At 40.9% G+C, this 288,358-nt stretch overlaps 1 protein-coding gene across 2 annotated transcripts; it reads left to right on the top strand.

Moving 5' to 3' along the window:
• Positions 1 to 48,320: 48,320 nt before the first annotated feature.
• On the top strand, positions 48,321 to 221,194 carry RCOR1 (REST corepressor 1). Of its 2 annotated transcripts, none has more exons than XM_060755128.2 (12): positions 48,321 to 48,844; positions 52,114 to 52,173; positions 119,455 to 119,538; positions 159,986 to 160,038; positions 166,824 to 166,985; positions 173,700 to 173,818; positions 186,286 to 186,364; positions 202,652 to 202,864; positions 208,380 to 208,457; positions 215,506 to 215,563; positions 217,112 to 217,341; positions 219,905 to 221,194. In XM_060755128.2, exons 1-12 carry the CDS (start codon positions 48,544 to 48,546, stop codon positions 219,944 to 219,946), a joined length of 1,479 nt encoding a protein of 492 aa, XP_060611111.2. In that variant the 5' UTR covers positions 48,321 to 48,543; the 3' UTR covers positions 219,947 to 221,194. The 2 variants fall into 2 exon arrangements, with proteins under 2 accessions (XP_060611111.2, XP_060611119.2); XM_060755136.2 differs by having other exon boundaries at positions 202,667 to 202,864.
• The last annotated feature ends 67,164 nt before the right edge of the window (positions 221,195 to 288,358 follow it).

Consider the following 288,358-nt stretch of genomic DNA (forward strand, 5'->3'; position numbering starts at 1 on the left):
GAAGGAGGTCAACCCTCCTGTTTAAGGAACTCCACTGGCTGCCGTTTATATTCCGAGCCCAATTCAAGGTGCAGGTGCTTACCTACAAAGCCCTGAACGGTTTGGGACCAGCCTACCTGCGTGACCGCATTTCCATCTACGAACCCACGCATTCTCTTCGGTCATCTGGGGAGGCCCTGCTCGTGATCCCACCAGCGTCGCAGGCGCGCTTGGTGGGGACGCGGGACAGGGCCTTCTCCGTAGTGGCCCCCCAACTCTGGAACACCCTCCCCAAAGAGCTTAGACAGGCCCCTTCATTGACTATCTTCAGAAAGAACTTAAAAACCTGGCTTTTCCGATGCGCCTTCCCAGATTAGGAAATCTCCACTACCGAGTCCCACAAGCACTTTACCAGAACCAATGATTGCTGCACATTGCACATCGCACTTGCCCTAGAAACCCTTTATACACCTCCTGTCAAATCAGCACTTTTAATCCTTGTACCCACCTTTTGGCCCGGCCCAGTTTTACTGTATTTTAATGTACTGTGCTTGTTGTTTATTTTTGCTTTAATTTGTTTTAATTGTTTGATTTGCTTGATTGTATTGTTATGTTGTATTGTTGTGGCCTCGGCCTGTTGTAAGCCACATTGAATCCTCTGGGAGATGCTAGCGGGGTACAAATAAAGTTTAATAATAATAATAATAATAATAATAATAATAATAATAATAATAGTTTGGACTTTCCTAAGATGGATATTTAAAGACTTTGGACTATGGACTATTGATTAAGAATGATGCCCTGTGTTCTCAACACAGAGAAACTACATCCTATCAATAAATGAGCCTGTATGCTGAATTAATACAAGATGTTTGTGAGTAAACAAGATATATAACTTTTTAAAGAAGATTTAGTTTTTGGTCTCTGAGTGCATATTTTTAAACTAAGAGGTTTCAAGGGAGAGTATATGTTTTGGGCAACTGCAATTTCAACTTCAAAGAAACATTTCAAAACTCTGGTAGCTAAGTATATGCTTTTTTGTGCAGTGGCATGTCTTTGTCCCTGACAGTTCAAATACATGGTTAATCAGTTTAACAGCTGAGTTACCTGTGTGCCATTACATGCATGCTTGTGAACATCACTTTTTCAAAGGGTTGACTTCTAACAAAGTCATGCCTTTTCCTGACTAGGGGTTTTCAAAAAGTGGTCTCCAAATGTTCATGGAGATTCACATTTGCCAAAAAGATATAACATCATTTTTCCTTTTTCAAAAAGGTTATGGATGCCATTTTTCCAAAACATACACTCTCTTTCCAAGGCAAGGAGGCAAGCTCTGTTTCTTACACTAGAGGAGGCACTTGGCTGCAGGCACAAGTGGGTGCACGTGTTTTCCACATACACACACTCTTTCCAAGGCAAGGAAGCAAGTTCTGGGAGGCACTTGGCTGCAGGCGCATGTGTTTTCTCTCCTGGGCTACACCATGCCAGCCAGCCATGCACTCTCCAAAGCATTTTAAAGAGGCTTCCCACTTCCAGGTAAGAAGAGCGATGACCTCCTGGAAGAGGAGAGTAGTTTACAGGGAATGAAGGTTTACTTTTGTTTGTTGGGGGATTAATAAAAAAGATTAAACTGTGATGCCGAAAAGCAAGCTTGGAGCTAGTGCCCGCTTCCGCTTGTTTTTGTGTCGAGCTGGTTTTCGTACCAGGAGGGGTCTTCCTGTTCCTGTTCCCAAAGTACCAAAAGACACAAAATAAACAAAGGAAACAGGAGAAGCTAATTCCGCGCACAACTCTACTAGCTAGGCAGAACAATCACAGAGAATAAGTTCCATACATTATTTTTTGATGTTTTAAAAAAGAAAAACATCATGGTGTAGTAATCTGAGTGCTGCACTGCAATTTTGGAGGTCAGGATTAGACTCCCTGGTTTACCCTTGGGTATCCATTGGCTGACCTTGAGCAAGTCACGTTCCCTCAGCTTCAGAGGAGGGCAGAAACAAAGAGCCCCGAACAAATCTTACCAAGAAAACCCCACAACAGATTTGCCTGAGGCCTTCATGAAATGCCTTCAAGACACACACAACGATAGATTTCAACAAAAATGCGGAATAATCAATTTTTTAAAAATAATACAAAGGGGAAACTAGACTCTGCTGGCGAGGTATTTTCTTACTCCTGTGTCTGCAGTATCCCGGTTTATGAAATAGAAAGAGCTGTGAAGAATTCACTGGTTTGTTCTTGACATCTCATCTTTAGTTTCACCCAGCTTGAATATTACATTAACCATTTGTAAACTGAGAGCTGGCAGAATTCAGCCCAACTGGTTTCTTCTTTGTCTATCTGTGGTCACCATAGCTACCATTTCAATCTGCTAACATGTGCAGCATTATTTTCTTCTGAAACTCCTTTATGCGCAGATGCTGTCAAAAAATTTCTTTGTACAGATCCGATATATTTGCACCAGGTTTTGACTCTATTCAAGTGAGTAACGCAGCAATGACTGCTGTATGATTACATTCTCAAAGGCTGAAAGTTGTAAACGCATAGAAACTGAGATAGTGAGACTGATGTCTGATTCCAATGCCTTCTATTACATTCAAGTGGCTTTCAGAAACACCTCTTTCCTTCAAATGATTTGTATCAGAAATGTACTTGCATTGCTGTTTTTAGAGCATCTCCTACTTATTAATAATCACAAAATAATGACAACAAGAAATAGTTACAACAACTCAGGTATTGGCAAACTCATAAGCCCTGCTAGGCAATGTGCAATGATAAATTCAGACGCAGTTCCTGCCTGCAGGCGTAGGTTCTAAATATAAAGAATGCAAGAGAACTGTAAGGGAGGAGGAAGCAGATCAGTACCCGAGGGGGAAAAGTCTTCCAATGTGATTGAAACAAAACAGTTGTAGTTATAGGAAGAGGCCATAGGTCAGTTGCAGATGACATGCTTCATACATACAAGGATCCATATGCTATTCACAGCAGCTCTAGTTTAAAAGACAAGCATAGCTTATGCTTTGTTTGCAGCGGCTCCTACTCTTCCACCATCCGAGTGCAGCCACCCCCCCCCCCCCCTTCGCGGCCATGTGCCGTCTCCTTTTGAGAGCGAGGCAGAGCTTGAGTGCTGCACACAAAGCAGACAGAACTGTTGCCTATAGAGCCAGACAAGTTCGGAATAGGAGGATTGGTGGAGTTCTTTCTCAGAGCTGAGCATTATGATTTAAAACCGTGCCAATTCCACTATTTATTTATTTATTTATTTACTGTATTTGTATACCACCTTTCTCAGCCAATTGGCGACTCAAGGCGGTTTCCAACAAATCAGTATAGATAAAAGATAATAGACAAAAAAAACATTGAGCAGTATAACACATCATTAAAAACAATAAAAGCAACACCATCAACGTCTCATTATTCTCAAGCATTGCCCAATTCCATTGTCAGGTCATTCGATTTCCCATATTAGCTACTCTGTATTTGTAAACGCTTGCTCGAATAGCCACGTTTTAACTTGCCTCCGAAACGTCAAGAGGGAGGAAACAGATCTGATTTCCCTAGAAAGGGCATTCCATAGCCAAGGGGCCACTACTGAGAAGGCCCTGTCTCTCGTCCCCGCCAAATGTGCTTGTGACGAAGGCAGGACTGAAAGCAGGGCCTCCTCAGATGATCTTAAAGTCCTTAGTGGTTCATAAGGGGAGATACGTTCGGACAGATAAGTTGGGCCAGAACCATTTCTGGCTGCTTTTCAAATGGCCCGATTTCTCTTTCCTTCTCTGACTTTTCACCATTGTCCTCAGTTTGCTTCAATTGTTGCAAATCAAAGTGAAAAAGCAAAACTAGTTTGTATTCAGTTAATTCAGGAAGGAGGGCAGAACTTGCACTTCCCAGTAGGCTCAGGCAAAAACAAGCTGTTGAACCCTCTGAGCTTGCATGGTTTTTTCCCCAATTGAAAACTTCTGCCATCTTGAACATGCTCTGACTTTTCTTGGTCATGAGTGTCTCACTTTTCATCAGCAACATGTTGGAGAGTATGTGAACAAAGTGCATCTGGAAATCCCGAGTGCTGCAGAGGCTCAAGGTTGTGTTGTTGTTGTATTGTCGAAGGCTTCACTTCTAGCCCCAGCAGACAAAAGTCCTTTGTCTCACCCTGGTCATTCCACAGATATATAAACCCATTTTTCTTACTTCCAACAGACCTCACTACCTCTGAGGATGCTTGCCATATATGCAGGCGAAACGTCAGGAGAAAAATTGCCTCCAGAACATGGCCATATAGCCCGGAAAAACCTACAACAACCCTGTATTGTTGTTGTTTTCCATAGGGACTGCTGACCTCTAGAGCAGTGTTTCTCAACCTTATTTCAAGCATTTGTACCCCACCATTCTCTACCCCCCGGGGTGGGGTGTGGGGGTAGGGAATGCCATGACCCCTTACACAGTTCCTCATGTTGTGGTGACCCCCAACCATACAATTATTTTTGTTGCTACTTCACAACTGTAATTTTGCTACTGTTGTGAATCGTAATGTAAATATCTGATATGCAGGATGTATTTTCATCCACTGGATCAAATTTGGCACAAATACCCAATACACCCAATTTGAATATTGATAGGGTTGGGAGGGGCATTGATTTTGTCATTTGGGAGTTGTAGTTGATGGGATTTATAGTTCACCTACAATCAAAGAGTATTCTGAACTCCACCAATGATGGAATTGAACCAAACTTGGCACATAGAACTCCCATGACTAACCGAAAGTACTGGAAAGGTTTTGGTGCGCATGAACCTTGAGTTTTGGAGTTGTAGTTCACCTATATCCAGAGAGCATTGTGGACTCAAACAATGATGGATCTGGACCAAACTTGGCACAAATACTCAACATGCCCAAATGTGAACACTGGTGGAGTTTATGGGAAATAGACCTTGACATTTGGGAGTTGTAGCCAGGATTTATAGTTCATCTACAATCAAAGAGCATTCTGAACCCCACCTATGATAAAATTGGACCAAACGTCCCCACAGAACCCCCATAAACAACAAAAATACTGTGTTTTCTGATGGTCTTTGGCGACCCCTCTGACACCTCCTCACGACCCCCACAGGGGTCTCAATCCCCAGGATGAGAAACACTGCTCTAGAGTGAGACAGAAGGCAGTTGGTGGTCATTTTGGGAGAGCAGATCTCTGTAGAATGACAGTGTGGACCTTTCCCATTAGGTTTACTTTGCATGCAAGTCTCACAGATCCTTGACTCAGTCCGAGATGTGATATTTTTCTGCCTGAGCACCATGTATAATCAGGTTACAGATTTCTGGATATGATAGGTAAATAATTTCCCCATGGCATAAAATACTTCCGTAAGTATCTGCAAGTGTCTCAGGTGTGCTTCAGATAGGTTGAAAAGCATGCAGATGAGAGCAAAAAACTCTGGGGCAGTAAGAAAACATTTAAATGCAAAATAAAGTTTTAATTCAATGTGGTCTGGGAAAGAGATAATAGAGAATAAAAAAAATCAAGACAGGTGATGGCAACAATGACTGTAAAATATTACGCTGAGGTAACAGAACTCAGGACACTTCTGTAATTCAGCCTATAACTGCATTAGCTCTTTTTGCCATTGCATTATATTGTTAACACATGCTTAACTGTTTCTTAATAACCACGGAATTGATTTCTAAAGTACTCACAGACAATCTCCGAGAAAAGTGTTTATATAGTATTCTGGTATGATAGGTGGAGAGTCCTTTTGCTGCAAGCATGGCTGTGATGGGGAGAAGACACTGATTTGATTGAAATCACTGTCAATAAATTAGTTTTTATAATGCCTTCTTGCCTGGTTTATGAGATTTTTCCATGCCAATCCGTTATACACTTTTGTGCAGTATACATTTGTTTAACTACTTTTTCTATGTGAAAAAGCCATCTCATACCTTTGTCTTTTGAATACTCTTTTTGACCATACAATTATATGTATCATATCATCTTCAATGAGCCCTTGGTGGCACTGTGGGTTAAACTGTTGAGCTGCTGAGCTTGTTGACCGAAAGTCACAGGTTCGAATCTAAGGAGCAGTATGAGCTTCCGCTGTCAGCCCCAGCTTCTGCCAACCTAGCAATTCAAAAACATGCAAATGTGAATAGATCAATAGATGCCGCTCTGGCGAGAAGGTAACAGCGCTCCATGCAATCATGGACCTTTGAGGTGTCTACGACGCTGGCTCTTTGGCTTAGAAATGGAGATGACCACCACATCCCAGAGTCGGACACAACTGGACTTAATGTCAGGGGAAAACCTTTGTCTTTACCTTTCACATCCTCAAAGCAACATGATTTGCATTTAAATTATATTTCTCACTCCACTTTATCACCACCCCCATTTGTATATACAGCACATCTCTGTACAAAGTGATCTGAGACCTAGTGGAATATGAGCCTATCTGTTTTGAATTGGATTATATGGCAGTTTATAATCCAATTCAAATTATAATGCAGTTCAAAGTAGATAATCTGGGTTCAGAAACTTGATTGTATGGCAATGTAGATCCAGTCTCCTATTCAGCACTCCCTCAGAATCATAGCTGAAAAAGGGCTCAAGGGTTAATCCCATTCTAACATGCAATAATACAGAAATAAAGCACTCCCAATAGATGGCCATCTATTGTTTATTTGTTCAGTCTCTTCCGACTCTTCGTGACCTCATGGATCAGGCCATGCCAGAGCTCCTTGTTCGCTGTGGCCACCCCCAGCTGCTTCAGAGTCAAGCCAATCACTTCAAGGATACCATCTATCCATCTTGCCCTTGGTCAGCCCATCTTCCTTTTTCCATCCATTTTCCCCAGCATCACGGGCTTCGCCAGGCTTTCCTGTCTTCTCATGATGTGGCCAAAGTACCTAATCTTTGTCTCTAATATCCTTCCCTCCAGTGAGCAGTCGGGCATTATTTCCTGGAGTATGGACTGGTTGGATCATCTTGCAGTCCAAGGCACTCTAATAATTTTCCTCCAACACCACAGTTCAAAAGTGTCTATCTTCCTTCACTCAGCCTTCCTTATGGTCCACTTCTCGCATCCATAGGTGTTTGGTTTTTTTGTCGTGTCAGGAGTGACTTGAGAAACTGCAAGTCACTTCTGGTGTGAGAGAATTGGCCGTCTGCAAGGATGTTGCCCAGGGGACGCCCAAATGTTTTGATGTTTTACCATCCTTGTGGGAGGCTTCTCTCATGTCCCCGCATGAGGAGCTGGAGCTGATAGAGGGAGTTCATCCACGCTCTCCCCGGATTCAAACCTATGACCTGTTGGTCTTCAGTCCTGCCGGAACAGGGGTATAACCCCTGTGCTACCAGGGTTACTACAGAGAATAACATTGTTTTACCTATGTGGATCTTTGTTGCCAGTCTGATGTCTCTGCTCTTCACTATTTTATCGAGATTGGTCATTGCTCTCCTCCCAAGAAGTAAACGTCTTCTGATTTCCTGGCTACCATCTTGTTGTTGTTCATTCGTTCAGTCGTCTCCGACTCTTTGTGACCTCATGGACCAGCCTACGCCAGAGCTCCCTGTCGGCCGTTACCACCCCCAGCTCCCTCAAGGTCAGTCCAGTCACTTCAAGGATGCCATCCATCCATCTTGCCCTTGGTCGGCCCCTCTTCCTTTTGCCTTCCACTTTCCCCAGCATAATTGTCTTCTCTAGGCTTTCCTGTCTCCTCATGATGTGGCCAAAGTACTTCAGCTTTGTCTCTAGTATCTTTCCCTCCAGTGAGCAGTTGGGCTTTATTTCCTGGAGGATGGACTGGTTGGATCTTCTCGCAGTCCAAGGCACTCTCAGAACTTTCCTCCAACACCACAGCTCAAAAGCATCGATCTTCCTTCGCTCAGCCTTCCCTAAGGTCCAGCTCTCACATCCGTAGGTTACTACAGGGAATACCATGGCTTTGACTAGGCGGATCTTTGTTGCCAGTTTGATGTCTCTACTCTTCACTATTTTATTGAGACTGGACATTGCTCTCCTCCCAAGAAGTAAGTGTCTTCTGATTTCCTGGCTACAGTCTGCATCTGCAGTAATCTTTGCACCTAGAAATACAAAGTCTGTCACGGCCTCCACGGTTTCTCCCTCTATTTTCCAGTTGTCAATCATTCTTGTTGCCATAATCTTGGTTTTTTTGACGTTTAGCTGCAACCCGGCTTTTGCGCTTTCTTCTTTCACCTTGATTAGAAGGCTCCTCAGCTCTTCCTCGCTTTCGGCCATCAGAGTGGTGTCATCTGCATATCTGAGGTTGTTAATGTTTCTTCCAGCAATTTTCACCCCAGCTTTGCATTCATCCAGGCCCGCACATCGCATGATGTGTTCTGCATACAAGTTAAAAAGGTTGGGTGAGAGGATGCAGCCTTGCCGTACGCCTTTCCCAATCTTGAACCAGTCTGTTGTTCCGTGGTCAGTTCTGACTGTTGCTACTTGGTCCTTGTACAGATTCCTCAGGAGAGAGACAAGGTGGCTTGGGATGCCCATCCCACCAAGAACTTACCACAATTTATTATGATCCACACAGTCAAAGGCTTTAGAATAGTCAATGAAGCAGAAGTAGATGTTTTTCTGAAACTCCCTGCCTTTCTCCATTATCCAGCGGATATTGGCAATCTGGTCTCTCGTTCCTCTGCCTTTTCTAAACCCAGCTTGAACATCTGGCAACTCTCGCTCCATGTATTGCTGGAGTCTTCCTTGCAGGATCTTGAGCATTACCTTACTGGCATGAGAAATAAGGGCCACTGTACGGAAGTTTGAGCAGTCTTTCGCATTTCCCTTTTTTGGTATGGGGATATAAGTTGATTTTTTCCAGTCTGATGGCCATTCTTGTGTTTTCCATATTTGCTGGCAAATGGCATGCATCACCTTGACAGCATCATCTTTTAAGATTTTAAACAGTTCAGCTGGGATCCCATCATCTCCTGCTGCCTTGTTGTTAGCAATGCTTCTTAAGGCCCATTCAACCTCACTCCTCAGGATGTCTGGTTCTAATTCATTCACCACACCGTCAAAGCTATCCTCGATATTGTTATCCTTCCTATACAGATCTTCTGTATAGTCTCGCCACCTTCTCTTGATCTCTTCAGCTTCTGTTAGGTCCCTGCCATCTTTGTTTCTTATCATACCAATTTTTGCCTGAAATTTACCTCCAATGTTTCTAATTTTCTGGAAGAGGTCTCTTGTCCTTCCTATTCTGTTGTCTTCTTCCACTTCCATGCATTGCTTATTTAAAAATAGTTCCTTATCTCTTCTGGCTAACCTCTGGAATTGCGCATTTAACTGGGCATATCTCCCCTTTTCACTGTTTCCTTTTGCTTTCCTCCTTTCTTGGGCTACTTCCAGTGTCTCAGCAGACAACCATTTTGCCTTCTTGGTTTTCTTTTTCTTTGGAACGTACTTTGTTGCCGCCTCCTGAACAATGTCGCGGACTTCTGTCCATAGTTCTTCTGGGACTCTGTTTACTAAATCTAGTCCTTCAAATCTGTTCTTCACTTCCACTGTATATTCGCTAGGAATGTTAGTGAGATCATATCTAACTGGTCTGTGTATTTTCCCTGATCTCTTTAGTTTTATTCTAAATTGGGCAATAAGAAGTTCGTGATCTGAGCTACAGTCAGCCCCAGGTCTTGTTTTCACCGACTGGATGGATGTCCGCCACCTTTGGCTGCAAAGGATGTAGTCAAACCATCTAGCCTCTGTTAAAAGGAGACGCCATCAAATTTTGAAGCAGTATATTTCAATGTCGAACAGCTCTTACCCTCTGAAAGTTATTTCTAATGTTTTGGTGGAATCTCTTTTCCTGTAATTTGAATCTGTTGCTATGTAGCACAAAATAAGCCTGCTCCCTCCTCAATGTGACTTCATTTCAAATATTTAAACAAGGTTATGATGCCCCTCTTAACCTTCTCTTCTCCAAGCTGAGCAGATCCGGCTCCCTAAGCTGCTCTTCATAGGACTTGGCTTCCAGGCCTTTTACCACTGCTGTCACTCTTTTCTGGATGTGTTCCAGTTTTCAATATTCTACTTCCTCTCAGAAACAGCCCTCTGCCTTAGACCACATACATATGGCCCGAAGGACACAAAAACACCATGCCCTCAAACAACCATAGATCAGTCAGGATCTAATCCTTAATATGCCATGATTCTCAAATGGTCTTAAAAATCCAGATTGCCCCTTCTTCCAGCCAGTTACTGCCTGAAACTGCTGTGCAGCCTGAACCTGACTGTAGAGCTAAACGAATGCAAAAATTTAACATTCAATTCATTCAGCAGGAGGAGGTCATGCTAATGTGGAGAAGAGAAGAAGAGGTGGAGTGTTATCCTTCCCAGTAGGGTCAAGGTAAGAGTAAAAGGATAAAGTGCTGCAATCACTTGGAGGTTTGCCTTGCTTCAACTGTGGGGGTGGATGTGCACACACAGCTCATGCAGTAGCCATGGTGTGGAGATAAATGTTGAAATTCTAAGCAGGGCCTAATAAAGACCTGTTAGTATTCTAATAATGCAATATACATTGTTAGTCATGCATGTGCACATACATAGAGCATATTGTATTTATTGATTTGGAGAGGGGTTGTCCTTTTTCCTAAATTCACTACATGGGTCCCAATGTTCCTTGACCTGAAGCCTTTGATGTTCTCTTCTACAGTGTAGAATTAATGCAGTTTAACTGTCAGGTCTTAATGCTATGGAATCATGGGATTTATCATTTGGCGAGGCACCAGCACTCTTTGACAGAGAAAGCTTAAGAACTTGTAAAACTACCAAAGATTTATAGTTCACCAAGGGTTCAAAAATATATGATTTTGCCTTTTCAAAAAAAACCCCTTTATGGACTTCAAAGAAACAGAAGATCAAGGCGGAACCACCAGCAGCTGTAACTCCCTAAACTCTATTGTATCTAACCCTTTAATAAATTGCATCGACTTTATGATTTTGTGTCATTGTATCTTTCAACTGTGTACTGTATCTATTTCTTATATGTTACATGTATTTAAACTGCTTCTTAGAAACATATAAAAATGTAACTTGGAAACAGCCACTACTCTGTGACCCTGTTCAGATAATCTCCTGGGAATGGAAAAGGTTGGGCAAATCCCTCTGGCTATTTCCCAAACCAGATAATCATCAGATTCATTGTGTATATGCAAAGACAGGCAACTTTCTTTGCCTGTCAGATAAGCCCCAAATGTTGGCACAAGTCACATAAAGCTGAGAGTCGACTGCTCCTTCATTAACTCTTTTATTGAAAGTCAAGCCCTTGATTACCCAAGATTAGCACCTTTGTCTCTTGAGTCTTGCACCTTTGTTTCCAAAGATTAATATTTTTGGAATTGGACATTTGAGCTAATCAAAAGCTCATCAATGTATCTTTATAATGCCTCCCCAGGGGGCATCTCTGCAGCTGATTGGTCCTTCATGCTGACCAATCCCTGGTTCCCATTTTCCCTCCCAGCCAATCTCAGCATGGATCATAGCCTGTCCTTTTTCCAGCCAATCAGGAGAGGGAGTGGGAAGTCTGAATATCTGTCAGAATTGGATAAGAGGTCCTGTTTATACTTCCATCACTTTTGGCCTAATTGATTTAAACCTCTTCAACCTGGTGAGTGGTTTTTCTTTCCTGGCTCATTCAGTTTGGCATGCACTCACCGGGCACGGACTCTCTAGCCGTGGTCCTATCGAAAGCACTACAAAACAACCACCCCCATGAGCCGTGGCAGTTAAAGTTGGGTCAAACTACATTAATTCTACAGTGTAGATTCACCCTTAATAATAATTTCGCATTCTTTTTTTCTTACTATCCTTTTTTTACCATACTTTTAATGATGCACACATGTGGCCACATGTGTGCTTATTTTTATCTGTTAAATTTGGGAACATATAAAACACAGAAGCAAACTTCAAAGAAGCAAAACAACATAATCCAAAAGGATGCCAGCATCCATTATTTTGTTTGTTACACCTATTTTGGGCAAAATGCCTCTTCTTGTTTTCATAAGCTGTTGTGAACTTTCAGACACTGTGAAGTAATTAAGGGTGCTACATTAATGTAGTTTGACATCATTTAAATTGCCATGGCTCTCTTCTAAAGAATAATAATAATAAACTTTATTTGTACCCCGCTACCATCTCCCCAAGGGACTTGAACCAAGGGATTTGTAGTTTGGTGAGGCACCAACAATCTTGGGAAGAGAAGGCTACAGGCCTTGTAAAAGCACAACTTGGGGTCCTAATTGCAGGTTACCTTCGCCTAACAAACAATTGATATCCAGGCTACCACTGGATCCTGCATAGCAAATTTCCTCCTTTAGTAAAGGTAAAGGTTACCTCTGAAATTAAGTCTAGTTGTGTCTGACTCTGGGGGCTGATGCTCATCTCCATTTCTAAGCCGAAGAGCCAGCATTGTTCATAGACACTTTCAAGGTCATGTAGCCAGCATGGCTGCATGGAGAGCTGTTACCTTCCCACCAGAGTGGAACCTATTGATCTACTCACATTTGCATGTTTTCAATCTGCTAGGTTGGCAGAAGCTGGGGCTAACAGCAGGAGTTCAGCAGCTCGGTCAGCAAGTTCAGCAGCTCAGCGGTGTAACCTCCTGCACCACCAGAGATCCTTCCTCCTTGAAGCCACTCCTAAAACATGGGAAGCAACAACAGGGACCCATGTTTTGAGTGTGATGGAGGCTCAGAGCACCATTTATATTTACATAAAAATAATAATGTGAACATATGGAAAAATAAAGAACTATTTACGAAAATTGGATTATAAAAATTCTAGAATCGACAGAAATAGACAAGTTACCTTGTTTGATAAAAGAGAATTCAAATGGCAATTTTTCACAAGAATGGGAACCATTTCTATCATTCATAAAGAAAAATTGAAGCATGCTTGTAGGTTTTGAAGATTAAGTAAAATATTGAGATAGTGAGGTAGAATAAAGAAGTTGCTTAAGATAAAAAGTTAGCGGGATGACAATGATATTTTTTTCGTATCTCTTTAAAGTGGGAAGTTAATTTTAACTTTTTATTTTATTATTGTTTTTGATGGGAGGGGGGAAGTCAGTTGGTGGTAGAAATATTGCATTGGAGAATTACCGATGTTACAAATTATATAAGGGCTTTAGCACAGCAGGTTACCCTGCAGCTGCAGTAAATCTTGCCAACTGAAAGCCAGGTCAGGGTGAGCTTTTGACCTTCAGCCCAGCTCCCCTGCCCACCTAGCGGATCGAATACAGCAATGTGAGTAGATGAATAGGAACTGCATTAAGCAAGGATGTATTTTAGGCATGATGTTTTGAAGGAAAGTTTGCGAACAAAGAAAGCTCTTTGGCAAGCTGATGGAGCGACAGCACCCCCTTGTGGCCAGAACCAAGCACAGCCTCCAAAAGATGCCAAATGATGAGAAAAAGCTTAAATATAGCTCTATCTGTTGTCATTATATAATTGACATTTAATGTTTTCCATATATGTGTTCTGTGATCCACCCTGAGTCATCTTCGGGGGGAGAAGGGGCAGAATATAAATACTGTAAATAAATAAATAAATAAATAAATAAATAAATAAATATAATGATACTTACATTGCTATACACACACATTTTCACACAGATCCAGGCTGCTAGTTGGGGTGTTGATATTCGATTTAATTCTTTATTTTATTTTTCTAATTGATGCATTGTTTTGGAGCTGATTATCTGAGAGATACGAAGTGGGCTGCCTGCCAAATAAACTTGTTCGTCTCTAAGGTGACGTGACATGTTTCTGTTTTTGCTGCGACAGACTAACATGACTGTGTACCTCCAAAATTCTTAATATATTCTGCAAAAGTGCATTCCTGCAATCCAACACTAAAACAGAAAATAGATTAAGGTCTTCTGGTAGACCTCTGAGTTATTTGCAGAAGATTAACAAGCCTTTCTGCCTCCGCCTCATTTAAAAGAATCAATGCCAAAATCATTCTTCTCCCAAATAAAAGTATGGCCAAAAGGGAGGAAGTTTGAGGCAGGAATAGCAGCAGGGTGAGGATGGGAAATGGCAACTTGAGAGACTGCAAGTCACTTCTGGTGTAAGAGAATTGGCCGTCTCCTTGTGGGAGGCTTCTCTCATGTCCCCACATGGGAAACTGGAGCTGACAGATGGGAGCTCATCCCGCTTCCTGGATTCTAACCGGCAACCAGTCAACAATCCTGCTGGCCACAAGGGTTTAATCCAGTGGTTCTCAACCTTGCCAATGCTGTGACCCCTTAATGTAGTTCCATATGTTGTGGTGACCCCCAACCATGATATTGTTTTCGTTGCTACTTGATCAACCTGTCATTTTACTACGGTTATAAATCATAATGTAAATATCAGATATGCAGGATGTATTTTCATTCACTGTACTAAATTGAGCACAAATACCCAATATGCCCAAATGTGAATGCTAGTGGGGTTGGGGGGGGGGGGAGGATTAATTTTGTAATTTGGGAGTTGTAATTGCTGGGATTTATAGTTCACTTACAATCAAAGAGCATTCTGAACTCTACCAGCGATGGATTTAAACCAAACTTGGCACACAGAGCTTCCATGACCAATAGAAAACATGACCAATAGAAACCCTGGAAGGGTTTTGTGGGCATTGACCTTGAGTTTGGGAGTTGTAGTTCACCTATATCCAGAGGAGTGCTGTGGATTCATGCAATGATGGATCTGGACCAAACTTGGCACGAATACTCAATATGCCCAAATGTGAACACTAGTGGAGTCTGGGGAAAATAGACCTTGACATTTGGGAGTTGTAGTTGTTGGGATTTATAGTTCACCTACAATCAAAGAGCATTCTGAACTCAAGGATATGTGCCTGTTTAGAAAGGATAACTTTTTGTGCGTCTTTATGTCTCTTAAAACCTGCTATTGTAAACCGTAGTCCTCCCTCTGCAATTCTCATTATCCATCATCATTGGCAGTGCTGGCTAGAGCCAATAGGAATTGTAAGCCAAAAACACCTGCAAGCCACACAATAGCCCACACTTTCATAAAATTATAAACTAGTCAGGGTTTCAATTCAAACTCTTTGAGTAATTTCAACATGGATTGCCCCTACTGCTAATAACTACAGTATTTTGCCACTACTGTAAGTTGCAAGATGAATTGCAATTAATGTAGTTTTCTAAATTTTGGGGAATGTGGCATATTTTCCTTCCTATGGGATACTTAAGAAATTTCGTATGTGAAGCATTTTCTGACTTGGCAATAAAGTTAAATGCTTAGCTTTCTAAAATTTTCTGCATTACATTCCTGATAACAAGCAGAGGAACAGCCTGTGTATATACTACACATACACACAAATATGCATACATATACACAGTCAGCCCTCCATATCCACAGATTCTGCATCCAAGGACACCACTATCCACAGCTTGTAAGTATTTTTTTAATCTGAAAGTTAACCTTGATTTTGCCATCAATGTCACTTTACTACATCATTGTATATAATGAGACTTGAGCATCCACGGATTTTGGCATCCATGGTGGGACCTGGAACCAAACTGCAGTGAACAAAAAAGGCCCACTGTACATACGCCTTGGGCAGTTGACTATATTAGACTATGGCAACAACAACAAAAGCCTAATTCTTTTTACTGCGGCATAATCTTTCATGCTCATTGGGTCACTGCCACACCCCCCTGCTCTCATATTGATAGGGACAATCTTAATCAATCTTCTGTTGTCCCACTTTTCAGCAAGTATTGAAATGTCCCAGCTTCTTTTCTCTCCTCCCACATCCCCTCTTTATTTGTTTGTTTAAAACATTTATATTCCACTCTTCTCACCCTGAAAGGGACTCAGGGTGGAGCACAACATATATACGGTAAACATTCAATGCCAGAACATAAAATAAACTATAAATATACATAAACACTAAAATCAATTATTTCCACTTTCAAAACAATTGTTTTAAACCATCTCAGATCAGCTATATCATTAGGATGTTGCGTTATTGCACTGTCCCAAAGGCTTGATCCCACAGCCAAGTTGTTACTATCTTTCCGAAGGAAAGGAGAGAGGGGGCTGATCTAATCTCACCAGGGAGGGAGTTCCATAGTCGAGGGGCAATCACTGAGAAGGCCCTCTCCCTCGTCCCCATCAATCGAGCCTGTGATGGTGGCAGGAGCGAGATCTTAGTCTCTGTGATGGTTCATAGAGGGAGACTTGTTTGGAACGGTAAATTTGGACCAGGGCCATTTAGGGCTTTATAGGCCAAAGCCAACACTTCAAATTGTGTTTGATAGCAAATCAGTGTAGCTGACACAACACGGGAGTTGTGTGCTCCTTGTATGCTGTCCCAGTTATTAAATGTAAGATATTTATACTTAGAGTATAACAGAAATGCAAAAATCAAACATATTAATTTTAACCTTATGATGGCCATTTAACAAACAATAAATAGGTTAAAATATTGCTGATAAAAAAAATCTAGTCTCATCTAAATGCAAGACAGTCTAAAAATTATTTCTGCAGAGAAAGTGCTAAATTCATCATTTAGAGCATATACACACATCAAATGTACAGCTATAGGTTTGGGATTGTACAATAAATACACAATATATATTTAAAAAATTATCAGGAGAATAGCTTGACACATGCTGAACATGAGTCACTAGTGTGATGTGGCTGCAAAAATGCCAATATGCCAATATGATTTCACACCGCCAATCACACCTGTGACGGTGGCGGGAGCAAGAGCAGGGCCTCCCTGGAAGATCTTCATCTCTGTGGTCAGGCATGTAGCCAGGGGGGGGGGGGCTCGGGGGGCTTCAGCCCCCCCCCCCCCGGAATTCTCATGGTGGTTCGCGAAAAGGCCTTACTGGTGCATTATTTAAACTGTTATGTTTATTAATATCATGATTTGGTCACCATGCTCAATATATCCCATATGCATGGGGGTATTGGGGTAATGATACAAAAGGTTTGCTAGGCTAGACCCTCTTTCACTCAGACTCAGCCCCCCCCCCCGAAACTCAGCCCCTCCCGAAACCCCCCCTGAAAATTTTTTACCCCCCCCCCCCGAAACGAAATCCTGGCTACGGGCCTGTCTGTGGTGGTTCATAGAGGGAGACGTGTTCAGACAGGTAAACTGAACCAGGGTCATTTAGGGCTTTATAGGCCAAAGCCAGGTCTTTGAATTGTGCTCGGTAGCAGACTCGCAACCAGTGGAGCTGACACAACATGGGAGTTTTTTGCCCCCTGTATGCCGCCACATTATTAACCTGGCTGCCTCTCGTTGGAATATTTGAAGCTTCTGAACAGTCTTCAAAGGTAACCCCATGTAGAGCACAATGCAGTAGACTATCCTAGATGTAACGAGAGCTTTGACCACCGTGGTTAGGTCTGACATCCCAAGGTATGGGCGCAACTGGTGCAAAAGTTTTTCTTGTACGAAAGCCCCCCTAGCCACCGCCGAAACCTGAGGTTCCAGGCTCAATGATGATTGCAGGAGGACGTTCAAGCTGCAAACCTGCACCTTCAAGGGGATTGTAATCCCATTCAGCACAGGCTATACCCTGTTTGACCTTGCAACTGACCAGGAGAACCTCTGTCTTGTCTGGATTCAACTTCAATTTGTTTGCCCTCATCCAGACCATCACTGCGGCCAGGCATTGGTTCTTTGTCCTTTGCATATCTTGATACACACTGAGTTCAACATGCAAAAATTGTTTGCATGGCGCTACTGGAGGAGGAAGGAGAAGGAGAAAATGTTGCCCTTCCCAGTAGCCTCAGGCAAAAACAAACTGTTGCATCCTCTCCTAGCTTGTCCATTCTTCCTCGTTAATACCTTTTGTCATCTTGACCGCAGACTGAGGCTGCTTGGTCATGTTTGCAATTTTCCCCTTTGCAATGCATGTACTTGATCAGATGCATTATGAAAGGGCATTCCTGCATGACAACTGGATGGCCCTTGTTGTCTCTTCCAACTCTCTGATTCTAACTGTGACATTTCTATGTGCAAAGTCACATTTCAGAGGACTATGTCTCATTTAGGATCTCTGGATACTCTCAAATCTTTCTTGTGCCTTCTACATTTTAGTTGGTTAGGAACAGTTTCCAGTGTATTTGTAATGCTTACCAAAGAGGACAGATTGCCACCTTCTGTGGAAAAACTTGTGGGAGAAGGGAAATGCCAGCGGCCTCCCCCTCTCTTCGAGAGGCGCCAGTTCCTAGCCTGAAAAAGATTGGAACACTGAAAGCCTTTGCTGTGCCTAGAAGCGGAAGGAGCGTTGTGCTGAGCGAAATACTAGGCTCCCCCTCCCCGCCTCCACCAGCCTTCCTCAGAGGGCATTTGTGGTCACATTTGAAAATCCACAAGAGAGAAACTCAGGGAAATGCCTGGCTCAGTTGGGACATTCTCACTTCAGGCTCCCCTCCTTGATCTGGGATCAAAGCAGGATGCAGAAAATACGATTCCTGGTTCTGATGTTTGCATTCTTTTTCTTCATCTTTCTGAAAGTATGTGAAAGCCTGGCATGCACGCTGCTTCATAGAATCCTAGAGTTGGAAGAGAATACAAGGGCCATCCAGTTCAACCCCCTGCCAGGCAGGGAAGGCAGAATCAAAGCAATTTTGAAGGATGGCCATCCAGTCTCTGATTAAAAACCTCCCGACAAGGACACTCCACCACACATCGAGGAGACAGCATATTCCACTGCTGAACAACAGCTCTTAGTGTCAGGAAGTTCTTCCTAATTTGTTGTTTATTCGTTCAGTCACTTCCGACTCTTCGTGTCCTCATGGACCAGCCCATGCCAGAGCTCCCTGTTGGCTGTCATCACCCCCAGCTCCTTCAGAGTCAAGCCAGTCACTTCAAGGATACCATCCACCCATCTTGCCCTTGGTAGGCCCTTCTTCCTTTTTCCTTCCATTTTCCCAGGCATCATTGTATTCTCCAAGATTTCCTGTCTTCTCATGATGTGGCCAAAGTACTTCATCTTTGCCTCTAATATCCTTCCCTCAAGTGAGCAGTTGGGGTTTATTTCCTGAAGTATGGACTGGCTGAATCTTCTTGCAGTCCAAGGCACTCTCAGAATTTTCCTCCAACACCACAGTTCAAAAGCATCTATCTTCTTTCGCTCAGTCTTCCTTATGGTCCAGCTCTCACATCTGTAGGTTACTTCGGGGAATACCATTGCTTTAACTATGCAGATCTCAGTTGCCAGTGTGATGTCTCTACTCTTCACTATTTTATCAAGATTGGTCATTGCTCACCTCCCAAAAAGTAAACACATTCTGATTTTCTTCCTAATATTTAGAGGGAATCTCTCTTGCTGCAATTTGAATCCATTGCTCTGTGTCCTAATCTTCAGAGCAGCAGAGAACAAGCTCGCTCCTCCATGTAACATCCTTTCAAATAGTTAAACACGGCTATCATGGTGAAATATACCCAGCTTCTTAAGCCACTCCTCATAAGGAGTCATTTCTCATAGGGTTTGGCTTCCAAACATTTGACCATTTTAGTTCTAGCTTGTCAATATCCTTCTTGAATTGTGTGCCAAGAACTGATGAGGGTTTTTTTTTTCATGTCTGGAGCGACTTGAAAAACTGCAAGTCACTTCTGCTGTGAGAGAATTGGCTGTCTGCAGGGATGTTGCCTATGGGACACCCGGATGTTTTACCATCCTGTGGGAGGCTTCTCTCATGTCCCCGCATGGGAAGCTGGAGCTAACAGATGGGAGCTCCCCTGCTCCCCTAAATTCCTATTGATGCATCCTAAAATCACACTGGCTTTTTTGTTCAGCTTGTAATCTACAAAGACTCCTAAATCCCTTTCCCATTTCAAGCCAGTTGTTACCCATCCTATATCTTATGGAAACATAGAGTTGGAAGAGGCTACTAGGGCATCCAGTCCAACTCCATTCTGCCATGCAGGAAAAACACAATCAAAGTACCCCTGACAGATGGCTTTTCAGCCTCAGTATTTCATTTTTATTGCCTAAGTGTAGTGCTGTACACAGGCATTAGAAATAAAATGCACAGAAACATACAACATTTTAAAGCAGCTTTCTCCAAACTAATGCCACCTTTTTAATGTGTTGGGTTACAAGTCCCCTCAATACCCAGCAAATATAGCCAGTGAAAGATGAGGATGATGGGAGTTGTTGTTGAATGTATCTGGAGGAGATTGGAGCATTTTTAATTAAAAAGATCTGCCATATATACTAATGGATAAGTTAACCTCATGCATAAGTTGAGGGCAGGTTTTGTGGATGGTTCCTCTTTTTTAAAAGAGTTAAGATACTGGGGGCCCCGGTGGCACAGTGGGATAAACCACTGAGCTGCTAAATTTGCTGACCGAAAGGTCGCAAGTTCAAATCCGTGGAGTGGTGTGAGCTTCCGCTGTCAGCCCCAGCTGCTGCCAACCTAGCAATTCAAAAACATGCAAATGTGAGTAGATCAATAGGGAAGGTAACGGCACTCCATGCAGTCATGCTGGCCACATGACCTTGGAGCTGTCTACAGACAATGCTGGCTCTTCGGCTTAGAAATGGAGATGAGCACCAACCCCCAGAGTTGGACACGACTGGACCTAATGTCAGGGGATGACCTTTACCTTTACCTAAGGTACTATACTTACGCTGACCCATGGAAAATGTGGCTTGGTTTTTTGAGGTTGATTTTTTGACTAAAATTTTTAGATGTATACATAAGTATGGAAGGTAAAGGTAAAGGTTTCCCCTGATGTTAAGTCTACTTGTGTCCGACTCTGAGGGTTGGTGCTCATCTCAATTTCTAAGTCAAAGAACAGGCATTGTCCATAGACACCTCCAAGGTCATGTGGCCAGCATGGTTTCATGGAACGCTGTTACCTTCCCACAGAAGCAGTACCTATTGATCTACTCACATTTGCATGTTTTCAAACTGCTAGGTTGGCAGAAGCTGGGCCTAACAGCAGGAACTCACCCCACTCTCTGGATTCGAACCACCAACCTTTCAGTCTGCAAGTTCAGCAGCTCAACGGTTTAACCGATGTGCCACCAGGGGGCCTCAAGTATATAAGGTGTGTCCTTATATACTTGTGACCTTCTCAACCTCTGAGGATGCTTGCCATAGATGCAGGCAAAACGTCAGGAGAAATGCCTCTAGAACATGGCTCTATAGCCCGAAAAAACCCACAAGAACCTTGTGTCCTTATTATTTCAATTAGTAAGCATTTGATGCTGATAACCAAACAAATGTAAACCTGAGGTCTTTAGCAGATCTACATGTAAGTATTTTTGGTATTATATACTCATTCAAATAGCAGTACAGGTCATGTGTTAAGAGCTCTGGTTTGGTTCTTTTGTCTTTGATCTTCCTGCTTCCAGCGTGTTTTGCATGCTTTGCGGGATTTGGCACTTTTTGTAAGCTGTTACTGGAGTGTGATTGAAGGGCAGGATAATTTATTTGAAGACGATGATAAATACTAAATACCAAAAATATTAACTTGCTTAGACTTGCTGCTTAAAACATTTTGCATCCAAGGTTTTTTACATTTTTATTTTGCAAGCTAAACTAGTTTGCCCTTTGTATGTTGTACGAAGGCTCAGCTTCACTGTAAGTTAGCTCTTTATGCTGCCCTTGGAAGGGTTTATCTCTACAGTTAAAAACAGCAGGTGCAATCTCGCAAACTGTGGGTGTATCTATGCTACACAGTCGCAGGAGGCTGATAATGGGCTTATATTATATTACGACTTCTATTATGTGGAATCCTGGGATTTGTAGTTTTATGAGGGATCTGGGATGCATCTCTGCTGTAGTTTGACCCCACTTTAAGGGCCATGGCTCAATGCTATGGGAGCTGTAGTTTCACAATATCTTTTCCACCAACTCCCATGATCCTAGAGGACTGTTTCTCAATCTTCTTAATGCCGCAACCCCTTAATACAGTTCCTCATGTAGTGGTGACCCCCAACCATAAAATTATTTTCGTTACTACTTCATAACTGCAATTATGTTACTGTTATGAATCATCATGTAATATCTGATATGCAGGATGTATTTTCATTCACTGGACCAAATTTGGCACAAATACCTGATATGCCAACATTTGAATACTAGTGGGGTTGTGTGTGTGTGGGGGGGGTGGTGGTGGTGGTGTTTATTTTGTCATTTGGGCATTGTAGTTGCTGGGATTTATAGTTCACCAGCAATCAAAGAGTATTCTGAACTCCACCAATGATGGAATTGAACCAATCTTGGCACACAGAACTCCCATGGCCCACAGAAATTACTGGAAGTGTTTGGTGGGCATTGACCTTGAGTTTGGGAGTTGTAGTTCACCTACATCCAGAGAGCACTGTGGACTCTAACAATATTGGATCTGGACCAAACTTGGCACGAAAGCTCAATATGCCTAAATGTGAACACTGTTGGAGTTTGGGGAAAATAGAACATGACATTTGGTAGCTGTGGTTGCTGGGATTTATAGTTCACCTATAATTCGCTGTCTGTTTCCAAAAAGAAAGAGGTGGACAGTTGGAGAGATCTTCAGCCTTCTCTGCCAAAGGAGTTCCTAAGATATGTATTTTCTGATGGTCTTTGGTGACCCCTCTGAAACCCCCTCATGACTCCCCCCAGGGCCCCAACCCACAGGTTCAGAAACACTGTCCTATAGCATTGAGCCATGATTGCTAAAGTGGTATCAAACTGCCTTTATCCTGCTTAAGCGGCTGAGGGGGGAAAGGAAAGGGCCTCAGGCTGTTAGGAATTGTGGGAGTTGGAAGTCCAAAACACCTGGAGGGCTGAAGTTTGCCCATGCCTGATCTAGATTTCCCTTATGAGGAACCTGTGGATGTCTCTTCAGTATTCCTTCAGAGAATTGTGCCCCTGAATGCCAAAAGCAGGGACATAAGGCTAAATGCAAAAGCTCATAATGCAAATGTGAGATTAGTCATCAGGCCGAAGTACAGAGATGGGCGGCAGCTTGTTAAGGAAACGCTGCTCCTACAATATAAATAAAATATGTCAGCCTGCAATATCTTAGTCATTTGCTTAGATTGGTAGAAATCTTTACATTTGAAAATTGGCTGAAGATAGCAAATGTTTTGTATGGTAAAGGTTTTACTTGAACTGAATAATCACATTCAGCTCAATGTTGATGTCGTATTTGGTATGTAGATGGCTTTGTCAAATGGTTTTCCTCTTCCAGAAATATATCCCTTGTGTGTGTGTGTGTGTTTATATCTATCTATCTATCTATCTATCTATCTATCTATCTATCTATCTCCTGTTTTAAGAATCTATATCCTGCTGAGCTGCGAGCAGGCCCATGATAACTTGTACCCCTGGGTTGTTGTGTTTTCCGGGCTGTATGGCCATGTTCCAGAAGCATTCTCTCTTGACATTTCACCTGCATCTATGGCAAACCTCACAACCTCTGAGGATGCCTGCCATAGATGCAGGTGAAACGTCAGGAGAGAATGCTTCTGGAACATAGCCATACAGCCTGGAAAACTCACAACAACCCAGTGATTCTGGCCATGATAGCCTCCTATAATACAATATGTACTCCTATTTTCTTAAAATTGTGTCATTTGTTTGGATTTAATCCCAATTCTTCTCCAAGGACTTTGCTCAACTCATCAGATGCTTGACTGCTTTTGATGGAATAAGCTGCAGTGTGTAAACGTTTATGCCAATTTTTTTTCTAAGAGGACACAAGTTTCTCCAATCTTTGGTGGCAAATTAATTACAGCAAGATTTAAAAAAACCAGCACAGTGCAATGGTTGTAGCATTGGATTTGAACTCCAGGATACCAGGGTACAAATCCCTGCTCAGACGTGACAAGTTGCTCTCTCTCACTCTCAGAGGAAGGCAATGGCAAATCTCCTCTGAACAATTTTTGCCAAGGAAATCCTAATGTGGAATCAAAGTTAACAAGGAGCCACATAATAACAAGATTAAGATGTATTTTTAAAAACTCTATCTGTTGCTAAGAAGAAAGAAGAAAAGTCATTTCCTGGCCTGGTGCATCTATGCCAGTGGTTCCCAACCTTTGGTATTCCAGGTGTTTTGGACTTCAACTCCCAGAAATCCCAGCCACCTTACAAGCTGTTATGAATTGTGGGAGTAGAAATTCAAAATGCCTGGAGGCAGGGACGGCTCAACCCATTACGCAAAGTAAGCATTTGCAGTATAGTTCATTTTGCCCAGGGGCACTCTTGAGGTGCTCTTGGGGGGAAATAGACCTTGACATATGCGAGTTGTAGTTACTGGGATGTATAGTTCACCTAAAATCAAAGAGCATTCTGAACTCCACCAATGATGGAATTGAACCAAATATGACACACAGAACTCACATAACAAACAGAAAATATATATCAGTGATTGGTGGGGGGGGGGGGGGAAATACTGTTTGCTTACCTTTGAAAATTACCTAGGACCGCCTCTGCCTGGAGGATCAAAGATTGGGAACCACTGCTGTGGGTTTAATGCAGTTTGACATCACTTTAGTTCAATAGTTCTCAACCTATGGGTCCCCAGTTGTTTTGGTCTACAACTCACAGAAATCCCTATCAGTTTACCAGCTATTACAGTGTTTCTCAACCTGAGGTCCCCAGATGTTTTTGGCCTTCAACTCCCAGAAATCCCAACAGCTGGTAAACTGGCTGGGATTTCTGGGAACTGTAGGCCAAAAACATCTGGGGACCCCAGGTTGAGAACCACTGAGCTATTAGGATTTCTGGGAGTTGAAGGCCAAAACATCTGGGGACCCACAGGTTGAGAACCACTGCTTAAGTTGCCATTGCTCAAGGTAATGGGATCATGGAAGTTTTCGTTTACAAAATCTTTAGCTTTCGTTGCCAAAGAATGTAGGTGCCTCACCAAACTACAACTCCCAGGATTCTACAACATTGAGCCATGATGGTTAAACTGGTGCATTATTTCTCTAGCATAGATCCACCCATGTCTTGTTTTTTTTAAGGTCTAACGTAAGATCCTATGTTCTGTTATAAGGATGACAATAACATGGTCTTTCAGATGCAGAAGGATTGCAGCTCCCAGCATTCTTTATCATGGACTATGATGGCTGGGACTGCTGGGATCTTGAGTCCAATAATAACAACAACAACACTTTATTTATATTCTTCTCTATCTCCTTGAGGAGACTCAGAACAGATTGCAACATACACAGATAGGCAAACATTCAATGCCTTTAATACAGAGGAAATAATGACACACAAATACACAGAACAAAGGTAAAGGCTTCCCTTTTAATCTCCAGCTTCTGGAGGTGGTGTTCAACTCTGGCCATGTGGAGGCGCTCTTGTTCCATTTCTAAGCTGAGGAGCTTGTTGTCCGTAGATACCTCCTGATTGTGCTGCTAGCATGGCTGTATTACCTTCCCACCAAAGTGGTACCTATTGATCTACTCACATTTGCATGTTTTTGAACTGCTAGATTGGCAGGAACTGGGGCTAACAAGGGGAGCTCACCCCGACCTGCAGCTTTCAACTGCTAACCTTTAGGTCAGCAGCAGGCCTGAAGCCAGGATTTTGATTCCGGGGGGGGGGGGGGGGGGGCTGAGTTTGGTTGGGGGAGGGGGCTGAGGATCTACCCTAGCAAACCTTTTGTATCATTATCCCAATACCCCCATGCATATGGGATATATTGAGCATGGTGATCTGAACATGATATGAATAAACATAACAGTTTAAGTAATGTACCAGTAAGGCCTTCTTGCGAACCACTCTGACCCCCCCCCCCCCCCCCCGGCTTACTTAGTCGATCCCTTGTTGGCTGAGTAGGATAGTCTTCCAGGATCAGTATTCTTGTGGGTCCGTAGGTGACTGTGGAGCCCTATTCTTGACCTGCATCTTTTCCTGCAGTGAGGGCATTGGTTTCCAGGTGGAAGGCGGTCCCGGTCAGGGTTGGCTTGACGCGCCTTCCTCTTGGCATGTTTCTCTCTTTCACCCTCCATTAGTGCCTCTTCAAATTCTGCAGCACTGCTGGTCACAGCTGACCTCCAGCTGGAGCGCTCAAGGGCCAGGGCTTCCCAGTTCTCAGTGTCTATGCCACTGGTTACATCCTGGTAGGCAGATAATTGGAGGGAACATCTGGAGGGATGTATAATCCTCATTTGTGTTATACTTGTCATTCCAATAGCACTTACCTGGCACACTAACAATAAACCATTGGCTCCTTTCTTCTATCCCTATGCCAGAAAGGCAAACACTTTTATATGCATCGCTATTACTCGGTACCAGGTTGATGTTCGAATCTCAAGACCATAAAGTTCTGACATTTTTCTTATAATCAGTGTGCAGCAGAGCATGTCCACATCAGCAGAGCTGTATCCCCAAGGAAAATCACAAAATCAAGAGAACTGTATTAATCCTTACCAGTTCCACTAGTTTTCAACTCCACCAGGAGGAAGTGGCTTTGTAACGTTAGTGGCTGTGAATTGCCCATTTAAGACCAAGCCACCACGTACTTTGCATTAATTACTATAGGGAAAACTCCCAGCAATTAATAATGCCTGGGAAGATCAGCTATTTTGTGAGCATTGAAACTAGACACAAAGGAGACCTGGAGCCCGAGGGGAATGGCAGATGGTATTATCTTTGCAGGTGAAAAAGTCCTAAATGTCCCAAACTCATCAATGGTTTTCACAAAATAACAATCAGACATTCAAAAGGCGCTCCAGAACATCTCACAGTCATTATTATTATTATTATTATTGTTGTTGTTGTTGTTGTTGTTGTTGTTTTTTACAGTATTTATATTTGCCCTTCTCACCCCGCAGGGGACTCAGGGGGGAATACAATGCACATATACATGGCAAACATTCAATGCCATTTAGACTTACAATATATATAGTCAGACACAGAGGCATTAAACATTCCAGCTTTTCCAACTTCATGAGAGTATGCTCAATTCCGGTCACAGGGGGGGCTTCCACTTCACCGTCCACTTGTGACACCGAGTCCTTTGATGGAGCACTTCCTCATTCTTCTGCATGCTGCTGGAAGGTTTTATGGCATCGTAATTTAGTTAAATAGGCCTCCCTGCATAAAGTGGTACCTACATTTCCTACTTGACAGATGCAACTGTCCTTTGGGCTGCATAGGTCAACAGCAAGCTAGACTATTAATGGTTGAGAGCTTACTCCAAACCGGCCTGGCTTTGAACTCATGACCTCATGGTCAGTAGTGATTTAATGCAGCTGGCTACTAACTAGCTGCACCAAAGTTAGCAAATGGTCATCTTGTTGACCACCCATGCAGGATCTACATGGCCATATAATCCAGTTTTTGAATCCAGATTATCTGCTTTGAACTATATGAATCTACACTGCCATATAATCCAGTTCAAGGCAGATAATGTGGGTTCAGAAACTGGATTATGTGGCAGTGTAGATGGGGTGCAGTTTTGACATAGATGTTAAAGGCACAGAGCTCTAAATCAGGAAGGAAAAGCAAACACATATATACAAGAGGAAAAATGAATTAGCAAATATTACACAATCTTGATTATCCTTTTTTTTTTTTACTGGAATGAATTAGGCAAACAAAGTGTATAGTGAGATAGCCTTTCAGAAAATGTGGTACATGTGGCCTCAAATCACCTACTGACTTGTGACAAACTCATGAATTCCATCTGGTTTTACAGGCAAGGAATACTCAGAGGTGGTTTTGCCAGTTCTTTCCTTTGAAAGATAGCCTACAGCACCTGGCATTCACTGGCACTCTTCCATCCAAGTACTAACCAGAGATGAACCTGCCCTGCTTCCAAGATCTGGTGCCTTCAGCATATCTAGGCTCTTTGAGAATGATTCCTAGAATATTCAAGCCATTGAAATTTCTAGCAGCCCGCTCCTCTGCCAAAAAACAAGCATGCACACTGATATTCCCAAGCTTTATTCCAGTGCACCGTCCATCAAAAGACATCAGACACCTATTACATTTCTGCCCTGCCATAACCAACAAACATTAAGAAAAAAGATGGGGCCTAAAGACACTAAAGACACCAAATATTGGAAGCTAAGCATGGTCAGACCTGGTTAGTATGTGAATGGGAAACCACGAACGAACACCAGGTGCTGCATGCTGCATTTCAGAGAAAGGAACTGGTAAAACCATCTTTAAGGCCCCATCGACATTGCCATTATAATGCAGATTGAACTGGATTATTTGACAGTGTAGTTGGGGCCCAAGAAAGCCCTGTGATATTAAGAGGATTGTCATAAGTCAACACGTGAATTGAAGGGCATACACACAGAATTAAGGGGCCGTGGTGGCACAGCGGGTTAAACCACTAAGGTGCAGAATTTGCTGATTGGAAGGTCAGTGGTTGGAATGTGCAGGACAGGGTGAGCTCCTGTTGTTAGCCGTAGCTTCTGCCAATCTAGCAGTTTGAAAATATGCAAATGTGAGTAGATCAATACTTCATTAACTTCAGTGGGAAGTTAATGGCATTCCATGCAGTCATGCTAGCCACATGACCTTGGAGGAGTCTGTGGACAACGCTGGCTCTTCGGCTTAAAAATGGGGATGAGCGCCACTCCCAAGAGTCTTAATGTCCGGGGAAACCTTTACCTTTAGACACAGATTTAAAACAAGACAGCAGACTTAGTAGTAAACTGCAAAAGGTTTAAAAAACAGACTGGGATGTAAAATTCTGGAAATGTTTAAACCATGTTTGAAAAAAAATCCCTGCTATGTTTTCTTTTCTGGAATTTTTAATAAGAAAAACTGGAAATAAATGTGGTGCTGGTTGGCACACTTAGTACATTTAAAGTCACCTTCTTAGCGTAGGGGAATAAAATTATGACAGACATAATGTAACACAATTTTATAAATTTGGTTTACATAAATTATCATATAAGAAATATAGCATATTCAGAAGATAATTGTAAATTTATTTTTTTTAACATTTTGGTTACAAGTGAAGCTACAGGGTTCTCAACTGAGAGGAGTCACTTTGATTTTGTATCTGTTAGGAGTAAGCAAAATACAAAAATAAATGAAGCCATCAACTTTGGTAAATCATCCCCCCCCCCCCCCCACTCTGGTTCTCCATAGTGTCAGATTGAGCACAAAACCTTAATTCTTATAACATGAACTAAAAAAAGGAAACAAAGACCAATGATCAGATATTGTATCTTGTCATAATGTAAGCCTTTTTGTTACATGGTTTCCAGAAATAATTTTGTGGGAATAAATATATAAACATCTTGCTTTTAAAAATATTAATCATTCAAAAAGAAAATTTAAAAAAAATATTCTACAATGAATTTCTTTAACAACAACAACAACAACAACAACAACAACAATAAAGCTTTATTTATACCCCTCTCCATCTCTCCCAGGGGGACTCGGTGCGGCTTACATGAGGCCATGCCTATCAATACAATACAAACTATAACACAAACACAATAAAACAAGCAAAATACATAAAATGCAAAATCAAAATAGTATACAACACAACAATATAAAATCAAGCATTAAAAACACAAGAAATGTTCAAAAATGCATTCAAAAAATCCAAAATTTAAAGACTTTAAAAACGTTTATTATTATTTTATTCTTTCTGAATATTTCTGGTCTGTCTCTTGTCCTATCTGTACAAAGGAAAGACAACATTCCCTGGACCCCCTTAAAACCCTGCAATGGGGCAGGGCAATTGCATAATAAAAGGCTTATCTGTAAGCTCCTGAAGTTGATGTGTCAGTTAGCCCACTCTTCCTTTGCAGGAATGTACTTAAAAACAACATTGTTTAAATACATTAGCTCAAGTGGGATTCACGACCTTGACATCACATAATTGCATTTCTACCCACCTTTCTACCAAAGAAAAAAATATAAACTATGCATGCAAAATCATGTGCTTTGGACTGCAAGGCTGTAAATCCCTAACTTGGTAATGCTTAATATCCAGATTTTGGCAAAGTATCTTAAGTCATAATGCTGAAGACACAGAAAGCTGCATAAAGACTAGTTTTGGTCCATATACAAATATGCAGCATCCCATTTCATTGGGTCTAAGGCAGGTATGGGAAAACTTTGTATGTGGGGGGGAGGGAGTAGATATAAAGAAACAGAAGTTTTACTACTGTTTCTGAACCAAGATATAATAATAAAAGACAGCATAATAATGTGTCAGATTTGTGTAACGAGTAACAGTAACTTTACTTCAGTTCAAACGGTAAAACAGGGCAACAATATATACAGCAGTCTCTCTAAATTCACATAGAGAACAGAGGGAATAAACAGTCCCTTTAAAGAGGCTTTAAATATATGCTTCATGCCTTACAAATGAACAAGCTTCAGAGAGTTGGCAGCCATTTGCTTCCTGACTGTTTCCAGTCAGTGCTCTCTTCTCTCCTTGAGAGTAAAGTGGCAGTTAAAACCGTTTGTCTCAGCAGCAAGCCAGAGACAGTAGCTAATCAAAATTCTGGATGCCGGCACGCTCAGCCAATCAGCTGCTGACACATGCCTCTCCAGTCAACCCACCACATCATGGCGTATTTTTACAAATATTCACAAACTTTTGCTCTCTGGGCGTTCTGGACTTCAACTCCCACAATTCCTAACAGCCAGATGACAGATGCTGGAAGTGCAAAGAGAAAACTGGTTCTGTTTACCACATGTGGTGGTCATGCAAATTTGCCAAATTATATTGGAAAACATACACAAAAAATTAGATATTGGATATAAAAACAGAATTAAAACCAGAATACTTCCTTTTAGGAATAATTGATTTCGAAATGGGATATAATAAGGACAAACTTTTCAACTATCTAGTGCAGTGTTTCTCAACCTGAGGGTCAGGACCCCTGGGGTGGGTCGTGAGGGGGTGTCAGAGGGGTTGCCAAAGATTATCAGAAAACACAGTATTGTTTGTTGGTCATGGGGGTTCTGTGTGGGAAATTTGGCCCAATTCTATCATTGGTGGGACACAGACTGTTCTTTGATTGTAGGTGAACTATAAATCCCAGCAACTACAACTCCCAAATGTCAAGGTCTATTTTCCCCAAACTCCACCAGTGTTCACATTTGGGCATATTGAGTATTCATGCCAAGTTTGGTCCAGATCCATCGTTGTTTGAGTTCACAGTGCTCTCTGGATGTAGGTGAACTACAACTCCCAAACTGAAGGTCAATGCCCACCAAACACTTCCAGTATTTTCTGTTGATCATGGGAAAATACATCCTGCATATCAGATATTTACATTACAATTCATAACAGTATCAAAATTAGTTATGAAGTAGTAATGAAAATAATTTTATGGTTGGGGGTCACCACAACATGAGGATCTGTATTAAGGGGTCATGGCATTAGGAAGCTTGAGAAACACTGATCTAGTGACTGCGGCCAGAATAAATTATGCAAGATTCTGGAGAATTCCATCTCAAGAACAATGGCTAATGAAAATTACAGATATTATAAATATGGACAAACTAACCCAATTTATAAGCATAAAGCAGAATGTAAAGATATCAAAAACAGATTGGACACCAGTAAAGAATTTTATAATGCAAAACCCCCTGAAATGGTTAATAGAGATAAGGTAGAAATAAAAATAAAATGCCCTCAAGAATGTTTATACAAAGGAGCTTGCCAATTAACCATGAGTACGAAGAAAGATAGATATACCTGAAGTGAAGAAGATTGGAAGTCAAATATATACCTTACCTGACCAATTCCCCACACCCCACCTATCTCCCCCTTTTCCCCCCTTTCCCTTTTATCTTTCAATCACAACCCCAACCCTTTTCTCCTGACCCTTCTATTCACCCCTCACTCTCTAAATTTCCTACTTTCCTATATTATAGATATGTTCTCCTTCTTTTTATTGTATTCTGAAAACTCTAAATTTTTTTAAAAAGGAATTGTGGGAGTTGAAGTCCAAAACACCTAGAGGGCCAAGTTTGCCCATGCTGGGTCTAAGGGAAGAAATTGAAGCAGGTACAGCAGCTTTATGGGAAACCTTATATATTATTACTCTCACAGCTATTTTCTATACCTTCTTCATGACTTATAGTGAGTAGTGAAAGGCAAAATGAATTGGCAATCTTCATAATGTAGAGACAGACATTCCATAGCCCTCCAGATGTTCTTGGACTGCATCTCCTAGTGACCCCTGTCCTTATCTATCTATCTATCTATCATGTCAGGAGCAACCAGACATTCGTATTACATTTTTCACAAAACAAACAAACAAACAGACAAAACACAACAGACAAGCATCCCGAGCTCTGAGGTGCTCTTACTGCCTGTTACAGGGAAAACCATCTGATCCCTAATCCATCTAAAACACATACATGTGCTTTTCACTCTGTCTGAATGATTCCCACTGATTTTACTTTCATGTAATAAAGTATGTGGGTTTCACTGTGCCCAAAAATGAGGAAATTCATTTCTCTCTGCTCACCAATAGCTGTGGACAAAACAGTAAAATCAAGAATTTGAAGATGCTATAAGAACCATCTGGTCCAAATCTTTGTTAAGCAGAAATACACAAATGACACATTTATGAGAAAGCAATCAAACTTCTGTTTAAAGATCTCTAATGAATAAGGGGGAGAGCCAACATAGTGTAGTGGTTTCTGTGTTTCGAAATACAATTCTGGAGATCAGGATTCGATTCCTAGCCTGGCTATGGAAATCCACTGGGTGACCTTGGGCAAGCCACATATTCTTAACTTCAGAAAACCCCATTATAGGGTTGCCTTAGGGCAGTAGTTCTCAACCTGTGGGTCCCCAGGTGTTTGGCCTACAACTCCCAGAAATCCCAGCAAGTTTACCAGCTGTTAGGATTTCTGGGAGTTGAAGGACAAAACATCTGGGGACCCACAGATTGAGAACCACTGCCTTAGGGTCACCATAGGTTGGAAACACTTGAAGGCACATACAATGGATGACCACACAACATCAAAGAAGGCAATAACACCCCTCTCTGAGGATAGATTTTCCACAATCAAGCAGTTCTTGAATTATTGCCATAGTTTTTAAGCTGCCCTGAGTCCCGCTCCAGAGGTAAGAAGGGTGGAGTATAAGTATCGTAAATAAAATAATAAATACATTCTTACAGTCAAGAAGCTTTTCCCAATGTTTCAGTGGAATCTCTTTTCTGGCAGTGTGAATTCACTAGTTTTGTATCCTTGTTCTCTGGAGCTAAAGAAAACAAGCTTGTTTCAATTTCTGCATGACATCCCTTTAAATGTTTATAGATAGAAGCTATCATAACACCTCTGGATCAAATGGCTTGGAATCAGCAAATGCAAGTAGTAGCTCTGATCTGCTATTTTTTGGAAGGGGGGGGGGAACACTTATCTCTCCAACAGCTTTTGACTTTGACTCAGATACCCTGGACAGCATGGACAATAGCATCATACTGTAGACCAGGCATGGGCAAACTTCAGCCCTCTGGGTATCTTGGAATTCAACTCCCATAATTCTTAACAATCTCAGGCCCCTTCCTTTCCCCCCTAAGCCACTTAAGTGGCTGGGGGGGGGGGGGCAGGAAAAGGCCTGAGGCTGTTAGAAATTGTGGGAGTTGAAGTCTCCAAAACACCCGGAGGACCAACGTTTGTCCATGCCTGCTGCAGACCTATAGACCTGGTCGGGATTGGCTTGATGCGTCTTCCTCTTGGCACATTTTTCTTTTGCCCTCCATTTGTGCCTCTTCAAATTCTGCAGCACTGCTGATCACAGCTGGCCTTCAGCTGGAGCGCTCAAGGGCCAGGGCTTCCCAGTTCTCAGTGTCTATGCCAGAGTTTTTAAGGTTGGCTTTGAGCCCATCTTTAAATCTCTTTTCCTGCCCACCAACATTCCATTTTCCATTCTTGTGTTCGGAGTAGAGCAACTGCTTTGGGAGACAGTGGTTGGGCATTCGGACAATGTGGCTGGTCCAGTGGAGTTGGTCGCAGAGGACCATCGCTTCATTGCTGGTGGTCTTAGCTTCTTCCAGCATGCTGACATTTGTCTGCTTGTCTTGCAGGATTTTTCAGAGGCAACGCTGATGGAATTGTTCTAGGAATTGCATGTGACGTCTGTAGATAGTTCATGTCTCACAGGCGTATAGCAGGGTTAGGAGGACAATAGCTTTATAAATAAGCACCTTGGTATCCCTATGGATGTCCCGGTCATCAAACACTCTCTGCTTCATTCGGAAAAATGCTGCACTCGCAGAGCTCATGCCTGCTGTAGACCAAAACTACAGGAAGGCCAAAGGTCCCCTACCTTGTGTATATATGCCTTCAAATTGCCTGTTGACTTATGGTGACTTTATGGATTTCATATGGTTTTCTTAGCAATTATTTGTGGTTTTGCTAGTTCCTTCCTCTGAAGTACACCCTACAGCACTTGGCAGTTGTTTGAAGTCTCCCATCCAAGTGGTAGCCAGGCCTGACCTTGCTTACTATTTTAGATCAGATAGCCTCTTTGGTGCCTTTAGGACATTTACCTTGTTATTTATAGCGCACTGCTTCCAGACATGGAGGCTACATCATGACAGATTTCTCCTGATAGACCTTTCCTCCTTGACCTGCCCTCACTTCCATATCCTGATAGCCCACACTATTTGTTGCTTGAATTGGAGTAATTTCTAAAACACAATGGACACAGAATGAGTGAAATCTTACTGAGTGGAAATTTCAACTTGTCAGCCCTTGACCTGGACTGCAAGTTTCTATGCTTGCATATACCGTACTTGCATTTACAATAGCAACAGAGATAGAAACTGAGTCATGCATTCTTTTGGCTCCAAGGTTAGTTGGTGCATCAGCCTGCCTGCCTGCCTGCTCTCATTTCCCTTCTTGCTACATATAAATTAATCACTATCATTAAGTTTCAAGAACTGCTGCACTTGTTAACACATTAATGTGTAGCAAAACTTTGCCTGGATTTGTAACTCTCCCAGTCTATTTACAAATAAGAGTTTAACAGATGAAAACCAGAACACGTGCCCAAACAACATCAAAATGTGGTCACAAAGTTAGAATTTACCTTGAGGGAGGACAGGCAAATTAGTTGAAGTTGCAACAGTTTGCTTTTGCCATAGTTTACAGGGAAAGCAAGATTCTGCCTCCTCTCAACACTTTTGTGTTAAAAGGCAAAGATTTCCGTGACATTAAGTCTAGTCGTGTCTGACTCTGGGGGGTGGTGGTCATCTTCATTTCTAAGCCAAAGAGCCGGCATTGTCTGCAGACACCTCCAAGGTCATGTGGCCATGACCTTCTCGCAGAAGCAGTACCTATTGATCTACTTAGATGTGTATGTTTTCGAACTGCTATGCTGGCAGAAGCTGGGGCTAACAGCAGGAGCTCACCCTGAGAGTGAGCCTGCCCGAGGCCCCTGCTTTCCAGCTGATCTGACCAGCTGCAGGGAATTCCACAGTTCCTGGATGCCCCGTTTGGGTCAACTTCAATGGGATGTGCCCCAGCAGCAGCCTCATCCAGGGATTCTTCCGCTCACAAGCTCTCTCCCTTTTGCTTTCTTCCCCGGCCCAACATTGTAACAAACTCCTAATGAAGACTAATTGAATTGTAACCTTCACCTCTCCATAGTGATACATTGTGTCTATTCACTGACTCCAAGCTTATAATGCATGAACCTATCCTTTTCTGAGCCGTGGGCAGTCATGTCCAACTCCTGGACGAGACCCTTCTAAATCTGTGCTCGACTTCATTCCTGCTCCCCAGATTCGAACCGCCAACCTTTTGGTCAGCAAGTTCTGCAGCTCAGTGGTTTAACCCACTGTGTCACCAGGGGGCCATTGTGTTACCTGTGTGCAATATATCTTTGGACTTTGAATTTAATTTACAAAAATGGAAGAAAGCTGAGACAAAGAGGAAAAGTTGGACACAGCTTTTTAAAAAAGTGGGATTAAATGGCACCGTCCCTGCCAATTAGAACACTTGGAGGGTTTGGGAACTGTTTCTGGAATGCTGTTGTTCAGAATTCCAGTCATTTCACTCTATTTCCTCCTATCCCACTGAATTCCTGTCCCCCGCCCCCTTTTATTGGAAAGGCATGCTCTATCCCCATTAAAATGGGTTTCCTGAGGCTGTATATCACTTCATGTCAAAAGAAATGTGCCTCTGTATATCAGCACCTGGGGAAGGCAAAGTACAGAGTGCAGTTGCCTGTATGCCCTCGTGGTGGGCCTACCATAGGCAACTGATTGGTCCCTGTGTGAACATAATGTTGAATGTAGGCCCTTTATTTGATCCCAAATGGCTTTTCCTATATTTTTATGCCAAAAACATATGATTGGGTCTTTCTCACAAGACAAGAATATACCCAACAGTGTGTTTCATAGCCAAGGAGGCATGCTAAGAGGCAATAAAATCAGCAATTTTGAGAAAGAAGGTCATCATTGAACCAGCATGGTATAAAGGTCTGAGTATTGGATTGGTGATTTTATTACGATCCGGTAATAGAGATCCACTATGTCTGATTGGGTGAATCATATTCTCTCACCGTTAGATAGTACAGTAATGGCAAACTTCCCCCGAATAAGCTTCACAAAGAAAACCAGGATACGATTACCAAAGCTGGAGCAGACTTTGAGGCATATAACAACAAAGGTTGTGTTACTACCATAGAAAAGGTGAGGACTTCCTGAAAGATTACAAGAAAATATAGACTGACAAATTCACAAAATAACTGTAAGTCCTGAGCATATGAACACAGGTGTTTGTATGTCTGAATAAACATGCACACAAATCAATTACTGAAATGGCTTCAGGAATTATTTAACTATTAATTATATTTCTGTCTTCTCTTAAAAGAAACATCCCATTTTGGGATTTGATTAAATAAAGATCCTATGGCTTTAAAGGTAGCCATGATTATTTTTGAACTTTTGTGGTTCAACATTTCTATCATCTGATTAAGAGTTCGTAAAGATCTTTCTGTCCACCCATCCATATGTGTACACATACATATATCGGTACATGCAGTATTTCCTCGATTCTAAGACACACTTTCCCCATATAAACATCCCTAAAAACAGAATGCATCTTAGAATTATATAATGTAATATAATATATTGTATATATATAATATTTATAATATTATAATGTAATACAATATAATACTACTACTAATATGATATTATAATTATATATTTTATATTACATGCAATATTACTAATAATATTACAATATAATGTTATACTACAATATAGTAATATATAATACTGATATTGTACTATGCTAATTATACAGTATAATATATTGTATGTATATATATCTTGTAAGCAGCTCTGTCCCCTTCAGGATGAGAAGAGTGGCATATAAATGTCATAAATAAATTGTGGGTCCCATCCATCTCTTTTTTTTTCCCTATTGATGGTACTGAAATTTGAGTGAGTCTTACAATTGATGGAGAAGAAATACAGCATACAGAGGCACACATTCATTTTGAAGGTTTCACAAAGGTGTATTATTATATTTGATTTATACCTCATCTTTCTCTATATAAGCAACTGAAAAGGAGGTTGTAATGTCATGTTAAAACAAAACAGATAAAACAATACAGTTTATAAAGCACAAAACCATCAATCCAATCAAAATATTTATATAAATCAACATTAAAATGTGTTACATGTTAGGCTTTTCCAAAGTCTGAGTGTCACAAAAAATCATTGCAGATTTGATAAATGTGAATTTAATATGATATATGGTATGAATGGAAGAATGGAAGGATGTATGGATGGAGTTAATAATTTTGGAAGCATCAGTAAAATATTAAGGCCTGCAATGACTAGCTACTTGCTTGCAGGACTGTAATTAAAAGTTGCTAATAAGAACCGAAAAGTAAACTGTGATAAGAACTGGGACAGTGATAACAGAAATGTTTACAACATTCCTTATGTTAAGAAGGAAGTCAACACAAGGCTAACACCAATCAAGCAGAATCAACATCTGGCCAGAAAGCTGAGATGGAATAAGGATGGAAGACTTCTATCATTAATTTACAACTTTGGGACTATATCAGCAGAATATTCCTATAAAAGACTCAATCTAATAATGCTCAAATTGTGACAGACCTGAGGAGTCTGGTTCACCCGCTTCTCTGTTCCATGGGAAGGACAGAGAGTGTCAGATATGCTACGAGAAAGCATGATTCTGGTCACTTTGGGGCTTCTTTCTCAAGAGAAGAGGAAGAAATGTCCTTTAGGAGTCTTGGATTTTGTGCTGGGAGTCAGGTTCTGCTGTATGGAAAACAGAGATCTGGTCATTGGTATTGTGCTTAAGGAAAGGATGCATATAGGTGTTTTGAAATTATGCTGTTATGGAAATTTTGAAACTATACATTGGCAGGCTGCAGGAAAGCAGGGTCTGGCCTAACAGGTGCTGTTCCAAGGAGGGGGAAAAGGTTATGGTAATATTTGGATGCATAAGGATAAATGCATGTACATGTGTGCGAATGGCGATTTAAAATGTAATTCCCCTTTGTCTGTTTGTTAACCAATGTAATTATAAATCCAATGTAGTTGCATAGAATATGTATGTCTATATGTCTAATGTCATTCTTTGTATAAAAGTTCTGTAATCTCTCACACTGGAAATTGCAATAAAAAGAACCTATGCTTTAAAGTTATTGAAAAGTTATTCATGACAAATTGGTGTCAGAAGTGGGATGTTCTTTTCCAGTGTGGGAAAGTTATTCATAACACGAGTGTCACCACCAGAAAGTTTTTTTTCAACAGCCACTGCCTAAACTCAGTAAAATCAAAGATGAGTAGACTGAGAGTGTTGTGCTTTGGACATATCATTAGAGAATATGACTAACTGAAAAAAACAATAATGTTGAAGGCTTTCATGGCCGAAATCACTGGGTTGTTGTAGGTTTTTTTGGGCTATATGGCCATGTTCTAGAGGCATTTCTCCTGACATTTTGCCTGCATCTATGGCAAGCACCCTCACTACCTCTGAGGATGCTTGTCATAGATGCAGGCGAAACGTCAGGAGAAATGCCTCTAGATCATGGCCATATATTCCATGCAGTTGTGGACAAGTCTACATAGGGGCCACCAAATGCAGCGCCCAAACACGAATCAAGAAACATGAAAGGCACTGCAGACTACTTTAACCAGAGAAGTCAGCCATAGCAGAGCACCTGATGAACCAACCTGGGCATAGCATATTATTTGAGAACACAAAAATGCTGGACCACTCTCACAACCACCATGTCAGACTACACAGAGAAGCCATTGAAAACCCACAAGCATGTGGACAATTTCAACAGAAAGGAAGAAATCATGAAAATGAACAAAATCTGGCTACCAGTATTAAAAAACTCAAAAATTACAACAGCGAAACAACAGAGAGTAAACAATCAGGCACATCAAATCACTCTCAACAAAAGATTCCCCCCAGGCACTTCCAAGCCATTAAATGCTAATCAAGGTAGTCAGTTGAAACATTCACACCTAGCTCCAGCAGACAAAAGTCCTTTGTCCCACCCTGTTCATTCCACAGATATATAAACCCATTTTCCTACTTCCAACAGACCTCACTACCTCTGAGGATGCTTGCCATAGATGCAGGTGAAACGTCAGGAGAAAATGCCTCTAGAACATGGCCATTTAGCCCGGAAAAACCTACAACAACCTATGGCCATATAGCCCGAAGAAACCTACAATAACCCAAAAACAATAATGCTGGGTAAAGTGGAAAGCAATAGAAAAAGGGGAAGGCCTCATTATAGGTGGATTGATTCAATCAAGGAAGCCAAGGTACTGAGTTTGCAAGACCTGAACAGGGCATAGATGTCGCTCATTATTAGAGTAATCGCAATTTGAATTTATTTTTTGTTATTAACTGTCATGAAGTTGATTTATGGTGACCTCATGAACAAGAGACCACTTGCTTCCTTGCTTGAGTCTATCTACCCATAATGAGGCCTTCCTCTTTTCTTCTCTCTTTCTTCTTTGCCCAGCATTGTCTTTCCCAATATGGCACATTGTGTCATAATATGTTCAAAGTATGACAGTCTCAATTTATTCATGTTAACTTCTAGGGAGAGTTCAGGCTTGATTTGCTCTATAACAGCAACTCCCAAAAAAGGAGACATAGTGGGTTTTCTGTCAGTGGGTGGGGTCACACGTCTGCTGGAATCAGGTCCTAGGTAAAGGTTGTCTCCTGACATTAAGTCCAGTCATGTCCAACATGTCCCCGGTGGCTCAATGGGTTAAACCTCTGTGCCGGCAGGACTGAAGACTGACAGGTCGCAGGTTCAAATCCAGGGAGAGGTGGATGAGCTCCCTCTATCAGCTCCAGCTCCTCATGCGGGGACATGAGAGAAGCCTCCCACAAGGATGATAAAATTATCAAATCATCCGGGCCTCCCCTGGGCAATGTCCTTGCAGACGGCCAATTCTCTCACACCAGAAGCGACTTGCAGTCACTCCTGACATGACAAAAAAAAAAAAAAGTCCAACTCTGGGGGTTGGTGCTCATCTCCATTGCTAAGCCGAAGAGCTGGCGTTGTCTGTAGACACCTCCTAGGTTATGTGGCTGGCATGACTGTATGGAGTGCTGTTACCTTCCCATCAAGGCGGTACCTTTTGATCTACTCACATTTGCATGTTTTCGAACTGCTAGGGTTGGTAGAAGCTGGGGCTGACAGTGGAAGCTCATGCCGCTCCCTGGATTCGAACCTGTGATCTTTCGGTCAACAAGCTCAGCAGTTTAACCCACTACGTCACCAGTCCTAAAATCCTCTTATTTCATATTATGATTTTAAAATTACTGTTTTAGTTTTGCATTTCACATTTCAAATATTTTACATTTCACAATCTATTTCTGCAAAGAGAGTGAAACTAGGAGAGAAATGTGTGCGTGATATTCTATCTCTTTGTTTCCCTAAAGCGGGGGGAAAGACTTTGAGGAGTAACAGGAAGCCACAGACTCTGCAGCCATCGCATTCAGCAGCTCCAGTCCCGCACACCCTTCAAGGCTGTTGCTGTTTGTCTTCTCTTTTTCCCTATGTGGAAAATAGAATGCTTCTAGGCTGACAAGTTAACTCCCTGAGCCTCCACCTACAATGTTCTTTTCCCTCCTCCTCCTTTTTGTGGGGATGGAGGGGGAGACGGAAGAGAAAAGGAGAAGTCTCCCTCACTCTTTCGCGTCAGCGTGAATAAAGCTTGAAACATGTCACCGGTCTTGTGTGGTGGAGGTGGCTTCTCACAGCAATGCCGTGGGTTGGCAGGAAAATACATCTTGCAGCGCATGGGTGTGAGATTCAAGGAGACCTTCACCGCCTCCCCTGGGGGTTTCTCTCCTTCTCTTTATCCTTCCACTCTTCCTCCAGTTAATATTGTTCCTTATGGAGCATCTACACTGTAGCTTTAATGCACTTTGGCACCACTTCAACTCTCATGTCTGAATACTATGGAATCCTGGGAATTGTGGCTTGGTGAGGCACCAGAACTCTTGGGACAGAGAACACAAAACATCTTATAAAGGGACATCTTCCATAATACCATAGTGTGCTACTAAACTGCATTAACGCTACAGTGTAGATGTACCCTTGTGCCAGCAAGACTGAAGACCGACATGTTGGAGGTTCTAATCCAGAGAGAGATTGTGGGTGAGCTCCCTCTGTCATCTCCAGCTCCCCATGCAAGGACATGAGAGAAGCCTCCCACAAGGATGGTAAAACATCAAAATATCTGGGCATCCCTTGGATAACATCCTTGCGGACGGCCAATTCTTTCACACCAGAAGCGACTTGCAGTTTCTCAAGTCGCTCCTGACACGAAAACAAACTCAGAGTCTGGCACAGGCCCAATTCAGAATGTTAAGATTCCTGTATGCTGCATTCAAAGGTCTGTGCCCCTTGAAATTCAATTTTAGCATCTTCAAAGCAAAGAAAGCATCGCAATTGTCCTGTTGTAACATTCTGATCTGATCATAAGGGATCTAACCAATCGGAATATGGTGGAAAATATAGATTACTTTGAGATCTGGAAACCTGGGTGTTGTAGTTGTCCTGCCCCCCCCCCCCCCAAGAGTGCTGGTGCCCTCTAAACTATGGTGCATCTACACTAGGCATGGGCAAAATGCGGCCCTACAGGTGTTTTGGACTTCAACTCCCACAATTCCTAGTTTTTAGGAGTTGTGGGAGTTGAAGTCCAAAACACCTAGATGGCCAAAGCTTGCCCATGCCTGATCTATACTGTAGAATAGTTTGCGGTCACTTTAACTGTCGTGGCTCAATGTTATGGAAGCCTGAGTTGTAGTTTGGTGAGGCACTGACAATCTTTGCCAGAGGTGAATAACCTTGTGAAACTACAACTCCCAGGATTCCATAGCATTGAGTCATAGTAGTTAAAGAGCCCCTGGTGGCGCAATGGGTGAAACCCTTGTGCTGGCAGGACTGAAGACCGACAGGCTGGAGGTTCTAATCCAGGGAGAGTGCAGATGAGCTCCCTCTGTCAGCTCCAGCTTCTCATGCAGTGACATGAGAGAAGCTTCCCACAAGGATGGTAAAACATCAAAACAACTGGGCCTCCCTGGGCAACATCCATGAAGACGGCCAATTCTCTCATACCTTAAGTGATTTGCAGTTTCTCAAGTCACTCCTGACACGAAAAAAATAGCCATTAATGTGGGGTAGGAATTGTGGGAGTTGAAGCCCAAAACACCAGGAGGGCCGAAGTTTGCCCATGCTTGATCTATACTGTAAAACGAGCAATACTTTGAGGTCACTTTAACTGTCATGGCTCAATGTTATGGAATCCTGAGAGTTGTAGTTTGACGAGGCACCAGCAATCTTTGGTAGAGGTGAAAGACCTTGTGAAATTACAACTTCCAGGACTCCATAGCATTGAGTCATAGCAGTTAAAGTGGGGTTGAACTGCATTTCATTCCTCAGTGTATATCAGGCATGGGCAAACTCTGGCCCTCCATGTGTTTTGGACTCCAACCTCCACAATTCCTAACAGCCTCGGGCCCTTTCTTTTCTCCTCTCAGCCACTTAAACTGTTAGGAATTATGGGAGTTGGAGTCCAAAACACCTGGAGGGCTAAAGTTTGCCCATGCCTAGTGTAGATGCACTTTTAGAAGCCTCCCCTCCTCAGAACTCCTTGCTTGTAAAAAGAAGCAACAAAAGTTACTTTCATGGGGTAGATCTGTAGAAGGCTTGGGTAGCTTTCTCTGGGAGCATCTGCTCTGTAGAATTAATGCCATTTGACACCACTAGTAACTGCCATGGAGCAGGCTATGGAACCCTGGCAGTTGTAGTTTCACAAGGTCTTTAGCCTCCTCTAAGAAGAGTGCAAGCTACAACTCCCAGGATCACCTAGCATTGATCCATCCTGAGAGTTGTAGTTTCACAAGGTCTTTGGTCTCCTCTAGGAAGAGTGCAAACTACAACTTCCAGATTCCCCTAGCATTGATCTATTATCGGAGTTGTAGTTTCACAAGGTCTTTAGCCTCCTCTAGGCATAGTGCAAACTACAACTCCCCGGCTCCCCTAGCATTGATGTATTCTTGGAGTTGTAGTTTCACAAGATCTTTAGCCTCCTCTAGGAAGAGTGCAAACTACAACTCCCAGACTCCCCTAGCATTGATGTAATCTTGTAGTTTCACAAGGTCTTTGGCCTCCTCTAGGAAGAGTGCAAACTACAACTCCCAGACTCCCCTAGCATTGATCTATTATCGGAGTTGTAGTTTCACAAGGTGTTTAGCTTCCTCTAGGAATAGTGTAAACTACAACTCCCCGGCTCCCCTAGCATTGATCCAAGGCAGTTAAAGGTGGGATTTGTCCCCTAGCATTGAGCCATCCTTGGGAGTTGTAGTTTCACAAGGTATTTAGCCACCTCTAGGAAGAATGCAAGCTTCAACTCCCAGGACCCCCTAGCATTGATCTATCCTGGGAGTTGTAGTTTCACAAGGTCTTTAGCCTCCTCCTGGAAGAGTGCAAACTACAACTCCCAGATTCCCCTAGAACTGATCCATCCTGGGAGTTGTAGTTTCACAAGGTCTTTAGCCTCTTTTAGGAAGAGTGGAAGCTACAACTCCCAGGATCCCCTAGCATTGATCCATCTTGGGAGTTGTAGTTTCACAGGGTCTTTAGCCTCCTCTAGGAAGCGTGCAAACTACAACTCCCAGGATCCCCAAGCATTGATCCATTATCGGAGTTGTAGTTTCACAAGGTCATTCTTTAGCCTCTTTTAGGAAGAGTGCAAGCTACAACTCCCAGAATCCCCTAGCACTGATCCATCCTGGGGATTGTAGTTTCACAGGGTCATTAGCCTGCTCTAGGAAGATTGCAAACTACAACTCCCTGGCTCCCCTAGCATTGATCCATGGCAGTCAAAAGTGGGGTTTGCTGCATAACGTCTACATTGTCGATGAACCCATATTCCAAGACTCATGAGGACTCAACAAACTATAACTCCTATAATTCCATGGAGGCATGGCAATTTTAAAATGGTGTCACAAACCATATTCTTTCCATAGTATAGCAGCTGCACTTTCTAAAATGTCTTCAGAGTTCCTCGCCTGTGGAAAACACGCGAGGAAAGTTACTCCCATTGATGTGAAGCAGTGGGAAGCTTGGCTGGCTTTCTCCTTCCTTCCCTTTTCCAACTCTGCGCCACGAGGCAGAACCGGTTGCCTTCGGAAACTCCACGCGTTCCAGTCTCTCTCTCTCCCCCCCCCCCTCCTTCCTTCTATCCTTCCTTTCTCTCTTCCCCCTTCCTCCTCTCTTTCCTCAGCAGCAGCAAGCAGAGGGTTGCTGTAAGTTTTTCGGGTTGTATGGCCATGTTCCAGAAGACCTCACCACCTCTGAGGATGCCTGCCATAGATGCAGGCGAAACGTCAGGAGAGAATGCTTCCGGAACGTGACCATATACAGCCCGGAAAACGTGCCACCATTTTAAAATTGCCATGGAATTGTGGGAGTTATAGTTTGTTGAGACACCATGAGTCTTGGAATATGGGTGTATCTACAATAGAGAGGTTATCCAACAAACCCCACTCTTAATTGCCATGGATCAGTTCTAGGGGAGCTAAAGACCTTGTGACACTACAACTCCCAGGTTGGATCAATGCTAAGGGAGCCTGGGAGTTGTAGTTTGCACTCCTGCTAGAGGAGGCTAAAGAACGACCTTGTGAAACTACAACTCCCAGAGTGGAACAATGTTAGGGGATCATGGGAGTTGTAGTTTGCACTCTTCCTAGAGGAGGCTAAAGACCTTGTGAAACTCCAAGAATACATCAATGCTAGGGGATCGTGGGAGTTGTAGTTTGCACTCTTCCTAGAGGAGGCTAAAGAACGAACTTGTGAAACTACAACTCCCATAAGGGAACAATGCTAGGGGGTCCCGGGAGTTGTAATTTGCACTCTTCCTAGAGAGGCTAAAGACCTGGTGAAACTACAACTCCAATAATACATTAATGCTAGTGGATCCTGGAACTACAACTCCAAGAATACATAAATGCTAGGGGATCCTGGCAGTTGTAATTTGCACTTTTCCAAGAGGAGGCTAAAGACCTTGTGACACCACAACTCCAAGAATAAATCAATGCTAGTGGATCCTGGGAGTTTTAGTTTGTACTCTTCCTCGAGGAGGCTAAAGACCTTGTGAAACTATAACTCCAAGAATACATCAATGCTAAGGGAGCCTGGGAGTTGTAGTTTGCACTCTACCTAGACCTTGTGAAACTACAACTCCAAAGGTGGATCAGTGCTAGGGGATCCTGGGAGTTGTAGTTTGCACTTTTCCTAGAGGAGGCTAAAGACCTTGTGAAACTATAACTCCAAGAATAAATCAATGCTAGTGGATCCTGGGAGTTTTAGTTTGTACTCTTCCTCGAGGAGGCTAAAGACCTTGTGAAACTATAACTCCAAGAATACATCAATGCTAAGGGAGTCTGGGAGTTGTAGTTTGCACTCTTCCTAGACCTTGTGAAACTACAACTCCAAAAGTGGATCAGTGCTAGGGGATCCCGGGAGTTGTAGTTTGCACTTTTTCCTAGAGGAGGCTAAAGACCTTGTGATACTACAATTCCGAGAGTGGATCAATGCTAGGAGATTCTGGGAGTTGTAGTTTGCACTCTTCCTAGAGGACGCTAAAGACCTTGTGACCCTACAACTCCCAGAATGGATCAATGCTAAGGGAGCCTGGGAGTTGTAGTTTGCACTTTTCCTAGAGGAGGCTAAAGAACGACCTTGTGAAACTACAACTCTCAGAATGGAGCAAAGCTAAGGGAGCCTGGGAGTTGTAGTTTGCACTCTTCCTAGACCTTATGAAACTACAACTCCACAAGTGGGTCAGTGCTAGGGGATCCTGGGAGTTGTAGTTTGCCCTTTTCCTAGAGGAGGCTAAAGATCTTGTGACACCACAACTCCGAGAATGGATCAATGCTAGGGGATCCTGGGAGTTGTAGTTTGCACAGCAACCCAGTAATTCCTTGCCATGAAAGCCTTCGACAATACAAAGCAAGCAGAGCTTCCTTTTTTTTTTGCCTCAGAAGGTGGCTTCTTTTCTTCTTTCCATCCCCTAAAACAAAACAGACCCCTTTCCCAGTGTGGAAACCCCTGAGTTTCACATCCTGGAAGCCAAGGAAAGTCCTTGATATTAGTCTCTAAATGAGAGTTTCTTTTGTATGGAGGCTGCCATTCAATAAAAAAACAAACACAAAAAAGTGTGGTAACCTTCCGCCAAGGAGAAAAATAGTCCTTTCCCTCCTCCACACAGGCGCGCGTAGGCATCTCTCCTCTTTCTCTCTCTCTGGAGTGAGTTTCAGACCTCAATGTGAGAGAAAGGGAAGACTCATAGGATTATTATGATATTTGTGTGGCTATTTAATTAATGGCACTTCTAGTTGTGTTATTGCAATGAGACAGGACTCTGGGTCCTTCTTGGGATGGAGCTGAGCTTGCCAAAGTGTTGGATTCTCTATTGATTGTGTCTCTTTCTTTCTTTCTTCTGTCACAAGGCGAGCTCGGCTTCCCAGCGCGCTGTCTCATTGGGCGTCATGCTCGCCAAGCCCCAACCCACGTAGAAGGAAGGCGAGACGCCTCTCCACCAAACCCTCTCCACGAACGGAAGCGCCGGGCCGGCTTTGACGGACAGCTGGCCCCGGCCAATGAGAGCCAGGGACGGCTTCCCAAAATGTGGGGGCGGCCAATGGGAGGGGGAGAGGGGCAGGGCTGGTGGGGAGGCCAGCAGTCCGGGTTGACAGTGAGTGGACCGAGTCCCCCTCAGTTTTGCGGGGAAGAGAAGAAGAAGAAGAAGGAAAAAGAGGGGAAAAAGAAGATGAGCGTCAAAGTTGGAAGAGGCTGCAACTGAAAGGACAGGAGAAGAAAGGATAGGAAAGGAAAACCGAGGAGGAGAAGAGGAAACGGAAGAGAAGAATCCTTTGAAACCTGCAACAAAGCGAGACAAGGATACAGTTTCCAGCTAACTTTCCAGTGGCGGCTTTTCCCCTCATCCTCCTCAGAGGAAATCAAGACCAGGAGATTCTGCTATTATTTCCCCACTTTTTTCCTCCTTGCTTCCTTCCTCTTCCCTGAAAGAAAAAGGAGGGGGAAATAGAAAGGAGATTCTGCTATTCTTTCCCCACTTTTTTCCTCCCTGCTTCCTTCCCCTTCCCTTAAAGAAGAAGGAAGGGGAAATAAAAAGGAAATTCTGCTATTCTTTCCCCACTTTTTTCCTCCCTGCTTCCTTCCTCTTCCCTTAAAGAAGGAGGAGGAGGAAGTCAAAAGGAGATTCTGCTATTCTTTCCCCACTTTTTCCCTTTCTGTTTCCTTCCCTTAAAGAAGAAGGAGGGGTAAATAGAAAGGAGATTCTGCTATTCTTTCCCCACTTTTTCCCTCCTTGCTTCCTTCCTCTTCCCTTAAAGAAGAAAGGGGAAATACAGGAGTTTCTGCTATTCCTCCCCCACTTTTTCCTCCTTGCTTCCTTCCTCTTCCCTTAAAGGGGAAATAAAGTTTATTCTATTCTTTCCCCACTTTTTTCCTCCTTGCTTCCTTCCTCTTCCCTTAAAGGAAAAAGGGGAAATAAAGGAGTTTCTTCTATTCTTTCCCCACTTTTTCCCTCCTTCCTTCCTTCCTCTTCCCTTAAACAAGAAGGAAGGGGAAATAAAGGAGTTTCTTCTATTTCCCCCCATTTTTTCCTCCCTGCTTCCTTCCTCTTCCCTTAAACAAGAAGGAAGGGGAAATAAAGGAGTTTATTCTATTCTTTCCCCACTTTTTTCCTCTTTGCTTCCTTCCTCTTCCCTTAAAGAAGAAAGGGGAAATAAGGCAGTTTATTCTATTCTTTCCCCATTTTTTCCTCCTCTTCCCTGAAAGAAGAAGAAAGGGGAAATAGAAAGGAAATTCTTCTATTCTTTCCTCACTTTTTTCCTCCCTGCTTCCTTCCTCTTCCCTTAAAGAAGAAGGAGGAGGAAGTCAAAAGGAGATCCTGCTATTCTTTCCCCACTTTTTCCTCCCTGCTTCCTTCCTCTTCCCTTAAAGAAGAGGAAGAGGGAAATAGGAGTTTCTTCTATTCTTTCCCCACTTTGTTCCCCTCTTATTTTGTATTTTTGCCGGACTTTGGCTCCTGGACCCTCTCCCTTTTCTCATGCCAGCCATGATCGAGAAAGGCCCCGAGGTTTCGGGCAAAAGAAGGGGTCGGAATAACCAGGCGGGCAGCAATGCCAATGCCTCCTCGGCTGCTTCTTCTGCTGCTTCCTCCACCGCTTCCTCCACCCCCAACCCCACCGCCACCACCTCCAGCAGCAACAACAACAATAGTGGGAATAATAAAAGTTTGGTCCCGATTGGAGGAGCGGCGGCGACGGCAGTGGCTCCCAATGGGAACAGCAGCAGCAACAACTCCTGGGAAGAAGGCAGCTCGGGCTCCTCCAGCGACGAGGAACAAGGTGAGTCCCTGCTCTTGGCAAAGGCCCACTCCCCTAAAGGTGGGGGGGGGGGGGGAGAAAAGGAACCAGGCCCATCTCCCTTTCTCAGCACACCCCAACTCTTGGATGCATGGATGGAATCAAAGAATGTGTCCAGAGTATAGTGAGAAGGATCCTCAGGGGTGCATACAACCAACAGACAATGAGCTTGAGCTTTCTAGAGTAGTTTCTGTTGTTTTGTGTCTCCTAGGTGTTTCATCATGTAGGCATGTCCTAGGTTAGTGTTGGTTTTAGAATTATAGACCCCAAGAGTTCAACCCCCTGTTATGTAGGAACCCACAATCTATATTATTTGTTATTATGATGATCATAGAATTGGAAGAGACCACCAAGGGCCCTCTAGTCCAGCCCCATCCATCCAGGCAGGAACAAACTGTTGTTATTATTATTATTATTCCCATCATCATAGAGTTGGAAGAGGCACCAAGGGCCATCTAGTCTCACCCCATTCTGCCAGGAAGGAACACACAATCTATTATTATCATCAGAATTGGAAAAGACCACCAAGGGCCACCTAGTCCAGCCCCATCCATCCAGGCAGGAACAAACTGTTGTTGTTATTATTATTCCCATCATCATAGAGTTGGAAGAGGCACCAAGGGCCATCTAGTCTCACCCCATTCTGCCAGGAAGGAATACACAATCTATTATTATTATCATCAGAATTGGAAGAGACCACCAAGGGCCATGTAGTATAACCCCCATCTAGCCATGCAGGAACAAACTATTATTATTATTATCCCCATCATTATCATCATCATCATCATCATCATCATCGAGTTGGAAGAGACACCAAGGGCGATATAGTCTCACCCCATTCTGCCAGGAAGGAATACACAATTTATTATTATTATTATTATCAGAATTGGAAGAGACCACCAAGGACCATCTAGTCTAACCCCACCTAGCCATGCAGGAACAAACTATTATTATTATTCCCATCATTATCATCATCATCATCGAGTTGGAAGAGACACCAAGGGTCATCTAGTCTCACCCCATTCTGCCAGGAAGGAATACACAATCTATTATTATCATCAGAATTGGAAGAGACCACCAAGGATCATCTAGTATAACCTCATCTAGCCATGCAGGAACAAACTATTATTATTATTATTTCCATCATCATCATCATAGAGTTGGAAGAGACACCAAGGGTCATCTAGACACACCCCACTCTGCCAGGAAGAAATACACAATCTATTATCATCATCATCAGAATGGAACAGACTTCCAAGGGCCATCTAGTCCAACCCATCTAGTCATGCAGGAACAAACTATTATTATTATTCCCATCATTATCATTATCATCATCATCATCATAATCATCATCATCATCATAGAGTTGGAAGAGACACCAAGGGTCATCTAGTCTCACTCCATTCTGCCAGGAAAGAATACATTATTATTATTATTATTATTATTATTATTATTATCAGAATTGGAAGAGACCACCAGGAGCCATCTAGTCTAACCCCATCCAGGCAGGAACAAATTATTATTCCCATCATTATCATCATCATTGAGTTGGAAGAGACACCAAGGGCCATTTAGTCCAACCCCATTTAGCCAGGCAGGAACAAAGTAGTTATTACTATTATTCCCATCATCATCAATTATGTAGTAACCCACAATCTATATTATTTATTATTATCATGATCATTAAGTTGGAAGAGACCCCCAAGGGCCATCAAGTCCAACTCCACCCAGAAAGGCAGGAACAAATTATTATTATTATTACTCCCATCACCATCATCATCATAAGAGTTGGAAGAGACACCAAGGGCTGTCTTGTCTAGTCCCATCCTGTCAGGAAGGAAACATTATTATTATTATTATTATTATTATTCCCACCACCACCTTTATCCTAGAGAGACCCAAAGGTCATCTAATCCAACTCCATCCAACCAGGCAGGAAAAAACTATTTATTATTATTCACATCATCATCATCATCAAGTTGGAAGAGACAAAGGTCATCTGGTCTAACCACATTTTGCTAGACAGAAATACACAATCTATTATTATTATTATTATTATTATTATTATATTAGGATCAGAGTTGGAAGAGACCCTCAAGGGCCATCTAGTCCAACCTCATCCTGCCAGGCAGGAATACACATTTTTTTTATTATTCTCATCTTCATCCTCCTCATTATCAGAGAGTTGGAAGAAACCCCAAGAGCCATCTAGTCCAACCCCACCCTGTCAGGCAGGAACACACAATCCACTGTTGTTGTTGTTGTTGTTGTTGTTGTTGTTATTGTTGTTGTTGTTAGGATCAGAGTTGGAAGAGACCCCCAAGGGCCATCTAGTCCAACCCCATCCTGCCAGGCAGGAATACACATTTTTTTTATTATTCTCATCTTCATCCTCCTCATTATCAGAGAGTTGGAAGAAACCCCAAGAGCCATCTAGTCCAACCCCATCCTGTCAGGCAGGAACACACAATCCACTGTTGTTGTTGTTGTTGTTGTTGTTGTTGTTGTTGTTGTTGTTAGGATCAGAGTTGGAAGAGACCCCCAAGAGCCATCTAGTCCAACCCCATCCTGCAAGGCAGGAATACACAATCTTCTATTATTATTATTATTAGTATTATTATTATTCTCATCATCATTATTGAGTTGGAAGAGATACCAAGGGCTATCTATGGCTTCTCAACCCTATCCTACCAAGCAGGAATACACAACCTTCTATTATTATTATTACTATTATTATTATTGGAATCATAGAGACCCCAAATGCTCTCTTGTCCACCCCCATCTTGCAAGGCAGAAAATACTTATTCAAAACACACCCAACAGATGGCCATCGCACCTCAATTAAAAAACTTCCAGAAAAGGAGACTCCATCATCCTCCAAAGCAGATAAAGTGTCATTAGATTTAGTTTGGTTAGATGTAGTTGTTTTAATGTTATGTGTTATGGAAACCTGCCTCTTTTGGTATTATGTTAAAGAACTCAGTGGGAGTTTTCTTTCCTCCCACCCAGGTCCATTCCAAGATTAGACTTGGAAGCCCAATCTCCATAGAGTTTGATGTGGCTTCCCCCCTTTCCTTCCTTCTTTCCTTCCCTCCCAGGTCCATTTCAAGAGTTGGCTGGGAGGTCCACTCCCAATAGAGTTCAATGGGTCTTTCTCTCCTACTTATTCAGTCCTTTCAATATCTACCTTCCTCAAGTTCTTGGGATGACCTAACAAGGTTAACTTGACATTTATTATTCTTTGAAACCAGGAGGAGGAGGCATGCGAGTGGGACCCCAGTATCAAGCCGTTGTCCCTGACTTCGATCCTGGTGAGTCCTTGATTTTGTAGTTTTGTGTATACGAAATATGTGTATATACAATATTTTTAAAATAGACCTTGTTTTTTTTGTATGTTGAATGATCCAAAGGACTCAACTGTGTGTTCTTTAAAATTATTGTAACCCCCTTTGAACTGCCATGGCTCAATGCTATAGAATCTTGGGAGTTGCAATTTGATGAAGCTTCAGCACTCTTTTAACAGTGAAGGCAAAAACCTTGTAAAACTACAACTCCTTCCCTTTCTCGTTCTCTCCTTCCCATCCAGTTCCATTACAAGGTTTGACTGGGAAGCCCCCTCCCTTCCTCCCCCTCGCATTGAGTCCTTGATCAGTTTCTTCCTTTTTTGTGAGCTTTCAGTTCTCTCAGAAGACCTTCCTTCCTTCCTTTTGTTAGACTTGGAGGCCTGTTATCAAGAAACCTCTCCCTCGACCCTGACTCTGCTGTGTGTGTTATGTGTGAATATTCACCCTAGTGTCCATATAAAGAACGGCAACACATGTGTTTTGGGTGAGGGGGGAGAAATGAGAAGAGGTTTTGTGTTGGGGAGGGAAATGTGCCACAGGTCTTGAGGAAATGTTGGGGAGGGGCAGCCATGCAAGGTTTTTAAAATGTTTACTTCTTTGAAATTCATTCAGAATGCCATCCTTTCCTTTTCCTTCCTCACGTTTTTGGAAAGCCGAGATGAAAGGAGTTCGTATAAAACCCTAGGCTTTACCTATTTTTTATCTCCCTTCTTTACCTCCTGGTTTTCAGGTGTGGCTACTTTTTTCCTATTCACACTGGCAGAGGTGGAGGGAAAGAGGGAGGAGTCGCGGGTCCTCTTTTATGAAAATCGGTGCCAGTCTGCTCCTCTCGGCTCCTCCCCTTCCAACATAATGATTTTACATGCAATTGACCTAAATCCAATTACTTTCAAAAACACAGGAGTGGTTTATAGCATTGGGGTTTTTTTTGCAAAAATAAAAAGAGTTATTGGAGAGCATGAGGAATCTCCCACTTCTCCAGTTTTTAATGATTTAGAACAAAAAAAGGAAAAGAAAGGAGAGCAAATCAGTTGAAGCGAACTGAAGTCTTTCCAAGGGGGAGGGACTGCTTTGTAGGTTGGGAGAGAAGCAAAGAAAGAATAGATTTTGTTGAGCCAGAAAGAGATGGAGAGAGAGCGAGAGAGAGAGAGAGAGAGAGAGAGAGAGAGAGAGAGAGAGAGAAAAAAAGAGAGAGAGAGAGAGAGAAAGAGAGGCAGAGGCCTTTCAAGGGAAGTGTTCTTCTTGATTCTCTCCTCCTTCCTGGGAATGTGATGTTACGGATAAGGAAAGAGAAGAAATAATTAAAATTACTCCAGATTTATGTCTTTTTTTATTAAGGGTGGCAAGATGTGTTGAAATGTTTCATTTCCATGGCTGGGAAGAGAAGCCACCCTGTTCTTAGTAGCCATACGAGTTTCTGTTCCCGTTCCAATTTTCTTTAAGCTTAATTTAAAATAGTACAGGGAGAAACGGAGCAGACAAAGGAATTCAAGTGTTCCTGTAAGGCAGAGAATTTTTTTTAAGTGCCTTTATATACACGGTGAAAACAGGGCTGGTATTTTTATTTTTAGAAAGAGGCCTGTACTTCCTTAGTTTTCCAATGTAAACAATTTTAATTGTTTCTTTGTAACTGTGGGTTAACACAGTCTTATAAAACAAAATGCCCTCAACAGTTTTCATCTCTGCGTTAAAGCTGACTCTAGCCTGTTAGCGACCAGTAATTGCATCCCTTGTTTCTCAACTCTTAAAAAAAAAAGAAAAATCTCTCTCACACAAAAATCCCATCTTCTTTATAAAATGCGTGCTTTTCTTTTTATAGTACGACCCGGCGGGACTCCTGATAATTGATTTTTCTAAATTGCTGACTATTATAACGGGCAGTGTATACAGCCAGTGCACTAGTACAGTGTTTCAGTCTGAATAAGGAAGTCATGGCTTGGAACAGGACTGGGGCTCATGTGGCTCTCCAGATGTTGAAGGACTATAAGTTCCAGCAGCCCTATCTGGCATAACAAGTTGTGAGGAATGCTGGGAGCTGCAGTTCCATAATATGTGGTGAACTATTGTTATTCCCACTTTTCATTTACAGAACAGCTGTTCATGTTATCTAGTATGGAAGCTGACATTGCTCTACCTAGCATGTCACAAACTGACAACATACTTGTCCACATTATTATTGTTGGGTAGACAATAATAATGTGGCAAACTTGGAGTAGATAAGCTGTTGATGGCTTGCTGACTTTGAGCAATAGAGTCCTGTAGCTGGAGCTGACCCTCTGGGTCTCATAGTCCATGGATGGACAATTGTGTCCCTCCAGATGACCCATAGCTCCCATCAGTGCCAACAAGGATAGCCATTCGTGAGGGATTATGGCAATTGTAGTAAAACTCTGCGTATTTGTGTATCTGCATATTTGTGTATCCTTAATTTCACCTGAGGGCGCCTGGTGGCGCAGCAGGTTAAACTGCTGAGCTGCTGAAATTGCTAACCAAAGGTTGGCATTATGAATCCAAAGAGTGGGGTGAGCTCCCATTGTTAGGTCCAGCTACTGCCAGCCTAGCAGTTCGAAAACATGCAAATGTGAGTAGATCAATAGGTACCGCTTCTGCGGGAAGGTAATGGCACTCCATGCTGGCCACATGACCTTGGAGGCATCTATGGACAACACTGGCTCTTCGGCTTAGATATGGAGATGAGCACCAACCCCCAGAGTAGGACACGACTAGACTTAATGCCAGGGGAAACCTTTACCTGATTGATGCAGGAAATCAAGAGGTGGAAAGTTCAGTTTTTGCATGAAGACCTCTGGTGCTGGTTTTGTCTCACCTGGTACATGCTGACCATTGTAAATTCCCAAATTGTCCATATGGGTGGCTGAGATGGTGACACATTTGCCTTTTGATGGTCTAGTGTATATAAAGTATTTAAAATAATGTTTGCCAAATTACCTTCAGCCTCTGTGCATCTGGTGTGTATAAAACATGAATGAATTTCATGTTGAGACTGCATATCTCATTATGCATATACAAGTATTCCAAAATCTGAAAAAATCCACTTTTGAATATTGAACCTGTAACGAGCTTCTTTGTCAAACTGCTCTCACTATTCAGACATTGTGAAGTTTAACCAAAACTCATGATAATGTAGTGTTAGCTTCTGGGTGAGAGATTTTTGGCCCTCTCCTTACAAGTTCAAATTCTTTTATATGGCTTGTTTTCCAGATTGCCGACCACTTTGCTTCTTTAAGTCCATTTCAGTTTGTTGTCTTTAAGCCCATTTCAAGCCTGGTCTGAAGAACTAGAGTCATGCTACAGAATAGTTTAGAATGCAGTAGAACCTTTGGCTTAGAAAGTGTATTTTATTGAAACTGTCTGAAATCATATTGGCATTTTTGCAGCCACATTACACTAGTGACTCATGTTCAGCATGTGTCAAACTATTTTCCTGATGTTGTTTTAATCTATATTGTGTACTTACTGTACAACCCCAAACTTATAGCTGTACATTTGATCTGTGTATGTGCTCTAAATAATGCATTTTGCACTTTCTCTGCAGAAATAATTTTTAGTCTTTTGCATTTAGATGAGACTAGATTTTTTTATCAGCAATATTTTAACCTCCCATTTGTTATGTGTTAAGGTTAATATTAATATGTATGGTTTTTGCATTTATGTTATACTTTAACTATAAATATCCTACATTTAATAACTGGAGCAGCATAAAGGAAACATACTACTCCCATGTTGCGTCAGCTCCACTGGTTGCCAGCTTGCTACCAGGCACAATTCAAAGTGCTGGCTTTGGCCTATAAAGCCCTAAATGGCCCTGGTCCAATTTACCTGTCCAAACACATCTCCCTCTATGAACTATTGCAGAAACTAAGACCTTTCATGGAGGCCATGCTCTTGGTCCTGCCATTGTTGCAGGCACGATTGGCAGGGACGAGAAGAGCGGGTCTTCTCAGTGATTGCCCCTTGACTATGAAACTCCCTGTGTGGCGTGATTAGATCAGTCAGCCCACTCCCTCCTGTCCTTCAGAAAGATGGTAAAAACTTGGTAGTGGAATCAAGCCTTTGGGACAGTGCAATAGGGTAACCGTAGGTATTTTATTCTGTGGATTTGAGATGGCTTAAACAATTGATTTTAAAAGTATATAGTGTTTATCTATATACAAATTCTTTATATCAGGCATTGGCAAACTTCAGCTCTCCACATGTTTTGGACTCCAACTCCCACAATTCCTAACAGCCAGTAGGTTGTCAGGAATTGTGGGAGTTGGAGTCCAAAACATGTGGAGAGCTGAAGTTTGCCCATGCCTGCTTTATAGTGTTTTCTGCAACAGACTAGCATGTCTACCCATGCCCTTTACCCCAGAAAACTTTTTATGTTGTTACCTTGAGTCTGGAAGCTCTTTCTGTCAAGGTTTTGAATTTTCTTCTATTATTATTATTATTATTATTATTATTATTATTAACACAGAAAGATTAGCACACAGCAAACAAGATCGCTATGCTGGCTGTTGTATTGGATCACACGCCGGACACTTCCCAAATATCTAGGACTGTGTGATGTATCGGCAAATAATGCGTATAGCTCCCAGTAAGGTGGCCTTCTGCAGCTGGCAGATGGTAATTTTGTCAGCGCCGATTGTGTTTAAGTGTAGGCCAATGTCTTTATGCAATGCACCCAGTGTGCCGATCACCATTGGGACCACCTTGGGACCACCTTGACTGGCTTGTGTCTTTGCAGTTCGATCTTTAAATCCTCATATCGTGTCAGCTTTTCCAGTTGTTTCTCTTCAACCCTGCCATCACCCGGGATTGCAACATCGATGATCCATACTTTGTTTTTTAATACAATTGTGAGGTCAGGAGTATTGTGCTCCAAAACTCTGTCTGTCTGAATTCGGAAGTCCCAGAGGAGTTTGACATGTTCATTCTCTATAAGTTTTTCCGGCTTCTTCTTCTTCCTCTTCCTCTTCCTCCTCTTCCTCTTCTTCTTATTATACAATATATAAAATATAAGAGTACAACAATAAATCAACGTCATCTAAAATCCAGCTGTTATCTTGTCCACCTTCCCTTCTCTTTCGTCTTCTTTTCTTTGTTATGCATTGTCTGTGAATTGATGAGTATCATTCCATTTTTCCGTTGTTATAATTGCTTTTGATACAAAATAATTGACAAATGTAAACATTTCTTCAGCTATAAATTTTTCAAATTTTCTGACCTACCAGTATGTTTTTAACAGTAACTTTCATTCATTAAATGGAACTGACGCTTTAGTCAAGAGTGTAGTTTCAGGCTATATATATGCAAAAATAAATGTGACTCAGTCATGAATTGCTTAACCTCATCTCCCAGTCTGCAATGTAGAGAATAAATAATGCTGACCTACCTTAATAGGTTGTTGTAAGGATCACTGAGAACACATGTGGCATGCATTAGTCTTTCAAAGAGCTGCATAAAGGCTAATTGTATTATGAAATATGGGATTACTGGCTTCTTCCTGAAGTCTGAATGCTTCCTTTTGAATATAACAGAATATTTACACATTCATTTTCTCTGTCCTCTTCCAAATCTGCACCATCACATCTACATCCTTCCTTGTCTTCCAGGAGCTCAAGTCAACACTTATTTTGTGAGGTTGATGACTTGACCTGTGTTTTCCCAATCCCAATATAGTGATTTACCACACTAGTCGCACAGTGATATACGTTCCTTAATATTTGGTTTAGGAAATTGCATGAACCTGGCATAATGGTTCTGTCTTGTGCCAAATATCACATGATTATTTATAGGGCTGCATGTATAATAGGGAGGGCAAGGTGTATTTATCATGTCAGAAGCGAGTTGAGGGTAAAGTTGAAATGCATTTTAAAAAACAAAGTTAAAATATGTGGCATTCTGCTAAATGTCCTTTGACCACAAGCTTGCCACTTGGAGTGCCTCTGGTGTTGCTGTGAGAAGGGCCTCCATTCTACATGTGGCAGGGTTCAGGTTGCATTGTAGTAGGTGGTCTGTGGTTTGCAATTCTCCACACTCGCATGTCGTGGACTCCACTTTGTAGCCCCATTTCGTAAGAGTTACTGTATCTCGTGGTGTCAGAGTGCAGTGTGTTCAGAGCCTTCCAAGTCGCCCAGTCTTCTGTGTGCCCAGAAGGGAATTTATCATCTGGTCTCAGCCACTGATTAAGACGCTGGGTGTTAACCTGCCACTTTTGGACTCTTGCTTGCTGAAGTGTTACTGCAATTGTTTCTCTTAATCTTAGAAAGCTATTTCTTGATTTAAGCCATTGGTATGCTAGCTGATATTCAAACAGAGGATAGATCAGAGATGTCACTGCTTTGATCTTTTCATTATTGGCTGCTACTTCCTGACGGATGTTTGGTGGTGCAATACCATCTAAACAGTATAGTTTCTCCAGTAGGGATAGCAAAACTAGACAGGTGTCTTAATTTATTGTTCTTGTGTGCCTTCAAGACATTTCTAAATTATGGTGAACCTAAGACAAACTGGGTTGTTGTAGGTTTTTTCGGGCTATATGTCCATGTTTTAGAGGCATGTTCTAAGGTAACCTTCACAGGATTTTCTGAAGCCAAGAGAGTGTGACTCACCCAATGAGTCACACTCTCTTGGCCTGAGAAAATCCTGAAGGGTTCCTATCTTCCCATCTAGAACTGTAGAGTTGTATAGGAAAACTGGTTGATATGGTTACTTGAAAAATTATTTTTTGGAACTACAGAAGCCAGAGCAACGCCTGGAGTTTGTAATAAAAGAAAAGCAATGTTTCTACTTCTTGGGTTTTGTGTCAATGGTAACTAGCTCCATAGAGGTTTCATATTTTATTTATTCATTTATTGAATGTATGCCTCTTATTTCTCTTGGGATGGGATCAAAGGTGGCATGAAAAGCAAGAAGGATCTAAGACCAAGTTGTGTTGTATGCTACCCAAGTGCCCCTGGTTGCACACAAACATATACATAAGCAAGCTGATGTCTGATTGAACCTCATGGTTTAGTACTTGTTGCTCTGCTTCACTGAATTTCTGGCAAGGAAGTGGAGAGCTGCGTGGGTGAAGAAGGCAGGCCTTGATCCTTATGGTAGCTGTATGCTTCATGTGGTCTGACTGAATGCAAACAAATAAACAGACATGATATGAGGCATTGCTGGTATCACTGGTGGCCTCCATGGAGTGTTGTGATGAATTCCCTCTGGATATTGTTATAAAGAATTGTTCAAGATACTGATACATTCTTCCAAAATAGGTTGGTGTGCTTCATTAGCTATAGCGGTATACAAACTTTGCAGGTACATGTATGTAGTACCTAAATATATAGAGAGTTTAGAAAAATTACTTTTTCTGATAATAACCTCCAGAATTTCAAGGTGATAGGGAGTTCTGTGGTATGTAGTTAAAACAATACTTTTCCATACTCTGAAATACTCTTAATTTATAGACAGCAACTAAATTGTGAATAATTGTAACTAGATATCCACTGAAGTTTTGTTTTGTTTTGTGTGGAGGTGCTATTTCTTTTCTACACACAACCAAAAGGTTAAATGTGATACTTTTAAGAATCAGTGGCTACTGGTAGACTTTATTGTGAATACTGAGTCTATGAAAACAAAACTAAGGTGAGGCACAAAAAATATAGACCATGCCCCCAAATATATGTTCAAAATGTGAGTAAGATCAGGAGCAGAGTGCACAAAGATGGTCAGTGTATGATCAATATCTTTTTTTAAAAATGCGTGACAAAGTCATAGTCTGTGGTGCACATCTTGTTCACTGCTCAGAGTAAAATTGGAAGAAGGAAACAAAAAGCTTTGCTGTTGTGTTTTAAAGCCACTGTAATAAAGTGATTTGAGTGGGCACCCAATCAACCACAATGCTTTTGTGGTTGATTGGATAGTTTGGGGATCATCTGGGGTTTGGCGAATTGGATGGTCTGGGGTTTTGGGTGTTGAAAAGGGGTACATGCAACTCCTTGGACACTTTTATCACTCCTTGTTAATGTGAATAGATAGTATCCTCATGAGAAAAGGAATGTTGAAAAGTTCTCAATTTTGACAATGGAATAGTGTTCCCTTGGGGAGGCTTGGTGTAACAGCATATGCGTTGAGACGAGACTGTAAAATTTCTGGCTTATTGTGAATAATCCTACATAATGCTCGGTGATTTTCACCTGCCTCATTCTTCAGGTGAGAACTGTGAAAGAATCCATATATTTTAATATACTGTAATGTGGAAACCAGAATTATAGATTAATGTTAGAAATTGCACAGTTCCCAGAAGCACTAATTGCCTTGGATTTGATTCAAGGAGAAAGGAGGGATATTGAATAGTTACATTAGCTATGTAGATAGTTACCATATCAAATGGTGGGGAATCTTGAGAGAGTTCCAGTTCGGGGCCATGTGGACTAGAAGGCAACATGAGTTCCAAACCTGCTCTAGAGCAGGGCTTCTTAAACCCTTTCCACTGGCGACCCTTTTCTGTTTGAGAAAAAATATGTAGATATATAAAATGGGTATAAAAACAGTCATTTCCTGATAATAAATCTGCATTTGCAAGGCTTGCTAAAAAGGCTGATTTTCCTTTTTGTGGAGCACAGGTGAAGAATTTTCTGTAGATCCCACTGCATGTTGTTGCTAACGGATTTGTGTAAATGTGTGGCATCCAGAAACCTTTATACTGTTGCCATATTTTTCATGACGGCAACATTGAGCTAAAGGGATCAGGACCCACAGTTTAAGAAATCTCATTATGTCTGAACCAGGATGAGATTTTGAGAATTCCCTATTTTAGGCTGAGTTCAATCTCTTTCTAGTGGCCTTGTGGCTCTCAATTCCAGCTGTATGTTTTCTGTTGGGTATAACTAGCTGTTCTGCCAGCCTTCATCAAACGGTAGTGTACCTCAGTTCCCATTTAGGAGGATTTATTACCTTGTTTCTTTCTGTGGCTGTGAACAGTTGCATAAAGGTGGTTATTCCTTGTGTGCACTGCTTTCCCCAGTAAATTACCCTTCGCGTTGTAGGAGAAAAGTTGCTTTGAAGCCTTCAATTGAAGGTTGGATTCCTTCTTTCCTCTGTTACCCTCCTGTCTCCAATTTGAGTTTTACTTTTTGTTTTCTACTCACTTCTCTGTACTTTCAATACCATTGGGTACTTCGAAGCATAATAGACTCAGTCTGGAAAAAAATATACATTTGCTTGAGATATCCTACTAGTGGGGTTCTGGACTAACCCCATTCTAGTTTAGGCAGTTGTTTGGAGAAGCCCCCGGTGACGTAACGGGTTAAACCCCTGTGCTGGCTTCTGACTGAAAGGTCAGCAGTTTGAATCTGGGAAGTGGGGTGAGCTCCAGTCTGTCAGCTCCAGTTTTTCATGCAGGGACCTGAGAGAAGCCTCCCACAGGATGGTCAAACATCTGGGCATCCCCTGGGCAACATCCTCGCAGATGGCCAATTCTCTCTCAAGTCGCTCCTGACATGAAAAAAAAGTTTTGAGAATTTCAGAATATTTGTAGAAAAACCTTATATGTGCCTTGAACTCTTCAAAATAATGGCAGGCTATAAGTAGCATTAAAAAAAGAAAACTATGTTTGGATGTGCTTAAAAGTTTAATGCTGCCCTACATTTGTTTGTTAATTCTTAGCAGAATAGACTGGTGTGTCAGTGGGAACTTGGTAAGTCAGCACTTATGTAAATTCTATTGAATCAATAAGTCTACTCTAGTTAGGACTAACAATTAGATTTGGGCAATTGCTTGGAACTAGTTTTTTTTTTAAATCCTGCCTGTTCATTTCTTTCGTAAAAGCAGTGGTGTTTATTTGGAGCCTCCCAGAGGTATGGCTGTTGGAAAATTTTGCCTGGCCTGCATTTTTTACCATGAATCCACACATTCCAGACTAAAATGCAGCTTGGAATGCAGTTGCCCTTTATATTGTGCACTTCTTGATATTTTGTGACGAACTCAGCTCAGAAAAACTACAAAGAAATGCATAATTTAGGAGATGTGGCATAGGGAATGTGTAAACGGGGGTCAATGCATAAAGGACTGTATATTTTATTGTTGATGTTAAAAAGTTATAGAGAATTAAATGGCACTGACTTATGGCAAATCACATGCTAAACAAAATGGAAATACAGTTTAGAAAATGAGTACAGTTTTGGACTTCAGTTACAAGAGTCTCTCATTTTTAATTTATGTAGCTACATAGTTCAAAAAGTATTTTTCCAGGTTGTTTGATCCATCATAGTGGAAGCACATCAATCGTTGTATATTTGGGTTGAAACCTTTTTAAACCTTTGGGTTGGATAATCTTTTATAACTTCCTAATGCAATTGCAGAATTGCAGCAGTACTTGATATGATTGACATTTGCTGTATATATATATATATTTAAAAAAGAACAAAATTCTGAGAATGGAATATTCTCTAGTGTATTGGTTACACTGGCTAAAATTCAGGATGTGGCTTCCTGTGTAGTATTATATTACTGTCTCTTTAAGAAAAAGGAGCATTGTGAATGCAGAGAGTGAAAGAAAGGAAAGCTGCTAAGAGAAGAATATGGGTGCAGTTCCACTTTATCACATGATAACCCGGAGTGGGGGCTGGTATTTGCAGTGTCGTTAACGAAATCATTTCCACTTGAAGAATGCAACCAGCACTTACATATTCAATTAAACTCTGAGACAAGATAGAAGTGGAACCAAATCTTTATGTTTGTAGTTCAACTGAAAAATAAAATACACCTTGCACTTCTACACACAGCTATTTTAACATTTTGCTTGGTGCTGCTTGGATAAGGTGGACCTTGAAATCACAACCCAACCCCAGAGGCTTGCATCTGGTTAGTTCAGGGAGTTACAATCTGGTCTAAAATGTTATCAGTTCATTCAGAATTAGATGACACTTTTGGGATGATGGTAGTTGACCTGTCTTGCATGACAGAATCCCATTCATATTTTGATGGCTCTGAGAACACTGCTTCATTGTGTAAACATCCATTTAGAGTTATTATATCTGTGTTCCAGAAGTCAGTAACACATCCTGATTGCTCTGCATTGAGAAGAAATACTTGGCAACATTAGACATTATCATGAACTTCCTGATTAATAGAACTTATAGTTGAAACGTGTTTGGTAATGCTGAGGCTTAGCCTATTATGTCAATATATGTATATGGGTTTCTGGCAGTATATTCTGGGAAATACACAAACAGCTGTATGGTGTAGTGGTTTATTGCTGTGCTTCCCATGCTATCTGATGTGGGGCACTGCCAGTTTTGTTTCCTGGAACAGGTTGAACTCCTTATCTGGAATTCTCAAATCCAAAATCGTCCACATGAGTGGCTGAAACAGTAATACCTTTGCTTCCTGATGGTTCAGTGTTCACAAACTTTGTTTCATGTGCAAAAGATGTTAAAATACTGTGTAAATTACCTTCAGGTGTATTTGCAGCAAAACTGAATTTCATGTTCAGACTTGGTTCTCATCTCCAAGATATCTCATTATGTACATATATGAAAATACAGGTACTTGGCCATATCCAAAACTCTTGTGGTGCTAAGCATATTGGAGAAGGGATACTCAACTTGTGTTGTATTTCTTCTAATGGACTTCTGTGGAAACTGTAGATTGATTGGCAGCTAATGGTTTACATCAGGAGTCCTCAAACTTTTTAAACAGAGGGCCAGGTCACAGTCCCTCAAACTGTTGGAGGGCCGGATTATAATTTGAAAAAACATGAATTCCTACGCACACTGCACATATCTCATTTGTAGTGCAAAAAAACCCAAAACACTTAAAAGCAATACAATAATAAAAAATGAACAATTTTAACAAATATAAACTGAATAGTATTTCAATGGGAAGTATGGGCCTCCTTTTGGCTGATGACATAGGGTTGTTGTTGTTGTTGTTGTTGTTGTGGTGTGCTTTCAAGTCATTTCAGACTTAGGTTGACCCTGAGCGAGGGCCGGGTAAATAACCTTGGAGGGCCGCATCTGGCCCCCGGGCCTTAGTTTGAGGACCCCTGTATTATAGGAATGATGTACCAGGAAAATATACAGAGAACAATTACCAGGGTGTTGTTAAGGGAAAGTGAAGGTTGGGCAAGTATTCATGCTATTCTAAAAACTTGAATCTTGCATGTAGCTACCTCTTAAAACTGTGTTATGATTCTCTCTGAACCAATAAGGCATTTCTATATACAGTATATATCTGTGTTTCACAGGCTCCTCAGATGGTTTCCAGCAAAATCAAATGTGTATAATATTAAACAAGGTGAAACCAGGTTGAGCCAAAAAGCTCCTCAATAGAACATCAGCAGAATTTTTGTATATGCAGAAAAAGATCAGAGCTTGCAATCCCAGAGCATTTATCTTAACTTCTTTTAGTTATGGATGGAGAAAATATGGCTCAGGAAGAACATCTTTGAAACCTTCAGGGATGGTCCAACACCTTCTATTGATTTTTTAAAACTAAAAATACTTCCCATTTCCCCTTAAATGCCCTTGTAGGACATGGAGGGATGTTTCGGTAATTTTTCTCACAAGGATGTTGAATACTAGGCAGTTCTTCAATCAAGGAAGTTTACTGGAAGTTGTCTTCCTAGTGGGAGTTAATGAAGTTGTCTTCTGGTTTTAACTTCTTGTGGTGCTGGTGGTGGGGGCTCTATTGGGGCTAAAATTGTACAGGTTAAAAGGATGGCAGTGTCCCCATTATGAAGGATTGGGTCATTCTGAGTTGAAAACATTGGGACTGAGGCAAAACCCTCCAAACTCCATGAGAATGGTGGCTCATTTCTGCTCTTCATGAGGTCACCATCTCCATCCTACCTAAATGTAACTTCCTAAGATCTATCCAAAAGGGAAGAATGTTGTTGCTATGTTCATCTACTGTTTAATGATGTAAGATTGATTATTTTTTAAGAAGACAAATGAGAAGGCTTTATAAGTTGGATAACATATACATAATTGGTACAGATCTGAGTTAGCTTTGGAGTATCAAGTTGACTGAAGGAAGTTGGAGCATTCTTAGAAATATCGTTGTCCCTCCACATTTGTGTTTTTGATTTTTCCATATTTGATTATTAGTTAATCATAGATTAGCAATTTCTTTATTCATTTATTCTCAATTTCAGTGTAGGAAGATCTAGAAATACACAATTTTTCTTCGTAGCCTAGTGAGATGTGTGATGTGCTTTATTCGATGGCTAGGAAGTCACCTTAAACCCACTTTGAGTCTCTTTTGGGGAGAGAAAATGCAGTATATAAATAAACATAATAATAATAGCTTAGAAATTTTAACTCTGACTAAAGTGTGCAAAAAGTTTTGTCTGGCACACGTTGCTTGATACCATTGCATTATTTATTTATTTACAGTGTTTTTATTCCATCCTTCTCACCCTGCAGAGGTCTCAGGGCGGATTACAATGTACATATACATGGCAAACATTCGATGCCATAGACACACAACATATATAGACAGACACTCAGAGGCTATTTAACATTCCAGCTTTTTCCCTGAGGGTATTCGGGACACCAGGGGAGCCGTCGCTTCACCGTCCATTTGTATCAGTGATGAAGTACTTCCTCATTCCTTGCATGCTTGCTGGAGATTTTTATGGCATCGTAAAGGGATTGGTCTGCCCCCTCAAGGATTCGACTGTCCCCTATTAGGAAGTGCAGTACCTGCATCCACAGTCAATAGAGGAAAGAGCTCAGTATAGAGTCTTAAACTATGGAAATATTAGTCACAATCCTCTATATTTTAATAACAGCACTAAGTGTACACCATCATAGCTACATTGGACACTTTGGCCTTGAGCTCATCAGTTGCAAAACAGTAATTTACTCCCAGTCAAAGGTGTTTGAAAGGGCTTTCTTTGCATTTGCGCTCGGGGAATTATTTGCTGCTTTGGTAATTAAATGGTTCAATATGCATAGTCTTTAAATTATTCTTATTGTTTTAAGCCATTCCAGCTGATTTTAATTATAACCTGAGATCCTTGGATGTAGGATAGGGTACAAACATTTTAATTAAATTCAATTGATAGTACCTCCCTATGCCCCAGAGCTTAGTGATTTATGAGTATGATTTCCATAAGAGTTTTCTTTTATGCATTTTCTTATTTTTTACAGGGTTCACAGTTTTAACATCATTCTAGATTTAGGTAGTCTCTTCTACATAGGCCTACAGGTTTAAATCTAACTTACTTTTATAACTTTAGCTGAAAACAGGTTTTAAGCATGACTGACGCTATGTACCACCTTGGAATCTTTCCTCCAGAGAGAGAAAGAGATGGTGATAGAGATATAGGGAGACTTTTCTTTGGCCCGCAATGCAGAGTAATAAAGGATATAATATGTAGTTTGGCTTCTATAAGCCAAATTTCCACATAGTGTTACATTAGTGACAGGCTGATTTTCTACCTTGCTAGCTGAAAATAATTAGTCATGGCAAATGGCCATTGCATGGGAGCTAAACTTTAATTTTGAAGAGGTGCCAAATAGTCTAAGATGGGAACTCTGCAGGAGAGAAGATGGATCTTATTTTTACCCAGAAATGGGAAGCAAGGCTTATAAGTAACACAGCCACCTGTAATTAGTTATTCTTTTACTGGTAATGAGAGTGTTATGGAATCACATTTGAAAGTTAATGTAATGACTGTGAATGATTTGCTGGTTTTATTTTTACATCTTGACATGAATTGTTCCAGGTTTCTTGCCTTTCTTTTAACAGTCCTAAAGCAGCCTCCCAAAACAGTGAAGAGAATTGGCAATGCAACAAGAAGTATAATGAGAAAACTCTCTATTTTTGTGAGGGTTTGGTGCTCAGGATCCATGCAGAAGTCGAAAAAGTGAATTAAAAAGTTTTTTTTTCATCTGAGAGACTACATCTCTAGGAATCTTTAGATCCCCTATAGTGAAATCTATTATCAATTTCTGCTGGAGGATGTTTACCCTGGAATATCTAGAAGTTCCTAAATACACTATATTCATGAAGTCCATGAATAACCAAATCTGCAAACGTCAAATATGGAGGTTTATCTATACTTTTAAAACATTGTAATCAGGAATTAATGGCTTTTAAAACCCCATTCTAATGAGTAATAGAAGACATCTCTTTTACAAGGCAACATCCAGATTGGTAAGAGGCTGTGTCATGCAAGCCAGTCTTAAACAAGTGAAGAAAGTTTTGGAATTTCTCTTTCTCAGCCTTTGTTCCTCCTCCAGTAGTTTCTGCTTTGTACAATGCGGGAATGGTGGCACCAGTTGCCATCTTGCAAAGATTTAACTTCAAACAGAAGATGAAGAAATAAGATAGAGAACTTGGGAAGTCTTCAAAGCACAGCATGGGCTGCCTTAGAGGTGGTGGTGGTGAAGGTGGAAATATAGAGAACAAGGAATCTTTATCTCCTGTGGATTAGAAATGTAGTAATGATGAGCCTCAGTGGTAGCTGAAAAGTTTTGAGGCTAGATGTGAGAGAAAGTAGAGGTGCTTTCAAAGTCTGAGATTGGGTTTGTGGCATAGATTTCTGCACCAATGGGCGTGTTATTGTGGAATATTGGTCCTTTGTAAGCCTTTCCAGGGCTGGTTTTCAAAACATCAACTTAGGTCAGTTTTCTTCAAGCTGGTGTTCTCCAGATTAACCCTTCAATACTAGACTAAAGGTCTGTACAGTCCAGCGTTTTGTTCATACCATGGTCACCTGGGGGCCTGTGAGATGCCCACAAATTGGACATGAGTCCAAGAGTACTCTTCTGCCAAGGATTCCCCAGCAACTGGTATTTAGAGTTACACTGCTTGTGTTACATGAAGGGATGTATATCTCTTGTGACAAGTAATCATTGATAGCCCATTCTCCATGCATTTGTCTAGTTCCTTTATAATGCTGCCCAAATTGGGGACCGTCATGCCTTTTTGTGGCAGTGAACTTCACAGGTTAACTTTTCATTGGATGAAGAAATTCTTCATCTGATCAGTTCCAGATGTCTCACCATTTAGTCTCAGTAGATGACCCTTCTAGTATTTCATTGAAAACCACTTTCTCCCCCCCCCCTTTTTACACATTTTGTGTATCTATTTTATGTCTCTCCTGCACTTTATGAGACTAATACTAACATTGTTGCATTTTACTGATCTTAAAAAGGGAGGTTTTGTGATGTTTATGTTGGTTGTTATTGCTTTTGTACTTTTGTACTTTTGTCTTTGCACTTACTTTATTTTTCATATTTGCAGCTTTGAGTGTTTTGCAAGTTGCCCTGACTGGGTATAAATAAAGGTGACTGGGTATACATAAAGATTATTATTATTATTATTATTATTATTATTATTATTATTATTATTATTATTCCTCTCATTTTTTCTAAGCTAAAGCATTATGCATTCCTTTAGTTGAGTTGAGTTTAGTTTCTGCAACACTCCAATAGGCTAAAGTTCTCCTATCAAAATGAAATTGAATGTTTACAAACGGGCAAGAAGGCAAATAAAGTGTGCCTAGACCAGGGAGACCAATTCAGATACATAAAATGATGGCTGCAATCCCCCTTGATCTGCCAGAAGTTATAACTTTCTAATGGAAGTGAAGGCAGCCATGACGGTGGCAGGAATAATAATGGAATAGGAACAGAAAAGAATTGAAATTGAACATTTTCACAGAAAAATTACACACCAAAAATTTGGTAATTTCCGAAATGGAAAACATTGTTACATAGTGTAATTCTGCGTGAATTTTCATACTACAGAGTGGAATGGCATTTGATGATTCTGTGTGCATGGACCATGTTAGGCATAACTATTTTCACTGTATTTGAGGACAGTGTGAGTGGTTTAACATTTCTGTGTTGTGATAGGACAAGTGGGATCCTCAATGAGCAGTTAGATTCACTAGGTGATTAGCAAAATAGCCTGCCATCCTACCTCATGGGATTTGTTGTGAAGCGAGTAGATGTGTTGTTTTGGACAGCAACAAAGATTACTTGTGAAACAGTGATAGACAAAGTTGCATGGAGCATCTTATTCTTCCCTTCTCTTTTCTCCCATAGAAATGCTTTTTGAATACTTATTCCCATATAGAGCCTCCAGGTCTTTTATTTTTGGTTTAAGAAGAAAAAAAAAGTTTAATAATGCTAACCATGAAGAGGGACTAACTGGTTTCACATTTGGCTTTCAGCCAACCATAGCTATTGCCTGTTGATGTAGGTAGAGTTGGGGCTTAAAGTAGTCCTCCAGATGTTTTTGGGCTGCTAGGAGTTTCCGCCCCTGCCTTGAGGGCTCCTCTGTTCTATATTGTTTCTCTATGCCCATTACAGAAGAGTGTCACAATGCTCCAGTGAACCTTCATTGTATTTCAGAGTGACGTCAGTGGATAGAACAATTTTGCTTCATCTACTTTTGAAACAACTTGTTATGTCTGGACAATATAGCAGTCATAGATCAGTGGTTCTCAACCTGTGGGTTCCCAGATGTTTTGGCCTTCAACTCCTAGAAATTCTGACAGCTGGTAAACTGGCTGGGGTTTCTGGGAGTTGTAGGCCAAAATACCTGGGGACCCACAGGTTGAGAACCACTGTCATAGATGAACCCATGTCAAAGAAACATTTTTGAGATCTGGGAAGTTTTCTGTCTTGCTCAGTAGAAATAAGTGGGTCAGCAACAACTCTACTTGCAAAGGAGTCAATAGGATGGAAGTATAGTTCTTTTCCTCCTCCATCGGATGATATATTTGGAGGAAATGAGTTTGATCATTAAAGTTATGTGCTTAACCCTGGATTGAGTCATGGGGATATAGTATGACTTGATCTAAGTCCCGCCAAAGCACTAGAACTCATCTGATCATGAAAGCTAAGTCAGATGAGCCAAAGCTACTTGGATGTGAAGCCACTAAAGAAGTGGGATATTAGTAATAATACAAATAATATTTGGTGCTGTAAGCCATATTTTATAAGAAGGAACTGGCCAAAACCATTTCTGAGTTTTCATTGCTTAAGAAAATCCTATAAAATTCATGGGTTCACCATAATGTCAACAGGAGCCTTGAAGGTGTGTGGATGTATGCATGAACACACACAGAGAACAGGGAGGAAATAGATTGGAATATGGAGTCAAGTCAAGTCAACTTTATCTATGCCCCATCCCATCTCTCCTTGGGGACTCAGTATGGCTTACAACATAAATGGCAGCCATTTGATGCCATACAATATAATAATAATACTCTTTATTTATATTCCGCCCTTCTTCCCTAGGTCTCAGAGCATTACAGCATTTACATACATAGGCAAACATTCAGTGCTTTTACAATCATATACAATGAGACAGATGAGACAGACAAACAGAAACAAAGGCAGAGGCATCGCCTTTCATTTCCAGATTCTGGAGGCAGTGCTCATCTCTTGGTTTGAGGAGGTGCTTTTCTCCATTTTCAAGCCGAGGAGCCCACGTTGTCATTTCCTGATTTTGTGGCCAGCAAGTTTGCTTGGAGTGTGTGTCCCTGTTGCCTTTTCCCACCATAGCGGGACCTATTTATCTACTCACATTTGCATGTTTTGAACTACTAGGTTGGCAGGAGCTGGAGGTGACAGGCGGGAGGTCACCCTGTCTTGCAGATTCGAACTGCCAACCTTTAGGTCAGCAGTTCAGCATCACAAGGGTTTAACCCATTTCGCCACTGTGGCCCCTGAAACTACAAATACATAATAAATTAAATGTAGATAATTAAAATGACAATTATCAAAGCAAACATGAGAACAAATAAATAAAACACACATGACAACAGAGATTAAAAGGAGGTAAAAACCCAATTGGCAGAGAAGAATGAGATGTTAATGTCATCCAGTATATCATGCTCTCTCAAAGCAGATTCATTCTGCTTTAATCATATTGATATTGTGTCCTAGCTTCCTTACACAGAGGCCAAAATCACCCTACACAGAACTCAGAAGTAAAGTATTACAAACTATTGCAAAAAGTTATCCTCATGAGGACACCAGGAATGTAGATTCCAGTAGTGATATAAGTGGAGTGATGGGCAATGGTTTCTAATCAGCTTAAAAGGTTACCATTACAAGTTATTTAAAATGTTTAGTGATGTTGTGATAGGAAGTTTCCAAGTTTCTTTATGGCATTCTATTATTGGTCTTTTGAAGTTTTTTTCCTTCTAATTTTTAATATGTAACAAGTAGTGACAATGAAGTACTTTTAAAACACTAAAACATGGCAGTAGTTTCTTTTTAAAGTTGCTTCCTATGCTCAGATGCTAAATGATACTGTATCTAAAGCAAAATTAGTGGACCCTTGCCAGCAGCACATGTTTTCCTGCTCAGAATTCAAGACACAGTATTCATGGTGCAAGGAAATGTGTCAGGCAAATGAAGATATATATTGGAACTCATCCCTTCCATCACAGAGTTTTCTTAGGCTAGGAATATTCAAAGGTGATTTTGGGAGTTCATTTCTTTGAAATATAGCTTACAGCTCCTGATATTTATTGGTAGTCTTCCATCCAAGTGCTAACCATGGCTAACCCTGCTCCACATCTAAGATTAGTCAGAGTCTGGTGCCTTTCAGTTCCGAGCACAATTCAAAGTGCTGGTTTTGACCTACAAAACCCTATACGGCTCCGGCCCAGCGCACCTGTCCGAACGCATCTCCTTCTACGTCCCGCCTTGAAGTTTAAGGTCCTCTGGGGAGGCCCTGCTTTCGGCCCACCTTTATCACAAGTGAGATTGGTGGGGACGAGGAGCAGGGCATTCTTGGCAGTGGCCCCTCGCCTGTGGAATTAACTTCCTGGGGAAATCAGATCATCTACATCCTGCCTCTATTTCAGAAGGAAACTAAAAACATGGATATGGGACCAGGCCTTTGGGTAATCTGGCAGATAGACAAAGGACAATGACGACTAGAATTGATAGAATTTGACAATGTGGAATGAATTTATGGATTTTGAGCTGGCGAACGTTGAACATTAGATTGGTTTTATTGATTGTGATATATAATTTGATTGTTTTAATTGTTTTATAATTGGTTTTGATACATGTTTTATTTTATTGTTGTTGTTGGCATCGAATTGTGCCTTTTGTAAGCCGCCTTGAGTCCCCCTTGGGGTTTAGAAAAGCGGGGTAGAAATGCATGTAATAAATAAATAAATAAAATAATGTTGGATAAGTGAAGGTTAGATTAGTGGGACTCTATTGTATTGATACAAAGTGAGCAGAGTTCGAAAAGCCACCCTTCCTTAAGGATTTAAATCATGTCCTGTCAGGAATCATGCATGCCTTTTCGTTTTGTGTTGGTTTCAACCATGGCTCTCTCAACAAATTCTGAATTGTACTCTGTATACAGTAATTTGTTCTGGCACAGAGCTTTAGAGGTTACTGAAGGAAGCTGCTTTTTGATTACAGTACAACCTCAGGACTAAGAAACTGATGTAGATGCTTCTACTTATCCACAGTTTCATTTTTCACCTGGGGCCTCCTGTATAGGCTATCCCAGGCATGGGCAAACTTCGGCCTTCTGGGTATTTTGGACTTCAACTCCTCCAATTCCTAACAGCCTCAGGCTCTTTCTTTTCCCCCCTCAGCCACTAGAAAGGAAGGAGCCTGAGGCTGTTAGGAATTGGGGGAGTTGAAGTCCAAAATACCTGGAGGGCTGAAGTTTGCCTATGCCTGGGATATACCCTCTTCTAGGTACCTCTGTTGTTTGTTCCATTGTAAATAGGTTCAGTATTATCCATATCTATGTGAATTCCAGATGTACTGTATAAAGGAAGCTGCCTGTAAGAAGCTGTCTTTTATACCAGCTCAGAATATTGTTTGTTCTGACTGGTAGCAGTTTTCCAGTGTTTCTCTCATATCTTATGCAAAGTTGTTATATATATCAACTCTTCGTGACCCTTTTAACTATAAATACCAGGGCTGAATTGGGATCTTATTGTGAATGAGTTATAGTTTCCTGCCAGTGGAGGTGGGACTAACAAAGTAGGCAAGGAAAATGGTATTTGAGAGCAAGCTGCATTTTGGTTTCCTGTTCTTGAACCCTGCTAATCTCTTTGTACTTTATCCATATACCTTAATGATAATATGGGGGCTTTTTGTCTAGCGTGCATTCTGTGAAGGCCTTGAGTAAAGATTTGATTCTTCTGCTTATATGATATCCTTTGGATGACTTTTGTACATGAAACCATTTGTATGCATGCAAAGCATAAGTTTTCCAAGTGAACTATAATCACTTCCCTAGCTGTTTCTTTTTTTACTTAGGCTTTTCCATCCAGGTAGGGATGCCATACCTTTGATATTCAGAGGCAGATGTCTCTAGAAAACTGTCAAGGGGCTAGAGTGCATGCAACACTGCTTCATCTGATCATCTCTTGCTCAGCTGTGTGAATGCAAGCTGCTCCTTCCCCGGGAGCATCGTCCTTGAAATAGCACTGGGATGCAGCTGTGCAGCATTGCGGAGGAGACCTAGGATGTAACCCAAAGCAGCAGCATTTTTGGTGGCAGCTTGTTTCTTGGGTAGCTGCTTGGGAGTTCGCCAAAGTTCCCAGCCAACACAGTAGCTGCTTGCTTTGATGCTTGAAAACCAGAAAAAGGATTGAAGGGATGCTCTGCCTCTTGACCTTCCAGAAAGTGATTTCACACTGAGTCCTGCCTCTTTTAAATGTGTGCTAATATTATTGCCATGAAAACCAGCATAGTTCAGTGGTTTTAATGTTGAACTATGGAAGACCAGGGCTTGAATCCCCAGTTAGCCATGGAAACCCACTGATTGACCTTATAATTGTAGAATCATAGTGTTGGAAGAAACCACAAAGGCTATCCAGTCCAATTCCCTGCCATGCAGGAATTAAAGCACTCCTGACAGATAGCAATCTAGCCTCTACTTTAAAACCTCCAGAGTAGGAGACTCCACCATACTTCAACCCATCATATTTTATTTACTTCATTTATATACCGCTTTTCTCAGCCCTCAGGCGACTCAAAGTGGTTAACAACAGCAAAATTCAATGCAAAACATCATAAAATGATTATGGGACAGTTAAAACAATAGCATAATCAACAATTCAACATCAATATAACAATCATTAGCGTCTCATCAGTAAAATCAGAATCCAATCTCATCATCCGTTAATCCGTGTTCCTATATTCATTACACTAATTAATTGAATGCTTGTTCGAACAGCCAGGTCTTCACTTTCCTCCAAAACGCCAATAGGGATGGGGCCGATCTGATATCTATAGGAAGGGCGTTCCACAGCCAAGGGGCCACCACTGAGAAGGCCCTGTCTCTCGTTTCCGCCAGGCGCGCCTGTGATGCAGGTGGGACTGAGAGGAGGGCCTCCCCAGATGATCTTAATGTCCTAGTTCTTACTATCGGGATGTTTTTCCTGATGTTTAGGTGGAATATCTGTTCTCAGTCATCCACTCAGTGTCTGAGGTTTGGACTAAGCTAGTCACACTTTCTCAGCCTGAAGAAAAAGCAAATTCCCTCTGAACAACTCTTTCCAAGACAACCCATTGATATGTTTGTCTCGGGGATGCCATAATTGAGAAATTACGTGAAGGCACATGACGTTATTGCCATTATTAGGTTACATTTATATGTGAACACAGGTGTGGTGTTAATAACACAATGCAACACAAGTTTTGTTTCTGGATTATAAATGTCATTTCTTAATTGGTCCTATCATAAAAATATGGAAAAATATTAAACTGCAAAAACTTTGATTTTGTGACACATCCTTAAGCACATTTTGCTATAGTTTTTCAAAGAATATCTGAGAGTCTCAACCAAGTCAGCATAGGGTTGTTGTAGGTTTTTTCAGGCTATATGGCCATGGTCTAGAGGCATTCTCTCCTGACGTTTCACCTGCATCAGCATAATTTGCAAGTCAGCATAATTTGTGGCAGCGACAAACATCAAGTTTATGGAGTATAACAACTAATTTCAGACTAAGTAAACAATAAATAAAACCTTCAAACCAGGAACATTAAAATTTTCAAATTTGGTTACATGTTGTTGCCTCTACTTGTAAGGTAGCAGTAAATCTGTGCCTCTGACCAGCTTTCATTTATGCTTGGTGTAAATAGCCTCTTATTCAGTTGTAGACAGCTTGGTCAAAACTGCCTCGAAAAACCATATCTCAGTGTACAACTCTATCTTTCATGATCTTCAAGGGAAGGCTTTTTCTTGGTCCCAGCACTATTACAGCCATGTTTGGTAGGATGCGTGAGAGAACTTTTAAGTGGCAGCTCTCAAATCGTTGAATTCCCCCCTTGTGGTGAAGGCTTTTTTTTATTCAGGCAGAACTTGGAGTTAGGATTTATACAACAAAAAGAGCTGTAGATGGGGGTACTTGTGGTGCAGTGAGTCAAAAGGGGTCATGAATGAAAAAGTTTAAGACGCTGTAGTGTACATCATGCATCCCTCCAGATTACATTGGACTGTAGCAGAAACCAATAGTGAGTCTAACTACATCTACAGGTGCATGTGATTCCAGCCCTGTTCTACATACATGTACATGGTTTAGGTTTGTAGCTAACATAACTGTGGGGATTTTGAGATGGTTTAATGTTGACATTTGGTCAAAGTAGAGTTGTAGGGTGGTTAACCGGTTCATCCTTAAATAGAAGGATGGGCATCATGTGGCCATCCAAATATTGGACTGCAACTTTCTGCATACTTCACCAATGGCTATATATTGTTTAGGGCTGATGGGAGATGCAATCCTACATCTGGAGGTTCACTTGATTCCTCCCCCTGTTTTAACATCTGATAGTCACTTTTATTGTGACTTTGTGATACTTTTTTCAGCTTATGTACCTACCTGTTGGGAATGCTGTAGCTCTGGGTTTTCTGTTGAGCAGAAAGTTGGCCTCTTTCAAAGCAGTCTCCAACACTATAGTTGGCATTCTGTTGGGACATTTTCTCATTGTAAACTAATTCATGATCAGATAAAGTTGAATTTGTACCATTATATTATTCATATTCAGGAGTGGAGCAAAGATGTAGTTATAATATTGGGACTGTTGCACAATTGAAAACAACAATGTAGCCATTATGCAATGATCCTGATATGTAGTGTGTTCTGATGGGCAATGTATCCCATTTCACATGAGCACCTGCATTGTATAACGGAACATCTTCTAAGATGTCCTGTAGTATAACATTGCATTTCCCAAGAATGGTTGTGTATCATATTGGACACATAGCTCATCATTGTTCAGACATTGTTGTTCAGATGTCATTGCATTTAATGTATGTATGTATTTATTTATTTCCAGCATTTCTACCCTGTCCTTCTCAAACCCCAAAGGGGGACTCAGAACGGCTTACATTTGGCACAATTTGATGCCATTAAATATAACAAGGCAATATAACAACAATTAAAACAATAAATAGATCATTAATTAAAACAACAAAAACAGTATTAACCACTGTATCACCATTCCAGTCAAATTCCATATCCAAAGTGCTATTTATGCCTGCTGTCCAAAAGCCTGGTCCCAGAACCACAACTTCAATTTCTTCCTAAAAGACAGAAGGGATGAAGCTGAACTTACCTCGTTGGGAAGCGAGTTCCACAGGCAGGGGGCTACAGCTGAAAAGGCCCTGTCTCTCGTCCCCGTCAGACGTATTTGCGATTTTGGCGAGAGTGAGAGCAGGGCCTCCCCAGATGATCTTAAACTGCAAGGCGGGATGTAGTGGGAGATGCGTTCGGACAAGTAACCTGGGCCAGAACCGTATAGGGCAGTGGTTCTCAACCTGTGGGTCCCCAGGTGTTTTGGCCTACAACTCCCAGAAATCCCAGCCAGTTTACCAGCTATTAGGATATCTGGGAGTTGAAGGCCAAAACATCTGGGGACCCATAGGTTGAGAACCACTGGTATAGAGCTTTATAGGTCAAAACCAGCACTTTGAATTGAGTTTGGAAGTGGATCAGCAGCCAGTTAAGCTGACACAACAAGGGGATGGTGTGCTCCCTGTATGTTGCTCCAGTTAGTAATCTGGCTGCAGCCCGTTGGACTAGTTGAAGTTTACGAACAGTCTTCAAATGCAACCCCATGTAGAGTGTGTTGCAGTAATCTACTCGGGATGTAACAAGAGCGTGGATGACTGTTGCCAGATCAGACTATATGTTGGATCGTATTCTGTGATTCCAGTTGTATTGTTGGCTGTAACTTGAAGGTGAATATTCTACTGCACCTCCAACCAGATTTAAGATCTGGAGATTGGTCCATGAAAGTCTTCCTTTTTAAAAAGCTAGACATTTTCAAACATCAGTCACACCCTTTCCTTTGTTTTAGAGTGTTCAGTTAACTATGCTTATAAAACAGCCTGGTTTAAATCTCAGTTTAATCTAAACAAGTATATTATTTCAATTTATATTATATTAACATCTGAATGTATCACTTGCTTAGATTAGATTGAGTGAAATATTTTAAGTAAAATAGTGAACTAGGGTTAGAAAAAGAAATGGCTGTGGGGAAGCATAAGTATGGCAGTATTTCCCAAACTATCATGTTTGTCTTGTATTGGACAACAATTCTCAGTATCCATGGCCACAGGCAATGCTGCTTCGGGATGATCAAGGTTGTAGCTTGCTGCTGAGTTTGTGAAGGCTACTTTACAATGTATCCTGTAATTACGTTTCAGGAATCCTTCCTTTGCGATCAGAAGAGTTGGAAACCTTCATAGATATAATATGTTGGAATTGTGCCTCGAAATCCCCAGGCAAAGTCAAATTATATTATAGGCCAGATGTGTCCTGTGGCTTATCTCAGAGTGAAGAATACAAATTGTAACTCAGCAAGACCTGTGTACTAAATCTCTTTTGACACTTGGGGGGCAGGGAGGGAGGAAATTCAAAGCCCATCTCCCTCCCTTCCCCTCGATGTATTGGCTTTCTTGAACATTGCACAGGGTCAAACTGGATTCTCGCTTCCCTTTTCTTTATGTGCTACGGTGAGCAAAGAGTAGACATAGCAGTGTTGTTTTCTTAAATGGAAAAACTCTTGTAAAATGTACAACTACATAAAAACTAATTATTTTTAATAGTCAGATCACCAACCAGAACATGGACCTTTGGAAGCTGCAGTCTAAATATACTGTAGTTACAGAATCCCCATTTTAATGGATAGGTCAGCATAAGGTGGGCCATACCTAACTGCAGCTTGAGAAGAAGAAAGAGGAAAAGATCTACAAGTTATACATAATGAAGTTGTATATTGAAATTATAAAATTCTGAACAGTTCCATTTCAGACAAAAGAGTTCACTTGTTTTTATATTCTGACACATGCACATAAAACATATATTCCTCACATACACTAAATTAGTACATTTCAAAAGTGGGGATTAGTATTAATCTGCTCCCAGATGTCCTAGTTTGTTGTTACTAGTTATGTCTTATTTGGGAAAACTACCACAAATTGGGGAGCTTCCTCTTCCGACTATCTAGCACAGTGGTTCTCAACCTGGGGTCCCCAGATGTTTTTGGCCTACAACTCCCAGAAATCCCAGCCAGTTTACCAGCTGTTAGGATTTCTGGGAGTTGAAGGCCAAAAACATCTGGGGACCCCAGGTTGAGAACCACTGTTCTAGCACTTACTGTCTTTGGTTTTGCCATATTCTTTACCTTTTATGCCAAACTGTGCATATATACTGCTATGTATTTGTGTGTAGAATGTGTTGTATAAATATATACATTGTATCATTGAACTCTTTTCTGTTTTGGTCACTTTAATAAATATATCCAGAATCATGTTAGGTCTGTATGCTTGTGTAAAAAGTCAGGTCAGCACAGAAGCAGTCACGCTTGTAGCCTCATCTCTGCCACAGCCAGTCATTTCACAAATGCACTCACAGCTGTCTCTCTCACTTTTCACTTGGTAGGTGGGTAGCTATTAAATCATTGCACAGCGGATAAGCTCAAACACTTGGCACCTGTTGTATAATCAGTTGCAAAACAGTGAGGTCCAGCGTGATTATGTTAATGGATATTTTTTGTTATCGTTCTGTGCCTTCCAAGTCATTTCTGACCAAAGGCAAACCTACCACAGGGTTTTCTTAGCAAGGTTTGTTCAGAAGAGATTTGCCATTGCTTTCTTCTGAGGCTGAGAGAGTATGATTTGCCTAAGGTCTCCTAGTGGGTTTTATGACTGAGCAGGGATTCAAACTCCCATTTCCAGAGCCATAGGGCAACATTCAAACCATTGCATCACACGGCTACTGATGCATATTTATGCAACATTAGAAGTGTATCAGTGATTTGAATCTTCATGGATTATTTGCCAATGGCTGCTGCTGCCCTAAGCCATTTTAAAAAGAGACTTAGATAACACCAGTGCCCATCTTGGACTGTTTTCAGTTAAGTCAGGGTTTGTCAGAGGCCAATATTTGATCTCTATTTAAAATGGCATAGGGAAGCAGTGGAGGCAGCGGTAAATGTGAATCATACATGTATTAATTAAAATATGTGGGAGAGCTATAAATAAAGATATTTATGGTTTATCCACTTATTTAAACTAGTACATGAACTCTTATTTATGGTTCTTCTACGTTCACAAGGGTCCTGCATCTCAAACACTTGTGAATGTGTAGGAAAAGCTCTAGTTTTCAGAATATTATCCCATATTTTTATTAAATGGGCTGTAGTTCAAAAAAGGGTATACTGTGATACATTTGGTGCATGTGTGTATTCTGTTCCAAGGGAACCCATTTTCATTTTCTGTATTCTGTGTGCCTTCATATCCATTTTAACTTTTGACAATCCTTTCATAGGGTTTTCTTGTTAAGTGGTTTGCCAGTGCCTTCCACTAAGGCTGAGAATTGTGACTTTCCCAAAGTTACCAAGTGAGCATGCATGGCTGATTGGAATATTGGTGGCTTGAATCCTAAATTGAATGTATTAATGTGCCACGAAGTTTGTGCATTCTTTCTGCCGCAGTAGACCAATGTTACTAGACCTCAGAAATTTTTAATGCACTATATAGAAAGACTGTTGTACGTATACACTGTATGGGAATATAGTCAAACTTCTAGCTTCTGTATCCATGATCCTAAACAACTGTTTCTCTTTGATAAATGCAACAGAAGTACAAAATAGATGTGCCTTGTGTTCCTGAAAAATGGCACATGCTTTTCTTGGCAGGATAAATGGAAGCATCCATTTCAGGTTGCTGCTCCATATGCTGTGCCAAGAAAAGCGAAATTTTGGATTCACACGTTCCATTCTTAACTGGAGAGACTTTAGTAACTGGGTATCCTTCCAGCTGAATTTTAAAAAAGAAGTGGTAAATAATTCCTACACATATTAAACTTGCCATCTCCCTCTCTCACACACACATATAAAAGCATGTACAGGCAGTCCCCAAGTTAGGAACAAGATGGGTTCTGTAGAGTTGTTCTTAAGCTGAATTTGTATGTAAGTTGTAACAGGTGCATTTTTAAGTGTAACTCCAGCCATGTAGGTAGGAAGGTAGGTAGATAGGTAGGTAGGTAGGTAGGTAGATAGATAGATAGATAGATAGATAGAACTTTGGATAGCACAGGGAAGAGTTCAATGAAGTAGGTTTTAAATGCTGTATGTTATCGTTATTGTTTATTGCTTATTGTGTAATTTTTCTGTTTTTGAGTTATTTTAACTGTTTTGTATTGACTATTCATTGTTTCCTTTGTTTATTGATGTGCTGTGGGCTTGGCCTCATGTAAGCCGCACCGAGTCCCTTGGGGAGATGGTAGCGGGGTACAAATAAATTATTATTATTATTATTATTATTAACATCCCTGTAGTGCCTGTTTTGCTGTCTATGCCCCTATTCAGAAGATTTCACGTCACTTTTGCTCCCTTTGATGATTGGATTTTGAAATATGTGGCTTGTTGTAGAAACAAGGTTGGAGCCCCTGGTGGCACAGCGGGTTAAACCACTGAGCTGCTGAACTTGCTGACTGAAAGATCAGCAGTTTGAATCCAGGGAGTGGAGTGAGCTCCCAATGTTAGCCCCAGCTTCTGCCAACCTAGCAGTTTGAAAACATGCAAATTTGAGTAGATCAATAGGTACTGCTCTGGCGGGAAGGTAACGGTGCTCCATGCAGTCATGCTGACCACATGACCTTGGAGGTGTTTAGAAATGGAAATGAGAATCACCCCCCGCCCCAAGAGTCAGACACGACTAGTAGAGAGGAATGTTTACCTTTACCTAGAAACAAAGATGGGTGAGAAAGCTTCACCGGAGCTCCCTTTCCCCACATGTTAGCACTTTAAGGAGTGAAGTTCCCTTTCTAGGAGAAGATTTATCTCACTTCCTCTTGTCTTATCCCTGTTCATAACTATGAGTCATTTGTAAGTCAGATGTTTGTAACTCAAGGATTGCCTCTACAGAAAAGAAGATAGCCCAGTTATTTAGTTGTTATTTAAAGTATGTGTTTATTTAATGTATTTTCAAGGCTTTTCATCTTTCAGGGGCTTAGGGTGGTATATATATATAAAATTCTTCCCATGTGGTCTGTAAAAAAAAAAGAAGCTGACAAAATAATAAAAAGAACTCAAACCAACAAATTAAAATGCCATGGGAAATTAAAAAGTTTTGAGCTTTTGAAACTGTTTTCTTTGTCCCTGTGAATTTTGTCTCCATAGCTGGAACACTGCAGTTGGGAAGGCTTTCTCTGGGCACACCACCCTAATGATTGTAAATCACACTCAAGCTGCAAGTAGGGAGGGATGTTCCTGCAGATATCTGCACAAAATGGATCAAATCCAGAACCCATTATTAGGGCCATGCTTTTGTTCGGCCAAACCTGGAAGAGCACAAAAATGTTTGCAAGCTAGAATACAAGAACAAAGAACTCTAATCTGCCAGAGCTCCGGCCAAACTTCCATGCTGCTAGCTGTTGAACAGCCCTTTATGTAAGCTGGTGCATATTACTGGGAGAAAGGTGCTCTTGTAGTAATCTTTATTTATTTATTTATTCCTTTATTCATACCTCCACATTTTAAAAGTACAGGATTTTAAAAGGGAGCTTGACAAGTAAGGTCAGTGATGCTTCAGGTTACATCATGGAAGTTTAAGGGTTTTATTTTCCTCCTTTACGGTTAGCAGAGGATGGGAACAGTGTGGTTTGGCATAAATTGAAGTTATTTTGTTTAATGGCATCAGAATGGTGTAGTGATTTGAATGTAGAACCTGGGGTGCATCTTCACTGCAGAATTAATACAGTTTAATGCCACTTTAACTGCAATTGATAGGAGCCGTGGTGGCGCAATGGGTTAAACTCTTGCGCTGACTGAATTGCTTACCTGAAGATCGGTGGTTTGAATCCACGAGACAGACTGAGCTCCCATCTGTCAGCTCCAGCATCTCATGCAGGGACATGAGAGAAGCCAAGGATGATAACACATCTGGACGTCCTCTGGGCAACGTCTCTGCAGACTGCCAGTTCTCTCACACCAGATGCGACTTGCAGTTTCTCAAGTCGCTTCTGACACAATAAAAAAAAAACTGCAATTGATCAATGCTATGAAATCATGGGAGTTGTTGTTTGGTAAGTCTTCAGCAGTATTTGGCAGAAAAAGGTTAAAAACCTTATAAGACTCTTATTATTCCATAGTTTTGAGACATGGCAGTTAAAGTGGTATGCAGTTGCATCAATACTACAGTGTAGATCAGGGGTCCTCAAACTTTTTAAACAGAGGGCCAGGTCACAGTCCCCCAAACTGTTGGAGGGCCGGATTATAATTTGAAAAAACATGAATTAATTCCTATGCACACTGCACATATCTTCTTTGTAGTGCAAAAACACTTTAAAACAATACAATAATTAAATTGACGAACAATTTCAAATTTCAACTTATTAGTATTAGTGTAGGCCTGCTTTTGGCTGATGAGATAGGATTGTTGTTGTTGTTGTGTGCTATCAAGTCGTTTCAGACTTAGGTTGACCCTGAGTGAGGGCCGGGTAAATGACCTTGGAGGGCCGTATCCGGCCCCCGGGCCTTAGTTTGAGGACCCCTGGTGTAGATGCTCCCTGTGATTCTGGAGAATAGGCTTCGACTGCCCATACTTTAAACCAAAATAGGAATTTTGTCAGTGAAAAATGAGAAAAGATTATACAACACTTAAAAATATTGTAAGATACATTGGCAGTGAATTATTCTTTAGCCAATTAATTTAAACAAATTAATATAATTAAACAAATTAAGATAGTACTACTGATAGTACGTACATTTTTACCCAACTGTTTACCCATATCTTGGAAAATAGCACATGGCCTGCTGCAATGAATCTTCCATGTCTTTTTGATGGTACCTTCAGTACTGGAAGGAGAACTTTGCACTACCTTTGATCCAATGGGTAGGAGATAAAACAACATTTGCAGCGTTTGAGAAATGTTATGTCAGTGCAACCTACAAGTGAACTTATAGATAACTGGTCTTTTTAATATAAGTATTTCTTTATTTACATTTTTCTTTCTGCTATAATATCTCAATATGTAACTGATGGTGTGTATTCTAAACAACTTAAACAGCAACAACATAATTGATTACTTTTAAAAATGAACTTTCTCATCTCTGCTGCACACGTCAACATCAGAACAGACAACACAAAGAGCCCGAGCTTTTCTTGTACCTCCTTCATACCAGACTCCCCCTCCTCCTCTTACTAATCTTCCTCCTCCTCCTCCTCCTCCTCCTCCTCCTCCTCCTCCTCCTCCTCTTCTGTTGTCATGGGAACATGGGAAGATGCTATGAAGCGGGTCAGACTTTATTTGCCTATTGAGCCCAGCATTGTCTATGCAGAGTCGCAGAGATTCTCCCAAGATTTCAGACAGAAGGAAGCCTGCCTCATCACCTGGTTACCTAAGCAACTTTAAAATTGGAAATGCTGGGGGCTGACCTGCATTTTTCCAAATATAAAAGCATATACAGACAGCCCCTAATTTACAAACAAGATAGGTTTTGGGTTGCTATGAGTTTTCTGAGCTGTATGGCCATGTTCCAGAAGCATTCCCTCCTGACGTTTCACCCACATCTATAGCAGGCATCCTCAGAGGTTGTGAGGTTCTGTTTGTTCTTACATTGAATTTGTATGTAAGTTGGAAAAGGTGTGTTTTTAAAAAATGTAACTCAAGCCAAGTATGTGTGCGTATGTATATATATCTGTATGTATGTATGCGTTTTGGATAGAACAGAAAAGGGTTAACATCCCTCATCCCTCATGTGTTTGTTTTGCTGTCTGTGCCCTCTGATCATTGGATTTTGAAAAAAAAAAGCTTGTTGTGGAAACAAGGTTTGAGGAAAGACTCAGTGGAGACACCTCTTTGTTACGATAACTCTTTCAGGAGAGAATTTCCCTTCTGAGAGGTAGATTTCTCTCACTTCCTGTTTTCTCATCTGTTAGTAAATATGAGTCATTTGTAAGTTGGATGTTTGTATCTCAGGGACTGCCTGTACTGTATTCTACAACATAATTATGATTCAAGTTGCCTCTTCTCATGCCAAAATGTAGCTGGCCCATTTTTTTTATTATGCTGCTCTGGACAATTGAGATTGCCTAGTTGTATATACTAGGTTGGGTAATACGACATTGCTTAGTGGATGGGCAATATGTAAGTCCCTGCCTGCTTTTGCGGTCCCTGGAAGCTCCTCCCTTGCCTGCACTTTCAACATTATTATTATTTCATTTGAAAAGCACAGTCATCTTCCTACAACCTTCTTCTCTTCAAGTTCATTCAATTTTGATCATTGTGTGGCCTCCAGCAGGTGCTGGACTCCTGATAGAGGAAGATGCACCCTTGTAATTTACATAACTCTGTATTTCATAATTCTCCATCCTGAGGCACTTTTGCACTTCACAGTGATAGCTCTGATTTCACTTGCGCTGCCATTGACTTTACTGGATTGAAACTCAGGGTTTGTAGTTTAGGGAGGAAAGCTTAGAATTACCAATCAGAGAGCTATCGTGCTTCTTGTTATATGCCTTAAAGTCATTCCTTACTCATGGTAAGTCTAAGATGAACCCATCACAGAGTTTTCGTTGCATGATTTGTCCAGAGATTGTTTGCCATTGCCTTCCTTTTTGGTTGAGAGAGTGTGACTTGACTAATGTCACCCAGTAAGTTTCGTTTCCCAAGTAGGGATTTTGAACTTTGGTGTCCCAGAGAGCACAACTCTGGAAAATCTACCATATTAGCACTAGTGCCTTGCCAATCTATGAATCCCAGGATGAGATAGCATGCATCCATGACAGTTAAAGTAGAATAATAGAGCTATCATTGTGGAATGAAAAGGGACACCTGTTTGAGTTCACTGGAAACAATGATGGCATTTATTTATATAATTTTAAAATGTATCTTGAGAGTGTTTCATGAATGGTAGTCTCTATTTGGTTTCTGTTATCACCATATTGCTTTTGAACTGTGGTGCTAGGGGAAAGTTCTGAGAGTGTCTTGGACAGCGAGAAGATCCAACCAGTCCATACCTCAAGAAATAAAGCCCGACTGCTCATTGGAGGGAAGAATAGTAGAGGCCAAGATGAAGTACTTTGGCCACATCATGAGAAGAAAGGAAAGCTTAGAGAAGACAATTATGCTGGGGGAAATGGAAGGAAAAAGGAAGAAGGGCCGACCAAGGGCAAGAGGGATGGTATCCTTGAAGTGACTGGATTGACCTTGAAAGAGCCAGGGTGGTGACGATTGACAAGGAGCTCTAGCGTGGACTGGTTCATGAAGTCATGAGTCAGAAACGACTGAATGAATGAACAACAACAATCACCATATTAAAACTGAGAAAAGGCCTGAGGCTAAGAGAGCACCTTAAGTGTGTGGATCACCGAATGAGTTAATTCTTCAAGTGAGTTTTGGACTGTGATCTTACCATTTGCACCAGGCCTGTAGCCAGGGTGGTGGGGGTGGGGGTGGGGTGGGGGGTGTTAGGGGTTCAACCCCCCCCCCCCGAAATTTTTCAGGTTAAAAAAAAACCTGGTTTACTCATGAATTTTAACTGGTTAACCAAATCCCCATGCTAAGTCTATGAGACGCAAAAAATTAAGAGTCCCTCCAGAACTGCAAACACTATCTCAAGCAAATATTGACAATTTATTCATACTGTCATTACTTGCAGCAATAGCCAATATAGCAAAGCAACCAAGTTGAGTGGGGGGGTGTTGAATTCTCTCATTAAGGAGGCTAGACTTGGTGGAGGTGGTTGACAGGGGCGGAGCTGCAGCCTATTGAAGGCTGCTCTGCCCCCTGCTGTGCTCTTGGCTTCAGCATGACCCTAACCCTCCCCCCTGAAATTTTCAACCCCCCCCTGAAATTTTCAACCCTCCCCGAAATTTTTTTCTGGCTATGGCCCTGATTTGCACTACTAATCTTCTGCCCTGCCCTGACTCTGTTTGGAAATTATCAATAGCAGACCCTGTGCACAAAGAAGTTAGGAAGAAGATATTGATACCCTTGCTTGCTGATATTGCTTCGTTCTCTTGCAAGTGTGTGTGTGTGTGTGTGTGTGTGTTATGTTTTATGTTCTGCAGCTGTTGCAATATATTTCTACACTTTCCTGGGGAAGAAAGTGCACCAAGGAGACTTGTAATGTTTGAGTTATGCATGTGTTGGCCTTTTGGTAATTGCTCATCCTCCTCTATGTGGTAAGCTCTCTATTTCTTGGATGGGCTGTGCTTTAGGATCTTAATACCATTTTGGGGCACTCTCTAGTATGATGCAGGTTACTGCACGGTCTTTTGCTGACATTGAGAGACAAGAGTTATTTTCTTTACTCTCTGCTTTTAAAAAACGCCCTAGAGAAAGAAGAGTAGTAAGGCATTCACTGCTTAATGATGTACTGCTCTGAATGAGTGGAAGCTGCAAAGATCTGATTTAACAAGGTCAAACGCAGAGCATTTGTCCTGTTTCAGGAACACTGATCAATGCACTCATTTAGCCCACTGAACATCCTCATCTGGTTGGATTTCCTTTGGTTTTACTAGGGTTGTCTTCATGTTTGTGTGTATTTGGTATAATCTAGATCTCAAACTAAACTTAAAGTGCTTATTTATTTATCGTGTCAGTATCAACCAGAAATTTGTATTACATTTTAACAAATTTTTAACAAACAGACAAAACAGAGTTTGCAAGCTTGGTAGTTGATTAAATGTCCTTTGACCAGTATCTGGTCACTTGGAGTGCTTCTGGTGTTGCTGCAAGAAGGTCCTCCATTGTGCATGTGGCTGGGCTCAGGTTGCATTGCAGCAAGTGGTCTGTGGTTTGCTCTTCTCCACACTCGCATGTTGTGGATTCCACTTTGTAGCCCCATTTGTTGAGGTTGGCTCTGCATCTCGTGGTGCCAGAGCGCAGTCTGTTCAGCACCTCCAAGTTGCCCAGTTTTCTGTGTGCCCAGGGGGGAGTCTCTCATTTGGTATCAGCCGTTGATTGAGGTTCTGGGTTTGAGCCTGCCACCTTTGGACTCACACTTGCTGAAGTGTTCCAGTGAGTGTCTATTGAAAACTATTTCTTGATTTAAAGTGCTGAGGAGAGAAGATGCTAGATCCCAACCACCTGGAACAAAACCCTGTACAATTTCATACTTTGATTTTTTAAAATAAAATAAAGAGTGTCACATTTTAGCTATGTTTTAATCTGTATTGTAAGATGCTTGGGTCTTATGACATGAGACTGTAACATACATTGGATGGATACCGAAGGAAACAAATGGGCACATTTGAAACAAGGCAGCACTCCTCTTTGCTGGTTGAGCAAAACAGAATTATTGCACAGGTTCAGAGAACGCGATGTTTCAACACAGCAACAGCAGAAGTGGGACACAAATGAATCAGGTATGGAAATTAGAGCAATCGGCATCTCAGCAGTGTTCTGACCGTAATCACACTCTGTATCCACTTTTAACAAACACCAGCAACAGCAAGGATACACCTCAGTAAAAAAATCAATTTGTACCTGAATGTTACTTTTTTAACAGATTATTTTGTGTCAGGGGAAGAAAAAGCAAGGAGATGGGTTCCACAAGCACAGAAGAGCAGCTCAACAGGTTTTACAAAACAACTGATTCAAAACTAACAATATGCATATGTGAAATGAAACAACCAGGTCAGGCAAGGCTTGCAGAAATAAACAAAAAACCTTCTGCACTTTCTAGAAACCACTCCTTCCTAAGGACATTCAGAAATGTTCTTTCACTTGCACCCACCTTCCTTGTGATTCCCATTTTGGTGACCAGACTTATAGATCTACGTTCTAATAACAACACGAATAAAACACATTTAAAACCCAGTGGAAATTATAAAAGTAAAGCACACTTTTCTTCCAGAGCCATTAACAGTCTACTGGCAAAATATTTTCCTATTGGCAAAAAAGAGAGCAGAGAGGGAGTCAACTGAACCTCTTCTGGGAGGGAACTCTACAATTTGAGAGCAACTGCCAGTCTCTCCTGTGTTCTCATAAAATGTACCTGTGACATTAATGTGACCAAGAGTTTGGCTGAAGATCTTAAAATTGAGGCAAGTTCATATAGAGCAGTAGACCTCAACCTGTGGGTCCCCAGGTTTTTGGCCTACAACTCCCATAAATCCCAGCCAGTTTATTTATTTATTATTTATTTACAACATTTCTACCCCTGCCCTTCTCAACCCCCGAGGGGGGACTCAGAGCGGCTAACACTGGCAACAATTCGATGCTGCAATATCACAATATAACAATATAAAACCATAAATACAACATAGATTAAAAACAATAGCATTAATTATACAGTCATATAGCCATTTCCATTATCATAACATATGGTCCAGTTCAATGTCCAAAGTGCTGTTGTGCCTGCTAGCCAAAAGCCTGGTTCCAAAACCATGATTTCAGGTTTTTTTCCTAAAGGAAAGGAGGGAGGACGCCGATCTAATCTCACTGGGTAGCGAATTCCGATTGTGAAAGAAATCCACAAGTGGGGGGTCAACTCCCAGAAAGCCTAACAGTGTACCAGCTGTTAGGTTTTCTGGGAGTTGAAGCCCAAAACATCTGGGGACCTACATCTTGAGAACCACTGGTATAGAGAGATACATTCTATCACATAGACCAGTAGTTTCCAACCTTTGGTCCTCCAGGTATTTTGGACTTCAGTTCTCACAATTCCTAACAGCTGGTAAGCTGTCTGGGATTTTTGGGAGTTGAAGTCCAACTGAAGGACCAAAGGTTGGAAACCCATGATGTAGACTGCAACGGTTTGGCCCTCCTTGCAGGATTGTGTAAAAGCAGTAAACAGACCTGGCTTGGAAAGGCTAAGGACGGGGGGGGGGGGGGGGGGTAGAGTGATCTGGCAGCTTCATAGCTGGAAGTGCAGTTTGATTGGCTGATGAAATTGGAGGGAGTTGCTTATCAACCAGAGATGGGTGGAGCCAGAGGGAAAGGAAGGAGCTAAGGCCACCATACTTCAGTCAATTGAGAGTTTGGTGTGTAAAGGTTAGGTTAGGAGATTTGAAGGGGAAAGAAGGAAGGAAGAGTTTTGGAAACTATTAGGAAGATACCTCTTTGAGGAAAATAGTTAAAACCTTCAGGGAGAAGGAGAAGAAATATAGTAGACCTCTATAGTGTTAGAGTGCTGGTGTGGAAAGAGAATTCAAAAGGTTCAAAAGATCCTGTTTGTATTCCTGTGTGTGGAACATTGCTTTTAAGAAACTCAAGTTATATAACCATTCTCTGTGAAAGTAAAGCCTGTTGTTTTATTGACACCATTACACATCTTTACTGTTCATGAACAAAATAAGCCTTATATTCTTGTTTTATTTCACCTGAAGAGTTTGTGTGGCTTCTTAAACATTCTAGTGAAGGAACTGGCCTATGATTCAATAAATGGTGGCAGCAGAAGAAACCTTAATAATTAATTGGTGGCAGAAAAGAAATATTTAATATACAGGGTTAGTCAAAATGCATAGGCCAAACATACATACAATTGTATGTATGTTTGGCCTATGCATTTTGACTAACCCTGTACAGTGGTAGCTTCTCACTGTCCTGCCTCGTGTGTGAGGGTGTGTGTGTGCCCTTGTCCCTCACGGCCTCACCTGGCCAGACCTGTCGTCCCTCTAGTCTTTATTGCATAGACCATACTTTACCTGCAACCATCATGTACAGTGTTGTCATCACACGAAGGCAAATTGGGTAAATTGAATAGATCCATGTATGCAAAAGAATGGGTTGACCATGCTAGTCTTGCACTAAAAACAACCAAAGAGCCTCGTGGCACCTTAATGACAGAATAATTTATTTGGCATAAACTGTCCTGGGCTACATTTACTGAAGTGGGCAGTAGTCCACAAAAGTTTATGTCAATTTTTTTTTAGTTTTCATGGTGCACAGGATTCTTTGGTTCTCTTAAAAGTAGTAGCTACTGATGAGGTTTCTACCTCCTGAAATTAGTTTGCTGAAAAAGAACATCAGGATTTGTTTGTGTGTGAAAGGCCATTTGCACTTGGCCCTATTTCTGAGTTGGTTCTAGTACGGAACAAAAACCCTGGGGTTTGGAGGTATTGACAGGCATCTTTTCATTAATTTTTAATGCACGTCCAGTCTGCAACACATTGGGCTGCAATGGAGAGGTTGTAATGAAAAGATAAGAGCCTGTAAGCTTAAAGGGTGCCTGCTGGTGATTACGTGACTACTAGTGGTTCTTTGGATCGCTAGTTCTACCTGGAGGTCCATGTGTGTGCATGTGCATGTGAAATTGTGGCTAGCTGAATTCAAAACACGAACTGTGGCCATTTCCTATATACCACATGCAACATTTGAATGACAATAAAAGTATGTGAGGAAAAGATGCCAAAATTGCCCTTAACATTACATGATGTCAGCAGCAGAGCACTTATGTGCTGTTATTGCAAGGCATTTAGAGACCCATCTTTTCTATTTGGTTTGAGAGAGACAAGTGTTGTTCCTTTAGAAACTGGTGAATAGCAAAAACCAACCAAACAAATAAACAAATGAGAGATAGAAAATAGAACTATATGAAATACTGAGAAGGAGCAGGGCAGAAACACAAAGATGCAGAGGTTTTGGCAATATGACATATGTATATGTGATTTTTAAGAGAAAATTCTGAAGATAAGCTGTTCCTGTCATCTGCATGTTTAGCTGCAGAACACAAAATAAAGAACTTTTAGTCACATTATGTTTTTATTCCCATTGGACAGTGATGAGAAAAATATAATCTCATAGGAGGACAAATTACAGCCCTTTTGCTATCAGCTGCTAAAGCTTTTGGGAAATCAAAAATCTCCAATGCCTTTTGGAAATGTGACTCTTTTGGAGATTAATTGGCATTGACACTATTTGGAATAATCATAACCCCTTTGGAAAACCATAAAACTTTAGGAAAGTATGATCTTCCTGAGAAAAGCTAAAATACTCGTTTGAGTGAATCTTCTCCTTAGTGACAAATATCCACTTGTATTCATACAAGAGACAAACTAGGTTTCTTAGGTGTTAGACTGATATACATACCTGGATATCTCTTTGAACTGTTAGGAACAAGGATAAGCCAATGCACAAAAACAGCAGAGTTTCAGAAGTGTTATTTCAGTTACCCAAAAACATCTACTCTCCCTTAAAACATCTTGGTTTAAGTGGTGCTCTCAAGAGACAAAAATAAGTAGTCTTCGTTAAAAGTAACAGATCTGGTTTACTCACAAACTTCATGTATTCAGCATACAGGTATATTGCTTATCAATCCAGTTATAGATAGGATTGGAAGTAGTTTCTTTGAGCATATAAAACAGGGCATCTTTCGTAGAATCAACAGTCCAAAGTCTAAAGAAGGCATCCTTAAACTGTGGCCCTCCAGCTGTTTGGACCTTCAACTCCCAGAATTCCTGACAACTAAACAAGTTTGCTAGGGGTTCTGGGAGTTGGAGGCCCAAACAGCTGGAGGGCCGCAGTTTGAGGATGCCTGGTCTAAAGCATCTCTGATGGAGTCTGTACAGTCTGAGAGTCTAATGGTGTCTAACCTCTAAAATGGAGTCTCAGGTCTGAATAGTCCCAGATCTGTTCACATGGTCTGCAGTCCCTCCCACAACATTAAGGAAAGCTGTATACCAACACACACATATACAATATAGAAAGCAATCTCAATTATATACATAACAAATAACTGGTATAGGACGCTTGTAGAAGGTTGCTATTTTCAATAAAAACAGGTGGGCAAAGTCTCATTGTGAAGAACGTATTCTCCCCTACGTACCATCAAGATTACTAAGATAGTCTGGAGAGGCCCTGCTCTCGGTCCCACCGGCCTCACAAGCGCGCTTGGTGGGGATGAGGGACAGGGCCTTTTCGGTGGTGGCCCCGCGACTCTGGAACTCTCTCCCACCGGAGGTCAGAACCGCCCTGTCTATCCTGACATTCAGGCAACGGGTGAAGACGTGGTTGTGGAGACAGGCTTTCGATGAATGAGACAGCACCATAGGATTGTGGATGGAAGATGAGGTATACTTGTGTTTTTAATATGACGACTGACCACCGTAGTTTTAAATATAGTTGTTATTTTAAATGTGTTATTGTAATTATGAACTATGATTTTTTACTGATTGTATGTTTTTATGGTTGTAAACTGGGCTGAGTCCCTCTAAGAGGTGAGAAGCTCGGTGTAGAAAACTTTGAAATAAATACATAAATAAATGAAGAGGAAAAATGGAATATAAATAAACATGCAATAATAATAATAAATAAGCACAGGCCCCAAAGCCCATCAAATTCTGATCCTTGGACACATTCAATAATTTTAAAGAAAACATATTTTTTTAAAAAAATCCTAGTTGATGTTTCACTAAGACCTCCTAATTACTCATCTTGATGGCAAAATTTGGTAGCATTGGTCCATGCAACAAGAAATATAGAAGCCTTGTTTATCTAACAATCTATGATGGAAAATATGAAACCTGGCCAAAGCAGATAACATAAGTGAAGCTGATTCCTGTTCCTCTTTGGACAGGGTATTTTTTTTTTGCTTCTGTTTTTTTTAAGGGGAGTGGGTTTGATACTGTGAGGAAACAACACCCATTCCAACCTGGTCTGAGCACTAGAAAAGAGTAGAGTCAAAAACTGCTGAGAACGCATTTCTTCTCTATTATAACGGGGTCTGGGGGGTTTTCTGTGTGGCCTATTAGGGGGTCATGAGGGTGAAAATTGGTCCCTGCCCTTTCCGCAGCTGTCCACCCCTGCCCTGAATGTTTAATCTTCTCTCCAGGAGAAGCATTCCCCTTTTCAATTAGATTGCATGGCTCCCCTCTGCTGTGTGACACAAAAAGCACCCATTTGTCAAAACTTGAAGTGGTCCTTTTTGTTTTCCTGTGTTTTGGCAGTCTGAGCAGCTCCTAGAGGGTCTTGGGGCAGAGAATTGGCTGCCTTTCCCTCTGCAGTTGCCCACTTCTGTTTTTACCTTGTTCTTTCATGGCGGTGTACGTGTTGGCTGGCCATTATGCAAGAGATGAATGGGCCTCTCACGGAGCGAATGACTCCACAGCTGTTTTGACATCAGCCTGTTCACTGACTAAATGCAGTGATGATAAAACTGAATGACACACACATTTATGTGACATGAAGGATGCATTTGTCTCTTGTGTGTTGATTTGATACACCTAGCAAAGAACTGCAGCCCTGCACCTGTGGCTTCCATGACTGGTAGTTTGGCAAAAAACCAAATACATGTTGTGTTTTTTGATCCTCTGAGTGTGGTTCCATTCCTCAACAAAATGGTGCTCACAGTGGATATTAGATTTTTAACATTTATATCTTGCCTTTTCTCTAGGGCTAAAGGAGGACTCTCCTCTCCATTTTGTCCTTACAACAGATAACCTTGTGAAGTGATCTTTCTTACTTACTTTTACTTACTTACTTTACTTAGGCAATCCCTTGTTGTCCAGGTAGGATTGCCTTCCAAGATCGGTGTACTGGTGGTGGCTACGTAGGTGACTGTGGAGCTTTATTCTTGATCTACATCTTCTCCCACAGTGAGAGCATTGGTTTCCAGGTGGAAGGCAGTCCCGGTCAGGGTTGGCTTGATGCGCCTTCCTCTTGACATGTTTATCTCTTTCGCCCTCCATTCATGCCTCTTCAAATTCTACAGTACTGCTGGTCATAGCTGACCTCCAGCTGGAGCACTCAAGGGTCAGGGCTTCCCAGTTCTCAGTGTCTATGCCAGAGTGTTTAAGGTTGGCTTTGAGCCCATCTTTAAATCTCTTTTCCTGTCCACCAACATTCCGTTTTCTGTTCTTGAGTTCGGAGTAGAGCAACTGCTTTGAGAGATGGTGGCCGGGCATCTGGACAATGTGGCAGGTCCAGCAGAGTTGATGCTGGAGGACCATTGCTTCAATGCTGGTGGCCTTTGTTTCTTCCAGCATGCTGACATTTGTCTGCTTGTCTTCCCAAGAGATTTGCAGGATTTTTTGGAGGCAATGCTGATGGAATTGTTCTAGGAGTTGCATGTGATCAGAATGAGAGAGAATGGCTGGCATAAGACCACCCAATGGAATTCATGGTTCATTGGAGATCTCAGTCCCAGTCCAGTGATTCAACCACAACATCACACTGGTCCACCATATTCTTCAGTGACCAGCAAGAGCTCCCTGAAAACCCACGCATTGGGCATTAGGGCAACCATGTGCTCCTGTCATTTTGCTCAAATAACTGCTATTCAGAGAAAAAACAGCTGATAGGTGAAGGCAAAGATTTCCCCTGACATTCAGTCTAGTTGTGTCCGATTCTGGGGGGTGGTGCTCATCTCCCTTTCTAAGCTGAAGAGCTGGCATTGTCTGTAGACATCTCCTAAGTCATGTGGCCGGCATGACTGGATAGAGCACCGTTACCTTGTAAGCTGATACTTACATATATAAATATGTGGACAATATAGGCTTCTGAGCTAGATAGCTGGTGGGCAGAGGGCCACATCCATGTGCATCCACACATATGTTGGTGTTGGAAGCAGTTCTATAGATACTGATAAAGGGAACAAATTATTGATTGATGTATAAATGCGAATTCCCTTAGCCAGTATGTGTAATCCAAAAAGGTAACGATTCCAAGATGTGGATGGGGCTGGTGGAAGGTCTACCTTTCTCTCTTAGTTTACAATAGTTTTGGGCATTATTCTTGCTTACCAAAACCAATTGTCATTTTTATTTCATAAAGTCATAGAATTAGAAGAGATGTTGTGGGCCATCCAATCCAACCCCCTGCCAAGAAGCAGAAAAATCGCATTCATAGCACCCCTGACAGATGGCCATCCAGCCTCTATTTAAAAGCTTCCAAAGAAGGAGCCTCCACCACACTCCGGGCAGAGAGTTCCACTGCTGAACAGCTCTCACAGTCAGGAAGTTCTTCCTAATGTTTAGTGAAATTTCCTTTTCTGTAGTTTGAAGCCATTGTCCCATTGCGTCCTAGTCTCCAGGGCAGCAGAAAACAAGCTTGCTCCCTCCCACCAATAACTTCCCCTCACATATGTATACATGGCTATCATCATGTCTCCTTTCAGCCTTCTCTTCTGCAAGCTAAACATGCCCAGCTCTTTAAGCTGCTCTTCATAGGGCTTGTTCTCCAGACCCTTGATCATTTTAGTCGCCCTCCTCTGGACACATTCCAGCTTGTCGACATCTCCCTTCAATTGTGGTGCCCAGAAGTGGACACAGTATTCCAGGTGTGGTCTGACCAAGGCAGAATCGAGGTTGTCAAATCAGCCTCAACTGATGGTGACTCTATGAATGAATGAGAACTGTGGTGGAGGCTCCTTCTTTGGAGACTTTTAAACAGAAGGCCATCTGTCGGGGGTGCTTTGAATGCGATTTTCCTGCTTCTTGGCAGAATGGGGTTGGACTGGATGGTCCACAAGGTCTCTTGATTCTACTGTTGTTAAAGACCCTGCTCAGGTCTTACAAACTCAAGGCTAAGGCTTCCTTGATTGAATCGATCCATCTGTAATGTGGCCTTTCTTTTGTCCTTCTGTATTAAACTTTAAAAGCAAACTGTTGCTTTATAAGCTTTAACATGGCAATCAGAGAAAACAAGTCACATGAACAGCTTAATAGATCTTTCTTAGATTTTGTGGTTGAGAGCAAGATATGTATGGAATGTGTTCTTGAAGGCTTTCATGGCCAGAATCATTGGGTTGTTGTAAGTTTTTCGGGCTGTATGGCCATGTTCCAGAAGTTCCAGCCTGAAAAACTTACAACAACCCTATGTATGGAATACTAGCAAACTATTTTATTTAGTAAATTTTGCAAAATACATAATAAATGTCCCATTGTGAGTCCTGACCCCAAATGGGGCCCCTTAGCACAATGTTGAAGTCACAAAAATTGGTCAATAGTAAAAGGTTTCCGAATGCCACATAGAATTTTACACAAATTTGTTAATAATATGCAGTGTTTGCATTGGACTCAACAGAATTTGCTTCAGATCTACTTCATAAACAGGAAAATCAGCCTGTTTAGCAATCCTTGCAAATGCTTGTTTGTTATCCGTAAAAGTTTGATTTTTATACCTATTTTATATATCTATATACCTGGGTCATGGGAAAAATTTCTTTTCTTTTCAGTGTATGCTGACAAGGATGTGGGAAGGAAGCTATGGAACTGAAGAAGACCTCCCACGCTTGCCATGATACACCTAGAAAGAAATTAGTATTGCAGAGCCTGTATTTTAGAAAAGGATCACTCTCCATGGCTTGATACATGAGAAGGGGAAAGCGATATATATCAGATGATTCTCTGTTTCCTCTGGTGACAAGAGCTTTGTCCTGGGTTGTTAACAGTAGCTTCCCAGGACCCGAAGCCCCTTTGGGCAGCCGGAATGGAAGAAAGAATGCATGTCTTTCGATGTCAGGAAACGGAAAGGACAGAGAAGGAGATATTGATTTCTTAGCATTGGCCCTTGCTGGAAGTTGTGAATTTCCTGTAGTTGGAATCCTTATCTGTCCCAGCCACTGCAAGCTGAGGAGCAGGAAAAGAGAGGTTGAACATAGTTCCTGGTGAAATGTGCATTTCCTGACAACAGTTTCGCTGCCTAAAATCGTAATTTCTCCTTTTACTATGTGGCTACACTGAGTGCTTATATTTGGATATGGAGAATTGTGGTCAAGGTAGTTGTAACAGGAAGCGGATGGCAATTGAACCTCCTGATGTTTTCTTCTTTAAAAAATCAATAATGAGGGATGTGCAAAGAACAGAGGGGACCATTGCATGTGCAGTGCCCCCCCCTCCCGTTTCCATGTTTTATTGATGCCTGTTTCCATGTTTTATTGATGAAAAGATGAAGATCATTACAACAGTCTTATGTGGATGGATTTTAGTGAGAGGGAAGTGGCTTTCTCTATGCTGGTAGATGTATATCGTCATTTCATACACAAGTATGTACGCACTTATATGCGTATATGTGTATGTGGGGAGAAATATTTCTTGGTAACTGATCATAGCACTTTGAAAATACCTGATATCATCCAACTTCAGAAATTAAGCTGTGCTGAGTCTAGTTAGTGCTTAGATGGAGGACCCCCCAAGAAATACAAGGATTTTCAGATAGCCTTAGGAAAAATCCTACTTGAGACTCTTTGTGGAGAGAAAAAACAGGGAATAATAACAATAACAACAACAACAACAATTCTAGTGACAGCAGAATTGATTAGAAGCATCTGGAAATGAGAATTTAAAGATAGAACTGCAAAGACTCTCGTACAAGCCAATGTACAAGCCAGTAAAGGTGGTTCCAATGGTGATTGGCACACTGGGTACAGTGCCTAAAGACCTTGGCCTGTACTTAAAAACATTCAGCACTGTCAGCTGCAAAACACCACCCTGCTCAGATCTGCATGCATTATTAGCTGATACATTACACAGTCCTAGATACTTGGGGAGTGTGATTAAATACAAACATCAGCATAGTGATTTTTTTTCATGTAAGGAGCGACTTGAGAAACTGCAAGTTGCGCCTGATGTGAGAGAATTGGCTGTCTGCAAGGACATTGCCCAGGGAATGCCCAGATGTTTTGATGTTTTATCATCCTTGTGGGAGGCTTCTCTCATGTCCCTGCATGGGGAGCTGGAGCTGACAGAGGGAGCTCATCCGCCTCTCCCTGGATTTGAACCTGCGACCTGTCGTCTTTAGTCCTGCCGGCACAAGGGTTTAACCCACTGCACCACCAAGAGCTATAGTGATCTTGTTTGCTGTGTTCTAATCTTGTTGTGTATCAAATAATAATAATAGAATTCTACCAGGAAGATGCTACCAAACTGCTCGCTTGGGATCTGTTGGGGTTTCGTTCCAGGACTCCACAGGGATACCAAAATTTGTGGATGCTTAGGTCCGATTATATACAATGGAATTGTTAAATTGTGTATCTTATATAAAATTGCAAGATCAAGATTTGATTTTTTTAAAAAAAACATTTTCAAGCTGTGGATATGGAGGACCAATCGCAACTGCCTTGAAGATGGGTTTTTCTGAACTACATATGTTCAATAGCTGAATACTACTAGCAGTCCTTATTCACAGAGCATATACCAGAATGCCTTCATTGGGAGAATGATACACTTTGTTTTTTAAGACAATGCATGTGAGAAATTTTTTCAGCTAAATCTTGGTTGCTGCTTTTTTCTCTCCTTTTAACACTTATTTACATTCATGTCATATTAATCCGTGAAACCTGACACTTGGAGAAATAACGAGTTTCTGCTTGGTTTCAGTTACTCTTCAGTCGCTCTTCTGGGTCTTACTGGTATTACATTTCCATTTGATTTCAACTAGGCTGTAAGAGGATTTCTTCAGTAGTTTAAATGGCTTGTGATTAAAGGGTTTCTTTGCCTGAGGGACATTTTGCAGTGCTAAGTGTACCAGACTACCTGGTATCTGTCTTTCTTCTTCCTTGATTCTCTTTCTTTCTCCTCCCCGACTCCTCCCTTCATCCATAATTATCTAAAACATATACAGATAGCAGAATTATATCTGTTGATTTATGCAGGGCTACATTTAATTAAGAGTATTCCAATTGTGCAACAGCATTTCCATTTCCTCTCATAATTAATTATGTGGCCTATCTTCTGAAATGTGGCCAAAGTTTAGCTAAAACATTTGGTAAGTTTAAATACTGTATTTGAAAGGGTGGCACATTGAGGAGGGCACAAACTTGTTTTCTGTTGTTTCTAACCCTGGGGGTTGGGGCTCCTGGGCGGAGGGTCATGAACGGGTGTCAGAGTGGTCACCAAAGGCCATAAGGAAACACAGTATTTTCTGTTGGTAATGGGAGTTCTGTGTGGGAAGTTTGGCCCCATTCTGTTATTGGTGGGGTTCAGAATGCTCTTTGATGGGAGATGAACTATAAATCCCAGCAATTACAACTCCCAAATGTCAAGGTTTGCTTTTCCCAAACTCCATCAGTGTTCACATTTGGGTATATTGAATAGTTATGCCAAGTTTGGTCCAGATCCATCATTGTTTGAGTCCACAATGCTCTCTGGATGTAGGTGAACTCCAACTCCAAAAGGGTCAATGCCCACCAAACCCTTCCAGTATTTTGAGTTGGTCATTGAAATTCTGTGTGCCAAGTTTGGTTCAATTCCATCATTGGTGGAGTTCAGAATGCTTGTGGATTTTAGGTTAACGTATAAATTCCAGCAACTACAATTCCTAAATGACAAAATTTGGGCATGCTGGGTATTTGTGCCAAATTTGGTCCAGTAAATGAAAATACATCCTGCATATCAGATATTTACATTATAATTCATATGGTAGCAAAACTACAGTTTTGAAAAAGTTGGGGGTCAGCACAACATAATGAGCAGTGTTTCTCCATCTAAACATTAGTATCTACTATTTCAGACTCTTGTTTTACTACTTGCTGGCTTTCTTTAGCCAAACTACTGACCTGCTTGAATAACTTCTGGGCTGGCAGAAGACCACTTTTATTGCTTTTCCCTTCATCTGGATCCTGAATACTCTGACTGAGCTGGACTAAGGACCTCATCACACTAGAGAATTTTTTTTTGATCATGTCACGAGTAACTTGAGAAACTGCAAGTCGCTTCTGGTGTGAGAGAATTGGCCGTCTGCAAGGACGTTGCCCAGGGATGCCTGGATGTTTTTTTGATGTGTTACCATCCCTGTGGGAGGCTTCTCTCATGTCCCCGCATGAGGAGCTGGAGCTCATGGAGCTCATCTGTGCTCTCCCTGGATTCGAACCAGCGATTTGTCGGTTTTCAGTCCTGCCGGCACAGGGGTTTAACCCACTGCGCCACCAGGGGTTCACACTAGAGAATGAATCCACTTTAAATCCGGTTTCTGCCCCTTGCAGAATTCTGGGGTTTGTAGTTTAGTGAGGCTGTTAAAGGCGCCTCCCTAAACTACAAACCCTAGATTTCTGCATGAGACAGCAATCGGATTTAAAGTGGATCCATTCTCTATGAAGTAGACAATTAACTCCTCAACAGCTCATAGAATCAAACTACCTACTGATAGTATTATGGGTCATTTACATGGAAACGTTTTCATTAGAATATTTATCATCATGTAAAGAGCATAGGATATGTGTCCCTTAGATTTAATAAAAAAAATACTACACCCAAATGAACATTTTAACGAATGCATACTTAAATATAGTTTTACCTGATATATCTTTTTGCTGAGGTTTCACTGCAGTGCTTTCAGCTTCGTTCACTTCTGTACTACTAACCTGTTTAATTCAAAGTTGAGAAAAATATGATTCAGTATAATTCGCTGAATCTTATTTCTCACTAAGAGATGGATGTGAGTCTGTGGCCACAGGCAACGTATCCTTTTTTTGTCTTGACTGCTTGTACTTGTGACTGACAGCGACGCAAAATATTCTGCAAAATAGGAATAAACTTTGCAATGTTTTATTTGATCATCTATTCCTCTGAGCAGTGTGTACATTTATTAATCTATTCCTTAGAAGGATTAGAAATTCATATTCTATTTTTTCTCCCATTTAAAATGATTGACTGCAGCACAAGAGTGTAGGCAGCTATGGATAAACATATACACCTCCTTTCTCTGTGGGGATATATTTCAAGACCCTTGTGGATGACTAAAATAGTGGATTACAGTGAAGTCTATGTTTTGATTGTATTTGAGCTGGAATCACACTGGAGGGCCTAGAGCAGGCATGGGCAAACTTTGGCCCTCTGGTTGTTTTGGACTTCAACTTCTACAATTCCTAGCAGCCGGTAGGCTGCTAGGAATTGTGGGAGTTGAAGTCCAAAACAACTGGAGGGCCGAAGTTTGCCCATGCCTGGCCTAGAGATCCCACAAACTTTCCTGGGGGAAAAATTCTTTTTGAACGATACATGGATATTGGGTCTGTGGATAAGGGGATTGTACTGTAAGTATGTATAATCTGGAGCATTTACATGAGAATTGTTTCCCACATCTTTGGTGGAATTGTGTACCAAAGACAAAAAAGATCTGGCACATCAAATGTTCCCTGTTTTATAAGAGTGGTGGAAAAGAGGAGGTAGGGATGTTTGTTGTCGCATAGGAGGCAAAGTCAGCCGTGCAAACTGAAAGCACACACAAGTCTTGACCTTTGAATGTATCACATCTTGCAGAGAAGAAGGGGACTGGTTAAGTTCACTTACCTTGGGCTTGATTCTTCTTGGAGGACAAAGTGCATCATTTGTGCCAATATGAGCAGATGGGGCCCTACAAGTACCAGGGCAGTGAAGAGAGAGCAAAATATATGCAGTGTGCATGATTTTGACCTGGCTTTCCTGGTTTGTTAGTCACATTGCCTGGAGTTACAACAGTGCTGGCAGTTTGTCAGATTCAAGGCTGGCATCCTCGTTTGTTTGCTTTTACTTCTGTAGTTGGGAGTCAATCAGAGGCCCGGTAGCCACAGGCAGGGAGCGGTTACATGCATGTAACTACTGCTGAGGAGTCAGAAGACATAGGATACTCTGTTTTCCTGAAAATAAGACAGGGTCTCATATTCAGTTTTTCTCCAAAAGATGTGTTAGGTCTTATTTTCAGGGGATGCCTTATTTTTCTAAATTGACTTTGTTATGAACCGTTTTTTGTGTGTGTCAGGAGTGACTTGAAAAACTGCAAGTCGCAACTGGTGTGAGACAATTGGCTGTCTGCAAGGACGTTGACCAAGGGATGCCTAGATGTTTTTATGTTTTTACCATTCTTGTGGGAGGCCTCTCCGCATGGGGAGCTGGAGCTGACAGAGGGAGCTCATCCACATTCTCCCTGGATTCGAACATCTGACCTTTTGGTCTTCAGTCCTACCGGCACAAGGGTTTAACCTATTGCACCACTGGAGGCTCCTGTAACTAGTTCTTATTTTTTGAAGTAGGGCTTATATTTTGAGCATTCTCAAAAATCCTGAAATAATCATTCTAGGGTTTATTTTCAGGGTAGGTCTTATTTTCAGGAAAACAGGATCGGTTGAGCATTCCCTTGCTCATTTCTGAGTCAATTGTAAAGGCTTATAGCAGTGGTTCTCAACCTGTGGGTCCCCAGGTGTTTTGGCCCACAACTCCCAGTAATCCCAGCTGTTAGGATTTTTGGGAGTTGAAGGCTAAAACACAGGTTGAGAACCACTGGCTTAGAGGCTTGGCACTTTCTGCCTCCTTTGCCAGCTTCCCTCAAACTAGCAACATACTTCATGGGTCGGGGATATTATGATTATTGATTTACAAGGCTGGATTGCTTGTAGTGAGATCTTGGAGAAATTATTCATGTAAGGTTGCATTTTTGGAAACGCTGTCTGGAGTCCAAAACAATAACTTTTGGACTCCAGGTTGCATTTTTGGAAACGCTGTCTGGAGTCCAAAACAATAACTTTTACAGAATTTAAGAGGAACTACAAACTTTTATTTTTGAAGGGGAAGAGATTTCTCTTGTAGCCTAAGAGTAGAGCTGGTGAGCAGGGAGTGAGCAATTGAATAATATGACATACAGACATTTGCTTACAGCACCAATATATTGTTGTTACCAAACTGGCCTACATTCCGTTCCTTTCTGCTTGAGGCAGCACATAGGCAAACCAAGGGGCTGAACCCTGAACGCAGCAGCACACCAATTAGTGCCTTCCTCCTCGCTTTTGCCCTAATTTGTTCCTTTTGTATGCCAAGCTCTGACATCCCGGTGGAACACTTCTAATCCCTCAAGTAAGAACAAGACGAGGAAAATCCATTGTGGCTATTTACGTGCAGGAGGGGGAAGAAGAGTTCATTGTATCCAGCAGAATTGGAGACTCTGAACGGAGAGTGCAGGGCTCTGTAGTATGAACCAACAGCCTAAAAACTATAAGCATCTCAGATGTCATCTCTGTGTATAAACATGTAGCTTTGTCTAATTCTCTTTTAAGGACATTCAAGCTGTCAAAGCATTACTACATCTCTAGGTAGATAATGTACATAGTTTTAACTGTGTTATATGAAGAAATGCATCTTTTGAAAGTTAAGATGGTAGCATGCTCAGCCCACATATACATTACTTTAGTGCCACTCATGGCTTTGACATTCAAGGATATATTAGACTGGTCACACTACTTTGATATACTTTTACTTCTCCCATTGGTGCCATCCTACTAGTGTGTGCATTGCTCTTCATACTGTAGTTACTATTGAAATATAAAACATAAAAAGATAACTGAATAATAGCATTTAAACAAAAAAATAGTCAATTGAAATTTCTTTTAAGCAATTTTACAAATCAGTTAGTAGCGTGTTGATTTGCCTTTGTGTGTGTGTGTGTGTGTACATGTTTTATTCATCACTGAATCAGTGTTAAAAGATTTCTTAAGAACTCTTTAAAACAGTGGTTCCCAACCTGTGGTCTGCAAGAACTAAAATATGGTCTGCAGCCTCACCTTTACTACACCGTTGCAATGAGAGCGACTGGTCTTGCGAAACCCTCTTATAGTGTCAAGGCTTGTTAAATATGGTTTTCTGTGGGCGAGTAGATGTCGACTACTGGATGGCTTATGTTCTGTATCAGAAACTAGAGCTGATGTGGTCTATCCAATGCCGTTTTCTGAATCAGCATTCCAAATAACCAAACTGAATCTAAAGTTGACCAAAAACCGATTCGTAACCCTTTTGGTACTAATGTTGGAGAGTGCTCCCTGGTCAAGTAGTCACTGGTAAAAAAAAAAAAAGGTTGGAAACCACTGCTTTAAAAAGCGTTTTGTTGCAAATTTTAGAAATGTTATACTTGGAATGGCATATTTCCTATCAATTACTACATCACAGCCACTGTGTGGAGAAGGCATAGGTAAATGCATACACAAAATATGAAAATACTAGCAATTGGTGCATGAGCACATATGCACAAATGAGGAAAATCACCTAGAATTCTACATTTGACATGACATGGATTTAGGCTAGGCTTTCGGCTAGTTGCGTTCTGTGTATTTTCTTTAGTTTACCTAGAGCTGAGTTCACTCAAGGTGAACAAAAAAGGGTACTCTCTGGCCTACCTTCTCAAAAAGTTGTTTACTTCAATGGAAATATCAGCACCAAAGCATCTTATTTCCTTGTGGTCTACCCTACAGATTGACCTCTTCTGTACTCCCAACATTGCCAAATAAAGCCAAGATAGCACCAGTGTACATAGTTTTGATGTCTTTCTGTTCACAGGTGAAAATGTTTCTATTCTGACAGCCTTTAGGCTAGGATGGAGGGAACACTTTTTGGGCAGGAGACCCATTTTCAATACGGTCAGAGTCTTGGAAGCCATGTTCCAGCTCAAAATGGTTGGGGGCAGATCTTATTCTTACTTATTTGCCCATTTTCCACCAAGGTTACAAAACAAACTCGGGTGTAAGCTCTTATGCAACTAGTGTTAGGTATGCAAAGCAGAGCTCAGTTGTATGCATAACTTAGTAAATAAAAGGCAAAGAAACTGCCCCTGGATTTTATTATTGTGAGAAAGAAAAGCTGCTTCTCCACTCTCTCCATGCCTTGAAGTTTTACTTACACATATCATGTCTCACCCTATCCCCCCCCCCCTTAAAATGCCCTAGACATTGTAACATTTCCTCAAAGGGCAAATATTGTGCGATCTGGAAATAAGAGATTTTATGGCTGATAAACATCCCAGGACAATAGACAGGAAAAATGTGCTTGGAAAAATGCACGCAAGACATTCCAAACTTCGTAAAGTTTTTAAACAACAGTCTCAGCTCTATATTTGGTTCAAGATTCTGGAAGCCTCACTGAATCAGAAAAAAAAAATCCATCCTGTATTAATTAAATTTATTATTATTTTGAGAAAGAAAGTGTTGGCTTTTGTAACCAAAACAACAGAGACATCAGTGTTCAGAGCTGCATCTTTTTACATTCCTTTAAAACCCAGATTTTGGGGCATGGTAGATTGTATCCAGTAACTCTTTCTCTTGCTTTCCATTTTCCCTCATTTGAATTACTCCCTCTCAACCAGATACTATTTGCTGTCTGAGTAAAAACCTGCTTGTTTCAAATAGTAGCTGGGAGAAGACAGATTCCCACTGTTGTGTGTACTGTGCAGTAATTAGGAGCCACAGTGACGCAATGGGTTAAACCTTTATGCTGGCTGAACTGCTGACCTGAAGGTCGGCAGTTGAAATCCGCAAGATGGGGTGAGCTCTCGTCTGTCAACTCCAGCTTCCCATATGTGGACGTGAGAGAAGCCTCTCATAGGACTTGGGCGTCCCCTGGACAATGTCTCTGTAGACAGCCAATTCTCTCACAGTAGAAGTGACTTGCAGTTTCTCAAGTTGCTCCGGATATGAAAAAGAAAAACCCCTCAGTAATTCAGTATTGGTGTACAAGCATAGTTTTTTTTTTTTTTAAAAAAGGGCTGGAGATCTTATACTTTGGACTAGGAACCCTGTGGTTTACCATTCTTCCTATCCACGAACATGGTTAGTAGTCAGACAGACCAAGCATATAGATGTATCCTTGGTAGTCACAGTTGTGCTATCTTGTGTGGCAAGTTACTCTTAATTAAGTATGCAGAGAATTAACTTCTAGATGAAGTATTTTCATTGAATGTCAGTGCCGCTGGCTCCTGCAGCAGAGCACTGGAAACAGGAGCAATCAAGCAGAATGCTAGTATACAGCTCACTAGTGGAGTGCTTCAACAGTAAAACCCTCATATCTGTGTTGCTAGTATCCATTGCTTTACTTATATACATCTGAAAAAAATGATTTTTCTAGGTATTTTCTTTGTCCTTCAGCATGATTCTGTAGTATACTTCTGCTGGAGGTTGACCATTGAGTTTCACTGAAGAACCTAGAAATGCAGTGATGTCTTCTCTCTAGTCATTTTCTATGTCCTTCAGAAAGATTTTATAATATGCTTCTGTTGAAAGTGTTTCATTTCAATAGGGTTCACGATTACCTATAGCAATGGTTCCCAACCTTTTTTTTTTAACCAGGGACTACTTTGACCAGGGAACACTCTCCAACATTAGCACCAATATAGCCGTGGTGGCTGGGAGCTGTAGTCCCAAAATATTTTTCCCAAGCTCTGGCTGCACAGTATAGATCAGTGGTTCCTAACCTTTTTTAGATCAGAGACCACTTTGACCAAGGGATCACTCTCCAACATTTATACCAAAAAGGTTACAAATTGGTTTTTGGTCAACTTTGGATTCGGTTTGGTTATTTGGGGTGCTGATTCAGAAAACTGCATTGCACAGAGCACATCAGCTCTAGTTTCGGATACAGAACATATGGCATCAAGTAGTCACCATTTGCTCACCCACAGAAAACCATATTTAATAATCTAGAGCTGATGTGGTAGCAGTAATTTTTCCTGGGTAGTCAGACTCTCTCCTCCCAATATCCCAGTTGCCTCGGCACTATATGAGGGTTTCATGAAACTAGTCACTCTCATTGCCGTTTAGTTTTGAGGCAATGGTGTAGTAATGGTGAGCCCGCTTACCATATTTTCGTTCTTGCGGACCACTGGTGGTCTATGGACCACAGGTTGGGAATCACTGATCTATAGGGTTATAGCTAGGAATATATTCCCCATGGATATGGGGGTTACGCTGTTTACATTCAGCCAGAGTTCCTGTGGATCTTTGGCTTACCCTGTTATGCAAACACGCCTACAGAGTATACTATACATATGCAACTGTACAGCTGTATGACAGGTGCCATGGCCTGAGTTCACCCCTTGTGGAATGGTCAGCTAGCTCATCACTTAGCAAGTCAACAGTGAATGAATGGGCTATGTGTTTGCTTGTGGAATGATTGACTTAAAAAGGGACTGTACTAATACAATCTCCCAGAAAGGGCAAGCAACATTGCAGTGATTTCTATACCAGTGTACTGACCTAATAATTCCAGTTGTAGTCGGGGTTAGAAATGTTTAATTTCAGCAGTATTCTAAGGTTAACAGAATGTAAGGAGGGTATTTTTGGAAAACACTAGTACGAAAACTATCTGATATACCAGGTTCAGCTGCAGAGGTTTTACTATCTCAAATATTTGTGCAATGAAGGGTTTAATTGCATAAAAAGTGGGCAGTGGTTAGCCTCAACAGCATATGCTGCTCTCGAACAGTGGACTTTTAGTACAGTAATTTCCTGCTAATATCCGTCAGATTAAATTTGAAATGTAGTATTTTATCTAGCTGTCCTGCCATTCTTGCACTGCAATTTTATGAGTATGAAGGTTATCGTATTTTGATAATCTAGTCTGGTCAGAGAAATCGAGAAATAATTATATGGCAAGCATCCCACCCTGTCACCTCTTTACTCCTCTTGATTTGAATTAATAGTCTTGATTTGCAAAATCAAAGAAAATTCACAGGTGCTCCGTTTTATATCATTTCTCCTTCTCCTTCAAAAATATTTGGTTCACTTGCAACATTACATTCAGCCAGCACTATACTTGACAAGAGTAATTCAGTGAGACACTTCAGTTCTCTCACCAATGAATCAAGTCAAGGTGGGTTTTTTTAATTAGAAAATGAGGAATTGTTGAGGGAGTTGTTTCTGTTTGCCCTGAAGGTGAGACAACGGTGTGGTGATATAATACCAACCTTGAGATAACAAAAAGGCTTGCACATGAGAAATGGAGCAAGCTCTGTTTTCCACTGCTCCAGAGAATGCAAAACAAACGAATGGATTCAAACAGTGAGAAAGGAACCTGGCTAAACATTAGGAAGACCTCCCTGATGGCAAGAGCTATTTCTGGGTTGCTGTGAGTTTTCTGGGCTGTATGGCCATGTTCCAGAAGCATTCTCTCCTGACATTTTGCCCACATCTATGGCAGGTACCCTCAGAAGTTGTGAGGTCTGTTGGAAACTAGGCAAGTGAGGTTTATAAATCTGTGGAATGTCCAGGGTGAAAGAAAGAACTCTTGTCTGTTTGAGGCAAGTGTGAATGTTGCAATTGTCCTCATTGATTAGCATTGAGTGGCCTTGCAGCTTTGAAGCCTGGCTGCTTCCCGCCTGGGGGAATCCTTTGTTGGGAGGTGTTAGCTGACGCTGATTTTTTTCCTGTCTGGAACCCCCCTGTTCTTTTTAGTGTTGCTCTTTATTTACTGTCCTGATTTTAGAGTTTTTTAAACACTGGTAGCCAGATTGTGTTCATTTTCATGGTTTCCTCCTTTCTATTGAATTTTATTTATTTATTTATTTCACTTCTATACTAGTTTTCTCATCACTAGGGGGACTCAAAATGGCTTATAACATCACAAATGGCAAAATTTAATGCCTCACATATGTATAAAAATATATCACATATCTAAAAATAACATATAACTGTGGGTTAAAACCATTTAACCTATAAAACATCAGACATAGACATCAGAAAGTATCCACATCCTTGTGGATTTTATGCTTGTGTAGTATGACATTGTGGTTGTTATTGAGTGGTCCAGCATTTCTGTGTTCTCAAATAATATGCTGTGTCCAGGTTGGTTCATCAGGTCCTCTGCGATGGCTAAGTTCTCAGGTTGAATTAGTCTGCAGTGCCTTTCATGTTCCTTGATTTGTGTTTGGGCAATGCTGCCTTTGGTAGTCCCTATGTAGACTTACTTACAACTTACTTACTTACTTAGGCGATCCCCCATTGGCCAAGTAGGATAGTCTTCTAGGATCAGAATTCTTGTGAGTCTGTAGATGGCTGTGGAGCCCTATTCTTGATCTGCACCTTCTTCCACAGTGAGGGCATTGGTTTTCAGGTGGAAGGCGGTCTCGATCGGGGTTGGCTTGACGCGCTTTCGTCTTGGCACGTTTCTCTCTTTCACCCTCCATTTGTGCCTCTTTAAATTCTGCAGCACTGCTGGTCACAGCTGACCTCCAGCTGGAGTGATCTAGGGCCAGGGCTTCCCAGTTCTCAGTGACTATGCACAACTGCATGGTATACGGTAGACTCACTGGAACTCACTTGCATTAGAATATTTTTGCTGGAGATTTTAAAACAGAGATTGGGTGATCATCAGTTACTGATGGTTTTGCTGTGGATTCCTGCCCTAAGTTGAAGGTAGTATACATTCATGTCCAGGTCTCTAAGATTCTTTATAACCAAAGCAGAATTTAGATTTTGTGTACAAAGGTATACCCAATTCCATCTTAGAATTGATACTGAGTATGTGCTCTGTTCATGCAAACTAATGTCCAGGTTTTTCAAAGTTCACTGAACCTCCATATTTGCAGGTTTCACTTGATTAATAGACTTGATTAACGTGTTCTCTCTAGATTTCCAGAGTGACCCTGTGGTCAAATTCCACCATCAATTTGTGCTGGAGGGCCTGGGGACTGCTAGAGAGGACTTCTATCAGATTACAAAATAATGTTCTTTTATTCACCATTTTCCCAGTCTTGCATGGGCTCTTTACCACTAAACCCCAGCGGAGAGCGGATTGTGTAATAATATCAAAGCACCAGCCGATTAGGATAAAGTGATCATCCCAAACAGGAGAGGGGAAACAAAAAAGTGTCATATCAAGTGAATGTGGCTGCAACTGCTGATCTGGTTCATTTCTCTTCCTGCAATGCAGAGAGGGAATCCTCAAACAAACCTGCAAGAAACTGTGGATTAGTCTCTGATTTGTTAGGAGATAAGTAAACCAGAAATGCAGCAGTATCCTGATTTGTGCAATATGATAAAACAAGCGTCATGGAGCAGAACTCTCTACTTTGATTCGACAATGGAAAGTGCTGTTTGTGGGCCATATGTGTTCTCCAGACTCCGCTTTTGTAAGCCCTTGTCAGACCTACAAACCCCCACACCTTCTTTAAAAAAGAAAAAAAAACATTGCTGTGATTTTAAGGAGGCAGGGAACCACCCTAAATTGTGCAAAAAGTTCCATCTATATATATAAATGCTCTGTGCATAATGAGTACCTTAAAAACAAAAGAACCAATGAATGAAATCACACCAAATTTAGCAACAAAACATTTCACAACAAAAGGAGTGACCATCACTCAAAAAATATGATTTTGTCATTTGGGAGTTGCAGTTGCTGGGATTTATAGTTCACCTACAATCAAAGAGCATTCTGAACTCTATCAACGATGGAATTGAACCAAACTTGGCACACAGAATTCCCATGACCAACAGAAAATACTGGAAGGGTTTGATGGGGATTGACCTTGAGTTTGGGAGTTGTAGTTCACCTACATCCAGAGAGCACTGTGGACTCAAACAATGATGGATCTGGACCAAACTTGGCACAAGTACTCAATACACCCAAATATGAACACAGACGGAGTTTGGGAGAAATAGACCTTGACATTTGGGATTTGTAGTCACTGGGATTCACAGTTCACCTACAATCGAGCATTCTGAACCCCACGAACGACAGAAGCGGGACAAACTTCCCACACAGAACCCCCATGACCAACAGAAAACACTTAAGGCCATCCAGTCCAATTCCCTTCAGCAGGGCAAAAAAAAAAAATGTAATCAAAGCCCTCTTGACAAAGAGGCATCCAGCCATAGATATAGATAAATATGATTCACACACACACACACACAGAGATATAGCATCAAAGATTTGAAAGGGACCCCTAAAGAAGGACAATGATATGTTGCATGTTTCAGATTAGGCCAACCAGACCATCTCCACATCCACAACACTGACAAAGAAACAGCAAGAAATACTGTTTACCCACAAGCACAAAGAAATTACATATATTAGAAACCAACACTTTCTCATTACTTTATTTTCCATAGCAACAGACTGGGCCACAGCAACGCGTAGCAGGGGACAGCTAGTATATGTATAAAATCTTCCCTCCAGGCTACTCACACTTGTTTCAGTTGCTTCCAACTCTTTGTGACCTCACACCAGAGCTCCTTGTCAGTCATCATCACCCCCAGGTCCTTCAAGGTCAAACCAGTCACATCAAGTATAACATCCATCCATCTTGCTCTTGGTCAGCCCCTCTTCCTTTTGGGGCTGGGAGTAGCCACGGATGACAGGGAGCTCTGGTGTGAGCTGGTCCATGAAGTCACGAAAAGTCGGAGGCAACGGAATGAATAAACAACGGCATTTTATGATGTTTTATTTGTATTTTATTGTGTTGTTTCATGGGGGGCTTGGTCCCCATGTAAGCTGCCCCGAGTCCCTTTGGGGAGATTGTGACGGGATACAAAAATAAAGTTGTTGTTGTTATTGTTATTATTATTATTATTAAGGTATTATATGCCATCATGCTGTTGAGTATGAAGGTCTTTTCGCTGGTGAACCTACACCTCTGGAATCAGTTTTAACATCTGGATTTTAGCCAGAGTATTCATTTATTTTCATTAATGTTTCTATAGCCTGCAGGTTGCTAGCTTTATTGGTAATTACTTGCTTTTATTGAATTTTTATTTTATTTTTATTGCATTTTGTATCATTCTTGCCTTGTACAAGGCGCCTAAAGGCTTCCTGCCATATGATGAAAATACTAGTTGTGACATGAGAGAACATTAATGTGGAGCAAAAGTTGGATTCCAAGGATAGAACGAGTGGTTCCTTTGTCTTGTTCGGCCCAAGAAATTAAATCATTCGCAGCTACTATTTTTGCTTTTGCACCTTTTGAAACTTTCTGTTCAATTGTGGGAACTTAAAATCTTTTCAATAGAAAAAGACTGGCTACCAATTGTTAACTGAATGATAAATTATGCGAATTTCTGACCCTGGTCTTGGTTCCTGATTTAGCAAATGGCTCTCTTGAGACCAAAATGTAGACTTTGTTTGAAATATAGTTTAATTGTGCAAAGTATTAAACATTAACAGGATTTCTTTGATAGTTTTCATACGTTGCTTTTCTTAAATGGAACTGTCTTCCTTCGTTGAATTCTTTTCTTTTTTTTCGTGTCAGGAGTGACTCCTGGTGTGAAAGAATTGGCCGTCTGCAAGGACGTTGCCCAGGGGACGCCTGGATGATTTGATGTTTTTATCATCCTTGTGGGAGGCTTCTCTCATGTCCCCGCATGAGGAGCTGGAGCTGATAGAGGGAGCTCATCCGCCTCTCCCCGGATTAGAACCTGCGACCTGTCGGTCTTCAGTCCCGCTGGCACAGGGGTTTAACCCACTGCGCCACCGGGGATTCCTTCGCTGAATTCTGAATCCTGTGTTAGTGCATGAGGAATTAATGGTGTTTTTCATGACCTTTTTCATGAGATGGGAATCTCTATGCTAGTTCTCAGTTTTTTCTCAGTGCTTCGAAACTCCCAAGGAATGGGTTTAATTTGTCCTTCCATTGTTCTTGGTTGAACACTGTGAAAGTCACCCACTGCATGGCTACCGGCCTCCTCCCAGTAGACTCAAATCAAGGAAAAGGTTTCATGAGAACCACCACTCTTTGTGACGTTCTCCCAGCAACAACAAGAGTATTCCTCTGGCCATCAAAATCAGGGAATTCCAACTGGATGGCCCCCAACGAGGGTCTTCCTCGAGCAAACCAAGAATGGGCAACTTGGAAGTCCTTGAACAGATTCAGAAGTGGCATGGGCAGATCAAAAGACAACCTGGCAAAATGGAACTACCTAGAAGAATCCTCTACCTTGTGTGACCATGGAGCAGAACAAATAATGCCTTTCCTCATGCACAGAGGAAGAATTGTTTAAAGCTACAGACAATGTGGTCGCTGTTGTCCGTTTTTGGTCTAAAATTATTTAACTGCTTGCGCTCCCTCTATTTTATCAGTTTTATAATTATTTATTTATGCAATGCATTTGACATATAATAAATAATCCTTCCTTGGTCTAACTGCCCTCAAGATGTGTCTGACTACTATCACCATCATCCCCAGAGAATAGTGTTGCAGTCCAGGGGGGCGGTGGGTTCATAGCAACGGGTTGGGTCATAAGAAGGATTCTTAGTTATGTTAAGCACTAGGTGTTTGAAATCTAGCAAGGTTCCCACAATTTGCAATTCCTGAATGGCTTGTCAACTGCAGGAAGTATTTTGCAATTGCAAATGAAAGAACGGTTAGTTTTATTCAAATCAAGCTCTCCCACCTCTTCCCAGGGAAAATATCTTAAGCATTAAGCACATAGGAGTGTTGTGCAACTTTTGTGGCTAGTGAGGCCCATTTGCACTGGAACATTCCCTGGGTCTCTTGCACCAAGGAAGTCTGTTTGTGAGCAGTTCTTTTAAAATTTCCCATGATTGCATCAGAAAACACAACATAATTCTCTGCCCTAGCACCATGTTCCCATGGTGGCCAACTAGATGCCTATGGGAAGGGCTACAAATGGGATTTCAGTGCAACCGCACCCTTCCTGTTTTGTGTAACTCAGCAGTGGATAGTCAGAGTGATGCCTGTTTGTATACATGCCTTTAAGTTGTGTGTTGACTTATGGCAGCCCCATGAATTTTGTAGGGTTATTTTTGGGCAAAGAATATTCAGAGATGTTTTGTCATTGTTTTCCTAGGAAATGTGGTCTATCCAGGGCATGGGCAAACTTCAACCTTCCAGATGTTTGGGACTTCAACTCGCTTAAGTGACTGAGCTGGAAAAGAAAGGGACTCGGGGGTGTTAGGAATTGTGGGAGTTGAAGTTCAAAACACCCGGAGGGCTGAAGTTTGCCCATGCTTGGTCTATCCCATTTAAGTGCTAACTAGGCATGCCCCTGCTTTGTTTCCAGTAGGATCTGGTGTCTTCAGAGTATTTGAGTTTGTGTGTGTATTTCAGCACAGATGTATGCTGCCAATGATATGAGAGGTAATTCATAACCATAATGATTAGAAGCCACTGATACCCTCACTCCAAATATGTTGGGAAAGTGGAAGAAATAGAAATGGTGTATGTATTGTCGAACACTTTCATGGCCAGAATCACTGGGTTGTTGTAGGTTTTTTCGGGCTATATGGCCATGTTCTAGAGGCATTATCTCCTGATGTTTCGCCTGCATCTATGGCAAGCATCCTCAGAGGTAGTGAGGTCTGTTGGAACTAGGAAAATGGGTTTATATATCTGTGGAAAGACCAGGGTGGGACAAAAGACATGCTTGACTACTTCAACCAGAGAAGTCAGCCATAGCAGAGCACCTGATGAACCAACCTGGACAAAACTATTATTTGAGAACACAGAAATGCTGGACCACTCTCACAACCACCATGTCAGACTACACAGAGAAGCCATTGAAATCCACAAGCATGTGGACAATTTCAACAGAAAGGAGGAAACCATGAAAATGAACAAAATCTGTCTACCAGTATTAAAAAACTCTAAAATTAAAACAGCAAAACAACAAAGGGAAAACAATCAGGGACATCTAATCACCTCTCAACAAAAGATTGCTCCAGGCACTTCCAGACTATCAAATGCTAATCAAGGTGGTCAGTTGAAACATTCACACCTAGCTCCAGCAGACAAGAGTCCTTTGTCCCACCCTGGTCTTTCCACAGATATATAAACCCATTTTCCTAGTTCCAACAGACTTCACTACCTCTGAAGATGCTTGCCATAGATGCAGGCGAAACGTCAGGAGAGAATGTCTCTAGAACATGGCCATATAGCCCGAAAAAACCTACAGCAACCCAGAAATGGCGTACTTTAGCAACCCATGCTTATCACCACATATAGAAATTGGCTCAGTAAAATGCACTGTGCTAAGCCCCCCTGACATCTATTATCTCAAAACTACAGAATTATAGTAGTTTCATCCCATTCAATCCTGAGATTTGTAGTTTGATGGTGTATTTGGAATTCTCTGCTAGAGGGGTCTATTGCACTCTCTTGTAGTTCTTCCCCAAATAGCATGGCTTAATCCTCAGTCTCTCTCCTCAGGGGATTGTTCAGGAGACTAGTACATTGGAAACCGATTGAGGAGTGTATATGGCAGGAAATTCCAAGTACACCTTGAACTAGAAGTCACAGAATTCCATTCAACATTGTTATGGAAATTAATAGTGGTGTTAAACTACTATAATTGTGTACTACTAACATACACTTACACAGTCAGATCTGGTCTTACACAGCAACATTAATAGATTGTCAGATAATTTCCCCCCTTAACAATACTTTGGAACAAATTCCTTTCTATACGAAGTCTTTCCATCTATGTGGTGAGGTTTCCTAACCAGAGGAAGCATACAGTTTGGTTGGTTTGAAATAGAGTATTGGATCAGTTACAGCTCATCACGTCCATTTGGAAGACAGTTGTTAAGGCTTGCCCCTGTTCCTTTCAGTACTTCCCTTTTTAATTTAACTAATTAAATGCAAAATGGCAACAAGAGTGTGATATTCATAATCTTTAAAAGACTGCACAGAGAACAAAGAAGAGCAAGAATGCCCTATATACTCAAGTATAAACCGAGTTTTTCAGCCTTTTTGGGGGGCTGAAAAAGCCCCCCTCGACTTATACTTGGGGCAAAATTATTTATAATTTTACTCTATTATTATTATTATTATTTATTACATTTATTATTTTACTCTATTTATTATTATTGTATTATTTTACTCTATTACTGTTATTAGTACATTTCCATTATTTTACTCTATTATCACATTTATAATTTTACTCTATTATTATTAGAAGGATACGTAAGCACAGGCCCGTAGCCAGGATTTCGTTTCGGGGGGGGGGGGTGTGAATTTTTTTCAGGGGGGCCTGAGTTTCGGGGGGGGGGTGAGTTTCAGGGGGGGGCTGAGTCTGAGTGAAAGAGGGTCTACCCTAGCAAACCTTTTGTATCTTTACCCCAATACCCCCATGCATATGGGATATATTGAGAATGCTGATCAGATCATGATATGAATAAACATAACAGTTTAAATAATGCACCAGTAAGGCTTTTTCGCGAATCACCATGAGAATTTCGGGAGGGGGGGGGGCTGAAGCCCCTCAAGCCCCCCCCCCCCGTGTAAGCCTGCGTAAGCACATTAACATTGAAGAAGGGTTGAATAATGGGTTAATCAAAGTTGGACGGTCTTATCTTAAATTACAGTTTTATGTAAATATTCAAAACCTTTTAAGCTACTGATGACTCAAGTAATGTAATTTATTGGTATCTATTTTTATTTTTATTTTATTATGTTTTCCCAGTTGTTTTGTGGTAAAATTAGGTGCTCCAGCTTATATTCAGGTCAGCTTATACTCGAGTATATACGGTATGCGTTTTTAAGTGCAGAATTAAATAATTTTGTAAGTTTCAGAATATTGCTATAAAGGATTCTTTAAAGTAATACAGATAATTCTACTTATATTTATATGGTAATTATAAAACAGCAGGGAGACTGATTGTAGTTGGTAACAGGGTTGTCCTTCATTTAAAAATGGTATTTTCTCTGTTTGTGTTATCTTTCTTAAAGTTCTGTTTCTCTTTATACTGCCAATATTCTCCACCCGAATCCCCCAATGGACCTCACTTTGAGAAAGGCAGCATAAAAATACAGTCAGTCAATCAATCAATTTTTGCAGAGTACACAGAGCATTTTTCCATTCACTTACTAGGTGGATTGAGATCTGCCTGCTCAAAACTAGTTCCAGGATAATGGAAGAGAAGCTTTTTGCTCATTAAGATCACTTGGTGGAGGCTTCTTGTGGCATCTACTTTTCACTAGGGCTGGTCCTCGCAAAGTGGGAAAGAAAATGACCATTTTGTTCCAAAGACCACAGAAGTGTTCTTTGGAGAGAGATAAGCCAGTTCCCTTCCTCCTTCTCTGTCAGTGAATAAAGAAATCGTTTCATTTACTGACATCCTGCTGTGTGTCTTCAAGTCGTTTCCAAGCTATGATGACCTTAAGGTGAACCATTTAATCATAATATTTGGCAGGATTGGCTCATAAGAGGTTTGGTATTGCCTTCCCCTGAGGCTGAGAGAGTACGACTTCCTCAAGATCACCCAGTGGGTTTCATGGCGAAGTGGGGATTTGTATCCTGGTCCCCAAAGTCATAGTCCAACATTCAAACACTATATTATGTTAGCTCAGCTTGTGACCAAAAAAAAAAAAAAGCGAAGAGAAAATAGAGAAAGGGACAAAACATATCCAAACACTGAGGAGGCATGTACACATGTACACAAACCTCCTTGCATAAAGAAGGGTATGATCCCTAATTTTGTGTGATTAGGTGCTCCTCTAACATAGTAGTCAATTTGTGATCGTGTCCAGTGTCCTTGTCTGAATTCCAGTGCATCCATAGGCCCATAAATGTTGGGGATCTCTGTTCTGTAGAAGCTTATCTAATGAAGACCCCCATTGCAGATGTCCTCCCATCTCCCCAATCCCTATCAGTGTGATTATTCTGCTTGGTCTTTGGTTTGCTGTAGAGCAGCTTCCTCTTGTTGTGGATGATAGCCAGGGTTACCAAGGCACTGCTATTCCAAACCTTGAGATTTGAAGGCCAAAAGCTGAAATGGAGGCAGTTTTGATGTCACAGGGGACAGACTGATGATACTATAAGGTTGACATTAAGATGAGTGAGCCCAGTAATATTTTTAAGCACAATATATTAAGCATCAACCAGATTTGCACGGACTATACCATGTAAATTAAAAACATAATGTGTAACAAATAAGAATAATACACACATGCACGCAGTTTTCGAGGCTGTCATTTTGCCTTCACTTTGAGAGAAAACCGGATATATATTCAGTAAACTGCAGTTTACAGAAGAGGAGCCAAATATCGAGATTGGTAATCGTAGTGATCATATTTTCTCAAGATGCATATCTTCACCAAGGCCGTCCATTTTTTGTTTACCTTGTGTACTCTTCTAACAAATCTTGATTGTGCTTACTTCATCCTCATTAGTTATTTCAAATCTGTTCTCTGATCCGCCTTGTTAATCAGAAATGCAGGTTTGCAGAAACTGTGATCATCCTAAAAATGTGGCCCAAGGGTCAAAATATTTTTGATTAGAAGATGAGGAATTGTTGGACCATATTGGTCAACCGAAACACTCAGTTGTCTTATTTAACCTAGGTGATGAATTTGAGAAGTTACAGTCTTATAAAAGCTGGAGGAACATACTTACTCAGACTTCACACTCTCCTCCAGATGAAACCTAAACCTAGAAATTACCTGTATGTTACTATCATTAAAAAACTGATCCAACTATACTTGCTGACACAACATGATTTGCCTTATATATTTCTTTGCTTGCTACTCCTTTTCTTTTGGCTGGCAGTGCAAGAAGAATCAAATACCAGCTTATTCTGCAGTTGAGGTAGTTTTCTGGAAAGTTGTGTCTTAAAAGTTCCCAGAAATGTTTGAAGATAAGGATCATGGAAACGACAGGATTTTTCATTTGTTTGGAAATATTGCCGAGGAAACGTTATGTTTGTGTGTAAATATAAAGATGCAAGTCCCAAAAACCTACAGAGAAAGAAATAGTAATTAATCATATGTTATTCTGGAGCCCCCCGGTGGCATAGCGGGTTAAACCGCTGAGCTGCTGAACTTGCTGACTGAAAGATCGGCAGTTCGAATATGAGGAGCAGGGTGAGCTCCTGATGTTAGCTTCAGCTTCTGCCAACCTAGCAGTTCGAAAACATGCAAATGTGAGTAGATCAGTAGGTACCGCTTTGGTGGGAAGATAACGGTGCTCCATGCAGTCATGCTGGCCACATCACCTTGGAAGTGTCTATGGACAACGCTGGCTCTTCAGCTTAGAAATGGAGAAGAGCACCACTCCCCAGAGTTGGACACAACTAAACTTAGTGTCAAGGGGAAACCTTTACTTTTACCTTTTACAACTGTGATTTTATCTTCCCAATGTTCTTTGCTACTATTTTGTAGCACTATTTGGAGGTTTTGCCCTGATATTTTTGTAACCAATTGCATATTTGTTTCCTTTTCAGCTAAAATTGTGAAGCGGACTCAGGAACGGGAGAACCTTGGCATGCTGGTCTGGTCACCTAACCAGAATATTTCTGAAGCAAAGTGTAAGTCATTGGTGTTTTGCATTTCTTTTCCTTTCCTGAAAGGCCTGTTTAAACCTGAATGTCTTTTCACCAGTATAGGTGGTGGCGCAGTGGGTTAAACCCCTGTGCCAGCAGGACTGAAGACCGACAGGTCGCAGGTTTGAATCCGGGGAGACGCGGATGAGCTCCCTTTATCAACTCCAGCTCCTCATACGGGGACATGAGAGAAGCCTCCCACAAGGATGATAAAAAACATCAAATCATCCGGGCGTCCCCTGGGCAACGTCCTTGCAGGCGGCCAATTTTCTCACACCAGAAGCGACTTGCAGTTTCTCAAGTCGTTCCTGACATGACCAAAAAAACCCCCAAACAGTATAGATTACCGGCATATGCTAATATGCCTTTCATTGTGCCTCAAATGCAGTTTGAGTGTCACAACACAATCCAGATGTCCACAAAGTTGGTTGGACAGGTGCTTAAAATGCAAAGTCTAGTCCAGTCAGAAGAGCCAAATGAACACCTTAATGGCATGTCTTCCTATTTGCAATTTTCGGATTCTGCTATAATTCTCGACAGATGTGTTTTAGATTGATTAGAATTAGAAGAGGATCTCTGATTTACCTGTGCTGGAGAGAAGGAAAGGGAAGAACTTAAAACTGCTTGAAAACAAGAAGTAAGATCATTTGAGTGATCTTGTTAAAAGCACCTGAGCTGAAGAATAACTTTCAGAAGTGCTTCCAAGTATTTGTTGAAACCATTTTGCTATAGTTCTTGTACCACTTAAAATGGGAGTAAGTCCCATTGAACTGATGGAACTTACTTTTGAGTAGACATATATAGAGGACGTCTGTGTTTGTTAGCAGCATGTTTCTGCTTCCCATCCAAACACAATGGCCAAGGCTACAAATTGCCTATTCACTACCACATGTTGTAGAGAAACAGCATCAGGTAACAACTATTGAATTCTTTCATCATAATTCTAGTTTTGTATGAAATGGCAAACTATGCCATTTGGAACCTGTCAAGTATAGTTAGTCTAATGAATTTATTTGTTTTAATACTGATAACTATAGTTTCCTAGATGGATAACATAAGAAACCATGGCTTACTGTTGGTCCTCCAAATTGGTTTCTGCATCGCCACATTTGTGGCAGGCATACTCAGACATTGAGGGGTCTGTTGCAAAAATAGGCAAGTGAGGTTTATATGTCTGTGGAAAGTCCACAGTGGAAGAAAGAACTCTTGTCTGCTTGAGGCAAGTGTGAATGTTGCAATTGCCTACCTTGACTAGCAATAAATGGCCTTGTAGTTTGAAAGCCTGGCTGATTGCTGCCTGGGGATCCTTTGTTGGGAGGTGATTAGCTGGCCCTGATTGATTCTTGCTTGAGGCCAGTGTGGTGTGAATGTTGCAATTGGCCATTTTCATTGAAAACCATGAAAATGAATAAAATCTGGCTAAATGCTAATCAAGATGCCCAGTTGTAACACTCCCATCCTGGATATTCCACGTGAGCAAAAGGTCAGGAGAGAATACTTCTGGAACATGGCCATACAGCTCGGAAAACTCACAGCAATCCAGTGAGTAGCCTTGGTTTCAAGTTATCTAGATTTTAGTAGGCAGGATATGGTGGTGGTGGGAAGGGTGATTTAATCTTGAGATTTTGAATAGTTGTGAATCTGCATGGTCAGATTTTTAAGGTGGAGGGTATAAGTATGGATTTAAATGAATTAGACTCCACTTACATTTGTGAGGCTACTGATTCCCCATTATTTGTGGATGAAGGAAAAAATGGCTGATCTTCTCTTTTTTCAAAATATAAACTCCATGCGCGACTAAGATTTGTCCCTGAACTTTGGTAAAACTGCCTCCTTGACTTAAGTTTCCTTCCATGCAACACAAAAGAAGGAGCAAAAGAGCTGCATGTTGGGGGGCAAATGTTTAAATGTATCCTGTTTAATTAAGCTAAGATATAAGCATTCAAACATACTGCCAGGGATGAAAATGAATTTATAAGAAGAGCCCGTTTTCCCCAAAATCGTCATCCTTCTACCATGCCATTTAGCAACAAACATTTACTTCTACAGAGTTTTCATTGGATGAATTTTGCTGGTTTTACGTCCCCAGATAAATAGTCTAACAGCAATGGTACTCAATTTCCCACTCTGTTTACCTATCTGTAAGAATCGGGTGGTAGTTAACACTTCCTGAGCAAGGATGGAGAAATAGGAACAAAACTGCAGGTGCTTATGAGGTAACATTCTTCCCACTGATCACTTATTCCGTTTTTAGCATATTTAGTGCAGAGAACCATGTAGGAAGCCCACGCTGTGAGAGCTACTGTTAGCTGGCTGCAAAGGATTTTTTAGAGCATGCACATGCTTGTTTGACCAAGGCACGCACACAGACACATGCACAAACATGCATGTTATGACAGTATGTGGGTAGGTGTCTGTACACACTTGGAAATTAAAAGGGTGGATTTTTTTTCATATCAGTAACTTGAGAAACTGCAAGTCGCTTCTGATGTGAGAGAATTGACCATCTGCAAAGACATTGCCCAGGGGAGACCCAGATGTTTTACCATCCTGTGGGAAGCTTCTATCATGTCTCCTCATGAGGTGCTGGAGCTGACAGACAGGAGCTCACCCCATCTCGTGCCTTCTAACTAGGAGTTGAGAGCTATGGCAGGATATTCCTGCCAGTTCTCTAAGTCCATATGAGCCTCTTGCATCATATGATGCAGCTTGTTTTTGAACTGCTAGGTTGGCAGAAGCTGGAGCTAACAGCAGGAGGTCACCCCACTCTACAGATTTGAACCGCTGACCTTTCAGTCAGCAGTTCTGTCAGCAAAAGGGCCATCAGGTGCTCAATGGATGTCTGGATGATGACTGGTAATGGTTGCTTGGATGAGTCCTGTGCACACTTTGAAAAACTTGTGGAGAAATATCCAACGTAAAAATTGAGTTAGGTGTTTCTAATCAGTTCATTCAGTTTATAACTCCTGCAGTGCATCTTTGTTGTTGATCATACTTTGCAGTGTAAGCCATCTCTATCTGGAGTTTTAATTTGAGCATCCTCAAATGTCATTGCAAAAGAAGAAATGCATACGTGACGAGTAAAAGGTGCCTCTCTTCAGAATGCAATTTTAACTGCAGAGATTTAAGCTGCAGTTTCTATGCAGGTGCTTGGAAGGGTATTTTCTGAAAACAGATAATGCATTGCGAAGAATGCATTACAACCTACCATAAATTGCTCAAAGAATACCACATACATATTTTTTTTAAAAAGCAAGGCTTTCAGTATGTGTGTGCCTTATGAGACCTCTTCAGTGCAATGGTGAAGTGTAAAAATGTTAATTTTGAAAGGTGATGAATGCAGTTTCAAGTTATATCTCTCCTTTCTTCAATGGTTGGAATTTGAGATTAGTTCCTTAACATGTCTATACAATGTGCCCTGAATGTAAAAGTCCCTTGGAAAGGCCTATGTCCTTGAATATGACACTAAATCCAGACAAATTGAAACTAAATCCAGACAAGACAGAGGTTCTCCTGGTCAGTCGGAAGGGTTACAGCTTGTGCTGGATGGGGTTACGCTCCCTCTGAAGGCACAGATTCGCAGTTTGGGAATGATCCTGGACTCATTGCTGAGCCTGGAACCCCAGGTCTTAGTGGTGGCCAGGGGTGCTTTCACACAATTAAAACTTGTGCACCAACTGCGCCTGTACCTTGGGAGGTCAGACTTGGCCACACCAGTCCACACTCTGGTTACATCCCGAATAGATAATTGCAACGCACTCTATGTAGGGTTGCCTCTGAAGACTATTTGGAAGCTTCAGCTAGTCCAATACTTGGCAGCCAGGTTGCTCACGGGAGTGGGATATTGAGAGCGCACAACGCCTTTGCTACGCCAGCTCCACTGGCTGCCTATTAGCTTCCAAGCACAGTTCAAAGTGCTGCTTTGGCCTATAAAGCCCTTAATGGTTCTGTCTCAGTTTACCTGTCCAAACGTATCTCCCGCTACGAACCACCTAGGACCTTAAGATCTTCCAAGGATCTGTCCCCCCACCATCGCAATCACAGTTGGTGCGAGCAAGAGACAGAGCCTTCTCTGTGGTGGCCCCTCGGCTATGGAATTACCTCCCAAGTGAAATTAGATCCGCTCCATCCCTCCTGACTTTCTGAAAAAAGGTGAAATCCTGGCTGTGGGATCAGACCCTTGCGGACTAGACTGCATGATGGTAGAGCTATAGAGTTATAGTTTTAATGGACTCTGATGGACTCTGATACTTCAGTACTCATTTGAGTTGCTCACCATTTTACATAAATCGATGTCATTGCATATAATGTGAATTGAGCATCCACAGATTTTTATATCCTTGTGGAGACCTGGAACATAATCCCAGTAGAAAACTGGGGTAAAAATGAGAGGAATAAATAAATACTACTGGTTATAATAAAAATACCGTATTTCTTCGATTTTAAGATTCATCGATTGTAAGATGCACATTAATTTGAGTACCACCAACAGATTAAAAAGTTTTATTTGTCTATATTAAAAAGCACCCATGATTCTGAGATGTATCCCATTTCAGAGATCTTTATATGGGGAAAATTTAGAGCTTAGAAACAAAGAAATATAGTACAGCCAGAAACTGCACTGAGGATATTCTTGTATGTTTATAGTCTTGTGATGCCCCATATTTCTAGTCTTTACGAATGTTTGACACTGACACTACACAAGCATATTAATAGTTAAGTTTTATAGTGATGAGATAGGGAAATTCTCTGTGCACACAGATGGAGAGTTCAATCCCAAATCCTTCTCTTAGTTGCAAGAATGTCTGAACCCACCATGTGTTTTTAAACTGTAGTTAAAGACTGGCACTATCTGCTTGCTATTTCTGAAAATCCCTGTCAGGAGCGTTCGAAGTGGCAATTTAATACGATGCACCGGGGAGCGTTATTGTGATCAAAGGCCTCCCCACCCACACAGCAAATGGGAGGAAGAGCAGAGATGGGAATCATTTGCATAGACAGAGAGTGTTTTATTAATAGCAGGATACTCAGGTGGGAATGTTGGAGCCGCTGTCTCCAGAGTTGGAGGGTCTCACCGAACGTTGGACTTCCTTGCATAGCCATACTCCATGCAGCGGTTTCCGAACTTGTGTTCTGTGGGCTAGAGTTTTGCAACAAAAAAAAAAAAACCATCATAAGGATTCAGCACTAAATCTTTAAAATGAAATTTACAATGCATTTAAAAATAAATCTACACAATGATACTTCCCAGATACCAGTAGAGAAATCAGGTGGGTGCCAATCCCATTTGTCAACTGAAATACGCCTCACATGTTGTGTCTGCTAGAGTATGAAGATACTATTGAAGTTCACTGTACCTTTGCTTTAAAAATGAAATTTGTACCTCTGTCACTTAATGACTTTTGGGTAGAACTGGTAGACACATGCACATCAATACCTAGAAAGGCTATCCGAGATCATCTCTGCTTCTTGTTCTCTTATTGATGAGAATCAGATGTTTCAATTTATGCTTAGACCAAAAACAAATTTGGAAGTATGATGGATACTGCCCCAGATTTAAATATTCAGCTGTCAGCCATTAAGCCCATTTGCAAAACTTTTTAAAGTACGAAAATGAAACAGTTTCATTTATTACATTAGGTGTGAATCCAATATTTTCTTGTACCAAAATAAAGATTGATGACTGGTTATAGTTACCATATATACTCGCAGATAAGCTAAGTTTTCAGCCCCCTTTTTAGGCTGGAAAAGCCCCCCTCGACTTATACTCGAGTCAAGGTTATTTATTATTTTGCTCTGTTATTATTATTTTTTTACATGTGTTATTTTACTCTATTTTTATTATTACATTTATTATTTTACACTAATTATTATTATTACTACATTTATTACTTTAGTCTCTTTACTATTATTGGAAGGATACGTAAGCACATTTACATTGAAGAAGATTAGAATAATGGTTTAATCAGAGTTGGACAGTCTTATCTTAAATTACATTTTTGTTCAAAAACATTTAACTTATTGAAGACTCAATTAATGTAATTTTTATTGGTATCTATTTTTATTTTGAAATTTATCAGAAACTGCTGCATTTCCCACCCTCAGCTTATACTTGAGTCAATACGTTTTCCCAGTTTTTTTGTTGTGGTAAAATTAGGTGCCTCAGCTTATATTCTGGTTGGCTTATACTTGAGTGTATATGGTAATTTATCTTACTCTTTTGCCAAACCCACTGTGATATACAGAACGCTCAGGCAATAGAAGCAGATGAAAGAAGGAAAACACTGTGTTTGCAATTCTTAGTAAAAAATAAAGTCTAGAATGAGGGTTCCTCAGGAAAATAAAGTTTTCTGAAGGGTCCCATGACTGAAGAGGTTTGGGAACTGCTTCTCAGGAAAATGAGTGCATGGTGTCCATCCTCATGTGGTCCCTTTCCTGCTGCTTTGCTTTTTTCTTCATGGGAATTTATATATGATGCTTTCTTTCTCATTAGCTTAAAAGTTTGGATCTCCTGAAAAATGTGTGACATTTTTTGGAAAGAATTACCATGGCAACCTGTGTGTGCCATAAAGAATTTAGAAGAGAGTTGATTTAGAAGTCTTTGGCTGAAAACCAAAAGCCATCCATGATGCCTATGTAATGTGCCCTTCATGACCTGTATAAATAGCCAAATGTTTGGTTGTAGTGGTTGGATTGACAGAGTTGCAGGAGAGTGGGAGAGAATGTGAATCTCTGACTTTGTCTCAAATCCCTATTCAGCTGTGGAGGTAAGTTTAGGTCAGAGAAGCACATCATTTGTCAGCAGGACATGCTATGTGGAGTATTGAGATACATTATGCAATTCTTATACTAAATAGCAGTAGTAAAAAAAACTGTATGAAATTCATGACTTGAATCATACAATTCAATGAGCATGGCTAGCAATCCGTTGTGCAATTGAACAAAGGTAGTTCATAGAGGCAATGAGCATTCCTATGCTGCACTTCGTACTTTTATCTATTACTAGCTGTCCCTGCCATGCATTGCTGTGAGCCAGTGTATATGTGCTTGTGTGTATATATATTTGTGTATATGTGTGGTTTTGCACATGCATTGGAATGTATTTTTTATTTTTTGACTTTTTAAGTCTCTTCTGCTGTGTTTTTCAGTGTTTTTATGAGTGATGGTCACTTGTTGGCCTGATATGTGTATTGTGTCCAAATTTGGTGTCAATTCGTCCAGTGGTTTTTGAGTTATGTTAATACCACAAATGAATATTACATTTTTATTTATATAGGTTGTACACACTCACAATTTCTCACAACTGTCAGATGGACATGGGTTTTGTGCATTCCTTCTTATCCCAAATCACTCCACATGCTCACTTCTGTATGCCATTAACAACAACAACATCCTCATCATCCTATTAGATTTATATCCCGCTTCTTCCAAAAGGAGACTCAAAGTAGCTCCACTGTTCAAGCTACAGATGATAGACTTAAACCTTTAAATAAATTCCTCCTTGGCTGTTACACTCATTGAAGTCCTTTAAGAACTTTTTTTGCGGTGACCATTGTAAGAAAGTTATTCCATTGAACTACAAAGGAATAATAATAATAATAATAATCATCATCATCATCATCATCTTTATTTATATTCCGTCCTTCTTCCCTGGAGGACTCAGAGCAGATTACCGCATTTATATACATAGGCAAACAATCATATTCAATAAGACACACAAACACAAACAAAGGCAGTGTCTTCTCCTTTCATTTCCGACTTCTGGATGTGGTGCTCATCTCTGATTCTGGGAAGGTACTTTTCTTCATTTTCAAGCCGAGGAGCCAGTGTTGTCACCTCCTGGATGTGAGGCTGACAAGATTGCTTGGAGCATCTCTTTGCCTTTTCCCACTAAAAGAGGAAACCTATTTATGTACTCACATTTCCATGTTTTCAACCAGCTATGTTGGCAGAAGCTGGAGCTGACAGGTGGGAGCTCACCCTGTCTTGTGGATTTGGACTGCCAACCTTCAGGTCAGTAGTTCAGCAGCACAAGCATTTAAACAATTGCTCCACCACAGCTCCTCTATTAAATGGGGTGCTGTGTGATTTCCTGGATGTTTGGCCATATTCTAGCAGCATTTTCTCCTGACGTTTCCTCTGCATCTGTGGCTGGCATCTTTAGAGGATCTGACCTATTAAATCGTTGGGATTTACCTGTATGTCAAGTCACCATTCAATCAGACTAGCCTAGTTGGAAATAACCAACAGGATGCCATCCAATGTAACTCTTCTAGGGTTATGCAGTTAAATCCTCTGTGATGACTTCTAACACAGACAGCTTGTAAACTGGATGAGTTGAAATCCTGGCAGAAAGGACAGATAAACAAATATACCTGCGATTTTACTTTTGCTTTGGTGCTTTCAATGCAGTTGTGCTTTTGATCTAACTAATTATGGAGAGAAAGCAGGATAATTAACCCAACCTGTTGTGAATCTTCCAGTGGTGTCTGACTAGTCAGAAGTATTGTAACTCAGTGTCTCCCTGCACCATCTTTAAAGTGTCTGCAAGACAAGTGCCTACAAGCCTTTGAAATAATCCTTTGAAATTTATGGGGTTGCCATAACTTGACAGGTGACTTGAAAGCACACACACAAACATGCTGGTTCAATCTCATGGGGCTGATTCTGTATAAATGATATATTCAGAAATAAAAAATAAAATAGATTTAAGGAAACCGGGGGGGGGGGGGGGGGTGTAAGGCACAGGGATATGTGGTATTACAAAAAGCATTACTACTAGATTACATTAGAGTTCATCTATTAACAACAACAACATAATAATAATAATAATAATAATAATAATAGTACTTTATTTATATTCCATTCTATCTCTCCGAGGGGACTCAGAGCAAATTACAACATACGCAGAAAGGCAAAAATTCAGTGCCTTTAATACAGTGGAAATAGCAATGACATACAAATACACAGAACAAAAGTAAAGGCTTCCCCTTTCATCTCCGGCTTTCTGAATGCAGTGCTTTACTCTGGCCATGGGGAGGTGCTCTTGTTCCATTTCCAAGCCAAGGAGCTTGTTGTTCATAGACACTCCTGGTTGTGTTGCCGGCATGGCTTTATGGGCACCTTTATTACCTTCTCGCTGAAGCGGTACCTATTGATCTACTCACATTTGCATGTTTCCAAACTGCTAGGTTGGCAGGAGCTAGAGCTAAAAGCAGGAGCTCACCTTGTGTCTTTGTATCTGCAACACAAACTACAGGAAATACTTGGATATACTTTGTTGCCATTGAGAATAACCTAAGTAATAAAAAGAACTCTTCTTAAAAGAAAATTGGATTATAAATATTTTAGAACTGGCAGAAGTGGGTAAGTTTTGTTTCATGAAAGGGAAAGTCAATGGGCAATTTTTCAAAAGAATGGGAACAATTTGTATCATTTATAAAGGAAACATATTGTTAAAAATGCCTGCGGGTTTGAAAAGGTATGTGAAATATTGAGATTGTGTGATAGAATTAAATGGTTTAGGATAAGAAGTTAGCAGGATGACAATAATGTTTTCATCATAGGTCTTTAATATGGGAATGGGAAATCAAGTTAAACTATTTATTTTTATGAATATTGTTTGTATGTGGGGGAAAGCAGATGAAGTTTTAATGGGTGTGTTGATGTTATAAGTCACTGATTCTTAAGCTGGGGATCCTGACCCCAAATAGGATCCCCGAGCTCAATATTAGGGTCACGAAAAATCGTGCAAAAATTTCAAAAGTTCTGGACACAACCCATTTCCACAACAAAATGCAGTGTTTATAGTGGACTTTGCAAAAAATGCTTTAGCTGTGTTCCACAAAAAGGAACATTGACTCATTTAACAAGCCTTACAAATGCTTATTTGTTAGCAGTAATTGTTTGATTGAGTTACTGCGAGGTTGTGAGGTTTGTTGGAAACCAGGCAAGTCAGGTTTATATATCTGTGGAATCCCCAGGGTGGAAGAAAGAACTCTTGTCTGTTTGAAGCTAGTGTGAATGTTGCAGTTGTTGCAATTGACCACCTTGATTATCATTGAATAGGAGCGCAGTGGGTTAAACCCCTGTGCCGGCAGGACTGAAGACCGACAGGTCGCAGGTTCGAATCCGGGGAGAGGCGGATGAGCTCCCTCTATCAGCTCCAGCTCCTCATGTGGGGACATGAGAGAAGCCTCCCACAAGGATGATAATAACATCAAAACATCCGGGCGTCCCCTGGGCAACGTCCTTGCAGACGGCCAATTCTCTCACACCAGAAGCGACTTGCAGTTTCTCAAGTCACTCCAGAAATAACCAAATAATTGAATAGCCTTGCAGTTTCAAGGTCTGGCTGATTCCTGCCTGGGGGAATCTTTTGTTGGGGGGTGTTAGCTGGACCTGATTGTTTCCTATCTGGAATTCCCCTGTTTGAGTGTTGTTCTTTATTAAATGTCCTGATTTTAGAATTTTTTAAATATTGGTAGTAAATTTTATTCATTTTCTTGGTTTCCTCCTTTCTGTTGTAATTGTCCACATGTTTGTGGATTTCAGTGGCTTCTCTGTGTAGTCTGATATGGTGGTTGTTAGCATGATCCAGCATTTCTGTGTTCTCAAATAATATGCTGTGTCCAGGTTGGTTCAACTAGTGTTCTTCTATGGCTGACTTCTTTGAACCAGAAACGTCAGGAGAGAATACTTCTGGAATGTGGCCATACAGCCCAGAAAACTCACAGCAACCCATTGATTCCAGCCATGAAAGCTTTTGACAACATAAATGTTTGATTTTTTAAATATCCATTTTATATTCTGTACTTATATACCCGGGGTCATGTAAAATTTTCTCAGGTTGTAAGAGGTTGCGAATGGGAAAAAAGTTTTTAAAACTCTGGGATAAGTGATATATTTGAACATTATTGACATTACAATATTGCTGAAATAAATTATACATATACAGAGAAATAATCTAAGTGGAGACAAAGTCAGGGCAAGAGAACTGGTGTGTGTCTTTGTATGCATGTATGCGCTCTGTCCTTTAAAATAGAGCAAGGGTCACTGGATTTCGTCCTACGAAGTGAAGTGTTGTGAAAGACACCTGGCAAAACTAGCTCTATAGGCAGAGAGCAAAGGCCGTGTTTATGCTATCGGGAGGATGTGGAGCAATGCAAGCCAAAGAAGGACCCCGGGCTTGCCTATGCCGCTTACTAGTTGTCATGGTAACAGAGTATTGATTTTTCCTTTCTCTATCCCCCCACCATTTAATATGAGGACACAGTATTTTCAACCAACTATAGTATTTTTAACCAACTATACCACCAATAATATTAAAACCCCTTAAAAATGGCACTGAATACGGAAAATTAAATTTATATCTGTTTTGAGGGAGTGGGATGTTAAGGCAATGAACCGCTCCAAACACTTTTGGTAATTGTCATATCTATATGAAGTGTGAAGGGAAAGGAAACAGTATATGTTGAATTCTAGTTATTCTGGTGACTTGATTTCTAATTTCACACTCTTCCTATTGTCTAAGCAGCTTTCAGGACTGTAACAGTAAGCATTATTAGTGGGTTTGGGAGCAATGTTATAGATCTCTATTTTTTCCACTTTTTCTCCAGCTCATTTTTATTTTATGTCCTTATTACTAGTGGCAAGCTTTGGAGACTGGAGGTATTCTGCTTGTTTTGAATGCAATGCTAATTTATTATGAAGGCCACCAACCATTGCAAGAAGGAACAGGGAAGTAGACAGACAAAGGAAACTACTGCCCAGATATTCAGTATTCAGCCAGATATTAAGAAATAGCCAGAGACTAGCAGTTTAAATATGGAGTTGAGCTGCATTATTGATAATCGGATCTCCAAATTTTGTGATCTCAACTTGAAATTAACGGTAAATTCTCTGAAAGAGTATCCCAGTTGAAATCAATTATGCTATACTATTTCAGGTTCTCTATTTAAATTAGCAGTTCTTGTCCTATTTTTAAAATAGTGTTTACAAAAATAACAACAACAACAACAACACAACAACACTTTATTTATATTCAGCCCTTCTCCCTGAGGGGACTCAGAGTAGATTACAGTATATACGCAAACACAACTAAACATTCAATGCTTTGTTATAAATGACACACAATGGGGCACAAATAAAAATACAAAAGTAATGACTTCTTTCATTTCTGGTGCTCATATCCGGTTTTGAAGACGTGCCTTTTCTCCATGTCCAAACTGAGGACCCTGCGTCAATGGACACCTCCTGGTCATGTGGCCAGCTTGACTGCTTGGAGTGTCTTTTTGCCTTTTTGCGCCGAAGCGTTACCTATTTCTCTACTCCTATTTGCATGTTTTTGAACTGCTAGGTTGGCAAAAGCTAGGGCTAACAGCGGGAGCTCACTCTGTTCTGCAGATTTGAACTGCCAACCTTCAGGTCAGCAGTTCAGCAGCACAAGGGTTTAACCCATTGTGCTACCACAGCCCCAAAAGATTATTTCTTTTCTAAGTAGTTTTATTATTGTTGTTATGCAAAATGGGGCTTTTCTACCATTATGTTTCAACCAAACACTTTTCAAAAGCATTCCAGAAATCTTTTAGGTTTCCCCAAAAATGTTAACAAATGAGATATATTTTGCAAGAAATTGACTGGGTTTGTGTACTACAGTGAGACAGTATATGGTTGTATTATTTTACTGACACAAATAGCAAACAAGATCTATATGCTGGATTTCGTATCACAAAATCACAAGTCGAACACTTCCTAAGTGTCTAGTATTGTGTGATGTATTTTCGAATGATGTGCGCATATTCATCATCATCATCATTATCATCTCCAATCACATCGTAAGGAAGCGATGGTAGGCCAGTATCAGATTACAGTTAGAAGCCATAGTTTGTTTTCTGTTTATGGACATTGCTTTATGAACTTCCCTATATTGGGAAAAAAGGTGGGATTAAAAATAAAGTAAATAATGAAATAAATAAACTGTGACATGTTTAAACCATGGCTTGTCATTACCTCTGAAGCAGAAGTGTGGTATTTTAATTATTCTGTAACCTGCCTTGAGCCACGAAATGCGGTGGGTAAGAAATAAAATTATCATCATCATCATCATCATCATCATTATGTGGAGTGTGGAGAAGAGCAAACCACAGACCACCTATTAAAATGCAGCCTGAGCCCTGCCACATGCACAATGGAGGACCTTCTTACAGCAACACCAGAGGTACTCCAATTGGCCAGCTACTGATCCATTTTTAAAAAATCTTTGGGTTATCTCAAATACATTGGTTTGCTCCTGACACAATAAATTATTATTATTATTATTATTATTATTATTATTATTATTATTATTATTATTTTCCTCCCATTTGGCTGCCCTGAAAACAGGAGCTGATGGAAGGTGAAAGACCAGAAATGGTAAATAAACAGATTTTCTTAGTCATTCTTTGGATAATTCATGGCTAAAATAACAAAACATGGCTGATATAAAAACATGGCTTAATACAGTAGTATCAAACTTCTGGCTTTCCAAGTGTTTTGGATTTCAGCTCCCTGAATTCCTGGCTGTTGGAGAAGCTGGCTAGGGCATCTGGAAGTTGGAGTGTGAAACATCTGGAGAGCCACAAGTTTGACACATCTGACTTAATATGACATGGAACCATGGCTACTGTTGGTTGGTTTATCTGCAATATTTTTAGATACCAGGAAGCTGACTGAAAGGGAATCTGTTCAAATCCGGGGAGTGGGGTGAGCTCCTGCTGTTAGCCCCAGCTTCTGTCAACCTAGCAGTTTGAAAACATGCTAATGTGAGTCAATCAATAGGTACCGCTTCTGTTGGAAGGTAACAGTGCTCCATGAAGTTACACCGACCACATGATCTTGAAGGTGTCTATGGACAACGCTGGTCCTTCAGCTTAGAAATGGAGATGAGCACCACCCCCAAAGTCGGACACTGCTGGACTTAATGTCAAGGGGAAAACCTTTACCTTTACCTAGGAAACAAAGCCTTGGTATAAGCTAGATTTAGCTACATTTTAATTAGTTTACTTCACTGCTTACCTGCTGTGTGAAGCACAGCTGGGAACTAGTGTAGCTCCTGATTGTCACATAAAAACTGTCCCAGATTGAAGACAGTTGTTCACAGGAAAGTAGGTTGTTCACAAAGGAGAAAAATATATCTTGAGCATTATTCTTAATGTTGGCTATCTGCATACTGTAAGCTTTGGCTGTCTGGATGTTATAAATTTTCTGATCCATGTTCTTTAACGTCTCTCTTGCTGATTTCCCTTCCTTTCCCTCAAATTTACTGTTCAGATTGCATTTGTGTTTGCTCTGCCTGTGATCCATGAGTTTTCAGATTTTCCCTATGCCTTCTACCTGGCGCAGCTGTTCTTGCTTAATCATGTTTTCTATCGCTCAATTATTATGGCCAAGGTCTCATATATGAAATGTGAAAAATAAGCAGAACACTACTCTTGCCTTTTTCATAACTCATTGTTATGGCAAAAAGAATGGGATGGAGGAAGAAAGAAAACATTATGAAAATACTGGAAAGAGTAGTAAGTGACTGGAAAACAGCTGTATGGGAAACCAAAATGAGATCAGTATAAACAGATCAGTATGCTATTGCTACTATTTATTTATTTATCGTATCAGAAGCGAACCGAGGGTAGAGTTTTAATGTATTTCAAAACACAAACAAAGTTTAAAAACTTGGTTTTATACTAAATGTTCTTTTACCAGTAGCTGGCCACTTGGAGTACCTCTGGTGTTGCTATAAGAAGGTCCTCCATTGTGCATGTGACAGGGCTCAGACTGCATTTTAATAGGTGGTCTGTCGTTTGCTCTTCTCCACACTTGCATGTTGTGGACTCTACTTTGTGGCCCCATTCCTTAAGGTTGGCTCCGTATTTTGTGGTGCCAGAGCGCAGTCTGTTCAGTGCCTTCCAAGGCACCTAGTCTTTTGTGTGCCCAAGAGGACGTCTCTCATCCGGTATCAGTCATGGGTTGAGGTTGTGGGTTTTAGCCTGCCATTTTTGGACTCTCGCTTGCTGCTGACAGCAATACAGTAATTACACCAGCTGTCCCTTATCTAGAAATCAAAAACCTTCCATAATCTAAAATTGTCCACTTAGATAGCTGATAGTGAAATTTTTTACTTGCTGATTGTTCAGTGTACACAAACTGTGTTTCATGGACAAAAGTATTAAAACATATTATACAGTCATCCCTCTACATTTCTGGTTTTGACGTTTGCAGATTTGGTTAGTTACAGATTTGGTTTTAAATGTTCTTTCTAGGAGCCTCTAGGTTTTCCAGTATGAGTCTATGGCAGGCATGGGCAAACTTTGGCCCTCCAGGTGTTTTGGACTTCAACTCCCACAATTCCTGGCCTCAGGCCCCTTCCTGAGACCAAGTATTGTGAGAGTTGAAGTCCAAAACACTTAGAGGGCCAAAGTTTACCCATGCCTGGTCTACGGTCAGCTTTGTCCAGTCATGATGGAAGGCTTGGGGGTTTCTGAAGAGAACACCTCTCTAGGAACCTCTAAGTCTTACAATGTGATTCTGTTGTTAAGGTCCAGCCAAAATTGACCATAAAGGGCACTGAAAGTCCTAGAATTTCCTAGAGAGGAGGTTTCTCGGGTGAAAAATAGCAATTTCTTTTAAAATGTATTTTCACTTTCTTTTTAATCCTATGCCCATAGCAAATATGGAGAACTGACTTATAAATATGTATAAGGTTGCTACATCATCAAAGGAGAGGAGACAGTGGCAAGGAGGAAGAGTAGAGAAAAGCCCTTGTGGGAAACATGCATAGGAATGTGGAGGGGGAGGGGGAATCCCTCAGCCTAATCTTTTCTCTAGCTACTCATTGAGGTCTGGAAACTTGATGACATAAGAGACTTGTGCAGTCCAGAGATGAAACCCAATAGTATTAACCCCCCCCCCAATACATTCCATTTCACATAAAGGATATTGTAGAAAATGGAAATATGTTGTGGCTTAATCTAACTCCTTTCTCTCCCCTTTTAACAAGCTTTGACTAACGACATCTCTAGGAATCAGACACTTCTGTCTTTATCAGCCTTGCTCGAGTCTCACATATTCAGGTTTTTATATCCAGACAAACTTCAACCAGTAAATTCTAACAATGAGAGTTGGGTATGAAACATCAGGAACCTGGTTGCTTCTTAAAAATTATGTAGACTCCACAAATTGAGGAAATATTTAGTGCTGTCGCAGGCTTTCATGGTTGGAATCACTGGGTTGCTGTGAGTTTTCTGGGCACAACCTCTGAGGATGCCTGCCATAGATGTGGGTGAAACGTCAGGAGAGAATGCTTTTGGAACATGGCCATGCAGCCCGGAAAACTCACAGCAACCCATTATTAGTGCTGGTTGTAAACAATTTGATAATGTTCACAATCAGAATTGGGATATAAACTGCACAATAATTATTTTTGCCCACATTTCCTTTTGCTGCTTTGGTTTACCTTTTGCCTAGAGAGGAGTTAGGAAGGGCCTGCCCTTACCTTCAACAAACTGCTACCTTTGTACACTGCCAAATTACTGCAAGGGAGACCAGAGATCAAACTTGTTGATCAACAAGTTTCTGCAAGTCCAGCAAAGGCAGAGCAGAAATCCTGGTGTCTGCTTCTGTACAAGAAAAAACCCCTGGACATTTATGTTGTGGCCAAGGAAGGTAGGGAATTGCAACAGGTAGAGGAGGATAGTTTGGATAGGATAGGAGGAGAAAGAGTAAGTAGGCAATGTAGACAAATGAAGATAAAGCTGCTCTGGGCTCCTGAGGAAAGGAAACAGGGAGAGGCCCTCCATTTAGGTGGACCCTGATTTCTCTCCTTCCATGACTGAATTGAGTCCAAATACTTCTCTGAATCACTTTTCCCCCTTACCTTCCTCAGCAGTAAGTGATAACAAGAGAATGGGCTTCACAGGTCATGGGAGGACATAGATCTCTGTGTGTAGAAATATGTACACATGTGGCATCTCAGGCAGAGTTTGGTGAATCCATCTACAAAATCCTGGTTAGTGTTGTAGGAGGATTGATTATTCCTCACATTCAGAAATCCTAGTCCCATATTGTCTGACTATATCAGAAATTGCATCCTCCTGCTAGCATGATTAGTGGTTAAGCTGGTGAATTCTGAGAATTGTAATCCAAAAAGTTATGGCTTAATAGATTTCACTGTATCATTAACATATAGGCTTTCCCTCTCTTTTTGCTATCTTCCTTCCCAATTATTTTTCTAAATAGATGCATATTAGTAACTGTGCACATGCATACATACACCCAGGAAGATTGATAGACTGGATGCAACCGAAATTCAATGGTGCAGTGAACCTTGTAGCTGCGGAAACCTTGGATTAAGCATTTGATCTCCAGCCAGACATTTTAAGTTTGTGACCTGAGAAGCAGGTGATACAAGAAGCTTTTAAGTGGAGATTAATTGACTGTGTCATCATATGCACTAATGGTGATCTCAGTCCTTTGACTCCATATAGTTAAAACAGCGCTATTCAGGTTGAGGATCCTTTTATCCAGAAATCCAAAATAATTCAAGACTCAAAATTGTGTCCACATGGAGGACTGAGATAATGGCACCTTTGCATCTTTTTAGTTCACCGTACAAATACTTTGCTTCATGCACAAAATTATTAACAATATTTTGTAAAGTTACTTTTAGGCTTAGTGTAATAGTATATGTGAAACATAAATGAAGTTTTGTGTTTAGCTTTGAGTCCCATTTCCAGAATATCTTAGTAGGTGCACATATGCAAATACAAAATGTAGATAAAAAACAAATGCAAAAGACTGGGACTTAAAGAGCTTCCAATACAATTTTCCTGCTTCTTGGCAGGGGGTTGGACTGGATGGCCCACGAGGTCTCTTCTAACACTATGATTCTATTGTATGATTCTATGACTTGTAGTTTTCAGAGTCCTTGAGTCCGTGTCACTATCTTGACTGGTGGGATTCTTGAAGTTTTTTACACCCAAAAGTAAACTTTCCAAACTCTGGGTGGGATCAGGCTCTTGTTAGTGAAAACCTGATTACATGCCCCAGTTACTTGTCATGAATGTAACTATGTCAAACTTATGTAGATCAATTAGTTTGATTGTATATGAATGTCCCATATCAGATTCATAATTGGAAAGGCCATGGACGTTTAGCTTATTACATTCATGTGTGGGAAGAGATTACCAATTCTACAACCTAGGCTTTGATTGTAAATAAGAATTCTTTTGGCTGTGCATTTTACCCTGAAGCGGATTCTGGAATTATTCTGGGATTTGCTGATATGCTGTGAAAGTTGCACAACTGGTATTCTGATAGCAGCAGCTATATGAATAGCTCAGAAAAGTTATTTTTGAGTTTATTACTCAGAATCCTCATATAGCCGTGGTGGCTGGGAGCTGTAGTCCCAAAATATTTTCCTCAACCTCTGGCTGCACTGTATAGATCAGTGATTCCTAACCTTTTTTAAACCAGGGACCACTTTGACCAGGGATCACTCTCCAACATTAATACCAAAAGGGTTACAAATTAGTCAACTTTGGATTCGGTTCGGATATTTGGGGTGCTGATTCAGAAAATTGTATTGGATAGTTTCTGATACAGAACACATTCCATCCAGTAGTCGCCATCTGCTCGCCCACAGAAAACCATATTTAATAATCTAGAGCCACGGACCTTGTTTTAGGTCTTGTGGCCCACCAGTTAGGAACAACTGGTATAAATGAAGACAACTTCTGTGCAACAATTGTTAACACAATGGGAATTTGAAATCACTAGTCAGTAGCCCTCTTTATATATATTTACTGCCTTTTGGCTACTACTGAGTGGGAAGCACAAAGCTGCAAATCTGACGGTTAGTTTTACATGTTTTTTCTAAACAAAGTTAGTTTACAACTATGCATTAAAGAAGATTTGGAGGAAGAGGCAGCTTTTGAAGTAACAAGACAAAAAAACGAGCTGATTTTTACTTTGAGCCTATACTGGGTTGTAGTATTAACTGGTTCTTGGAATTGCAGTAGGGCAAAGTCATGCTGTTACATGTCTAGAGGCACATGAGGCCATATGTCTGGAATGTGTCCAAACTGTATGCAAAACATGGTTTCCATTCCATATAATCTTTACTTCCACCAAAAATTATTCTGTCCTGAAAATTACTAGCTCCATTCTTAGCTTGTATGGATCCCATCCCAGGAGAAAGACAGGGTATACATCCAATAAAAGTATGTATGTTCTGGAGAAGAAATATTTTTAAATCAACCAACTCTTTTGATTTCTAGTTGTGATATGGGAGCAGGAGGTACCCAAACTTGTGTTGAAATGTTGTTTAGAATATTTTGGAAAAGTTTTGGAGAATGGCCAAGAGATTTGGAAACTTTGAAAAGAGGACTGGGGTCCAATCCTTGCTTACAGGTGAATTACAATGCTAATGCAAATTACTTGGCTGAAAGTGTGTTAAGCAAAAGTTAACACTTACAGGGGTTCGCATCTAGAGCAGGCATCCTCAAACTGCGGCCCTCCAGCTGTTTGGGCCTTCAAATCCCAGAATTCCTGACAACTGGACAAGCCTGTTAGGCTGGAGGGTTCCTGATCTAGAGGGAAGCACCTTTTTCCTGTATAGAAAAGATGTCAAGGTGTTAATTGTTGCTGGGCCATGATAGCAGAGCGGGTTAAACTGCTAAGCTGCAGAACTTGCTGATTGGTGGTTCAAATCCGTGAGATGATATGAGCTCCCATTGTTAGCCCCAGCTTCTGCCAACCTAGCAGTTTGAATACATGCAAATGTGAGTAAATCATTAGGTACTGCTTTGGTGGGAAGGTAATGGTACTTCATGCAATCATACTGGCCACATGACTTTGGAGGTGTCTACGGAAAATGTCGGCTCTTTGGATTAGAAATGGAGATGAGCACCACCCCCAGAGTCAGACTTGACTATACTTAATGTCAAGGGGAAACCTTTACCTTTACCTTTACTAATTGTTGCTGGTTATGTTTTAAAAGTACAGCCACTCCTCCACATTTGCAGGTTTAACTTTTGCAGATTGAATTATTTTCGGATTTGATTACAATGGTTTTTTTTAGATACCTCTAGAACCTCCACAATGACATGTAGTGGAGTCTGACCAATTGCACTGGAGGAACTAAAGAGGTATTCTCTCAGGCAAAAAAGAAGCAGTTTTATCACTTTTATGGTACTCTGGCACCCCTAACTCCAGCAAATGTGGAGGACCTAGTGTAATAACTGCCATTATTTTTGTTGATGCTGTTCAAGGCCAACATCTCAGCTGTGTGCACTACTAGAGCTTAAATGGGTCATAGTTGTTGCTAAAGGACTCAGAGCTTGCAAAGAGGTTTTACGATAGGTTAAGATCCACATGGAACTACATTGAGATTTTTACATTATTATCAACCTACCTTGATTTACCTCAGGTCAACAAAAGTTTGCAGACAAAGGTGTATGCAAAGAAGAGAAAGAAGATAATGCATGGCACATGTAATGTTCTAATTCATTTTCCACTTCTCTCTCGATCCTTGTCAAGGCAATGTAAGAGCTTTTATGAGGAAAGAATGCTCAGCTTATTACTGCATCTTTATGGTCAAGTAGGAAAGTGCCTTTTACGTAAAGCAGAATAGTGAAGGTGATGGGAAATAGTTGTTCAGAGTCTTCACTCCTCTAGATATTTTAGACTTCAGTTCTCAGAACCCCAGTCAGCATGTCCATTTGTCACAGATTCAAGTACTCCAAATGTTTGAAACATACCGATAAGAGCCCCCTTTCCAAGCAGTACAGTTGGCTGTCCGTATCCACAGATTTTGCATTTACAGATTCAACAATCCATGGCTTGAATATATTTAAAAGATATCCAAAAAGCATTTTTTTGATTTTGCCATCTTATATACGAGATATTATTTTACTGCACCATTGCATATAATAGGACAAGCATCTGTGAATACTGTAATCCCTCGCTACTTTGTGGTCCGCTTTTGCAGACTCGCTGTTTCATGGCTTTTTGCAGTACTTGACCATCAACATCGACTGGGGAGGTGCTGCTTCTGCCGGGCCTGAGGCGCGGTGGGGAAGGCTTGCTGGTCACATAGAGCAGCCTACTGTGCTACCGCGGCCTCGGACATGACTTCGGAGGCATTTTTTAAATAATAATTTTATGGATAAGTTTTATAAAGTTAAAGAAAAGAGTAAGATTTTTTACATTGAAAGTGAGAGAACATTATTGTTGGATAGGAAAGTATGAAAAACATAAGTAATATTTAAAAAAGGAGAAAAAAGTCCCAAAAAAGAAAAGAAAAAAAGAGAGGTAGTATTGGACTTTCATCTACTCTTCATTGGTCTTTAGTGATTTTTACTATATTATAAAAAGATAGTTCACTCCCCCGCTATTTCTTCTTTAATTGTAGTTTATTCTTTTTATGTAATAATCTCTATTTTCCATTGTCTCAAGTAATCTTTTACCGGGTTCCAGTTTGTATGTTTCATCGATGTTCCTTGATTTGACATTAGCCAATATGTTAGTTCGTACATATTCTTTATCTCTAAAATTTTGTTTTGCCATTCTTCCCTTTGGAGTATTTTTTTCATTCGCCACTTCCTAGCGAAAATTACTGTAGTTGCAGTGGTTAAATAATAGAATAGTTTTTCCTTGTTTTTCTCTCCTTTGAAGTCCAACATGCCTAGTAGAAAAAACGCAGGTTCTTTTTTAATTCGTACTTTTAAAATCTTTTGAATATAATTATGAATAATGTTCCAAAATTCTTTAGCTTTTGGGCAGGTCCACCAAGTGTGGAAGAAGGTACTTACTTGTTGATTACATTTCCAGCATTTATTTGATGCATTTCTGTAACATTTTGAAATTTTCTGAGGAGTTATGTACATCTATGTACCATTTTATGTACCGTAAACTTTCCTTATATTTAATTTTTTGGTTCTAGATTTTCTCCCATTGGTTTAATTCTATTTGGTGACCTATATTTTGTGCCCATTTAATCATAGATTATTTTATTTGTTCTGTTTCTGTTGCCCACTCTAGCAATTTTTGTGTAATTTTGTAATTAATTTGTTTTCGGTCTTCATAATAGTGTCCCAGAAATCTTCTCTGTCGGAAAAGTCTATCTCTTTGTCCTTCTTAAAACAGCCTATCATTTGTCTATAATTGAGCCATGATAAGTTCTTAAAGTCTTTTTTTACTTCTTCTTCTTATTTTAACTCATATTTACCTCTTTGTTTCTTTAAATATATCTCTATAGGTAGGCCAGGATTGCCAACCAAGTTCTCTCCTATGGAAAGCTTCTAGAGGTGACAGCCAGAGTGGTGCATTTCTATATAATATCTTTTTGTATCTTTCCCATATTTTTATTAGTCCTGCTCTATTGGGTGGAATCTCAGCAGAAGTGGGTAAGAAAGCGTGAGGGCTAGACTGCGCATGCACACATGAACACTTCTTATATATGTCCAATGGAAGTGGAGCGCTTTCTAAAAGTTGCTGCTCTACTAAAGTGACTTAAGGATTTTGTTTATAAGGTAAAGGAAAAGATTCTCCCCTGACATTAAGTCCAGTCATGTCTGACTTTGTATAAATATTAAAATAAATATAGCATCCCTGTTGTTGTTCCTTCATTCAGTCGTTTCCGACTCTTCGTGACCTCATGGACCAGCCCACGCCAGAGCTCCCTGTCGGCCGTCACCTCCCCCAGCTCCTTCAGAGTCAAGCCGGTCACTTCAAGGATGCCAACCATCCATCTTGCACTTGGTCGGCCCCTCTTCCTATTTTCTTCCATTTTCCGCAGCATGATTGTCTTCTCCAAGCTTTCTTGTATCCTCACGATGTGGCCAAAGTACTTCAACTTTGCCTCTAATATCCTTCCCTCCAATGAGCAGTCGGGCTTTATTTCCTCATGTATGGACTGGTTAGATCTTCTCGCAGTCCAAGGCACTCTCAGAACTTTCCTCCAGCACCACAGTTCAAAAGCATCTATCTTCCTTTGCTCAGTCTTCCTTATGGTCCAGCTCTCACATCTGTAGGTGACTATGGGGAATACCATTGCTTTAACTATGCGGATCTTCATTTCCAGTGTGATGTCTCTACTCTTCACTATTTTATCGAGATTTGACATTGCTCTATTCCCAAGAAGTAAGCGTCCCCTGATTTCCTGGCTGCAGTTTGCATCTGCAGTAATCTTTGAACCTAGAAATACAAAGTCTGTCACTGCCTCCATGTTTTCTCTAATTCCCAGTTGTCAGTCATTCTTTTTGCCATAATCTTGGTTTTTTTGATGTTTAGCTGCAACCCAGCTTGTGCGCTTTCTTCTTTCACCTTGATTAGAAGGCTCCTCAGCTCCTCCTTGCTTTCAGTCATCAAAGTGGTGTCATCTGCATATCTAAGGTTGTTAGTGTTAATGTAGCACCCCTACTTCACAGATTTTCACTATTTGCGGGTGGTCCTGGAGAGTAACGCTGGCGATAAGTGAGGGAACATTGTATTGCTATCTTTGCAGGGTCCTTGAGCCAAACCTCAGTAGATGCCAAGGTACACTATGCAAGGTACATGGACCAATATTGTTACTTGATATAATTCAAAATTTACCTAACCCATCTTTATCAAAGAGTTTTAAATGCTAGGTCTATAAAGTCAAGTCTCCATGTTTGTTGTGGCAAACCCTACAATCGTGGAAAAGCCTCTCTAAAAATCCCTACGTCCTCCAACAGAAGTTGCCATAAAACCCTATGTACTCGAGAATTCACACAGAACTAAAAGTACAAGATAAGCTATTCTGTGACATTGTCAACTGAACATTTGTATACATTGCATTTGAATTTCAACCACATGGCATGTACACTCTTTCCCTCAGGAAAAAATCGTTTAGGACAAAAGTTGTCCCAACAAATCTATTTCTTTTTACCTTTGGGGAGGGCTTTTGGCCCATTCACACTAATCTTTTGGGACAAGAAATACCCTATGCTACTTGTTTGGTGAGTCATAATGCTGAGAAGGGGGGGGGGGAAGACATATTGCCATTAAACTGGCCTTATTCCAAGGGACACTTGAATTTTCATTGGGTTTAGGACATATGAAACATGTTACGTTCACCCATCTACTCACACTCCATCTCAATACAGTGGAATTCAATTGGCAGCAGAAAATACCTGATAAATCAATTAGTTCAAATGTTTGTATCAACTTGCAAGAGGGTTAAATTCAGGCAAGAGAGTTAAATTAGGGATCTCATCACATTAGGAAACACTCCGTTTTTGATACAGTTTGAGAACGATTTTGAATGGGTCCCATCACATGACATTCACCCTATCCCATCAGTAATCCATCAAAATAAAATATTTATGTATGTATTATGTGTAAGATAGATTATGTTTATAGGTATCTCCCCCTATGAACCACCAAGGAGATTAAGATCTTCTGGGGAGGCCCTGCTCTCGGTCCCACAACCATCGCAGGCGTGTTTGGCGGGGACAAGAGACAGGGCCTTCTCAGTAATTGCCCCTTGGCTATGGAACTCCCTTCCTAATGAGATCAGGTCAGCCCCCTCCCTTTTGTCCTTTAGAAGGATGATAAAAACGTGGCTGTGGGACCGAGCCTTTGGGACTATGCAATGATGCAGCGATAGGAACCCTTAGTATATCCACCAAATTCGATATGGTTGTTGAGACAGTTTTAACTAGTGGATTTTAACATCGAGATATGTGATTTTAATCCTTTTGTATGTGTATGGTATAATATGTTTCGGCATTGAATGTTTGCCGTTTATATGTTGTGCTCCGCCCTGAGTCCCCTTCAGGGTGAGAATGCTTTAAATAAATAAATAAATAAATAAATAAAAAGGTAGGTAGATAGATAGATAGACACATGTCTATATAATTGTAAAAAGTTAAAGTGTAGCTGTTTCAACTTACATACAAATTCAGCTTAACAACAACCCTTCAGACTCTATCTTGTTCGTAGCTAGGGGGCAGCCTGTATACAATTTAAAGAAATCCAAATTAAACCTAATAAATAATTACTATAAAAATTTTAACAAGATCTTTTAAACAATTCAAGCACATTAAAAGTTTTAAAGGGAAAAAGAGTTACGATCATGTAAACAAAAAGTAAGATTCTGACATATCAGTTTGTGTTACCTTTTCCTTCCTGTTGACCTTTGTTACTGGAAGGCCAGCTGTCCCCACTGAAATGATAAAGCCATCATCTTACTTGCTCTGCTTTGAATAAGTTACTCATCCTCTTTTACTTCCCATTTCTATAAACAAACGCCGTAAGGCAAACAAGATAAGCCAAAATCTTGATCTCCCAACATTGGTTGATATGTTTCTAAAAATGCTGTTCAGCGTGGAATGACTCTTTCAATATAATTCCAGGTGGCAGTGGATAAATCAAGAAATTATACTATACTTAAATATACTAATTAAAGCAAATTGAAACCCTGAGAAGATTGATCTTTGTGTAATTTGTGACCCTCAAGAGCCAAAATCTGCCTGTCCAGATACACAAGGCACTGCATCAAAAGTCTACCCATTGAAGGTCTCATAAGCCAGAGAAGTACTTTACATACACTCCAGGTGCTTTGGACTTCAACTCCCAGCATTCCTAATAGCCTAACAGCTTAAGCTGCTGAGGGGGGAAAGGAAGGCTTTCACGGCTGGAATCACTGGGTTGCTGTGAGTTTTCTGGGCTGAGCCACTGAGCACATTCAGCTTGAAAAACTACAGTAATTTACTGGGTTGATTTGAGTTTTCTGGGCTGTATGGCCATGTTCCAGAAGCATTCTCTTCTGATGTTTTGCCCATAACTATGGCAAGCATCCTGAGAGGTAGGAGCCCCCAGTGGCGCAGTGGGTTAAACCCCTGTGCCGGCAGGACTGAAGACCGACAGGTCTCAGGTTCGAATCCGGGGAGAGGCGAATGAGGTCTCTCTATCAGCTCCAGCTCTTCATGCGGGGACATGAGAGAAGCCTCCCACAAGGATGATAATAACATCAAAACATCCGGGCGTCCCCTGGGCAATGTCCTTGCAGACAGCCAATTCTCTCACACCAGAAGCGACTTGCTCCTGACACGACAAAAAGAAAATCATGAGAGGTTGTGAGGTCTGTTGGAAACTAGGCAAGTTGGGTTTATATATCTGTGGAATGTCCAGGGTGTGAGAAAGAACTCTTGTCTGTTTGAGGCTGTGCAGCTGTGGGCAAGTCTACATAGGGACCACCAAACGCAGCATTGCCCAAACATGAAGCAAGGAACGTGAAAGGCAGTGCAGACTATTTCAACCAGAGAAGTCAGCCATAGCAGAAGACCTGATGTACCAACCTGGGCACAGCATATTATTTGAGAGCACAGAAATGCTGGACCATTTACAACCACCATGTCAGACAACACAGCAAAGCCTTCGAAATCCACAAGCATGTGGACAATTTCAACAGAAAGGAGGAAACCATGAAAATGAACAAAATCTGGCTACCAGTATTAAAAAAAATCTCCAAAATCAGGACAGTAAATAAAGAGCAACACTTAAATAATGGAAATTCCTGACATGAAACAATCAGGGCCAACTAACACCTCCCAACAAAGCATCATCCTAGGCAGCAACCAGCCAGGCTTTGAAACTATAAGGCCATTGGAGCTACAACCAGACTGGCTGGCTGGCTGAAGCTGGAAGGATCCTTTGTTGGGAGGTATTAGCTGTCACTGATTGATTCTTGTCTGGAACCCCCCCCCCCCCGCTTTTTAGTCTTGCTCTTCATTTATTGTCCTGATTTTAGAGTTTTAGAGCAGGAAGCAGCCGAGCTGTGAAGCTGCAAGGCAATTCAATGCTAATCAAGGTGACCAATTGCACAATGATTTAATGTATTTATAATTGGTTTTAATGTATGCTAAGTGTATTTTATGCTTTGTTTTTATTGTTTGGCACCGAATGGTCCTGTTGGTAGCTGTCCTGAGTCCCTCTTCAGAGGTGAGATGGTCGGGATAGAAATGCTCCTAATAAATAATAAATAAATAAATAATATTCACTCACTACCTCTGAGGATGCTTGCCATAGATGCAGGCGAAATGTCAGGAGAGAATACCTCTAGAACATGGCCAAATAGCCTGAAAAAAACTACAACAACCCAGTGATTCCGGCGATGAAAGCCCTCGACAATACATTAAATAATATTCACACATGCCTCAAATAGACAACACTTTATTAATGACTTAGATGAAGGGCTAGAAGGCATGATCATCAAATTTGCAGACGACACCAAATTGGGAGGGATAGCCAATACTCCAGAGGACAAGAGCAGAATTCAAAACGATCTTGACAGATTACAGAGATGGGCAAAAACTAACAAAATGAAGTTCAACAGTGACAAATGCAAGATACTCCACTTTGGCAGGAAAAACGAAATGCAAAGATTCAGAATGGGGGACAATGCCTGGTTCGAGAGCAGTACGTGTGAAAAAGATATTGGAGTTCTCATGGACAGCAAGTTAAACTTGAGCCAACAATGTGATGTGGCGGCAAAAAAAAAAGCCAATGGGATTTTGGCCTGCATCAATAGGAGCATAGTGTCTAGATCTAGGGAAGTAATGCTACCCCTCTATTCTGCTTTGGTTAGACCACACCTGGAATATTGTGTCCAATTCTGGGCACCACAATTCAAGAGAGATATTGACAAGCTGGAATGTGTCCAGAGGAGGGTGACTAAAATGATCAAGGGTTTGGAGAACAAGCCCTATGAGGAGCGGCTTAAGGAGCTGGGCATGTTTAGCCTGAAGAAGAGAAGGCTGAGAGGAGATGTGATAGCCATGTATAAATATGTGAGAGGAAGCCACAGGGAGGAGGAAGCAAGCTTATTTTCTGCTTCCTTGGAGACTAGGATGCAAAACAATGGCTTCAAAATACAAGAAAGGAGATTCCATCTGATCATGAGGAAGAACTTCCTGACTGTGAGAGCCGTTCAGCAGTGGAACTCTCTGCCCCGGAGTGTGGTGGAGGCTACTTCTTTGGAAGCTTTTAAACAGAGGCTGGATGGCCATCTGTCAGGGGTGATTTGAATGCAATATTCCTGCTTCTTGGCAGAGGGTTGGACTGGATGGCCCACGACATCTCTTCCAACTCTATGATTCTATGAAATAAAAAACGACAATTGGTCTTGCTAAGCAAGAATACTGCCCAAAACTATTGTAAACTAGGAAGAACTTCCTGACTGTGAGAGCTGTTCAGCAGTGGAACTCTCTGCCCCGGAGTGTGGTGGAGGCTCCTTCTTTGGAATCTTTTAAACAGAGGCTGGATGGCCATCTGTCAGGGGTGATTTGAATGCAATATTCCTGCTTCTTGGCAGGGGGTTGGACTGGATGGCCCATGAGGTCTCTTCCAACTCTTTGATTCTATGATTCTCGTTCTTTCTCCCACAATGGACATTCCACAGATATATAAACCCAACTTGCCTAGTTTCCAACAGACCTCACAACCTCTGAGGATGCCTGACATAGATGTGGGGGAAACGTCAGGAGAGAATGCTTCTGGACCATGTCCATACAGCCTGGAAAACTCACAGCAACTCAGTAAATTACTGCAGTTTTCCCAGTTGAATATGCTCAGTGGCCACAAGGTGGCAGTATTGCTTCACAAATGGCCTGGCCAGCCACAGGCTACTGCAATCACTCCAGCAGAGGTTGAAGCTTTCCCCAGTATTTGTTTTAGGCTGTCACCGAGTTCAGGAGCTTGAAGATGGTTCAGATTTGTATGCAAGCAATCGTCACCGGGTCCTTCTGCATGATAATGGATTTTGGAAGGTGGAGGGAAGAAAGGATGCGAAATCTTGCTTGCTTCTGTCTTAGTCCTTCATTGTTTCATCAATGCTGGAACCCGCATCAGGCATACTAAATACGGGGATGCTTTGGAGACTGCTGCTGTGTCCTCAAGTCACCCTGTTCTCGCAGTGCATTTTGGCACGTAACAGACAAGGTGTTCAGAGCCTCCTTGCAGTACCTTGTCACGTAATGGTGAATTAAGGGCTGCCGCGTTCTCTTTTGCTTGAAGATTTCTTGTTCTTTCTCCGCAGTGTCTGTTTATGGACCCTTGCTCCTTAATAGAGTGATGTGAGGAGGGGTCTGCTGGTAATTCTGCCGGAGCCATCGCTGATGAATGGCCGGGAAGGAAGCCGTGAAGTCCCATGGAGAGAGTGGGAAAGACAGGAGTTATTAATCTTGACGGGATTTATGAATGGACTGTTGTTGCTCTCGGAGTGTGCAGTCGCTGATCTACCTGGAGAGCATTGCGCTTTTATTTTATTTATTAAATTTATATAACACCTCGTAGTGTGTTTCCCCTCCAGGCGTAACGCAAGTATTTAGAAATACAATAACCGTGCAGTAAAAGCCGCAGTAGTTCATTTGAAATCCAGTAATAGTAGTTCATTTAAAATCCAGTAACAGCAAGAGAGCCTATAGTAATAAAGTGCAATAAAATTCAATAAGGAGTACCAAAGCTACACCACGGCAGCAGAGACATAAACTTGAAGAAGATGAAACAAGATTGTAAGGACTAAAATATGTGATCTTGTGCAGCCAGGGAGAATAAAAAGTTTTTGGACCTAATTACACTAGAGCAGTAGTTCTCAACCTTTGTAATGCCGCAACCCCTTAATACAGTTCCTCATGTTGTGGTGACCCCCAATCATAACATGATTTTCGTCGCTCCTTCATAACTGTAATTTTGCTACAAATTATAGAATCACAGAGTTGGAAGAGACCTCATGGGCCATCCAGTCCAACCCCCTGTGAAGAAGCAGGAAAATTGCATTCAAAGCACCCCTGACAGATGGCCATTCAGCCTCTGTTTAAAAGCCTCCAAAGAAGGAGCCTCCACCACACTCCGGGGCAGAGAGTTCCACTACTGAACAGCCCTCACAGTCAGGAAGTTCTTCCTAGTTTACAATAGTTTTGGGCAGTATTCTTGCTTAGCAAGACCAATTGTCATTTTTATTTCATAGAATCATAGAGTTGGAAGAGATGTCATGGGCCATCCAGTCCAACCTTCTGCCAAGAAGCAGCAGTATTGCATTCAAAGCACCCCCGACAGATGGTCATCCAGCCTCTGTTTAAAAGCCTCCAAAGAAGGAGCCTCCACCACACTCCAGGGCAGAGAGTTCCACTACTGAACAGCCCTCACAGTCAGGAAGTTCTTCCTAATGTTCGGATGGAATCTCCTTTCTTGTAGTTTGAAGTCATTGTTCCTCGTCCTAGTCTCCAGGGCAGCAGAAAATAAGCTTGCTCCCTCCTCCCCATGACTTCCTCTCATTTATTTATACATGGCTATCATGTCTCCTCTCAGCCTTCTCTTCTTCAGGCTAAACATGCCCAGTTCCCTAAGCCGCTCCTCATAGGGCTTGTTCTCCAGACCCTTGATCATTTTAGTCGCCCTCCTCTGGACACATTCCAGCTTGTCAATATCTCTCTTGAATTGTGGTGCCCAGAATTGGACACAATATTCCAGAATTGGACACTGTAATTTTGCTACTATTTTGAATCGTAATGTAAATATCTGATATGCAGGATGTATTTTCATTCACTGGACCAAATTTGGCACAAGTACCCGATACGCCTAAATTTGAATACTGTTGGGATTGGGGACGGGGATTGATTTTGACATTTGGGAGTGGTAGTTGCTGGGATTTATAGTTCACCTACAATCAAAGAGCATTCTGAACTCCAGTAAGGATGGAAGTGAACCAATCTTGGCACACAGAACTCCCATGCCCAACAGAAAATATTGGAAGGGTTTGGTGGGCATTGACCTTGAGTTTTGGACTTTTAGTTCACCTACATCCAGAGAGAACTGTGGACCCAAACAATGATAGATCTGGACCAAACTTGACACAAATACTCAATTTGCCCAAATGTGAATACTGATGGAGTTTGGGGAAAATAGACCTTGACTTTTGGGAGTTGTAGTTGCTGGGATTTATAGTTCACCTACAATCAAAGAGCATTCTAAACCCCACCAATGATAGAATTGGGCCAAACTTCCCAAACAGAACCCCCATGACCAACAGAAAATTCTGTTTTCTGATGGTCTTTGGCAACCCCTCTGACACCCCCTCGTGACCCCCCCAGGTGACCTGACCCCCAGGTTGAGAAACGCTGCTTTAGTTGCTTGTAATATGTCCACACCCAACATCAGTTCTTCCAGATGACTAAGTCTCATTGGAGTTGTAGTTCACAACATCTTGAAGAACCACAGGTTGGGGAAAGTTGGTCTGGAAGGTAAATTATACGAAGAAAGGTTAGCAGAAAGCAAAATTAACGGAAGCTACCATAAATACGGTAAATTCTCAGGAGTGTGGCCACCATTTGTTAAAGCATAAATGTGTTGAGTATAAAGCTTGCAACAGTTGCTTTTTTTGTGCTATCAGAATTTATCAGCCAAGATGGGCAGTTAATTTCCCTAAAGTAACAACACTGAGGTTTTATGTAAAATCTCATAAGGACTGCCAGTTGCCAGGGGAAAGCAAGGCACCGTTATGTTTTTTGCTTTAAGAAAACGTCATCCTGGAAGTTGGCCTTTGTGCATCTAGCTTTATCACTAGCATTTGCAGTGTATAATAGCTTTTCAAATAAGTGGGGACTTGTGTTTATGAAAAATTACTGATTATTCCTAAATTAATCTCAATTGCTGATGGTTACTTAAGCTTTCAATTTTTCATAATTAACATAATGAGCTAAAAAGATTAGAATGAAAAAAAGATGTTCATCTTCAGCACACTTATAAATGAGCTCAGACAACCCATGAGAGCCAGTTCACGTCTCTGTAATTCTGGAAATGCTCCCTGCAAAGTGAGGCACATGTTCCTGTCACCTACAGAAGAAGTAATGTATGATTTGAACATGGGTGTATACAACGTATTGGTGGGTACTGCTTCTTTATAAAAAAATGAACAAAGGTGGAAGGATGACACAAATTGGGAGTACTGCACGTACACCTGACTTCACCTAGAGTGCTGACTACTCAGTATGGCAAACATTTCACTTATACTGATAAATTGGCTCGGTTTGCTCAGCTTTCTACCTTGGGAAGGCACTTGCAACAGTTCTTTGTGTTTTCTTTGCCCAGGTTTAATGGAGGGATTGTTGAAGGGTTTGTTCGCATTTTTAAACAACCTGACCTCGTTCATACCATTCTTCATGGAGCATTCAAAAGTTTATCTGCATCTAAAGAAGGCATGGGCAGACTTTGGCCCTCCAGGTGTCTTGGACTTCAATTCCCACAATTCCTAACAGTCTACCACTGTTAGGAATTGTGAGACTTGAAGTCTAAAACACCTGGAGGGGCGAAGTTTGCCTAAGCCTGACCTAGAGGCTGAAGGGGCACAACCTAGTCTTCCAACTCAAAGGCTTCATTATCATTTAGATTAGATGAAAATTATTGCATGTGTATTGGATGTTATCCATGTCTTATAGAATCCAAGCTCTAAACTCCAAATAATCTCTTATTTTACTCTCATATAAATCGGAGATGCACCAATGTTGTGCATTTCAGAGAGCATAGTTAATACTTAGGGATAATGGGATAAACTGGAGCAGTGGTTTTCAACCTTCCTAATGCCGCAACCTCATGTTGTGGTGACCCCCAACCGTAACATTATTTTTGTTGCTACTTCATAACTGTAACTTTGCTACTGATATGAATCATAATGTAAATATCTGATATGCAGGATATATTCTCATTCACTGGACCAAATTTGGCACAAATACCTGATATGCCCAAACTTGAATACTGGTGGGGTTGAACGGAGGGGCGGGATTGAATTTTTTTTCATTTGGGAGTTTTAGTTGCTGGGATTTATAGTTCACCTACAATCAAAAAGAGCATGCTGAACTCCACCAACAATAGAATTGAGCCAAACTTGGCACACAGAACTCCCATGATCAACAGAAAATACTGGAAGGGTTTGGTGAGCATTGACCCTGAGTTTTGGAGTTGTAGTTCATCTACATTCAGAGAGCACTGTGGACTCAAACAATGATGGATCTGGACCAAACTTGGCCGAGATACTCAATAGGCCCAAATGTGAATACCAGTGGAGTTTGGGAAAATAGACCTTGACATTTGGGAGTTGCAGTTGCTGGGATTTATAGTTCCCCTAGAATCAAAGAGCATTCTGAACTCCACCAATGACAGAATTGGGCCAAACTTCCCACACAGAACCCTCATGGCCAACAGAAAATACTGTGTTTCCTGATGGTCTTTGGTGACCCCTCTGACACCTTCTTGCAACCTCCCCCCCCCCCCCCAGGAGTCCCGGCCCCAGATTGAGAAATGCTAAACTGGAGTCTGATGAGTAAATTATTGCAGTTGTACTCCAGAGCAGGAACACCTCTTACCTTAAACACCACATCAGCTTGGTAAAATCATCAAGCAGTTTATTGAAGAATATATGTAGACAAAGCAGTAAAAATTGTAAAAAACAGTATAGTCCAAAGATAAAGGATAGTCCATGAGCTTCAAGGCACAAGGTAAAACACAAGATCCAATGTTACAAAATTCATAGGAAAAGGCAGCATGAAAATCCATTAGACACATCAGAAGCCTGGCAAAACTTTGAACATAAAACTAGGAACTCTTGGAAACAAGACTGTCATGAAATTCCAACGTTGACGAGACTGAGATAACTCTTTCCCTTGTATCAATATAAAGCTTTTCCAGACCCCAGAATCGAAAGGAAAGCATTTCTCTTGCCCTTACAACCAGATAAGGGTTTCTTATCTCTCTTTTCCTGCAGATGAATTGACCTTAGTTGTGCCTGAAAAATTTGTCTCTGTTTACAAAGTCTTGCTTTCTGCCTCCCTTTCATTAAATTCTGCACCTGACAAATCATATTCAGAAGACAGTTTCTCAGAAAAAGACAGTTGAGGGCATCTCCCAGGAATGTGACCTTGTGAATCTGAATCCATTCATGAGATACCTTAGGTCTCTTGCCTGGGCTTAACTCAGGCCCAGGAAAACCTTCGTCTGCATTGCCAACAGACCCAGAAAACCCTTCACCCCCAGTTCCATCATGAGCATCAGACACGATCACAGGCTGACCTACAACAGCAGTCCCCAAAACAGCACAAAAATGGAAAAAGTGACACTTTGCCAGAAATACTCCGTTAAATGACTCCTATGGGCAGTGGGGTCTGAAAGCATCACTTTCTGCAGTACTGTTTGTTGACGAAAGAAGTAGGACCTGTTACATAGTTGTCCTAATACTGTGAGTCCCTCAGTGGCATGCATTTGAGGTTGGGCTCAATATATTCTATTTGGGCATATTTTTACCAACTCAGAGAAAGAATGATTGCCCACTTTCAAGAACCTCATGATCATTCATTGCCCTCTCTGCTCCCTTCTCTCCTGTTTTAAGAGACAAAAAGGTTATTTGAGAGCTCAGGAATTTCATTTTATTCATGAAACCTAACAGCGGCAGCAAGCAGTAGAGCAAGTCGGTGGTTGGATAGGGCTTGCCTTTGGAATGCCAAGCAGGCTGCACAAAACAGCCTCATCGCTATCAATAATTTCTCAAGGTAATGAAACAATAGATCACAGCCCCCTCTTTCCTCCTGAGGTTAGACTGCCTTTTGGTTCTGAGAAACTGTTTTGCTGCGGTAATAAAACCTTATTCCCATTCTCTGAACTTCATGCTTGCGCCCATGTTTAATCCACCCTCTTGCCATGTGTATGTGTGTGCGCACCTTGAGGTCAACTGTTGAATTATGGCCTCTCAATGAATTTTCTTAGGGTTTTCTTAGGCAAGGAATACACAGAAGTGGCTTTGGCAGCTCCTTCCTCTGAAATGTAGCATACAGCAATTGGTATTTATTGCCGTTCTACCATCCAAGTACTAACCAGTGCCGATCCTGCTTAGCTTCCATGATAAGAGAGGATCTGGTGCCTTTAGGTTACTTTGACCCTTCCCGCCCTAGCCAGTGATTTATTTAATGTTAATGCAGAGGGAAGAGAGCACGTTCACCCTGGACTTACTCCTCTGAAATTTGCTTTCCCCGAATTGCGTTGGCAGCTAAGAGAGTGGTCTTAATGGACAGCCAAACCTCTGACATTAATTGGTGCAGACATTAGGATGTTGAGAGGCTAATTTGTAATCGAGAACTTTTAAACTCTCTTCTTTCAAAAGCTCTTCCAGAGCTTAAAAAGCATTCTTAAAAGGTGGTCTTAGCTCTATGCTAAAAGCCAGTTAATGGCACCCCTCAGAGAGTGATATATAACAAAATTGAGTCTGCCAATGGCTATATATATGTTTGAATCTTTGGAAATCAATTGTGGGGTATGTCTAGATATATGAGTGCTACAGATTGTAGCTTTTCAAGTCACTCAACTATGGATACAAAAGTTGCATTTGGTTGGCAGTGTGGACACCAAGTATTGTCAAAGGCTTTCATGGCCGGAATCAATGGGATTGTTGTGAGTTTTCCGGGCTATATGGCCATGTTCCAGAAGCATTATCTCTTGATGTTTCGCCTGCATCTATGGCAGGCATCTTCTGAGGTTGTGAGGTCTGTTGGAAACTAGGAAAATGGGTTTTATATATCTGTGGAATGTCCAGGGTGGGAGAAATAACTCTTGTCTGTTTGAGGCCAGTGTGAATGTTGCAATTGGCCACCTTGATTAGCATTTGATGGTCTAGCAGTTTCAAGGTCCGGCTTCTCACTGCCTGGGGAATCCTTTGTTGGGAGGTGATTAGCTGGCTCTGATTGTTTATTGTCTGGAATTCCCCTATTTTCAAGTGTTGTTCTTTATCCCCCAGGCAGTAAGAAGCCAGACCTTGAAACTGCTAGGCCATTAAATGCTAATCAAGGTGGTCAATTGCAACATTCACACCTACCCGAAACAGACAGGAGTTCTTTCTCCCACCCTGGACATTCCACAGATACATAAACCCTATTTTCCTACTTTCCAACAGATATATAAACCCCATTTTCCTACTTTCCATCAGGAAATAACGCTTCTGCAACGTGGCCATACAGCCCCGAAAACTCACAATGACACCAAGTAGATTTCAATATGGACATGGAAAGTTGATGCTAAATGCACAAAGGCTTCCACTGCATTGTTGCTATGTCTAGCTTTAGAATTCCCTCTGTTAGACATCCCACCTTATCCTTCCCTGACTTTGGACTGAAAGGATGGAAAACTTTTCTTTTCTTTTGTTGTACAAATAGTGATTAGGCACAGTGCTTGCAAAAGTGACCTTTTCTGGATTACAATTCCAGTGGCCATGTTTGTTGGATTCTGGAATTTATAGCCTCAATTTTTTCCTCCAAGCTTTACTAGGTTATTGCTATTGTGTTTCTGTCTGACCTTCAGGATAATTGTTTTGTAGAAAATGTGAAGCTGGGCTGCATGAAACCAGTCTTTTTTTCTTCTTCGAACTCTCTGGTGGCATCTGCACTGTAGACATAATACAGTTTTACTCCACTTTAACTACTGTGGCTCAGTTCTGTTGAATCTTAGGATTTGAAATCTGCTAAGGCAACGGTACTCTTTGGCAGAGAAGGCTAAAGAGCTTGGAAAAGTACAACTAATGTGATTCTATAGCAGGCACGGGCAAACTTCAGCCCTCTAGGTGTTTTGGACTTCAATTCCCACAATTCTTAACAGCCTCAGGCCCTTTCCTTTCCACCTTCAAACTACAGTAATTCTGGAGGGTAGATATACCTTGTGTTGACATCCTGTAGAGAAAAAGTAAGCAACTGTGGTTTTCCAGATGTGTTTGGGAACACAGACCATCCGGACTGTGGTTAATGAGAGTGGAAATCCAATAATATCCAGAGGTTCTAAACCTAGGGGTTCAAAATGTAAAGAAGCATTATATAATACTCCTTTCCCTTTGTCAGAGAAGAGAGAGCCCCAAGTGATGTTTTATCCCTCCTTTGGTGCACTTGAATTAGTCGTAGATGTGGCATTAGGATTTTTCCCATGGCTTTATTACAACAGTGCTGTTGTAATGCGGAATTGAGATGGGCATCTAACAGTTATAGTTGCCCAACAGAATGAAGTCATGGGGGGGAAAGCAGCCCTTATGCTTCTGCTGTTACACAGCTTTTCTATGGTATCCTTCTTTAAATTGTGGGCCTAAGGCAGGAAGTCTTGGAAATAGCAACTTTTTCAAGCTTCCACTAGTTGTTTGTTATGTATGTAATTGCTTACTATATGTGTATGTATTGATATGCAATTTTACCTTAATTCTTTGTTGTGGGAGGGACTACAGACCATGTGATCAGGACTGGGCTTGTTCAGGACTCAGACTCCATTTTCGAAAAGTACAGTTTAGACTTAAGTAGAGCAGTATGCTTTAGAGCAGTGGTTCTCAACCTTTTGTTGACCAGGGTCCACTTGACCAGGGACCACTTTGACCAGGGACCACATTCCAACATTAGTACCAAAAGGGATACCAATCAGTTTTGAACAGGTTTAGATTCGGTTTGGTTATTTGAGGTGTTGATTCAGAAAATTGCATTTGATAGACCACATGAGCTCTAGTTTCTGATATATAACATATGCCATCCAGTAGTCACCATCTGCTCTCCCACAGAAAACTATATTTAATAATCTAGAGCTGATGTGGTCTATCTAATACAATGATCAGCTCTACGGAAAGGAGCAGAAATAAAATAAATAAAAATAAAATAAAGGGGAAGGAGGTTTGCCAACCAGAGTTTTGTTCTTGCGGTCCGTTGCTGGACCCGGGCCCACATGTTGGGAACCACTGCTTTAGAGACCTCAGTAGGAACAGTATTCTTAGAGACTCCATTGGACTTTCAGACTGGACAGAGACTCTACACTTGTAGAACAGAGCTGCTTTGGACTATGGACTGTTGTTTCTAAAAATGATGCACTGTGTTACCTACACAGAGAAACTACTTAGCATCTTATTGTAACTGCATTCATATGTAAAGTACCTGTATGCTGAATACATGAAGTTTGTGAGTAAACTAACTATGTTACATTTAAATTAGTTACTTATTTTTCTCTTGAGAGCATGATTTAAAGGCAAATATATTTTAAAGGAGAATAGATGATTTTGGGCAACTGAAAGGAACACTTCTGAAACTGTTGTATATATACATGAATGCTGGTGAATACCATTTTCTTAAAAGGGTTATGACTAACAGGTCATACCTTTTACCAAGAGGTTATGGCATCATTTTTCAAAAGGTTGTGACTTCTAACAAGGTCATCCCTTTCCAAAAATCATAAAAAGTTCTGGATATTTCCATTTTCCAAAAGGAGGAAGTTGGGGAAGTCCGTTGGTAAAACATAAAGTGCATATTTTGAAGGAGTACATGAGGTTGAGCGACGGAAGATAGATGCTTCTGAACTGTGGTGTTGGAGGAAAGTTCTGAGAGTGCCTTGGACTGCCAGAAGATCCAACCAGTCCATACTTCAGGAAATAAAGCCCGACTGCTCATTGGAGGGAAGGATAGTAGAGGCCAAGATGAAGTGTTTTGGCCATATAATGAGTAGAAAGGAAAGCTTAGAGAAGAAAATTATGCTGTGGAAAATGGAAGGAAAAAGGAAAAGGGGCTGACCAAGGGCAAGATGGATGGATGGCATCCTTGAAGTGACTGGATTGACCTCTGGCGTGGGCTGGTCCATGAGGTCACAAAGAGTTGGAAATGACTGAATAAATGAACATGAGGTTGCCCTGTTATGGTGGAAGGGATCCCTATTTTAATCCAATTAAACAAAAATCTGACTGGGTTGCATATATTGGATGGTCATCTGATATAATATGCTGGAAAATAGGCTTGTACCATTGGCCCTTGGTATTTGCTGGGGTTTGGTTCTAGTACCCCGCATGGACACCCAACATGTATGGACACTCAAGCCCCATTATATACAATGCTGTAATAAAATTGTCTCCTTTTTATAAAATGGGAAAACCAAGATTTTCTGTTTTGTAATATTTTGGGCAGAATATTTTCAAATCATAGATGGTTGAATCTGTGGATACAGAGGCCAATTGTATTTCCTAAAACCATGCATACCGCTACAGATTTTATGCCATTGACTGAAGCACCTAGTGTCCCTATGAAGGGAGACACAGGATATCATGCTTCGTCAACTTGGTTCCATTATGAGCCCAAAAGGAGCAGCTACAGAATGTGTAATGCTATGATTACTTATGGTTCCTTATCAGAAAGAACACTGTTCTCCAGCTGCTGATGGTTGTTGGATTCAACTGAAAATAATGTCATACTTGGGAAAGTTACTGTTTTAGACTATAACTCCTAGGGTTTTAGAGCTCTGAGACTCTGTGCATTGTAGCCCTGGAAAAGTAACCTTTAGGAGACTAATTGGAGGAATGCCATGTGCGGATGCGTACTGAAAGGCAATTTATATCGGATGCTATGGCTGTATTTATGCAACATCACACATTGGCACCAGAGTTTGCTTGCTTTTGTCTTTTTGTGCTCTGTTTTTTTAATTAATCTCTGTGTAATACATCTTAGGCACTTTGGAAGTAATAAAAATAATATAATATGCCTTTTGACAATTCCTGATCTGATTTGTTCGCAGAAGAATGGAACTAATATAACAGCTTTGTATGTTTAGGGAACATAATCTATGTTTGATAAATTTAAGATAAGAGCAGATCTTATCCACCCAGAGGCAGCAGCTCTGGTTGAGTAGGAAAATAAGCCAGGGAAGAGTAGTTACCTATACATTCCTGCTACATCTGGATTGGGAAAATACGGTAAATGCATTCCCCACACTCCTGAAAACAAACAAGCAAGCAAGCAAACATGCAAACAAACAAACAGGATATGAGTTGTCTTACTGTCCTGGTTTGTGTTGAAACTATTAACCATTTTTTACTGCTTGTATAAATGGAAGAATGAAGCATTTACAGCCAGATGTGGAAATTTCACTCATATCTTGGACTTAAAGATAAAGGTTTCCCCTGACATTAAGTCCAGTCGTATCTGACTCTGGGTGGTGGTGTTCATCTCCATTTCTAAGACAAAGAGGCGGTGTTGTCCATAGACACATCCAAGGTCATGTGGCCAGCATGACTGCATGAAGCGGTACCTATTGATCTATTCACATTTACATGTTTTTGAACTGATAGGTTGGCAGAAGCTGGGGCTAACAGCTGGAGCTCATCCTGGTCCCCAGATTCAAACTACCAACTTTTCAGTCAGCAAGTTCAGCAGCTCAGTGGTTTAACCCTCTGCACCACAAGGGGCCCTCAATCTTGAACTTTTTAAGCCTAAATTTAATTGTTGGTTTGTAGTTATTGCTTTCATTTCATAAAGGAAGTAGTTTTTGAATTGTTAAGGATTTTGTTGTTGAAGATCTAATTTTCTTTTCTTTTTTTTTTGTTTCCTTTTCTTAACAGTGGATGAGTATATCGCTATTGCAAAGGAGAAGCATGGGTACAATATGGAACAGGTACAAAACAATCAAGAATATATGTTTTCTCACTTTATCTGCTATTTGATATTCTCAATTAAAATAAGAAGTGGGATGCGTTTAAGAGTGTACGTTTTTTTTGGGGGGGGGGAAGAGTATGTGTTGAGCATCGCTTATCTGCCAAATTCCAAAATGTTTCACATTAGAGGCTGAGATAGTGATACCTTTGTTTTCTGATTGTTTAATTTATGCAAAATTGTTTAATGCACAAAAGTATTTAACAAAATTGTGTATAACCGCCAGGCTATGTGTATGAGGTATAGATGTAAAATGCATTAATTTGGTGCTTAGACTTGGGTCCTTTCTCTTAACACATCTCATTATATATAGCAAGCATGGGCAAACTTGGGCCCTCCAGGTGTTTTGGACTTCAACTCTCACAATTCCTAACAGCCTACCGGCTGTTAGGAATTGTGGGAATTGAGGTCCAAAACACCTGGAGGGTCCAAGTTTGCCCTTGCCTGATATACAAACAAATATTCTAAAATCTGGAAAAAAAAATCTAAAATATGAAACACTTCTGATCCCAAGCATTTTAGATAAAGGATACTTATCCTATATCAGATTGACATGGATATTTTGACAGGGTGATTCTGGCCACAGAGCGACTTTTATTTTCCATCTTCTGAAGTTTTATGTTATTTTAGTACACATTATTATGTATAAAGACATCATAAACTCCGCTTCCCTATTCTGTCTATCCAAAAGGTCAAGATGGTTTATCATCTGAAAGTCATTAAAATGCACGCAGAAACAAAACAACAGTTGTCTACTAACATCCCGAACAACCTTATGAGAAAGACTACTAGTAGAATACTATCTATATATATATTTTTTAAAAAACAAACCTAATTTCAAAATAGCTTTCCAAAGCTACGAGTCTTACATTTGTTTCTCAATAACCAGCAAGAACATGTGCTGCTATGTGTCCTCTAGGAATTGTAAGATTGTTCTGGGACCAAGAAAAATGCACAGAAGCTGTCCATGCTTTCGTTAAAACAATTTTAGGATCAAGATTTCAAATGGAAGCTTACCTGTACTTTCCATCGCTGCTTGACCATGTGTAGCTTGTCTGGGGGAATGAGGCTGAGTTTTAAATAAACCTCACTTGACACTGCATCAAATTTTAGTACACCGTAAGTACTAAGAAAGCACGAGTTGGATTTTAAAGACATTGTATAACCTTCCATATCTAGAGAACTGTGATATATATATATATATATATATATATATATATATATATATCTTGTCCACAGTTTCACTTAATCACTTAGGGCAGCATTTCTCAACCGGGGTGGGGGAGGTGGGTTCGGGGCCCCTGGGGAGTTCGCGAGGGGTTGCCACAGGGGTTGCCAAAGTCCATCAGAAAATGCAATATTTTCTTTTGGTCATGGGGGTTCTGTGTGGAAAGTTTGGCTCAATTTTATCATTTGTGGGGTTCAGAGTGCTCTTTGATTGTAGGTGAACTATAAATCCCAGCAGCTACAACTTCCAAATGTCAAGGTCTATTTCCCCAAACTCCACCAGTGTCCACATTTGGGCATATTGAATATTTGTGCCAAGTTTGGTCCAGATCCATCATTGTTTGAGTCCACCATGTTCTCTGGATATAGGTGAACTACAACTCCAAAACTCAAGGTTAATGCCCACCAAACCCTTCCAGAATTTTCTATTTGTCATGGGAATTCTGGGTGCCAAGTTTGGTTTAATTCCATCATTGGTGGAGTTCAGAATTCTCTTTGATTGTAGGTTAACTATAAAACCCAGCAACTACAACTCCCAAATGACAAAACCAATCCCTCCCAACCTTACAAGTATTTGTGTGTATTGGGTATTTGTGCCAAATTTGCTCCAGTAAATGAAAATACATCCTGCATATCAGATATTTATATTACGATTCATAACAGTAGCAAAATTACAATTAAGAAGTAGAAAAGAAAATAATGTTTTCGTTGGAGGTCACCACACTATGAGGAACTGTATTAAGAGGTTGCACATTAGGAAGGTTGAGGACCTTCCCATTGCAAATTATAGGGCTCTCTATGATCCACAGATTCATGTATCCACCCGAAGTCCAGGACTGTATCCCCAAAGATATAGGATTTTTACTGTATAGGTATTTATTTTTGAGCCTGGAAATCATGTCTAGAAATGCTCCCTCCCTATAGCTCTTCTAAGGGTGTATCTACATTGTGGGATAATGCAGTTTGACAACACTTTTAACTACTATAGAATCTTGGGAGTTGTAGTTTTACAAGATTTTAGCTTCATTTGTCAAAAGTGCTGGTGTCTCACCAAACTACAATAGTCATGATTCCATAGCATGACCTAGTACAGATCGTGGCCACTAGAGGAAACTCAGAAGAGTACTCCATGTTCTACGTTCTATAGTTGGATTACCTAAATCCTTTCCCAAAGTTTCTTCTCTTAGTAACAGCATTATATGGCAAGATTAGGGGGTTGAAGGTCTCTTTTAAATTACTTTCTAAATAGTTGCAAGAAGGTGGGGCCATAACAAAAGATCAAGAAAAGAGCATAACAGAACACTCCCTCAATGCCTCTCTTTATCTCAATGGAAAAATCAATGACATGATAAATAGGGTTTATGAATGAATGACAATGGGGAAATTGAATGAGACAGCGAAAGTTAATTGCATCATTTTTTGGGCTATGGCCTCAACCAGCGTTCCAAGGGAAGTGTCCCTTAGTTTTAAATAGGTTGTTCACTCTGGACACATCTACACTGTAGAATTAATGCAACTTGAGACCACTTTAGTTGCCATGGATCAATGCTATGGAATCATTGGAGTTGTAGTTTTACAAGGTCCTTAGCTCTCTCTGCCCCAAAGTGAAGGTTCTTCACCAAACTACAACTCCCAAGATTCCATAGCACTGAGCCATGACAATGGTATCAAACTACATTAATTCTAAAGTATAGATGGTTCCACTGTTATATAGTGCAACGTGTTATAATGCTTTAACATACATACAATAGTAGTAATAAGGTAAAAGTTTTCCCTTGACATTAAGTCTAGTTGTGTCCAACATTCAGGGTTTGTGCTCATCTCCATTTCCAAGCCGAAGAGCCAGCGTTGTCCATAGATGCCTCCAGTCATGTGGCTGGCATGAATACATGGAGTGCTGTTACCTTTCCCCCGAAGCAATACCTATTGATCTACTCACATTTGCATGTTTTCGAGCTTCTGGGTTGGCAGAAGCTAGGGCTAACAATGGGAGCTCACCCTGCTCCCCGGATTTGAACCCCCGAACTTTCGGTCAGCAAGCTCAGCGGTTTAACCCACTTCTCCACCTATTGGAGTAGTTTATTAATGCCTAGACCATAGGCCAGTCACTTAAAAAATAAATAAATATGATATAAAAGTGCAAAATATAAAAGTTCTATGTAAAATAGCATATTCATCTTGGATAATTTACAAATCAATACAATGTAAAATGCCAGGACAATAAACTGCAATATCAGCAATACCTTTTGCCTGGATTTTCATTGATCCCAGAATGAAAGGAGAAACTGTTCAAGTTATAATAAAATTAGTATCACATCAAAGAAAAACTTTTCTGAAATGTTATTCGAATGTAGATGAGAATTTGGATCTTGGTTCAGAATATAATGAGCAGGAGAGCAATAATGTGGCACATCCTTAACTTTGGGGGTCCCAGCACTACATGTAATTACAGTAGAGTCTTGCATATCCAACCTTCGCTAATCCAACGTTCTGTATTATCCAATGCTGTCTGCCTCCCGTTTCAATATATTGCAATGTTTTGGTGATAAATTCATAAATACTCTAATTACTACATGACATTATCATGTCTTGAACTCCTTTTTCTGTCAATTTGTTGTAAAACATGATGTTTTGGTGCTTAATTTGTAAAATCATAACGTAATTTGATGTTTAAGAGGCTTTTCCTTAATCCCTCCTTATTATCCAACATTTTTGCTTATGCAATGTTCTGCTGGCCCGTTTATGTTGGATAAGCAAGACTCTATTTATTTATTTAGAGCATTGTATCCTGTCCTTCTCAACCCCCAAAGGGGTACTCAGGACGGCTTACAATTGGCAGTCATTAGATGCCGACAAGGAAACAATTAAAATACAACAATTCACATAAACAAGTCAACAGCAATAAAATAAATATTTTAAAAAGCAAAAAAAATACATTTAAAATATTGGCCCTTAAAATATTAACACAACCAGGTCTGAGTCCGCAAATTCAAATCATAGTCCAGAGTTCCAGACCAAGGTCTCTTAGTTGACAATTCTCACGAGTCATTACAGTTGTTGCTCAGCCAGCTGCCTGAATGCTTGGTCCCAAAGCCAAGACTTGAGTTTCTTCCTGAAGGACAGGAGAGAAGGAATCACCCTGATTACACTGGGGAGTGCATTCCACAGACGAGGGGCCACCACCGGGAAGGCCCTGTCTCTTGTCCCCGCCAATCGCGCTTGTGAGGGTGGTGGGATCGAGAGCAGGGCTTCCCTTGATGATCGTAAACTCCAAGGTGGCTCATAGAGAGAGATACGTTCAGACAAGTAAACTGGGCCGGAACCGTTTAGGGCTTTATAGGTCAAGACCAGCACTTTGAATTGTGCTTGAAAGTGGCCAGGCAGCCAGTGGAGCTGACGAAGCACTCTAATGTATCAAATTTATGCACCCAATATATAAGCTGCAGTTTAAGTCTTCAAATTATGACAGAGCATAAACCCAACATCCAAAAAGAAAAAACCCTGATAGAGTAATAAACAAGGCAATTCAGGGCTTCAGCATATCTTAGTCAGCTCAGAAAATTGGCAAACTGCAAATGAATCTGGTTGCTTCTGTGTGCATTGTGTGCCCATCTCCTTGATCTGTCTACATTCTGGAATATTTTTGAAGAGCCCTGTTTTAAGAAACTAAGGTGAATTTGAGTAGCTGATTGTGGTGCAAGCAGAAGGTTGCATAATTTTAACCTTTGTTCCATGGGGCGGTCCTGTTCTTGAAGATTTGAAAGCAGCAGGGAGGGAGACTTATTATGTACGAAAAATTCTTTTCATCGTGAGTCATGTTTAAGGGAATTCCAAGAAGGAAAAGTCCCTAGATGTTCAGTGATGTGAGACATGAAACTGACATGGGGTCACATTTGTGGTTTACAGATGTGGGGAGCTGCAGAAACCTTTGAAGTGACAACTTTCCACCGAGAACTAAAAACCTTTTTTGCATAGCAAAATTGGTTGGGAGGAAAGCGAAACCACAGTGCCAAAGTTAGCATTTTAAGTGATCTGAGTGAAAAATTTAGCCCGACGGATGTCAAATCTATGTGTGACACAGGAAAAATGAAGTTGATGGGAGTTTATTTCAGGACATTTTAATCAGTGGACAGGGAAAAATAATTTTAACTGAGACGGCAAGTCTGCCAGTTCAATTGTACTTCAGGTATAACAAGCCTGGCCTTTTCTGAAATGTCTTCTGTGGAGAAGAGGAAAACCTAGATTATATAGCAATAGGAACTTGGTAGAGTGGAATTGTGATGTCCTTTGAGACTTTGGAAACTTTTTTGTCGAATCCTCCAGCTAGCGTCGAGGATAAAGGGCCAGTTCACACTTTTTATTGCATTGAACATTCTCACACCCCTTAATAGCTCACAGAATCATAGAGTTGGAAGGGACCTCATGGGTCATCCAGTCCAACCCCCTGCCAAGAAGCAGGAAAATTGCATTCAAAGCACCCCCGACAGATGGTCATCCAGCCTCTGTTTAAAAGCCTCCAAAGAAGGAGCCTCCACCACACTCCAGGGCAGAGAGGTCCACTGCTGAACGGCTCTCAGAGTCAGGAAGTTCTTCCTAATGTTCAGGTGAATTGTCCTTTCCTGTAATTTGAAGCCATTGTTCAGCATCCTAGTCTCCCTCAGAAAACAAGCTTGTTCCCTCCTACCTATGACTTCCTCTTACGTACTTATACATGGCTATCATGTCTCATCTCAGCCTTCTCTTCTTCAGGCTAAACATGCCCAGCTCTTTAAGCTGCTCCTCATAGGGCTTGTTCTCTAGACCCTTGATCATTTTAGTCGCCCTCCTCTGGACACATTCCAGCTTGTCAACATCTCCCTTCAATTTTGGTGCCCAGAATTGGACACAATATTCCAGATGTGGTCTAACCAAGGCAGACTAGAGGGGTAGCATGATTTCCCTGGATCTAGACACTATACTCGTATTGATGCAGGCCAAAATCCCATTGGCTTTTTTAATGAGACATATTTGTGTGTTTCTACTTTTGTGCTGGTACAAATGTACCTACACAAAAGTGGACACACCTAAGGCCAACTCTTTCAGAATATTGCAGCTTGACTGTTAGGAAGTCTTTGGGGTTTTGGAGCACTTCTAAACTAATCTGTTTCATGACTGCTATATTTGCGTGATTGTTTCCTCTTCAAGTTGAAGGAGGGAAGCAATTTCTTATACAGTCATTACACTAGCTGTGTATAGTAGCAAGAAGGCAGTATAGTGAGTTGTCAGAGTTTTATCAGAACCACAATTGAGAAATATAACCTTTTGCACTACAATTCCCGGAATCCCAGGCCAGGATGGTGATTCTGGGAGTTGTAGCCCCAAACCATTTCCAATGTCTGATCTCAATGACTAAAACTTAGGTTGTGGAGCTTCAGCCTAGACAAAAGTATGGAAAGTTAGAATCAGTCTTAAGGTTATTTAAATGTCCAGTTTTTATTTGCATTTCTAAATGTTGCCATTTCTTCCCCTTCCCTTCTCCAGGCCCTTGGGATGCTCTTCTGGCACAAGCATAACATTGAGAAATCTCTGGCTGACCTACCTAACTTCACCCCTTTTCCAGATGAGTGGACAGTTGAAGACAAAGTCTTGTTTGAGCAGGCTTTCAGTTTCCATGGGAAAACATTTCACCGAATCCAGCAGATGGTAAGGAATCTACTGAGGCTAAATACACAAAGGCTTGAGAAAGAAAAGAAAGTGACATAACATCCCCGTTGTTTTGCATTCTCAGAAACAGATTTTTCCAGCTGAGATTTCTGACTATCTAGGAAATGTGTTGGAATCTCATAGAGGAATGCTATAGTGGAAAGTATAATAGTTTTGATTATCTCAAATGAATCTCTTAGCTGAGATTCTTGACAGTCAAGAAAGATGTTGCGATCTTAATGGAAGAAAAGAAGGTATTAATTGCATACATTTATATTTTCTGCTCTTATTTCAGAATTTTTAAAAGCTTTCCTTGTTTATGAGTTTACAAAGTATGAAACCCAGCCAATAGACCAATATGAAGAAGAAATGAACAGTTTGCTTTAGAGTTATTATATGTTTACATAGAGTCAGAGTTGAAACTAACATGTTTCTAATCTCATTAGTATTAAGGCAGGGAGGACCAGGTATGACAGGTTTTGAGGGCAATTTCTCCAGGGTTCCAGAGGAGGCCCAAATGCCAATAGAAGAAAAAACAAAATATCCTCAAGTTTATTTCTTGTTTTGGAAAACAGTGTGTGTGGAAAGGAGAATTACTGTTCCTAGATATTTCCAGCTGAACCAGTTCACTGGGTTATTGTAGTTTTTTTGGGCTGTATGGCCATATTCTAGAAGCATTCTCTCCTGACGTTTCCTTCGACAAAACATTGGATCAGTTTTTTTTTTCTTGGAAAAATGATGCTCCAAAAGGCTTGGATCTTTACAGAAACAAGTGAAGAAGGTTATTTTTGGACCTGGGATCACATTTAACCCACTTATAGTATATGTGGGCCCCCTGGTAGCACAGCGGGTTAAACTGCAGAACTGCCGAACTTGATGGCCAAAAGGTTGGTGGTTCGAATCTGGGGTGCCAGGTGAGCTCCTGCTGTTAGGCTCAGCTTCTGCCAACCTAGCAGTTCAAAAACATGCAGATGTGAGTAGATCAATAGGTACCGCTTCAGCAGGAAGGTAACTGCACTCCATGCAGTCATGCCGGCCACATGATCTTGGAGGCTTCTATGGACAACACCAGCTCTTTGGCTTTGAAATGTAGATGAATACCAGTCCCCAGAGTCAGATACAACTAGACTTAATGTCAGGGGAAACCTTTACTTTTACCTATAGTATGTGTGGTCCAAAGGTCTAGATGATTACCTAGTATGCAACAAATGTATTACTGGAGAAAGAAGCCAACTCCTCCATCTACTGGCATAGGAAGGAAAGGAATTCATATTTCCCATGCTGCCAAAGAGTTGTGGGCTGGATTGTCCACCTTTAATAGCAAGAAGTGGTACATTATTCAAATATTTCTAATTTGAACATCTATTTAAAACAATTAAATATAAATGCTGGACATTTGTCTCGTGAAATTTTTGTGACATTTAGTAATTTGATCATGCAAGATTCCAGGGTCAAAACATAGTGCAGGTGATGGAAATATGGGAGTTTGTAATAGCTATGTTAATCACCTTTTAATTATGCTTTTGTGTACATTTGTTTTAATGGCTGTGAGAAAGAATGCATTAATGGCCTTCTCCCCCAAATCTGACAACGTGATTTTTCTGGAGAATTTTTATAGATTTTTTTTTTTTACACATAAAGTATTTGCTGGAGACGAAGCATCACACTAAAAGCTGTAGGCTCTTAATTAGCAGAAGTAACAGCTGCAATGTTTGCTCCCTTGTCTTTTAAAAAAAAAACTCACAGCCTGATGTGTTTTCTTTTTCCAATTGCTTCTTTTTAGCAGGTTTAGAGTCAGGCTAGATCCAGTGCTTGACATAATGTTTTCAACCCAAAAATGTCTGAAACTACTAACATCATGGTATTGACGTCTCCCATCCAGTAATGTCCCAAAAGACTTTCAGCCAATGATAAAAAAAATATACAGGGAACTGATATTTCAACAAAGATACTGCTACCTGTTGGCAGATGCTAAAAGTAATGTCTAATTTGGCCTTTTCATTTCAAGTTGATTTGCATCCTTGCTTGAAAGGGAAGAGAAAGTTTATGCATTTTTACACATTTTAAAACAAATGTTGACTTAGAAAGAAACTATATCCCCATTTTTGTTGTCCTTGTGAACTTTCAATAATAATAATAATAATAATAGGTAGGTAGGTAGATAAAGGTTTTCCCCTGACTCTGGGGGTTGGTGCTCATCTCCATTTCTAAGTCAAAGAGCCGGCTTGTGGCCAGCATGACTGCATGGAGTGCTGTTACCTTCCCACCAGAGCGGTAACTATTGATCTACTTACATTTGCATGTTTTCGAACTGCTAGGTTGGCAGAAGCTGTGGCTGACAGCGGAAGCTCATGCTGCTCCCCAGATTTGAACCTGTGACCTTTTGGTCAACAAGTTTAGCAGCTCAGCGGTTTAACCCACCGCACCACTGCGGGCTCCCAATAATAATAATAATACACTTTATTTATATTCCACTTTATATCCCTGGAGGGACTCAGAGCTGATTGCATTATACAAATATGAGACAAACATTCAATGCCTTTTACACAGAGTGAACTATGACATACAACATGGACAAGGCCTTCCCCCTTTTCCATCGCTGGTGTCTGGGGGTGATGCTCAATTCCAGCCATGGGGAGTTGCTCTTGTTCCAATTTTCCATCTTAAGGAGCCTCTTGCCCATAGACACCACCTATTGTGTTGCTGGCATGTCTGCATATCTGCATGGGGCACACTTTTACCTTCCTGCCAAGGTGGTACCTATTGATCTACTTGCATTGCAAGCTTTCAAACTGCTAGGTTGGCAGAAGCTAGGGCTGAGAGTTGGGAGCTCACCCCAACTCGCAGCTTTGAACTGCCAAACTTCAAGTCAGCAGACTTTCTGCAGCTCACGGTTTAACCCGCTGCGCTACCAAGGCCCTCAAGATGTTTCACATTTACGGTGGCCCTCATGAGAAACTACCATGTAGTTTTCTTGGCAGAATGTGCATAGAGGCTGAGAGTCTCCTATTAGAATCCCATCTTATCCTAACAGCATATTTTCTGGGAAGGGAGAAAATGTCTGAATCAAAGTCCTTCATATCAAAGGTTATTTGGCACTAAGTGTAGCCAGTATGGTTTCCCAATCAGCATTTTAACTCCATTGTACCTGGAAGCTCATCTCAGACCAAGGCTAAACATCATGATAAAGCTATAGTTAGTACTAAACTACAGGCTGATGGCAAAGATATTCAGAACTGGGAGATTTCATCATTAACCACTGAGTTAGGATATCCTGTGCTAAATGCCCTAAAGGCACTAGAGGCATCTGATCTTGGTAGCTGAGCAGGATCAATTCTTATTAGTAGTCAGATAGGAGAGTGTCAGGTAACAAATGCCAACCTATATTTAAGAGGAAGACAAAATTGGCAAAACCATGTCTGAGTATTCCCTGTCTGAGAAAACGATGAAACTCTCAGCGTCACCAGAAGTCAACAGGTGATTTGAAGGCACAAGCACACACAGTGTCAGCTAGAGCTTAATCTGGAATAGAAGGCTCACTATCAGCTTTGGGTATCTTTTCAGAGAGATACAGTGGGATATAAATAAATATAATAATGCTAGAGTGTTTCCAACTGTGTGGAGGATTGTCTGAACTGAGTCACTAGGTAAACTGCCCTCTTGTTGGTAGTGTCTTTGATCCATATTTGTAGACACTGCACTACTAAATCTATCCACATCTCATCTAGCGAAGATGATCAATCGGCATGTACACTTAGAACAAGAAGCCAGGCTCACTTCTCTGTGTGAACAATATTGATCTGCAGCAAATATCAAAAAGTAACAAACCATTACAAGGAGGTAGATGTGGCTTGCAAGCTTTTGATAAAGAAATGCTTCTCTTGATTCAACTTCCAAATTCATGCTTGTGCTGTTCAGTAGCCAAAGATGAGAATGACTGCAGTATCCAAATTCTAAGCCATTTCCAGAGACTTGTCTGACACCATCAATGGATGCGATTCTTTATGGAGTAACATAGTTTTAAAAACGCATAGGTTCCTGCTCAGTTGATCCTAATTTCAGCTGTTTTAAAGATAAGGTTAAGTGTCTCTGATTACTTTAAAGACACTTAGAGCTGATTCATCGTCTCATATTAATATTAAACCATTAATATTATTATTCCTATTTATACCTTTTCAAATCAACCCAGTGATTTGGGCAGATGATCACAAAAACTAAAATGTGAAAATCAGTTATACACGAACCATAAATACAATTGGTGACAAGGGTAATCATTTAAACTGAAGATCATAAAATCATAGAGCTAGAAGAGACCTCGTGGGCCATTCAGTCCAACCCCCTGCCAAGAAGCTGGAAAATCGCATTCAAAGCACCTCCAACACATGGCTAGCCAGCTTCTGTTTAAAAGCCTCCAAAGCAGGAGCCTCCACCACAATCCAGTGCAGAGAGTTCCACTACTGAACAGTTCTCACAGGAAGTTCTGCCTCATGTTCAAGTGGAATCCCCTTCCCTGCAATTTGAAGCCATTGTTCCGCATCCTAGTCTCCAGGGCAGCAGTAAACAAGCTTGCTCCCTCCTCCCTATCACTTCCTCACATATTTATGGCTATCATGTCTCCTCTCAGCAGGCATGTAGCCCGGGGGGGGGGGGGGGGGGCTTGAGGGGCTTCAGCCCCCCCCCCCCCCCGAAATTCTCATGGTGGTTCGCAAAAAGGCCTTACTGGTGCATTATTTAAACTGTTATGTTTATTCATATCATGATCTGATCACCATATGCATGGGGGTATTGGGGTAATGATACAAAAGGTTTGCTAGGCTAGACCCTCTTTCACTCAGATTCAGCCCCCCCAAAAACTCCCCCCCCCTGAAAAAAAATCAGCCCCCCCCCCCCAAACGAAATCCTGGCTATGGGCCTGCCTCTCAGCCTTCTTTTCTGCAGGCTAAACATGCCCAGCTCTTTAAGTTGCTCCTCATAGGGCTTGTTCTTCAGACCCTTGATCATTTTAGTTGCCTTCTTCTGGACACATTCCAGCTTGTCCACATCTCCCTTAAATTGTGGTGCCCAGAATTGGACACAGTATTCCAGGTGTGGTCTGACCAAGGCAGAATCGAGGGTTAACATGACTTCTCTGGATCTAGATGCTGTACTCCTAATTATGCAGGCGAAAATCCCATTGGCTTTTTAAGCTGCCGCATGACATTGTTGACTCATGCTTAACTTGTTGTCCATGAAGACTCCAAAATGTGAGAGAAGATTACAAACATTTTGTGCTCATTCAAAAGTTAGACTAAATACATTGAGGCAGGATAGGCTGGAGATTCAGCAGACAGGCTAAGGGAGGCAGGTATTGCTGCTCATAGTATATTTACATTTTTTTATGAATACATCAATGAGCATTTTGTCTCATGGTCAGTAAGGAGGGAAGCTAAGAATTGAGCTTCTTAGAGTAGAAAGGCAAAATGTAGATACGTTGCAGGTTTTAAAACACATTTTTAAGTAACCAATTTGAAAAGCAGCTCCTTAATTGCAAATTGCTTTTTCTAAAGCTGCGCTTGTTTAGCAACAAAAGCAGAACCACTGATAATGTAATTATTGTTTAAGGGAGAGTACACATGGCTAGCTTAGGTAGTGTTGGTAGGAAGAAAGAGAACACATAAACTTGAAAAAGAAAGCATGGCATTTAAAATATGACCTGGCTGAGTGGGCAATGTTTCCTTTGAGCACGAAGCAATAAAGTAGAAAGCAACCATTTGAAGAATTTTTATCCAGGTAAATAATACTGCCTTTCAATATTGACCTCTGTTTTATCTGACTTTAGTCAATAGAGTTCAACTGTTACAGATCTGGGACATCACTGTAGTTCTGCCTTGCATTTGGGGACCAACTAATAAATATATCTGTATTTCTCTTTCACTTGCTCTCTCTCTTTCTCTCTCTGTATGACATAAACACACTATCTATATAAATAAAAAAGTAATGTTCGTTTGTGGGATTAACATAACTCAAAAACCACTGAATGAATTGACACCAAATTTGGACACAATACACCTATCAGGCCAATGAGTGACCGTCACTCATAAAAATACTGAAAAACAAAGCAGAAGAGACTGAAAATGCCAAAAAATAAAAATTACATTGCAACGCATGAGCAAAACCACACACACACACACACACACACACATATATATATGCAAACAAACACACACACACACACACACACAAATACATATACATATACACAAACTGGGCCACAGCAACATGTGGCAGGGGACGGCTATTACATTGTATAATAATAATGTTTCTGTTGCAACATATGTTGGATCACACTGTGACCAATGGAGAATCCCATTTTACCAGTCACAAACAAACTGTTGGTTTGAAAATAGAACCATTTCTAAAAATACACCTAAGATGCCAGTTCAACTGTTCCCAGTTTCTGTCATGGAATCCTAATCTATCAGGCATTGATTTACTGATGCTTTTTTTTCTGGTGTTGCCAACTCATGTATAAAGCAACCATTTTGTTCCCCAGTGATCCTTGAATCATGTCGCATTCTGGATTGATCTTTTGACAATCACAATGCACTTTGTTCTTAATCTAGCATGGTGATAGCCAACTTGTACTCACAGTGCACATTGGCTCTTTTGCTTGACAAACTCAGTACCTGATCTGAGTATGACATGTGTGTCATCCCATCATTCTGTGTTCCTCAGCTTCCTGACAAATCGATAGCAAGCTTGGTGAAATTCTATTACTCCTGGAAAAAGACAAGAACCAAAACAAGTGTCATGGATCGTCATGCTCGCAAGCAGAAAAGAGAGAGGGAGGAGAGGTAAGTTGTCAAAATCACAAGTTGGCAATTTGCACACTGAGGATTTTCTGTGTTGCAGTGTGGACATTTACATGGTATTTGAACAAAACAATTTTTAAATCATTCCACTGTGCGGGAAATGGTAAGTGGAAAGTATGGGTACTATATGAGACAGGTTGTAAACTAGGAAAAGACTTCAAATGTTTATGGTAGCATGAAGCTATGCGGATTCCTCTGAGACAGTGAAACCAAGTCCACGAAAATGTGTGCCATGATATAAAGATGAGGGCTTAATTTCCATTTGGAAAGCATCTGAGTGGTCATACTTTTGTTTTGATCAAAACAACTACTACAACTCATGAAACAATAGTTGTTTTAAAAATAATTTTAAAAATCTAGTTTACCTAGCTTTGGAAGCCCATAAGACTGAAGGATGGTAACCAAACCTTACAAGTCCCAATTCAACAGCTTTTGTGCATTTCCTTTCCTACTTGCAAAGCATAATTCAGATCTGTGGTATCAAAGGTTCATTACCTTTGAATGTCATTTTATTTCAGAAATTGTGATAAATTGGGAACTGGATGTTCTCTCGTCCTTGCCATCGATGTGTTGTGTCTTTAAGATGCTACATGACTCTCTGTTTGCTACTATAGATTACACAAACTTTACAGGACACATTTGAAAGGGCAAGTTTTTCAAATGCCTGACATTTCAGAAATGAATGCCATCTCATTGCCTTTGTACTTATGTTTGTTTCCTCCTGGGAATTTTTTAAAAATAAATTCTTTACTATATCCTGTAGCTTACTCCCTTCCTGAGGCACAGGAAGAAAGCATGATTATTGCACAACTGTGTGTGTCAGCCTGTCTGTGTAAGGTACTGACTTTGTGCAATAGTCACATTGTTGTTTGAATAATGTTTCTCCCAGGAAGCATGCCAAACAGAGGTGGCTAACTGTTGTGTGTTGGTGCAGCTGTTCAACTTGCTGTGAGGCCTTTGAGGGGCTTTCCCCATATCTCACCTACATTTAAAAAAAAGATCATGACTCTTTTATTCTCAAAGTCCTTATACATATCCTTAGGACCATGGGAGACCATTTCGCCAAGCTTTTCAAATGTCCTGGGCTCTTTAAGGACCAGAGAGATCTTTTTCAACCAAGAAAAAAACCCCCAAGAAGTGAACTTCCAGTTTCCTTATTGGTTGAAAAAGGGTTGGATTTGTAGTAGCCTCAGGGAAGGACTAAAACCATGGAAAAGTTTTTGTTGTGCAGTTTTCCAAGTTCTGGTGGGAAGGTATCCCGGGACATGCTTTTGGGAAGCTGTCCTGGGACCCAGAAACCACCATCATATTGTTGTTGTTGTTGTTATTTTTATTATTATTGACACAAAAGCACAGTATGTCACAGCAAACGAGATCAATATGCTGGATTTCGTATCACAAAATCACAAGTCGAACACTTCCCAAGCGTCTAGGACTGTGTGATGTATTTTCGAATGATGAGCACAGATCCAAGTAAGGTGGCCTTTTCAGTTGACATATTGTGATTTTGACGATGTTTATTGTTTCCAAATGCCGGCTGAGATATTTTGGCATGGCACCCAGTGTGCCAATGACCACTGGGACTAGCTGTACTGGTTTATGCCAGAGTTTTTGCAGTTCGATTTTGAGGTCTTGATAGCAGCTGAGTTTTTCCTGTTTTTTCCCCCCTCATTGTGACTGTCACCTGGAATGGCGACATCAATAATCCAGACTTTTTTATTTTCCACAATTGTGATGTCTGGTGTATTGTGTTCCAAAACTTTATCAGTCTGGATTTGAAAGTCCCACAGTATTTTTGCATGTTCATTTTCCATGACCTTTGCGGGTTTATAATCCCACTAATTCTTTACTTCTGGCAAGTGGTACTTGTGACATAAGTTCCAGTGAATCATCTGGGCTACAGAGTTGTGCCTCTGTTTGTAGTCCGTCTGTGCGTTTTTCTTGCAACAACTGAGGATATGGTCCATGGTTTCATCAGCTTCCTTGCACAGTCTGCATTTTGGGTCATCTGCTGATTTTTCAATTCTGGTCTTAATTGCATTTGTTCTGATGGCTTGCTCCTGGGCTGCAAGAACCAGGCCTTCTGTTTCCTTCTTCAGTGTTCCATTTGTGAGCCATAATCAGGTCTTCTCCCTGTCAACTTTTCCTTCAATTTTGTCAAGGAATTGCCCATGCAATTCTTTGTTGTGCCAGCTGTCAGCTCTCGTTTTCTTGTACTGACTCTTTGTCTGCTGTGCTTTGAGAAGTTTCCGATCATCATCATCATCATCATCATCATCATCATCAATGGTCTTAGGATTAGGTACACATATTGTTTATGGATGCACACCAGTGTTTGTAGCTTACTAGAAATCTGCTAAAAAGATTTCGGACTTTAAATAACTTGCGAAGCTCTACAGAGGATGGGGAACCTCTGTGGTTAATTTAGGCTCATGATTTGGAAGTTTCCCAGCAAACACACAGTGTATGTATTGAGACTAGCTCTTCAGATAGTCATAGGATCATAGATTTGGAAGAAAACACAAGGACCATCCAGTCCAAACCCCTGCCAGACAGGAACACAAAATCAAAGCACCTCCAACAGATGGCCATCCAGCCTCTGCTTAAAAGCTTCCAGAGAAGGAAACTCCACCACACTCCAAGTCATCATATTTAACTGCTGATCTAGATGATTAGCTGCCATGTACCATTGGTATATGTGAACAAATATGGTCCATTCCTCGAAATAAAAAGTAGACTTTAAAATTTTTATTTTAGTTCTAAATCTTCCAAAATGTTTGCCTTATAAATACTCTGTCCGGATCCATGTATTAAAGATCCCAGTAAATAACAGACATGTCTATTGGACTGATGACATGGATTGGCAGAATTATTCATTAGTCTGCTGATAGGCTTAGCCCAACATGCTTATAGGAAAATGCAGCTTTCCTTTCTCAATTCCATATTGTGAAATTGGATTTTATGGTAAATAGGATCTTTGGTTTAGGTTTTTCTTTCACCTTCTCTATTCTGTCATGCATTATGTGCCAGGGATGGAGGGAATGTTCTACATTAAAGTGGAATATTGCTATGTATTGATACTTCTAAAACTGAAGCTTTGGTGTCCAATCTTGTTCCTTCATATGTTTTAAACTTCAACTCTCAGTATGTCTAATAACTATCAGTCAAGCTGACAGGGGCTTTTGGGAGTTGAAGTCAAGAATACCTGGAAGAGCAAAGGTTGGGAAGCATTGAAGTAAGGGACTCTCTCTCTCTCTGTTATCTAGCGCAGAGCATTCTTGGGGATCCATCTCACCCAGCATATTTTTTTTAATTATTACCATCTGGCAGATGGTGCAGGGTGGCAAACACAAGGACAAACAGACTGAGAGACAGCTTTTATCTTAGAGCTATAACTACAATAGAGTCTCGCTTATCCAGCCTTTGCTCATCCAGTGTTCTGTACTATCCAACGCAGCCTGCCTTCCACCCGTACTCACAACTGTTTCAATATATTGCGATATTTTGGTGCTAAATTCATAAATACAGTAATTACTACATAATGTTCCTGTGTATTAAACTGCCTTTTCTGTCAATTTGTTGTAATACATGATGTTTTCATGCTTAATTTGTAAAATCATAACATAATTTGACATTTAATACATTTTTCCTTAATTCCTCCAACATTTTTACTTATCCAACGTTCTGCCGGTCTGTTTATGTTGGATAAGCGACATATATTGAACCCCATGGCTTCACATTGATGTGGCATTGTGCGCTGTGCAATGGGGTGGGAGTGTGGAGAGATTGGTGTGTTGCTTTGTGATGTGTGCTGGGCAACACATTTAATTTCATTATACAGTGTACAATGACATTAAATTCATTGTACAGTAGAGTCTTGGTGCTGGACCCATAAGTGGCTGTGAAGACCTATTCTGGATCCACATGGTCTTTCATAATGAGAACATAGATTTCCAGGTAGAAGGTGGTCCCAACAAGGATTTGCTTGACATGTCTTCCTCTTGGCACGTTGCGCCCTTTCACCCTATATTTCATCCATAACACTGTTTGTTGGTGACAGCTTACCTCCAGTTATAGCACTTGAGTGTCAGGGCTTCCCAGTTCTCAGTGTTTAAGCCACATAATTAATGGATAGCTTTAAGACCATCTTTAAATACCTTTTGTTGTCCACCAACATTCAATTTTCCCTTCTTGAATTGAGAAAAAATAATTGCTTTGGAAGACTGTGATCAGGCATTTGGACAATGTGGCCAGTCCAGCCAAGTTAATGGTGGAGAATCAACATTGGTGGGTTTTGTTAATTCCAGAATGCCGACATTTGTCTACCTGTCTTCCCAAAAAAAAATGTAGAATTATTCAAAGGCAAAGCTAATGGAATTTTTCCAGAAGTGGAGAGTGACGTTTATAGATGGTCCATGTTTTGCAGGCAAACATTCATAATCTGCTTTTCAAATAGAATTGAAATATAAAAAGGCTATTAGTGTATTCTAGTAATAAAATATTTCTCCATAAGCTTGAAATAGAAATGGCCTTTTACCCATACCAACATCTGCTTCTTACTTTCCTTTACATCTTTTTCTTACCTCTCTATGGAGTGGGCCTCAGTGAAATGCAGGCGTCTCCAACTAGGCATAGCTTCCTTTTTCACCTAAACCAGGAAACCATGATTACAAGCTTTGAAAGCAGCCGTTATCTTGGGAGAACAAAAACTTCAAACTCTTTAACCAGAGTTTCCTGAGATGGATGAAATGTGCAGTTATGGTTAATTGGAGGCTTCTGCATTTCATTCATGTGTGTATGAAGGAAGGGGGAAAAGAAGGAAGAACCAGGTTTTCAAGATTTCGCATTGTTTATTAAGATATTGAAAAGTCTTGTGTTTCTTTTTTTGCACAGACAAAAAAAAATCTCATATGCATCAGTTTTTGAAGCTAAGATATACTTGGCTGAAAGTAGTCTGCATCTTTCACACCTTTTATGTTTGCAAGCAAATATGACATTATAATTTTTGAAGTTAATCGTTGCTGAAGGCAATAAGTAACAGTTTACATTGGATGAAGGAGTGTTTATAATAAGTATCAACTGCTTGATGCTGTGTTATTCTGTATATGTGTTTCCCAAAGATTTGGAAATGGAATTGGTTCCAAGTAGAAATTGGTTTAACAAACCATTCCTGTCCTTCTTGGTTCACCTTTCTCTTCATCCTTCACGTTCAATGACACCAGAATGTTGACAAGATCTTGATCTGATTTACATGAGAATTCTATATAGGTGTTGGTTCCTAAGAAAGCTCTATGAAGATGTGCCCGAATCTAGATTTTCATTAATTCAGTGCTTTTGCAGCACAGGAATATTGATTCAAAATAGTCGGAGAGCCTGTTGCTATGGAGATGATGATTCCAGTTGTACAGTTTGGTGAAGGGGCCAAGCTGGCACACGTATGTTTTGCATTCATAAACTACATTCAATTGCAGGTTTAGCATGTGCTTGGCTTGGTAATTGCGAGCCACCTTGAATAAACTTTGGAAAGGCAGATTATGAATGCTTGCAATAAATCTCTGAGATAACCTTGTAAGCAAAAAAGAAAACAAGCAAAGATCTTTTCTGGTTTGATTGCTAATCAACTAGGGTATTTCCTTTGAAAGAAATCAGCAATGAAGCAATTTTCTCTGAAAACACATCTATCCTTTAGGTTTGCATCTTTCAATTTGGAAGGAGGGCTTGTATCATACATGCAACCACTGTTTTTTATTCTCGGCCATTTTTTCATCGCAATTGGATCGGTGCTTGCTTTCATCAGCTCCGATATCTTAAGACAGTTTTCTTCAGCCTTTAAAAGTGCTGAACTTAAGTCCCTATCATCCCCAATCAGAAAGTCAGTGGATGTGCTGTCTAGGGATAATGGCATGTTTAATCCAATGCATTTGGAATGTACCAAGTTGGGAAGGTTGATTTAATTACCATTGTGTAGTAATTGCTACTATCCTCCAGTCTGTTATTAATGTTTAACTGTGAAAACATAACTTAGTTCTGCCATTGTCTAATGTTTGGTGCTATCTTTATTATTATTTTGATGTGGATGTTGGGTATGATTTGGGATTCGGGTGGTTTCAGTTAGTTTGTTCTTTGTTTAGTATTGTACAGCATTGCATGTTTGCCACAATTTGTTGTAAACCACCCTGAGTTCCAAAGGGAGATGGGGGGATATAAATAAAGTATTATTATTATTAATAATAATATTTATCATCCTGGAAAGAAGTGATGAGTGGAGTCCTGCAAGGTTCCATTCTGGGCCCAGTTCTGTTCAATATCTTTATTAATGACTTAGATGAAGGGTTAGAAGGAAGGATCATCAGGTTTGCAGATGATACCAAATCGGGAGAGATAGCTAATACTTCAGAAGACAGGAGCAGAATTTAAAACGATCTTAATATATTAGAGAGATGGCCAAAACTAACAAAATGGAGTTCAACAGTGACAAAGCTTGTTTTCTGCTTCCCTGGAGACTAGGACACGGAACAATGGCTTCAAACTACAAGAGAGGAGATTCCATCTGAACATGAGAACTTCCTGACTGTGAGAGCCGTTCAGCAGTGGAACTCTCTGCCCCAGAGTGTGGTGGAGGCTCCTTCTTTGGAAGCTTTTAAACAGAGGCTGGATGGCCATCTGTCAGGGGTGATTTGAATGCAATATTCCTGCTTCTTGGCAGGGGGTTGGACTGGATGGCCCTGAGGTCTCTTCCAACTCTATGATTCTATGATTCTAAATGCAAGATACTCCACTTAAGCAGGAACAATGAAATGCAAAGATAAAAATGGGGGATGCCTGGCTTGATAGCATGTGAAAAAGATCATGGAGTCCTTGTGTACAACAAGTTAAAATGAGCCAACAATGTCATGCGGTGGCTAAAAAAGCCAATGAGATTTTGGCCTGCATAAATAGGAGTCTAGTGTCTAGATCCAGGGAAATCATGCTATCCCTCGATTCTGCCTTCGTCAAACCACATCTGGAATACTGTGTCCAATTCTAGGCACTGCAATTGAAAGGAGATGTTGCCAAGCTGGAATGTGTCCAAAGGAGGGCAACTAAAATGACCAAGGGTCTGGAGAACAAGCCTTATGGGAGCGGCTTAAGGAGCTGGGATTTAGGGACCAGCAAATACGTTCTTATGTTCCGTAGCTTTTTAAATGCATTTCTGTTCTTCCTGAATTTCCTCTGGCTTTTAAAAAGAGCTCCTGTTGTTATTTCCAGTGAATTTTGCTGTTTCAATTTTCTGCTGGTAGGTTTTATATTTTTATTATCATGCTATTAATACTCCCTGGAAACTTCCCAGGGAATTAAAGGATAGAAATTGATCTGATACATAAAATAAATAGAGAGGCACCTACACTCTCCCCTGTCTCCTGATAAGTATATTAGGGAATAGATGCCCTGCCATATTTTCTTGCAAATAGGGTGCTAGCATTGCAAAGGATCTTTCTCTCTGAGTTACATAGGTTTCAAAATTTTATAATTCTGCAGTACAGATAACACTGTGTAAAATTGGAAGGAAGTAGGTGCAAATAATTACTTATGTATAATTAGTTCATTTCCCCAATGTTTACCTACATTAAGGGCAACCCAAGGAGATAGAGAGGGTATGCAATTCTATGTCTCTTCATGAATTTAAGTGCCATTGTGTGTTAATTGGCTTAAAGCACCTAGGTTCATACTTTAGTTCCTCTCCCAAAGCTCACCATTTGGATTTGAGGGGTTGAATGCCGCCTGGAAAAGTAAAATATGCATATAATTAATATAAAGATATATTAATGACATCGTTTAATCATTTAGACTGGCATGATTTGATGGATATTTCTCTGTCTGTTGGTATATGATGATTCCCATAGACATATCTGTAGTTTGTGCAGGCAATCAAATACTCTGTCTAGTTATCAAGCATGTCGCTTTAGATAATGGGGCACATGTTGTTCTTTGCTTCAAAATGTTTTTTCATACCAAGAGGAACAAATTCCAGTACAGATATCCACACTGCATAATTGTGTGTTTGCAAAGTAGCAAATTAGTGAAGGTTGACTTAACCAATGCCCTCTTAACAGTTGTTACACAAATAATTAAGGTTGTTTTTGCCTTGGACTTGCAATACAAAAAAAAGAAGAAGAAGAAGAGGAAAATCATGTTTATACAGTATCAACTTGGGGTGTTGAGAAAGTATGCCACTTCCAGTAGATCAGAAACCTATAAATATCTTAAAGGTCAACAGTAAGAAATTCTTACTGCTGTCTGCTTCCTGTATAGCAAAAGCCATTCCTCTAGCATTCTGATACAGTAACTGAGTCACAAATGGGGATTTAACAAATATATTATTTAAACTACAGCCCAAGATTAGGATGGAAGAGATTGACAACAAATACCAGGAGCTACATTTCAGGCTATATTTCAGAGGAAGGAACTGGGAAAACCACCCCTGAAGATTCTTTGGCTAACAAAACCCTATGAAATTCACGGGGCCATCATAAATCAACAGGAGACTTAAAGGCACATATGTAAACACACACATATTGAAAATGAAAATCTTGAATTAGGTGGCCAGTTAAACTAGTGGTCCATTTTGCCCAGAACCTTGTATATCTGATAGTTCACATCTGACCATGCATCTTTGGAGGTCACAATTGCAATCAACTCATCTAATTCAACTGAGACTATAATTATGCAGAATACATCAGTTGAGGCACTTTATTAATAAGTAGTAATATCTTTTGAAAAGAGGGGAGTCCTTAATTGAGTTTGTGAGTGATACAAAATGAGGAGAGGCACCCAACACATTGGAAAATAGGAACAGAAGCTAAGTTTATTTGATTAACTAGAAAAATGAGTGGAATTTAATAGAATAAATTTCAACAACAACTGGGGACCAAGCCCAATATAAACAAGGTTACAAAGAACACAATTAAAAACTTATGCAGTAAAGTATATGTTCTAGATTTAGGACCAAAAATTAAAATGTATAGTTACAGGAATACTTTACAGTTCTACATATGGAAGGGAATTTCTACATATGGAAGGAGTTTGGGATTATTGTTAATGATAAATTGAACCTCACCCATCGGAGTGGGTCCCTTTCTTTCCCAACTTGAATTCCCCGTTGTCCCCGCATTTTCATTGCTCTGGTTGCTGTTTCCAGTACTAGTTTTGCTGGATTTTCTCATGACACCATTAATCGAAAATATACAAAGCTAAGTTTGCTGAATTTTCTCAGAGCTGGGCCTCATGGACCATCTATTCCATCCTTAGCAAAAAGAACCCCACCAGAAAAGTTAATGAAAGTTTATGAAAAGTTTATGAACTTTAGCTGGATAACTTGTTTCTCCTACTAATTTTTAGAGATAATGCCTGAATATGAAGGTTGCATGTTGTAACTATATGGAAGTTGCTCTTCCCCGTTTTTTCTACTTTGATATGGAAAACTCACTGGTGGCATAGCAGGTTAAACCACTGAGCTCCTGAACTTGCTGACCAAAAGATTGGTGGTTCGAATTTGGGGACTGGGGTGAGTTCCCGCTCTTAGGCCCAGTTTCTGCCAACGTAAAAAAGTAAAGGTAAAGGTTTCCCCATGACATTAATTCTAGTTGTGTCTGACTCTGGGGGGTAGTGCTCTTCTCCATTTCTAAGCTGAAGAGCCAGCATTGTCCGTAGACCCTTCCTATGTCCTGTGGCTGACATGACTGCGTGGAGTGCCATTACCTTCCTGCCACAGCGGTACCTATTGATCTACTCACATTTGCATGTTTTCAAACTGCTAGGTTGGGAAAATCGGGGGCTAACAGCGGGAGCTCACTCCACTCCCTGGATTTGAACTGCCAACCTTTCACTCAGCAAGTTCAGCAGCTCATCAGTTTAATCTGCTGTGCCATTAGGGGCTCCTAGCCACCTTGCAATTCGGGAAGGTAACGGCACTCCATGCAGTCATGCTGGCCAAATGACTTTGGAGGTGTCTATGGACAACGTCGGCTCTTTGGCTTAGAAATGGAGATGAGCACCACTCCCTAGTGTTGGACACAACTAGACTTTATGTCAGGGAAAACCTTTACCTTTACCTATGGAACATTTGCCGACATAACTGATACTGGAGAGAGTAGTGAAAGCGTATTTTAAAATACATAGATAACATGTATAAATACTGTCCATTTTGTATCAATAGTTTGTGATGAAAATGTCGTTAGCAGTCTGGATACTTGATTGAATTGTGTTAACAATCCAAAGGAGTAAAATATCCTGACATCCTTTATTAATGGCTGCTTATTCCATCAAACACAACATGATTCCAGTTTGATTTCTATTATTTATTATTTTGCTATTGACAGAAGGTATTTTTACTCAGCCAGGAATTAAAGCTTCGCACATGTACAGATTGTGGAGCATATGTCTACCTTGTGCTTGGCAGAGATAATCTGTCACCTGTGGTTCCTTCCTCCCCCCGTCCATTAAGATAAAATACAATGATTTAAATATATAAGGGAACGTATGCGAAAGTCATTTGGGCTGCAGTCCTGTACTACCCTATTTCTAAGTAAACTCTTTTGATGTCAGAAAAATTTATATCTCCATAGACATGTATATATTGTTGTGTTGTTGGTCAGTTTGTTCCATCTTAGTGGAACAAACTTGAGTAACAACACAAGTTAGAAGTTTTAAAATTGAGCTTGTGATTATTTTAATATTGTCGTTTTAAGAGTAGATCACCTAGTTTTATTGTAAGTGACATTGAGCATTCTTGAGCAGATGGCCAGTTAAACCATACTTGAAATAACTAAACCTTTGTACCTTCTAGTTGACTCTGACTTCTGGTGACCTAAGAAAAATCTATCATGGTGTTTCCTTGGCAATATTTATTCACAGCGGAAGGACATGTCATTGGCTTCCTCTGAGACTCAGAAAGTATGATTTGCTCAAGGTCACTCAAAGGGTTTCCAGGACTGAGCTAGGATTCAAACTCTTGATTTTTTTAAAAAAATGCAGGACAGTTCAAAAGCTAATTTGAATTAGAAGAGTTTGTTGTACATTTGAGTAAGTATATTATTTATTTATTTATTTACAGCTTTTATATTCTGCCCTTCTCACCCTGCAGGGGACTTAGGGCGAATTACAGTGTACACATATATGGCAAACATTCAATGCCATTTTTTGATATACAAACATATACAGACATAGACAGAGGCTATTTAACTTTTTTTTCTTCTGGCCACCAGGGGAGCTGTCGCTTTCATTGTCCATCTGCGACACTGATGAAGCACTTCCGCATTCCCACATGCTTCCCCGCTGGAATGCTTTGCTGGAGTCTTCTTTATGGCCTCATAAATCAGTTAATTTAACCTCCCCACACTTTAAGGTGGTACCTTATTTTCTTACTTGACAGATGCAACTGTCTTTCGGGTTGCAAAGATCGACAACAGGCTACACACAATTGGTTGGAAACCCACTCCAACCCGGGCTGGCTTCGAACTCATGACCTTTTTGGTTAGAGTGATCTTAATGCAACTGACAGCCAGCTGCGCCACAATCCCGGTGCTATATGATGCATATACTTTCTTTAAAGGACCAAGCTGTGGCACAGCTAGTTAGTAGCCAGCTGCATTAAATCACTACTGACTGAGAGGTCATGAGTTCAGCCCGGGTCAGAGTGAGCTCCTGACCATTAATAGTCTAGCTTGCTGTCAACCTATGCAGCCTGAAAGACTGTTGCATCTATCAAGTAGGAAATTTAGGTACCACTTTATGTGTGGAGGCTTATTTAACTAATTCACAACACCACAAAACCTTCCAGCAGTGTGTGAAAGAATGAGGAAGTACTCCATCAAGGACTCGGTGTTCAAAGTGGGCAATGAAGCAGTAGCTCCCCCTGTGGCCGGAATCGAGCATACCTTCATGAAGCTGGAAAAACTGGAATGTTAAATTGCCTCTGTGTCTGTCTGTATGTGTTATATGTCTCAATGGCATTGAATGTTTGCCATGTGCATTGTAATCCACCCTGAGTCCCCTGCAGAATGAGAAGGGAGGAATATAAATACTGTAAATAAATAAATAAAGTCAAAGTAGCTCTAATGCTTCCAAAATGTAGATTGTAATGGTTTAGAAATACATTTTTAAGAGGTCAAATCCACTTTGGTACTGCTTTTGAGTTATTGTGAAATGATTTGCTACAGGAGGAACTTAAAACATTCCCTGAAATGTAGGTCACATTTTTATGTTCCAAGATCTTCAATCAGAAATCAACAAAACATGAACAGTTCGAACTTTTTCTTTGGAAGTTTTTCATTAGCTCTTGGTGACACGATCTGTAATAATGGAAACCTATTTTTAAAAATCTTATCTCACTGTATGTATGTGTATTTAAGAGTATATTGATATGATACTTGTAAGTGCTGATGAGGCCTTTCCTTCTTTTATTTTTCTAGTGAGGATGAAATGGAAGAAACAAATGGAACTAACCCTATTGACATTGAGGTTGAACAAAACAAGGAGAGCAAAAAAGAGGTATTTTTCTAATAATGTTTTCACATATCAGTTCATAAAACATAAACCCAAAATGAAACAAAAACACTGCCGATGTGTTTCATGCTAGGTTTTAATTGCAATATCTCTAGCTGTTGCTTTGTCAGTACCATAACCATATTAGTATATTTAATATATTTTTCACATTTGAAAAACATGCCTTGAATAACCAAAACTGTTTATGCATCTCAGGTTCATTCAGAGTCAACGCATTGCTTGCTGTTTGTTGAACCATGCCACCTCCATGTATTCAATTTTGATCCCATTTTGAAGCTCTGTGGTTTTTTAGGCTAATAGCATTGGCTAACCTAGAAGCCTTTAGGAATTTGCATTTCATCAGGACTGGGATCTGAACGCCTTCTTTCTGTACTTGTTTGTTGCTTTACCTTGGTTGTTTATTCCACATAAGATACATTTTATATGCAATGTGTAAAAGGTCAGTGTGTATATTTGGGACCCTCTGCATTATTTAGCAAATAGATGTGGACTTCCAGTTGCTTTCAGTTTTTTAATAAAAATATCATTAATAGTCCATGCAGTTCTTACAGGGGTAAAACATTGGCTGCTAGACCCACCGAAGTTCTTCTTCTTTGCATTACATTGTCTCCACTTTATCATTAGCATTTTTTATTATTATTATTATTATTATTAAACTTTATTTGTACCCCGCTAGCATCTCCCGCAGGACTCGATGCGGCTTACAAAGGCTAAGGCCTCAACAAACAATACAACAATACAAACCTAGGCAAATTAAAAACAAAGCAATCTAAAACAACAAGCAATGAACAATCCACTAAGACACAATAAAACTGGGCCGGGCCAGAGTAAGGGTACAAGGGTTAAAAGTGCTGATGTGACAGGTGGGAATGAGGCTTATGGACAAGTGCAGTGTGCAGTGTGCGGCAATCTTGGCTTTAATAAAGTGCTTGTGGGACTTGGTAATGGAGGTTTCCTATTCGGGAAAGGCACATTGGAACAGCCAGGTCTTCAAGTTCTTTCTGAAGGCTGCCAATGTAGGGGCCTGTCTAAGATCTTTGGGGAGGGTGTTCCAGAGTCGGGGGGCCACCACAGAAAAGGCCCTGTCTCGTGTCCCCACCAAACGCGCTTGCGACGCAGGTGGGATCACGAGCAGGGCCTCTCCAGATGAACGAAGAGAGCATGTGGGTTCGTAGACGGAGATGCGATCATGCAGGTAGGCTGGTCCCAAACCATTCAGGGCTTTGTAGGTAAGCACCTGCACCTTAAATTGGGCTCGGTGTATAAACAGCAGCCAGTGGAGCTCCCTGAACAGGAGGGTTGACCTCTCTCTGTAGGGAGCGCCAGTCAACATCCTGGCTGCTGCTCATTGAACCAATTGGAATTTCCGAGCCGTATGGGAAGGGGGATACATTTTGATGGACACAGAAAATGGAAGAGTAGAATCCGTTTTGAAAGTAAATTTCTCATCATTTAGAATAATAGAACCATAGGATTGTAAGAGACCCCCAAGGAACATTCAGTCCAACCCTGTTCTGCAATGCAGGAAAATACAATCAATGTACCCTTGACATATGGCCATCCAATTACTGTTTAAAAGCTTCCTAAAGAAAAAGACTCTGTCACATACTCTAAAAAAGAGCTTTCCACACTATGGTTGTTGTAGGCTTTTCGGGCTATTTTGGCCATGTTCTAGAGGCATTCTCTCCTGACGTTTTGCCTGCATCTATGGCAAGCATCCTCAGAGGTTGCCATAGATGCAGGCGAAACGTCAGGAGAGAATGCCTCTAGAATATGGCCATATAGCTCGAAAAACCTACAACAACCCAGTGATTCCAGCCATGAAAGCCTTCGACAATACATTTCCACACTATGTTGCAACATGTTAGTATGGTGACTACAGTGTATAGGCGTGTCACATGAACATAATGAGAAACCTCAGAGTCTATGTGATATCAGCAATAAATCATATATTAAAAAAATAATGCAAGGTTTTACTGAGATAAGTTTTGTTGCCATACATTTTGTTAGTACAATTTGTATGTGTGTCCATATATCTTTTAAAGAGTTGGCTTTATCTCTGGTTTGCTAGTAAAATGAATCACTATGTTGCAAAATGATGCATGGTTCAAAAGTGTGTCACTGACATGAAATTTTTGGAAAGTTTGGCTCTGAGGTCTTCTCTCCACTGCATTCAAAGGCATGGCTGGCATGGGAACACAGAAGATGGTCTTCTCTGTGGCAACTCCCACACTTTGAAACTTCCTCTCAGGGGAAGGTAAAATAGCTTCCAGCAGCAGGTTAGGACCTTTTGTTTCTGGAAAGCTTTTGGAAATCGATTTTGACCAAAAAATCATTGTTGTATTACTTTTACTTTATTATTATTTATTTACTTTGCTTATATACCGCTGTATCTCAAGCCCGAAGGCGACTCACGGCGGTTCACAAACAGTAAAAACAGTAGAAACAGCAGTGATTCCATACAACATATAACAATTGACTTAACACATTATCCATAAATTACCAATAAGCAATTACAATGCACAATTATTACAAAAAACAACCGTACCCAATCTTCTCATCATCCAAGCGTAGTCCAGGTTCGTCGTCCATTGTTCCATTCCTATGTTCCATTACCAGATTGCACTAAATTACTCAAACGCCTGCACAAACATCCAGGTCTTCACCTTTTTGCGGAATACCATTAGAGATGGTGCTAGTCTAATGTCCGTAGGAAGGGCGTTCCACAGCCGAGGAGCCACCACCGAGAAGGCCCTATCTCTCGTCCCCGCCAGCCGAGCTTGAGAAGCAGGCGGGATCGAGAGCAGGGTCTCCCCGGAAGATCTCAAACTCCTGGTGGGTTCATAGGCAGAGATGCGGTCAGATTGGTAGCTTGGGCCGGAATCGTTTAGGGCTCTTGCTATTTCATACTATTATTTTGTGTGTGTTTTGACTACACTTGACCCTTCACATGTGTGGGTTTGACTTTTGCAGATTTAATTATCTGCGGATTTGATTAATATGTTTTTTCTTGGAATTTCTAGGTCTCCCAGCACAATTCTGTGGTTCACTTCCACCAGAAGTCATGCTGGAGGACTTAGAGCAGTGGTTCCCAACCTTTTTTTGACCAGGGACCACTCTCCAACATTAGTACCAATAGGGTTACAAATCTGTTTTTGGTCAACTTTAGATTCCGGTTAGTTATTTGGGGTGCTGATTCAGCAAATTGCATTGGATAGACCACATCAGCTCTAGTTTCTGATACAGAACATATGCTATCCGGTAATCACCATCTGCTTGCCCACAGAAAACCATATTTAATAATTTAGAGCTGATATGGTAATAGTAATCTTTCATAATCTTTTGTGGGTAGTCAGTCTCTCCCCTCCCGACATTCCCATTGCCTCAGCACTATAAGGGGGTTTCACCAGACCAGTTGCTCTCGTTGGCACGTGGTTTCGAGGCAGTGGTTTCATAATGGTGGGGCCGAGAACCATATTTCATTCTTGCGGACCACTGGTGGTCCACAGACCACAGGTTGGGAACCACTGATTTAGAGATTCCTAGAAAGAGCACTTCTCTAGACATTTGTGGGTCTTCCAATGGGATTCTGTCATGAACTGCAAGTAGAGATTGACTAGAGAGTTGTTCTGGGGGGCCTAGAAATTCCTGGAAAGGTGTTATTTCAAGTTAAAAGATAGTTTTAATCTGTGGGTTTTCCACCTTTCCAGCTAACTGTATATAGTTTTTATTGTATTCTGGGAGGAAGACAGAACATGAAGTGCTGGATAGATGGATCACTGGGTTGGGAGAGAGAGAAATTTTAATTTAATAATATACAAATATTGTGTTGCATCTAGATCCTAGGACACACAAAAGTGTTATTATCAAAATATTTGTATTTGGCTCATAGCCAGTTCAACGGAAATTGTGAGCTGGTGTTATGAATGCGCTGCTATGTTTACTGATCCTGCAGACAGCTCTTCAGCTTGTGATAAATCAGAACAGACCTGCTCTGAGTGACACTGTTAAAGGAAAACTGAGCTGGCCTCTCTATGTAAGTGAGCCTGACACCTCTGTGTCTGGTGCAGCTTTGTTTGCACACTCAGGATTCATGCTGACAGATCGGAGATTCGTATGAATGCATTCAGTCCTCCCTGGAGCCACAGCTGCAGATCTGGAGAGATGGAGCGAACTGAATGCTGCCCTTCAGGCATGTATTGTGCCCTGCCAGGCATTTGACAACTGTGCTAAGGCCTGCAAAACCAAGCCCCTCTGAGTCTTTCTATTAATGGATGGCAAACTGTTTTCAATCCAGTGGGTTGCAAAGGATAAGAAGGGTTGTAGTTATGGAGCCATTTTGCCAGATAATGTTCAAGATTATAAATGATCCCTTTCTCAGTGCAGCCCTGCTTCTAGACTGCTTATCAGAATTTTGGACTTCCTACACTGGACATATTGCAGACAGAGCTTCTTAAACAAACCCTTTCTTCTGAGAAATTTTGTGACCCTAGGATTTTTTGTGTGTGTTTATGTCAGGAGCAACTTGAGAAACTGCAAGTCACTTCTGGTGTGAGAGAATTGGCTGTCTGCAAGGACATTGTTTGATGTTTTACCATCCATGTGGGAGAGTTCTCTCATGTTCCCGCATGGAGAGCTGGAGCTGATAGAGGGAGCTCATCCACGCTCGCCTCAGATTCGAACCTGTGACCTGTCAGTCTTCAGTCCTGCCGGCAAAAGGGTTTAACCCATTGTGCCACCGGGGGCTCAATGTGACCCCAGGTATAAAGGTATATAAAATAGGTATAAAATCAAACATTTACTGATAATAAATCAGCATTTACAAGGCTTGCTAAACAAGCTAGTTTTCCTTTTTATGAAGTACAGCTGAAACATCATCTGCAGAGTCCACTGTAAACACTGCACATTGTTGAAACTGGGTAGCTTTTGAAAATCTTTTGCTCTTGCAAAATTTTCATGACCCCAACATCGACTTAAGGGGTAGGGACCTTTAGTTTCAGAAGCAGTGTTGTAGATTATGACCATGGTATTTATTTTTATTTATTTTATTTGTCGTGTCAGGGCAACCAGTCAATTATATTACATTTCTAACAGAACAAAGCAAACAAACAAACAAACAGACAAAATACAAAATTTGTGGCTTGGTAGTTGATTAAATGTCCTTTGACCAGTATCTGATCACTTGGAGTGCTTCTGGTGTTGCTTCAAGAAGGTCCTCCATGGTGCATGTGGCAGGGCTCAGGTTGCATTGCAGCAGGTGGTCAGTGGTTTGCTCCTCTCCGCATTCGCATGTCGAGGATTCCACTTTGTAGCCCATTTCTGAAGGTTGGCTCTGCATCTTGTGGTGCCAGAGCGCAGTCTGTTCAGCGCCTTCCAAGTTGCCCAGTCCTCTGTGTGCCAGTCCTCTGTGTGTCTCATTTGGTATCAGCCATTGGTTGAGGTTCTGGGTTTGAGCCTGCCACTTTTGGACTCTCGCTTGCTGAGGTGTTCCAGCGAGTGTCTCTGTAGATCTTAGTGATCATGGTGATGATATATATTATATATAATGCTGCCCCATTATAATGCTGTAAATTCTTCTGACGTTGGCTAATCATTCCTATCTCAGCCTAAACTACCTCACAGTTTTGATTTTTGGATAAAATGGGGAACGTCATGTAGGGTTCTTTTGATTTATTTGAAGAGAGCTATACTATCATTGTCCTGAATAAATTGATAAGATGACCTTTGTTTTTGATAGACTCCTGATTAATGCTGAAATCTGGAAGCAACTCCCCTGTGTCCTTAGCTTGTTCTTTTTTTTTTACATATTCCTTTCATAATTGCATACAATTAATTTCTTCAGTGGCAGGTGGATACATTTATCTGATACACCTAACGAGGCACCTCTGGAAGTAGCTTCCACTTTGGGAATGTACTGTGACACTGAGTGGTAATTAAAAACAGATTTAATCGAGATCAAATTCAGTTAAACTCTCTAGCTGCCAAATTCTTAGTTTAGGGCATTTAGGTGGCATCTCTGTCCCCGTATCTACTCTGGGAGCAATATTACAGGGACCAATAGCATTATTCACATTATCCAAGGAATGTTACCTTGTTCTTCCTCCGGTGCCATATATATCATCCTATGCTAGCAATGCCTTTCTGTATTGGACAAACAGGATAGTACCTATGAAAGAGGATAAATAAACACAAATCTGATATTAGAAATTGCAACCCCCCCCCCCCCCAAAAAAATCAGTTATGGAACATTTCAGCCTTTCTAGTAAGGATTTACAGGTTGCAGATCTTGAACAAGGAAATTAGAAAGACTAGAAAGAGAAACAGGTGAACTGAATTATATTCATAAATTCCAATGCGTTTGCAGAGGTATGAACAAAGACAGTGGCTTCAAGGCTCATTGCATATATATTCATCCAAGAATCCTTGCTATTGGACATATAACAAAAATTATCCTCTAACGGTATTAAACCCAGGGAACCTGACTTTTCATGAGCAGAATTATTGCTTTCCCACATTAATACTAAGTGATCACAGTGAAGATCTGTAAGAATTGTATTGCCTTGCCCAGCAAGGGGCATGATTCACATCCTGCTGCATCCTGTTACGTTCCATCCATCTCCCATAATGATGTAAATATCCATTATATCTAAGTCTTTGATATCACTCTATAGTGTATCTGAACACGTTTATATCCATGAAAGCTAAAATAAAAACTAGTATCGCAATGGAATAGCATGACTATTGTTTTGAAAACTACAGCAGGTGTGTTTTGCAGTGTTATGGTGACGACAGCTTATTTGACCCTAAACAATCCCTCTATTCATTACAGAATGTTGTGTTAGCTTCTTCTTTTCCCTTTTTTACAAGATTAGTCTTTATAATCCAGATTTTTAAAAAGACTTCCTGTGGTGTAAGGGATTCTAGATTTGTTTTAAACAGGGCTTGCAATCCCAAAGATTCCCCATCATTTGGGTGCCTCCATACTGTAGAATTAAAGCAGTTTTACACCACTTCAACTGCACTAGCTCAGTGCTAAGGATAACAATTTACGAGATTGTTATCCCTCCATGTCAGTGAGTACTGGTGCCTCACCAAACTACAAATCCCAGGATGCCATAGCAGTTAAAGTGGTGTCAAACTACATTTATTCTACAGTTTACAATCCTTGCTTAAACCCCCAGAGAACTTCTGCCAGTTAGAATAGACAAGACTGAGTTGGCTGGATAAGTGTTTCTGATCAGAGAGTGCAAAAGTTATTAATTTTTTGGCCCACAGCCTCAGAATTCCCTGGCCACTCTAGCCTGTGGCTCAGACAAGTAATATTTTCAAGTTCTGACCCAGAGCTCATTTTTGCAGAAAGCTGGGGGAAAACACGTTACGTGTTTTGTCAGACCAGTGCTGTGAATTCATGATACAAGAAACTACACTCCATTATCATCATATTTATTTGGGCTAATTTTCTGGCACTGCCAAAGCAATGGAAGTGCCTCGGCTGGCTGGATCTTTTAGAATAGGTGGGCAATTAGCTGAAGTCCTGAAACCCCTTTGACAGCCTTTGCCGATGACAAATGTCGGCTGTGGTTCTGCCTGGTCCCCCAAAGCCTTTGATTGCCATGCTGCCAAGAACTGTGGATGTAGCCGTGCATGGTGAAAGTCAAAGTTAATTTGTATCTGCTGCGCTTTCCAAAAAGAAACAGATGGTTGCAATGTTTGAGTTCAGGTCTCCTTTGCAGCCGAAGCAGCGTGTGTTGGATCACACAACCCCATGTTTTTCACACTCTGATAGAACTCATCTATGCCATTGATTTACCTCTACCCACCTCAGCTTCTCAAAAAGTCCCCAAGGTGTATGTGGTCATTATTTGTGTACAAGGGACAGGCAGCCCTGGATGCACTGGTTTGTGTGTGGACTTGTATGTCTGCCTGCTTGTGTGCGTTTGTACTGAATAAACAGAATGGAAACCAGTTGTTTGGCAGCAGGCTTGCATCTGAGTAGCTAGGTCCTTGCCAAGTACTTGTAGCATCATCTAGAGAGAGGTATGACTTGAAATTTGTAAAACAGCAGGAGGGAAGGACCTCCAACCTTCCACAGTGAGTTTCTGGATGTGATAGGATTAGTTGCAAGGAGGAAGCAAGAGATAAGTTAAGTATGTATTGTCGAAGGCTTTCATGGCTGGAATCACTGGGTTGTTGTAGGATTTTCAGGTTGCAAAAACCTACAACAAATTAAGTATGTTTCTCCCACTGACTGCTCTTCTATTTCAGATATCCTATATTTGTCCAGGCCCCCTTTCACAATTTGAGGACTTTGGACTTCGATACCACTTTAAGTAACATGATTGCATTCTGTGTAATCATGGCATTTGCACTTTGGTGAGAAACCAGAGCACTCAAGAAGGGAATTACAACTAAATATATTGTGAAACTACAGCCCTCATATTTCCATTGGCAGTTTACACTGTATAGTTATAGCACTGTTCTACCAGTTTAAGTACCATGTCTATATACTTTGGAATCATGGGTTTGGTGATGCAGCAGAGCATAAAATGACAAGTCTCATATTTCGATTGGATTCAACCATGGCAGTTCTCACATAATAATAATAATAATAATAATAATAATAATAATTTATTTGTACCCTACCACCATCTCCACAAAGGGACTCGGGGCAGCTAACAAAGCACTCAACATATCATCAAAAGAATACACAATTTGGCTAGATACAAACAATGGGAAACATCAATCAATAAAATTAAAAAAATTAAAAATTCTAATACACAGTCGTACTTGCGGGTCATTGAGTTTCTTCAAACATGAACTAAAGTGCAGAATAACAATGGTCAGCATCTCACATGATTATAGTACACTACTCCAGGTCAAAGGCCTGTGTAAATAGCCTTGTTTTTAATCTTGTGCGGAAGGTTTGGAGATTTGGGGATAATCTAATCTCTCTAGGGAGGGAATTCCAGAGCCGAGGAACCACCACCAAGAAGGCCCTCTATCTCATACCCACCACCAAGAAGGCCCTCTATCTCGTCGCCACCAACCACACTTGTGGCGGTAGTGGGACTGAGAGAAGGGACTCCCCAGCAGATCTCTAGGCTCTCACTGGTTCATAGAAGGAGATGCGGTCTCGAAGATAGGTTGAACCAAAAGCACTGTAGGGCTTTGTAGGTATGAATCTGCATTTTCTAGTTATTACAGCAATGTTATACCAGTTTAACTACCATGCCTGAAACCTGCAGAATCATGGGATTTGTAGTTGGTGAGGCACTAGATCATGAAATGCAAAGTCTCTTATTTCCATTGGATGCATTTGCTAGTTATTACAGCAGTGTTATACCAGTTTAACTACCATGCCTGAAACCTGCAGAATCATGGGATTTGTAGTTTGGTGAGGCACTAGATCATGAAATGCAAAGTCTTTTATTTCCATTGGATGGAACCATAGCCATTCACGCTGTTCAAATATAGTGCTTTGATACTAGACTAACATGACTTTGAAAAGAAATAGAAGTCTTCTAGGTATGAATGGTTTTCACTGTCTCGTTTTCTGCAGTGCTGAAAATGAGAAGGCTGAAGGAAAGTGTCATTTGATTGGCAGGATTCTTATTTGTGGGACAATGCTCTCCTTTTGCTGCTCTCTCGTTGCTAAATTTTTGACCCAGGGCTTTATTTTGACCACTTCTTCTTTAAATTTGTATCTCCATCACTTCTTGAGCAATAAGGACATTTTCACATTGGAGTATGGTTGAACATCCCTTATCTGGAATTTAAAAATCCAGAATACTCCAAAAGCCAAAATGGTCCATATGGATGGCTGACGTAGTGACATACTTGCATTTTGATGTTTCAAGGTATGCAGACATTTCATGACCAAAGGTATTACAAATATTATATTAAATTACCTTCAGGCTATGTATAAAGGTGTACATTAAAGATAGATAAAGGTTCGAGGTGGCAACCAGAGCTGCCAGTGCAGAGTTAATCTCTCTGCATATCTGTAGTTGTTCAGATGATGCAAACCAAAATTATCCTGTGAGATTAATCTGTATGGGGATATACAGAACAATTTGCCCCTTTCCCGTCATCTTTTTTCTAGAAGTGACATGGTCATGTTTCTTTCTTTCTTTCTCTCCCTCTCCCTCTATTTTAATTAAAAATTTGATTAACTCAGACTTCACCACTTTATCATTTTGTTAAATGGTATTAAAAATTAATATGATGATAGGAACAATTTTTAAGGATTACACGTACCATGCGAACCAGTGTGGGGCAGTGGTTTGAACAGTGGACTGTGACGCTGGAGACCAGGGTTCAAATCTGCACTGGATGGCTTTGGGAAGCTACATTCTCTGCATCTGCACTCTTTAATTTAATACCTTCTGGATTTCACACTTCTCTAAATTTTGCAGTGCAATCCATAGTTTGTTTGTTTGTTTTTTTGTCGTGTCAGGAGCAAGTTGCTTCTGGTGTGAGAGAATTGGCCGTCTACAACGACGTTGCTCAGGGGACGCCTGGATGATTTTGATGTTTTTATCATCCTTGTGGGAGGCTTTTCTCATGTCCTCGCATGAGGAGCTGGAGCTGATAGAGGGAGCTCATCCGCCTCTCCCCGGATTCAAACCTGCGACCTGTCAGTCTTCAGTCCTACCAGCACAGGGGTTTAACCCACTGCGCCACTGGGGGCTCCGCAATCCATAGTGTATCATAGTGTATCAAGTGTATCATAGTGGATATTAAAACATGATTTTTTAAATAGTTATAATGTTTAGAGATTTATATTTTCATAGAATCATAGAGTTGGAAGAGACCACAAGGGCTCCCCATTGGACAGAAACTCACAATCAAAGCACCTCTAACAGATGGCCAGCAAGCTTTTGCTTGAAAACTTCCAGAGAAGGAGACTGCACCACACTCCAAGGCAGCAGCATATTCCACTGCTGAACAGCTTTTATTATCAGGAAGTTCTTCCTAATGTTTAGGCGGATCTTTCCCCCTGCAATTTGAACCCATTGTTTTGTCTTCTAGTCTACAGAGCAGCAATAAAACAAGCTTGCCCCCTTCTCAATTTGTGACATCCTTTCCAAAATTGTATAAGAATACTTCATTTGACCAATGATAGTAAAAGTAAAGGTAAGGGTTCCCCTTGACATCAAGACTAGTCGTGTCTGATTCTGGGCAGTGGTGCTCATCTCCATTTCTAAGCTGAAAAGCTGGTGTTGTCCTTGGACACCTCCTAGGTCATGTGGCAGACATGACTGTACGAAGCACCATTTCCTTCCCGTCAAAGCGGTACCTACTCACATTTGCATGTTTTTTAACTGCTAGGTTGGCAGAAGCTGGGGCTAACAATGGAAGGTCACACCATTCATGGATTTGAACCGCCAACCTTCTGATCAGCACGTTCTTCGGCTTAGCGATTTAACCTACGGAGCCACTACAACACATGATTGCCATGTTTCAATAGTTGAAAGGATATCGTATTGAAGATGGAGCCAGCTTGTGTTCTGATTCTCCATAGACTAGGACAGAGAGCAATGAATTCAAACTGTTGGAAAAGAGATTCCATCTAAAGATTAGGAAAACCTTGCTGATAGTCAGAATTGTTTGAGGGAGTGTGGTGACATCTCCTCCTGAGGCTTTTAAAAAGAGGCTGGATGGCCATCTGTCCAGACTGCTTTCATTGTATATGACAGAATGGGGTTGGATTGGATGGCCCTTGTTGTGTCTTCTACACATTTTCCATTGCAGGAATATTTCCCGGTTTCCACAATTGTTGGCTTGAGATTACTAGCCAGCTATTGAATATGGTAGCCGCCTTCGCCCAGTTAAAGGGATGTGTATGCTGGGGGCGGTGAGGTTTTTTATTTCATTTATCCTGGCATATGGAAAAGCCAAAAGATATCTGATGTCTGTCTCATCGCTCAGAAAACACACCTGCTTTTTACTTGCTCCAAACCAGGTGCCAATTTGCAATGATAAGGGCTGATTAAAGACAATTAAGTTAGAAATTTTCTAATGGAAAAGGCAACTTGATTAAATTTATTTTAACGTGATTGACTTAACTGGACTTTCAGCATGAATTTAATTTCAGAATTAAGCTATTAATTAATTAAATGTGAGGATATGTCAAAGAATGAACAAATTTTGCATTTGCCAGCTGGTTTTTAAAATAAGTGCAGATGGCTATAGGCACCTTTTTGTTTATTTTTCTCCCAGAGTAGAAGATACAAATTAATTCCCAAGCTAAGAGATTTTAAAAGAACTACTAGTAAAGGTAACAGAAGAGGATCTGACTTCTTTGTATCTAAGTCAGGCATGGGCAAACTTTGGCCCTCCAAGTGTTTTGGACTTCAACTCCCACAATTCCTAACAGCCTACCGGCTGTTAGGAATTATGGGAGTTGAAGTCCAAAACACCTGGAGGCCCATAGTTTGCCCATGCCTGATCTAAGTTGTCTTTTATTGTTTTATACCAGAGATGTAAAATTACCTTCATGCTATGTGTATCAGGTGTATATGAAATATAAATGGAATTCATGTTCATATAAACAAATACAGGTATTCCTAAACAAAATAGAAAATCCCAAAACATTTCTGGCCCAATGTATTTTGGATAAAGGGGTATTAAACCTATGTTTTCCTTTAGAACGCTTAAGAAAACATCTCTGATGCGGTGTTTGCATATTAATCCTGCCTAAAAATAATGCAAAGAATGACTTCTCTGTAAGAATAAGTATAGTATCAGATCATTGGTTTCATTTTCTCAGTTCTTTCTATGAGAACTGTGTCTGCTTGTCACTATGGAGTGATTGATCATTACTTCTTTTTTGACTGGATTTTGGTTTTTTGCTTTTCCTCATAGACTGCTAAAACCAAAGAGATTTCTTAAAATTCAGGGGCCCTTTACTCTTCAAAGGGAGCTGTGGTGGCGCAGCGGTTTAAACCACTAAGCTGTAGAATTTGTTACCATAATGTCAGTGGTTTGAATCCAAGGATGGGGTAAGCCCCGGTTGTTAGCCCCAACTTCTGCCAAACTAGCAGTTCAAAAACATGCAAATGTGAGTAGGTCAATAGGTACCACTTTAACAGGAGCGTAATGTTGCTTCATGCAGTCATGCCACATGACCTAGGAGGTGTCTACGGACAACGCTGGTGAAATGGAGATGAGCACCACCCTCAAGAGTCGGCCTTGAATAAACTTAAGGTGAAGGGGAAACCTTTACCTTTCTCTTCAAAGACCTTCTGAATCTATTTGTAACAAAAATAAAATTTATTGTTGAAGGCTCTCATGGGCAGAATAACTGGGTTGTTGTGAGTTTTCTGGGCTGTAGGCTATGTTCCCGAAACATTATCTCCTGACGTTTCGCCTGCATCTATGGCAAGCATCCTCAGAGGTTGTGACCTATAGATGCCTGCCATAGATGCAGATGAAATGTCAGGAGAGAATGCTTCGGGAACAAGGCCATACAGCTCGGAAAACTCACAACAACCCCAAATTAAAATGTAACTGCATTAGCTCTTTTAAACAAACTTTCTATATTTGTCAGTCGGAGAGATATTGTGTCCTGCTTTGTGCATAAATAAAGTTTAAAAAAAGATAGAATAAATAAAATTAGTTACCAGAGGCAACCATTTTTCCTAGCAAGGAAGAGGAGATGGTCATCTTTGGTGTATTAGAGGATTTATGATGAGTTTCTTTAGTTTAAGATGGAAATACAAATTGTGTCCTTCAAAAAGGAAGCAGAATATAGCGTATGTGTGAATGTTTATGATCCGTTCACATTATGCTCTGTGTCCTTGGTGCCATTAATAAGAAGCCAGAAGAGAAATACCACTTTAAAAAATGAGAAATAATAAATCCACACTGAAACTTGTCAGCAAATCCAGGTGTTCCTTTTTGAGAAGCAGGAAACGATATCCCAGATTCATATTCTGAGATAGTACAGTTCTCGTTCCGAAATGATTCAGTTCTTGTTGTGTGCCATTCTCTGTCCTGAAGAGACCTTGTTTTTGGAATGATTTTCATAGCAATGCAAAAAATCTTTATCATTGTGTTTGGCGGTACTGTGTTATAAAAATGAATGAGCTTTAAGGATTAGTCTGCAATCATCTGACCCCTCATGTTTTGTCTTAAATTAGTTTCTGCTTCTTCCCCTCTGGCTGACACACAGGAAATTGCATCTCAGACTTAAACTTTACTCTTCTATTCTTTCTCACTCAACCACCCACGTTCTCCATGAGCGAGGTCTTCCTTTTATTCTTGGTACAGAATTAAACTGAAATGCTGGTGCCAGTCCCCAGAAAGAGCATCTTTACAAACAGTTACCTTTGAAAGACATGTTTTGAAAGAATATATTTAGGCAATTGGCTGGTGCTTGTTTCAAGGGGGTATTGGGATTCTTTTTCACAACCGGTGAAGAGCGATGGTAATCTTTAAATTGCACTTCTCAGATATTTTGAACTTTGGCCATCTTTCTGATATATTAATTAATTTGGCCTACATCCAGTTGTAAACAATCTTGGATCATGTGCTGGGAGAAATATCAAATAGATAGATAGTCCTAGTGAGAGTAGACATATTGAATCAACGTGAACTCAATATGTCAGGACTTCTGCTGGTTCAGTGGACACATTTATTTAGGCTGAAGGAAGTATGGCTCCCAAACTGTTTTTGCAAGCGCTCCAAATTCTTCTGATCTCCCATTTAATAAATTTAAAAATGACGTGAATTTTAGGTAATGTTCACATTTTTTTCGTGTCAGAAGCGACTTGAGAAACTGCAAGTTGATTCTGGTGTGAGAGAATTGGCCATCTGCAAGGATGTTGCCCAGGGGATGCCCAGATGTGTTACCATCTTATGGGAGGCTTCTGTCATGTCCCCACATGGGAAGCTGGAGCTGACAGACAGGAGCTCATCCCATCTTGCGGAGGTGAACCGCTGACCTGGTACAAGGATTTCACCCATTGAGCCACTATGAAAACTGCTATATAAACTTCCCTTCCCCCATTCTAAAACTTGTTAATTTGGACTGGAATTGGTGCAGAATGGCATCTGGAAGTAATACAATATCACTTTCAGCATATGACAAAAGTTTTGCGATCTTTGGAAACAAGCTTCCTCAGTAAATTCTCTTCTGAGAAAGGCGCAGATGGCCAATGTCTTCTGTCTTGTCTCTGTCTTTCCATCATCAGGCAGAGACTTATTAGAACAGGCCTCCAGTCTTTAACTGGTTTGGGAAGAGGGATGTGCAAAATGGGTGTGTTATTTCTTAGTAAGTGCCAGTAATATGTGTTTCCTAGCAGTAAAAAGCTGAACATCCCAGTGTTTTATCTGTTGCTGTGGTGTACGTTTGTTTCCTTTTACTTGTTTTTGCTTTTGTATTTTGGACTTAAAAGATGGGTATTAGGGGCTACTTTGAGAAAAGTCACTATATAAATATTTTACATAAGCAAATAAATGAAATCACACCTTTACCTACTGATCCAAGTAGGTAATGGTGGAGCAGGGTTGCTCAGCCATGAAAATCAACTGAGTATATTTGACCAAGTTACACTCTCACATCCTCAGAGGAAGGCAAAGGCAATTCCCTTCTGAAAATACCTTGCCAATTAGACCCTGTGATAGAATTGCCTTAAGATTTCTGTATGTCAGAGGTTACCCAAAGGCACACAATGAAGTAAGAAGGAAGATCCACTTTATCCCAACTCACAAGTTGACATTGGCCCCTTCTACACTGCTATATAATCCAGATTGTCAAATCAGATAATCTGCATTATCTGCTTTGATCTGGATTATATGAGTCTACGTTGCTATAAAATCTAGTAGAATGTAAATAATTTGAATTTTATATTGCAGTGTAGGAGGGGCTTGGGAAGTCTCTGGCAATTATAATTTAAAGAGTAACTTTGACATACCCCATTTTAGGGGTTGCCCCAACTGAGAAGCAATGCCGGTGCCAGTTCTATGATTCCCAAATAGCAAGCATGTTTTCTTCATACAGCTTTGATTGCATCCTTATTCACAGGCTAGCTCATATATTTAGAGCTAATAGTGAGATTACATGGTGGAGTTAACATTTGGTAAAATTAAGTGCCTGTTAGTAGATCCAACACTACAGTTAAAGTTTACGCAGTGATAACAAGCTTTTTGCAAGTTGCATCCATTCAAGCATATTACAGTGGACATGTGTTTAGGTCTAACAACTAGGGAGCACTTGTATATATGGATAGTCTGAAATGAAATGGACTCCAGGCTTATGTATGTTAGGTTTCTACTCCTCAGGTGCCTCCAGTGGAACCGATTCCTCAGGTAAAGAAGGAGAAGCACAGTAGCCAGGCCGCGAAGAACCGAGCCAAGAGGAAACCTCCCAAAGGAATGTTCCTTTCCCAAGAAGACGTGGAAGCTGTCTCCGCCAACGCAACCGCCGCTACCACCTTGCTGCGGCAACTAGATATGGAATTGGTCTCCATCAAACGACAGGTATGCTCGTTTCCCCTGCAACAGTAATGAGGCTTATTTTTAATCCTCCAATACATATATTAAAAAGGAGCTGCCATCAGTCTCAATTTTGTGGTTCCCTGGGGGATTTATAGCCTGGACGAGATGCTTTGCATTGGGATGAGGCTTGATTAACAAGCTGTCAGCTGAGCAGCATGTCTTCAAATGGAATCATTTCTGCTTGGTTTTCTATTTACAGTGCAGCAAGGTGGTTGGCCAGCTTTCCGTCTCTTCCGTAAGACTCAACTACCTGTACAAACATTTTAAAATCACAGTTTCTATGCTACTTCAGGTTGATTTTTTTTTATTTTGGAGAGCCTTCATATCAGACAGACATTTTCTTTTGTTACTTGATTTCCCCATTTGCTGAGGGTGTAACATATTGCTCTCTCTCTCTCTCTCTCTCTCTCTCTCTCTATATATATATATATATATATATATATATATAAATATAAATATAAATATATATATAAAACTTATATAGTAATACGTTACACCCTCAGCACCAGAATATATGAGACACTCCATTCTTCTTCCATATCACTCCAGTGCAGCAAAGGATACAATTCTTCTCCCAGTAATACATTTGCAATCAATTTAACATGTAACATCATCTGTCTTAAAACTACTGCCTCCATATCTATATCTACTGAGATGAGAAGAGGATCATTTTTGTGTGGTCTCCAAGTAGGAACCAAATGAGAACAATAGACCCTACATCAACTTTGGAAAGCCCCATAGCCATACAATCTCCTCCCAGAGTAACTGTTTAGCATGATTATTGTATTCATAAGAGTAAGTGTGGTGTAATGATTTGACTATTAGGTGGCACTTGGGGAGGCCCACGTTCAAATCCTTTCTCTGTCATGGGCCCAGCTTTAGCACAGCTGGTTAATCACCAGCAGCAATAGATCACACAAATCAGAAGGTTGGCAGTTCGAAGCCCAGGTTGGGGTGACCACCCAACCTTCAGTCCACCTTACTGTCCACCTAAGCAGTTCAAAAACAGCCATGAGCTGTGAATAGAGAAATTAAGTATTGCTTAAGCGGGGGGGGGGGGGGGGGTGTATTTTAAGGCACTATAAAAAAAACCCAGAAAATGCCGATGATCAAAGGAAGGAAGTCTGTGATCAAGCGCTCTTTGTTATAGAGGATGGAGCGACAGCACTCCCTGTGGCTGGAATTGATCACAACCTTTAGGACTCCGAAGTAGGGAAAAATGCCGACATATACCTCTATCTGTTGTTCAACAGCATTGAATGTTTGCTGTGTATGTGTTCTGTGATCTGCCCTGAGTCCCCTTCGGGGTGAGAAGCGTGGAATATAGAGGCTGTAAATAAATAAAAATAAATAAATAAACCCACCGGTGACCTTGGGGAAGTTACATTCTCTCATCCTCAGGGAAGGCCAGGGCAAACTCTCTCTGAACAAATCTTGCCCAGTGAACCTCATGATAGGTTTACCTTAGTGTCACCACAAGCTGGAAGTGACTTGAAGACACATTAAACCACAACACTGTATTCAGAACCCAATCATAATTCCAAATCCTAACATTTGATTTATGCGGTCAATCTATTGCTGTAGGTATTTGTTGTTGCCAAGGGAGATGTTACCTCTCAGACATTTTCTGCGGTGATTTTATTGGGGCAAGAGGGAGAATGTCAGTTATTTCTGTGTCAGTCGTAACAAAAGCGGTAATGTGATGCTTCTGCATATTGATGGGTTGTGCAGTTTAAAGTGATCATTACTGGTTATTTTGGAATGGAGGAAGTGAATGTTATTTCACATTATTTTGAAGTAGCACGAACATTTGTAACTGTGCTCATGTGGAACACTTGAAGCCTTGCTCTTTCCTTTTGAATCAATTACGGTTGTCAGATATGAATAACTAAGAGACGTTCAACTATGGAAAATACAATTTTAGGATCTATAATTTAGCCATGCAGTCAGTTGTAGCATTGTATACTGCAGCATGGAGGAGGTTGTGATTCAAAGAATTCATTACTGTTTCATGGCCTTTGTTATGAAAGCTACAATTCGATGCACTCTTTGGGATTAAATTCGACATAAAATAGATGAGATAACGTCACTTTAAAAATTCAACAGAATTGTTATAGGTTCAGAATTGCTGGTACACACCTGATTGGATATTGAAAGAAAGCATGAGAGTGAAAGATATAACTATTGTTATCCCGACCAATTTTTTTTCCATTGGTCAAAACTGCTATCTGTGATCACTTTCAGAGCTTGGAAGATTGTTTGTAAAAAGTAATTACAGTTATAGTTCCAAGTTCCACCACAAATTGGTTCTCATAATTTTTGCATTGCTGTTGCTCACGTTTGTTATACAATGCTGTCTTGGATCCCTTATTGAGAGGAAGGCAGGGTATAAAATGAATAAATAGTCAGTCATTCTGATATTTTGTGTGTGTGTGTGTGTCAGGAGCAACTTGAGAAACTGCAAGTCACTTCTGGTGTGAGAGAATTAGCTGTCTGCAAGGACGTTGCCCAGGGGATGCCCGGATGGTTTTTTTTAATGTTTTATCATCCATGTGGGAGGCTTCTCTCATGTCACCGCATGGGGAGCTGGAGCTGACAGAGGGAGCTCATCCACACTCTCCCTGGATTTGAACCTGCCACCTGTCGGTCTTCAGTCCTGCCAGCACAAGGGTTTAACCCATTGCGCCACTGGGAGCTTCTAGTCATTCTGATGAAAACAGGTTACAAGTATTCTCAAGAAAGCCGCAGTAAAGAAAATGATAATATAGAATAAATTTGATAAAAGAAATGGATTGTCACACTGACAGAAGGGAGAAATGGAGAAGCAGTCAACAAGAAGAAATATCAATGGACAATTTAAATACCACAGTGAAGAAGATTGGAAGTGTTATGAACATTTCCCCCATTTCTCATCTTTTTTTTTCTACCCTCTCAACCCTATTTTACCTTTTCTTAACCTTCTCTTCTCTAGATCTTTTTATATCAGCTATATGTTAAAAAGTATCTTAATAAAAATAATTTATTTTAAAAAACCGCAATAGGTTGCAGACCCCGTACATTGTTAAATAACCTAGCAGTACCTGTTTTTTTTTTTCCAAAACCAGAAATGGACATCTGTCCATATCTGGGTAGCGGGCATCTTGTGTCAAAGGGGAGGATGGTTGGCTCCTGCATAAGCCAGAGTCACCCCAATTTAATCAAAGAATTACAATCTAATCCAGGCATGGGTAAACATACGCCTCCAGGTGTTTTGGGCTTCATCTCCCACAATCCCTAACAGTCTACAGCTATTAGGAATTGTGGGAGTTGGTCCAAAACACCTGGAGGACCAAAGTTTTCCCATTCCTAATAATAATAATAATAATAATAATAATAATAATAATAATTATTATTATTATTATTATTCGCCGAAACATCACACAGTCCTAGACACTTGGAAAGTGGCGGATGTCTGATCCAGTACAACAGCCAGCAGAGTGTCTGCTGTGGACTCACCTTGTTGTGTTAATAATAATAATAATAATAATAATAATAATAATCTGACACGATATGAGGATTTAAAGATCGAACTGGCACAAGCCAGTAAAGGTGGCCCCAGTGGACCTTGGCCTGCACTTAAACACAATTGGCACTGACAAAACTATCATCTGTCAGCTGCAAAAGGCCACCCTACTAGGATCTGCACACATTATTCGCCGATAAATCACACAGTCCTAGACACTTGGGAAGTGTCCGATGTGTGATCCAGTGCAACAGCCAGCAGAGTGACCTTGTTTGCTGTGTACTAATCTTGTTGTGTTTCAAATAGTAATAATAAATGGACATGTAAAAATACTGTGGGACTTTGGAATCCAAACTGACAGCTTATTGGAACACAATACACCAGACATCACGATTGTGGAAAAGAAATAAATGGACATGCAAAAATACTGTGGGACTTTCGAATCCAAACTGACAACTTATTGGAACACAATACACCAGACATCACAATTTGGAAAAGAAAAAAGTTTGGATTATTGATGTTGCCATAGCAGGTGACAGTCGAATTGAGGAAAAACAACAGGAAAAATTCATCCGTTATCAAGACCTCAAAACTGAACTGCAAAGTACAGATGATCCCACACTGGGTGCGGTGCCAAAAGGTCTCAGCCACCATTTGGAAACAATAAACATTGCCAAAATCATGATCTGTCAACGGCAAAAGGCCACCTTACTTTGATCTGTGCACATCATTCGAAAATATCTCACACAGTCCTAAACTTTTAGGAAGTGTTTAATTTGTGATTTTGGGATACGAAATCCAGCATATATATCTTGTTTGCTGTGTCATACTGTGTTTTGTGTCAGTAAAAAATAAAATAATAATAATGATAACTTTATTTTTGTACCCCTCCTCCATCTCCCTGAAGGGACTTGGGCGGCTTACATATGGCACAATGTGCCTAAAACAATGCATGAAACAAACACACAATACAATACAAGATAGAACCAATAGCATATTAAACAAGTTTAAGCTGAAAACAGTGTCCAATAACCTATGAAATGCAAGATATGATCTAGTCTCACATCTTGCGTCTCACACCATCAGCTATGGAAGCTTTCCTGGTGCTATCTGAATGTATTGAATAGCTCTACCCTATAATTCCCAATGGTCATTCTGGCTAGGAGGAGGGGTCTTGTAGTCCAGAATTTCAGGAGACATCAAGTTGAGGGAGACGGACTCTACAGGGACCTTACAAGTGGAATGTGGAAGCAAAGACCCTTCCTCTATTGTTGCTTTGTTAGAGCTGGAATAATATATATTTCAAGGGATGTGGGAAGAGAGAATAGAGAAGGCTTCTGTGCATCTTTGTGATTCTGGTATTTAATTTCAGCATCTCCGTTCCCTCTTCTGATAGTATATTGAAAACGAGCTGCTGAAAATGCTTCAGGACAGGACTTCTTTAATCTATTTTGAAGTTTAAAACATGGAGTTATTTTCTTTTGCAAAGTGTTGTGTTTGTGTTTGGGGCTGCTCGTCTTTTAAGCACCTGTGCTTAACTGTTCCTTATTGCTCCATGTAAAGGTCTTTGGGGGCAAGTGTTCGGTCTAATTCAAAGCCAACTATACTTTCCTAGTCATTCCCCAGTCTTGTGCCCCTTGAACTGTCTTGGAGAATGTTCCTGACCTTCACACACTTCAGTCTTAACAATTCTCTCAGATTGGTTTTTAAACAGAAGGCTTGGAGTGGCTTAGATGTGTCAAAAAGACCAGCCTCTTAAATCAGTAGAAGTTTTCATACCTTAGTTGGAGTCTTATAGAGTCTGGAGGGAACTGCAGTTGGCATACCTGCAATAACAAAAATACTGAATGTGGGGGAAGAGAGGTTGTTTTTTTAAAAAAAAACCAAGAGAAAGTGTTGCAGCAAACAGCACATCAAAGCTTGGAGTAGCATTTTGCTGAAGAAAATGGTGCTGTGGCTGCGATCTGTATTGATGGGAAAATGTTTCTCTTTCAGATTCAGAATATCAAGCAAACAAACAGCGCTCTGAAAGAGAAACTTGAAGGAGGGATTGAACAATATCGGCTACCTGAGGTAAGTTTGCTAGCTGGAGCAACCCTTTGCTCTCTCCATTGAAATGTCAAAAGGGTGTAAGGTCAGGAAGGACAACTGTGCCATCTTTAGAGGAATTGAATTGACATAACGTTATTTCTGTTTTCATTTTTGGCCTTTGTTCAGATTGGGGCAGTGTAGAGAACATGAATGGCAAAATTAACCTGTTCAGCAATTATCTGGGCTCTTTTGGAGCCAACTAGCCTGGGAAAATGTAGGATTTAGGGTGTTCTGGGCAAAAATCAAAGGCTGCAAAAATCGGAAAGGATGCATGAAATAGGCTGTACTTAGCCTTCATCTGATATAAGGGATACTGGTAGTGATGCGAGCTTACTGATGTCTTACTGCTCAAGCCAGGAGTCTTGGGCAGAGTAATGATTCTGCTTTGTTTTGTGTGTGTGTGTGTGTGTGTGTGTGTGTGTGTGTGACAGAGAAAGAGACATTGATCTTTTTAATTCTGAACCACAGCTGCTTATTATTGGTTCGCGGTCTACTCTCCTCTTCTGGTGTACTCACAAAAAGGAGCTCAACAATGTTTCTAAATGAACAGTGTTTTCTGTTATGAATTTGAGGAAACTACACTACTGTAGTTTCAGGGGACCACGGTTGAACAGCAGGTTAAACTGTTGAGCTGTGTAACTTGCTGACTGAAAGGTTGGCGGTTTGAATCCACAGAGTGGGGTGAGCTCCCATAGTTAGCTCTAGCTTCTGCCAACCTAGCAGTTCGAAAACATGCAAATGTGAGTAGATCAATAGGTACCGCTCCGGCAGGAAGGTGACAGCACTCCATGAAGACAAGCTGACCACATGAGTAAGGAAATGTCTACGGACAACACTGGCTCTTCAGCTTAGAAATTGAGATGAACACCTACCCCCCAGAGTCTAACTCGACTAGACTTAATGTCAAGGGGAAACCTTTACCTTTACACTATTTTAAATGTGCCTGATCTTGTCTTATTTCAGAAACTTAGGAGGATCAGGCCTGAAAAGAACTTGGTAGGGCACCGCCAGGAAATACCAGGGAAACCATGATAGAGTTAAGAGAGAATCGTCTTTAAAATCTTGAGGAGTTGACAATACTGAACTGCATGGAACAATGCCCTCAGTTTAAATTAGCTTTCTGTGTTCTTGTAAAATGCGAGACAGTTTAAGTCTCATCTAGGCATTTTTTTAAAAAAAAGAAACTTTCTTTTAAGCTGGGCTATTTTCTGATCCCAATGCGAATTCCAATTTATTGTAGCTTGTCAGAAATTCCCTGTGTCCACAGAAATGTTTGTCTGCAGAATTAATCCTCAAGAATCCACACCCATAAGGTTCACAATATGATGGGATGTTTCTTTTGAGTGTCTTTTGGCCTTCCTTATTTGCAAAAAAAAATGTAGCAAATATCAATGCAATAGACATGTTGGGACACTTTTTGGCCCATATGTGATCCCCCCTAGAATCATAGAATCATAAAGTTGGAAGAGAACTCATGGGCCATCCAGTCCAACCCCCTGCCAAGAAGCAGGAAAATCGCATTCAAAGCACCCCCGACACATGGCCATTCAGCCTCTGCTTAAAAGCTTCCAAAGAAGGAGCTTCCATCACACTCCAGGTCAGAGAGTTCCACTGCTGAACAGCTCTCACAGTCAGGAAGTTCTTCCCTAATGTTCAGGTGGAATCTCCTTTCCTGTAGTTTGAATTAAACATATGGCAAGGACATTATTTACTCTTCTTAAAATAGTAAATTTGTAAAATGGCTATGAAAATGGATGTGAATTGTGCAATAAATTATTGCTTTGGGGCACTAAAATATCCCATCCGCCTGAAGGAGAGATAAACTAGACTGTGGTTTATCTTCATGTACCCTGATTATAGTGAAAATTCTCTATATGTGTGTAACAGCATAACTCACTTCAGATGCTTTCTCAAAATGCAGATTATAGATCCAAGCAAGCAAAAGCAGCGGTGGAAGGAGCACTGAGTAGGATGCCCTTGCTTTTGTCCCCAATTCCCAAACTCCGATGGGACAGCTTGGTCTATAGCAGTGGTTCTCAACCTGTGGGTTCCTGGTTGTTTCAGCCTACAACTCCCAGAAATCCCAGCCAGTTTAACAGCTGTTAGGATTTCTGGGAGTTGAAGGCCAAAACATCTGGGGACCCACAGGTTGAGAATCACTGCTATAGAGGTTCTTGCTGCTGGAAAAGGAACTGGAGTAGCCTACTAAGGCCCCTTCCACACAGCTGTATAAAATCCACATTGAACTAGATTATATGGCAGTGTGCTCAGATAATCCAGTTCAAAGCAGATATTGTGGATGATCTGCCTTGATATTCTGGGTGGAAGGGCCCTAAGAATGAATCAAGAACCTTCACATGGAGATTTCTTCTCTGAGCCCATTAAGAATCACTTTTTCCTTCATCCTCAATGTTTACCCAATGCACAGAATGTATAAGCAGAAAGGAGAAAGCCGGGGGATATGCTTTAAGTGGGGTGGATGTTTGGGAGATGTAGACTATAAGGATTTATAAGGACTTCATGTTCAACTTGCACTGTTATCACAGTCATTTGGAGCTTTCCGTGATTGCAAAACCACTAGTCTTCTTATTAACTTTACTTTGGATATTGCTGTCAATAGGTAAGAGAATTCATTCCCTCTTCAGCCATGTGGATTCCTTTCATGCAAAAACAAGGCATTATGAATTCTCCTGAGTTGAAAAGCAAGAGTGTACATGCCATAGTTAATAATAAAATTATTATTGCAGTTAGTTAATTTTATGCATCTCAGTCAATGAATTGATTAAATCTTGCTATTGTCATATGGGTAAAACAAATAGCTTTAAAGAAGAAAAATCATACTTCATTTTTTGATAAAGTAGACAGCAAAAGTGGTAATCCATTTCTGTGCTTGCTACCTGCAGTCATGTTTAAAATGTAACTGTCTGCTTCTTTGATTAATTGTGCCTATCTTCTAAGTTAGCTGAATTTTAAAAACTGGTTAATTTAGCCAATTAAAACTGAAGCCCTGTTTTTGATCTTATTTTGCTGAATTTGATTTTTAAAAAGACTCTGCTGAAATACCAATTTACTTGCTGCATTTCACAGACCTGGAGACTAGTACAAATGTCTCCACCTTGACATGAAAAAGTATGAAATTATGCATAGTGTGGAGAAAGTAGAAAAACAGACATTTTTCTACCTGTCTCAGGGCTTAGAATGTGGGGTGAGGTACTGAAGTTGATTGGTGGGAGATCTGTGACAAATGAAAGGAAGTACGTCTTCACGCTGCATAGTTAAACTACAAAATACACAACCACAAAATACGCTGACCTTGGTTGCCAACTTCCTTTTAAAAGAGGACTGGATAAATTCATGGAGAATGCATCCATCAGTGTCTACTAGTCAAGAGGATTGTGTATCACCTCTGGTAGAAGAGGCAGTACAAGCTCTGTATGTTAGCTTCTAGAGTAGGAAGGATTGAAGGGTATCGTTGCCGTTTTGTCTAGCTGTTAAGCTACCTATCAACAACTGACTGGACTCTGGGTGGACATAATGTTTTAATACTTGTATATTGTATATTTTAAGTTATATTACAATGCTTTTAGTTGTGAGCCGTTTTGAGTCTCCATATGGAGAGAAAAATGGGATATAAATAGACATAATAATAACAATGATGATGATGTTGGTCTATATCTAATCCACATTGGGTCTTCCTAAGTTCTTGAGACAGCTTCTAGGTCCTCATTTTTAACCCAGGTCTGTAACAAGATACTTTTGTAGCCAAAAGGCTAATTTATTTACTTTTATTTACTTTGTTTTATATCCTGCCCTCTCTCCCTCATAGAATGTCACCTATCTGCTAGGATGTCTTTGTTGATATCTAACCTCCAGGCCTGTTGCTCAACTTTCCATCTTCAGTTTGAAGGTTTATATGCACTCGCTTCCAGATTTGATACAAGTGCTTTGAACACTTGGATGTGTTAACCTTAGTATTAATTTTTGCAATCTGATAGCCAGTCCTAGTAAAGCAGGGAGAGGTGACTGTTCAGGCAGGGGGGCATCAATGAGAACCTCTTCACTCCTACGTGACTTCATCTTGATTCCTCAAAGAACATGTGTTAAACACAAGGCCCATGGGCCGAATACGGCCTTCAGTGTCATTTTATGTGATCCTCAGGATGGTGGAGTACAACTTCTGTATTCCTCATCACTAGTAATCATGCCCTGACACGACAAATAAATAAAATCATGACTACAGCTGATGGGAGTTACGATACAGTAACCCCTGGGTGGCTGCAGTTTATTCTTTTTGGTCAGGATGGCGGGGTTTGGATTTATATAAAAAGGGTTATGATTTGCCCTTTAACCTTCTCCAAACAGTCACAAGTGCTGTTGGGTTGCAATTCCCATTATCCCCAGTCCTCATGGCGGATAATAAAAAGTGGTGGAAGTTGTTCCATAACACCTGAGGACCCAAACTGGGTAAAAACTAAAGAGTACCAACCACTATGTAAAACAATTATAGTTGGCCCTCTGTATCCAAGGATTCTTCATCCAAAAATTCAATTGCCCTTTGAAGGCAACCATCAGGCTGATGTAACCCATGAGGAAAATGAGTTTGATACCATGGCTTCAGAGGACACTTCCATCAGTGAAATGAAATACAGTTGGTATCTGTACTTGGAATGGCCAACTTGCTTGATGTATCAAGTACAATAACATATCTTGGAGCGATACCGTCATCTGTCATTGGGATAACCATTGAGAGAAACCAAAGTGGATTTTCTTTTCATCCTTGATAGGGACCTGCAAGTATTTGCCCATAAGGAAAATTCTGTTGCTCCTCTGATAAGCTCTGGAAGAAGATATCCAGACTTCAATTTAGCATTTGTGGGGTGGGTCAGATATCACACATGCATTTCAAAATTCAGAGACAGCTACCTCCTTTTCAGCCTGGGTTTTGTTGCCTAGCTTTGGAAAGGAAGCTTCACCAAATCTGTAGCTGAAGAGGAATTTGGAGTGATTCCATTTCACACTCCTCATGGGCTGGGGCAGAACATAAAATTGTGGCTCTCCTATAGGGATTTTTTTTTTTGTCGTGTCAGGAGCGACTTGAGAAACTGCAAGTAGCTTCTGGCGTGAGAGAATTGGCCGTCTGCAAGGACGTTGCCCAGGGGACACCTGGATGATTTGATGTTTTTATCATCCTTGTGGGAGGCTTCTCTCATGTCCCCGCATGTGGAGCTGGAGCTGGTAGAGGGAGCTCATCTGCCTCTCCCCGGATTCGAACCTATAATCCTATAGGGATTAAAGAGGACAAATGCCTCATAAAATCCGCTGGAAATGAAGAGATAATCCAGACTCTAGTTTGAGAGCTAGATTGGGGAAAAATGCTGATATAAGATTAGGAACATCACAAACGGCAAGATCCTTATTTCTTGCTTACTTACTTAGGCGATCCCTCATTGTCTGAGTAGGATTGTCTTCCAGGATGGGTGTACTGGTGGTGGGTCGTAGGTGGCTTTGGAGCCCTATTCTTGATCCGCATGTTCAGGGAGGGCATTGGTTTCCAGGTGGAAGGCGGTCCTGGTGGGGGTTAGCTTGATGTGTCTTCCTCTTGGCACGTTTCTCTCTTTCGCCCTCCATTCATGTCTCTTCAAATTCTACAGCACTGCTGGTCACAGCTGACCTCTAACTGGAGCGCTCAAGGGCCAGGGCTTCCCAGTTGTCAGTGTCTATACCAGAGTTCTTAAGGTTGGCTTTGAGCCTATCTTTAAATCTTTTCCTGCCCACCAACATTCCGTTTTCCATTCTTGAGTTCGGAGTAGAGCAACTGCTTTGGGAGATGGTGGTCGGGCATCTGGACAAAGTGGCCAGTCCAGCGGAGTCGGTGGCGGAGGACCATCGCTTCAATGCTGGTGGTCTTTGCATATAGCAGGGTTGGGAGGACAATATTTATTTACAGTTCTTATATTCCGCCCTTCTCACCCCGCAGGGGACTCAGGGCGGATTACAGTCAACACATATATGGCAAACATTCAATGCCAGTTTTGACAAACAACGTTTAACACACAAATACACCAAGGCTATTTAACTTTTTTCTGGCCGCCAGGGGAGCTGCTGCTTTTCATCGTCCATCAGCGACACCAATGAAGTTCTTCCGCATTCCATATTCCCCGGAGTCTTTTTTCTTTATGGCCTCATAAATTAGTTAAATTTAGCCTCCCACACAAGGTGGTGCCTTATTTTCCTACTTGACAGATGCAACTGTCTTTCGGGTTGCAAAGGTCGACAACGGGCTACACAATGGCTGGACACCCACTCCAGCCCGGGCTGGCTTCGAACTCATGACCTTTTGGTCAGAGTGATCTTAATGCAGCTGACACTCAGCCAGCTGCGCCACAATCCCGGTGCTTTATAGCTTTATAAAAAAGCACCTTAGTATCCCTACAGATATCCTGGTCCTCAAACACTCTCTGCTTCATTCAGAAAAGTGCTGCACTCACAGAGCTCAGGTGGTGTTGTATTTCAATGTGAATGTTTACTTTTGTGGAAAGGTGGCTGCCAAGGTAGTGGAAATGGTCAACATTTTCTAATGTTACACCATTAAGCTGTATTTCTGGCATTGGAGAGGGATTGGCTGGTGACTGCTGGAAGAGCACTTTGGTTTTCTTGATGTTCAATGACAGGCAAGGTCCTCATACTTTTAGAAATACAAGTTAGCTGAAATTGCGAGCCCTGTATTTAAAGGCTATGTTAAATCCCCTGACCTCTTCCTCTGTTTCTTTTTCCATTCCTGTTGTTATTAACTAAATGTTATTGTTAACTAAATAATGAACTGCATCTTCCATTTTGTTGGCGAGGGAGATACATTTTTTCAAATAAGTGCCAAGAGGAATAATGCAGGTTTTATTTGACTAATGAGTGTTCGCTTCTTCCGCCTCAAGCAATTTGTTCACTATTTCATTTGTACACAGTTGTCAGGCTAGGCTTTGAAAGCAGATCCGTTACCTAAGTAAATGATTCAATTTATTTTTGTGACATCTAGGTTACAATGAAATTTAATGCACGCTGGACCACAGAAGAACAGCTTCTTGCTGTGCAAGGTATGATATGGTGCTTGCACATCTATTTGTCTCTCTTGGAGGGTGACCCTCTTTGGCTTCATGATGGATAGCTTTTTAATTGGCCAATGAATATTTTCTCCACATCCCTACTTCCTGTTTATCAATTTGGGAGACTGGATTGATGGGAGCTTCCAAACAATCGCTTTGGATGCTCCAGAATGCTTTCAGATCCAGTTGAACCATTGCAATGGTGCATAATGTGATTTCACACCCTGCAAGCAGCATTTGTGGATGAATGTTGATGAGGTTTGCTTGACATAGTTTTCATGATCTTTTTGCTGAAGAGGCAAAATATCTCCACTAGCTCAATGTATTTAATATAGGTGTAAAAAAAAAGTGTACCTTCTGGACAAACACTAGTGCTTGGGTCCCCAAACTTAGGTCCACAGGCCTGATTCAGCCCTCCAAGGTCATTTACCATAAGTCTGAAATGACTTGAAGGCACACAACAACAACAGCAGCAGCAGCAGCAACAATCCTAATTAACCTTGACTATCTCATCAGCCAAAAGCAGGCCCATACTTCCCATTGAAATACTGCCAAGTTCAAACTTCCCCCACCTTTTAGAAGGGTATGTGATTATTAATGAATGTTAGAATGACTCTTGCTAGGAGATTTTAATAATGGTATGCTACATTCTCTTGTGCTCTTTTAATTCCTTTTTGTTTTATTATTTCTATTTTTAATAAAAATGAGAATGACAGCCAATTTTGATCTTACTATTATGGTTTACAGTCAGGCCTTCACACCTGAATGAGGTTAAGGTACAGGATCCCTGTGCAGGTGGAAAAAAACCCCAGAAATAATAAAAAATATGATTTTCTACCCAAGGGACTGGTCAAATTTCACCTTCAAATGCCTAGAGAATTATTAGCTTTTGGAATCTCTTTTGTCTGCCAAACATTGACCATAGTGTTGTGCTGGAGGACTTAGCGATTCCTAGACAGAGCAGTTAAAGTTTAATCTGAAAATGGGGAGGACCCACTTTATTTATTTTATTTATTATATTATTTGTCCTTATTATACAGATTCTCGTTAACTGGCCCCGAGCTGCTTACTGTTTGCTAACTTTGGATGCTATTACCTGACCAATGATATGAGGTTTATATATTGCATACAATCTGTTATGATCTGGTCATCGATCGTAATAAAGTTTACTTACTGATATTGTATTCACATTTATTTCTATTCAGTACTGTTCACATCCTCAGCATTTTTTGTGTAATTAGACGTACATTTAGTTCCCCTTTAGAAGAGATATGGTGTTGGACTTGGAATGAAGAACCCTCGATTCAGATTCCCACTTAGCTGTGTTGCTTTATTGGGTGATCTCTGGGCCATTTCACACTTTGATTAGCCTGTCTCACAGTTTGGTTGGAAGGATAAAATGGGCCTGAGTGTATGCTGTGCCCTTAGACACAAAAGAGTGTTGACATGTTCCAGAATGCTATTTCAAGAGCTGAGTACCTTTCACTTTTAATCTTTGATTGCTGCACTTCCAACTTGAACACCTATCTCCTTTCATAGCAATCAGGAAATATGGCCGTGACTTTCAAGCCATCTCAGATGTGATTGGAAACAAATCCGTGGTGCAAGTGAAAAACTTTTTTGTAAATTACCGGCGGCGTTTTAACATAGATGAAGTTCTACAGGAGTGGGAAGCAGAGCACGGCAAGGATGAGATGAATGGAACCAATACCCAGAAACCTGTAAAATCACCGGATAATACCATTAAAGTGTCAGAAGAAGAAGAAGAGGTACGTGTTTTCTTTTTGGTTGTTGTTGTGTTTGTTTTTTTAACTTGAGATCCATCTTCATTTGCTTGCCAATTTGGGATGCTCAGTCCTTTGGCAGAAATGACTGCAATTGTTTTTTGTTTGGATAGCATTTGGCTAGCTTCATTGCTTAGCCATGCAGTCTGGGAGATGGCCAGCCGTATATTATCACTTTAACTGTCCATGACTTTGACATACTCAGATAGTGCTAGATACTCAGTGAATCCAAAACGGTCTTCAAGCCAATGTAAGGTTGTTTTTCACCTTGCAAAATGATTGAAAAAAGAAGTAATTGTAAGTAATTACTAGTAACAGGTACATCTGGTGGAAATGGGAGAGAACGTTCTCAGTTGCAGTCCCAAAGCATTGAAAACTCTCTTCCTAGAGAGGTTAGACTGGCATCTCCTCTGCTTTCTTTCTGACTTTTTTTTTTGTTTCAACACCTTTCTGGAGTGATTCAAACCCCACTCTCCTAACTAAACAGAGCTTCAGCTTTCCAGGTGTTATTGTATCACAACTCCCATCAGCTTTAGTTATGATGCCTAGTGATGGGGAAAACAGGAGTTGTAATCCAGCATCTGGAGGGATTCATAAAATGACATGGAGGACTCGATTTGCCCACAGGCCTTGGATTTCACACATGTGTAGTAATTTATTTATTTAGTGTCAAAAGTATTGCATAAATAAATAAGTTTAAAACTGATAAAATAAAGGGCTCACAAACAGATAAATAGTTTTAGACCAAAAACAGGCAATAGCAACAACATTGTCTGTAGCTTTAAGCAGTTCTTCCTCTGTGCATGAGGCAGGGCATTGTGGGCAAGCGTACAGATGCTGAGTTGTTTGTTCTGCTCCACAGTCGCACTAGGTGTAAGATTCTTCTAGGTAGGACCATTTTGCCAGGTTGTCTTTTGATGTGCCAGCTCCACTTATGAGTCTGTACAGGGACTTCCAAGTTGCCCATTCTTGGTTTGCCTCTGGAGGAAAACCCTCACGAGGGGCCATCCAGTTGGAATTGACTGTTTTTGTTGCCCAGGGGTATACTGTTGCTGCTGCTTGAGGAACATTTAGAGGAGTGGTAGTTCTCATGAAACTTTCCCTTGATTTGAGTCTACTGGGAGGAGGCTGGTAATCGTGCAGTGGGTGGCTTTCACAGTGTTCAACCTTATCTCTCTTGCAATTGGCAACAACTTCTCATCGCACATTGAGGGCGGAGGGCAATGCTAGCTAGCTTATAGATTTTATCAATAGGTGTAGGTTTGGCGCATCCTGTGATTATTCTACATGTTTCATTCAGTGCTATATTCACTTGCTTCGTGTGGGCAGATTTATGCTAGATGGGACAGGCATACTCAGCAGTTAGTTGAGTAACACAAGACCAGGGCTGATGTTCTTACTACTTTTGGGTCTGCATCCCATGCACTGTTAGTAAGTTTCTGCAGGTTGTTTTGCATTTAGCTACTTTGTCCTTGATGTTTGCATAGTGTTTCCTAAATGTTAGTGTTCAATCTAAGGTTACACTGAGATATTTAGGGTGGAAACAGTGTTCAAGATCTTGACCTTCCCAGGTCACTTTCAGTTTCCTGTTCGCTTCACGATTACGTAGGTGGGAAGCACACACTTGTGTCTTGGCAGGGTTAGGCTTCTGGGGATTATCTTTGCAGTAACTGGAGGCAGAGTTTCTCAACCTTCCTAATGCCGTGATCCCTTAATACAGTTCTTCATGTTGTGGTGACCCCCAACCATAACATTATTTTCATTACTACTTCATTACTGTAATTTTGCTACTGTTATGAATCATTATGTAAATATCTGATATGCAGGGTGTATTTTCATTCACTGGACCAAATTTGGAACAAATACCCAATATGCCCAAATTTGAATACTGGTAGGGTGGGTGGGTGTGGGGGGGGGGGATTTATTTTGTCATTTGGGAGTTGTAGTTGCTGACAATCAAAGCGCATTCTGAACTCCAGCAACGATGGAATTGAACCAAACTTGGCACACAGAACTCCCATGACCGACAGAAAATACTGGAAGGGTCTGGTGGGCCTTGAGTTTTGGAGTTGTAGTTCACCTACATCCAGAGAGCACTGTGGACTCAAACAATGACCAAATTTGGCATGGATACTCAATATGCCCAAATGTGAACACTGATGGAATTTGAGGAAAATAAACCTTGACATTTGGGAGTTATGGTTGCTGGGATTTATAGTTCACTTACAATCAAAGAGCATTCTGGACCCCACAAATGATAGAATTGGGCCAAACTTCTCCACGACCAACAAAAAATAATGTGTTTTTTGATAGTCTTTGGCAACCCTTCTGAGACTCCCTCGTAACTCCCCCCCCTGATCCTTCCCCCCAGGATGAGAAATGCTGTTATAGGGCATTAGTAAGTTGGTTTTTGACTGTTTCAAAGTCTTTTGCTTGTGTTGTTACTAATGTGTACTAATAAAATACAGCAATCTATGTAAGAAATCACTTTAAATTAAATTACCTATGGTATGTCTTTCCTCAACACACTGTACCTCTTCCCTTCCAGGCTACTCCTGTGCTGGATGTCAGATACCCATCTGCTTCATGAGAAACTCAGGAAGCCTAGAACAATGCTATGTTGTGACTACTGCATTATCTGCAATATCAGGTATTAGCAAAACCTCAGAACAGCCATCTGCATCATATCTCTGTGAACAAGCAGCTATTACCAAAAAAGAGAGAAAGAGAACAAACAAATTTCAGATGAAACGAAAGGCAAACACTTCTGCTCCCCGTGCTACATTTTTTGCCTTAATCTTCTCCTCATTCCTCCATACCGTTTCCATTTATGCTTCAGGACTGATTCTGGGTTTTCAGCGACATCCCAGTTTATAGCATCAGCTGCTCTTTGAACCACCTACACACGAAGGCATAGACCGCGATCGGCCAACTTTTCTCCTCCTTCCCAAGCTCGGATTATGACTTTTGAAAGCAACCTTCTCTGCAATAGGGTATTAATATGTATTTCTGTAGGGCATTGTGTGGTTTCTGCTTCTTTTCTAGCCATTAATTATGAGATGATCTCTTTTTTTATTTGTTTAATGAATTATGTTAAGAGAAAGCATTGTGGGTTTGCCAGCTTCTCTGTAGTCAGAGGATACAATGGGGATGGGGGAATGTCAAAGGATGCTGGCATGTACAGTTCTTTTTGCATATATTCAGCAACTTTTTTAGAAAGCTCAAAAAAATAATTGTGATTTTTATGATTATTGTAATGGACCTTTTTATTTTAATTCAAAAGGGAATGCACAGCCTGTAAGCCTACATTGAAACAACACACATACACTCACACATATGAACCAATGTATTTGCATTACGACATTTCTGTGAATGCTGGTTTTGTTAACTATCTGGGGGATTAAGGCTGTATAACACATATTTGTTTGTTTTTGGGCCCTTCTGCTTTTTAAAATACTTTCCGTATTGAAGTAGCCACTATAAATTTACAATATGAAAACCACTTAAGATTTTAATCATGGCTGTCCAGAGATTATCAGTGGGATTTTAATGGGTTTTTAAATGTAGAAACAAACAAAAAATAAATAATTACAACCATATAATGTTCAGATATTGAAGCAAAGGTTTTCCTATCATTATTAGTAAATCAATCTTCAGAATGTGATTCACTGTACTCTAGCATGGCAAGAACGTGATACTAATAAGTGCAATTTACCTACCTTACATGGTGCAGTTTATCAATATATATATATATGAATTGATCCATAAGAAGCATGACTATAATAGCTTGCTGAAGCCATGTTTAACTGAATAATGATAAAATGGTCATCTAACTTCAGCATATCATTGTATTTTTTTTCAAAAGCAACTTTTCATTGGTACAGCACAGAAAATGATGAGAGAGATATGGCAAAAGGGAGTGTCGGGCAGAATGTGACACTCCGGCTTCCCCAATTTAGCAGGCATTGATGATAATTTACAATTATTTTACCCATTTGTTCCACCACAACAACCTAGGACTTAGGAATCAGGAAAATGTGTGTCCACCCAGAACACGTTGTACTACAAATCCCATTGCTCCAAGTGACAGCCATGAAGACTGGGGATGATGGGAGATAGAGTCCCAAATATATAGATAATCACATGCATCCTCACTTATAGTTCAGACACAACACCCATGGGATTCTCTTTAACAGTGTTCCTTCACTTATCACGGGCGTTAAGTTCCAGGACCACCCGTGATAAGTGAAAATCCGCGAAGTGGGGATGCTATATATGTACTGCCTCAGCGCATGCGAGACTTAGGACCGCCCCTCCTAGGAGTGGCTCCGTCCACTCCTCTCTCCCCCTTCCCCTCTCTTACTCAATCCCTTCACCTTCCCTTGCCTCTGCTCTTTCCCCTTCCCTTCCTCCCTTCCCCCTCCCCTTGCACTTCCTGCTGGCTCTCCCTCTCCTCCTTCCTCGCTCGCACGTGCCTTCTTTCCTTTCCGGTGGCTGCGCTGGGAAACATAGTGTCGGAGGGGTTGATTTTGATCAACCACGACCACCAAATCCACGTGAGGGTCCTCACAGGTAATGGGTATACAGTGTTCCCTCGCTACTTGCATATTTTAAATTCATACTTTTTGAAACACCGTGAAACAGCAAGTCCGTGAAAAGCGAACTGCGAAGTAGCAAGGGAACACTGTATTTGCCAATATAAATATGGAGAGAGAAGGAGAGAAAGAGAGAGAGAGAAATAGTACTGCTTTTTTCCTTCCTTCTTACCAAGCACCTGTTCACTTTCAGCTGGGTAAAATGCAAAAAGGGGAGGCATGAATCTCACAAAACAACAAAAACAATTTTAAGCCCTCTTAAAATTTGGCACCAGCTAATCTAATATGGATCTGAGAGACTGAAAAGCAATAGCATGTAAATGACAAGAGCCTTGGTCTCAAATCTAATTGCTAATCCCAATTAGAGCTGAACCCATTGAATCAATGGAACTTACGTAAGTGTTGATATGCATCAAGTTCCCATTAATTCACCGAGCCTCATTTAGTTGGAGCTAACAATTGGATTTAGGCTTTGGTGTCCTTTCCTAATTCAGTTCAGGCAAACCTCTTTCTCTCTTTGTGATTCCTATCACGGAACTAACTTTTAAAAACATTCCAAGCCCTTTTGCATTCTAAATCAAGGAAGAGTAGCGAGGAACACTACCTCTGAGGATGCTTGCCATAGATGCAGGCGAAACGTCAGGAGAGAATGCCTCTAGACCATGGCCATATAGCCCGAAAAAACCTACAACAACCCAAGAGTAGCTTTTTCCAAATGTTATGATGACAGACTGGTATATTTTAAACATATTTTAAGGTTGAGTTTGGGATGTCGCCTAATCATTCTAGTTGGGTTGAACTGACTTTTTAAAAATTCAGATTTTATACTAAAATGCAGTAAAAGAGAACTCTTCTTATGTCAGCGTTCTATATCCAATTAATAAGGTGAGGAATATAAGCCAGGTGGGTATTACTTGAATGATTTCATTTAAATTTGAACTGACTAAAACCTAAATTAAATGGTCATTGCTCTGTGTGTGTGTGAGAGAGAGTTTGAGGGATCATTTTAGATAATAGACATGGGATTTAAATATTTGAAAGCTGTCACGCACTTTTTCATCTTTCATTCTCTCTAATATGATAATATCGTACATGTCGAAATTATTTTGGTGATGTAACATTCTGGCACAGATGATTCCCACAAACAGCCATCTTTGCAGTCAGGCACACAAGATTTAGGTTGATTTTAGTTCTGGAATCTAGAAATGTAAAATCTGGTCACCATCCCTGCAAATTTGACAAGGTATAGAAAATGAGATAGAAATTTCTAAACCTGTCTAAATTATTTCCAGAGTTTTTAAAACTAGTCTTGTTCACACTTTGATCTAACAGACTTACTATATTTTTAAACAGTTGAATTTACATCCCTATTTATTTCAGTGTCATATACAAGACTATTTTGTTTTCTCCTTCACTTACAGCCTGTGTTTCCCAGTCATTCTAAAGCAGGCATGGGCAAACTTTGGCCCTCCAGGTGTTTGGGACTTCAACTCCCACAATTCCTAACAGCCTACCGGCTGTTAGGAATTGTGGGAATTGAAGTCCAAAACACTTGGAGGGCCAAAGTTTGCCTATGCCTGTTCTAAAGCATCATTCTATTCTTAATCATATTGCAGTACAGGGGGATGCAGTAAGACCATATGAGAAGTTATACTGGATTAAATCAGAGTTCCCATCTTTTCCAGCTTTCTGTCCATATCAGATGCCACAGGGAAATCAACCAGTCAGACAAGTGAGCAGCTGTGTTTTCCCTTCCAACATCTATATAAATAAAAATGTAATGTTCGTTTGGACGAATTGACGCCAAATTTGGACGAATTGACGCCAAATTTGGACACAAGACACCTGTCAGGCCAATGAGTAAACATTACTCATAAAAACACTGAAAAACACAATGGAAGGGATTTAAAAGGCCAAAAAAGCAAAAAGACGCTACAGCACATGTGCAAAACGACTCCCCCAGCAAACAAAACACACAATAGCATATCTACATTCTCTTCCGGACTACAGCTCCCAGCATCCCCTAGACCAGGCCCTTTAGGAGAGAAGGATGATCCGAATGCATTGCTTCCAAGCTGCAATCTTTCTTTTCCTTGGATTTCTTTAAGATTTCTTTAAGATAATCCCAATCCCTGCATATTTCCAATGTCTTATTCCTAGACTGCGACTCCCAGCAATCCCCCAGATAGATGGATTAGATGGAGAGAGATAGGTTGGTAGGCAGATAGATCAATCAGGAGGATTGCTGGGAGTTGCAGTCCAAGAATAGGTAGAGAAGAAAGACGGGGAGAAAGAGGAAGGGAAAGAAAAGTGGGGAGGAGGAAGAGAGAGAAGGAAAGAGAGAAGGAAAGAAAGAAAGAAAGAAAGAAAGAAAGAAAGAAAGAAAGAAAGAAAGAAGAGAAAGAGGGTGGGAAGGTTGGCCACAGCAACGTGTGGCGGGTACAGCTAGTTAACATATAAAATCAAGTATATGGAACCCCTTTTCTTTACCCACCTCACTTCTAACTGTTCTACAGGGAGGCCCGAATTAGCAAGTCAATCCATAGCATGAGAGGAAAATGCTAAGGAAAAGGGAAGTATCCTTGCTAACAAAATACTATTGGCTACAGCCCCAAGAATTCAATAGAACTAAAACAAAATTAAAAGTTAACAAGGTAACCATTTGCCAATACAGTATGACTTCCATATCTACTGGACTGGTACCTTCATTTTCATTTTTCCACATCTGTCAAATAATATCCTTTCTAGGTATTTTCTAGGTCCTTCACCATGATTCTGTGGCAGAGCTTTCCAAGCATTTCAAGTTGATGATACATTTTTTGGATGTGCATCATTTCACAATACAGTAATAGAGACTAGCAATAAGGAGGTTGAATCAGCCCCTCCTAAGAGATGCAAACACATACATAAATTGTAATAACAAAATGTAGGGGGGAACAACATATCTCATGAAAATCATTCACTTTTTAAATACATATTTGCTTCTTTCACATAGACTCAGAGGTTTCATGTTCTGGTTGCATGGAATACCTATAAACTGTAGCTAATACACTAATATGTTACCACTAATATGTTTGGAAAGCTCTGCTCTATGATATTCTTGGACCAAAAGTCCATCATTTTAATAGGTGTGCTATTATCCATGGTTTCATGTAACCACATGAATTCCAAGGACGGATCCCCTGTGGATATGGAAGTTTTCCTATGTCAAATCTCTCATTAATGTTTGTGAAAATTCTCATTTCATATCTGATTTAATGTATTGTTTGAAAGCTTTCATGACCAGAATCGATGTGTTGTTGTAGGTTTTTTGGGCTGTATGGCCATGTTCTAGAAGCATTCTCTCCTAACGTTTCGCTTGCATCTATGGCAGGCGAAAAGTCAGGAGAAAATGCTTCTAGAACATGGCCATACAGCCTAAAAAAACTACAACAATCCACATCTGATTTTTCCACCTACGGTCTGAAATTGCTCATATAGTTAGTATTTATAATACTAGCAGATTACATTGCTCAGTCGCCCAAACCATATGAACAGAAAAAGATAGTGTTTTTAGTTGATCTCCTACAAAGTCAGTACAGAATCCCCTCACCGGTGAAAAAGATACTCTCTATACATTTCCCTTGCTTTTTCAGATCTAATGAACTTTAAGACATGTACAGAATAGTATATCACTTAATGGGTTCCTCCCTCCTCCCCGGTTTACAATGGTTCCCTTATGAAAACAAAGAAATTGTTTAGCTTTCAAGGTTGGGTTGTTTTCAAAATCTGGTATTTTGTACAGAAAGGGTTCATTGTTGTTGTTCAAACATGATTTTAATAAAGGCTCTGCATTCTGATTTAAAAGGGTCCACAATCCTGACTCTTAATGTGTAATATTCACTTAAATTTGGTTTCTTATTAATGTGGATGTCATAATTATATGCTTTTTAGACGGTGGGCAAATTTTATTTCTTCCTAAGTATAAGTTATTGTGCATAATGATGGTATCACTAAGAAAAAGTGATACTTTAAAATCTTAACAAATTTATTGTATATGCACCAGAATTTTACACTTGTTCTATTTCTGTTTTTACGTGTCGTTGTGTAACATGCTAGTACATTTTGCTGCTGTTGTTTTGCGCTCCTCCCTGCTGCATCCTTAATAATACCTTTTTACTTGAATATTGTATCCTCACTGGCCTGAAATACAATGATCAAATTTCTGTAATCTAGAACTAAGGGAGGAAGCTGCGTATAAAATATGTAATGCTTAAGCAGCTTCTGATAGCATTGTACAATCATATTCTCAATAGTAGTTGCAACTGGTAATGCAGCCATACAGGCTTCTTATAGGTAAATATGTATATATATATATATTTTCAGGGATTTTGAAATGCTTTTTGTGAAGTTCCTCCTTTTGAGACTGAGTCCATATAAGTCCTCCTGTTCTACCTGCTGGTTCTGCTCCCTGACTTCTATATGGCCCTTTTCCTCCATGCATTCAATTGAAGTTGTAAATGTGTACAACCAAAAAGGAGTCTTGTTGAAGCTTTAAGAGTACAACTTTTATTTCAACACAAAGAAGGATCATGGATTACAGTCCATTTCCTTTGATGCATGAGTATCATAACTGCAAAAATGGAAGCAGAAAGTGACAGATATAGAAACAAAATTGTTGGAGATAGCACAAGTACCCTAACCATTAGAAAGGTAGGTAACACATGATATGCAAAATTTTGTTTAACAGTTTCATTACTGATATCAGAAGACTGTTGTTTGACTGAAAGAAAAGCAACATGGCTCTATTTTTGAAAATGGTGTGCAAATAGAACCGTTTTTCTGACCACATCAAACACCCTCCATGGGGTATCAAGTGTGATCGAGAACCATTGAGTGATTGATGTTCCTAATCACATCAAACAGTCTATGGCATCTCTAGTGTGATCAAGAAACCTCTGTAGACATCAATGGTTCTCTAATGTGATCAAGAACAATAACATGATTGATGTTCCTGATCACATCAAACACCCTACATAGACATCCATGAGGTCTTTACTGTGACCAAGAACCATTGTGCGACCAGTGTTTCTGATCACATCATCCATCTTATGTAGACATCCATGGAGTTTCTAGTGTGATCAAGAACCATTGTATGATCAGTGTTCCTGATCACATGGAAATTTAGGAGAGGGGGGGGGGTGGACACTATGCTATAACTATGCCATAGTTAGTAGATACAGGGAAGGATGCTTTGAAATGACTTATGCTTGGTCTCTCTTGCTACTCTGTCTGTTCTCTGCCTGGTGCTCGACCAATCCTTTGTGCTCAGGTAGCACCTTTTTCACCTTAATTGCAAAACCAATGTCCTGTTTAGGGAGTGAAGGTATGCTTGAGTCCAGAGAGAAGCTCTTTTGCTTTCCATTTTGGAACCTGCAGTGGTTTGCTGCCAGAAATATCAAAAATAACAAATGGAAGGCACTTGGTTCAAGGCCCAGTTGACCTGATTTGAAAAGTACTGGTTAGGTTTATTCTGCCCATGTATGATAACCTCCGCTAGCATAGAGGACTGATGTGTTTTCTTTCTGAAGCTAATACTGTGCTGGGCATTCCCTTTCAGAGGAGATTGGCTGGTTGGTAAAACAATATCTAAAGCTGTTTTGAGTTCAACATTCTGAGAGTCTTGATCTTTGGTTAAAATAAACCTTTTTTGCATTTTTCTTTAAAAAAGAAAAAAAACTTTTTCAGTCACCACCCTACCAAACAATGTCTTTCTTTTTGACATCTTTTGAAACCTGAGTGAAATATTTTCTTGGTCCTTGTTTAGATTCTTTTTCTTTCTTTAGACCCCTCTGCTGAAATCTGTTGTTACTTTTGCGCACGAGATGTGAGCCAAGACTTTTGTTTGCCTGGCTTGCTTACTGTATAGATAAATGTAATGGTTTCATAATTTTTTTTTTTTAAAAAAAGAAAACCTTCAATTTTGGCAAAGTAATAAAAGTAACAAGAAATAGTAAGAACGTTGTTCTGAATCTATATTTTTCAAAGCATTGAGAGAGGATTTGCACCGAGGTCAAAAATGAGTGTCACTATTTTTAATGAGGAACAGAGTTACGATTTTATTATCTCTTGACTGTGTGCTTAGCTAGTTGAAAATCTGTCATCTTGTGCAGTTTCTTCAACCCCAAGTATCCTTTCTGCCACTTTTTGGGAAAATGCAGGTTTTCTTTTTTGAGACACAATCCTCTATGCAGTGGTGCTTTGGGAGCCTCCATTCATTTCAATGAGGCTTGTACAGGAATCCGCTGGTTGTATAAATCTCTAGAACAGAGAAAAGCTGAATAGCAGCCATACCTGTTGGATTGGTGTCACTGTGGATAGTAAAGCACAATTACAGGGAAAGCTACAGTTTTGAAAACAGAAGGTCAGTATATGTCTATGCATGTTGTATATTAATGAGTGTTTACATTCATAATCTCAAATCGAAATTTATACTGGAGTGTATAGTATTCCATTATGTAGATTTTATGAGTTTTTTTGTTAAATTCTAGACAGCTTACAAAGGCTTCTTTTTCCACTCCAAGATTTTATGATGTATAATGTTAAGTTTGCAAATATAATAAAATTCTGTATAGCCTTTGAAGTGATAAAACATTATGCATTGCTGAGGGGGGGGGGGGTTGGGTTTTTAAAAAACGTATGTAGTAATAATGCTGTTGTAAGTAATATTTTTCATGTCCTCTCTCCTTTTTTTTTTTTTTTTGGCTATTTCCCTATTATTTACCACATTACTGTGATGAATGTTCATAGATTTATAAAACTGCTTAGCCACTGAAAAGATAACAGTTTGAGGACTTTTTTTTCCTCTTTGAATTATCAGTTTACTATAAGAGAAATTATAGCGGGAAGAGGAGTTCACAGTTCATTTCTGAAATTCTGCACAGTTCATTTTCTATGATTTCCAGTGTTTGCTGACATGAAATTAAAAAGAAAAAAAAGCTATTGTTGTAATGCAATGTGTGTTTAAAAACCTCCTCCTCCCCAAATAGGGAGCTTCGTGACTTTTCTCCTTGTCAACATTATGAGACCTCAGCAAGAGAGAGACCAATTGCTAAAATTGCCAACAACTGCTGCCACTTGATGAATTTCTATCCATTACCCTGTACCTTCAATTCTCTAGGGGAAACTTGGCCATTGCTTTGAATTAACCTTGAGAAAAACAACATAAGGGGTTCAATTTGTCCGAGCCATGCTCTGTAAACAACGACCTACTTGATTTCTTTTCTTTAATAACACCGAAAAGGTTATATTAGGACAATGTGAACAGAGCAAACAAAAATGAAATGTACAAAACCAGCATCATTTGATCCAACTGGACAGCTGGGTTGTCTAATGGGAGTGTTAGAACAACAGGTCAGGAAAGGCCATTTTGACAACTAGTCCCTCCCCCCATTTTATTTATCATATCAGAAGCAAACTAAAGGTACAGTTGTAAATCATTTTTAAAAAACATAAAGTTTAAAAACTTGGCATTATATTATATGTCCTTTGACCAGTAGCTAGCCATTTGGCGTGCCTCTGGTGTTGCTATAAGAAGGTCCTCCTTGGTGCATGTGGCAGAGCCCAGACTGCATTGTAATAGGTGGCCTGAGGTTTGCTCTTCTCCACACTCACATGTCATGGACTCAATTTTGTGGAGGCTGCTTAGATGGATGAGCAATGATCCCTCACAAACTAATACCCATGCCAACATAAAGGCAGAGCAGATAGCGCATCAACTTCTGAAGAATGGGAAACCCAACCTTGCCACCAAAATAGGAAGGATAGTCAGATAACTAGATAATGCGAACAATAACCTTCATGAACCTTTTACATCTACTGAATTGGACATGGCTCTCAATAAATGCAAAAATGGCAAAGCAGCTGATCTGGAGGATCTGCAGATATATTTTTTGTTCGTGTCAGGAGCAAGTCGCTTCTGGTGTGAGAGAATTGGCCATCTGCAAGGACGTTGCCCAGGGGACGCCTGGATGATTTGATGTGGGAGGCTTCTCTCATGTCCCCTCATGAAGAGCTGGAGCTGATAGAGGGAGCTCATCCGCCTCTCCCTGGATTCGAACCTGCGACCTGTCGGTCTTCAGTCCTGCCGGCACAGGGGTTTAACCCACTGCGCCACTGGGGGCTCGATCTGCAGATGGAACAAATTAAGAACTTTGGTCCAAAGGCAAGGTGCTGGCTGCTGAAGCTGATGAGCAACTGCATTGCATCCTGTCAGATCCCCAAAATCTGGAGGAAATCAAGAGTCATAAACATCTTGAAACCAGGCAAAGACTGTAATGATCCAAAAAGCTACAGACGAATATCTTTGTTGTGCCATCTTTACAAAGTTCTGGAGAGACTTAGTTTGCATAGAATTATGGGGAAAAACGATCCACAGCAAGCTGGCTTCAGGAAACGTAAAAGCTGAACATCACAAGTGTTGAATCTGATTCAGCACATAGTAGATGGTTTTGAAAGGGAGTAGGTTACAGGAGATGTCTTCATAGATCTGTCAGCAGCTTACAACACAGAAAATCATTGCCTTCTCCCGAGAAAAGCTTATAATATCACAAAGGACTACCATGTCACCCGCTTCATAGGAAATACCACCTCCCCATGGCAACTACTTTACTGACGTGCCTCTAACAGACAAGAGTTCTTTCTTCCACCCTGGGCATTTCACAGATATCTAAACCCCACTTGCCTAGTTTCCAACATTCACAGTTTCTGAGGATGCCTGCCATAGATGTGGGGGAAACATCAGGAGAGAATACTTCTGGAACATGGCCATACAGCCCAGAAAACTCACAACAGCCCTATCTTGCTTATGTTAGTTTCTCCCCAAACTATAACATAGAAATCTTACTTAGAGTGAGAATGAGAATGATGTGTTCATGTACATGTATGTGTACAGAGTGGGTGGAATGAACGTCCTTGCTTCTTTCAGTGCTAAATAAAAGCACAAAAAGATGCACTATTGAAAGGACTGAAACATATGAAGACTCCACCCTTTGACTGAAATGAGCCTGCACAAGGAGAGCATTTCACACTTGGCACCAAAGTAGAAAAGATCTACTCACCCTGCAGATCGTGTCTGCAGGGTGAGTAAGTAGGGAAGGTCCTTTGAAGCTGACCTTGACACTTGAGCAAAACAATGCACATCTCTCTGGTCTTGCACAACTAGATTGAATGAAGGTAGACACAGCCAATGCGTTGTAGTGGTTCATACCAATCTGAGATTTGGAAGATGGATGATGATCCTCTCTGGAGCCGTGAAACAGATGGGGTGACATTGGTTCTCCCAGTCTGATCTTGTTGTGGAGCTAAAGTGGGGAGAAGAAGAGTCATGCACACTGCTATTGGCTCATTTGAAAACAGGTAGTATGTGTGTATCGCTTTTGCTGAAGACATAAACACGCAGCAACAGATAGTCTAGTAGCATTTTTTTTTTAATATGCTGAAGATAGTAGTCTCAATCCTTGGCATCTCTAGGTAGGACTGTAGAAACGGGGAAGGTGTTGTCTGTCAGTGTAGGCAGTATAGAGATCAATGGACCAAGAGTGACTCTATATATGACATTAATACTTGGTCTGTATATCTGGAAAGTTCCCATGTTGAGTGAACTCAGATTGGAGCCATAGAAGTAAATAAAAAGGAAATACACACTTCCAAATATGTGTGCCTTATAGCTTCAGCTCCTTCTTCCTTAGGTCCATGGATACATACCATTCTACATACGTTTATTCACACTTGAGTTACCAAAGGTGTATGCAAAGAACTATTGGTTGCCTCATTTTCTACATGAACATCTTAGATCATCTGAATCTAGTTTTCAGCTTACTTTCTGTTGTGAAAGTCGAGGTCAACCCTACCATTAGACTGAGGAAGGCAAATTTTGGGTTTCAGGAAAAGGGCAACAAGTAGCTGCTATTATTAGCCTGTTGGTCTGTTACTTTATTGCCAGGTATGTAAAAAAATTGCTTGTGGGTTTTAATGGCAATGGAGGCTCCACTGGCGCAATGGGTTAAACCTTTGTGCGACAAGACTGCTGACCAAATGGTTGGCAGTTATTATCTGGGGAGCAGGATGAGCTCCCGTCTCTCAGTTTTAGCTTCTCATACAGGGACATGAGAGAAACCTCCTACAGGTTTGGGTGTCCCCTGGGCAACATCCTTTGTTGTTGTTTATTCGTTCAGTCGCTTCTGAACCTTTGTGACCTCATGGATCAGCCCATGCCAGAGTTCCCTGTCGGCCATCACTACCCCCAACTCCTTTAGAGTCAAACCAGTCACTTATTTATTTATTTATTTATTTGCTTCATTTCTATACCGCGTTTCTCAACCTTATTAGGCGACTCAATGCGGTTTACACAATGTAAATTATCACAACACTTCAACGATATCCTTGCAGACGGGCAATTCTCTCACACCAGAAGCGACTTGCAGCTTCTCAAGTTGATCCTGACACACACACACAAATGGCAATGATGTCACTTGGGGGTGCAAACCATCCTGGGTGACACCATCAGAGAGGGAGACATCAAAATGGTGGTCTATAACATTTTTCTGCAGTGTTTCAGCAGAAACTTACTGTTTTAATTTTAAAAATATCCCTGTCATTAAATATAACCACAAAACCATTTTCTGTAAACCCAGTTTGCATGTACAATATCACTAGACCTATAAGGCTGGAATCTCTATGTTAATTGACTTATTGAACCTTATAATGTACATGTATTGAACCTTATAATGGTTAGAGCTGTCATTATTATCCAATTACAGGGACACACTTAATTGTGTCTTAACATCTGCAAACACACTGCAAGGACTTACTTTGGGTTTGTTGCTGCTGGGTTGTAAAAAATAGTGACATCTTGCAGAATTTTCTAGTATTTCACCTACAATGGTGTGGTATGTTCTGGAACACAAGGAGGTGACACCATGAGTTGACCCGCAGTGATGCCACTGTTCATGTGAATGTGTGTATACACATACAGAACATCAGCCAGACTATTGATACAATGCAATCCTAATTTGCTGAGGAGGAGTACATTTGCTACTTGTTCCAGGCAATAAAATCTCATGGGCTGGTAGCCAAATGGTATTGCCTCCTATTCTCTTTTCCCAGAGAGGAAGGGAATCTGTGCAAAGCAACAGTACCTCTCCTTTCTTCTCTGTATTAAAAAAGTGCACAAGTCGCACCAAGCAATCTTGCTCCAGGGCCTTCCAATGAGAACAAAAAGACCTCAAATGCCATCAAAGGCTTTCTTCTCTCACACCTCTTCATATGTATATGGTAAGTTACTTTAATCATGTACATCAGCTTCCAAAGTAGCATCAGCTATGCGCTTTTGTGAATACTTAAACAAAGATATTCCCGAAATTGTCAGCAGATTCCAAATGAGCTCTTGTGTCTCCTTAAGTATGCAATGTTTCAGGTAATCAAGGAGAGGGAAAGCATTTCTGGTTGGAAAGGAACATTTTACCTAATCATCCCTTTATCTTTTATGTTGTCATCAATCCCCCCCCCCTCCCTCGCCACCGCCCAGTAAATTTTAACAGATTTACAGCTCCATCAAATGCATTAAAATGTACATCCCGCTGATTATACTGTCAGTATACAATATGTAGGACAATCATAAAGTTTATTCAGGTCTTAGAAAAATGTGGTACTGCATTAGGGTAGTGTTTTAAAAAGTCATCTTGGGTTAACACACATAGATGCAATAAAACCAATTGTTTTGGTGAAGGAATTTTTATTTAATTGTATTGCATTTCAGTAATATTTGTACTGAAATGGGAAGCTGATGAGGAAACACAACATACAAACTATCTTCAGACCCACCAAGAAAATCCAACAAATGCTACGTTCAGCAAAGGACAAGAGGGATCCATTCACTTCTGCAGGAGTCTACCGTATACCATGCAGCTGTGGACAAGTCTACATGTTGTTGTTGTTCATTCGTTCAGTTGTCTCCGACTCTTCGTGACCTCATGGACCAGTCCACGCCAGAGCTCCCTGTCAGCCGTCACCACCCCCAGCTCCTTCAAGGTCAGTCCAGTCACTTCAAGGATGCCATCCATCCATCTTGTCCTTGGTCGGCCACTCTTCCTTTTGCCTTCCACTTTCCCTAGCATAATTGTCTTCTCTAGGCTTTGCTGTCTCCTCATGATGTGGTCAAAGTACTTCAACTTTGTCTCCAGTATCCTTCCCTCCAGTGAGCAGTCGGGCTTTATTTCCTGGAGGATGGACTGGTTGGATCTTCTCGCAGTCCAAGGCACTCTCAGCACTTTCCTCCAGCACCACAGCTCAAAAGCATCGATCTTCCTTCGCTCAGCCTTCCCTAAGGTCCAGCTCTCACATCCGTAGGTGACTACAGGGAAGACCATGGCTTTGACTAGGGATCACCAAACGCAGCATTGCCCAAACACGAATCAAGGAACATGAAAGGCACTGCAGACTCCTTCAACCAGAGAAGTCAGCCATAGCAGAGCACCTGATGAACCAGCCTGGACACAGCATATTATTTGAGAACACAAAAATGCTGGACCACACCAACAACCACCATGTCGGACTACACAGAGAACCCATTGAAATCCACAAGCATGTGGACAATTTCAACAGAAAGGAGGAAACTATGAAAAGGAATAAAATCTGGCTACCAGTATTTAAAAACTCTAAAATTACAACAGCAAAACTACAGAGAGGAAACAATCAGGGACATCTAATCACCTTTCAACAAAAGATTGCCCCAGGCACTAACAAGCCACACCAAACAACTGCCAGGCCATCAAATGCTAATCAAGGTGGTCAGATTAAACATTCACACCTAGCTCCAACAGACAAGAGTCCTTTGTCCCACCCTGGTCATTCGACATTTTCCAAGTTCCAACAGACCTTACTACCTCTGAGGATGCTTGCCATAGATGCAGACGAAACATCAGGAGAGAATGCCTCGAGAACATGGCCATATAGCCCGAAAAAATCTACAACAACCCTGTATTGAAATGCTTTTGAGTCTCCTTTGTGGAGAGAAAAGGCAGGGTATAATAATAATAATAATAATAATAATAATAATAATAATAATTCAGATGGACAGAGTTTTGGAGCACAGAGTTTTGGACCTCCGAATTCAGATTGACAGAGTTTTGGAGCACAATACCCCTGACTTCACGATTGTGAGGAAAAACCAAGTATGGATCGTCGAGGTTGCAATCCCAAGTGACAGTAGAATTGACAAGAAGCAATTTTCCAAATCATGGAAAAGCTTACATGATATGAGAATTTAAAGATAGAACTGCAAACACTCTGGCACAAGCCAGTCGAGGTGTTCCCAGTGGTGAACAGCACACTCGGTACAGTGCCTAAAGACCTTGGCCTGTATTTAAAAACAATTGGTACTGACAAAATTAGCATCTGTCAGCTGCAAAAGGCCATCCTACTTGAATCTGCATGCATTATTTGCAGTTGGAAAGTGTCCGATATATGATGAAATACCAAAGCCAGCATGGTGATCATGTTTGCTGTGTACTAATCTTGTTATGTATCAATTATTATTATTATTATTATTATTATTATTATTATTATTTCATTTACTGCCCTTAACTCCAATAAGGATGTATCCTGTATCTGTATGGACACTGTGATAGAACACTATAATCTCTTCACTCCTGTGATTTTTTATATTTTTGATGATGTAAAAGCCAATTTGTTTTGAAAGCTGAGGCTAATGTATTTTTCATCTATGGTTGACAGAATAAATGTACCACCACGTTGTGTATTGCTGATTTTGATATAGCCCACACAATTGTTGATCTGTCCTTGGAAAGTGATTTATTTTCTTCCTTCCTGTTTAGTAGTCCAATAAAATTACATGTTGCGAACACATTTGGAGGGATACATTATAAGGGAATAAGTTGTGACATCTCCAGGATTTTTCCTTTACCTGGAGTTGGGGGTAACAATGGCCTGAACGGACCACCAGGTGTCCACGAAAAGTGAGTTCTGGTGGCATAGGTCCAACTTACTCAATTTTTGTCTGTGTCGGGAGTGACTTGAGAAACTGCAAGTCACTTCTGGTGTGAGAGAATTGGCTATCTACAAGGACGTTGCGTAGGGGACGCCCAGATGTTTTTGATGTTTTACCATCTTTGTGGGAGGCTTCTCTCATGTCCCTGCATAGGGAGCTGGAGCTGACAGGGGGAGCTCAGCTGGACTCTTCCTGGATTTAAATCTGCGACCTGTTGGTCTTCAGTCCTGCTAGGGTTTAACCCACTGCACCACTGGGGAAGTTCTGATGGCATAGGCCCAACTTACTCCATTGTAACTTACTAATAGGATAGCAGCCTGTAAGTATGAGGTAAAATTGTGCTGTATGTACGGTGATAAGACATATTCCACATTTGTACTGGGCTCCAGATTTGATCTTGGACCTGGCAATTAAGGCACCACCATATTATATAATAGAAAGTCAGTGTAGTGTAGTGGTTTGAATATCGGATTATGAATCTGGAGATCAGGGTTTGAGTTCCCTCATGAAAAACTACTGGTGACCTTGATGTCATACACTCTCAGCCCCAGAAACCCCTGTGATAAGGCCCCCAGGTGGTCATCATAAGTTGCAAAAGACTTGAAGGCACACCACCCCAATGAATTCTGTTTGGCATGGACTCTTAACACCCTGAGGAGTACTTTTGTTCCTAGTTCCAATTGGTCCTTGTGGCTTGGATCCCATGATAAGGTTAGTCGTGTATTGCCCCTTCTTCCCACCATCCATCACTGAGAATAAGAGATCCAGAATCACATCCCTGAGTGTCCCATTGAGGGATTCTTTGAGTTGAAGTTTTTTTTAAAAAAAACTTTTCAAAGTTTTATAGGACAGTTTGCTGGGATAGGGGAGACTCAACCTAAAGAAGGCAGATATCTCCTCAACCTTGAGTGATATTGTCCTCTTCACCAGAAGTTCCCCCTCATGTAGTTGCAAGAGGGTCTTGGGAGGTTCAAGGGAATGGTAGAGGAGAAGAAGATAGACAGTCCTTTCTTTGAACATGCTCAAGCCAATTTATCTGTAGATCATTGGTCCCCAACCTTTTTTTAACGAGGGACCACTTGACCAGGGACCACTCTCCAAGATTAGTACCAAAGGGTTACGAATAAGCTTTTGGTCAACTTTAGAATTGTTTTGGTTATTTGGGGTGCTGATTCAGAAAATTGCATTGGATGGACCACATCAGCTCTAGTTTCTGATAGAGCTGATGTGGCTACATATGCCATCCAGTAGTTGCCATCTGTTCTCCCACAGAAAACCATATTTAATAATCTAAAGCCGCAGATCTTATTTTAGGTCTTGCGGCCCACCAGTGGTTCCCGGCCCACAGGTTGGGAACGACTTCTGTAGATCCATGCCTTTATTTCCAGCAGTACAAGGGTGGCAACAGTGTGGCTCTTAAATGTTGTTTTGTGGCACTAGATTATCCCTTTTTTCTTGCAAAAACAGGAGATGAATTGCATCTTTTAGAAGCTGTTTTAAATAGGCTAGAGCTTCCACATTTGTTAAACATCAAAGCATCCCCCAGAGAGTCCCAAGGAAAGGAAAGTAGTCCCCACCCCACTGTAGGAAAACTCATTACATTGAGTTAGATACCCACCAAGGAGAGAAAACCCATTTTTCTTTCATTGTCTCACTCACTTCATCAAAGGATGCAGAGACTCAACATTGCACAGTAATGTGAAAATGGAAGCTCTTTGACAGAGAGAAGCATGCAAGTTTTTCATTGCTCTGCCAGGGAAAAGCCCAAAGGATTCACAAGTGTGGAATCAGAGCAAAACAATGGTTGCATGAACAGAGGCTGGCATTTAGCACATTAAGAGGCAATTAGAAAAGTTTCATGGGAGTACCCATTGATGGCGTTACATTTAACAAGTAGGTTACAAGCAATACAGTAGATCCTGTTTGTTTGCATGAAACAAAGAGTTGGCAGGTTGAAAACCCTTTTATCCTCTGGAGATAATGACATTTTCAGCATAAGGCTTCAGGGGACTGTAAAATACTTTATCTGTGCCCTTGTTACATAACATGAGGCAGAGAATTACCATGGGCCTCTTTGGAATTGGGAATAGCAGCCTTTCTTAGTGCCATGACAAGAGATTATTTGCTAATACAGCTCTCCTTCCATATCCATTGATCCTGCATCCATGGATTCAATCATCCATGCCTTGAAAATATTACAAAAATTCCTAAAAGCAAAATAAAATGATTTTTACAAGGGACCCCCCTTTATATAATGGGGCTTGGGCATTCACCTATTTCGGTACTCATGGGCTCCTGGAATCAAACCCAATGGATACCAAGGACCCACTGTGCAATGCTTGCAATGAAGGTAATGTGGTCTCACATACTGTGCAAGAATTTGAGCATTGATAGTACTTTTTGAAGTACTATAGAGTGGAGGGAGCCCCTGGTGGTGCAGCAAGCTAAATTGCTGAGCTGCTGATATTGCTGACGAAAGGTCGGCGGTTCAAATCTGGGGACTGGGGTGAGCTCCTGCTGTTAGCCCCAGCTTCAGCCAACCTAGCAGTTTGAAAACACGCAAATGTGAGTAGATTAATAGATACTGCTCTGGCGGGAAGGTAATGGTGCTCAATGCAGTCATGCTGGCCACAAGACCTTGGGGGCATCTACAGACAACGCTAGCTCTTCAGCTTAGAAATGGAGATGAGCGCGCACACACACACCCCAGAGTCGGATACAACTAGACTTAATGTCAAAGGTAAAACTTTACCTTTTTTATAGAGTGATACAACACAATTTTTGTGTGTGGAAAAGATCACAAATATCATCTCCAAGTAGAAGGATCAGGTACCAGGTGATGGGGAAGGTCACAACAGGCAGTTCTGTACTAAACAGATTCATAGTTTGAGTTAGAACAAAATCCAAAACTCAGAAGCAACGATACCTTTATAGGGCCTACTCCAAAGCATATGTGCAAACTCTTGAAGCATCATTGGCTTCTTCACCAGGCAATTAATCTTCAACATCTTTAAAACTGTACAGGAGAAAATGATGATGATGTTAGAATAACAGGCCCATGCTCTGTCTGAGATTATGTCTGTTAAATGGTACTGAGGGATTTCAGTGCATGCAAAGGCCATGTAAGGACTAGGGACAAAAAGCAATAAAAGGCAGGTAATAACATTTCAACTTTATTAGAAAAGTAACTTCTCTTGAGATCCAACTATTCCTGTTCTGTGCAAAGTTATCTGCTTCATTATCTGCTACATGTGTCAGGGTTAATCCAGATGGGGAAACTTCGACAACTTTTCCCCATTAGAGGTTTGGAAAGAGTAATGAAATTGCATTTCAGGGTGCCCTCTTCCCCATGACGACGTTATTTCATGATTTCAGAGTTTTCATTGAGCTGGAAGGGCCATCCAGTTCCATCTTACTGCTGTGCAGCAAGACACAACAAAGCACTCCCAAAGGATGGCCAACTAATCTCTATTTGAAGACTTCCAAAGATGGAGATCCCCCTACTCAGTGAGCCAGCTCATTCCACTGTTTCCCCTAATGTTTAGGTGGATTGTTTAAAAACAGATTTTGTACAATTCCCATCAAACTCATTCTAAAAGGCTGATGTCCTTTTGCTAATATTAAGTAACTGAGAATTTCTGTCAATATTTCTAATCCTTACTGTTTATTTGGAGGCCTGGAATTTTTGGAAGTAAAAAAAAAGGATGTGGAGATACTTCAAAGATGGGGGATTCAGTTGTAGGTGGAGTGATAATTGGTACCCTGCTTTTTATTTGTTTTTATATTTGTTAATAAACATTACATCAATAAAAATATCCTTTAAAAAGACACAGGCGTTATTCTTTTGTACCTCTTTTCCTATCCAAGGAAACCTGAATTGGACTACCTTCACTTCATTCTAACCAACCTGACTTGGATCAAGTAACAGATATACTGCAAATATTACACCATCCTCCCTGCCTTGGACCCCACCCACCACAGATACTCAGCCCAGGAAAATCTGTCTGAAATTCATGTAGGCCTAAATTCCACTTCCTTAGGATATGAGTTACCCTCTGGCTGGCAAAGAGGACTGAAGGAATCTAGGTGGAAAGTCCCAGAGAAGTCATGGCATGAGCAACAATCTGACTCAGTCCCAGAAATTCTATAGGAATGGGTAGTTTTAGCTCTTCTTGGCATCAGCCTTCATTTGGATGAACACTTACATCAGCGTTTCTCAACCTGAGGGTTGGGACCCAAGGGGGAGTTGTGAGGGGATGTCAGAGGGGTTGCCAAAGACCATCAGAAAACACTATTTTCTGTTGGTCATGGGGGGTCTGTGTGGGAAATTTGGCCCAATTCCATCATTGGTGGAGTTCAGAATGCTCTTTGATTGTAGGTGAACTATAAATCCCAGCAACTACAACTCCCAAATGTCAAGGTCTATTTTCTTCAAACTCCACAGGTGTTCACATTAGGGCATATTGAGGATTCGTGCCAAGTTTGGTCCAGATCCATCGTTTGAGTCCACAGTGCTTTCTGGATGTAGGTGAAAAACAACTCCAAAACTCAAGGTCAATGCTCACCAACCCTTTCAGTATTTTCTGTTGGTCATGGGAGTTCTGTGTGCCAAGTTTGGTTCAATTCCATTGTTGGGGGAGTTCAGAATGCTCTTTGATTGTAGGTGAACTATAAATCCCAGCAACTACAACTCTCAAATGACAAAATCAATACCCCTTCCTCAACCCCACCAGTATTCAAATTCGGGCATATCGGGTATTTGTGCCAAATTTGGTCCAGTGACATCCTGCATATTAGATACTTACATTATGACTCATAACAGTAGCAAAATTACAGTTATGAAATTATTACAAACATAATTTTATGTTTGGGAGTCACCACAACACATGGAACTGTATTAAGAGGTCATGACATTAGAAAGGTTGAGAAACACTGACTTACATGAATTGCATCCCCTCTAGCATTTCAGAGATAGAAACCAGGATCCATGTGGCGAAGCAACATCACAATGCATTAAAGCTAGGAAAGTTATTACTGGGAAAAACACACACACCCTGAGAGAGTGGACAGCAGAGGATTAATCAGGGCTATCTTTGCCAAATTGGGACAGTATGAGAGTGTCTGTGTGTGTTTACTTAGATGCTTACCTTCTATTCTGCATTAGTCTAATTTTCACTGCCCCGACTCTCTAAGTGAGAAGGAATAATCTTATTTCAAGGTATTGTTGAAGACTTTCATGGCTGGAATCGCTGGGTTGTTATAGGTTTTCGGGCTGAATGGCCATGTTCTAGAATAATTCTCTCCTGACGTTTTGAGCACTAACTCTACTGACGTCCTCTTTGGCCACTGAAAATTAAGACCTCTGTCTAGACTTCAAATCCTGGCTTCTTAGCACTCTGGGCTTCTGAACCCTGTGATTTAGGGGAGATAAATTCACATAACAAAATGATAGCCAGAGTCTTGCCCTTCTCAGTAGGTTAAGTCAAAAGCAACCTCACAACATCTGAGGATGCCTGCCATAGATGCAAGCGAAATGTCAGGAGAGAATGCTCCTAGAACATGACTATACAGCCCGTAAAACCTACAGCAACCCAGTGATTCTGGCCATGAAAGCCTTCAACAATAAACTGTGTTTTCATTAATAACTTTGGTCATTTTGACAATATTCTGATGTTGCTTAGCCACGTGTCCCAATTTTCATCTGTGAAACATTGGTGGATATATGACAGGTTTGAAGTTACTTCACTTTTACTCAGCCTGTTGCTGGTAGTGAAAACACAGTGAGAAAACAATAAGTGATAATTTTCCATCTCCCTGAGGGCGCGGACATCTCCCATTATTACTATTTCTCTCATTTTGGAATATTTGTTCAATTGTTCATAATTTCATTCGTGCAGGAAGTTCCTCCATTGAGGCAGATCACAGCTATTTCACACTATTGTGGCCATCAGATCAGCTTTAACTCACAGTGACCTTATGAACTAGAAAGAAGACTGAATTCTTCATGCTGACATTCTATTTTTTATTTATTTGATTCACACTCCGTCTTCTAATAGCTTCCCAAGACAGCCTACCAAAATGTTAAAGATTTATCTAGTTCCTTTCGGGGTCAAACTGATATTTTTCAGAACCTCCTCTATACACACTAAGCAGTTGTACTAGTTTCAGAGTATGTTTCCAGGCTGAGGAATCCCAGGGTTTGTTGCTTGAAGAAGTATTTAGAGCAGAAATGACAACTGTGCTTCCTTCCAGATATTGTTGGATAGCTTCTCCCAGCCGCCCTGAGCTGGTATAGCTCTAGATGAGGATTACAGGGAGTTTCATATCAGTAGCATATGATCACACAGTTTTCATCCCTAACTTAGATGGTACCCAAATATCCCGAGAGAGAGAATCCATTAAATCCATTGATTTTTGCCGAGCCGATAGCATTAAAGGCTCCTGGGGACTGTAGTTCAGTGATTTGCACTAAAGCTCTCTAGCAGAGAAATTTAAGGACCTCACCAAGCTGCGGATCTTAAGTTTCCACTTGATGCTGCCATGACAGTTACAATACTATCAGATGGATAACACCATTGTGTACAAATGCTCATGGACTACTTGTCAGCATGGATAGAAGTGTTATTTCTAGAGTTCTGTCTTAGGCTCAGTGCCAGCTGGCTTTTTTGTATCCGTCGTTGGTTTATTATACATACTACTGTATATTGAGCCCCCGGTGGTGCAGTGGATTAAACTGCTGAGCTGCTGAACTTGCTGTCTAAAAAGTCAGCAGTTCGAATCCAGGGAGTGGGGTGAGCTCCCACTGTTAGCCCCAGCTTCTGCCAACCTAGCAGTTCAAAAACATACAAATATGAGTAGATCAATAGGTACCACTCCGGTGGGAAGGTAACAGTATTCCATGCAGTCATGCCAGCCACATGACCTTCCTTGGAGGTGTGTATGGACAACGCAGGCTCTTAGGCTTAGAAATGGAGATGAGCACCACTCTCCCAGAGTCGGACACGACTAGACTTAATGTCAAAGGGAAACTTTTACCTTTATAATGGGCTCTTGAAGGCTGTGTTTGTTATATTGTCGAAGGATTTCATGGCCGGAATCACTGGGTTGTTGTAGGTTTTTTCGGGCTATATGGCCATGGTCTAGAGGCATTCTCTCCTGACGTTTCACCTGCATCTATGGCAAGCATCCTCAGAGGCACCTCACTACCTCTGAGGATGCTTGCCATAGATGCAGGCGAAACGTCAGGAGAGAATGTCTCTAGACCATGGCCATATAGCCCGAAAAAACCTACAACAACCCACTGTGTTTGTTGTTATTTCCAACTTGCAGTGATCCTAAGAAGTAACCATCATGGGGTTTTCTTGGTAAGATCTGTTCAGAGGGTATTTGCTATTACCTTCCTCTCAGGCTGACACCGAGAGTTGCTGAAGGTGGGTTTTCAGAGCAAAGCAAAGGTTTGAACCTTTGTCCATTTCACTACAGTTCAGGGCCTGACTGTGAAAGCTAGACAGCGAAGAAAGCCTAAAGGCAGAGAAGCAACTTATTCAAAAGATGATGTTAGAAGAGACATCATGAATTTTCTAAAAGAAAAAAAGAAGAAGCCATTGAATGCTAATCAAGGTGATCAGCTGAAACATCCACAGCTAACCCCAGCAGACAAAAGTCCTTTGTTTCACGCTGGTCATTCCACAGATATATAAACCCATTTTTCCTACTTCCAACAGACCTCACTACCTCTGAGGATGCTTGCCATAGATGCAGGCGAAATGTCAGGAGAAAAATTGCCTCCAGAACATGGCCATATAGCCCGGAAAAACCTACAACAACCCACTGAGGTTATCATAGTTTGGCCATATCATGAGAAGCCACGATTCACTAGAAAAGTCAATAATGCTTGGTATGGTACAAGACTGAAAGAGAAGAGGAAGATGGTATTTCAAATGCATATATTCTGTCAAGGAAACCATGACCCTCAGTCTCTGAGACCTGAGCAGGTTGGCTGATGACAGGTTGACTTTGAGGTCTTTCATTCATAAGGTTATTATATAAGTCAAAGTCAACTTAATGTCACTTAACAAAAAATAACCCTAAGGAAAGTCAATGTTTAGTATGTGCCTTTTACGCATTTTAAGTAGACGAGTTTTAACTGTGTTGTGCCTTGCCTGAAGCCATCATGATCATGATCATCCTAGGGCATCATCTCTTTTTTGACTTTTCTTTTTTTTTTTGCAGGGATGTTAGAGGTTTCTTTCAGGGCAGGGAGAACTGAATATATGTTTGTTGACCTAAGTTCTGTGGCTTTAGCTTCATCAGATACAAAGGCAGCCTGTTAGAAACGACGGAAACATTCCTATTTGCTTTGTCTTTTTCACATTCCGGTCTCGCCTTAGAGGAATGACAGAAGGTCGCTGCATAATAGAAGATGCTTTAGCATCTCAAATGGTGAAAAGCCTGCTCATTTTAATGTTCACCTTCCTGAATAACTCTAGTGCCGTCTCAACATTCAGACAGAAATATGTGAGTATATGAGAGATATTTTGTTAAAAATAAGTATGAAGACTTCCTTTCTTTTCATAATTTCTTTTTCAATTTCAAGATTGCAGGTTAGTTTCAAATCTCCCGTGCCATTGGCTGGGTTGCTCTGATGGAACAAGAACTAGCTGTTCTGTTCACAATGAGATAATTAGCGTTGAAAGCTGATGCACATAATTTTCTTCCTATCAGCTTCCCTCAAGCATTTATTTATTTATTTACGGTATTTATATTCCGCCCTTCTCACCCTGAAGGGGATTCATGGCAGATCTCAGAACACATTTGAAGCCATTCTGCACTGACAGGACAGACAATAGTACAGACAACAATACAGATAGAGGTATATATAAGCTTTTCCCATCTTTGGCATCTTGGAGGTTGTGCTTAATTCCAGCCATGGGGAAATGTTGTCCCTCCATCCTCCATGCCAAAGAATCCTGCCCACAGGATTCGATTGAATTGCTGGCATTTCTGGCATTTCTTTTATGATGCCTTTAAAATACCTCCCCGCTAAAGTGGTACCTACTGTATATACTCGAGTATAAGCCTAGTTTTTCAGTCCTTTTTTTAGGCTGAAAAAGGTCTCCCCCGGCTTATACCCAAGTCAAGGTTATTTATTATTTTACTTTGTTATTGTTATTGTTTTGCTTTATTATTGTTGTTATTACTATTATTATTTTACTCTATTTATTATTATTGGAAGGATACGTAAGCATATTTACATTGAAGAAGGTTAGAATAATGGTTGAATCAGAGCTGGACAGTCTTATGTTGAATTACAGTTTTATGGAAATATTCAAAAACAATTAACCAACTGATGCCTCAATTAATGTAATTTTATTGGTATCTATTTTTATTTTGAAATTGACCCATAAATGCTGCATGTCCCATCCTCGGCTTATATTCAAGTCAATCCATTTCCCCAGTTTTTTGTGGTAAACTTAGGTGCCTTGGCTTATATTCGGGTTGGCTTATACTTGAGTATATACAGTATTTATCTACTCAGAGCTGCCGGTGGGCAGTGAGCTGGGCTGAAGGTTGGGCACTCAACCCTGACCCAGACTTTTAACTACCAACCTTTCAATTGGCAAGATTTATTGCACCTGCTGTGCTAAAGTCTGGCTCAAGTGGTATTATTGAGGAAAGAAGAAGAAGAAGAAGAAGAAGAAGAAGAAGAAGAAGAAGAAGAAGAAGAAGAAATAGTGAAAACAATAAACATTGACAAGATCATGATCTGTCAACTGCAAAAGGCCACCTTACTTGGAACTGCACACATCATTTGAAAATACATCACACAGTCCTAAACACTTGGGAAGTGTTTGACTTGTGATTTTGTGATACAAAATCCAGCATATAGATCTCGTTTGCTGTGTCATACTGTGTTTTTGTGTCAATAATAAATTTTTATTTGTATACCGCTCTATCTCTCTGAGGGGACTCAGGGCAGTTTACAATACAATACTGTAAATGGTAAAGCGTTGCAGATTACTGGCTAAGAACATAAAAAACATTATAAAAAGTATAAGCGTAGCACTATACACAGTACATTAGCCAGGATCAAACATGCCAAAATTTCCAGTGCAGTCAGATACTAATAAGTAATGTAACTAGCAAAGTGTCAAGTGCAGGAAACAGATGCTGATGGTTTTCAGGTGTTGATGAACTATTAATCCCATCAGTCCTAGCCACATAATGGTGGGGAATGCTGGGAAGGTTATTCCAACACAATTGTGTGAAGGGCTACAAATTTCCTGCCTTTTCTTATAGCATACAGAGCATTATTTGACCATGCCAATGGTGTGGCCATTGCCTATGCTGTCTGGAGGATTCTGGGAAATTAGAATGCTTCAAAAGTAACTTCACCCGAGCCTAGCTCTGCTTAGAGAGGGTCATTGTTTGCAGAAGTGGAATAATGATGATCACTGCAGATTCGTCAAGTGCATAAACAACAGCTTTTAAAAACGCTCTGCATCACATAATTACCTTACAAATGATAACGGTGATATCGTATGGCTAGGCTTCCTATTTTATATTTCTCCCTGCTTTTAGCCATGCTGTTATCTGCCCTGGGTGCAAGATAAATCAAAACAATTGTAATATAGCATTTTAAAACTCACTTGAGTTACGGCATTAAAACACCCCTAGGGAGAAGGCACACGGGGGGATTTGCAAAAGCAAAAAATCTGTAATGAGGTTTCTCTTGTATTTGAGGAATGGGACGGGGAGAGAACGTCATTCTGGATGGTGAAGGCAAAGCAAATGAGAGAGCTGGCATGGTGCCTTTTCTTATCCCATTTAAGAGGCTGTTTCTTTGGATTTAATCTGATGTCGCAGCAAAGACCTCAGAACATCAAAAGGAAATTATTTCCAAAGAGATTCCATCCATTACCCTTCTTTTACTGCAAAGACATTAGACTGAATTGTACAATGGGCCCTAATCACACTACATGACATAGCTCGATTATTCCAATTTAACCACCATGGCATTGTATGGAATGCTGGGATCTGCAGTTTAGGCAGGGAGGGACATTTATAATTCTCAGCCAAAAATGTCTCATTACAAACCCCAGAATTCCACAGGATGCAACCATACCAGTGAAAGATTAATAGTACCATTAAAACAGGTATGGGCAAACTTCAGCCCTCCAGGTATTTTGGACTTCAACTCCCACAATTCCTAACAACTTACCGCCTGTTAAGAATTGTGGGAAGAGAAGTCCAAAACACCCGGAGTGTTGGAAATAACAACCTTCTCAAGCCTCTAGTTATTTATTATGTATATAATTGCTTATTGTATTATATGTGGGTATTGGTTTGCAATTTTACCTAACCTCTTTGTTGTGGAAGGTGCTACAGACATGTGATCAGGTCTGGACATGTTTAGGACTAAGACTCCATTTTAGTCTGTTTATTACTTTAGTGGAGATAGAAGCTATTATGATTGGCTGCTACTTCCCACTGGATGTCACGTGGTGCAATAAGGACTAGACAGTGTAATTTCTCCAGTGGTGTAGGGCGCAGACAGCCTGTGATAATGCGGCATGTCTCATATAAATATGTATAAATATGTGAGAGGAAGCCACAGGGAGGAGGGAGCAAGCTTGTTTTCTGCTTCCCTGGAGACTAGGACGCGGAACAATGGCTTCAAACTACAAGAGAGGAGATTCCATCTGAACACGAGGAAGAACTTCCTGACTGTGAGAGCCATTCAGCAATGGAACTCTCTGCCCCGGAGTGTGGTGGAGGCTCCTTCTTTGGAAGCTTTTAAACAGAGGCTGGATGGCCATCTGTCAGGGGTGATTTGAATGCAATGTTCCTGCTTCTTGGCAGGGGGTTGGACTGGATGGCCCATGAGGTCTCTTCCAACTCTTTGATTCTATGATTCAATGGTTCCATGATTAAGAGCCTCATCCACTGTTTTAGCATGGTGAGATGTGTTCCACACTGGGCATGCATACTCAGCAGCAGAGAAGCAAAGCACAAGGGCAGATGTCTTCCCTGTGTCTGGTTGAGATCCCCAGGTTGTGCCAGTCAGCCAGTAATGAAAGGACCAAGGCAGTGACATCTCCGGTCCATCCACCTAAAAACTTTCAGGCCATTAAATGCTAATCAAGGTGGCCAATTGAAACATTCACACCTAGCTCCAACAGACAAGAATTCTTTCTCCCACCCGGGATTTTCAACAGATATATAAACCCAATTTTCTTAGTTTCTAATAGACCTCAAAACCTCTGAGGATGCCTGCCATATGTCAGGCAAAATGTCAGGAGAGAATGCTGATAGAACATGGCCATACAGCCCAAAAATCCTGCAACGACCCATTGTAGAAACCCTTTCAGTGGCTTAAGGTGTTAGGCTCTATGTGGGTTTGGGGAATCTAATGCCTGGAAGAAGAAGAAGAAAACCTTTCCTCTCACTTTCTTGGTGCTTACCAGAACAAATTGTAATCACAACTGCAACACTTTAGAATTTGCAATTGGTATGGATATGGGCAATTTTGTGCTCTTGTTGCTTTTAAGCTGGGGTGAAAGTAGAGGAGGGAAATCTGCTAGAGCAAATGCATGTACAAGTTTGTGATGAGCTTTTCAGTGTGAATGAGAGTCAGCAATTTTGTACAATGCATTTCAAATGGGTTTGCATGCATTATCTCAACCATTTATACAATAGCATTCTACATTCTTCTGTCCAGAATACAGATCGAGGTGATGGTAGGAAGCTGAGAGGACAAGGCCATGTTAACTGCCACTTAAGGGGACATCTGCACTGTAGAATTGACATCGCAATAGCTGCCAGCAGTGGATGTTATGGAAAAATGGGAATTGTAGTTTTACAAGAACCTTAGCTTTTATACTTTAAGTGTGCTGATGCCTCACTGAACTACAAATCCCAGGATTCTGTAACAGTGAGCCATGGTAATTAAAGTAGTGTCAAATTGCATTAATACTATAGTGCAGATGGCTTGCCAATAGTCATGAGTGGCGGTGGTTTGAAACTTTGCTGGTTTCTGCACAATTAGGTTTACTTAATGCATAGAGGAGAAAATCATGGTATAATTCTTCTGTCTGTCTGTACTAAAAGTATGTCCAGAATCTTACTGTGTAGCTAGGAATACAAGTACACATTCATAATTGCTGCCTATTCATGATCCCTACACAACTCATTTAACCTAAACGGCTCTAGCCCAGCTTACCTGTCCAAATGTATCTCTCCCTATAAATCATCTAGGAGTTTAAGATCATCTGGGGAGGCCCTGCTCTTAGTCCTACCATCTTCATAGGTGCAACTGGCAGGGACGAGAGACAGGGCCTTCTCAGTGGTGGCCCCTCAGCTGATCTAATATCCCTCCAAAGGAATATTAGATCAACTCCTTCCCTCCTGACCTTCCACAGAAAAGTGAAAACATGGCTTTTTGAACAAGCCTTTGGGAACCTAGTGCAATAGATTAACACAGAACTATGTGAAATCGAATACTGGATCGGCTTAGACGATGTTTTTGGATGACGAGGCTAACAGTGAAGGTAGTGGTTTTATATTAAAGGTTTTAATGTATGTATTTTATAATTCAGTTTTAAATGTTTATTGTCGTTTTTACATTGTTTTAATTGCCTTGAATAGCTAGCTGCCTATGTTGTAAAGCTGCCTTGAGTCACCTTCGGGTTCGAGAAAGGCAGGGTAGAAATATCATAGATCAATAAATCAATTTTAAGGAGAAATAGGACTTAGCATCTTACAGAATTCATTTCAATAGGGTGGCTCTCAAACTCTGACCCTCCAGATGTTAGAGATTTCAACTCCTAGAATCCCTGAATATTGGCCATACTTTTTAGGACTGCATCTACGCTGTAGAATTAATTCAGGGTTGTTGTGTGTTTTCTGGGCTGTATGGCCATGTTCCAGAAGTATTCTCTCCTGATGTTTCACCTGCATCTATGGCAGGCATCTTCAGATGTTGTGAGTCCTCACAACCTTACTGTTCTGTCGCCGCTGGAGCTGAAATTAAATGCTTCTAAGAGAGGATGCAAGGCTTGTGTCCAGCGGGAAGCCCGGGGCCCCGAGAAAGAGCCTTTAGAAGAATTTTCCCTATTAAACAGGCTTTAAGAGACTTAAGCTTAAATACAACAGTCTTTATTAAAGAACACGCAGGAATTGTAAGATTTCTAAATAGTCTATTGGCTCTTGCAGTCTTATTTGCAGGAAACAGGCACTATCTTCAAGAAACTTTGTTTAACAGGAAAAAATCCCCTTTAAAGCTCCTCCCAGGCTGCTGTGAACTTAAACCTAATTGGTTTGAGTCTGCTACCGGCTGAACTGCGTCTCAGAACCGAACAGACGTACCATCAGGCTTGAAATCACTTAGCTGAAGATGAAGAGCTGTTATTCCCTCCGGAGGTCCTCAGGGCTGTGAAGCTGTTCTCTGGAACCCTTTGGGAATCTGTAGAGGCCTTTAATCTGTTCTTCCCCAGGAAGTCTTAAAAGACGAAGCCTTTGCACAGGAGGAGCGTCTGTATGCATCCTCTGCCTTGGCTTCCCTTGCTGTGACTAACTGAAAAATGCCCCCTTCCCTCCAAAAAGCAAAAAGGGGGCGGGACCAGGGATCCTAACTATAATTGGCAGGTGGCTTACCCTATAAATGCAAATTATAACAGGAAACCCCCTGCTGCAAAATCCCAAGCATGGGATTGCACACAAACATTTAAACACAGCGAATAAATCTGGAGCTCCTGGAACAGCTGTTCCAGAACACTCACAAAAATCCAGTGGTTCCAGCCATTAAAGCCTTCGACAATACAAGTAATGCAGCTTGATACTACTTTAACTGCCACAACTCAATGTTATGAAATCATGGGAGTTGTAGTTTGGTGAGGCCCTTGCAATCTTTGGCAGAGAAGGCTAAAGACCTTGTAAAACTACAACTCCCAATTTTCCATAGCATTGAGCTATGGCAGTTAAATCAGTGCCAAACTGCATCAATTCTACAGTGTAGATGCCCCCCAGGACTTCCGAGAGTTGAAGTCTAAAGTTAAGAAGGGCCAGAAAACCACTGCTTAAAGTTAGGACTAAAACACGGAGCAAATTCAGTGCTCAGCTGACATGTCAGCTACCATACATCAAGTTGTTTTCATTCTCTCCAACAGTTGAAAGTGCCGGCAGTTTTGCATTTAGTGCCATTCCTCTCATGTGAAGAATGACTGTCCAACCCTTTCAATCATCCCTCGTCTTCTCCACCTCAACTACAAGTGGATTCATTAATCTCATTTTATCCCCAGATGTTTACTGCCCTGACTACTGAAGCACATATATATGTGTGTGTCCATTAGCAGTATCTTGCAATTGCTTTTCCTTTTAAGAACTCTGTCTGTATGCGCTTGTGTGTAGCCGGAGGGGCAGACATCAACTTTAATTCCTGCATTCATAAGTCCTGAACAAGATTCCGGCCATTATCCTTCTTTTGTTCAGCATCAAGGCTACTGATTGCACCGCGCTGGAAATCTGTACATAACTTATCTTTGGAAAGAGAAAATGAAGTCACTTGTCCTGATGGAGAGAAACTTACTGGTAAAATTAGACACTCTAAAAATGAATACGCTTTTTGTCTTTCCATCTATTAATTATGTTAACCATAACATACATATATTAGTGCCTCCACAATCTCATACATATTGAGTTTCCTTTATCTAAAATATATGGGGACATTTGGATTTTTTCTCCAGATTTTGGAATACTTACATATACACAATGAGATATTTCAGAGATGGGATTCAAGTCTAAACATGAAATGCATTGATGTGTCATACATACATTATACACATAGCCTGAAGGTAATTTTATAGGCAATATTTTAAATAATTTTGTGCATGAAACAATGTGTACGTTGGGCCATCAGAGACCAAAAGAGTCACTATCTCAGTCACCCATGTGCACAATTTTGGATTATAGAGTATTTCAGATTTCAGAAATCCAGACCAGGGATACTCAATCTATACCAGTGGTTCTCAACCTTCCTAATGCTGTGACCCATTAATACCTGTTGTGGTGACCCCCAACCATAAAATTATTTTCATTGCCAATTCATAACTGTAGTTTTTCTACTGTTATGAATCGCAATGTAAATATCTGATATGCAGGATGTATTTTCATTCACTGGACCAAATTTGGCACAAATACCTGAAACACTCAAATTAGAATACTGGTGGGATTGGGGGGGGGGGGGGGGGTTGATTTTGTCATTTGGGAGTTGTAGTTTCTGGGGTTTATAGTCAACCTACAATCAAAGGCGCTTTCCCCCCGGTAAGCCTCTCTCCCGTCTTGCATGCTCTCCCTCACCTGCACATGCGCACCACACTACCATGCGCCGAGCATGCCTGCTCTCCCCTCCCCTCTTGGAGTTTCAGAAACAGCCCTCCCCTTAGCTGAGAAGGCGGCCAATCACAGCAGGAAGAGGGCTGTGATTGGCAGGTGGTGGGATCTTCAGCCTTCTATGTGGTTCCTAAGACCATCAGAAATATGTGTTTTCTGATGGTCTTTGGTACCTCCTCTGAAACCCCCTCTCGATCCCCCCAGGGGTCCCAACTCCCAGGTTGAGAACTGCCAAACTACTGAACTTTGGAAGGGTGGTCTAGCATAAATTTATTGATTATGCAAAGTTTTAGGTAACTAGTTATCTTTCCAAACACTACTCCCGTGTCCTGGCCAGTCTAGGTTTTGTATTTGTTTTCATATTTTATATGTGCAGGTTGTGTTTTTTCTATAATAAAACCAATTTAAAAAGCATTGTGAATTCTATATGCAGAGAATGCAGCTTGATGAAACCCGGTTCCTTGAAATGACTTCCTTGGCGCAAACATACCTGTACACTGAGATCTCTCTGGTAAGTTATGTCGCTGCATAGTAATAAAGCTCAGACCATAATAAGAGAAGCCAGAAGGAGCTGGGAAGAAATGCCCTTGCATCCTTTGATCAGGACCAGCTCCGCTAGTAAATTGGTTTAGTTTTCTTGGAGCAGCCTGCAAGGCCTGCAAAATACCCGTCACCGTCCAGAGTCATTACCGTGGAGGAAGAAAGCCACACGTTGCAGCCGGCAGGAAGAAGCAAGCCAAGGTTAGCTTGCCTGGGTGATCTGAATGCAAAGGACGCAAGCACAGCAGAAGGGAAAGGGTGATTGGAATTCAATTGGGTTGGGACTTTGTTCCTCTGCTCTTAGAGAGAATAACCTTGTCTGTAGCATATGAAGTCATACAAAGTTGGGGACCTGCGCAACTTATTTATTTACTTGAAAATGTGTCCCATTTGAAGGTGAAATGCTTAATCCTATTTGAACAACAAATTAACACACACACATATAAACACCACAATCAATCAATTCATTCATAGGAAGAAGTTATCGTCAACATATCAATGTATATTCATTGGTTTGTTCATTTGTTTGTACCACAACGGCTCCCACATGGCTTGATGGATCTGGACCACACGTAGCACACACACTCATCATCATCCAACTTAAAAAGATTGAATGATTTGAACTATAAAATCAATGCTTTTGGGGGCAGGACCCCAAAAACAAGTGAAAGGTGTATGCAGTGCTCAGATGCAGCCACAAGAGGGCAGTATTTATTTATTCATTTACTATATTTGTACCCCATCCGTCTCATCCTGAAGGGAACTCAGAGCAGCTTAAAAATTGGCAGCAATTCAATGCCGTATAAACAAACATGTACAACGAAAAGCATATACATTAAAAACATGAAAGTTAGCAATCGTCTATGCATTAAAAGCAATTATTAAGATCACACAAATTCAAAATCATAATCCAGGAGCCATTCCAATCATGTTGCATTTATTTCATATCCACTTATTGCACTCAATTAATCTCCAGTGGCTTGGTCCCACAGCTAAGTCTTTAATTTCTTTCTAAAGGTAAAGAGGGAGGGAGCTGATATAACTTCACTGGGGAGGGAGTTCCACAACTGAGAGGCCAACACTGAGAAGGCCCTGTCCCTCGTCCCCACCAGTTATACCTGGGAAGGAGGTGTGACTGAGGGCATGGCCTCCCCAGAAGATCTTAACCTCCGAGATGGTTCATAGAGAGATATACGTTTGGATGGGTAAGTTGGCCAGAACTGTTTAAGGTTTTATAGACTCAAAGGCAGCACTTTGAATTGTGCTTAGTAGCAGACTGGCAGCCAGTGGAGCTGGTGTAACAGGGGGATGTGTGAGCTCCCTGTATGCTGCTCCAGTGTGGAATCAGGCTGCTGACCGCTGGACAACTTGAAGCTTCCGAACAGTTTTCAAAGGCAACTCCACATAGAGTGTCTGGCAGTAGTCTATTTGATATGTAACCAGAGTGTGGACCACTGTGGCCAAGTCTGGTTTGAAAATCTTACCTAAGAGGGAGAGGTTGTTTATTCATTCAGTCGCTTTTGACTCTTCATGATCTCATGGACCAGCCCACGCCAGAGCTCCCTGTTGACTGTCAACACCCCCAGCTCCTTCAGAGTGAAGCCAGTCACTTCAAGGATACCATCCATCCATTTTGCCCTTGAGCGACCCTTCTTCTTTTTTCCTTCCATTTTCCCCAGCATCATTGTCTTTTCCAAGCTTTCCTGCCTTCTTCTTATGTGTCCAAAGTACTTCATCTGCCTCTAATATCCTTCCCTCGAATGAGCAGTTGACCTTTATTTCCTGAAGTATGGACTGGTTGAATCTTCTCATGATCTAAGGCACTCTCAGAACTTTCCTCCAACACCACAGTTCAAAAGCATCTATCTTCCTTCGCTCAGCCTTCCCTATGGTCCAGCTCTCACATCATAATTACATACTCACATCATACTTAACATGTAGGCACTGTAAATCTGACACATACATTTCTGTAGACTTCAATCCATTAAAAAAATATTGCCTTTTCTACCAATATTTATAAAAAAAATCCAGACTTTGAGGCATGCAACTGGCTCTCCAGGCAGCATTGCTTTGTAGGAAAAGGATGAGTGGTGGGTGGAACTGATTGCTGGCAGGTGAACATTCCTTCCAGGAAGTGGTGGTTTTCTGGGTTGGTTTTTAGAGAATAGCCAGATAGAAATTCAAAGCAAATAAATAAATAAATAAATAAATAAATAAATAAATAAATGTATATCAGAATTTGGTCAACCACACTTCATAGAAAATATGTTTGTGGTCTTTAGTAGACCACAAATTGAACATGAATCAACAATGAAATGCAGCAGCTAAAAAAATGCCAGTGTGATTCTAGGCTGCATCAATAGTAGAGTGCCGAGATTGAGGGAAGTCATAGTCCCACTCTATTTTGCTTTGGTCAGACCTCACCTGGAATAACTCTGTGTCTAGTTCTGGGCACCACAATTCTAGAAAGATATTGACAAGCTGGAGAAGGGAGACCAAAATGATCAAAGTTTTGGAAACCAAGTCCTATGAGGAACAGTTGAGGGAGCTGAGTATTTTTAGTTCTTGTGGGTTTTTTCGGGCTATATGGCCATGTTCTAGAGGCATTTCTCCTGACGTTTCGCCTGCATCTATGGCAAGCATCCTCAGAGGTCTGCTGGAGCTGGGAAAAAGGGGGTTTATATATCTGTGGAATGACCAGGGTGAGACAAAAGGCTTTTGTGAGTTGGGCTAGGTGTGAATCTTTTCAACTGACCACCTTGATTAGCATACAATGGGCTGACAGTGCCTGGAGCAAACTCTTCTTGAAAGGTGATTAGATGTCCCTGCCTGTTTTTCTCTCTGCTGTTTTAATTTTAGAATTTTTTAATACTGGTAGCCAGATTTTGTTCATTTTCATGGTTTCTTCCTTTCTGTTGAAATTGTCCACATGTTTGTGGATTTCAATGGCTTCTCTGTGTAGTCTGACATGGTGGTTGTGAGAGTGGTCCAGCATTTTTGTGTTCTCAAATAAAATGCTGTGTCCAGGTTGGTTCATCAGGTGCTCTGCTATGGCTGACTTCTCTGGTTGAAGTAGTCTGCAGTGCCTTTCATGTTCCTGGATTCTTGTTTGGGCGCTGCGTTTGGTGGTCCCTATGTAGACTTGTCCACAGCTGCATGGTATACGGTAGACTCCTGCAGAGGTGAGAGGATCCCTCTTGTCCTTTGCTGAACGTAGCATTTGTTGGATTTTCCTGGTGGGTTTGTAGATTGTTTGTATGTTGTGTTTCCTCATCAGCTTCCCTATGCGATCAGTGGTTCCCTTGATGTATGGCAGGAACACTTTTCCTCTGGGTGGATCTTCGTCTTTACTCTTGTGGCTTGTTCTTGGTCTTGCAGCTCTTCTGATGTCTGAGGTGGAGTATCCATTGGCCTGTAGAGCCCAGTTGAGGTGGTTCAGTTCATCTTGGAGGAGGTGGGGTTCACAGATTCTTTTTGCACGGTCTGCCAAGGCTTTGATGGTGCTTCTTTTTTGACTTGGGTGATGGTTGGAGTTTTTATGTAGATATCTATCTGTGTGTGTAGGTTTTCTGTAAACGGTGTGACCCAATTGTTGATCTGGTTTACGGATGACTAGGACATCTAGAAAAGGCAGTCTTCCTTCCTTTTCTTTTTCCATAGTGAACTGGATGTTAGGGTGGATGCTGTTAAGATGTTCCAGGAACCTGTTGAGTTCTTCATCTCCATGGCTCCAAATGGTGAAAGTGTCATCCACATATCTGAACCATATAGTGGGCTTTTTGGTTGCTGTTTCAAGTATGAGTATTTTTAGTTTGAAGAAGAGAAGGCTGAGAGGGAACCCAGTAGCCATGTTTAAATATTTGTAGGGATACCACATTGAGGAGGGAGTAAGCTTGTTTTCTGGTGCTCTGGAGGCTAGGACATGGAGCAATCGATACAAATTGCAGGAAAAGAGATTCCACCTAAACATCAAGGAGAACTTCCTGACAGTAAGAGCTATTCAGCAGTGGAATATGCTGCATCTGAGTGTGGAAGGAGTCTCTTTCCATGGAGGTATTTAAAGAAAGATTGGATTGTTGGAGTATACAAGGGATCAGTGAGAGAGTGTGAGGGTCAACTGTAAAATAAGATTCATGAAGCTGATTGGTCGGGCAATGCCCAAGGAGATGGCTAAGCCTGGGACTTTTGGATACTGTTACATTTTTGTTCAGGTGCAGAGAGAGAAGAGGGAAGCAGAGAGAGTGTGAGGGAGAGTTGGCGTGTGCTCTCGCCTCATCGGTTGCTGAAGGAGTTTATCCACATGGACAAAGAAAGACTATTTTAAATCTCTCAAAAAAGGACATTATGTGAGTTGGTGCAACTGATCACATTGTGCATATTTTGTTCTGAACTACGAAGAGTAAACTACTTGTTCTTTACTGTTCACCTGTGTGACATATTCTCTTCCTCTGGCAAGGCAGTGTGTGGGCTGATCAAATATGAACTACATGTGGTTTATTTTACATTATGCCACATGGATGGTCATCTGCCTGGAGTGCTTTGATTACATGTTTCTGTATTACAGGGGGTTGGACTGGATGGCCCTTGGGGTCTCTTCCAACTCTTACGATTCTTTGATGGGGAAAAAACAAAAACGAAAAAAAGGACAGAGCTGGGCAGCAATAAAAAAAGAATTTGAAGGACTGGAAATGTGGACCACCATCTAATGGTAAAGTGCATTTAAAAGGGGGAAAATGTGTGTCTGGTTTTGAGATTTCACTATAATGTGTGTGGCATCAAGAGGATCACTGCAGGGCCAATGTGGATTAGGAAAATGTAGTGCCAAACACCATGTTTTCATCAGTGTAGACAAGCTCAAAGTCCTGCATCTAACTTATGATAACTTAACTGATTAAAGAGAACATTACTTTTTAGGTCTATTGGGAAAGATTCTTTTATCCACCTGGATTTCCCTGGCCATAAAAAGTAATTTAAAAAGTAACAAATGTTGCATTTTCATGTAACGATTAAGGACACCAAATGGCTTTTTAATAGTAACTTTCATAATAGTCTGGAACCAGATTGTTTCTTGTCAAGGCTGGCTCTGAGCAATGGCAACTAGTAAATACCCTTCTTCCACCTGAGCCGATGAACAACCAACCTGTTGGGCTGGAAATTTGCAGGTTAATTAATGCACATTTAGTTTATCCTGGGAGTCCTGCAGTCTTAATACTGTATTAAAAATTGTCCAAATGATCGGTTATGTACATTTAAAGTGAGCACACACATAACTATGGGTACTACTGGGAACCATTTACAGAAGATTTTATTCTAAACAGCAATTTTTGATTAAATTTGCTCTAGTTCCCATAATGAGGCTGCTTGTTCATTTAAGCAGCCTCAGTTCCTAGGATGGACCATTTTGTTTTTCTTTAGCAAAGTCAAACTGGTTTAGCTTTCATGTTTTCCCTTCAAAATCAAGATCTAGAACAGCATTTCTCAACTTGGGAGTCGGAATTCCTAGGGCTGGGAGGCTGGGAGGGATTTTATAAGGGATGCCAAAGACCATCAGAAAATACATATTTCTGATGGTCTTAGGAACCCCTTTGTCAGAGAAGGTTGAAGATCTATCTGTTTGTCTGTCCTTCTCTTCCTTTTTGGAAACAGATGGTGAATCCTCCCACCAAAAGCCCTCCTCCATTGTGATTGGCTGGCCTCTCAGCCAAGAGGGAGGGGAGAGCAGGTGTGCTTCATGCATGACAGCGTGGTGCACATGTATGTGAGGGTGAAGGAGAGCGTGTGAGGCTGGAGGGAGGCTCATGCCAGCAAGTCCCTTCAAGGCATAGGGGTTCTGTGTGGGAATTTTGGCCCAATCCTATCATTGGTGGGGTTCAGAATGCTCTTTGATTGTAGGTGAACTATAAATTCCAGCAACTGTAACTCCCAAATGTCTAGGACTATTTTCCCCAAACTCTACCAGTATTCACTTTTGAGCATATTGAGTATTCATGCCAAGTTTGATCCAGATCAAACAGTACTCTCTGGATGTTGGTGAACCACAACTCCAAAACACAAGGTCAGTATTCACCAAAACCTTCCAGTATTTTCCGTGGTCATGGGAGTTCTGTGTGCCAAGTTTGGTTGAATTCCATCGTTGGTGGAGACCAGAATGCTCTTTGATTGTAGGTTAACTATAAATCCCAGCAACTACAACTCCCAAATGACAAAATCAATACCCCCCAACCCCACCAGTATTCAAATTTGTGCGTGTCAGGTATTTGTGCCAAATTTGGTCCAGTAAATGAAAATACATCCTGCATATCAGATATTTACACTACAATTCATAACAATAGCAAAATTACAGTTGTGAAATAGCAACAACAATAATGTTATGTTTGTGGACCAAAACAACATGAGGGTCGCAGCATTAGGAAAGTTGAGAACCACTGATCTACGTAGAACAAAGATGGAGAATTTTTACTCCTCCTGAAGTTTTAACCTCCAGATGTTTTACCCTACAACTCCCACCAGATCTTTCCAACATAGCCAATTTTATAGGATTTATCCTAGCCTGGAGACTAGGACATGGAACAATGGCTTCAAACTGCAAGAAAGGAGATTCCATCTGAACATTAGGAAGAACTTCCTGACTGTGAGAGCCGTTCAGCAGTGGAACTCTCTGCCCTGGAGTGTGGTGGAGGCGCCTTCTTTAGAACCTTTTCAACAGGCTGGATGGCCATCTGTCGGGGGAGCTTTGAATGCAATTTTCCTGCTTTTTGGCAGGGGGTTGGACTGGATGGCCCATGAGGTCTCTTTCAACACTATGATCCTATTATTCTATCGGGATTATAGGAAGTATAGTACAAAACTCTGGAAGGGCAAAGATTCCCCACTATTGATTCAGAGCATCTTCAACACATGCGTGGATTACCTTGGCTGAAAAACCTTTTATTCAGGCCCATTGGTCAGCTTTGCCATTGTTCAATTGCTCATGCTATTAAAACGTTTCTCTTAGTGGTCCACAAAATTTTACTCTCCAATTAAGTACGTCCATTAGATCTCGCCCTGCTCTGTGGGGCAGCAAAGCATGAGTTGTTGCCCTCCTTCATGTGGCAGTCTTACCTTCATACAAGGATGGTGTTTCCTTCCTGAATGTGAGGAGATTGGTTTTAACTTACCAAGAACCTCATGAATCAGGCGTGCAAATTAATAACTGGTGACCCACAGTTCAACTCATTTACTGTGTCTCTGTTCTGGCAAAGGGGGATATTGCTGGGGGTAATAAGTAATTAAAAGATGACTTCAAAATATTAAGGATGCAAACTTTAATCAGGAGGTGAAGAATGGAAAGCTGGATTCATTACTAGGGGCACATTTTAATTGCAGGAGAGTGCAGAGCAAAGTTATTTACTTCTTTGATGGCATTTTTATCCTGGTGTGTTAGTATGACAAGGAATGAAAAGGGAAAACATTCAAGATATCCTTTATGTCGAACAGTAGGTAATCACTTTAGTTTGTTAAATTAAGACATACAAAGACTCCAACTAGACCAGACCAGAATTGTGGCCAATCTAATCCAGAACATGTGGTGATCAATTACTGGTCATATTGGTTGAGGAGTTGCTGGGGACTGTGATCCAAAAGATTCACTGGATTGGGGTTCCAGTTAAGATGGTTCATCCCGAAAGGTTTATGGATTCTGATGGATTTCTGGTGGTTCTTGGAGAATACCTTGTTTCTTTGGTAGGCAAACTTATGGAATATTTGGAATAGGGAAATGGCCTCTCTCATGGAGTGGAGCCAAGAAAGCTCTTAGTTCACTAAGCAGCTCTTAGCAATGGAGTAGGACCAGAAACTCATTGATGGTGACATAACCAGAGCAAGTCTATTAGCAAGTGAAGAAATATTCTTTCCTGCCACCATTGTGTTTCCATGGTGCCATCCAGTGGGTGCCACCATTGTGTTTCTATGGTGGCCCCAGTGGCACAATGGGTTAAACCCTTGTGCCATCAGGACTGCTGACCAAAAGGTCGGCAGTTCAAATCCAGGGAGTGGGGTGAACTCCTGTCTGTCAGCTTAAGCTTCTCATGCAAGGACATGAGAGAAGTCTCCCACAGGATGGTAAAACATCAGATGTTCCCTGGGCAACATCCTTGCAGGTTAATTCTCTTACACCAGAAGCGACCTGCAATTTCTCAAGTCACTCCTGTCACGGAAAAAAAAATCTAGTGGAGTTGTCTTATGTGGTTATGAACCTTTCTTGCTCTGCCCCACAGGATGAGATTTCAGACCACTTAGCAGCCTGCTTTACAGGTAAAATCATTTGGATCCATTCCAATGTGGATGCTGTGGTTGATACAGTTCTAGTTGACGTCATCTTCTGCTTGTCTTATGTTAGTGAATAAGTTTCAAGTTTTGCGGCTTGAAGATGTGGACAGGATCCTTTGCAGAGTAAGAGCCCATACACATGCACTGAACCCTTTACTTTCTTGGCTTATTAAACAGCCACAGAGGGACTGACTTTATCAATAATGGGAGTGGCCTCTTTGGAGCGTGGTAGAGTTCCATCCTGCCTAAAAGAAGCTGTGGTGAACCTGAACCTGAGTACAATAGATAACCACCAGCCTGTCTCCAATATTTCTTTTGGAGGGTAAGGTTCTGAAGCATGTGGTGCCCTCTCAGCTTCATGCATCCATAAGTTGTGATTAATTGGCTCTATCCAGACTTCTCCGGCTTCTTGTTTCACACAGACAAATGGCATCATAATCTGAGATCTCTGGAGGATTCTCAGCAGATGATGTCAACAGTTTGTGACTGGCTATGAGAATATAGCTGAATGCTTCTTTAGCTACTTTGAGTTACCTTTAGGAGAGGAAGGCAGGATGATGATGATGATGATGATGATGATGATGATTTTATTTCCTCATGATTTGAGGAGCTTCATCATCAGATGCTCCTCAAACTCCTCACCAGCCACTGAATGGCCCATGGGAGGAGGGCCGCAGCATCTCAACGGTGGTTTGGGTGTTTGGGAAGTTTCAATTCTGGAATGTTTACACTATGACTTTTCCATACATGATCCTGGTCTTTGTTTAGGACCTATCAACCACTGCACAATGCCTGGTCTAGGCAAGCTGTGTAGTTAAATGTACAACCATGCAATCCATTGGAATCACTACACTGGTGTGACTTGACACAATGCAATCCTCATAGTTGATTTCACCCTTAATTTTCTATCATTTATATTAATAGAAAATACAGCTGAGAATCAACAGCAGTAATACTAGTAATTAACTGGTGATAGTGATTACAGTATCATAATTCAATTACTTTTGTTCAATGTAAGATTAGTATAAGATTAAGAAATACTACTTAGGGGCCATTTTCCTTTTCCCTCTCCATACCTTCCTTCTTTTCTTTTTAGTTTGTGAACTTAACAACAAGGACTATTTTCTTATTGATATGATGATGTCTCTGAGAGCCTTTCCAGCAATCAAAGAAATGCTTTAAAGGCAAGGGTGAGTAAACTGTGGCCCATGAGCCCAAACCTTTGTGGCCTGAAGACACAATGCAGCTACCTCCCTTTTCCTGAAAATAATTGTTCCCTAAATCATTGTTTCAGCTCCTGGGAAACATGCAATTTTTGGGCCTGTAGAAAATACATTATAAAGGTGTTATATGATTTCAGCTCTACTAAAACTGTGGGTTTGGGATCCAGAGTACCAAGCTTCCAAAGGTCCGGATGAGACACACAGAGGCTGATGGCAAAAATCAGAGGTTTTATTTACAATGGCCAGAGCGCATGTCAGCACAGATAGCCCTCTGAAGAACTGACAACTCCCAATGCAAATATGTAGAAATATTTATAATACCTTGACAACAGTTTGAAACCAAGGATTTCTGCTGTCCTGAGTGTCAATTGCTTCAGGTCATGGCAGGCAAGATCTGCAGGCTGGTTTGTTGGGATGCACTATCTGTCGTTGTTGATGATTGGCCTCAAGGCTTGGATGGAAATTTAATAAATTGTCATTTCTCTGTTTGAAGTTTTGTGGTAGTTTCTGGTTCTGCCTTTCATGGGGCGTGTTAAGGAAAGAATGTGGGTGAGTTTGAAGTAATAGATACTGATGATGGCAGTTTCCCCAGCCTGGAGAGGACAATGGTCCATGCTGGTGACACAATGGGTAACAATTGGTGTTAACCAACCTGAATGGGTTCCCAGGAGGAGGACTAAAGAATGTGTTGGGCAACTTCTGTGACCTCTCATTTGGCTCAATAGTTAGGTGTGTGGAGGCATTGTTAGGGGGTTATAGTAATTGTTGAAGAGGCACGAATGGAGGGTGAAAGAGAGAACTGTGCCAGGAGGAAGGCACATCAAGCCAACCCTGACCGAGACCGCCTTCCACCTGGAAACCAATGCCCTCACCGTGGGAGAAGAAGCAGGTCAAAAATCAGGCTCCACAGCCACTTACGGATCCACAAGAATACTGATCATGGAAGGCTATCCTACTTGTCCAACGAGGGATCGCCTACGTAAGTACTAAGTAATAGTAATTGTGGGATTATCTCCTGAAATCCTATGTGTGGTGAGGCAATATTCATGAAAGGTTATTAGCAGGCATGGAAAAATCCAATGCATGCTACCTGTATGTCTCTATAAAACCAAAGCTAATCATTCATAATTTAGGAGTCCAATTTCTCAATAACAAAGGTGTATATAGAATGTTTTCAGTATAATGAAAGCCAGCATGGTGTAGTAGTTTGAGTATTGGATTGGGACACTGGAAAAAAAAGGATTCAAATCCTTGTTCACCTATGGATACCCATTGGATGACCCTCAACATGTCACACTCTCTCAGCCTTAGTGGAAGGCAAAGGCAAATTGACTGTAAACAAATTCTGCCAAGAAAATCCCTCAGTATGTTTGCCTTAAAAGGTAAAGGTTTTCCCTTGATGTTAAGTCTAGTCATGTCCGACTCTGAGGGGTGGTGCTCATCTCCATTTCTAAGTCAAAGCGCTGCCGTTGTCCATAGACAGCTCTAAGGTCATGTGGCCAGCATAACTGGATGGAGCGCTGCTACCTTCCTGATGGAGAGGTACTTATTGATCTACTCACATTTGCATGTTTCTGAACTGCTAGGTTGGCAGAAGCTGGGGCTAACACTCCCCGGATTTGAACTGCTGATCTTACGGTGTTCCGCAACTCAGCAGTTTAACCCGCTGCACCACTGGGGACTTCAGGTTCACCTTAGGGTTGCTGTAAATCAGAAATTATTTGAAATCGCACACTATCAACAAACAGATCCCCTCATACATTTCTATGCAAAAATAATTCCCTGAAAGATTTTCCAAAATGTGAATGGGAATCAAAAATCACAATAATTCTGTGGGAGGGACAGAGGCCTGTAGGCAGTGCATGTCTACTCAATAGGACAAGAATCTGTCTTATTATTTGGAAGTCTCCATAGTTCTCAAAGTCCCAGCCACCATTCCTGAATTCATTAGTGAAACAGAATCAAAACCATTGTGAAGATGTACACAGAGAGAAAGGAAGGGAGGGAGAAGAAAGGAGGGAGGCTGTTTTTCCTAAGCAGTAATATAATGGTTTTGATGTTATTTTATCAGCTAAGCCTCTTACTTTCAGCCTACGCAGGGAGGACAGTTTTCATTATTTGTGTGTTGCTTCGTGTGTTCAGCTTTTCTTACCTTGGGAAAAGGCTGGGGAACTGATAATCTTCAGGTGGCCGAGGACGCTCGCCTGCTTACTATGCAGTGCGCCTGTCTCAAGATTTACCTTGATCCCCCTTTCTTTGCTGTCATTTGTTTTCTCTTTCATAACCCCCACTATGCAGGTTTCTGTGGCTGCCAGGGATGGCGGCTTTTAGCAAAGTGATTTCTCTTTCCCCTTGATGCTTAATTGCTAAGAAGGGTCCCTGCTTAGTAGTCCTGTTCTCAAACTTTAGAATTTGTTTGGCCTGGTTCTACAGAAGCCGTGTGCCATGTTGTACTTCTTGCAGGAGATGTGGGACTTTATCTTCCAAGGCAGCAAACCATCATTGAAACAGCACCATCACCTTTGATTATGGTTCCTATTGAACAAGACTGCCAATCTACCTCCTCCCCATGATTAACCTGATTGATTTTTGCCTGGAATTCCATGTCTGTCTACCATGTCAGACTACACAGCGAAGCCACTGAAATCCACAAGCATGTGGACAATTTCAACAAAAAGGAGGAAACCATGAAAATGAACAAAATCTGGTTACCAGTATTTAAAAAAGCTCTAAAATCAGGGCAGTAAAGAAATAACAACATTAAAAAAACAGGGGAGTTCCAGAAAAGAATCAATCAGGGCCAGCTAACACCTCCCAAAAAAGGATCCCCCTCAGGCAGCAACTAGCCAGGCTTTGAAGCTGCAAGGACATTAAATGCTAATCAAGGTGGGCAATTGCACCATTCACACTTGCATCAAGCAGACAAGAGTTCTCCCATCCTGGACATTCTACATATATATAAACCTACCTTTCCTAGTTTCCAACAGACCTCACCTCTGAGAATTCCTGCTATAGATGTGGGCGAAACGGCAGGAGAGAATGATTCTGGAACATGGGAATACAGCCTGGAAAACTCACAGCAACCCAAAATAGTATTCTTCTTAAAAAGCCGAATAAATCAAGCATAATGAGATAATATGCTTACTTAAATTCTGCAGGCTGCAGAATTACATATTTGTATTCATTTTATCCTACACTGCTGTGGTTGTGTGGACAGTAAAGAAGCATGTAAACACACTTTTTGCTTGTGTAAATGTAAGTTGGGTTTTATCTTTTGGTTTATGTTATTTTATATTTTTATACGGCATTGAATGTTGGCCTCTCCATATGTTGGAAGCCGCCCTGAGTCCCCACTAAGGAGATAGGGTGGGATAGAAATAAAGTCTCATTCATTCATCCACACTTGCACGGGTGTTTCTGAACCATTAGGGGGCAATCGTAGTAGAGAAACTCAGGGTGCATCTGTATTGTAGAATTAATGCAGCTTGACATCACATTAATGGCCATGGTTCAATGCTATGTAATGCTGGGAGTTGTAGTTTTGTGAGGCACCAGTACTCATTGGCAGGGAAGGTTAACATGTTATAAAACTAAATGTTCCATCATCCCATAGCATAGTGCCATGGAAGTTAAAGTGATATCAAACTGCGTTAATTCTACAGTGTAGATGTATCCTAGGCAAAACAAATCTTGAGGTATCAGGCTTAACTACTTCGCTAGTTATACAGTGGCAATTCTTCTGGTGGTAATTCTAAGCTGATAGCCATTTTTTTAGTTATTTCTTAGTTGTGGATGGGGCAGAATTCAGCTGTTTTAGCTTTCATTAGTGGTAAATGGCAAATCTATTACAGGAGGAAGTACTAAGTCTTATTCCAAGACTAAATAAATAAATAATGGCATAATCCAGAACATAATATGCCAGATAAGATCGTGACCTGCATTTATAAGTTTAAATGTTCACATCACATCCCTTATTGTGGGATTTCAAGAGGATATACATCATTTTGATTCTCTCCCAATATTTCACTTAAACAAAAGACAGCATTTACTGATGATACTATGTGCCAATGACCACATTTAATTGCTAAAAGTCACTTTGGATATGCTCCAAGGCCTTCGTTTCATCGGACGAAGCCAGGAGTGAGTAACAAGTGTGGGATCCAGGAGCTAATTCTGTGGCATAATGTAAAATAAGCCACGTGTGGTTCACATTTGACCAGCCCACACACTGCCTTGCCAGAGAAAGAAAATATGCCAAGCAGGTGAGCAATAAAGAACAAGTAGTTCACTTTTCGTAGTTCAGAACAACATATGTACAATATGATCAATTGCATCAACTCACATAATGTCATTTGATAAGAGATTTAAAATGGTCTTTCTTTGCCCATGTGGATAAACTCCTTCAGAAGTTCATGAAAGAAGAGCACACTCTCTCTGCTTCTTTCTCCTTCTCTCTCTAAGCACCTGTGTAATAAAACTACCTTTTTAGCTGGCTAGGCCGAAGCCTGCATGGCAGTGTTTGGCCTCCTGGTTGTTGAGCAAAGAAGGAGGAGGAGTCAGGCTGACTCCTGATTGGGTGTAACAATCAGGGGTGGAGTCAGCTGAATGGAGGGAAAGGGAGCTGTCTTATCTGACAGGAAAAAGAGTCTGTGATTTAGACAGAGTAGGATGTAGATTTTGAGAGCAGGGAACTGACAGAAGGGAAGAGCTTTTAGCTAGTCTCTAGGTGTAAGGTATTTGGTGAAGACATTAGGCTAGAGCTTTACTAGAGAGGCTAGTAAAGGAGAGCTGTGTCTTATTGAGCCTAGGAGAGGTTTCAAAGATACCTTATAGCCAATTGTGGGAGGCAGACAGAGGTCTGTGCTCTGTGTAAAACTGTGTCTAATAATAGAACAGTTGGTTAAAGAGACTCAAGCTGAGAAAGTTATTCTGTCAGGAGAACTGTTTGTGTTTAAGCAACCAAGTTACTGCAACTGCATCAAGATTTTGTACCACTCATTCCAACGAGTTGTTGTTATTCTCAAGTTAAAATAAACTCTTTATTAGTTTACCCTTAACTGTTGTTCGCCTCAATCCATTCGCTTCCCTCAGTAATCATTCTCTCAACACATCTTTTAATCTCTAGTCAGCCATTGAAGTTCAAGTGCTCAAACATTCTTTTACTTATTATACAATCACACCCTTTTGGTTCCTCAGGCCGGCATTTCTGAGGTGGTGGCAGCTATTTTTACCAAGTGCTTCGGTCACTTAGGGTCAGCCTTTTGTTCCACGCTATATCTAAGGGCGGAGGTGTGATCGTGGTGTTCACCCTGCCCGGATATCCCTTCAACTTTATTATAACCTGCATAGCTCAAGCCTGAACAAAAATGCAACAGTAACCAAAAGTCCCAGGCTCAACCATGTCCCCGGGGATTGTCCGACCAATCAGCTTCATGTATCTTATTTTACAGTTGACTCACATACATTAACTGATATCTTGCATGTTTCAACAAATTCCCCCTGATCGTTTGTGTTCCCCCACAGTAAGCCAAAATACTTTCATTTTCCTTTCATAGAGTCATAGAACCATAGAACTGGAAGAGACCCCAAGGGCCATGCAGTCCAACCCCCTGCCATGCAGGAACAAACAATCAAATCACTCCCGACAGACTACTATCCAATCATTGCTTAAAAATCTTCAAAGAGACTTCACCACATCACAAGCTGATAGAAAAGACAGTAGATGAAAACTGAAGCCTTTGGAGCTAGTATAACAACTTTGTTGTTCTTCTGGACCCCCAGAAGTGGAGGTCTTTTCATGCATTTGGGGGGACTTCTTGTGTGATTTTAGGGGGTAAAATGGCTTAAACATCATCCTAATTTCTTTTTTTATTATTATTTTGGGGAGGTGGGAGGTTTTGAGAGACTGGTGAGGGATTTAGGGTCCACACTTTGACCATCTCTTTATTGAGCCCTTGTATAACCAAAATCTTCCAAGGTTGCAACTCGGCTAAATTGAAGTCATACTTGGCATGGAAGAGCCTTTTCACGCATCACTGCTCACAATACAGTAATAAATAGAAAGGCCTCCTTCAGGATTTGCTAGATAGCATGCCAGGGTTCTGCATAGCTAGCCCAAGCTTTCTACAATATGCTGCCGATCTTCTAAAAATAAAACTTGTAAGGGTTTGCACATAAATGGTCCATAAATCTAGCCCAGATACATCTCTATAATTCAAAAAAACAGGACTGGCAGCACAAGCGGATGCTGAGCCGTTGAAGATGCTGCGCTGAATCTTCTTGGAAGTAAATTTTCATCTGGAGGTGACCCGTCACCCAGATCTTATGTTCCCACAAAGGATTATTTAGTACCTGAACTGATGAGAGGATCCCCAGCTTTGCAAAATTATGTATAAAGCTTCTGGATCTGCAGATAAATAGAGACTGTCGAAATTATATCCTGTTATTGTTAGTATGAAAAACTCTGGCAAGTGAGTAGATTAGAAGTAATGATGATGGTGTAGAAAATGGAGCCTGGCGAACCAGAATTTATGAAGGGACGGCTTGGAGCGAATGCTCTGACGATTATTAATTTTTTAAAAACTCATTGTGTTGGGGCTTTTCAAGCACATTTTTAAACCTTATCATGAAATGTATAATCATTAGCAATCAGTGTACACAAGACAGAACAACAATACACTCAGTTTCCGCACACCTAAGTTTCCCAGATTGGTCTCAGGGGAATGTGTACTAGGGTTTTGTTTCCCTTAGGTCTAGAGTAGAGTTTCTCAACCTGGGGGTCGAGACCCCTGGGGGTCATGAGGGGGTGTCAGAGGGGTTGCCAAAGTCCATCAAAAAACATGGTATTTTCTATTAGTCATTGGGGTTCTGTGTGGGAAATCTGGCCCAATTCTGTTGTTGGTGGGGTTCAGAATGCTCTTTGATTTTAGGTGAACTATAAATCCCAGCAACTACAACTCCCAAATGTCAAGTCTATTTTCCACAAACTCCACCAGTGTTGACATTTGAGCATATTGAGTATTCATGCCAGATTGGTCCAGGTCCATAATTGTTTGAGTCCACAGTGAACTCTGGATGTAGGTGAACTATAATTCCAAAATTCAAGGTCAATGCCCACCAAACCCTTCCAGTATTTTCTATTGGTCATGGGAGTGCTGTGTACCAAGTTTGGTTCAGTTCCATCATTGGTGGAGTTCAGAATGATCTTTGATTGTAGGTGAGCTATAAATCCCAGCAACTACAACTCCCAAATGAAAAAAATCACCCCCCCCCCCCCAGACCCACCAGTATTCTAATTTGGACATATCAGGTATTTGTGCCAAATTTGTTCCAGTGAATGAAAATATATCCTGCATATCAGATATTTACATTACAATTCATAACAGTAGCAAAAAATACAGTTCTGAAGTAGCAATGAATATAATGTTGTGGTTGGGGGTCACCACAACATGAGGAACTGTATTAAAGGGTCACGATATTAGGAAGGCTGAGAAATGCTGGTTTAGAGGATCTCACTCATATTTTAATGTTTTAAAAAGGAACATACTATATAGTACAAGTCGCATATCTGCAGCATGTGCCTGCAGTTTCATTTCATCACATCTGGAAAAAAATGTCCTCTATATGCATTTTCTAAGTCCTCCAAGTGATTCTGCATCTGCTGGAAGTTGCCCATAGAAGCAATGGGTTCAAATTGCAGGAAAGGAGATTCCACCTGAACATTAGGAAGAACTTCCTGACTGTAAAATCTGTTCAACTGTGGAACTCTCTGCCCCTGGGTGTGGTGGAAGCTACTTCCTTGGAGGCTTTTAAACAGAGGCTGCATGGCCATCTGTTGAAGGTGCTTTGATTGTGTTTTTTCTACATGGCAGGGGGTTGAATTGATGGCCCAAGTGGAATACTCAGCCGTGTCTATGGAGGTGTCTTCTTTGGGCATTTCCTAAGTTCTCCAACATTGCTCAAAGACACCACTTTTTAAACTCGCTTTTAAAACTCAAACTCAATGTTAGGATTCCAAAAACAGCCACTAGGCAACACTTAAAATTTTCTGAATGTCACATAGTGGCTGTTTAAGATATTTACATGGATTTCTTGTGCAGTGTTTGTAATGGACTTTGCAAAAGATGCTTCAACTGGGCTTTATAAAAAAGGAAAATCAGTCTGTTTAGCAAGCCTTACAAATGCTGATGTGTTATTAGCACATGTTTGGTTTTTATGCCTATTTTATATACCCAAGGTCACATAAAGAGTTCTTGGATCAAAAGGGATCTTGAGTAAAAAAGTTTAAGAAGCTCTCTCTGCTCTAGGGTACGTTTTTGCCAAAAGTCATTCTCTCAATAGAGTGTTCTATTAGCCATAATTTCATGTATCCACACAAAGTTCTAGAATGCTTCTCCCAGAGATACAAGGGTTGTACTGTATGCATAGATGGAAGCTAATACTCTTTCAGAAAGCAGTGGTGTTGCCCTTCGTCAACTTCCCCAAGAGCCACATCCTCCAATACATTAGTGGGTGAAAAGGCAAGTAGAATGTATTCTGGGTTGTAGTCCAAACTTTAAAGGAACCAGCCAGGATACTGAACTGTAGCCTCTAAACAGGTCCAGCATCTTCAAAGCATCTTTGAAGTTGGGACTACAACCCAGATCCAACTCAATGCTCTACTAACACCATGATGCCATGCAGAGTTCAAAGGCAGCTCTCCCCTTCCCTGACTCAAACAACTATTTCCCTTTATTCTTGTATACAAAAAACAGGCAACTGTCACAATTCTCTCCTGTGCCCAAGATACCTTGTGCAAAGGGTGTTTGGATTGCCCCAGGCACTGCCAGGCCATCAAATGCTAATCAAGATGGTCAGTTGAAACATTCACACCTAGCTCCAGCAGACAAGAGTCCTTTGTTCCACCCTGGCCATTCCACAGATATATAAACCCTTTTTCCTAGTTCCAACAGACCTCACTACCTTTGAGGATGCTTGCCATAGATGCAGGCGAAACTTCAGGAGAGAATGCCTCTAGAACATGGCCATATAGCCCGAAAAAACCTCCAACAACCCTGTCAATTAGTTGTTTTCCAAGTGACTGAGGAACAGATCCCCATTGATCACTGCAGCTGCTTCTTGACAAGTGGAATCTGGAGGACTTTCACAGTCTCTACTTGTCTCCTAAACTATAGGCTTTGTAGGGCTTATGAGCATCACACACCTACAAATGCCTATCGCCAGAATATGTATTTACAACTGTCCAGTGGGGATTCTGGTCATTTTATGTGAAGATGCTCACAAATAATAGGAAAATAGCCTCATTTGCTACCCCCATTTTAATATCACAAAGATTTTGCTGCACTATACTACTCGTGAGATGGGAATCCACATTCCAAAACTGCACCACACACCTGAAATGTGCCCAAAGGGAGAGGATTTGTAGATTTCATATTCTCTTCAGCTAGGAGTTCCACAGCTACTGCTTCAATAAATGTAATGCTGCATTATAAATCAAGTATTCTCCTGTGAGCAAATGTTTGCCTGGCTGCTTGTCTAGCTTCCAGCGACATCACCTCCTTTTTGCTCTTTCTTCTCTCTTTTTTCTCTCTGCAGGAGTCCTGGGAAATTTCTTTCTTAATGGGAGGTTCATGCTTATATGGGGCAGTGAAAAAGCACAGTATTCTTTAATTGAAGTTAAACTTTTCGGCTTAAATACAATTGCTAGTCCCATCTAGAACAGACCTATTGAATCAATGGGAAATTGGTAATCAACACGTATACATTGATTCAATGTATCTGCACTAGTAGAAAGCCAGTGTGGTCTAGTGGTTTGTGCTGGACTAGGGGTGTATCTCCACTGCAGAATTAATGCAGTTCGACACCACTGTAACTACCATGGCTCAATGTTATGGAATTCTGGGGGTTATAGTTTGATGAGGCATTGGCACTCTTTGGAAGATAGAATGAATTCATAGCATTAAGCAATGGTAGTTATAGTGGTGTCAAACTGCATTACTTCTACAATGGAGATGCACCCTGTGATTCTGGAAAGCAGGGTTTGATTCCATGCCCTGTCATAGAAACCCACTGGGTGAACTTAGACCAGCGTTTCTCAACCTGGAGGTCAAGAACCCTGAGCAAGGGGGGTTTCAGAGAGTTTTCCAAAGACCATCAGAAAACATATATTTCTGATGGTCTCAGGAACCCCTTTGGCAGAAAAGGCTGAAGATCTCTCTGCATGTCCTGCTCTTCCTTTTTGGAAACAAATGGCAAATCCTCCCACCAAAGGCCTCCTCCTGCAGTGATTGGTTGGCCTCTCAGCTGGCCTCTCAGCCAAGGGAAGGGCTGTTTCTGACTCTCCAAGCAGAGAGGGGAGAGCAGGCGTGCTTGGCACTTGTCAACGTGGTACACATATGTGGGTGAGAGAGAGCGTGTGAGGCTGGAAGGAAGCCCGTGCCATCAAATCTCTTCAAGACATGGGGGTTCTGTGTGGGAAGTTTGACCCAATCCTATCGTTGGTGGGGTTCAGAATGCTCTTTGATTGTAGGTGAATTATAAATCTCAGAAACGACAACTCCCAATCGTCAAGGTCTATTTCCCCCAAACTCTATCAGTGTTCACATTTGGGTATATTGAGTATTCATGCCAAGTTTGGTCAAGATCTATCATTGTTTGAGTCCACAGTGCTCTCTGGATGTAGGTGAACTACAACTCCAAAATTCAAGGTCAATGCCCACCATATCTTTCTAGTATTTTCTGTTTGTTATGGGAGTTCTATATGCCAAGCTTGGTTCAATTCCATTGTTGGTGGAATTTAGAATCTTCTTTGATTGTAGGTGAACTATAAATCCCAGCAACTACAACTCCCAAATGACAAACTCAATCCTTCACAACCCCACCAGTATTCAAATTTGGGTGTGTTGGGTATTTGTGCCAAATTTGATCCAGTGAATGAAAATACATCCTGCCTATCAGATATTTCAATTCATAACAGTAGCAAAATTACAGTTATGAAGTAGAAACAAAAACAATTTTCAGGTTGTGGGTCACTACAACATGAGGAACTGTATTAAGGGGTTGTGGCATTAGGAAGGTTGAGAAATACCGCGTTAGACAAATCACAGTCTCAGCCCCAGCAAATCTCTTTGATAGGTTTGTCTTGTGATTGCCATAAGTTGGAAACAACAGCAACAATGGCCTAAATACCTTGAAGGCACCAGATCCTGACTAATCTTGGAAGCAAAGCAGAGGGAGACTTGGTTAGTCCTTGGATGGGGGACAGCCAAAGAATACCAGGTGTTCTGGGCTATATGCAGAAGAAGACCATGGCCCCATTTATGATGCACTTTGAAATTGTGTTATATGTGCAGTGTAAACTCAGCAAGGGGGTTAGTGGAACTAACTAACAACAGGTTCTAAATTTGGAGGCAGGTTTATAGCCCAACTAATCCAGGTAACCTTTTGGATGATAACTCCCAGAATTTCCCAGCCAACATGGACATTACCCAACCGGATTGTGGTGCAGCAGGCTGAGTGTCAGCTGCATTAAGATCACTCTGACCAAAAGGTCATGGGTTCGAAGCCAGCCCAGGTTGGAGTGGGTTTCCAACCAATTATGTGTAGCCTGTTGTCAACCTTTGCAACCCGAAAGACAGTTGCATCTGTCAAGTAGGAAAACAAGGTACCACCTTAAAAAGTGTGGGGAGGCTAAATTAACTGATTTATGAGGCCATAAAAAAGACTCCAGCAAAGCATTCCAGCGGGGAAGCATGCGGGAATGTGGAAGTGCTTTATCAGCGTCGCAGATGGACGATGAAAGCGACAGCTCCCCCGGCAGCCAGAAAAAGTTAAATAGCCTCTGTCTATGTCTGTATATGTTTGTATGTCAAAATTGGCATTGAATGTTTGCCATATATGTGTACCCTGAGTCCCCTGTGGGGTGAGAAGGGCGGAATATAAAAGCTGTAAATAAATAAAATAAATAAATGATGAATGGAAGGGATACTGTGAGTTATAGTCCATACAATAACTTATAGAATATCGGTCTCAAGGACTCAAGCACCTGATCTTTAATGACAGCTGTCCAGTAGAGTTGCCAGGTTGGGACTATCCTAGAAACTGCAGATTTGACAGTCAAAGACTGAGATTTAGGGATGTTTCCTTGTGATGTGACAGTTGATATTCCTGGTGAGGTGACACAGTAACTAATATCTTTATTGAATTATGGTTACTATGAGTAAAAGTTTAATTAAAAAGTTTCTCATAATGCTCATCTGCCATGTATCCTCTTATAATGTCTTCCATATTTTTGGCATCTTCTGTGTGATAGCACTTAAGATATTGGAAAGATTCTGTCATATCCCCCCTGAGTTTTCTCTTCTTTAGACTAAACATGCCACTTTCTTCAACCTGTCTTCATATTTTTAAAAACTATATTACTGACTATTTTATTGCTTCCTCTCAAACGATTCCAATTTTGATCTCAATGAGTTACACTTAGGATCAGCAGTGTAATGGCCATTTTTAAAATACAGTCCTGCATCACAATAGTTCTTATCGCAGTATTCCCAGTGAGAGTCCAAAATAAAGAACTATTTTGGTCTTCTTTTATTGGGGTAGTTTTCAACTTCACCTAGAACACATTTTTTTGTAAAACTAATAGCAGTGTTTCTCAACCTTCCTAATGCTGTGACCCCTTTTTACAGTTCTTCATGTTGTGGTGACCCCCAACCATAACATTATTTTCATTTCTACTTCATAACTGTAGTTTTTCTACTGTTATGAATCATAATGTAAATACCTGATATGCCGGATGCATTTTCATTCACTGGACCAAATTTGGCATATATACCCAATATGCCAAAATTTGAATACGGGTGGGATTCGAGGGGATTGATTTTGCAATTTGGGAGTTGTAGTTGCCTGGGTTTATAGTTAATCTACAATCAAAGTGCATCCTGAACTCCACCAATGATGGAATTGAACCAGACTTGGCACACAGAACTCCCATGACCAACAGAAAATACTGGAAGGGTTTGGTGGGCACTGACCTTCAGTTTTGGAGTTATAGTTCACCTACATCCAGAGAGCACTGTGGACTCAAACAATGATAGATCTGGACTAGACTTGGTACAAATACTCAACTTGCTGAAATGTGAAGACTGGTGGTGTTTGGGAAAAATAGACCTTGACATTTGGGTGTTGCAGTTGCTGGGATTTATAGTTCACCTACAAACAAACGGTTTTCTGAACTCCACCAGTGATAGAATTGGGCCAAAGTTCCCACACAGAACCCCCATGTTCTGAAGGGACTCGCTGGCGCGAGCCTCCCTCCAACCTCACATGCTCTCTCTCGCCCGAACATGCACACTGCACTGCCATGCGCCGAGCACACCTGCTCTCCCCTCCACACTTGGAGTCTCTGAAACAGCCTTCCCCTTAGCTGAGAGGCCAGCTAATCACGGTGCAGAAGGGCTTTTGGTGGGAGGATTCACCATCTGTTTCCAAAAAGGAGAGAAGGACAGGTGGAGAGATCTTCAGCTTTCTCTGCCAAAGGGGTTTTTCAGGTTAAAAAAATGGTTTACTCATGAATTTTAACTGGTTAACCAAATCCCCATGCTAAGTCTATGAGATGCAAAAAAAGTCCCTCCAGAACCGCAAACACTATCTCAAGCAAATATTGACAATTTATTCACACTGTCATTACTTGCAGCAATAGCCGATGTAGTGAAGCAACCAAGTTGGGGGGGGGGGGAGTGTTGAATGCTCTCATTAAGGAGGCCAGGTTTGGTGGAGGTGGTTGACAGGGGCGGAGCTGCAAGCTATTGAAGGCTGCTCTGCCCTCTGCTGTGCTCTTTGCTTCAGCGTGAGCTAGGAGGCAGGTTTCAACACACACACACGCCCTGCAAAGTTTTCAACCCCTCCCGAATTTTTTTTCTGGCTACGGCCCTGCCTAACACCATCAGAAATATATGTTTTCTGATTGTCTTTGGCAACTCCTCTGAAACCCCCTCATGACCCCCCAGGGATCTTGACCGCCGGGTTGAGAAACAGCGCTCTATAGATTCCTACTAGTGGAATCTAGGTCCGCCAATAGAACTATGCAGTCATCTTCTGCTAGAAGATGATCACAGAGTAATAGATTCCATCCATACTGCTATATTATGCTGTTTGAAACTGCATTATGGTGGTCAGTGTAAGCTCATATAATGCAGTTTCATTGAACTGCATTATATGAGTGTACACTGTCTTCTATGGGCCTTATTACACAGGGGGACCCCCCCCCCAATGCTGTTTTGACAACAAGGGTGGCAAAACAACAGGTGTGTGGGGCAATGCTTCCCCCATTACATGGGGAAAGCGTCACCCAAACCAGGCAGAAGTGGAGCCAGCACAATACAGGAAGTGGAGCGAGCACAACATGGGAAGCCTCCCAGGTTGGGAGAGAAGCATCCAAGGACGCTTCCACTGCGGTTGGGGGCAGGGCCTCTGCAGGAAGTCACACAATGTTGTGTGATAGCCAGCTTGGGACTGGATGCTGGTTTTGGTAAGTGTGGTGGGGTCATAACTCTATTGTGCACTTGCACAAACATCAGTCTCAACTTCTGGAAAGATTCCATCAGCTTTGCCTTTGAAAAATCCTGCAATTTATTTATTTACTTTATTTCTATCCCACTCTTCTCACCCCGCAGGGGATTCAGAGCACCATACAATATATATCTAGGCAAAAATTCAATGCCTCATTATACAAACCAAATAAAACATATAATAAAATCACTAGAAACAAGAGATATATAAATGTTTATTTACTTCATTTATATACTGCTTTTCTCCCCAAAGGGACTCAAAGCAGTTTCCAGTAAATTCACAGAAAAAATTCAATGCCTTACAATGTATTTTTTAAAAACCCAGCATAAAAGCAACTGTAACATTAAACCATATTAAACAGAGAAACAACAACATCTAGACATTTAAACATTGAATTAATACAATTAAAAACCATTAAACACATTAAAACATAATAACCCCATACACAAATAATGCATTGCACCAATCCCTTAATCATAATTCAGCGGCTTCATTTCTGTGTCATGATAGGATGTTAGACCGCATTTCTGTCACTCGCCAAGTTTGCATAGTGGTGTTCTCAAGTCTCTCGGTTGAGTAGCAGCATCATAGTCCATCGCTATTATAGAATCATTACGATGGACCCTGTCATGAGGTCTTCTTTTGCTCTCTTGGATGGTACTGTGTGGGCAGCAGGTGTTTCTGCTGGGCTTTGCTTCAGCCAGGAAGTCAGGGCCTGAGTCTGTAAGAAGCCAGGAGCTGAGGTCAAAGGCAGCCTCCAGCAGAAAAACACTGCCATTTCCTCCAAGCTCCCTGCTGCTGATGTTCTTTGGCTCTCTTGGATGGTGCTGTGTCTCTTGGGAAGACAGATGGACAAATGTCAGTGTTCTGGAGGAAGCAAAGGCCACCAGCGAAGCGATGATTTTCTGCCACCAACTTTGCTGGACTAGCCATGTTGTCAGAATACTAGATCACCATCTCCCAAAGCAGCTACTCAATTCAATTCAGTTGAATCTCAATTCAATCTCAATTCAAGAATGGAATGTCAGTGGCCATAAAAGAGATTTAAAGATGAGCTTAAAGTGGAATAAATACCAAGAACTGGGAACCCCTGGCAATTGTGTGTTATAACTGGACATCAGCCCTTTCCAACAGTGCTGTGGATTTTGAGGGGGCACAAATATAGGGACAAAGGAAGAAATGTGCCAAGAGAAAGGCACATCAAGCAAACCTCGTCGTGACCAGCTTCCATATAGAAATGTATGTCCTCACTGCAAAAGAACATGTGGATCCAGAATAGGTCTCTACACTCACTTACAGACCCACCAACAAGACTCTACTCTTGGAAGATAATCATACTCGACCATGAGAGATTGCCTATAGTACTATAGTATATAGCAGTATAGATGGGGCCATACTGAAGGAGTTAGCGATTCCTAAAGAGAACACGTTAATCAAATCATGAATAATCAAATCCAAAAAAGTGAAATCTGCCAATGTCGAGGGCCAACTGCATACCTAAGTTGCATGTATCTGATGAAATGAAATGTGCTCTATAAAATGTACAGAGTTAGTTTCTAAAATATCTTGGGGTGCAGCTACACTGTAGAATTAGCACAGTTTGACACCACTTTAATTGCTATGGGTCACTGAAGTTGTAGTTTGGTGAGGCATATGCATTCTTTGGCAGAGATAGCTAAAGTCCTTGAGAGTCTACAACTCCCACAATTCCATGCCATTGAGTCATGGCAGTTAAAGTGGTGTCAAACTGTGTTAATTCTACAGTGTAGATGCCCTTGGTTGCTTTGAAACAGCCACTTTGTATGTCCTCAATGCCAAGGAAAAGATACTCTTATGATAAAGTGGAATCCTGCCGCAAGAACGCCTCCTTTTCTCTTGGGAGATGATTTTTATCTCATCTACTCGAACCTCTGTTTCCCATTGCAGCCAGAGAATTTACTTCCATCTCGTGGGCTTTAAATGCTGCCTTGGCAAAGGCGTAATGATTCAACTCCTGCAGCTGTATCCTGTGGTATGAACTGCGCAGCTTTCCGAGATGACGAATTAAGCTTTCAGAAGGGGGCCAAATGCAATTCCAACCCAATTTCAGAGCTTTTAGTTATCACTATGTGTGTTTTATGGGGGTCGTCTTTTTTCACCCAATTTTTCCTGTACGTAGAATAAATAGAAAAAAATGGTATTATTACTCTGCAACTTGGAACAAACACTTTTGATTTACTTCTCCAGAAGAGAAAAAGGAAAATACAGATCAAGTCAGAAAGTCTGTCCTTCTATAGGACAGCTGGCAAAATGCGTAGCTCCAAGAGAACAAAAATGTTTTGACGTTTCTCTATTGGAATGAAAAAATGAAGATGCGCAAAATCTGTCCAAAAAAAGGTTTTGAAAAGGGATGACAGTGACGTAGGGGAAGGCCGGATGGATTGTCTGCCATGTGTTAAGTCAAAGTGCATTATCTTATTAGAGAGGACCATGAGTGTGATGGATTTTGTATCTATCGAGTCCTCATCATGTCTCCAAAAGCCATGGACTGCCTACTTAAAAGTCAATTCCTGCAGTGTGTGTGCGGTAAGGTCCACACACTCTGGAAGAAATAAAGTAAGTTAGAGGAGGGTAGCTGATCTGATAGCATTTTGACAGCATCTTCCTGTGAGACTGTGCCAATGCCTTCATGTGCCCCTGGCTATATTTTGTCATGGCACAGATGACAAAAGGATCAGGAGGAGGCATCTTGACAGTTTTGTGGAGGTTATGTATTGACTTTTAAGTGAAAGGTGTGTTGCTTTTCTGCTAAAGCTTTTCTAACTACATCTGCAAAGAAAGATCTCAGCCTAATTGAGCTGCACCATCCTGGTGTTGAACAGCAGCATGGCGCAACTGCCCCAAGACATCTAATGTGCCACTAAATTCACAACCAAATGTGGATGCACATCTATGCAGACAGTGCACTTCCATGTATAATTGTACCACTTGTGCACTTCTATTCCTGCAGCATTGAATCGAATGCATTGGTTCTGTCTTAGATTAATAATAATAATAATAATAATAATAATAATAATAATATAATTTCTTTATATTCCATCCTATCTCCCAGAGGGGACTCAGAGCGAATTGCAGCATATATACAAACATAAACACAGGCAAACATTCAATGCCTTGATGCAATAAAACAGAGATTCAAAGGCAAAGGCAAAGGCTTCTTCTTTCATCTCCAGCTTCTGGAAGCAGTGCTCAACTCTAGCCGTGGGGGAGGTGTTCATCTCCATTTCCAAACCGAGGAGCCTGCATTGTCTATAGACACCTCCTGGTGGTGTGGCCGGCATGACTGCTTGGAGCACCTGTTTGCTTTCCCATTAAGGCAGTTGCTCTACTCACATTTGCATGTTTTTGAACTGCTAGGTTGGCAGGAGCTGGGGCTAACAGCAAGAGCTCACCCTGTCCTGTGGATTCAAACTGCCAAACTTCAGGTCAGCAAGTTCAGCAGATCAACAGTTTAACCCGTTGCACTACTGCGGCTCAACCACGTCTATAAGGGAATATTTGCATATGTACGATTTTGGCCTCTAATTTTCAACAATTTTTTTGCATTATTTTTTTAGGCATTATATATTATGCTGAAAATTTCAGGAATTACCATGAAACATTATGAAATAAGCAAATATTCTTTTTCCCCACATGAGCAGGAGGTGTCTACAGACAACACAGGCTCCTGGAGATGAGCACCTCCCCCAAAGCTGGAAATTAAAAGGAGAAGGCTTTGCCTTTGTCTGTGTATTTGTGTTTCATTGTAACAAGGCATTGAATGTTTGCCTGTGTCTGTCTATATGCCATAATCTGCTCTGGGTGATCGCGGGGAGAAGGACAAAATATAAACAAAGTGTTGTTGTTGTTGTTGTTGTTGTTATTTGAAACACAACAAGATGAGTCCACAGCAGACATTCTGCTGGCTGTTGAATTGGATCACACGTTGGACACTTCCCAAGTGTCTAGGACTGTGTGATGTATCGGCGAATAATGTGTGCAGTAAAGTGGTCTTCTGCAGCTGGCAGATGGTAATTCTGTCAGCGCCGATTGTGTTTAAGTGCAGGCCAAGGTCTTTAGGCACTGCACCCAGTGTGCCAATCACCACTGGGACCACCTTTACTGGCTTGTGCCAGAGTCTTATTATTATTATTATTGGATGGGGGTGGAGGTGGGGGAGGAAAAGAATGCTATATTGTTTCACTGAAGTTTTAAGTTACCACATGAATAAGAATTCATTTGGGGACTGAGGAGAATTGCCATAACGTGAGAAGAATTCTTGTGTTGGAGGGGGGAGCTCTCATTGGCCTCTCCCACACAGTTCCATTCCTGCTCCATTCCTATGACTCTGAAAAGATATATTAGAGGAGCTATGCGTTACTTTCTGAAACAAATGAAAACTAAAATAAATGTGCTGTGGTGTTTTGTCTCTCTCTTACATTTCTCATCCTTCAATATAAATATTTCCAGAGAAACTTGCTGAATTAGAATAGGTACAATTTATTTATCTTACATATTTATGCCCTGCTTTTTATGTCAATGTCCTGAAAACATCAGTACAAAACAAACAAGCAGCAGATAAAAGCAGCTGTGTAGAAACAGTCACTTTAGATTTAAAAGATTTTGAAGCCTGGGGGGAAATGGAAAAATGGTTCCCCTCGTATGGAAAGGACATTGGGGGAGGCACCAAACACGTTTCTCTTGGAGAGAGTATGCCACAAAACAATACAGCAACTTACAAAGCATTCTGAGCATATATCTTCTCAAATATTTCATCATATATTATTGCTTCCTAAAGGACAGCATTTAAGTCTGCCTGAGGAGTAAGACGTTCAGGAGATCCTCCTGTTTTTGGTCCCACCACTTTTAGAGGCATGTTAAGTGAGGAGACTTGTAGTCAATAGTCAACACAGATTTATCAAAAACAAATCATGTCAGACTAATCTGATCTTTTTTTTTCCAATAGAGTTACAAGCTGGGTAGATGCAGGGAATGCCGTGGATGTAGCATAACTGGATTTCAGTAAGGCCTTCAACAGGGTTCCCCATGACCTTCTGGTCAAATGTGGGCTAGGCAAAATTATGGTTAGGTGGATCTGTAATTGGCTAAGTTAATGAACTCAAAGGGTGCTTACCATCTTGGCAAGAAGTGATGAGTGGGGTGTCATAAGCAGGGTTCCGCCCTGGGCCCAGACTTGTTCAACATCTTTATTAATGACTTAGATGAAAGGTTAGAAGGTATGATCATCAAGTTTGCAGACAACACCAAATTGGAAGGGATAGCCAATACTCCAGAAGACAAGAGCAGAATTCAAAAGGATCTTAACAGATTAGAGAGATGGGCCAAAACGGGAAAAAATGAAGTTCAACAAGGACAAATGCAAAATACTTCACTTAGGAATAAAAAATGAAATGCAAAGAGGCAGAATGGGGGACGCCTGGATTGAGAGCAGTACATGTGAAAAAGATATTGGAGTCCTTGTAGACAACAAGTTAAACATGAGCCAACAATGTCGATTTTGGCCTGTATCAATAGGAGTATATTGTCTAGATCCAGGGAAGTCCCCTCTATGCTACCCCTCTATTCTGCCTTAGTCAGGCCACATCTGGAATACTGTGTCCAATTCTGGGCACTGCAATTGAAGGGAGATGTTGACAACTTGGAATATGTCCAGAGGAGGGCGATTAAAATGATCAAGGATCTGGAGAACAAGCTCTATGAGGAGCGGCTTAAAGAGCTGGGCATGTTTAGCCTGCAGAAGAGAAGGCTGAGAGGAGACATGATTTATTTATTTATTTATGTCACTTTTATCCCACCCTTTTCAGCCCGCAGACACTGAAAATTAGATGCCACATATATATACATATAATGGTTAAAATCCATTTAAAAATCATGGGGGACATGTATAAATATGTGAGAGGAAGCCACAGGGAGGAGGGAGCAAGCTTGTTTTCTGCTGTCCTGGAGACTAGGATGTGGAACAATGGCTTCAAACTACAAGAGAGGAGATTCCATCTGAACATGAGGAAGAACTTCCTGACTGTGAGAGCTGTTCAACAGTGGAACTCTCTGCCCCAGAGTGTGGTGGAGGCTCCTTCTTTGGGAGCTTTTAAACAGAGGCTGAATGGCCATCTGTCAGGGGTGCTTTGAATGCAATTTTCCTGCTTCTTGGCAGAATGGGGTTGGACTGGGATGGCCCATGAGGTCTCTTCCAACTCTTTGATTCTATAACACAACGGTGGGCCTTTTTGGTGGCTGCCTCACACTCTGGAAGTTTCCTCCAAAATGGAGATGGATAGACCCTTCCCTTTGTCTTTCAACTGGCAGATGGAGAACATGGCTGTTGTTATTTCATTCAGTTTGGGGTTTGATGGACTGATGAGAAATGTAGCTTTAAAAACAAAACAAAACAAAACAGGGAGTTCTATATATATCAAGCTGAGATATATTATAAAATGGTTGTTTATTCTTTATACTTGTGCATAAGTCTAGAAATGTATATTAACAAACCAACCCCCCAAAACTGGGTTGACTTATTCACAGGTCAAAGTGAGTACTGTATTTTAATGCCTATTGAAAAAGGAACCATCTCCTTCTCTGAGTAGAGTGGCAAAAGGAAAGAGCTGAATCTATCCCGGGAGAACCTAAAAGGAGCGCCAATCCTCTTTACTCTCTCCACTGTGCTGCCGCTTCTGGTTTTTTCAAATACTTGAATGTGGAAATGGTAGTGGCATTGGTGCTTTTCTTTTCTTCATGGAACTACCCTCAACTTATCCATATGGGGCACATCAAAATCCATAACTCCCCTCTCCCCAAACTGCCCTTGATTTATACACAAGGTCAATTTATACATGACTATATATGGCAATTTAGTAGTGCTTTTCTTGATTATGTCTTAGCATTATAGCATTTTGCTTACTTTGATCTTTATCTGTTTTTACCTGTTTCTATCTATATCTTTTTTTTTTGTCTTGGTGTGATGTGTCCTACATTCCAATTCTGGCATTAAAGATAGGATATAGAACACATAGTTACACATTTTGGCTCCGATCATTCAATGAAGCTGAGTATGGCATAAATCTGCAAGCATACATTTCTGCACGTGGCATTGCATGTTGATTGTGTTATATGATCTTTGCATTAACCGGCAATGGTATGCAACGAATTGTACAACTAAATGTGCACACACTCATGCCTACACACATGTTCAACTATAATAAATGCAGTTCTGTTCTTGCGACCTTGAAGAGATTGTGCATTGGACAATAGAATCCAACCACATATAGAAGGGTTTTATTTATTTATATTCTGCCCTTCTCACCCTGCAGAGCGGATTACAATGTACATATATGTGGCAAACATTCAATGCCATAGACACGGGACATATATAGGCAGACACACAGAGGCCATTTAACATTCCAGCTTCATGAGGGGATTCTGGCCACCAGCAGAGCTGTTACTTCACCATCCATTTGTGACACTGATGAAGTACTTCCTCATTCTTTGCATGCTTGCTGGAGATTTTTATGGCATCATAAATTAGTTAAATTAGCCTCTCCACATAAGCGGTACCTAAATTTCTTACTTGACAGATGCAACTGACTTTCAGGCTGCAAAGGTCGACAGTGGTTGGAAGCTCACTCTGACCCAGGCTGGCTTCGAATTCATGACCTTTTGGTCAGTAGTGATCGAATGCAGCTGACTTCCAGCCAGCTGCGCCAGTCTTGGTGCTAGGCATGCCTAGCACCAAGTGTTTGAATACAATAGTTTTGTACCTTATCTGCAATCTTTATTTATTCTTGTGATCTGAGCTGAGTTCCAGTTTTGAGAACAAAGTGGAATTGATATTGAATCAATTGATCATTTTTGTGTGTCAGGAGTTACTTGAGAAACTGCTTCTGATGTGAGAGAATTGGCAGTCTGTAAATAGATTGCCTGGAGGATGCCTGGGTGTTTTACCATCTTTGTGGGAGGCTTCTCTCATGTTCCCACATGGGGAGCTGGAGCTGACAGAGGGAGCTCACCTGCACTCTCCCCAGATTCTAACCTCCAACCTGTCAGTCTTCCATCCTGCTGGCACAAGGGTTTAACCCATTATGCCATCAGGGTCTCTAATTGATCAATTAATTCTTTAATACTTTGCAAGGACTGAAAGCTGTCTTGGGAGCTGAGAAGTATTTTTGAGATTTTCGTTATGAATTAGCTTCCAACAACCTGTTTTAGGGTTTGTCTGGAAACTGTACATAAGACAAATGGATTGATGTTACAATCTGATTGGTATAATAATTTTGGTCCAATCATTTGTTTGAGGAAAAAGTTAAATCAAGGTGAACTTAGCCAATGACTTCATGTGGACATGCCAACTCATATCTAGTTAAATAAGAGAAGATGGGAGCAATGTACTTCCTACGCAGATCAGAAAAGAAGTGGTACAATTTTACTTTCTTTCTCCCCCAAATAGTTTCATACTAGTTCTTCTCTGAGATTCACTCTTTTATAATTAGGCGAAAGGTTTTCGGCAGTTCTGATTTTGACTGGCCTTCTGCAGAGATATTACTCACCATATCGGTGCCCCTCCAACCTCTTTTATGATTAATTGGTTCATATTCTGAAACACACACGAGAAGTCAGTATTACTGAGCATTTGGGAAATGGGAAATTTTTTATGACTGGGACAAGGTCAGTGATTCATCCATCTCCAGACCTTACCTTACAGTTTTGATGAATTCAAGGGTCTGCCGGTGGGTAATACAGTGCAGTATCTGCCATGATTTATGTCTGCAGCAGTAGACAGAGGGTGGGAAATAAATACAAGTCAAATAAATATTTGGCTTTTAAAAAATTCTTCTCACTGTTTTGCTTCAGTTGGCAACCTTTACAAGTGCCAGCATTTCCACTTGACTCCAAAAGCACACGACGTGACTCTGATTTTTTTTTAATCCTTCTGCCATTCCAGGGTAATGAAGCAAAAACATAAAATTTCCCATAGGAGTCCTTTCTTCTGTGCTTCTCTCAGATCACAGAATATATTCCCCTCAGAATTGTAATCAATTCCAACTTTTACTGCTTTTAGGAAGGATTTGAAGACGTAAGTTTTCAAACTGATTTTTTAAAAATCAATACTCATCCAGTTGGATTCTGAAGGAGTTGTTGGTTATTGTTGTTTAGATCTATTTCAGTCAGGATTTTATATGGATTATGGGATGCAGTCATGCTGGACACATGACATTGGAGGTGTTTATGGACAATGCCAGTTCTGGCTTAGAAATGGAGATGAGCACCATCCTCCAGAGTTGGACACGATTAGACTTAATGTCAGGGGAAACCTTTACCTTTACTATGGGATGCAGATTGCTTTGTCAACCTGGTGGACAACCTACACTGGGAATTGAACAGAGAGAATGTGAACTTTTTGGATCTGCTCTGTTCCTCAGCAGCTTTTGGTACCATTCACCACGGTCTTCATCTCATCTTCTGTTTTATGGTGGCTTCAGTCCTCCCTCTCAGAGAGGAGTTATGGGGAATGCTTGTATGAGGAGGGAAAGCAACATGATAAAGGGTATGGAAGTCAATCCCCGAGGAGTGACTTACAGCGCTGGATATGTTGAGCCTAAAGTAAAGAAAGTTATGAGGTGACATGATAACAATGTTTAAATATTTGAAAAGATGGCATACTGAACATGGTCAAGGCTTGTTTTCTGCTGCTCTAGAGTCTAGGACACAGAGCAATGGATTCAAACTAAAGGAAAAGAGATTCAACCTGAATATTAAGAAGACCTTCCTGGCAGTAAGAGCTATTTCAGAGTAGTGGATGTGGTAGTGTCTCCTTCTTTGTGGTTTTAAAAGAGAAAGTGGATGGCTATCCACCAGGATTGCTTGGATTGTGTATTCCAGCATGGCAGGATATTAGGCTGGATTGCCCTTGTGGTCTCTTCCAACTCTGATTCTATGGGCCTCATCATCCTTATATCCCTCACACCCTATTTAATTTCACTTCGCTGTGAAACGGAAGGTGTGTGTACCACCTCACAGTGGCCTGCATGTCCTTCCTCCTTCCCCATCACATGGGGTCATCAAGACAAGGTGTTGGTGCTCTGTCCCTGCCCCATCAGAAAGGGGAAAGGGGGGTGATGTGCATTTGGGGGAAAAGGCCAAAAACAAAAACAAAAATGGGCAGCTCCATCAGAGTGACCCAAAAGACATCTTACCTTTTGTTGTTTGTGAGAAAGTGTTTTGCAACACTTCCTCACCACTTTGGTCATGAAAGGGGTGGGGCCATGACCAACATCATGGGCCTGTAGCTGATGAGGAGCAAGGGACCAAAATCTCCTTGTGTGATGATGTAGTATGACTCCTTGGCCAATGGGTGGTAGTGTCTTTTGAGATTCTGTTTTCTTCTCCATGCTTTTAAACATATAAATTGGGCCACTAAGAGATGCCGTCTTGAGCTTGATGCAGTCCTGAACAGATGTCACTGTATATTGATGACACGCAGTTCGTCCACTCCTTTCCACCTATGTTCAGATAAACTGTTTCCATGTAAAGTGGTAGCAGGCTGTAATGGACTGGACAAAGGAAACAAACTGAAACTTCATCCAGGTAAGTCAGAGGTCCTCCTGTTCAGCCAGAAGGCAAATCTGGGAATAGGGATTCAGTCTGTTTTGGATGGGATCATACTCCCCTGAAAAGCAAAGGGGTGCAGCCAGGTGGTTAACTGGGGTTGGCTACAGGAAGCATATAACTCTCATACTGATGGTGTATTTGTGAGTTCTATTCAAAGCCACAAATAACTTGGGTCCAGGATATCTGGAAGACTATGGACCACATCACATGGAGGCTAAGAAGCCTGGGGACAGCAGAGGAAACCATGGGGCTGCGTGCCACTTCATCCCTTTACCATGATTGGTTGTGGTATCCCATCCTACGATGTTTCTCCACTTTCCCCAGCTACCTCCCATCTCTTCCCCAGCTTCTTGTATGAATAACAAGGGGCACATTGCCAGCACACTGCTGACAAGGAGCCCTATGGAACCCCACCAGAGGTAGCCCTGCATCATCTGATGGGTTCCAGTGGACTCTGGCAATGCTGAGAAGCGGAGAGAAGAAGCTTCTCAACCTCCTTGTGATGAGGTTGTATATGAACCTATATGAACCAGTCCAAGTCCTAAGATCTTTGGTAGAGGCCCTTTTCTCTTGCTTTATACCTTCTCAGTCTACTTTGATGGGAAAAAGGAAGAGGGTCTATTTGGTGGCTGCTCCTAAACTTTGAAACTCCTTCTGAAGGAGGCTAGGAGGATTCCATCCATATTTCCATC

This window comes from Anolis sagrei, chromosome 1, assembly GCF_037176765.1.
Source record: "Anolis sagrei isolate rAnoSag1 chromosome 1, rAnoSag1.mat, whole genome shotgun sequence".
NCBI lineage: Eukaryota > Metazoa > Chordata > Lepidosauria > Squamata > Dactyloidae > Anolis > Anolis sagrei.

What these genes read in the sequence shown, in the direction of transcription:
- RCOR1 (XM_060755128.2), top strand. Translation starts at nt 48,544, where the DNA reads ATGCCAGCCATGATCGAGAAAGGCCCCGAGGTTTCGGGCAAAAGAAGG. An exon ending in ACAGCTTCTTGCTGTGCAAG is followed by an intron (nt 215,564 to 217,111) that starts GTATGATATGGT and finishes CTCCTTTCATAG; the next exon opens with CAATCAGGAAATATGGCCGT. An exon ending in TGTCAGAAGAAGAAGAAGAG is followed by an intron (nt 217,342 to 219,904) that starts GTACGTGTTTTC and finishes CTTCCCTTCCAG; the next exon opens with GCTACTCCTGTGCTGGATGT.